The 288,358-nt window shown below is 41.6% G+C and overlaps 1 protein-coding gene across 1 annotated transcript; it reads left to right on the top strand.

Moving 5' to 3' along the window:
* Window positions 1-57,351: 57,351 nt before the first annotated feature.
* LOC124614031 (retinol-binding protein pinta-like) lies at window positions 57,352-238,718 on the top strand. The gene is made up of 7 exons (XM_047142855.1): window positions 57,352-57,462; window positions 141,000-141,162; window positions 159,795-159,954; window positions 160,235-160,484; window positions 198,833-198,943; window positions 224,810-224,915; window positions 238,567-238,718. Exons 2-7 carry the CDS (start codon window positions 141,012-141,014, stop codon window positions 238,716-238,718), a joined length of 930 nt encoding a protein of 309 aa, XP_046998811.1. The 5' UTR covers window positions 57,352-57,462; window positions 141,000-141,011.
* Window positions 238,719-288,358: the final 49,640 nt, after the last annotated feature.

The following is a 288,358-nucleotide window of genomic DNA, read 5'->3' as shown; positions in this document are numbered from 1 at the left end:
AAATTCTTGTGGCTACCAGCAGATGGGTTGAAACGTCGATTATTTTAGAGAAAGTATGACCCGGCCTAAGAACCCATAAGATTTTTACTTTACGACAACGGCCACGAAAGCCTGCAGACTTACATACTTCGTCAAAATTTTCAAGAAGGCTGTGTCATTAGAATTACAAGTATCAAGTAGTTTAGTCATCCTCCTTACTATGAAGCATCCTTAACAAATACTAATGCCCCTTACGTTTTGATTATTCTCACTAACCAAATGAATATTTTGCCCTAGAACTCTCCAATAAATTTTTGTCTTAGTATATAAGGCTACATTATTATATCAAGTGGACGCACCAGTTCGTACATCAGTCGAGAAAATTAGTTTAATTTCTTGTAACTTGGATTGATATGGTTGAAATGCCAATAAACATTGTCAGATTTTTTAGCATTTTTACTCTTAAAACTTTTTATGCTAACAAAAATTTGATAGCAATTTCATTCATATTCATCAATGCATGCAAAAAGTAATCAGTATATGCAAAAGTCATCAGGATATGCTAAAACATTTTTTGGATTATCTCGATACCTAAAGAATGGGCTGTCCCATTGTTAACGGGTTACCTAGTATTTTGCCTTCTTTTGAAATTGCATCTGCCACCGAGTGTACTGTCTGGTGTTAGTCTCTTTTCATGGGGACTCATGGATCATTCCCATGATGTCAACTGCTGTGTAATTTGCTTACAGACCGTAGGGCAGGATGGCAGTGACTGTTCGTAGTCCGAGGAGTGATGGAGGATAACGCCTTGAGACTCATTCTTCGCAACTTTCTGTTGTAGCAGTAATTTAAAGAGGCTATGCAATAGTATGGTTCTTTATCGGTTCAGTAACTGGGACTATACGCACCTTACGGATTGTAGCTCTCTAAATTACACTAAAATGTAGCTAGTAAACATCTTCTTGTTATTTGGAATGGACATTCCATAGGAGGTAATTACATTGTTAGGAATAAAGGGAACAATTGATATAAAATATGTAGGTATTATCAGTAGAATTTCTCAACGTGTAATTATAATGAGAAAGCGACATGAGGAAATGTATGTATGATCTGTTAATTCATTATTACATGCACTGTTGTCATTCCTTACATTATCAGAACAGAAGAAGGGAAATATGTATTAATCATGCTCTTTCAAAACGGTTTTTACCAACGCGTCTTAACGCACGTTCACTTCCTCACAAAATTCTGTATCAGGGGACAACTTGAGTATAACAAGGCTGATGCATGGTTCTTGAAGTTAACCCCGTTTTGTGAATACTCGATGATGTTTATGGACTGATACTGTTTGTGTTTACTTCGAAACGAGAATTTCAGTTGAGCAGCTCAGTGAGTCAAAACGGTCATAGGTTTTTCTGTTATTTACCTGTTCTGCAGGACGGGGGCCTCTGGCTGTTGACACTGACCGATCTCCACCAAAACATGTTTGCAATTTTACAATAGCAATCTAACAGTGTACAAGGTGCATCAAACGCCGACAAACTTTCAGAGTTGATGAGCAAATAATGTTTAGTAGAAATGGTCTCAATTTAAGAGCTATGAGCCCTTTTTCATCTCCGCTACTGTAAAACACATCTCTTCAACTGAACTCGTGCTCATTTAAGATATGTATTTCAGGACACATGTTTACTGGACATGTTCTTCTTGTTTCTGCCCACCTCCTCCAAAAAATTTGAAAAACAAAGAGCTTGCAGGAGAAAAGACATATTTCACAGTATCTAATGTAAACAAGTGCTCAAAGCTCTTAAGTCATGGATTTTAGAGTCCATTTTTACTAGATATTTTATTCTTATTTTGGGCGACACTACTACCTTTAAAAGTTAGTGGAGTTTTGCTTCACTCCGTGTATCAGGAATCTATAATTTAAAATAAGTCAACTTGGTGAATGTCACATAATATAGCCATATCGTATAATTTATTAGCACCCTGTACGTGTTTCGCGCATGGTCAGATGTCGGATGGGTTGCCACTCGCTGAACTACTATTCTGCCGCCTACGCTGAAAGTACGCAGAGGTGACGAAAGTCATGGGCTACAGATATGCTCATATGCAAATGGCGGCAGTATCGCGTGCACATGGTATAAAACAGCAGTGCATTGGCGGAGCTGTTATTTGTATTCAAGTCATTCATGTGAAAAGCTTTCGGACATGATTACGACAGCCTGGCGGGAATTGTGAGACTTTGGAGTAAGACGCATTCCATTCCGGGAGTCATTAAGGAATTCAACATTCAGAGGACCACAGCGTCAAGAATGTATCTAGAATACCAAACAACTTCAGGCATTACCTTTCACCACAGGCATCGCAGACGCCGACGGCGTTCACTTAGCAACAGAGAGCAGCGGCGTATGCGCCGAGTTGTCAGTGCTCACAGACAAGCACCGCTGCGTGAAATAACCGCGGAAGTCAATGTGAGAAGTACGACGAACGTAACAGTTAAGACAGTGCTGCGAACCTTGGCTTCAGTTGGTTGTGGCAGCAGAAGAACGACGCGAGTGCCTTGTCTAACAGCGCAACACCGCCTTCAGCGCCTCTCCTGGACTCGTGACCATATCGATTGGACCCTAAACGACTGGAAAACCGTGGACTTGTCAGATGAATCACAATTTCATTTAGTACGAGCTAATGGTTGGGTTCCAGTGTGGCGCCGACTCCACGAAACCATGGACCCAGGTTGTCAACAAGTCATGGTGCAAGCTGGTGGCTCCAAAATTGTGTGGACTGTGTTTACACGAACTGGGCCTGGTCCTCTGGTCCAACTGTGAATCGTGGAAGGGAAATGGTTATCTTCTGCAACTTGGAGACCAGTTGTAGCCATTCGTGGGTCTGATATTCCCAAACAACGTGCAATTTTTACAGATAACAATGCGCCATGCGATTGATTTGAAGAACATTCTAGGCAATTCGAGCGAATGATCTGGCCACCCAGAGCGTCCGATATAAATCCCATAGAAGGTCTATGAGGCGTAAACAAGAGGTCAGTTCGTGCACAAAATCTTGCACCGGCAATACTTTCGCCGTTATGGATGACTATAGAGTCAGTATGGCTCAGTATTCCTCCAAGGGACATCCGATGACTTGTTGAGTCCACAACACGTCAAATTTCTCCACTACGCCGGGCAAAAGGAGGTCAGACACGAAATTAGGAGATATCTTGTAACTGTTGCCACCTCAGTGTATATGGTAGAAATGAAGGAATTCCATTAACTGACTAACCGACAGTCGCTGTCTTGGTAAATGAGAATCTTCGGAAAGTGCATTTTCTAACTTTCTTTTATACTGGACATCCAAAACTATGTTACTGGTTTCCTTTACTACTGTGGTCGTTGTTGTAGTTGTCTCCAGTCCAGGGACTGACCTGAAGCAGGTCTCCATGCTACTCTATCTTGGGCAAAGCTCTGCATAGCTATTACAGACTGAAGCCACTTGTATCCATTTAATACAGCCAAGCCTTGGGGACCGTTTAAGATTTTGACACTCTAGGCTTCTCTCATAACCATATGGACTATTCCTTGGTGTCTCGGGACGTGTCTTATTAAACGAAACCTTCGATTAGCCAAATGCAGCCATAAATTTGTTTTGTTCTCATTTCCAATCAGTATCTCTCTAGTTGTTATCCGATCTACCCACCAGATACACAGCATCATTTTGTAACACTGCATTTCTCATGTTTTGCTGAAAGTTTGGTTTGTTGTAAAAGGCGAGAATAGCGTTGAAATCCACGATGAATGACGAACTGGCGATCATCCCAAACACAGAGAATTTTTGAAGTATACTATTTGACGAATACTTGTCAACACTTGTCAAGCTGTACGCCTTAGCAGTACCACTCTCAAGCATTAATTGTTAATGAAATTGAATTCAGCTGCAACAGTAGAAAATAACCAGGGAATTAGAGTTCGTACGTTACAATCCGGAAATGTGGAACGACAGAGTTTCTTGTATTAACGGCTGGATATCAGACCCCTATAAAAATTTGTTAGTGTAAGTAATGTTTTTATAAACAGTCAAAATGGCTACAGGTTTAAAAGTTAAGATATTGCCAAATGAGGGTAGAACGGTTTACATTTATTAAGAACAGACAACATACCTGCAACCTGCAGTTAACTGTTACAGAAACACTTCTGCTCGTGTATAACATGGTAAGTGGCCACGTTGTACTAATGTTAAAATGCAGCTACGTTTGTTGTGCCGGATCTTAAAGAGACGTTTTCCTCCGCATGATTTTAAAGGACAATCGTTTAAAGTACTGGGAAACCATTAAACCAACTTCAAAAATTTGTAATACTGGATAAGAAGGATATTATCACGGTCATAATAAATAGTGTTAACAATACGCAACTTCATTGTGAAATTTTAAGAATGCCGTCAGGAATACATGAACTCGTGTTACGGAATTAGTTGCAGCTTTAGTAGATTAGTGGAGTTAAATGAGAAGAGGAAAACGGTCTGCGGTTGGGTGAGTGTTGATTAGTAACACATCATCAGCTAATGGTAAAAAAAATCCAGGAACCATTATTACCAGGAATCATGATAAATTTTCTTGCAACTAACAACATACCAGAATTTTTCGTCTCAAAACTATTTGCTTACACGAGTCACATTCTACTGAAGCTGGCATAAAATGTGATTTAAAAGACAATTTACTGAATTTATTTTAAACTACAGTAAAGTTGTAGTATAGAAGGTATGGAGAATAGATACAGCGTGATACGCTTACGATGTCCGACAGAGGAGCATAATGAGTTACGGTAAACCCTTGGAGCTAGGCCCCAGTACCGTGCAAGAAGCACATTTTGTAATAATGACTGTTCAATAGGATTAGTCTTAATCACAAGGGAGGATGAGGATCTACACTTGAGGTATGGCTATGCTTACAGTGCCTTTGATGTGGTGAAAAGGAAGCTGATGGTCAACAGAAAACAAAATGTACAGAACAAGATGTATTAACAAATGAAATGTCCATTTGAATTTTGAGTCTTGCAGTCTATAATTAAGGAACTCAGCGTTAACAACCTGTGTTAGTCTCTGAAAAATAAAAAAAATAAAAAAAACACAATGCAAGTACATACAGGGTGATCAAAAACTCAGTATAAATTTCAAAATTGAATAAATCACGGAACAATGTAGATAGAGAAGTACAAATTGACACACATGCTTGGAATGACTTGGGTTTTATTAGAACCAAAAAAATACAAAAGTTCAAAAATGTCCGACGGATGGCACTTCATTTGATCAGAATAGCAATAATCAGCATAACAAAGTAAGACAAAGCAAAGATGATTTTCTTTACAGGAAATGCTCAATATGTCCACCATCATTCCTCAACAATAGCCGTAGTCGAGGGATAATGTTGTGAACAGCACAGTAAGCCTTATCTGGAGTTATGGTGAGGCACTGGCGTCGGATGTTGTCTTTCAACATCCCTAGAGATGTCTGTCGCTCACGATACACTTGCGACTCCACGTAACCCTAAAGCCAATAATTGCACGGACTGAGGTCTGGGGACCTGGGAGGCCAAGCATGATGAAAGAGGCGGCTGAGCACACGATCATCACCAAACAACGAGCGCAAGAGATTTTTCACACGCCATCTGTCGGACATTTGGTGAACTCTGTTTTTTTTTGTTCTAATAAAACCCCATTTCATTCCAAGCATATGTGTCAATTTTTACCTCTCTATCTACCTTATTCTGTGGTTTATTAAGTTTTCAAATTTATACTGACTTTTTAATCACCCTGTATTTAATGGTACATATTCAATAAGTAAGAGCTCAGTAAACAAAGCACAAGTCATGGTGAAGAACTTAATACTGTGGATGGGAAGTACAGAAACTACAAGACGTACAAACTCTAAGTCGATATAATGCTTCAGATCTAACGGAAAAAATTATGTGATGAGCTGTAACAATAACTACCGCTTCATGCTGTTTCAGCAAATACTTGTTGTCAGAGTTAGTTCATTTTATTTTCATTTTCTTCGCTTTTATTTTAATTTAGTTTGTGAGATATGTCATTACTTTGTATGAATAATACCAAAATACTGACACTAATAATACTAATAAAGTAATTCGATGTTTAGAGGCAAATTTGCACAGGTGTAAAGCCAACTGTAATAATAATCCGCAGTTAAGAGCAGATTTAATAGGTATAGTAGGTAATCGAGATCTATTTTCGGTACCAAATCACCTTTTCAACGTCTGTTCATCGATTTTTGGAAACACTGTAAGGGACATCAGTCGTACGTTGAAATAAAAACTCCTCACTTCAGTATGATTTCTATTGCCCACGTCAGTGACTTTTTGTTGTTGTTGTTTCGGACTACAGGCCGAAAATTAGTTTCATATAGCTCGCTACGCTAGTCAATCCTGTACAAGCCTCCTCATCTCTGCTTATCTTCCCCCGTAGCCCGAAAAGTTTCAAGGCTGGATGAATAAAAAATTCAGAAAGGCCAACGTGGATGTTTTATTACCACTAGTGTTCGTCATTGGCTTTCCTCACCTGACTAAAATGCACTGACGGTTTATACAACTTTCTCGAGACAGGAATTGTTGGGGCTTTACATTTCATTCCACTCGCGGAAGTCGTCCAGAAGTCACTGTTTTCGTTTAAGAGTCAAGGTGTGCAAGAAAAACTTCGCACTTATTTCTTCCTTCTTTAAACCATTCTGAAGAATGTCTAGAACACTTGATTGAGATTTTTGAAGCAACGAAGTTGAAACGTTTCATACTCACCTCTATTACTTGACACTGCCTGCTCTCAAGTGTCAGGTTGAAAGTGTCTCTGTAGCGCACACTTGTTTGTTCAAGGAGCTACCTTACTTAACTTGTACACAAGGAATAAACTCTTTGGCAGGATGTTGTATAATCAGCTACATTCATTGCTTAATGTAATCAAGCTTGGCCTTCCTATACAATTTATACATCACATACGCCCCTCAATAACATTAGCGAAGATTCCCTTGTTCCTCATGTTGTGTCATGTCAATGGCCCCTTCTTTTAGTCAAATTGTGCCAAAATATTTTCCCTAATTAGTACTTCCTCATTACTTATCACATTTAACCATATAATCTTCAGTATTCTTCTGTTATCTCCATATTTCAAAATCTTCTGTAACTTCTTGTCTGAACTGTTTATCGTCTGCGTACAAGATTACGCTCCAGGTAGTTACTCAGAGAAAAAAACTTCCTAATATTTAAATTTATATTCAATGTGAGTGGTATTCGGTTTACAGATGGACTATGAAAAAAGTAAAGAAGCTACAACACGTGCAGCCTGGCGCTGGATAACGTTGTGAGACTGTGAATCAAAATCAGAGTAAATAAGAGGTTGTGTGTAATACTGTGCAACAAAATAGGAAGAGCGATTGAGGTCAGATTGCTGTGTTAATCAAATAATAATACCGTCTCCTTCAATTGGTTGACATTGGTTAGTCTATGAAATGTTTGTATGCTTGTCACAATAAAAACGAGTTAAACATCGCAAACATTTCATTCCATAACGAGTTGAAGCACATGATTGTATTTAAGAACTGAAAGATAATTTTGTTGACGGTTTCCGTTTTCAGTACTCTGATTACTGTTGGACAATTGTGCGAGAGAAAAAAAGACGTGTAACCAAAAGTCATCAAAATAAACCACCAATGTGACAAAGGTGCAAGTATTCTAGTGCTGCAGTAAGATAGCAGAGATAAGTTATTCCCTTCATATTAAATTGAGCTCGATGCATGCTCTAAGATCCACACACTAAACGTATATGAAATATAATTATACTGTTGTCATTATAAATAGAAGTGAAACATTTACAGATCTGTGTTCAATTTAAAGGATAAACCGTATCTTGCCTGAAAACAAAACTAAATACATATAACTTAACAAGTTCAGAAACGAAAGCTAGAGACTGTTATGCATGCTGATTCTGACTGAATCCAAAATATTGCCTACATACTTTCAGGATTCAGCCAGAATTAGCAATACGTTAAAATATCCCTTCCTGGAATTCCTGGAAAGAGACCAACTTCGAAGACGCTTAGTGTTATGCTTGCAGTGACCCATTATAATGGTCACATATGCCATCTTTCAGTAGTACTTTTGGCACGGCAAAATGTTGTTTCTTCTTTCCACAGCAGTTGTGTTCAGGATCCCTCACTGCTATGAGGCTGGTTTCATCTGAGGACGTCTCAGTTTCTCACAACTAGTGGTCTCAAACATTATGATAGAACCGTATCCGTAAGTGTGAAGTGATAACGCCTGTCCATCAGAGGGGAGCGATCAAGCAATGCCTCAGAGGTGCTAGGTGGAGATCATGTATGTTATAAACTATGTGATCAACAGTGTGCAGGCACGCCAAAATGTTGCGGATATAATCACTAGGTGACTCGTAACCGTCGAGTATTTCGGAGGGTTGTTGTAGAAAATCACATGAAATTCGCAGGATCACTTGTGGTGCCAGAGTGCTACCAGAAGTCCAGGTAGCACGACGGAAAACGACGTTCACTCGCTTCACGTCCTCGAATCCAGACAAGAGCGGAGAGTCAGTGTAGCCTCCAATCACATAACCTCGATGCGGGAATGAAGCAGTATGCTTTACTGTTCTGTGTGTGTGTGTTTGAGGTTTACGGGCGCTAAACAGCGTGGTCATCAGCGCCCACTTTACTGTTCTGTCAGACGCAAGTAACATAAATACTTCAAGTTCTGTGAAGTTCATCCACGAGCAGAGCGCACACTACAGTTCTTATAGTGGAAGTCAATAATAAAAGTAGTGACGGTTTAAGGCTATAAAATACCAAACCGTAAGCAATGACGACTACTGGTTCTTTATACTAGTACAGTCTTTGCCTGATCCCATCTTGCAGCAATGTGAGACAATGCCGTACACTGACAGTTCTTTGTAGTACATTGTTTTGTTGTTCTTGTGTGACCGCACTTCGAGTGCCATGACGGAGACGGGTACAGAACTACATCAGTGCAATTCCAAAAGGAGACGGACTGAAAGAACACTTGCTAAGTAGTTCTGCACGGTAACTGATGAAGTAAACACAAGGGAAGATAAAGATATAAGTATTTTCCGACAAGACTGAAAGAGACGTTAGATATTGTGAAAGTGCTTGACGATTTCATTCGGGAAATGCTTCCTGACGCGACCTATGACACCGACATCATGAAGTGTGAAGAATATGTCGACATTAAAAGCAAAGCAGTCATGAAGACAATAAGAAGGATTGTAGACAGTTGGTCCTCGTTGTTGTTGTTGTTGTTGTTGTTGTGGTCTTCATCCTGAGACTGGTTTGATGTAGCTCTCCATGCTACTCTAACCTCTGCAAGTTTATTCATCTCCCAGTACCTACTACAACCCACTTCCTTCTCAATCTGCTTAGTGTATTCATCTCTTGGTCTGCCTCTACGATTTTTACCTCCACGCTGCCCTCGAATACTAAATTGGTGATCCCTTAATGCCTCAGAACATCTCCTACCATCCGATCCCTTCTTCTAGTCAAGTTGTGCCACAAACTCCTCTTCTCCCCAGTCCTGTTCAATACCTCCTCATGTTATCTACCCATCTAATCTTCAGCATTCTTCCGTAGCACCACATTTCGAAAGCTTCTATTCTCTTCTTGTCCAAACTATTTATTGTCCATGTTTCACTTCCATACATGGCAACACTCGGTACAAATACTTTCAGAAACGACTTCCTGACACTTAAATCTATAAACGATGTTAACAAAATTCTCTTCTTCAGAAACGTTATCCTTGCCATTGCCAGTCTACATTTTGTATCCTCTCTCCTTTGACCAGCATAAGTTATTTTGCTCCCCGAATAGCATACCTCCTTTACTACTTTCAGTGTCTCATTTCCTAATCTAATTCCCTCAGCATCACCCTACTTAATTTTACTACATTCCATTATCCGCGTTTTGCTTCTGTTGATGTTCATCTTATATCATCCTTTCAAGACACTGTCCATTACGTTCAACTGCTCTTCGAAGTTTTTTGCAGTCTCTGACAGAATTACAATGGCATCAGCGAACCTCAAAGTTTTTACTTCTTCTCCATTCCGAATTTTTCTTTTGTTTCTTTTACTGCTTGCTCAATATACAGATTGAATAACATCGGAGAGAGGCTACAACCCTGTCTCACTCCCTTCCTAACCTCTGATTCCCTTTCATGTCCCTCGACTCATATAACTGCCATCTGGTTTCTGTACAAATTGTAAATAGAATTTCGCCCCCTGTTTTGGACCCCTACCTCCTTCGGAATTTGAAAGAGAGTATTCCAGACAACATAGTCAAAAGCTTTCTCTAAGTTTACAAATGCTAGAAACGTAGGTTCACCTTTCCTTAATCTATTTTCTAAGATAAGTCGTAGGGTCAGTATTGCCTCAAGTGTTCCCATATTTCTACGGAATCCAAACTGATCTCCCGTTAGGTCGGCTTCTACTAGTTTTTTCATTCTTCTGTAAAGTATTCGCGTTAGTATTTTGCAGCCGTGACTTATTAAACTGATAGTTCGGTAATTTTCACATCTGCCAACACCTGCTTTCTTTGGGATTGGAATTAGTATATGCATCTTGAAGTCTGAGGACGTTTCGCCTGTCTCATACATCTTGCTCACCAGGTGGTAGAGTTTTGTCATGATTGGCTCTCCCAAGGCTGTCAGTAGTTCTAATGGAATGTTGTCTACTCCTGGGGCCTTGTTGCAACTCAGGTCTTTCAGTGCTCTGTCAAACTCTTCACGCAGAATCGTATCTCCCATTTGATCTTCATTTACATCCTCTGCCATTTCCATAATATTGTCCTCAAGTACATTGCCCTTGTATAGACCTTCTATATACTCCTTCCACCTTTCTGCTTTCCCTTCTTTGCTTAGAACTGGGTTTCCATCTGAGCCCTTGATATTCATAAAAGTGGTTCTCTTTTCTCCAAAGGTTTCTTTAATTTTCTTGTTGGCAGTGTCTATCTTACCCCTAGTGAGATAAGCCTCTACATTCTTACATTTGTCCTCTAGCCATCCCTGCCTAGCCAATTTGCACTTCCTGTCGATCTTATTTTGAGACGTTTTCATTCCTTTTTGTGTGCTTCATTTCCTGCGTTTTTATATTTTCTCCTTTCATCAATTAAATTCAATATTTCTTCTGCTACCCAAGGATCTCTACTAGCCCTAGTCTTTTTACCTACTTGATACTCTGCTGCCTTCACTACTTCATCCCTCAAAGCTACCCTTTCCTTTTCTGCTGTATTTCATTCACACACTCCTGTCAATTGTTCCCTTATGCTCTTCCTGAAACTCTGTACAACCTCTGGTTTAGTCAATTTATCCAGGTCCCATCGCCTTACTTTCCCACCTTTTGGCAGTTTCTGCAGTTTTAATCTACAGTTCATAACCAATAGATTGTGGACAGAGTCCACATCTGCCTCTGGAAATGTCTTACGATTTAAAACCTGGCTCCTAAATCTCTGTCTTACCGTTATATAACCTATCTGAAACTGTTAACTATCTCAAAGCTTCTTCCACGTATTCAACCTTCTTTCATGATTCTTGAACCAAGTGTTAGCTATGATTAAGTTGTGCTCTATCCAAAATTCTACCAGGCGGTTTCCTCTTTCATTTCTTACCCCCAATCCGTATTCACCTACTACGTTTCCTTCTCTCCCTTTTCCTACTGTCGAATTCCAGTCACCCATGACTATTAAATTTTCGCATGTCTTCACCATCTGAATAATTTATTTTATCTTACTATACATTCCATCAATATCTTCGTCATCTACAGAGTTAGTTGGCATATAAACTTGTACTACTGTAGTAGCCGTGGGCTTCATGTCTATCTTCGCCACAAAAATGCGTTCACTATGCTGTTTGTAGTAGCTTACCCTCACTCCTATTTCTTTATTCATTATTAAACCTACTCCTGCATTACCCCTATATGATTTTGTATTTATAACCCTGTATTCACCTTTCCAAAAGTCTTGTTCCTCCTGCCACCGAACTTCACTAATTCCCAATATAGCTAACCTTAACCTATCAATTTCCCTTTTGAAATTGTTCAGCCTATCTGTCCAATTAAGGGATCCGACATTCCACGCTCCGATCCGTAGAACGCGAGTTTTCATTCTCCTGATAACGACGTCATTTGAGTAGTTCCCGCCCGGAGATCCGAATGGGGGACGATCTTACCTCCGGAATATTTTACCCAAGAGGATGCAACATCATTTAACCATACGGTAAAGCTGCATGCTCTCGGGCCGGCCGAAGTGGCCGTGCGGTTAAAGGCGCTGCAGTCTGGAACCGCAAGACCGCTACGGTCGCAGGTTCGAATCCTGCCTCGGGCATGGATGTTTGTGATGTCCTTAGGTTAGTTAGGTTTAACTAGTTCTAAGTTCTAGGGGACTAATGACCTCAGCAGTTGAGTCCCATAGTGCTCAGAGCCATTTTGAACCATGCTCTCGGGAAAAATTACGGCTGTCGTTTCCCCTTGGCTTGAGCCGTTCGCAGTACCAGCACAACAAGGCCGTTTTGGTTAGTGTCACAAGGCCAGATCAGTCAATCATCAAGACTGTTGCCTCTGCAACTATTGAAAATGCTGCTACCCTCTTCAGGATCCACACGTTTGTCTGGCCTCTCAATGCTGCGGCCCTCTTCAGGATCCACACGTTTGTCTGGCCTCTCAACGGATACCCCTCCGTTGTGGTTGCACCTACGGTACGGTTATCTGTATCGCTGAGGCACGCAAGCCTCCCTACCAACGGCAAAGTCCATGGTTCATGTTGGGTGGGGGATCCTCATCTGCTGCAAACCTGACATGGCAACTTCAGTTGTGACAAAGGTCCCTGTAGCTGTGAGCCTCACAATCTCACTTCCAGCCACCAGATTAGAGGTATTTTGAGGAGAAATAGCGAAGGGGTGTCGATTTCGATAGCAGTTTTATTCTATTGACATAAATCCTTCAGTCTCAACCGTAGACAAGCACGTCTTCCTCTGAAGGTACTTGGAAGACAAGCCAAAGAACCTGGCTAAAGGCATCCTATTCACAGTTGATTGTATGAGAGAACGGGAAGAATCTTGGTTTATCGCTATGGAGAGGAAACCGAGTGATTCAGGCTGATGACGATGATACTGGATCTATGAAACTGATGCCGCATGTGCTAACAGATATCTTGGAAATGGAAATGAGCGTTTGGCGTCATTGGCCGGGAGGCCCCTTGTGGGGCAGGTCCGGCCGCCTTGGTGCTGGTCGTATTACATTCGACGCCACGTGGGTGACCTGGGCACCGGACGAGGATGAAATGATGATGAAGACAACACAACACCCAGTCCCTGAGCGGAGAAACTCTTATACGCAGCCGGGGAGCAGCGATGTCGGAGATTGGATGTTTGACCGGATGATATTCACAGTTCAGTCGTGAAATGATCGTACGGAAAATACCCACCTCATTGCTACCTCGGAGATCCTGTGCCGCATCGCTCGTGGTCTGACCATGGAGCCACATTCAAACCCACTTAAATCTTGGTAACCTGCCACTGCAGCAGCGGTAACCGATCTAACAACTGCGCCAGACACTTGCTGCCTTATATAGGCGTTGCCGACCGCAGCGCCATTTTCTCCCTGTTTACTTATCCCTGTATTTGAAAACGCATGCGTATACCAGTTTATTTGGCGCTTTAGTGTACTACAGACAGAGGGGTCAGTTGCAACAGAAAAAAACCTGTAATGGAATAATGGGTTACAAAATCTGATACAGAGTGTTTCAGAACGAATCGCCTGATTTTGGAGGGTAATAATTATGACGGAAATATGTGTTGTTTGAATGAGCGTCTTCTCTGTTTTGAGTTAGTCAGAAGTAAGATGGCGTCTGCTCAACAGATGCAGTTTGCAGAGAGTGAGTAAGGGTAATCAGTTCAGCGTGTTTTTTAGTGACGTTTAGGCACTGCTCTGCCTGTACCTAGAAACATTTGTCGTTGGTACCATCAATTTGAAGAGACAGGACGCTTTTGCAAAGGTAAGAGTCCAGGTCGACCGCATACTTCTGTTGACATGGGTTCCCGAGACGTTGCCCTGCATTCTTAGCCTCCAAGGAATTCCCGGTAGTGATTTCCTTACAATGGTCTTTCAGAAATTACAATAAAAAGAGAAAGAATGAGATAAAGGCATGCTAGAACAGTTTAATGAACTGCTTGAGATCAAAGAAAGAAAGCGCGAGAAAAAGTTAGCTCCCAAAGTGAGAGAACGCGAGGAACAGTTAGCTCGCTTAGAAAGAGAACGCGAAGAACAATTAGCTCTCAGAGAGAGACAGAGAGCTTGAGGAGAGACTAGCTCTAAAAAAAAAAAAAAGGTCGTGAAGAGGAGCAAGAGGCCAGAGAGAGAGTTCAGGACGAGAACATCACCCTTCAATTAAATGAAATTCTAAAAAGGCGTGACGAAGCTCTGTTAACACACCTGGACGAGCAGCTGGGAACTGTTAAACCCGGGATCACGGGTTTGCAGGAAGTATATAGTGGCTTACCTGAAGCAATATCTAAGGTTATTAATGATGTTAAGAAGTTCCAGGATGCACAACACGCTTTGGATATTAAACTAACAGAAGTGACAAACAAATTAGACTAGCTTTATTTAGAATTAACTGAGCATGTCGAAGAGCGCTTCAAGGCTCGTTCGGAAAATGAAATTGAAATAACTCAGTGGTTGGAGCAAAACGATGTAGTGATTGGGGAACATATGGTCACTGAGTTACGAAATGTTGTTGCTGATGCCGCGCAGTTGAGCGCCTCACAAAGCAAACCAAAACGAAATGTGGTACAAAAAGTCACAAACGAAACTGCATTCTGTAGTGGCGAACGTGCGAATGAACTGCCAAACGAACTAAGCCAAATTCAAGAAACCTTGACGAAGGAATACTCCCAATGGTCAAGAAAAATACACGATAGAACTGCACTGTTAGAGCCTAGTGATTCTAGTGTACAAGATACAGATCGAAATACGATTCAAGATCGTAGACGTTACGGAAAAGAAAGTTGTTGTCAGTCAAGTGTTTACATTCTTGGTCTACAAAGAATAGCAGCGGTGGCTAACGAACAAAATGCGAGCTACGATGAGATAAACTGCAAGAAAGCCTAATAAAACACAGGCTCTTTCAAAAATGTTCTGCGGAGAAAAAGACCGTACATCCGGTCATTTTCATCAAACGTTTTATACACTTCCTTCCCAAGGTTTGGACGGAGCGACAAAAAATACAGTTTGTGACTTCACATATTACAGGCGAAGCGGCACAATGGACAACAGAGACAGCGGTCAGCCGTCAAACACTCAAAAAATTCGAGAATACTTTCTTAGCAAAATACTGTAGTACTTGTACCCAGGAACGCTTTAGACGAGGTGTACAATCCTGTCATGTACAACCCGAAGTTAGATATGGTGAGAAAATGTATAGAGTGTTATATTAGTAAAACTCGTTACTGGAACGAACCCATGAGAACGAGAGAGGTGTTAAGAATATTAAAATCCAAATTACCTATTCCAGTCAGAGAGCAGTTAGTTAACGTCTCTGAAGATGACTTGGAAAGATTTCTAGCCATCGGGGATTCACTAGATTTGATCCACGAAGACAGGAGGAAGATTAGCTCGTGTACCGGTAGTTAGCATCTGCAGATCGGTGGAAATAATAATAATAAAACCAGCAATGGTAACAGAACCAGAAAAAAGGAAGATTATCGTGACGACAGTGACCAGAATAACGGTTGTTGTAAGCAACCACAAAAGAATCCGGGATACATGAACCCAATTGGGAACGGGTATGACAATAATCAGTAAGAAAATAATAGGAAGAGACGCGGTGACTTCATGCAACGAAAAAGCCCCAACTTACAACAGCCTAAAACTAGTCAATCTAATTCCGACAGCTGGGCTAACCAACAGGCGGCTCAGCGGAGTCAAAATTGGGGACCACCTGGTGGAACCGTTCAGTACAGAAGTAATTCCGATGACAATAATGTGCAGGAACAAAACAGCCGTACGATGCAGCAGCATCAGCACCAACAAGTTAGGATAGTAGAGGTTGTGGACGAAAGCCAACGCGGCCCGTCCACGCCTTTTAATTAAATCTGACCACCCCTTGCCTTCCGGTTGCGGTCAAGGAGAGAAGTGAAGGCACCTCTATACATTCTGTAAACATGTTACGTTACGGCTATGGCCAGGATATGGGCACTGAACTATACGCTGAGCCGAAAACTTGCAATATGACAGGCAAGTCCGTAGCGCAAGCTTCAGTACACGCGAAAATAGACAGTGCACCGTTGACTGTGATCTTCGACACAGGAGCAACGACCAGCGTTATGAATTACGATTTACACAAAGAATTATGTCGAGTAAACAAGATACCGTCATTTTCAGTACAAGTATATAGAGTGGTAGGTGCTTTTAGCAACAAGTCGCAGATAGTCGAAACACAGGTGCAAGTCGACCTTTTAATGGGAAATGGAGCCTTGAAGTGCACGTTACTGGTGATAAAAAATTTACCAGTGGCCTGTATCCTGGGTTGGATTTTCATCGTAGGGAAGAACGCTACGACCGAACTGCAACGATCGACCTGTCGTCTGGAACCTGTACTGTGGACAATTTAAGGAAAACAGTCGTGCTGGAATTGATTGCAACAGCGGAGATACATGACAATTACTGCCAGAGTATTCGTATTGGGTATACCAGACCTTAAATATTATTTCCAGACTGTAATCTAGCTACTTAGTGGTTCTGTAGTTCACACCTTAGTCAAAGCGACAACGAATTTGACACAAAAGAGCTGTTTCGGCAATAGGTAGTCGAATCGGAGCGCCTAGATATGAGGTAATAGACACAGTTGCTGGATTCACTTGCTATGCATAAAGAAGTTGTAACCTCCCCACAAAATATATTAAATTAAATAATATGAATAATATTCCCCACCAAAATTCGTTCCCATTTAGTGTAACCTCAAAACAGAAAAATTCCTAAACCTCTTAACAGTAAAAATTATAATTACGTCGTTCACATTGAGTGTAATGTCCTAATAAAAACATAAATTCAGTAACCTGGTAATAAAATAATGTAACTAACCTTTCAATTAAATTGTCGCTCACTTATGTCTTTTCAATAATTCACTGTGAATTTAACCTGGTAAATTTTGGACGACAACAGTGCTGCGTCATGGCCCTGAAAGATCATTCTGAATAAAAAAAGGAAAAATTCTTACCTCAATGAAGTCGCCGGATATATCTGCTCTTACAATAAATTTTTCCGGCACAGCTCTGTGCAATGCTGGCCGACCTATCTGTCATTTATGAAAGGAAGCAACTGATTTTTCTATTGCAATAATCGGGATGATCATGGATGGGAGAAATTAGTAAATTCTTTAAATTGAAATGAATGGTTGTTAAAAGTTACTTTTTATGAGGAAGATTATTATTACGACAGTTTTAAAACATTTACATGCGACTTGAGATAACATTACTACATATGTGCGAGGCTGCTTTTTACCTTGTACAATAATACTCAGGCTCCGGCATCGCTGCACCTCGACCGGGCCAGCCAACACGATACACCATACCAGACCAGAGCAGACTCCAGACCAGCACAACTTAGTGCTACCGATACACAGCTCCTACTGCAGTCAACGCTGCTCTCTGGTCAGAGACCTTGCATATCACAGGCAGCGCATGAGCAATACATCGAAATTACATCTCCACTGGGGGGGGGGGGGGGGGGGGGGGGCGGCGGCAAAAATTTGGCAGCGATGGTGAGTCAATTGGACTTGCCATGAGCAACAAATTTTTCTAAAATCTTCTTAATTAACTAAGTTTACAGTCACAGAGTATATACACTTATATAAGTGCAGAACATGAAATGAAATAGAGTGCACATGCACTGAGTACAGAACATATCAAGCAATGACAAAATGTATACGCAATGAGTACAAAACATATTAACAAATGACATAAAGTGCACACACACTGTATATATTTCTTACCATTTTACAGGAATTAGGATACACAATGAGTACAAAACATATTAATAAATGACATAAAGTGCACACACACTGTATATTTTTTTTTACCATTTTACAAGAACTAGGATACGCAATGAGAACAAAACATATTAACAAATGACATAAAGTGCACACGCACTGTATATGTTTTTTACCATTTTACAAGAACTAGGAAAGGAAAGGGAAGGATTGCATCATGGTTGTAGCACAGTAGGTTGCACGTAGCTGCATTGAAAGTCCATATCTTTCTCCAGAAGCACAACACCAAGTGAGACAATCTGAAGTTCTCTACCCTGAAGTATTAATCAGTGTAGCCAAGACACTGAAATGTCGTATTAATATTCAATGTTATCATTTTGGTAGTACATTAGGTACACCAAACAGTGGGACAATAATAACATCTCGATCGTTCAAGGTGGTGGACAGCATGATGTGTCAACACCACACTCTTTTACCAACGTAGGATTAGTGCCAAAACCAAAAATTGGTGCTCCATGATCATGAGGATAGACAGGACAAACGGATATTGCAGTAATTTCTGGTAATTAGGTCAGAAGGTGAAGGACATTAAGTCTTATGCTAGTCATCATAGAGAATTACACTAGTCTATCAACCGATTTGAGTAATTGTTGGCACTCATTGCCTAGTTACTAAACATTTCTGTACTATGTATGGAGTATTACAGAACATTATTCATAAGTCTTCTGATTACACTAAATATTGGCACTCATTGGGCAGTTACAAACCATTTTTATGCATTATTCAGAAGTGATCATTCAAAGCAAGAGTTAATTAATGGCATACCTTTTACATAATTCATCTAGTTATAGTAATCATTGGCACTCATTGGCCAGTTACAAACCATTTTTATGCATTCTTTAGAAGTCATCATGCAAAACAAGAGTTAATGAGTGTAACGTCAAGCTACTGGTATTCATATATAATAGCGTGTAAGTGACAAATTTAAAATATAAAAAACAGTGGCATTCATTGGCCAGTTACAAAGTATTCATATACTTTTATAAAACATTATTCAGTATTATGCAGAAGTCATCATTCTAAATGAGAGTTAATTATTGGCATAGCATTTATAGAGTATAACAAAAATATTATTTACATAAATTATTGGCATAGCATTTATGCATTATTACAAAACATCATTCAGTATTACTCAGAACTCATCATTCAAGTGACATAGGACATAGTTAAAATGTAACACACTGTAGCTATTACTCAACGTCTGTGGTCCAATAATACATAGATACAATGGATTCAATACATCTGACAAATCTGAATTATATTTAGTACTATAAATATCTCTTAAACTAGTAGCATTATTTGGGACTGGTAATATATTTTTTTGTGCTGGCAATGCATTGCGTTGGGATCGATAATTAATTGCTGGGGCATGAAAATGTTTGCCTTTGACTTATTGCTGCAAATAAGGATTAGTAACATCATTCGTCATGAGTCAGCTGTAGCAAGGTTATGAAACAAGTAGAGTATATGTGATCACATTCACGAATTACACACACAAATGGGTAAAAAAAATGCAAGTACTAGAACAGGTTTAATAACTAACTGCTTATAGCACATTAATTTCATGAATAGCTTCTCCTGGAAAAAATACAAAATGGATTATTAAGCTGAAAGAAGAAACGCATATTATGCTGAAAAGTAGTGAACTTCGAATTAACAGGTAATGAAACGTGTACTCAATATATATGTACTCTAGCTGTCCTTTCCAAAACATTCAGTCATTATACCATGCAATATAAGACATACTGTCAAAACGAACTGCAACAAATACTTAAATAGCTACATAGCATCTCTTAACTAACAGTAAATGTAAAAACTTCATCATTATTCTCATCTGCAAAGAAAAAAAATCGTTATTCCTATTACCATAACTTCATCACTATCATCAGCTCCATATAACTATTCATCATCATTCATTATCATCTGCAAAAAAGACACTTCATTATTCATTATTCATATTACCATTTACTTCATACAACTATTCATAGTACAGAGTTTCTTATTTCTAGCATATTTCATCACTAAAACTAAGATGTGTAGTTCTGTCTGACAGCCTTCATCAATCGCCTCGTATTCTGAAAGAAAAATAATTAGTTAAGACTGCTATCATACGATGTGTGTTGTATATTCTTGTTAATGCTTGTTAATTCTGATCCATGTACTCTTCATGACGAGATATTGCATTTTATTTCGTTCATTCCGAAGGTGAAATTCCCATTTCATAGTAATCCACTGTGGTTTCTTTAATTTATTTCTTTTACACATTATTGCTTTCTGAAAATGATGAAAATGGATAAATATCTAGCATTTAAATCATATACCCATTAAATAAAAACTTGTTTCTAGTGATATAATTAAGCATACAGCATAGCATGACAGAAAACGTATTATGTCAAAAACATAGACAGTTTTCAAGTACCAAAAAAATGTACACAGAGTATCATAATTTAGTAGCAAAAAATGTAAAATAGTCAAGCTGTTGAGATATCATAAGGCAAAATGTCAAACTCAACTGGTGTTTGTTATATCTTAAAGATTTCGTAGTGCATACAAACAAAACAGGAAAACAATCATACATACATGAAAAATGGAAAATGTGCACGGTCTGATATATAACGACAAGAAATGACTTTCTTTGTGTTCAGCTTGTACATTGTGTAGTTGATAGAGGCGAGAGTTGAAGACTTTAATGCAGAAAGAATTTGATAAAATTCATATGTCAATAGATAGAATTGCATAATTGGTCATAAAATATGTAAGTTTATCTGGATAAATGTGCACGGTCTGATGTGTAACGACAAGAAAAGCGACCTGCTAACCATACCTTGCCGGGCACTTGCCAAGAAAAAATATGATAATCATCAGTAAGTGTTCATAAAAATATCTGCAAATGGCATTACAGTGTGATAAATCATAAAGTATATTCATTCGATAATGGGTTTAATATTAGAGACATGGTGATTGCCTTTGCTTTTTCTGATTCTCAGAGTTTCGACATGTACTACATTGGTGTGAGGAATGCTATGAATTCGATATGGACCTGAGTGTAGAAGCTCAAATTTACTGCATCTACTCTTTCCTCTCTTGGATAAATAATGTGTGCGTAATAATATCTTCTGTCCAATGTGAAAGTCACGGCGTGTACAAACCTGTTTTTGCTGTCTTCTCCGGCGCTCTGCGGCACGTTTGATGTTGTTGAGTGCAATGTCAATTATTTCATGGTGTCGTAGTCGACGAGATGTAGGAAGGGATACTAATTCTTTAATTTTGATAGGTGGTTCAACATTTTTCAATATAACAGTCGAAGATAGCATAGTAGATTCATTTGGTATGGAGTTAATTACATCCTGGAATGAGAGTATGTGTGTGTCCCAATCAATATGTTTTTTATGGCAGTATATTCTACATAGTTTACCAATTTCTTTCATTAGTCGTTCACAAGGGTTCGAAGAAGCGTGATACTTGGATATATAGATCGGAGAAATGTTTCTAGCTCGTAACATACGTGTCCATAACGCAGATCGAAACTGTGGTCCATTGTCGGAAATTACTTTCAATACATGCCCTACATGAAATAGAAAATGTTTTACAAATGCATTCGAAACAGATTTAGCAGTAGCTTTGCGTAACGGAGTGAAGGTAACAAGTTTCGAAGTGAGTTCAACAGCGACAAAGATGTAACAAAAACCTCTATTAGATCTGGGAATCGGACCAAAAATCTCTACATCGGCCATGTGTCTCAATTTAACAGGTGCAATGGGATGTAACGGAGGAATATGTGGAGTCGTGTCTGACTTAGCTTTCTGGCAGATTTTACATGACGCTACAACTCGTCGAATACGTTTCCCCATATTGGCAAATTAACAGTTCTGTCTCAGTATAAGAAAACATTTTCTGGCTCCATAATGTGCGTAACTTAAATGAGTATACCAAATTAATTTCTTAACAAGCTCGTCAGGAATACATAGTAACCAATTGTTGCTGTCAGGGTGAGAGCGGCGAAACAGAATATTATTGCGTACAGTGTAATGGTTTCTAATGGTAACATTATTCCTATCTTGCCAAAGGTACTTAATTTCTTTCAATACGTTGTCTTTACTCTGCTCTTGTGCTATGTCTCGTAATGACGACGAAATGAAATTTTCAAATGCAACTTGTTGAATTAAATTCCTAAAGCTGTGGTATTCTTTTTGAATCACCCTGTACATGACGCTGAAATTTGCTTAGCAGAAGTTGGTTGCGATGTCTTTCTGATTGTTGCAGAGAGAACGGGATGGTGCTACAATATTTTGTGTACCGGGAATGTGAACAATTGTAAAATTAAATTCCTGTAAATAAAGTTTCCATCTGCTTAACCTGTCGTGTGTAAATTTTGCGGAAAGTAAAAATTGTATAGCTCTGTGATCTGTGTAAACGGTAGTGTGTCTTCCATACAGAAAATGCCTAAATCTCGTAAATGCCTATACAACACATAAGGTTTCAAGTTCTGTAGCAGAATAATTGCGTTCAGCAGGGGACAGAATGCGACTCGCAAAGGCGATGTTTTTAATTACTGTAGTACCGTCTTCTTCAATTTCCTGAAAAATGTGTACGCCTAAAGCGGTGTTAGAACTGGCGGTGGGAATGGAAAAATTTCTAGTAAGATCTGGATGTGCATTCAACAAAGCTTGTTTCAGATTGACAAATTCAGAATTTGCTTGGCTATCCCATAACCAAATAGTGTTTTTACCCGTCAGTTGACATAATCTAGGGGTGTCTAAAGCAGAGTAATGAATAAATTTACTAAAAAAGTTAATTAAACCCAAAATGTTGCGTAGTTGTTTCTTCGTCGTAGGTACAGTAATATCACGTAAAGCTTGAAGTTTTTCCGTGTCAGGCGCAATGCCTTCTGCTGAAATTACGAGTCGAAGAAATTTTATCGAAGTTTTGCCAAAGTACGATTTGCTAAGATTAACTGTGAGTCCTTGTGCACGAAAAGTTTGCAACAGCTGTTCAAGAATCAGATTGTGTTCAGACCAGTTAGCTTCTGCAATAAGAATGTCGTCTACATACGTTGTGATTCTGTCTTTTAATTCTGTCGGAAGTATAGTATTCAAACCGCGAATAAACGCTGCTGAAGAAACAGTTAAACCGAACGGTAATTTACAAAACTGGTAACATTCACCAAAACAGAGAAAAGCTGTGTACTTTCTGCAGTTCGGATGGAGCTGAATTTGCCAAAATCCCGATTTCAAATCTAATGTGGAATAAATAACAGTACAATGAAATTTCTGTAGAAGTTCTTCTAGTGTCTGTGGGCGATCTGTTCCATTAATAATAACGTCATTGATGTGGCGTGAATCAAGTACGAGACGAAGTGAACCATCCTTTTTCTTAACAATGTGGAGCGGGTTTATGTACGGACTAACTGCCGGTTCAATAATTCCTTGGTCAAGCATAGCTTGCAATTCTTTCTTAACTTGTATACGGAATGCGGTAATGTGTGGCTTTAAACGTGTCGTGCTGTTTAACTTGAAATTCATGCATAAAATTGGACATAGTACCAGAGACGTTGTCAAAAACTGGAGCTTGATGTAAAAGAATTTTGCGTAGCTCTGAACGTTTGTCGTCTGTATTTGCACTGCTCTGTTTAATTTTATCAGAAATCGTCTGTATAACGTCATAGTTGGCTTCGTCTGGAGAATTATAGTTGTGTACGTACGTATCTGTGAACAATGTCAAATGGCAGTCTCTGTAACGCGATATAGAAATGACCTCTGTACGATTAATTGTTTGTTCTTATGCAGATAAAGAGTGCTGAAATTCTAATGCTAGTTGTACATCTTCATCCTTTAACATTAAATAGGAATTTTGAAAGTCAATAATTGCGTCGTATTGTACCAGAAAGTTCGTACCTAAAATAACGTCTGTTGTCAATAAGGGAACAATCCAAAAATTTGAGTGATACGTATGACCTGCAATGCAAAAGATAAGTGTGTCTGTAATATTACATCTACTCCTTTACCAGATACTGCTCCTTTTACTTTAATTTTGCCTAATGGTAGCGTAGGATAGGTATTCTCTTTGTTACACTCGTTGAAAGTTTCCTCATTTATAACTGACATAGGTGATCCAGAATCGATTACTGCTGAAATTTTGGATGATCCGATCTTTACTTCAATGACAGGGTGTGAAATGGTTTTTTGAATAACTGGTTTTTACTGCAAAAGAGTGTCTCGGTTGTCATCAAAAGTAATAACATTTTCGTGAACAAGATTCTGTGTGTCAAAATTATTGCTTACGTTGCTGGAAGATTCATTCTGCACTGTATCTAGTCTAATTCTATCTGACGTACTATTATTTGCGGGGGGATGCTGAGGCATTTCCACTATTTGTACTGTTCTGTTATTTCGTCCTGACGCATTAGGTTCAGGATGATACTGAGTGTCTGGTTCATTCGTGATAATCTGTTGTTGCGGATGATTTTGCTGATGGTAAGACCGACTGTTATTAAACGTACGCTGAAAATTGTGCTCATTACTTTTACGTCTGTTATGATAATCATTTCTATACGGTGCATTGCGATAGGAATTGAAATGGTATGTTTTCTGTATGTAGTGATTTCCTTGCTGCTGTGCGTTACTATTTGGTGTGGCCGACGCTATACGTGTAGGCGGCGAAACATTAAACCTTGGTTGACCTTGCACATTACATTGTTGGTTAGGTATGCTAACCAGCTGGCTTTGATGCTGTTGTTGGGAAAAACCTCTATTGTTACCAAAATGTGGTTCCTGTTGCTGATAATTTTGACGATATTTATAATTAAAATTTTGTCTGTTATTAAAGTTCTGGTGATGGTCGTTCCTGGAGCGTCTATTACCTTTGCTATTGAAATAGCGTGGCTGATCGTAATTACTGTATGTTGGTTGGCCTTGGTTATGATGTGAAAAATTCTTGTTTATGAAGGAATAATCTGATCGCTGAACTTCCAAAAACTGTAGCAGATCTCCAAATGTCGAAATATTTTCTTTCTGCTGTACTGTTAAAAGTGACACTCTTAATGATCGTGGTAACTTAGAAATACACAATGGAATAAGTGCAGATTCACTGTATGGTTCACTTAAGTACTGGTTTTGTTGGACCATGTGTTCAAAAAATTGCGTGACAGTGGAAAAATTTGAGTTCTCATAATTTGGTAAACTAATTAATTGATCCTTGATTCCGTGCTGTGTCGTCTTTGACCAATACAATGACAGAAAAGCATTCTGAAATTCTTCTACCGAGTAGCATTGTCTCGTGATCGGTCTCATACGAGTTGCCAGTTTGCCTTCCAAAAAACTACAAATAAATTCAAGTTTGTGTGTGACGGGCCAAGTTGGTGGAAAAGCAAAGCTAAATTGTTGTATCCAATTCAAGGGGTGAATCTGTCTTCTGTCATTTTTAAATACTTTAAATTTTCTCATGGATAGAAAGTGCTTGTAATCAAAATTATCGTCTCTGTATGTCTGAACAGGTTCAGGATTGTATGATAATCTATTTGTCTGTGACTGTTCGGAATCTAACTCACGTACTCTTTGTAAATTACCTAAATTATACTGGCTGTCTGAGTGTGAGAAATGTTCGGAAAGTGGCGTATGCTATGATGTGTTAAAGGCTGAAATATTTTTCACCTCCTCACTTCGTGCTGTAAAGATGACAATTTTCTGCGTAATGTATTATTGGACGAACCTATCTCACTGATCGTCTGCTGTAAATTTTGGAATTCGGGTGTTTGATTAAGCGAAACTGGTGAAGTATTGTCTGATTTGGTGTCATTATTATTTTCGATAACATCAATACGACTGGCCAATTCATCATATTTTTAAGTCAGTGCTTTTACCTGATCATCGTTTTTAGTATCACAAGCATTAATTTGTTTTTGTATTTTACGTGTGGTTTTGTTCAATTTATTAACGTCTGCTTTGATGGCATTGGGATCTTGTATTAGTTACAACTTTCAAGTCTGGTGGTCATTGTCTGAAAGTCTAATGTGTGTGTGTCTGTTTTTGTTTTAAGATTGGATATTTCATCATGCAATTCGGTGTTCAACTGTTTGATTTCGTCTGATACTGCAGCAATATTGTGGTCTAAGTATGTTTTTGCTTTCATAAACAATTTACGCTTATCTTCCTGTCTCTGTGCAGTAATTTTTTCCATGACTTGTCGCTTTACTTTATTCTGTTCCTGTATAAATTTTCGGTAACGCGTTTCACTGTTTTGTAGGTGGTGATTAAAACGTTCGTCAGTTTGGCGGTTCTGTTGGTCAAATTTCGCGTCTAATTTTGCATCCAGTGTACGTGAAAGTTCTACTGACATTTATTTAAACTCGTCGCATAACTGTGTTGCGTTTTCAGAACATTGTTGAGCGACTGCACTAATTTCATCTCTAAGTAATTTAGTTGTGGTTGCATGTGTATTACTTAATTCTTATGCCACAGATCTAATTTCTTCACTACTGTTCCTAGCACAAGCCTTAATTTCCTCACGTAATTGTTCTTTAGTATCATGACATTGCGCCGCAACAGCTGTAATCTGTTCACTAAGTTGTTTGAAATTGTTGTCTTGTTTTATCATTCGACTGTTTGTAATTGCTGCCTAGTTTTTCATTAAGTTGTTTGTAATTGTTGTCTTGTTCTTTCTTCGACTGTTTGAAATTTTCATTAAGTTGTTGTTTGAAATTTTCATTAAGTTGTAGCAATAATGCCATAACTTGATCCATGCCAATATTACTTACTCCATTCTCTGTGCTGTTTAATAGCGTACCTGCAATTGTCACGTTTTGTGTAACCATTTGGTCATTCTCTGATTCTTGAAAAGGTTCGCCAATTGGATGTGCACTGTGGGTCATTACCTCGGAATCAAATAAATTTGACGTATTTTGACTACATTGCTCATCTTCGTGAGAAATATTTATCTGTTCACTATGTAAATTTTGCAAACCGGGTGTGTCAAACTGGGCAGCGTTCATTGTATCGGAACGTCCCGCGTCATCAATTGTTACATTTACTGTGGACATAATTGAATTTATTTGTTCATCATTAGGATCAAAATCATTACTAGTGATCGGTAGGCACTGATTATCTGTAATTAGACGATTATCACTATTACACTGAGTGTCACAAGTATTATCGGTCAAATTATTCGAGTCGGCTATTTCACCCATTGCACATCGCAATGTACTGTTAACAGTTGTTCGCGGCATTTTTCGCAAATCAAAATTAAGCACAAAGTGAAACAAAGACAAAGCGAAATGGAACAAACACAATTACAACAAAGAGCAATAAATTGCCAATGATCTGTGAAAGAACAAGTGACAAATTAGTAAACGCGTTGCGCCAGATGCAAACTACATTTAAGTAAATAATAGCAGATATATGACTACTTCTCAGAGATTCACAAAGAAATACGATCCTGGCCGGTTGTCGCCAAGTGTAACCTCCCCATAAAATATATTAAATTAAGTAATATGAATAACATTCCCCACCAAAATTCGTTCCCATTTAGTGTAACCTCAAAACAGAAAAATTCCTAAATCTCTCAACAGTAAAAATTATAATTATGACGTTCACATTGAGTGTAACGTCCCAATAAAAAAATAAATTCAGTAACCTGGTAATAACACAATGTAACTAACCTCTCAATTAAATTGTCGCTCACTTATGACTTTTCGATAATTCACTGTGAATTTAACCCGGTAAATTTTGGACGACGGCAGTGCTGCGTCATGGCCCTGAAAGATCATTCTGAATAGAAAAAGGAAAAATTATTACCTCAATGAAGTCGCCGGATATATCTGCTCTTACAATAAATTTTTCTGGCACAGCTCTGTGCAATGCTGGCCGACCTGTCTGTCATTTATGAAAGGAAGCAAATGATTTTTCTATTGCAATAATCGGGATGATCATGGATGGGAGAAATTAGTAAATTCTTTAAACTGAAATGAATGGTTGTTAAAAGTTACTTTTTATGAGAAAAATTATTATTACGACAGTTTTAAAACATTTACATGTGACTTGAGATAACATTACTACATATGCGCAAGGCTACTTTTTACCTTGTACAATAATACTCAGGCTCTGGCATCACTGCACCTCGAACGGGCCAGCCAACACGATACACCATACCAGACCAGAGCAGACTCCAGACTAGCAACAACTTAGTGCTACAGCTACACAGTTCCTACTGCAGTCAACACTGCTCTCTAGTCAGAGACCTTGCATATCGCAGGCAGCGCATGAGCAATACATCGATATTACATCTGCTCGGACCTCTTACAAAGTGTTTTGTGAAAAATCAGAAACCACACAGTGTTACGTCTATAACAAAAAGGTGTAACCACATGAAACATACTGCCACGCTATGTATTATGTTCCCTGGACGGAGAAAGAAGCGGTAACTAAGGAAATTAGGAAGAAGATCGAGTGGGGTATAATAGATCCTTCCTTTTCTCCTTATGGTAGTCCACTACTGGCCACAGCAAAGGCAGACGGGTTTTTGAGGCTGGATCTTGGTGCGAGAGATTATGGAGACTGAGTGGACAACGCCTTGTGATAAAACTCGAGAAACTGAAATGGACGAACTGTGATTAAGTTAACCCAAGAAGCGGAGAAAAGCAAGAAGAAGTATACTGTAAAAGGTGTAAAAAACTATGAAATCGGACAACTGGAGCTTCTCCGAACACATCCAAATCATCAAGCCTTAAAAATCAGACTTTTTTATGCTGGTCTCAAAAAAAAATAATAGACATTAACGGGGGGGGGGGGGGACTAGAAGGGTATTGAACAGTCTTGCTTACTTGTACATAAATGTACTCTTCTTTTTTACTTGTACAGATCTTTAGTATGTAAGTAGTAGATTATAAGTTTTTCATTTCATGTGTCATTTAAAGTATGATGATTGTGAGGATGCCCAGGGAGCAGCTCAAGACACAATTAGTCCCCAGACCGATTTTATCTAATGAATTTGAGTAATGATTATGAAAAAGTTTTTCAGGAATTTTCAGTGTATTTTACATAATATTGTTTATAGGAACAGAAATGCATTCAGTGCTATTTACTCAAAAAACAGATTGCTGATGGTTGGTTAATCCACATTTCAGTTTAGGTTTCTTTTTCTTAAGGTTTCAATTAGCATAATAATGTTTTTTTATGTTTTTGTAATGGTAAAAATTAGATTTGTTGGGTTAAGTATGATTTTCTCAAACTACATGAAACATGATTCAGGAATAGTTTAAGATGTCATTTTGTGTCTTTATTAACATTGCGAGATCCACCATGACATGTAAAGGCTTGAATTCCTTTTGAACTTGAAATAGAGTCTGTACTTACTGAAACTGAATGGCAGATTTGCCAGTTAGGTTTAGTGTGTCTAAAGTCCATGCAGCAACATGTTTCTGTGGCAAATAGGACAATGAAAATACTCGCTGCCGCTGTAAAGTGTTTATATCATTAATTTGACTGAAGACAATGCCGACTGTTCAATTAAATGCTTTCTGATCAGTCAACTAATGTGATTACATAAGCAACTTCCATGAACTGGATAAACTGACCATGTTTCTACAAAGACTTCACATACAACAAGAAAAACTTCACAGACATTTGTGCTAGACATCTATGATAGCGTGCTAATTTGTGAGAGATTTGCGGCGGACATTAAGTTATGAATGAACTCTGTTGCTGATTTGGAAAGTTTTCATGTTTGCGATCCCGGTCGAGTTGCTGCCAAAGTCTCCAAGAAACAGTGGCGAGTTCCTGCAACTAGTCCGGAGGCTGAGTTCCTTATCCTCTACAGTCATCGTTTATTAATTGGTTGTATTATTTTTTTATAGTTATCATATCCGTATATCAGTAAATTTAATATTGTGAATTGGATTCTTTCAGGTACTCTTTACTATCAATATATCTTTCTTTACTATTTATGATTCAGAGTGAAGCATTTAAGTGTCCCCGTAACAACGTACATAAGAATATTACAAACAGAATTATCATCTCTGGGATTTATCATAGATGAAAGGCATGAGGAATTAATTATCGTGGCTTAGCATTGTGAATACTGTATGCTAATGTTAACAATATCTTTGCTTAGTGATCATCTCTTTAATTCCTTAAAACCTGTTAATAAAATATCGGCGAAAAGCGGCTTATAGAAATCGTTGAATGTAATCCTGGTTGAATTTCTTATTATTTTTTAAAAGAGTTGTTATTGCTATTATTTGAAATTTATTTGCAGAGTACGTATTGTCGTACTCGCAACCGCATCTCACGCAGGAAACTGTAAAGAAATTTATTATTATCTATGGCAGTTAATGGCTGCCAACAATGCTGCCGATCTCGCAACGCTTAATTCGGCTCAGCTTCCTGAAAACATATAAAAATATCTTGCATCCGCGTGGTCTTAGACGCGAAGATCTACCACCCGACCTCGCACAACTAATTAGAGACAAAAAGCGCACGAGGCGACTGTGGCAACAATTTCGGGATCCACAGGACAAAAGGGCAATGGAGAGGATGGCCCGCGAAATCAGAACAAGACTACAACTGCTCAGGTACGAGCGATGGGAGAGAGGCCTACAAGAAGCCGAGAGAAATCCAGAAAAGTTCTGGAACAAAATCAGAACACGGAGAAGCCCATAAAAGACCATCAATCCGCTGCACGGCGTAAGCGGAATAGTCTACACACGATGATGATGATGATGATGTTGGGTTTGTGGGGCGCTCAACTGCGTGGTTATCAGCGCCCGTACAATGATCCAATCTGTGCTCAGTCCAATTTCGCCACTTTCCTGGATGATGATGAAATGATGAGGACAACACAAACACCCAGTCATCTCGAGGCAGGTGAAAATCCCTGACCCCGCCGGGAATCGAACCCGGGACCCCGTGCTCGGGAAGCGAGAACGCCACCGTGAGACCACGAGCGGCGGACTAGTCTACACACCAGAAGAGAAAGCGGACGCCATGTCACGCACTCTCGAACGCCAATTCCAAGAGCATCGACGATGACGAGGAGGAGATTGAGAGAAACGAACGAGAGGTCAGACGCCACCTAACGGCGAAACTCCAACAAAGGTCGGACACCTCGTTCGATGCAACCAGCGAGCGAACAGTGGGTGCTCTCATCAGGCGAATCGGCAACGTTAAAGCCCCAGGCCCTGACAATATCAGACCACGCTTCCTGAAAAACCTTCCCCAGTCCGCCATATCCCACCTCACCGCTATCCTAAACAGCTGCCTAAAATTAAACTATTTCCCTTCAGCCTGGAAGGTCGCAAAAATTATTTCGTTTCCCAAACCAAACAAAAATCATTTATTCCCACAAAACCACAGACCCATCTACCTCCTCAACCATTTCTCCAAACTCCTTGAGACCCTAACACAAATCCCACTTGCAATCAACAACAGCCTTACCCCGGAACAATTTGGATTTCGTGCTGGTCATAGCACCACACAGCAGGCCATTCGCCTGGTGGAGCACGTATGTTTGGAAAGACAACAAGGGAACAGCACTGGTGCGATCTTCCTAGATATTGAAAAAGCGTTCGATAGGGTGTGGCATGGCGGCCTGCTTTATAAGATGTCCCAACTCAACTGCCCACTGCACATACTGAAAATGATTAGATCCTTCCTGACAAACAGGAAATTTTATTCCTCATTAGATGGCGCCAACAGTCCGATAAGAGACATAGAAGCAGGAGTACCACAAGGGTCCGTGTTAGGTCCCCTCCTATACCTTCTATATACTAACGACATGCCCTGAGAGCCAGGGGGCCAAATAGCCCTCTACGCCGACGACACGGCACTATATCATAGCGGAAGTAACATAAATTACATCGTGTGCAGGCTACAACGCCATATGAACCGAGTTATCAGATGGTGTAATCTGTGGAAGACCAAAGTAAATGCTGAAAAGTGCCAGGCAATCCTCTTTACTAACTAAACAAAAGCACCAATACGAAGCATCATAGTTGGCAACCAACAGCTGCCATGGAAAAATTCGATTAAGTATCTTGGCCTACAGATTGATAAAAGGCTAACCTTTAGTCAACATATCACAGAAGCTGAAATTTCCCATTAGAAGAATTATACAAGACTGTGCTTATCCTGACACACAATATTTTTAGCGCAACGCAATCTGACTTTCAATAATCCCTACAAAAGAATGGCCCCGACTAACATTAAACTGTACCTTTCACAAATCACTTACCTCACAAAAATCTTGGTTACTCGAACTACTGGAATACAGCGAGCGCCACTACTGCCAACTAAGTAAAAGATTCAAACTACAGAAGGAACTAACTACTGATAGGCATAGATAGCAAATGAAAGATTTTAATAGAGAACAAACAATGTATTTACCTTAATGTCATAATATATATAGCAGTTCGTGACATCCAGTCTTACAAATTTCAAAACTCCGCCATCTCTCTCCCCACATCCACCACTGCTGGCGGCTCACCTCCAACTGTGCAATGCTATGCGCTGTTCACATCCAGCTGCCGCTGTCCAACACTACAATGGCAGACAACAACGCAAACTAGCCACAGACTGCACACAGCAAAGCCAGTGATTTTCATACAGAGCGCTACGTAACATTGCCAATAAGAAAACAGAAACAGCCTACTTACATAGCCCCCATGCTCCCCATAAAAAATTTTACAAATTGTTTTGGGCAGTGGCCAATAATGATTTGATAAAATTTTTCATAATTACAATAACAAAGATAATAAAATACAATGTTGGTCAAAAGCTAAAATTTTCTCACAGTCCATAAAGACAGTTCCGATCGTTCATCACAGTGAAATAGCAGTGTTTTTCTCAATGTCTGAGCAGTAAGAGAAAATGCACATGGTAGTAGTGGATTTCCATGCAGTCTTGAAGAAGTAGTGTTGTCCTTCCAACGGAAAGACAGTGCTGACTCTTGACATGCAGACAGGTAATGGGCCACAACAGAGCTAACCCACTGCAGAGTCTGTCGAAGTTTTGAAGAATATTGTTAGGTAGGTCATCACAGAGCAGACCAACTCTAGTCCTGGTAGAGATTACGGTATTGGTGGGCCACCAGAGGAGCAGACCCACTGCAGTCCTTGTACAAATAATGGTATTGGTGGGCCATCGAAAGTGCAGACCCACTATAGTCCATGTAGAGACAGCCAGCAGCCATCTGTTGCGACTGTGCAGGTGCACAATCACCATCGAAGAGTCTTGCGGAGAATATAGCAAGTCCATAAACCACTACTTCTGCACTCACAAAAACAATTTTTTTGAAAAGTCCTTAGAACCAGCAATGCTGTTATCCAGTCCCTTGCTGAATTATTAACACACGTGCAAACACTATCAGTCTCTACTTCTCACATATTGTCCATATACTATGACCAACAGAAACGTGTGCAGTGAAATGTAAATTACAAGATAATAATACGATGAACTGGTATCAATTACAATTTTATAACATAAGAATACAATAACAAAGGTACAAAATACATCATTAAAAACATAATAATACAGATAACATTTGTAGTAGTAGGGGCTTTACAAAAGAATAGAAATAAACATATACATCAGTGTTAAGGATTTATGACATAAGTAAATACATAAAAGATCAGAATAATTATTGAAACATCAACTTCACACACGAGCATTAAAACAGAACAGAATTAATAATGTCTAACATCTTTACAAAGTAAATAACATATTATTAATGCAAATTATATTTGATGATAACAGTATTCCTCATCATAGTAAATGTAGCTTAGTACTAGAAAATTTCTACAACATAAATCTTATTAGCTAAACACATAAAGACAGGAAAAACACAAATATAAAAGAGTACACAAACACATAGCAGAATAACACAAGAGGGAAAGGCAGGGTTTGTTTTCAGTGTAACATTTGGTACTGCAGTCCACCCTAAAACTTCATTCCATAGATCTTTCGTTTTATTTCAACATTTGTTTCCACCAAAAGAATTCTATCCAAGCATGTTTTCTGTATTTTTATGTTCACATATTTCTCACCTCATTATTTATTTTCCATTATCTTACCTCATCATTTATTTCCAAGAAAATCCTATCTAAACCTGTTGTCCCTAAACCCTAATTTTTTTGGTCATATCCTCTTTCAAAATACTTTTTTTGGCCAAACCATTTTCTTATAGCTTCTCAATGAATTTCTTCCAATTCATCACAACTCGTTCTCTCATATAGCCTGCCCCATCTTAAGCTAACTTAAATCTACTGAGCTCAGATGCTAAACTAAGGGTCGAGGCAATGCAGCAGCACAAAACAATTAACACAACCATCAATGACAAAAAATTCAAATTGGCAAAGCAATTGCAATATTACAACTAATGTAAGGCACTGTGCAGCAAACAAGAAAAATAAATCCGTAGTAAAACTGGCTTAACAGCGTAATACAAAGTCAAATTCAGTAACATTATGCCTGGCAAACAGCAGCAGCAAATGCAATAACTTATATCTGGACATGACATAGCTCAAGCAGAAAAAAAATTACAGTAAAAATGGCCATGTTTAATACCTATGTCACATCTTAACACTAGGGTGATGCATCACCTTAACTTACACTACTAAATAAGTTACCCAGTCATTGATAAAAATTATGTATGCAATTCCTGTGAAGGGAAATGTCTTTTTGTGCTCCCTCGTTTTTTTTAAGTAGATTATAAAATGGTTATTTACTGGATCTGTAGGCATAAAATATCTATATTAGTACATGTATTAAATTTTATTTTAACCAACGCTGCAGTGCAGCTAGAAACTAGATATCAAACAAAATGAGTAATCTCTCAACTAGAAAGACAATATATGTAAGATGTTTCTGACCATTTCATTAGGCATTTTAGTAAATATCATAAATTAAGAGCTCCACAGTGTTGTCATACGTTTTCAAGTTTGAGCGTGTCGTATTTGCGATGCTTTCTACAAAGGAATGTCAATAGCGAGGATAATGTCCCCTTTTTTTTCTCCACCTGTGCCTCTGAAAAGGCACACACTAATGGCTTTTTCTCCAGGCGTCTGACACAGCTAGCCACTCAAGACGCATTACGTCAATGTCACTTGGCTTTCTTACCGAAATATTTACGACACCAGTTTGCAATACAGTGACAGTCTCATATAAAAAATTTCACAGGTCTAGAATTTGCATTACAAATCTGTAGAAACAAAATCCTATTGATATAACAGTGTCCAAAAAATATTCATCGGCATTGTGATACATTAAAGCATTTAGACACTTTTCATAACTCTTAATGTACGATTCTGGGTTTCCAACAACCTTTTCCACAAATCAGAGTCCCTAACCACTACTCATTATTCCTTACCTAATTATACATATGCATATCGTCAACACTTCTACAATATTTCATCATAACCGATATGTAGCATAATCAAATTCCTCATATAGCATCAGCTTATTGATCATAAACATACCTCAACAGCATAATACACATCATCGTCGTAATAATGTCATCACACCCCAGTCAAATCTCAAAAACGTCGTAGCTTTCTGCAATAATTTCAAGACTTAAAAAAATTCTCTGCTCATTTCAATAGTGTCATCTACCTCAAACGTACTTTAAAATCATGCTCCCTTACCAAATATATCATTCAAAGCTCTCATAACATTACAATGGTTCCGAAAAAATATGAACAGTTCACAAAGTACAGACAAAATACAATTTTGTAAGTGTAAAGTTACCCAACTGTGTAATTGCGTAAACATGTGTCACTGATGTAGTAAAAAAAAATGTTTATTTCTCAGTTAAATGATCAGATAGCTGTGTATTTTGTGTGTTAGAGAAATATGGTACCGATGTGTAAAGTTGTATAAGCAAGTACCATATTAGCTAGGGCTCCTTGTGCTTGCCAAACACATGGTACACAAAGTAGGCGTGTACCCCCTGAGGATTAATGTAATTATACCCTCAGGTGTTACAGATTACAGCAATGGAATGAAATGTATCATGGAAAACTTTCGTATCATTGTACTTCAAATACTTTAAAAATAAATGTTTTAAGTACAAAATTAATCACTCAAATACATGTACTGTAGCGCTAAACTGTGTGTCTTGTTGTAAGATAATCTCTGTGGAAGTGTCGTAGTTATCGTCCTCCGAAAGCTAAGTTCTGCAGAAGTCAATGTACTTACCTCATGATACACAAAAGTTAAATGCTTTGCGTATAGATATCTTAGTTATTACGCTTATTGCCGTGATGAAGAAAGTACTGTGCTGTAATGTATTGTTGTCCTACGTAAAAGGCTGTCTCCTTGTAGCTATACCACAAAAGTTACTACTAAAACATGTTTTACTTTACAGAAGAATTCAGAAAAACTGTGCAGATATAAAACAGATACACCGCAAAAGCAACATTGTAAATTGTCACTCATTAGTAGCGTCGTGATAGAATCTTGTAGCTGTCACTTAACTAACCACTGTCACGTGGTATCTCACAGAAAGTGCTTTAAATCCAGAATGTATTTTCAAGTAAACCAAAATGTTGCATTAAAATCTCATCAGCAGTACCGATATATGTTCAAAGTATGTAAGCCTTATAGTCATTACGTAATCATGCAACTAACAAGCAAGAATGTACACACACAATAACACTGTGTCGTCTGTTCACCATAACAATGCATTCGTAATTACTGGCTAAATATGTTCCCTAGGTTCTAGACTGGATAGTTAATTTCAAACATTGTTGCATGTTAACAGATTCTAAGTCTGACAAAGCATACTAGCAATGTAAAGTGAAAAGTTATATGGCCAAGACAAAGTTAAAAAGCAGATTATCTTTCAATAAACGGTTTTACATGTGAAATGTGGTGTAAACCTTTACTCTTCCTAGTACGCAGAGTTTCAACTTCAACGCAATTATCATGTGGTATACGTCAGTAAAGAAAACTGGAATTTTTCTCAAGGTTAGCATCTATGTTATTTTTCTCTGAGCCAGCTAGCGCACGCAGCTGCCTGCTGTGCGAGTCATTGTCTGTCTCTTTGTTGGCGCGCGTCGTTATTAGGATAAGAAGACCTAACTTCTAGAAATTCACCTTGACGAGAGGGCCCTGCTCTGTTTGAATCCCGCCAGTTCTGATGGAATTCAGGTCTGTCGTTTTGTCGGTAGCTTACATAGTTTCTTGTTTGTTGGTCATGTGGTGGAGAATTTCTCCCGGAATCGTAACTGCGCGCTGAACTGTTGCGTCTGAAATTATTCTGTCTCCCTTGATAATAATAGTTCTGGTTACCATATTGTCTGTTTCTATGATTGTCTCTGTCATATTCATTACTACGGAAATGCGAACTTTCTCTGTAACTATTATTACTCTCCCAGTGGTTGCCATACGGGTGGTGTCTGTTTTGGTCACGATTTACGTTGTAAGAATAGCCTTGTCGTGTATTATTTCTGTCATCGCGGAATTGTGACAGATGTGGCCTGTAATTGTTGTGCTCCTGTTTTCCCGTTCCGAAATTGTCAGTGTCAATTTCCAGTTCTTGTAACAGTCCCTGAAAAGCTTCAATGTCGTCCTTGCAACGTCCTGCCAAAATAATATTTCTTAAATGTTCAGGCAATTTCATTAAGCAAATGCAGATGAGTTCTGAAGGGCTGTATGGGTTTGACAGGTACTGATTCTTGTGCAACATGTCTTCAAAATATTTCACAAGATTGGAAAATTCAGATTGTTCGAAATGATTCATCATTATGATGCTATGTTTTACTCGGTCTTGTATAGCTTGAGACCAATATGCTGAGAGGAAGGCATGGTAAAATTCTCCTTCACTGTGACAATCGTGAATGACCGATCGCATTCTTACAGCTGGTTCATTCTCTAAGTAGCCACACATAAATTCTAATCTGTGCTCTCATGACCAGTTGGGAGGAAAACAATGAGAGAATTGATGGAGCCATGCTTGTGGATGAATGTCGTTGCCAGAATTCTTAAATGTTTTGAATTTATGTGTGGTAATGAACAGCTTATAGTCAAAATCATCATGTCGGCAAGTCACATGTCGGACATTGTTATATCGTTTCGGCGGTTCCATCTCAAAATTCGTTGCACCTTGCCAATTTCTTTCATAATTTCCGAAGTGTCCTGTGTTATTATTTTGTAGTTGTTCCATATTTCTAAGTCCCTCTTCCCGTGATGGAGCACGAGTGTCCTGTGGAATATGTAATTTTTGTATTACTTGTGTCAGCTGATCTTGTACTTCCCGGATTTCTCTTTGCTGTTGCGTATTAATTTGATTCTGATTTTGTTTGAATTTCCTAATTTTTTTGCACTCTTCTGTCTCATTAAAGACTACCGGTTTTGTGTCATTCAGATTATCATCTACCTTCGTAGATAAATTATTTAGCTGATCCGAAAGTTCAACAACTTTCTCTGATAATGAACTAATTTCCTCCATGTGTCTTTATACTGTGTCGTTTAAGTTTTCCTTAGTTTTTGCAAGTTGCGTAACCGAATCGGTAGATGCAACTGAGTCAATTTTAGCTTGCAAGGTCTCATGATTTTCATGAACAATAATTTGCAGTTCCTTTATGGCTGCTTCGTGATTCTGTAATGCATTTTCATGCATCGAAAAAATAGGTTGAAAATGCTCACAAATTTCTGTTTTTACGTCGTTACAGACTTTTTGACATTTCCATTGGTTTTTCTGTAACTCAGTAGTTAAATCTTCACATGTTTGTTCAAACGTGGTGTGAAGATTTTGTTCCATTGCGTCTAACTGTTGCTGTGTTTGTCTCTGGTGTTGTTCCATTGTGTCTAACTTTAGAAGATTTAGTTCCATTGTGTCTAACTTTTGAAGCTTTTGCTGTGTTTGTCTCTGATTTTGTTCCATTGTGTCTAACTTTTGAAGCTTTTGTCCCATTTGTTGCATTAATTGTAATAACAATGCACTGGTGTCTGAAACATGTTCCTCAGTGCCTTTCGGCAGTGAATTTGCACCGGCAACATTCACATTTTGACAAGCGGAAAATGTGTCTTGACTCATTTGAGAAAACGGTGAGAACCCAAAACCTGAGTCTACAGTATTTCCAATATTGTGTTCTGTCATTCCCGATTCCTGAGGCGAGCTGTTGCCGACCGATCGATCGATAATACTTCCCTGTTCACTACCTGTTGCACTGTCTACACCATTATTTGACGCCTGCTCCATTTCCCTATGCACAATTACCAAATTACTACTTTGAATGTCTGTTAATTCATTACACAGCGGTGCTGGTAAGCTACGCTCGTCGTCACTATTATTTCTCTGTTTACTTTGGAGCCTAGTGTTACGTTTTTCACACGCCATTATTGTCACAATATTTCACACGATAACACAGAAAATAAGAGAACACATTAACATAGCGCTGAAAATAATATCTAGTTAATTGCAAGCTGCGAAATACTTGGTGCAAATTTACATGCATGCCACACCTGTTTTACTGTACAACAGTGAAAGACTGCTACTACAAAGGAGATTCTCTCTACAATTACGCGCTAACAATAAACAAAATCTACACTTATTACACAAACTACAAGAAAAAATCAGAAGATTCCAGTGAGGTATCTTCGGCTAAGGGTCGACATATGAAAAGTCCCCTTTTGAAAAATTGTACATGACTGTGTTTAAACTGACACACAATATTTTTAGCGCAACGCAATCTGAGTTTCAATAATCCCTATAAAATAATGGCCCTGACTAACATTAAACTGTTCCTTTCACAAATCACTTACCTCACAAAAAATCTTGGTTACTCGAACTACTGGAATACAGCGAGCGCCACTACTGCCAGCTAAATAAAAGATTCAAACCACGGGAGGCACTAACTACTGATAAGCATAGATAGCAAATGAAAGATTTTAATAGAGAACAAACAATGTATTTACCTTAATGTCATAATATATATAGCAGTTCATGACATCCAGTCTTACAAATTTCAAAACTCCGCCATCTCTCTCCCCACATCCACCACTGCTGGCGGCTCACCTCCAACTGTGCAACGCTACGCGCTGTTCACATCCAGCTGCCGCTGCCCAACACTACAATGGCAGGCAGCAATGCAAACTAGCCACAGACTGCACACAGCACAGCCAGTGATTTTCATACAGAGCGCTACGTAACGTTGCCAATAGGAAAACATAAACAGCCTACTTACAAAGCCTGCAACAAAGGCCAGGCAAGAATAATACAACTATATCCGCTCCTCAAAGGTAGAGGACTCTCAACTGCAGCGAAACTAAAAATTTGGAAAGTGATAATACTGCCAGCTGTGCTCTATGGCTCAGAGGTATGGAGCTTGGCGGCAGATACAAACCTATCCAAGATAGAAAGACTGCAGAACAAAGTTCTGAGATTAATAGCGGATGTCCCGTGGTACAGCAGCAATGAGGAGGTCAGAGTCATGCTTGGTCATCCTACCATATATCACATCATCAAACAAAAATCCGTCGACTTCTATACATCATGCCACCACTCACAATTTCATCTTATAAATTCCCTCGGCGGGGAAGATCAACCCCGCCAAAAAGCACCTGTCAGTACGACTCATCGTCAGTTCTAAATAATAAATTCTGCGTGATACTTAGTACTCACAGCAAAAACAACCAACATCTAGACAAAACAGCCGCCCCTCCTTCTCCCTAACATACATCGGGAAAAAAGCAACGGTCCCATAAACAAAAACTCAAAAACAAAACGATTTTCGTAAATCAGGGTAATTAAACCAGAAGACAGAGTGCCACCGGTTGCTGATTCTTCTTACAAAACAAAGGGTGGGAAACCCAGAGAATTCGACTGCTGGTCTTAGGCACTTTGTCACCGTTCGCCCGGCTTCCTCCGTCGGAGGTTCGAGTCCTCGCTCGGGCAAGAGTCTGTGTGTTGTCCTTCGCGTAAGTTAGTTTAAATTAGGTTAATTAGTGTGTAGGCCTCGGGACCGATGACATCTGCAGTTTGGTCTCATAGTACCTTACCATAAATTTCCAAATATTTTGCCTTATTAATTAGTATAAAGTTATTACAATAGTTTATGCATACGTAGGCAATGGTCGATCGTGGTTCCTATTCAGACCAGAGTACACGAGCTAGAGTCACCGTTATTATCTGTGAATTACATTGTGCTGTGAAGCGTTAAATAATGTCCTTTGCTTCAAAGAATATACATCTTTATATACACATTCGCTGCCACATTTTCTCGACAACGTAATTGCGGTATGATTTTTACGTTTTTATTATTATTCGTAGTTATTAATCGTTATTTAAACCAAGAGTCTTTTATTAATTGACATTCCTAGGAGCACGCGGTACTCTAGTCATCGGCTGCCTACGGCGAGTTTGCTGTCCAGCAGACTGTGGCTCAACCACTGGTGGGAGCCGCTGACCACGCCCATGTAATTGACGCCTCCCACAGTCAACATACCGCTCATCGACACTACACGCCGATGAGCGTATTGAGTCATTAAAGCCAATCACCAACGACCGCAGTCCGGTCATTCACACCACCTGTTCCCGATACGACGACGCTGATGTTTCAATTGCTATCAGTTTATAAATGTGTAAACGACGAACTTACGAAATAACTGGTGTGTTTAACCTTTAAACATTAATATATTAAGACACAAATAACAGAATTTTAACACCATGAATAACAATTGACAGTGCCAGTGAGCACTGGACCTTTCCCTTGCAATAAAGTAAATTACTAGAAGACTTGCGTAGTACCTCATATACATTAACTTGTCTTGTGTCAGTATGCATCGAACATTGTTGTGTACACGGTGATCTGTGAACTTGAAAACTTCAACGCTGAATGTGCGTCCATTTGCAATCTAACTATATTTTGTATTAATAGACATTGCACTAATAACGAACTGTTATCAATAACTCACACTGAAAGGACTTATTTCTTGTGTTAAGTAGCACTGAACTTTTAAAAAATGACTGAATAAATAATATCATTCCATTTACATATCCATGTAGAAAAGTGCCATGACGTAACCAATAACTAGATTAAATATTGTATTACTAACGAACCAATTTTTTATTTGATATCAGCTTGTAATGTGATGATGTACATGTTTTTTTCTTATCTGAATGAATTTTAACTGTCATATTGCGAAAGTCGGACACAGCTAGTCCGAATGCCTCCGTCCGGGTTTTCAGCTGGGGATGTCCTTGGGCTGCATCGAATGGAAAATCCAGTTAATTGTTCCTGGCAAATTGTCATTTAAATCCGAACTAACTGTGTTCGTCACAGTACTAAGTGACAAATGTGCTGACGCGATATTCAGTTAATAATTCTAAATGGCTTTCACCCATAGTGTGAATATTACAATAACAATTTACTGTACATGCAAAATACTGTGTAATACAAATGTTTTGTGGGAAGTTTCATGCAGTTCTTGCACACAAGCATGCTTTTAACTTTTCAGGGGGTGTTGTGACGTCCTGTATAAAGCCCTATAAAAAGTAAACTAAACCTGTACCAGATGTGTAAGTGCAAACTGCAAAAAAAAAGTACAAAATTTAGCGTATCTCTGTCGCTAAAAACCAAAGCTAATACGACAGATAACTACAAAAGCTACAACTCGATAATATGACACGTTTGTGTTAGAAATGTTAATAAAATATGCATTTCAGCATCAAAGAATAAATATACGTTCTTTGTGACCATGGATATCCAATCACATTAATGTCAAAAATATTTGATTCAACGGTCTGGTACTACTTTTGCTGTCGAAGACTTACGTTGCTTAGCTGTTCTGACGCACTAAGTATTTGACATACGTATTTCCTGTAACAGTATGTGGTCAAAAGTGAATGTCTCCTGTTCTTATTCAAAACCTCTCTCACCCTGTGGAAATATTGAACTGGAAATAAATATGTAGAGTGAGTTCTGTAGAAGATCGCCCATCTGCCTTTCTTTCGTCGTAATGGCGCACAGGAGGGAATTACGTGGATTTTAATTAAAATATTAAGTATTGGGCTTCACCCTCAAGTTAACATAATAAATATTTTGAATATTGATGATAATTTTCAGGCATTAATGTCTGCAGTCATTTTACCAGAACTTTTACGGAATTCCATGGATAAAATTAACAGTGCTAGGCAACAAGGCTTACGTTTGCTTCACGTTATCTCCGAGTTAGCAATTACATTTATTTCTGTCAAGTAAATGCTTAACCGTACTGAAGCAAGTGTGATAAAAATGAAATTATTTATCGTGAGTACAAATCCTTACGCTACGTGCGTGGTTATATCGACTGTTTCTTCGCAACAATTAATTTATCGATCAATAACAGTAATAGTCTCACGCTACTTCAGAATATCTTTGAGCTATCCGCGAAATCGAATAACGTAATTAAATCTTTACAAGCAAAACTATACCCACTTTTACTAATATTTTTGCTGCGTAGGAACTTTGAGTGTCGTCGGCGTTATATGTAAGCCGCATGTACGAGCGTTCAGAAGATACACGACGCTAACAGTGTATTAAATATCCTTTACCTTTTCCAAACAATGCCGAGCACGTCTTACATTAAAACCAAAATACTTTAATACCAAAGAAGAGAGAGAGGGAGACGATATAAGAATAGAGCTTTTGTAATAGCAAAGCTTAAACTTTACTATTTTTTGTGAGTATTTTGCAATTCACCAGATTTTGGAGTATTTTTTGTCAACAAATATGAAGTTTAGAACTCAGACCTTTTTTTTAAACACCCTGTACCCTGAAGGGCTTATGTAAAACAGAGTTGTGGTTAGACAAAGAAAATACTATCGTCTTAGGTATCAATTGGGAAACAGAATCGGATTCAATCTTCTTCGATACCGTCTCATTACCGATAAACCCTGTGATGAACCTGCTACTAAACGCTACTATTCAAAGGAACGGCTCGACTAGTCATAGCAGATAGTCGGTATTATGCGAATCATTATGAAAATTAAACCAAGGATGCGAAAAAATGTTTAACGTCCCACGAGACGACAGTCCTCTGATTAGGCAAGCCTTCGGTGATTTCTAAGTGCCAAGGGAAATTAGTTTGATACCGTTTGATTAATGATGAAATTCATCGACTTCTAAGCATTATTCGCAGTGACCAAAGATATGTCTCAAACGATTCGTAAGTTTTCGTGCAAGCTGCATCTACCATTGGAAATGCAAATTATATTTTATTGTGACGCTCTCTCTTTATCAGGAATGCTATACTGGACGGCAGTCATTCCTACAACATGCCTTGTAGTAGACCAGAGAAAGGTATGTGCTCTACAAGGCCACTGGACATAACAACGAATTTGAGATGAATTTTCACCGGAAGGAAAAACAAAGTAGTCCCTTTGAAAGTGCTCTGTTGACTAATACACACGATTAGTACGAGAAGTGTTCAATGAGAGGTACAACATATAGTTTCCTGAAAAAAAGGTTGGTTCTATTCGGGATTCCAGTACACCATATTATTTCCCACTTTCTTTGCTCCAAAATCCTGTTTTTCAAAGTAATCTCTGTTCAATACGACGGCCTTACGCCACGCTACTATGAGGACCCGTATGGCCACGATTATGACAGACGCCTGGTACGACGACTCACCGTGCTTTTATTCTCTATCAAGGCTACGTAGACATTCTACAAGGCATATGAATATCTGCAATGCTCTGGTTTTGCACCAACAGAAACTCAGTGACAATATCCTACTTGGAACCTTCGACCACACTTACTAGTAGATTGGGCATGATGTCATTTTCGTGTCTCGTACATCTCCTGGCTGAAAGCACGTGACTACTGACAAAACATGGTTGTTTCACGTTGTGCTTAAGGGTGTTCCGAGTGCTTTGTCGCCGGCAGCGGCATTAAATTTCATATTCAAGTATTGTTACGCTAATGAAAATGTATTTACTGAAAACTGCAGAATTCAAGTTAATATAAATTTTACAGATATAAAGGCGCTTTCACGTAAGTTATTTGTTGAAAGAAAAGCGGGTGATATTATATTTTGGAATTCGTAATTGAATATTCAGTCATAAACCTACATAAAATTACTTTTTTTTAACAATAGGTTCCCTAAGGATGAAGGAAGCTAAGGATAGAGGCGTTGAAACGTAAGCATTGCAAGCCAGTTGCCCACTCTTTTATTTGTTCAAAACTCTTTAAGGAAAAATGTTTTGACAGGTCCGGGTATGGAGGGAGTTGGCTTTGCGGTGATGCTGTTCCAAAGATTTTCCATTTCCCTGAGCGTATTAAGGAGAGGCAGAGTAAATCACCTACTAGAAAATGTTCGCTAGATGAAACTTCGGCTGATATTTCTTTCCCCGAAAATTGTAAGTGTGAAACTGTTTTAGAATGTGTGTTTTAATAGAGAGCTGTTAAACTAAAACTGAAAACAATGTAGCGCGTTCCCATTAGTGAAACAAATGCGTTTGGACAGATATATAAATTATCTTCCGTATACCCCAATCATTGCCTATCGTAAATAGGTATAGTACAAAATTTTGTTTTCAGCAATAGAAGCTAATACCAGAGAAGTAAAAGTTTTCGGTACATTGGGGACATTTTAGAAAGTGATTTCACTTCTCCTGGCATAGCTGAAAAAGTAGTAAATGTAGCTAAAAAGCAGCTGACAATTAAAGCCAGAAAGACCAGTAATTTGAAGCGTTCATCTAGCAGGATGAAGAAAAGAGTTTTATATTTTAAGTTTTTGGTAAGTGATCTTGAAAAGAATCACATTATATGTGAATCCATGGCTGATTCACTCAAGGTAAGCTCCTGTATATCTACATTGTCTCTAATACCTTGACATGCAACTGTTTACAGACTAGTATTCATATGTCCTTGCAACTCTGGCTTACAGATGTCAAATGATGCCACCTAGAATGTCAGAATCGCTACAGTATGTGGAAAGAGGACATGTAAAAGAAAAGTATACACAAGCACTTCAGACCTTTTCTTTAACATTGCACTTGTACAGTATCAAAGCAGATAATTACGTTAGAAAAAATGTCAGTACATCTCTGACACACCCACGGACACTAAGATGGTGGTACAGTGTTGTTCCTGATGACCCAGGATTAAGTAGAGAAACGGGTACAGCTGTTAGAAGCAAGAGTCAAGAATACCTAAGCAAATCCAGAAATTGCTTTTTTCTATGTCCTTTGATGAAATTGCAATAAGGAAACGAATTTTGTAGAAATAAGTTTGTGGGATATACAGATTACCCCCAACTGCCTGTTGCAAATGAAGCACTGACATTTATGCTGATCGCTGTCAATCGCTCATGGAAAATTCCAGTTGGGTATTTTTTTTGTCAATGATGTAGGTGCTGTTGAGAAATACAATCCTCTTAATGAGGCTTTGAATTTCACTTATGATACTGGCGTAGAGGTAATATCTGTGACTTTTAATGCCTCTCAAGGAAAACTTTCTTAGCACAAACTAGATGCACCTCTTTCAACATCCAGAAGAAAATAATTTTGAACCACGCACTCTGTCAAGATGAAATTCGATTTTGCTGGATGCGTGCCACATGTTCAAGTTGACACACAATATCGTAGCGGGTAAGGGTACCATTTTTGATGTTAATGAAAAGCCAGTAAAATGAAATTCTACATTTAAATTATATGGCAGCAGAGGATGGATACACTTCTGGCTGCTACAGAGGTAAGGACAAAACATGTTGATTGGTATCGCCGTAAAATGATTTTTAGCACTACTGTACAATCCCTGAGTATTAGTGTTGCCAGTGTCTTACAATTTCTAGATAAAGATTTACACCTAGACGGCTTTAAAGGGTGTGAACCAACAGTTTGGTTCATAAGGATAACGAACCATCTTTTTGAATGTTTTAATTGTAGAAATCCATTAGTTAAGGGTTACAGATCTCCTCTGTCAATGCAGACAGCTGTTTATATTTTGCCATTCCTTGATGAATTCGAAAAATATATGCTGGAGCTAAGAATTCGTTCAAAAGCGTCCTCTGTTTTGTATATAAAACGAAAGAGTGGTTTTCTAGGTCGTATACAGAGTTTAAGAAAGTCATATGTTTCACTGATTAGCAGCTCTCCACCAAAACTTAAATTCTCGTTCACTTATAAGCTATTATAAGACCCCATTGAAACATTTTAGCTCTATCAAAAGGTGGCAATGATAACAACAATTTCACTGCAACTCAGTTCTAAGCTGCCTATAAAATACTGCTTATACATCAGTAGGTAAGAGGGCCAGAATTTGGAAGTAATCTGAATACAGGAGTTTCTGTCATTCTTAGTGTGTCTGCTGGTTTATGTTCAATGCAGACCAACCCACTTGAGTCATGCGTTAATCTTAATGCTGGAAAGTTGGATGTTGGCTCAGTGTCTCATGGCCACACTTACAGTATTCCTCTAGTCTCCTTCCAGTAGCTGTCATATTATGTAAGAAATGTCGTTGTGTACACAGCAGGGTTCATGGTAAGCAAAGTGCATAAGGAAATGAATTGCGTGGAATGTTCTAATTATTTATGTAGTGAGCCGGGTTGTGTGGCCGAGTAGGTCTAGGCGCTTCAGTCTGAAACCGCGCGACCGCTACAGTCGCAGGTTCGAATCCTGCCTCGGGCATGGATGTGTGTGATGTCCTTAGGTTAGTTAGGTTTAAGTAGTTTTAAGTTCTAGGGGACTGATGACCTCAGATGTTAAGTCCCATAGTGCTCAGAGCCATTTGAACCATTTATGTAGTGAATTAGAAAGTTATAACGGAGCCGTGTGTGGCATGTGTTCATGCCATACCCCCCTTCTGTGGGGGAAGGACTGGTCTGCTGACGTGATACATCTACATCTTCATGATTAGCCTGCAAACCACATTTAAGTGTTGGGAGCGACAGAAGAAGGAACAGGAGTCGCAGGTAAAGGAAAAGGAATGCAGCACCAGAAGAAGAATTAGAATAGCTTTGGAAGATTTAACATCAATTAAGGCGGAAGGGATAGGTAACATTCCATCACAATTTCTAAAATCATTGAAGGAAGTGGCAGCAAAACCACTATCCATTTGGTATGCAGAATGTTAGAAACTGGGGACATACCATCGATATTCCGGAAAAATATCATCCACACAATTCCGAAGATAGCAGGAGCCGACAAGTGCGAGAAATATCGCACTATCACCTTAAACCATCCAAGTTGCTGACATGAGCAATACACAGAGGAATGGAAAATAATATTGAGGCTTTGCCCGAAGGCCGTGAGTTCAGCTTTAGAAAAGGTAAATCCACCAGAAGGGCAATTATGACGCTGCGGTTGATAAGAAAAGCGCGACTGAAGAAAAATAGATACACTTCGTAGAATTTGCTGACCTCGAAAACGCATTCGCGTCAGATGGCAGAAGATGTTAGAAGTTCCGAGAAGAGTACGGGTAATCAATAGGGAAATTCGAGTAATATTAACACTGTATAAGGAACAAGAAGGAACGACAAGAGTGGAAGAAGAATAAAATGTTTGGTTTAAAAAGGTAGTAATATATGAATGCAGCTTTTCGCCCTACCCCCTACTGTTCAATCCATACTGCGAAAAAGCAATGAGGGAAATAAAACAAAGGTTCAAGACTGGGATTAAATTTCAAGGTGAAAGGATATAAATGACAATATTCGCGGTTTACAGTGCTATCTTCTGTGACAGTGAAGAAGAATTACATGGTCTGCTGAATGGAACGAACTGTCTAATGAGTACAGAAAATGGGTTGCGAGTTAATCGAAGATAGATAATGTAATGAGAAGCAGAAACTTCTGATCATAATCGGGGATCACAAAGGAGACGGAGCAAGGGTGACATAAAAATCAGGCAGGCACTGGCAAAAATGGCATTCCTGATCAATAAAAGTCTACTGGTCTCTGACATATTACTTAATTTAGGGCAGAAAATTTCTAAGAATGTACGTTTGGAGCACAGTATTGTATGCAAGTGAAACATGGACTATGACAAAGCCGGAACAGAAGAGAATCGAAGCATTTGAGGTGTGGTGTTACATAAGGATGTTGAAAACGAGATGGTCTGATAAGGTAAGGAATGTGGAGGTTCTCCGCAGAACCGGGGAGGAAAGGAATATAATGAAAACAATGTCAAGAAGAATGGACAAAATGATAGGACATCTATTAAGACATCGGGGAATGACTTCGATGGTACTAGAGGGGGTTGTAGAGGGTAAAATTTTAGAAAAAAGACGGATTTTGCGCTTTTACTATGGGCCCCTTTGCTTTTAAATTGTCTGAAAGTTATTCTGAATTTCTTCTTCCACTGACCCTTCCTTTTTCTGTTTTTTCAAATATTTCAAGCAACGATTCCATTTTAGCTTCCTTTCCCATCCTACTGATACACTTTTAAGTGTTTTTGTATTCCTTTCTTTCCTGGCGTATTTTTGTATTGTCTTTTTACATTGAACAACTGTAGTACGAGTTTCTTCTGTTACCAACAAATTCTTAGCAGTTACCTTTCTGGCATCTACATTTATCTGTTCTAATACTACATTCCTTTATTACTGTTCTTCATGTTCCCTTGACTCAGTCGTCTACCGTGGCATTTAGTAATGCAGCTTCTACATTATCAAAACGCATCGAACCCAACAGTTGCAGCATAGTCTTTACTATTCAATATCGCTATACAGCGATCCCTCCTGGCGATTCACTTTAATTTCAGGTGGAATCCCATATGATTCAGTATTGCTTTTTGGTGTCATCATGTTGTAATTCAGTATACAAAACTGTAAAGTCTTTCGAGGTCACTTTTTGACAAATTGCCTGTTGGCATCTGTCTCGGATTCTTTGACCGACGTTTGTCTGAAAATTTTTACGACGTTTCGCCCTCGTCAAAGCTTCACTCTCCATTGCTGGTGACCATTCCCTGCTAATCACGTTTACTACGAAGAAGTGCAGACCATTTGTGTTGCTAGTATTGTGTTGGTTAAGACCTCTACTACTGTAAAACTACAACGGACTGTTGAATAAAAATTTTATGAGTGAATAAAAGTGCTATGAGGCTATGGCTGACATTCCCACTTGTCTAAAACAGGTCCTTGTAAGACGTAATCCAGTGAAATTATTTGTAATGTGCAAAGAGAACATTTTACTTAAGTAATGATATACTCCAGGGTATTGTCCCATAGAACATCAGTGAACAAAAATATGCAAAATATGTTTACTCATTCATTAGAATATCTCCGAACTTCGCAGTTATTCTTGTGACTGAAAATCTGAATCGAATCGTTTCATCAGGTCTACTGTATGTTTTGTGCAGTTTGTAATTTTCACCGATGCTCAGCCAAGAACTTAGAATATTCTACTCATTTACAGTTTTTTGATGGAGAACTACTTTTATCATAGGCATATTAATTATTGCACAACACCGAATGACATGTATTGTTTCATTTCTTGCAGTTAGTTCATTTTTGCAAAACCAGCTAAAAATTTTAGGGAAAACATCATTTACCACTTTCCCTAGGGTGCTCGTTCGACTGGCTGGACCAAATGCTTGTCTCATCTGCTGAAAGACTGATTCTTTTCCTCCAGATTTAAATAAATTAGGAGACTGTTAACATAGAGCAACACCAGTAATGGAGCCATGATCGAATCCCGAGGAACACCCACTGTGGATGTGCTATATCGTCCCTGTTTCTATTATTCAAACATCAGAGTATAACTTCACTTAAAACTTTCTCCTATCCTTTCCTCTCCGACTGCAGTTCGGCACTTTACCTCTGAAAATGTCTCCCACAGGAGGAGAGGAAACGTTAGTAGGAATTTTTAGGCATCGATCACTGTCTATTATCCCTTAGGTACTAAGTGATGTCAATACGAGTCGTGAAAGCTTACACTGTGTGATAAGAAAGTAACATTTTATGTCCTTTTGCCTCAATAGGAGCTAATCCAAGTAAGTTCTGAACCATGTACCTAGCAGAAACGTAAATTTTGTAATAGAGAATTATGACTGACTCAATCGAATATCTCAGAAAAATCACAGAAAATCGCAGTGAAGATACTTTACAATTTATAAATTTTGTTATGTACTTAGTGAATGTATAAACAACTTCCTTAGTAAATGGCCCCTTTTTAAATCTGAAATGTAATTGACTAAGTGCCCCATTACTGTTCAGATGGGTGACAACAATTGAGTTCATTATCTTCTCCACGATTTAGGACTATCATCTATCAAAGGAGATTCTCAGGTAGTTAGTGACAACTGTGGAGTCATCTTTCGTATAGGAATTATATGAACTAATGAGATACTACGCATGTGACGTGCGAAGATAACCAGTTATAGAGCCACTACGTCTTCATGTCTTATTGGAGATGCCGTCATCCCCATATGTACTTTTGCTTTTGAGTGGCTTCAGATGTACTTTTACTTTTGAGGGAATGATTATCTTCCTTATGTCAGAAGGGAATGTGTGTCGAATTTTCATGTCCCCTGTACTGGTTCTTCACTGTACTGTTCTGCTATCACTTCTGAACTTCTTTAACTGATTTCCTCACTTACGTTGGAAAAGAAACTGTGAAAAATATCTACTACACATTAAAAAAATCTTCTATAATGCCCCCGTGTTCTTCAGTAGAATTAACAGCATCTTTTAACATTTCTTTCCTTACGTCTCTTTTAACAGTAGCTCATATTAATACGATTTTATTGCGGTATCCACCAGGTTCTACAAAAAATATACATACTCGTAGACGTTCTTAGAACATTTCATAAAATGATACAATAGTATTTATAGTATGAAAATACTTCATGAACCTTTCTTGTAGTGGCTATATTTTACATTCCCTTTTTTGTTCTGGATGTACTTTAATATCTCTAGCTAGCCATTGTTTTCTTGAAGACTTTCAAGGGTTCCATTTAATAACTTTTTTGAAAGAAACGGTTACAAAGTTACTAAAAGGTGTGTTTAATTATAGCTGACACTTGACTCATTGTAAAGGTAACCTCGGTCAACATCTTTTAAGCTTTCCAAAACTCCTTCCGTTGTTTGGCCTTAATCACCCGCAATGTTTACGTCGAATTACTCTAGAATGTACATGTGTCTAAGGTATGTAACATGACTAATTGTGAAGTAAAATTGCATTTACGACAGGATAAGATTTCGTTTGCAGTATGAGAACGTTAACTTGAGTTATTTGAGGGGAAATTTACAACTAGATTGCTAGTAACATCTCAAAATCAGTTTTCTTTTATATTTGTCTTAAAATAATTAAAAATCAATGCTCTTTTCTTTTTGTCTGAATGTGCAATCAGTTCTTGAACATTTCCAGATTTCCTGGCGAGAACCTGAGCAAAATAACAGCAGCTGAAGTTATATTGTACAATAGTAATTCAGAAGCTTGTTTTTCCACACCCTGGTATCTTCCTATGTCTCTTGTGATTTATTAAGAATTTATTTGCTATTGCTAGCTGATCTGTATTGCAGAGCTCTGTTGCCAGTAGGATAGTGTGTGAACCATCTCCCTGCCCTGTATCAACCATTATTTATTTTATTGTTTCCCTTACACTTATTCTCTCTATATATAATAGGTCCTGTTTTAACGTGTTTTTTGAAATTGTTAAATGTTTTTGTTGATTACAATGTCAATTTCAGCATACTAACAGGAATGATAATAATAATAATTTGATAATAATAATGATTATGTTATAGTTACGAATGATATGTATATAATGTATCATAACCAATATTAGTGCATTTTAAGATCAATGTGAATAAGCTCTGGCATGGCATCAGAGCATGTCACCATCCTACATTTACTAGAGTGCCCACTTTTGAGATTTTATCAATAATATTATTACTTTTGTGTTAGAAAACAACCTCGGAAATAAACTTCGGGACTGTTTCAGACACTGCGTTACACATCACGTGTTTTGCGCCTCCCTTCAATGTGCATCTCCTCTTCTCCATCACCGACGTGGACGTAGAAGCTGTGGCAGTGTGGGGCTGATGTGATACTGCGGGCTCTGCTTCGTGTGACGCTGTTATCTTGGCTGCACACGCACATTCTGTAACACAACATTCGCATTTACATTTACCACAACACTAGATCCACTCGCCAGCACTTCATTATTCCGTTGACTTTGTACGGGAGGGGAGCGGTTTCCTGATTACTGTACACTGATAGTTTTTTTCTTTCTCATGCAGGGAAATGGTGTTAGCAATATTGCCTACTCTTGTCCACCATCCATTTTGTCTTATAAGTTCGGACACTGGTTGATCAGTCTGTTGTTTACTTAATTCCATTAAATTGTCATGGTTAAAGAAAGTGTGATAGCACATTCCTGCGTGACCACAGACAGACTTTATTGTCTTTGCTGTTAAATCTTTTCAGACGGATTAGGTATGGGTCATGTCCCTTTAGGTAATATACCATGCCCCGACTGGGATTCGCTTGGTCAAAGTCTAGGCGTTCTCGAATGCGCGGGAGTTTTTGATAATCTTTGAGCTGTTTCCCAGTCGCTCTGGCGTGCACCTACCTTCCACTTGGTTGTTGCCCTTTGATCTAAGAATTTTGTCAAGCCTCCTTTTCGCGTAACCAGTAGGAAACTGTACTACATCTTACCATAACGTCTAGATTCTAAGGAACACCTGTAGAGCATCGGTTGGCGCAGTACCACAGTCTCCTGAGGAGCGCATATCTCTGTGTACGTCTCAGAATTTTCCTATTCCACGCACAACGAAGTCTGCGGGCCCGAATACTTGCTGTGTAGCCTGTGATGGACGTAGAAACCGTATCCCGATAGGTTAATACTGCAGCTTTTAATTTGCTGCTGAGTTGCGGGCTATTTTGTGCGCGATGTTGCTTGCTTTGTTTAAGATTGTCTGAATGTGTCGCGTGAAGTTACGCTTTCCGTCCAGTTGAGCTCCAAGGTATTGCGTGATTGTTTTTGTATGATAAAGTTGCTTTCTAATTTACCAGTCAGCCATTTAATTTCTCCATATCTCCTGTCTAACTAATCAGTTCATATTGCTGTTGGTTTAGTTTATATCCTGATGTGAGTAATACACGGTCTAATCATGTTAATGTGACCACCGCCTGTATTCTACCTCAACGTGTAAGTAACACTCACTGACGGCAGGTGGCAGCGTTAACATCAGAGGGTATGTAAAGTGTGTCGGAGGAATGTAGAAAACATTCCAGTCGTTGTAGCAAAGCAGAAAACGAGCAAAATATCACACGTCTAAAGGCGCATGATCATTTCCTTTCAGGTCAGGATGGTAGCATTTCAGTTACGGCTAAGTTTGTAATCGGTTCGAGAGCCGCGTTGTTAAATTATACCGTGTATTATAAAATTGCGCTATCCAAAACCGGTGCCGAGGCAGCTTTTGTGCACTTCTGGCCATAAATGACAGGGGGTGAGAAGTGTACGAGTGGATAGACGTGCAACTGTTGAGCAACTGGCCACCCAGATGAACCTCCTCAACAACTTTTCAGCGAACGTTGCAGCGTATGGCCTCCACTGGAGGCACCTGATTCATATACCCATACTAACTGCAGTTCATCGGCGATGAAGGTATGAATTTCCGCATCAGTAGAGTCACAGGTGGCCTTTTGAAATCAATCACGTTATATACTCCATCGGACAGTTGGCCGTTAGCACGTACGGCATGAACGATCTGAAGTCGAACAACCGGCAACAATCGTAGGAAGTATCCAGGCCGGAGGGTACTCCGTGAATAATCCCATTCTAGAAGGCACTACGGATCAATATCAATCCTTGGGGATCATGTCCACCCTTACATACAGTTTGTTTTTCCTTGGCACGATCCACCTACCAACAGGGCAATACAACGTGTCACTCGGCTTGCAGTGAACGTGCTTAATCCAGAGAGCACCAGAATGAATTTACCGTACTCCCATGGCCACCAACTCCCCGGATTTAAACCCAATGGAGAATCTGTGGGACCACCACGAACAGGTTGTTCGTGCCATGGAGCCTCAAGCGAGAAACATAGGGCTCCTGGCCACTGGACTGGAGTCGGCACGGCTCCACATGCTTCCAGGACGTCACTGACTCTCTTAGGCAACGACGCGCAGTGGCCCGCACTACAAAAGTTGGCTGTACAGGCCTTCGACAGGAGGTCGCATTGATGTGACTGGACATTCTGTTGTCGCTGAACAGTTCACAGTTACTGACTTTTCTGTACCTTCCAGTTGTTTGTAAATAATACTTCTGTTGCATCATTTCCTGATGCTCTTGATATTACAGTACATTCGCCTGAACAGATATGTTTACTTTTATTCCATTTCACTTTGCTAATTGCACCCTGACCGGATACCAATTCGATTCAACACAGAGTACGCGAAACAACTTGCTCCACTTTAACATCAGTGTACCGCAAGTCTCTAGACGAAAGGAAGATTCCAAATGATTGGAAAAGAGCACAAGTAGTCCCAGTCTTCAAGAAGGGTCGTCGAGCAGATGCGCAAAACTATAGACCTATATCTCTGACATCGATCGGTTGTAGAATATTAGGACATGTTTTTTGCTCGCGTGTAATGTCTTTTCTGGAAACCCAGAATCTACTCTGTAGGAATCAACATGGATTCCGGAAGCAGCGATCGTGTGAGACCCAACTCGCTTTATGTTTTCATGAGACCCAGAAAATATTAGATACAGGCTCTCAGGTAGAAAACATTTTCCTTGACTTCCGGAAGGCGTTCGATACGGTTCCGCACTGTCGCCTGATAAACAAAGTAAGAGCCTACGGAATATCAGACCGTCTGTGTGGCTGGATTGAACAGTTTTTAGCAAACAGAACACAGCATGTTGTTCTCAATGGAGAGACGTCTACAGACGTTAATGTAACCTCTGGAGTTCCACAGGGGAGTGTTATGGGACCATTGCATTCCACAATATGTATAAATGACCTAGTAGATAGTGCCGAATGTTCCATGCGGCTTTTCGCGGATGATGCTGTAGTATACAGAGAAGTTGCAGCATTAGAAAATTGCAGCAAAATGCAGGAAGATCTGCAGCGGATAGGCACTTGGTGCAGGGAGTGGCAACTGACCCTTAACATAGACAAATGTATTGCGAATACATAGAAAGAAGGACCCTTTATTGTATGATTATATGATAGCAGAACAAACACTGGTAGCAGTTACTTCTGTAAAATATCTGGGAGTATGCGTACGGAACGATTTGAAGTGGGATGATCATATAAAATTAATTGTTGGTAAGGCGGGTGCCAGATTGAGATTCGTTGGGAGAGTCTTATGAAAATGTAGTACATCAACAAGGGAGGTGGCTTACAAAACACTCGTTCGACCTATACTTGAGTATTGGTCGTCAGTGTGGAATCCGTACCAGGCCAGGTTGACAGAGGAGATAGAGAAGATCCAAAGAAGGGCGGCGCGTTTCGTCAAGGGTTATTTGGTAAGCGTAATAGCGTTACGGAGATGTTTAGCAAACTCAAGTGGCAGACTCTGCAAGAGAGGCGCTCTGCATCGCCGTGTAGCTTGCTGTCCAGGTTTCTACAGGGTGCGTTTCTGGATGAGGTATCGAATATATTGCTTCCCCCTACTTATACCTCCCGAGGAGATCACGAATGTAAAATTAGAGACATTCGAGCGCGCAGTCGTTCTTCCCGCGAACCATACGCGACTGGAACAGGAAAGGGAGGTAATGACAGTGGATCGTAAAGTGCCCTCTGCCACACACCGTTGGGTGGCTTGCGGAATATAAATGTAGATGTAGATGTAGAACATCTCGGCCGCATTAAGACTTCTTACTCTAGACGTTCCGAACGTAGAATACTACACTTCCGTTGCTTTTTTCACCTCCCCATTGACAGCCACTCTTGATCTGAGTGGGGGTTTAATGTGGAATCCATTATCCATTGTCATATTACATTGCCTCTTCCATTGCCATGCCGTTGATCATTGCTGTTCCTCCTGCTTTATGAGCAGTTTCCCACTCGAAGGGGACGATGGTGGGAGTAACCTGCGTTCGTTTCCCCACCATCTTTAGTCATGGATGTAGTATGAAGAATCTTTGGGCCCCATTGCGAATGATTTTCTTTAAATCCGCTAGGAGCAAAAGTGAGATCGAGCAACTTTGGATTAGCAGTCAAAGACGCTACTCCTGAGCCACGGTACGTAGCTGACAAGAGACTTATGACTGTATTCCTTGTAAGTTTCACCAACAACATGACGCAGCAATAGACAGCAGACCACGGGACGCAGACGGTGGAGCCGGCTGTTCCCTCAGTCCGGACGTGCCCACCATCGCCCTCTGGCCTCCTTTAGCCCAGATGCCGCCTTGAAGACTTTCCCTGTTCAGCCTCTCCGGCCCACGCTGTAGCAGTCGGCGCCCGGCGTGAGAAGCGGCACTACGACGTCCGGCGAAGGTCTTCGAGCGGTCAAGAGCAACGCTGTGAGTAAACAGACCAACTGCATTGCTTACATATCTTCTTGACGGGATATTCTTATGTAGCAGTTCAAGCGAATGCTGAGGCAGTGCACTAAGCCATGGCTGGCACAGAGACGTAGACAGTTTGTTCATCCTCGTATTCAATCTAAGGTGTGACAATTCATTAGCTACGCTATCTCCCACTGGCCATTACGCCTAATGTTGCCCATAGAAATGTCAGGAAAAGTTATGTATGTATATTTACATATACAGGGTGAGTCAGGGGGAAAGTTACATGCTTTAAGACGTGACAGTATTAGTGTTTCTGAACAAAAAGCTTCAAATGGACATATGCCCTACTGTGAATGGTTTCCGAGATAAAACACGTTTAATATCACTTTCGTACGCTTTTCTTTAACAACTCGAAAACCGCACACTCCAACGAAAACGTGTCTCATTACACAATTAAACTAAATTAAATTGGCCTCAAAAATAGGTCCTATTTATTTTTTGTCTAGGACTAACAGTTTGCGCGGAGAGATCGCGGGAATATCGAAAAACTCGCGCTTCGTTCGTGCGTACCTTTACTCCTGACCCACCAATAATGCTTTCGGTATACGATTTTGGAGTTGGCTCGAACTCATTATTGCATCGTGTGGCTCAGTGTCGTGTCATAACAGGACATACAGCCGACCTTTCTGGAGAGGTTGCACATCCTCCTACAACAATTAAATCTGTAGAAGAAATTTTTTTGCTTTTAATCCTTAACAATAGAACGTATTCTAGAGATCACGGATGGTTCGTCGTCATCTCTGTAGTTTTTAATCGGACGTGCAGCGCCTCTCTGATGGTGTTTCAAATTTGATACCTTTTATAATACCACTGCGTTATTCGAGAAACTTGTCACAAGACTTCAATGAGCGATAAACTGCAGTCTTCGAGAAACGACAGTGTAACAAGTGTGAATAAGAAAGGGCAGTAAGAAAGGTTTGCTCTTCCATGTGATGCGACTGTCATGTTCATTAGAGGAGCAACAATAATTTAAGTACAGAATGGTAGTTGAAGCACTGAACTGTGGCCATACTAATGATACCTTTCCTTCTGGTGATTTTTTTTGTAAATGCGGTGGAACAGAGGAAAAAGAATTCGAGCGTTGCTCTTTCTGAACGTGACCAGAGTTCTTCGACCAGTGCTCTACGAAGCTAGCTGTTGAGTACCGGATGAAACAGAGCATTTTGTGGCACGAAGAAATTTTTGTTACTAGCCTCTAGCCCTGCCACTCATTCTAACACTGTTTTTGAGACCATTATTTCTCAATGTTCATAGAAGAATTAAAAATTCTGAAGTGAGCTTGCTTTCCTTTTCTCTACACTGTTTCAGACTGAATTTATTTAGTGTGAAGACTGGCGCCAAGTTTTAATACATAAAGAAATGAGTTACTTTGTTATGCTTGTGGACGATAAAGTAAATGTATTTATTGTTTATTTCATTTACTAGTTGCGGTTTTCAAATATGATCTCTCCTTCACAATTTACTTCAAGCCGTATTCGACACGTGTTATTTCTACTGCTATTCATAATACAGTAAGGAATTTAATTTATTATTTCATAGATAGTTCACTGAACGATCCCGCAACTCAGTATGTCGTTACCTAAGTATTATTAAGTTTTATATGAAAAGAATGTGGTCTAAAACTGTTGAAGCGGAGGAAATAAATAGAAATAAAACTGTCGTAAGGGAAAATTAGATAATTAGAAAGAATGTATTATTAAATGACAAGAAGTTATCAATATTAATGACAAGTACAGGAAATAATACTTAGCGTAATTGTTAATTATTTCTCATTCTGTTAATTTCTATAGTGAAGGCGAACAAGCACTCGGTGACTACGTATTTGGATCCTTGCAGTACCTACCAGTTACCGATGTTGGACTTGCAAACGGTTGTTTTCTTCGCTCTAGAAGATTTTCTCACTAGTCATTTTTTATGGAACTTAAATTTCATGACTCTGTGGCTCGTCCCGGCGGAGGTTTGAATCCTCCCTCGGGCATGGGTGTGTGCGTTTGTTCTCAGGATAATTTAGGTTAGGTAGTGTGTAAGTTTAGGGACTGATGGCCTTAGCAGTTAAGTCCCATAAGATTTCACACACATTTGAACATTTTTTTTTTAAATTTCATCTTCTGAATGTTATCGTGGTCCTCTCCGTTGTCTGGAAATTAGGATTCTGGTGACGTTCTGAAGTTCCTTACTCTACTGGTGGTACGAAAACTCTGCTCATAAATACGCACCCAGGCCGGATCACTGTTAATATTCAGTAGCTCAGTAATATAGATTCGTCATACTTCCTCCGTCCACCAGAATCAAGTGCTGACATCCAGATCGAGAGTTACAGCTTCCTCACATTCTTCTCTACAAAGTCGCAGTACTGTTGATCATCACAACATTCACTTTATTTAACTATCAGACGATTGCTATTTCTGCAGCTCTTTCTTGGAATATGTACCCGCTAACCTATTTATGACAGCAAATGTTTCTTGGTCGTGTTACTTCGTACAAACTGCAACCTCATAAAGTGAGCGCCTCTTCATCTTCGGTGAAAATTTGATCGAGGAATTGTTATCATTACACGTTCAGGTTTCCAGTTTCTTCACATCAGTCTTTGCTCCTTTCACTGGCTCTAAAAAGATCGTATTGATGCCCAAGAGGCACGTAACTGACATACTTTCTCACTTTCCTTAACATGAGTACCATACGCTCCTCTTCCAGCACTGTCACTGATGCGTTACCGTCAGCGGTCGTCCACCTCTTCAGCGCCTGCCTGCCGGTTATTACTTGACCTATTTTGCTGGCCGAAGTGGCCGTGCGGTTAAAAGCGCTGCAGTCTGGAACCGCAAGACCGCTACGGTCGCAGGTTCGAATCCTGCCTCGGGCATGGATGTTTGTGATGTCCTTAGGTTAGTTAGGTTTAACTAGTTCTAAGTTCTAGGGGACTGATGACCTCAGCAGTTGAGTCCCATAGTGCTCAGAGCCATTTGAACCATTTACTTGACCTCTATTATTTGCCTAACCTTCTCGAAATTGTATTTTCTGTGCCAGTATTCTGTAAATTTTGTCGCGATCTGAAACTTGGTTGGATAAATTCTAAGAAACATTAACGATTCAGCTAGCTATGTTTTCCAATAGGCGCCGGAGGCCTTGGTGAGGAAATTCAGCTGAATCATTTCGGGGGGCTACATTAAGTCCCACTGAACTTCGAACGCACACAGCCATGAATTGAAAATGATTAAGGATTTCAAATTAAACACCTTCCAGCCGTTTAGTTTCCAAACTTATTTTATTTGGCTACCAGTTTCGACGATTTACTACGCCATCTTCCACCTATGTTCTGGTCAAAAGATGGCCGAAACTGATAGCCAAATAAAATAAGTTTGGAAACTAGACGTTTGAAAGGTGTTTGATTTGATATCATGCATCGAACAGCCGAGTCGCGCAACCATCTCTTAAAAGATGAACATACAGAAAAACTCATTAAAGTGGTACCCAGGGTATCATGATAATGTGTTGTAGAAGTCAGTAATAACATGAATTTCCTGGCTGCAGTTATGGCAAAAAAAAAAAAAAAAAAAAAATGTAGCCTTCCTTACGTGCGACACAAAGGCTTTCACCGAACCGAATTCAACCTGTCAACCTTCAGTAGACAACAGATAAATCACAATCAACATTCGACATTTTAGTACGCCAATACTCGTAAGAAAACACTCGGGAGGATTCAGGTTTGAGGAAAGTTGAGATTTGAAGCTATTTCGACGACGACATCAGTTAAGATGGAAGAGCACGGATAGGTGAGGGTGGGGAAGGAAACCAGCCGCTTTCATTCGAAAGAAACCATCCTGGCACTTCACTCAAGCAATTTATGGCAAACACCAGAAACCTCACCAGGATTTGAATCGCTCTCCTCCCGGTTACGAGTCCAACGTCTCACCACTGCGCCACCTCGGTCTGTGTCTGGCATCGAAGCCAGGACTTCCACTTATAGGGTGATGACAAAAACTACACGCTTCCATTTGTCTTTGCCTTATCGCCCAAACACTGTCGCTGAAACTTCCTTCTTAGGGCTTGCTACTCAATCACAAGAAAATAAACTTTTCTTCAGGTACCAAAATTTTTCTAAAATCTAAATAAAAATGAAAAAAGTAGTACTCTGGACTTCATGTATCCAGTGTCACTTTAAGGATGTTTTGTATTCTTTTTCGTTCACATAACGGCACTTATTGTAAACATTTTTGAGGTCAGTACGAATTCTCCTAGCCTCAGTTCTGTCTGGTGTAAAGCGTATTGCTAGTACTGCCATTCGATGTCAAACCAAAAATGCATGACGGCGACTATTCTGCCACTTAATTTAAGTTACGAACAGTTTTAATGTTTCGCTTTGCGGACTCTGTTTTGTCGGTACGTCAATAAATATGCCTTTATATTCAGGAATCACACACTCTGTATTTGCCAATTCAAAAATTCTCTCTCCAGCCTTCATACAGGTATTGCCAATTGTAGCGATGTTGTTTTGTAATTGCAGATGCAACAATTCTGATGTTAGACATACTAATAAGCTATACCGTGCGATATTAAGCGTCCACGAACATACCTGCTTTCTGCCGATTGTTAATGATATGCTTAAGTATTACTCAAATGTAGCATTCATATAGTGAATGCATAAGTTCCTACAACGTTCCACACACTCTGATCGTTCTAAAGTCGTGGCGGTACGTTGCTGACCCGAGAAAAGCTTTCCCTCAAGTGAAAGTCAGGACAAGGATTCTTTACACCAAGATCGGTTTCTCTCCAGTTACTTTGCTACAAGTCCGAAAGCTAAGGTCTCTTTCCTGACACCCCTGCGTCTATCCCTCAATCTTAGCTCTCTTACAGACGGATTCACGAACATACAAGCACAATAACGAAGATAATCATAGAGTAGAAAAAAAGAGACGTGATGCAATTCTTAAACCAAAAAATACCCACACATATTAAGACGAAGAGTGATCAAACAGCAAAGTAATTCGAAACAGTCAAGCTACAAAAGGCTAATGTCGTTGTATAAAAATGATTATAGCATTACGGGAGTGGGTGTTTTTACAAAGAAAAAGAAAAGCATAATATGCTACGTTACTTGTCAGAATAATTTGACGCTCGCGAAGCGTAATAAATGGCCTGATAAAGGGCAGTAAGAAAGGAAGGGACCAGAGTATAGTATATTAAGACAGATTTATTAGCTTTGAGTGTCAAATAGTGACATGACTAATGTTCTTGGCCCTTATTTTCTGTAAATATCCCTCTAGTTGCCCATAGCTAATTTTTTTTTCGCTTAGATTCTGTTAACTCTATTGCTAATAATTCCAAATGTGTCTTTTGCCTATACCTAGCTAACATTTTTCTGTCTTTATTGGTGATGTTTCTTTATCTAGTAGTTGGAAATGATCAGCATACCTCCTCTCGTTTCCTGTTAACCATTGTCATACATATCAGTAACTAGTTTTTTTCCCCATTTCCTTTTCCAAACTTCAACTACTTAATACCAGAACTTTACTAAGACCACCACAATCTTTCTTTACTGATCCACCAAACTTTTAATGCGTTTGTTACTACCATGTGGAGCTTCTATTTTTTCTTTTGTTCATCTTTTCAGATTTTCTGACAGTCGCGACTTTCCGTTTGCTAACATGTTTTGATAAAGTCATTAGTTTTAGTGTTCACAGAGAGCAGCTAAGCCTTTCTTATAGTCAAATCTTCAGCACTAATAGATGACTACAACTTTGAAGTAAAATGTGATTGTACGCTCACGTAAACAGCAAAAGCCTGTTTGAGCATATTATACCTGATAAGTATATAAAATAACTTACGCAAAATTCAGCTGGACATATAACTTGATTTATTAGTATTGGATCTGTTAGTTTTCCAGCGAAGTCTCTGACAATTTTTGGTATTTTTTTCCATAGCATTACTGTCCATACATTTTGCATTTTGACATCAAAAACCCAATAACTAAGAGAGCTTAAAGCGTCTCTGTGGGCAACGTTATCCCAAATTGTCTCTTTTGTTAACACGAAATGTTCTTCCTTTGTTCGGCCGCTGCTCTTAAGGATTCAGGCACAAATTTGGGAAAGAAGTCAAGCAAACTTTTATCATAATTTTTAATTAAAACCTCTGTGCAGCCGCTGTCTGGTCGCCAGAGAAAGAAGTTTCCGTTAGTAATTATTGCCAGTTTATTTGATTACAGAAAGAATATTACAAGGTTTATGTCAGTTGCTCAGCACCAATCGTAGTTGCCTTTCCTTCTCGTAGCTCTTTGTCACAATTATACAGATATTTTAACTCTTAACACAATTATTAGCTGTGGATCTTTAAGACGCCGCTCTCCTTCGCTTCGACGGTTGTGCGCTGTTGCTGCAACTCTTCCCTATTCACAGGAGAATGACGTAGGGGTCTTGAAGAAAGCACACCAACGGTCGCTGATGGCTGTCGTTAGGAGAAATTCATCACGTGTCGCTTTCTCCGAGTAGTGTATCATTACGCTAGTGAGGAGAGAGAGAGAGAGAGAGAGAGAGAGAGAGAGAGAGTGGCGAGGGATTTGGGGCGGCGGGGTAGAGCTCTCTTAGGTGATATTACACTGACCAACGAAATCACCAGGTAACACAAATGACGGGCACACCGCTACTGTGGAATGTACTAACATACACTTACGCCGAGCAGTCAGTAAATTAAGAGAAGCCCTCTATTCTGATAATGAGCTTCCATTTTTCAGCTGCAACTCATGTATACGTCATCGGCGACCGTAGTAAATAACAGTGTAATGGCTCAGCACCAATCACGGAAACAACGAGACTAGTAATCCACGCGTTGCATTCGTCAGAATCTGACGAGTTTCCATGAATTACACTAAAAATAGTCATTATACTAGACTTGTATTACGTATCTGAGGCTTAAGATGTCAGAGTCACTCTGTGTAGTACAACAAGTATCGTTATGGAGAAACCATATGTGTTTCAGCAAATGCAGTTGCAGTTCGGAACCTCCCGATATGCCTGCCTCTGCTAACGACGTGATGTAATATATTACTATGGAAATGGACACATCATCGTCATTCGAACAAGAAACAATAAAACCGAGTTGCCTTTCCCGAATCCATCGGCTGGCTGGCTCTGAGCACTATGGGACTTAACATCTATGGTCATCAGTCCCCTAGAACTTAGAACTACTTAAACCTAACTAACCTAAGGACAGCACACAACACCCAGCCATCACGAGGCAAAGAAAATCCCTGACCCCGCCGGGAATCGAACCCGGGAACCCGGGCGTGGGAAGCGAGAACGCTACCGCACGACCACGAGATGCGGGCAATCCATCGGGTTTTCTGTTACACTGAATCTACCATCTGGCGAAAGTACATGTTGCGTCCGGAAAGTTCGGCGAATGGTGTCATAAAATAAAGGAAACAAGAGTTACAAAACGGAATACCTTGACTGGCCTTGGAAGTAATGACCATTAGCTACAACACACTTCTGAAATAACATGAAAGGCTGTTGGATCAGCAAACGCTTCTTGTGCGAACTGGTGGAAAAACCAGAGACACGCGTTGTTTGGTATCCGCAGCCTTTGCGTGCTGAAGTCCTTCGATCAACGCAAAGTATCTTCTTAGCACTCTCCTTATTTTCCAGATTTCCTCGCCTTATTAACACTGACATACTTAGGCTTCTCAAAGGTTGCTCGTGACCATAGTGCATCGAGCAACTCAACAAGAAGCGTTTGTTGACAGTTTCCAACACCTTTACTGTCGATTTCAGGGGTGTGTTGCAGCTAATAGTGATTACGTTGGAAGCTAGTGAAGGTATTTTGTTTGTAACTCTTGTTTACTTTCTTCAGTTAAGACTTCCGGACTGAGGGGCTGTGGTCGATGTACAAAATTTCCACCTAACCTTTCGTCTCCAGCTGCGGAGACATCTTATGAAGTCGTCCGGCTACTGCCACTTGCTTACTTTGTTTGCTGAGACCACTGAGACGCACCTTGTATACTACCTTCCAGAACTACTTTTAATGTACACACCATAGGAAGGCTTAAGTCTGAGCTTCATTAATATAGACCTTAAGTTGTTGCAGAATGCACAGTGGGATAAGAGTACCGTAACAGTAGTATGAATGATCATTTGCATCACTTCGTTACAGAAGACCAGTACGACAGTTGTCCATATCAAGGACTCTGAACAGTGCTGCAATTGATTCAGAAGCACGATGACGATTTCTAGTTGATAAGCTGTGCCTCAAAGCCACTATACTTTAACACATACTCGTTCTGTCTTCAAGTTTCGCAGAATGGCGCCCTCATAGTATCTAAGAATATTTTTCTGAGACGCTTGCTCTCGCACGAAGTATAGGCGGCTAACTTCCCAATTTACATTTGGAAGAGTTCATGCTTCTGTCACTTGCTTTACTGTTAAGCATAGCGAGTAGCGCGTTTGGTTTAAAAAACTCTGCCTACAATTCCAGTTGCTGAATATCTTTAACTGAGAGTGAAATCTGAGATACGTATTGCGCATATTTTGCATTTCTGCTCGACCATTTCCACCTGAATTCGCCAAATGTTACCAGTTAGCTGACGAGATCACTAACAGACGCTTGTTCGGCGACAGTTGAACCGAAAGTAGTTATTTTCAACACTGGACTTAAGAAATTTCAGCCCAGCTACTTGACCGGTTACGGGAGCAGAAATGGTAGCGCAAAATTCGTGATCTCTGCACTTCACACCAGTATCTTAAATTGGAAATTTGTGGTAAGGTGTTATGGCACCAAACTACTAAAGTCATCGGTCCATAAGCTTACGCACTACTTAATCTAACATAGACTAAATTACGCTAAGGACAACACACACACCCATGCCCGAGGGAGGACTTGAACCTCCCACGGGGGGAGCCGCCCGTACCGTGACAAGACGCCCTAGACCGCGCGGCTACCCCTCGCGGCCCAGTATTGCAAACTTCTCCGCAGTTTCGTATTCTGACTCATGAAATTACTGATGGCGGGCCGGCTCCCTTGATGCTATTTTTTGAGTCTACAGCGTGTGCCAGCACCTAGTTTCACCTTTCCATCGTCGACAGCAAAAGTAACAATATGACACTGCTATATACATGCGCACATTGATGTCCTCCTACAGAAACATTTACGACACTGTAAACGCAAGGCCTCCACGTAGCGTAAAGTAGATCGCCTTGCACCGATCCTTGAGCCACTCTGGTAAATAAAGTGATAGAACGACGGCGCACCTTCCTCGACACAGTAATAGGAAGACCGATTAGATGGAGACTACTCTTTCAGTGTATCCATCAAGCAATCAGGTGTCATTTGGTAAAGTATGATGACGCTTTTCAAACTATAAATAACTAATATTATATCTTTCCTAGATAATCAAGCAGACTGAAGAAATGCAGTAGAGTAACAACCATTAACATGTTGTCTAGGGACATCAGCCCACCAAGGTGCTGCGAGGAGCCTTCCAAATGTTAGTGTGAAAGCCATCGTTTTTCCATTACGGAGTAGCGTAGGTGAGACCACGTATCCATCATCGTATGTCCAACAACACTGATGTTGTTAGGGCATCGAAATTAAATTCCTATATGTGCACAAGAGAAAGGTTATTCAATCAAATAAGAACAAGTAACAGAAATTGTGTCCTCTTGGTAATATTTGGAAAAAAGAAGCATCTTGCTTCAGTTACTGTTTGGAGTAGACATGTGTGATCTTACACTTCGTGAATAGCAGTACCACTTACAGTCGACCAAATGCTGATTCGCAGACTCAATACCAGATCGAACTACACCTGCTCGTTTACCTTCAGAAGTGAATGATCCGATGTTACACATTTGGTCACTGTGTCCCAGATATTGACGGTTTATAGCAATGGTGGTAGTTGAAGACAAATGTAGCGCCCTGTATTTCTGACCTGGAGCACACGTCACGTTGCGCTCCCACAACTATGGGCTTAGATGACTGGCAACGTGACCGCGCTAATCTGAAATAAGGAAAATAATAATGTTTTGTTCATTGTGTTTCACAACTTTAATAATCTATAATAGCTTTTGCCCAAGACTTCCCGCAGATTAAGGAATATTATAAACAGCGGCTTACAGTGTTCTACAATAGCAAGAAATATTGTTCTTTTGAAACGCAACTGGCTCTTTATTCGTACCAAGTAATGACAGCAGTCTCAGGTATAATTCATATCACTAGATTTCCAGAAGGCTTTTGATACCTTTCCTCACAAGCAGCTTCTAATCAAACTGCTTGTCTAAGACGTATCATCACAGCTGTGCCAATTGGCTTGTGATAAACCGTTAGAAGGGTCATAGTTAATTAGTAATTAACGCTGTACTATCTCGTGAAACTGAAATTATATCTGGAGTTCCCCAAGGATGCCTTTTAGGCTGTCTGCTGATCTTAATCTTCTCTACCTGATAAAATAAATGACCTACTCAAAAAGAGAGGACGAAACGAAATAAAACTTCACATCCTTGTTGATGCATTGTGAACATGGAACAGCGGGTGGCCAAGTATTCAGCAATCAAATTTTATACCAGCAGTGCCACTGAGATGTTTCTAATTTTTTTATTTTAACTACTAGTTTCGGCATTCCATTATGTCACCTTCCGGCCCTATATGCGTTTCTCTAAAATGATATTGGCATGCGTTTCGAAAAAGACGATCGTGTTAACCCCAGCTCGCGCTATTCGTCCACGAGACTCAGAGGGCCATAGACAAAGGTTCCCAGGTAGATTCCGTGTTTCTTGACGTCCACAAGGCGTTTCATACAGTTCTCCACAGTCGTTTAATGAACAGAGTAAGAGCATATGGATTATCAGACCAACTGTGTGATTGGATTGAATCGTTCCTAGATAACAGAACGTTGCATGTCATTCTCAATGGAGAGAAGTCTTCCGAAGTAAGAGTGGTTTCAGATGTGCCACACGGGAGTGTCGTAGGTCCGTTGCTATTCACAATATAACCTTGTGGATATCATCGGAAGTTCACTGAGGCTTTTTGCGGATGATGCTGTAGTATATCTAGCGGTTGTAACAATGGAAAATTGTACTGTAATGCAGAGGGATTTGCAACGAATTGACGCATGGTGCAGGGAATTGCACTTGAATCTCAATGTAGACAAGTGTAATGTGCTGCGAATACATAGAAAGAAAGATCCTTTATAATTTAGCAACAATATAGCAGGTCAGCAACTGGAAGCAGTTAATTCCACAAATTATTTGGGAGTAGGTATTAGGAGTGATTTAAACTGGAATGACCATCTAAAATTAATCGTCGGTAAAGCAGATGCCAGACTGACATTATTTGAAAAAATCCTAAGGAAATGCAGTCCGAAAACAAAGGAAGTAGGTTACAGTACACTTGTTCGCCCACTGCTTGAATACTGCTCACTGGTATGGGATCCGTACCAGATAGAGTTGTTAGAAGAGATGGAGAAGGTCCAACGGACAGCTGCGCTCTTCGTTACAGGATCATTTAGTATTCACGAAAGCGTTACGGAGATGATAGGTAAACTCCAGTGGAAGACTCTGCAAGAGAGACTCTCAGTAGCTCGGTACGGGCTTTTGTTGAAGTTTCGAGAACATACTTTCACAGAGGAGTCAAGCAGTATATTGCTCCCTCCTACGAATATCTCGCGAAGAGACCATGAGGATAAAATTAGAGAGATTAGAGCCCACACAGAGGCATACCGACAATCTTTCTTTCTACGAACAAGACGAGACTGGGATAGAAGGGAAAACCGATAGAGGTACTAAAGGTATCCTCCGCCACACACCGTCAGGTGGCTAGCGGAGTATGGATGAAAATGTGGATATGGGGTCGTATGTTCCGAGATGTCGTGAATTATAAACCGTATCCCAAGTGCTTCCTTCGAAGACTTGAATGCAGTTGCAGTTGGGGCCTGAAGATGATATAGTGGAATGACGAAGCTGGTAGTTAAGATAAAATAAAAAGCATCTGAATTGCACAGCTGTTGACGAATGTCATTGTTAAGATTTCAGGGGTTGAGAAGGTATGTGGTGTGATTTCAGTGATCACAAAATGATGTCACATTTATAAAGAACTTGACAGTATGAGGTCACTGGAATTGAGATGGAGTTGACGCCCGAGCTGGATCCACATATATTCTATCGTGGGACAGTTTTGGGGATCTTGCTGGCCACGGAAGTTCCTGCACACCACGCGTATGGTTCCTACAGGCACGTGCCATGCGTGGACGAGCATTCTGCTGTTGAGAAATTGCACCGCAGTACCGGCGCATGAGAGGGAAGACAATCACGGGGAAAAAAGATGTCAGTGACGTACCGCTGTGCCGACAGAGTTCGCTCAATAACAACTAGCCACGATCTGAAATCCTCCTCGAAGGCTCCCGACACTATGACGCCAGGAGTAAGAATTTGGTGCCTCTCTGAAAATTTGGAAGAATGGGGCTTCTCTCCAGGTCACCGTTATCCTCGGTATAATGGTCATCCGGATTCGTCGTTGAATATAATGCACTGACATTCGTCAGTAGTCCATGCCTCCCGGTCAAGGAACCTCTCCAAACGCAGCGGTTTCTGTTGTACTGGTCGCAGCAGTCTGTGCATGTGTCACTAAGGCCGGAATTACACTATCAAATTTCTTTGTCAAAGATTTGATCAAAGATGTGATCAAATATTCCGTCAAATATGTTCGACAAAGATCTTTGACGTAGCGCTAGAAGGGGTATTACACTGTTATCATATTTTTCGTCAAAGTTCATGATGGCTGACAACAACAACTGGTTATTAACCGCAGCAGTTGCATGTGCCACAATTGCACTATGTGCACATGTGGAAGAGAAGCGGGGGAAAAAAAGGATACATACCTGGGTGGAGCCGTGGGTTTTACGACGACACGATAAAAGCATTCAACAAAACTGGTTACGTGAGCTTATAGTGGAGGACGTCAAGTCATACATCAATTACTTAAGAATGGATGAGCATGCATTTCTGTATGTGCTAAGTGAAGTGTATCCTCATATCACAAAGCATAATATTCACTTAAGAACTGCTACATCTGCAGAAGACAGGCTCACTGCAGCACTCCGATTCCTTGCTACAGAAGAGGGTTAGGTTAGGTTATGTTAGGTCAGGTCTCCAATCTTCTTAATCTATTTTTGTATTCATGGTGCCTCATGTTGTAAAGCGCCTCATCAGCTTCATACATCTCTATTAATCTTGTAGTTGACGGCACACACCAATTGTATTTACCGGCAATGTTTATAAAAACACTACAGACGACAAAACGCTGCAGCGATGCTAGCGCTCCATGTGGTAACATCTCACATTGCAGTGAACAGAAGACAAGCGACTTCTTTTATCAAATCTACAGCGAGGCCCTAGATTTGATCAAACATTGGACGACATTTGACAAAGTTCACTATTACACCATAAAATATCTTTGACAAAGATTTTTGACAAAGAAATTTGACAGTGTAATATCGACCTAATCCCCTTGTCCTGCTGCTGCAGGACTCCGACCAGTGGTTTTCTCGCGTGGCAGGCATATATGCGAAGAGGTTACGGTGTGATTGCTGCATAATATGGCGAATCTCCCGTAATGGTGGTCAGACGTGGTCGACCGGAACCTTGACGACATGTCAGTGGAGTGCGGCGTCGAGCCACTGTCACATCGGAACGCCTGAAAAGTCTAGATGTTGCACGGTTCGACCCCCCGGCCAAATGGAGACCCGCACAGCAGACCTTTTCCAATTCTGCCTGGTGCTCATAACACTGACACTCACGACAGCGTGGCATCTCCGTGTTCTTCACAGTGATCGCTCAACATCTGACCCTGTTCAAGTCCCTTATATACCCTAGCAGGCCTGGTTTCAACACCAAACACGAACAGCAGCAATGCAATCTTATGGTCTTTATACTTGTCACAGACAATTGAAACTCTGATCAGTCACATAACAGTCGATGTTGTGTACGTGTATGATGTTACTGACCTCCGGTCAAGTCTTCCGTATTCTTCACTATTTTGACAGGTAGCATCTCGTAAAAAAGATAAGTAGACAGTTTAGGGAACAATCAAAGGAGCTGTCTAAGTTTGTTTCAGATGATTACCGTCTAGTAAAGTCATATGAAGACCAAAACTAATTCAGAAATGATTAATACATGATATCTGCATTTGCCCCTAAACAACAAAAAGTGTGAGGATCATCACACAAGTACTGAAAAAGAAATTCATTTACATTTCCGTTCCCCGATAAACCCACAAAATACTTTGGGATTATAAATTGAGTAACATAAGTTGGAACCATCTTATAGAAAATGTTGCTAGGAAGATGAACGAAAGAATTCCTTTTATTGGAATAAAAAGGAAACAGCTTACACTACGTTTGTTCGCCCTCTTCTGGGGTATTAACGAGCGGTGTGGGACCCTTACTTACCAGATAGTATTGACGAAAGGCACCGAAGAAGTTCAGAGAAGGCCAGTTCGTTTACTGCTATCACGAAATGGAGGAGAGAGTGTCACAGACATGATAAGCGAGTTGGAATGACAATCATTAAACCAAAGGCGTTTTTCGTTAATGAGGGATATTTTCACGAAATTACAATCACCAACCCTTTTCCTCCCTCCAAATACCAAAATATTTTGTTGATTCCATCTACATGGGGAGAACCGACCACAGAGAAGAAGTAAGAGCAGTCAAAGCTCTACGAATTATTTAGGTGTTAACGAATTACAACTCATGTTGCAATTTTGTTTTCCAACACTACACCTGATTTCAGAGATGAAAGCCATTTGCATATGGTTATGAAGCTAGCGTCGTCGCGCTACACATACAGATTTAGATGTTCGTTTTTCCCACGTATTGTGTGACAGTGTAACGGTAGGGGAATAATCCGAAAGTCATTTTATATCTACATCTACATGGATACTCTGCAAATCACCTTAAGTGCCTGGAAAAAGATTCATCAAACTATCTTCACAATAATTCTGTTATTCCAATCTCGTATAGCGCTCGGAGGTAACGAACACCGACATCATTCCGTGTGAGATCTGATTTCTGGTATTTTATTGTGAAGATAAGTCTCTCCCTAATTAGTTCTGTGTCAGCAAAATGTTCCTGCATTCCGAGGCGAGAGTTGGTGATTGAAATTTCCGTAGGAGGTTCCTCCGCAACGAAAAACGCCTATGTTTTAATGATGTCCTCTCCAAATCCTGTATCATTTCACCGACACTCTCTCTCCTATTTCACATTAATGCTGTCCTTCTTTGAACTGTCTCGATTTACTTCGTCAGTCCTCTCTGGTCAGGATCCCACACCTCACTGCAATATTCTGAATAAGGACTGACAAACGTAGTGTAGGCAGTCTCCTTAGTAGATCTGTTACATTTTATAAGTGAATTTCCAATAAAACGCAGTCTTTGGGTAGCCTTCCCCGTAACATTTTCTATGACTTACCTCCTATTTAAGTTGTCTGTAAATGTAATTACTTGGTATTTAGTTGAATTTACGATCTTCAGATTTGACTTACTTATCCTGTGATCGAAGTTTAACGGATTTCTTTCAGCACTCCTGTGGAACGTCTCACACTTTTCGTTATTTTGGGTGAATTACCGATTTTTGCACCATACTGATACCTTATCTAAATCGTTTTCAAATTTGTTTTGACCTTCTGATGACTTTACTAGTCGATAAACGACAGCATCTCTGCAAAAAACTGAAGACCGCTGCTCAGATTGTCTCCTAAATCTTTTACACAGATAACTTTGGGGATCGCCAGAAATCATTTCTGTTTTACTCGATAACATACCGTCAGTCACTACGAACTCTGACCTCTCTGATACGAAATCGCTAATCAAGTCACATAACTGAGACTACATCCCACAAGCACGTAATTTCACCACAAGCCGCTTTTGTGGTAGTCGAAAGCCTTCTCAAAATCTAGAAATGCGAAATCAATTTGAAATCCGTTGCCAATAGCACTCAGCACTTCGACTGAGTAAAGAACTACTTGTGTTTCACAAGATCGACGTTTTCTAAATCCGTGTTGACTGTGAGTCAATAAACTGTACACCTCGAGACAGTGCCTAATGTTCGAAAACAATATATGTTCCAAAATGACGCTGCGTATCGAAGTTAGTGATGTGAGCCTGTAATTTAGTGGATTAGTTCTACTGCCTTTCTTGAACATTGGTGTGACCCGTGCAGCATTCCAATCTTTGGGTACGGATTTTTCGTCGAGCGAACGTTTGTATATGATTTTTAAGTATGGAGCTATTGTATCAGTATACTCTGAAAGGAACCTAAGCGGTACATAGCCTGGAGTGTAAGACTTGCTTTTGTTAAGTGATTTAAGTTGTTTCACTATTCCGAGGTCACTTACGTTTGTCGCTGTTCTTGGCTCGAATTCCTGAAAATTTACTTCGTCTTCTTTGGTGAAGAATATTCGGAAGACTGTGTTTAGTAACTCTGCTTTGCCAGCACTGTCGTCGATAGTATTTCCATTGATATTGTTGCTATCGCGCAGAGATGGTATTGATTGTGTAATGTTACTTAAAATCCGTCTTGATTGCAAATTTTTTTTTTATTATTCATATGACCGGTTTCGGTTCATTCAGAACCATCTTCATGTGACGTAGGATGTGAAAGTTGCTGGATTTGGACGGGTTACTCCTGTAACTGAAATATCAGATCTGAAGATGGTTCTGAATGAACCGAAACCGGTCATATGAATAATAAAAAAAAAATTGCAATCAAGACGGATTTTAAGTAACATTATAAAATCACTGATTGCTGTTATCCCATAAGACAATATGTCTGTTTTTGCAAATATTGATTGTGTCTTGCCTCTAGCACAGATACGACAATTTACAACTGTTATACCAATGATTCCTGTATCAATGTTCTTCCTGTGTTCGGCCTGTACCCTTTGGGGCTGAAGCAGTTTTCGTGTTTTTCCGAGACCCTCTAACGTAAAAAACGCCCCCCGCAGGAGGTTCGAGTCCTCCCTCAGGCATGGGGCTGTGTGTTGTTCTTAGCATAAAGTAGTTTAACTAGTGTGTACGTCTAGGGACCGATGACATCAGCAGTTTGGTCCCTTAGGAATTCACGCACATTTGAACATTTTTTTAAACCGTCAGTTCCACGCCACACAGGCCTTGCTACCCGTGTAGCCGCCTGTTGCCTGTAGTGGACTACTGACCTATTCAGCGGAACCCGAAACCCAACCACCCTATGGCGCAAGTCAAGGAATCTGCAGCCTACACGATGGCAGAACCGTCGCAGCCTCTGATTCAGACCCACCACTCGGTTCTGTACCAGGGCTCCGCAATCTGTCCTGTCGACTATGCTGCAAATGGTGAGCTCTGCTTTCATCTTGCAAGCAAGGCTGGCACCAACTTCTGTTAGCCTCTCGAATCCAGAGGGAATCTCTTCCAATCCAAAGCGATACACATCATTGCTAAGGACGTGAGCCACCACCTGCAGTCGACTGAACCCTGCGCTCTCCATAGCAGCCGGAAGGACAGGTTCCACATCTGGAATGACTCCATCCAGTATGCACATGGAGTGCACATTGGCTTTCTTCCCCTTCTTCGCAGCCATGTGCAGAAGGGGAGCCATAACGCACCTAACATTGGAGATCCCAACTATGAATAATCCCAACCTCTGTGATTGCCAGGATGTGCAGGCCGAGATATTTTCTTCGAAACAGAATAGGCAACTGAATCTGGCTGAACGAGAGTGCCAGCCACAGACTGGAACTTTTGTATCAGATTATCTGTGGAGGCCTTGCGTGCGGCCCACTGCGAAGTCTTTCGCAGCCTTCCACGCCCTGACGCGACCTCCCACTCGACCATGGGTGAGGGATCAGCTTAGCGCGAGCAGTAACTGGGTTGGCCGCCGGTGAGGACCGATCAGAGGACTCGGACGTGCTGGACAGCAATTGAATCCCCACGTAGGCGCACAAGTCTGATGCCCATTCACTGCAGCTTCAAGTTGAGAGCGAAGTGTCACCAACTCGGCCCGCATCCGCACACAACAGTCACAGTCCCTATCCATACTAAAGATAGAGTGAAACTACGCTACTAACACAAACGGACTATTCACTCGCGCTGCGGAACTCTACTGCAGACCCTGACGAAAACTCAAGAACAGTGTGTAATACATTCGATTATTACGCAGAGTTTCAGTAACCGAACTACCGAAGCACTCAGGTGTGACCAAATAATTCGCACGTGATTAGAAACTTATGTCACAAAATCAGTTTTGTTTTCGACACAAGCCAAAACGCAAGAACTGTGTCTGTTAGATACTAAATTAACACGCAGAAACTCAAGAAAGTAAATTATTGAAGCACACAAATGAAATTGTACAATTCGCTCCCTGTTAGGAACTCGTAAAAGTCATGAAAAAGGTTACTTCCCTGTTGGTGCCTCTGTCTCGGCCAGCTGATGCTCCCTATGGAATCCTTGTCGAACAGTTAAGTGTGAATTGCATAGTAACGACGTTGACGTAGAAGCAGATCGATACCTTGTCCAGTAGCTAATAAAAACCGAACGTCCCTCAGGCGTGTGTGTGTGTGTTGTCCTTAGCGTAAGTGAGATTATGTTGATTAAGCAGTCAGTAAGCCTAGGGACCAATGACCTCAGCAGATTTGTCCCATAGGAAGTTACCACCAAAATAAACTGAACACATGATCTCACCCACAGCTGCTCCCCGCAAGACAAACAGTTAGCACAGTGATCTGACAACCGAGCAGATGGCAGTGCGTAAGGGAAAGTTGTCACCAGCTGAACGTCACTGAAGCATCAACGATGGAGTTAGATAACAGGCGCCAGTTGCACGGGTAGCCCCAGTGGTTAAGAAAGCGTCGCTATTACTGTACACAGTTGTGACTCTCTCCCTCTCCCACTCCTGCGGCTGAACAAGTACCATTACCCGTCTATAAAAGCGTGTTGTGTGTTCCCTCTAAGCCGAGCAGAAGGTCGAGTGAGGACTACCTATCATCAAAAAATGTTATGCTGACAACAAAATAAGGCAACCAGTTACTTATGAATATGTATCAATAATCGCCGTGTTATCCAAATAAGCTTGCTTTCTTACGAAAATATGATAGAAATATAAATCCTGTGTTAGGAAAGTGATGCTACGATAGACTTCGTGTCAGTTGTAATAGTTCAGCGCAGAGATAATGTTCCATTACCTTTTTGGTTTAACATTCATAGTTTGAGTTGTACTGTCTAATAAATATGACCTCATTCATATGACAGCGAACAATCACAATTGTTCCTAAGTTCATCACGTCGAACCTGGAACAAAACAGCAATCCACACTACCTCTCCTCCGAGGAAAATGCTGAGAGCTGCTCCCTCAGTCGGTAAAGACAATGCGACGGTCTTCTGGGACTCTTATTGGGGTTGTTCTATTTGATGTCCTCAATGAAGATGCAACTATCAACTCTAAAATGTATTGCGCTCCCCTCAGGGAATTGAAGATATGACTTCTGCTTGTTCATCGCCCACAAAAATGCAAACAAACTTCTGCTTGTCCATGAATACGTAAGACACGAAGGACCTCGCAAAGTTTCATCGGAATGTTCCTCCTTATCCACCCTACAGCCCCGATCTCACACCTTCCAACTTCCATCTGTTTGGTCCAGTAGAGGATGCACACCACGGGAAGCAGTCCGTGGGTGATGTGGACGTTATTGTTGAGACCTTGGTTCCCACGTCGTCCAGGGTGGTACCATCCGGGCCGACATAGCTCTCAGTAACGTGGCGCAAGGCCTTCGTATTGAACGGAGCTTATGTGGAAAAATAAGGCTTTTTAACCAGAAGAATGGGGAATGATGTAGTGTATTGGAATCCTGATTAAAACTAACCCGATAAAAAAAAATTGTTACATTACTTACTGAGCTCCCTTCGCATTTTCCCGTAAGCTTATGAAGTCTAGCAACCGTAAAACATTTTTGTACTATTGAGCAACTCTATAACAGCCGCCCAAGCTGAGACTTCATCTGACAAATCACTTGACTATTACTGGAAAGTGACGTACCTCAAAAATTACAAGTTGATGTATTCTTCAATTCAGTTTTCATCATAATCCGTCTACGTGAACTTATATGTTCAATGAATGTATTACGACTTTTCTTCAAGCAAAATGTAAAGGAACTGATATAGATCGTACATGTAATGCAATCACTTTGGTTACCTAATCCGTTTACACTCTGTTCCCTGGCTAAATTCTAAGGCAAGATGTATTGAACACTCTACTCAATATATGGTATAAGCGTCTTCTACTAAGTGTTGGCTGTGATTAATAGAAATGCACTCGCTATCAACGAGGGAAACTTGACTGCATGTAGATTAATTTTGCCAATCACTCTACTATTGAAATCTAATCGAACGGTATTTATTAACTGGTACACTGATTCATCACTTGTTTGTCCGGTGTGGAACTAGAGGCTAAGTTCTGTGAAGGAAAATAATTGTGAAAAAACGAAGAAATCATTACCCGTTATCTTTTACTTTTCATTACACGACATTCTTACTATGAACGGAAATAATGTAAAAACTTGCAACTATTGACGTTCACATTGATTCCTTAATGAAGACCTTTAACACAGACAAAAAATTAAACTTGGCACTAAAGTTAGATCGCTGTATAATTGAGCTATAGTTTATTATTTATTCATGCTGCCAAGATCTCATAATATTTCCATTTTATTGGCTGTTGAGCTCCGTCGCTGTGGATCAGTTTGTTTTAATAAATACAGCCACCAGTCGCTTCGTTGAGTATTCTTATTTAAGCTAATACGCATTCGGGCTTTCATCCATCTTCAGTTAGCTTAATACATATTTGAGTCTTTAACCAGTACGTAGTTACAACATCGATAGAAAACTGGAAGCCGCAACTCTAATGTGCAAAATAATTTTCTTTACCTTCAACACTTCGCGAGTTGCATATTTGGGATGTATTTCGAAAATCAGAATAACAACAAGGAGAGTAGAAAGTAAGTGCACCCAAACAGTAATACATCATAAATACACAACACGTGAATTATAGAACCTATGCAAAATCTATATTTTGCTCGTGTATGTTGCACCATCAAATCTACTGTCGCTGTCGAAACAATGTACTGACTGAAGACTCAAACTGTATTACGCTAACTGCAGATGGGTGAAAGCCCGAAACAACTGTTTGTCGACAGTGGCTGATTGCGGTATTTATTAAAATTAAATACTGTCATTCGTGTTACCAAAGTCACGTATCGTATAACTTCAGTAAATTGCACAGCCTGCGTACTGAGAACATATTGGACCATAGCAATATTCTAACAAACGGTCAAGTGAAGAAGAATTCCAAAAGCTTTCCTATAACAAAATCGGTAATCATCTCTGTTAGACAAATAGCGAGTCTAAACATGGAGCATTGTTTGCACGTTTCTGAAGATATTATAAAGCGGCCATCGTTTTGCTAAAGTCCACAAACAAAAAATTATTACCTGGTCGAATTACTGATTATATTCTCATATGACTCATTCATAGCATTCAAAAAGCAAGACAATCTTGTAACAATAATATTTAATTCATAAAAGATCGCTTTAATCGCGGTTTGAGGCGTCATGTCACGGACTGCGCGCCCCCTCCCGTCGGAGGTTCGAGTCCACCCTCGGGCATGGGTGTGTGTGTTGTTCTTAGCACAGGTTAGTTTAAGTAGTGTGTAAGTCTAGGGACCGATGACCTAAGCAGTTTGGTACCTTGGGAATTTACACACATGTGTGAACATCGCTTTAATATCGCGGACACAGCCCGTTCTTTGAAACAGCCATTTCAGAATTGTACAGCCCTTAGACGTTTCCGTTGTGTCCATGCATAAGAGGTAATCATCAGCTCCTAGAGAAAAAAATTGGCTCTGAGCACTATGGGACTTAATTTCTGAGATCATTAGTCCCCTAGAACTACTTATACCTAACTAACTTACGGACAGCACACACATCTATGACCGAGGCAGGATTCGAACCTGCGACCGTAGCGGTCGCGCGGTTCCAGACTGTAGCGCCTAGAACCGCTCGGCCACTCCGGCCGGCTCAGCTCCAAGAGATCCACATTCAATTTTAGTAAGAGTCGATCTGACAAAATTTTGAATGCTGAAGTTTCTCTCTGAGCACTTGGCTTTGTTTACATCCATCTAGGCCTGCGCTCTTACACCGCTGACTCAACACGGACTCAGGGTCGACACTGAAGTTCACCTTCGTATGATGTCAAGAGGCCAGCTGGCGGGGAGAACCGGTTCTCCAATGTACCGACCGCACACAACCGGCCAGCACCTTACGGAGGACGCCATCGCCATCTGCTGGAAAGAGTTACGTCTGCATTTACTCCAGCTGCATACAGATAGCAGCACAGTCGTTGTGAAGTTAGACGTTACTGCACAGCATCAAAATATCTGCAAGAGGTCGCTATTCTTTCCTGGCCAGAACGTACGCTACGCTATTCTGAGATATATTTCTGAATGGCAACTTTTTCTTGAGAGTTCGCTGATGTCACCGCGGAAGTTATATTAAAACTCTAAGACAAAATGCGCCTCGAGAATGGACCATTTCCATCTGCCGAAGTTCTGTAGAGTCTCAAAACTATTTCGTAGTTTCCCTACCAGACATCGTCGTCTAATATCCCCCACTCACCCGTGTCCTATAATTTCAACCGCACTGCGTACGCACCCATCCCTAACGAATAACTGTAACCGTCCCATCACCACAACCATCACAAATTGCACTTTACAGCCTTTTCTCCTTACCAATAGATGTCTTTTCTCCAGCATCATCTCTTCCTATCTACCAAATACCTGGAGTTGGTCGTCAAGGATGAAGCTACATCAACGTCTTTTTCAGCAACACATCACCAGTAAGGAGTCATACTACAGGTCAACTCCGCCTTGTCAGCACCATCCTTTCTCACCAGTCTGTTCTTAATGCGACTTTTATATTTGAATACCTGTAGGATGAGAGCCGGCTATATAGCTGCTGCCACAATAAAAAAAAGTGCTCTGCAGAATCGACAATCCGAAAAAAAACAGCATTCGTATTCTGTAGTTTGTATACGATTCCTTTGGTGAACTAGCAGGGATGTTCTGTTTGTGCGCGTACATGCTGAGACTGTAATTTCTACACATTCCCTGAAAGCTGTCACAGGCAGTTGTTAATCTTGCAAATCAGTAGTGAACCCAATGGTTGTGATAATGTAGACGACTGCCACGTTTCATGCTTGATCACTAGAGCAAGGCGACCCATCAATTGAGAAACTGGTCTCTTTTTCCGGAGGAGAAAGATTCTAAATCCTTCTTTGTCCTACCAGGTTTGCGCTGTTTTGGTGCATTATTTACTTTAAACCTGTACTAATTTTCTTCTACGTACGTCTTGTGCCTAGTTGCTAGTGATCTCCTTGTCCACAAGGCGTTTGACTATGGCTCCACCCCTTAGATCTTTACTTTAGCTGTTTTTAAGTGATCTGTGACTTGAGCTACTAATAGCGCCACATAACTCAGTCTTCTAATAATGTAAAGGACAAACACCAGTATCGTCTTGGATCATAGAAGGGTGTCAATCCTTTACGCCAGTGGATCATTTATAATATGAATTTGCTGTAATGTTGTAGTAATAAAGTAAGGTTTCATAATATTTCACCATGTGTTACGACAAAGTGATGAACAGCAATCGAACAATTTTCATATATAATTTACAAATGTTGGAGTTTCCTAGTGGTGTAATATATAATATTAAAAGCCAAGATTTCTTTACCTAATCCCCAACTTCGACAATAGCTGCCCGCATCTCGTGGTCGTGCGGTAGCGTTCTCGCTTCCCACGCCCGGGTTCCCGGGTTCGATTCCCGGCGGGGTCAGGGATTTTCTCTGCCTCGTGATGGCTGGGTGTTGTGTGATGTCCTTAGGTTAGTTAGGATTAAGTAGTTCTAAGTTTTAGGGGACTGATGACCATAGATGTTAAGTCCCATAGTGCTCAGAGCCATTTGAACCATTTTTTGACAATAGCTAGCTGTCATCTTCAGATTCTCAAATCTCCAGTTATGCCTCGTCGACATACTGAAAACATTCTCCAATTACAATAATACACTTTTCCTGAGTTATCGTCGACTCATCATCTTTACAGATGTACTCGTGTTTGTTCCTGTATCGTTAATGGTGCCATAGATATTTTATTTAGCTACTTCTGTATGTTTTACAAACCAGTATGGAGCTGTATTATTGCAATTGGAACATGCTCTCGGAACGTCTACGAGACTGGTGTATAGTTACGTTTCTGGGAGATCTGAGAATCCGGAGATGACAGCTAGTTACTGTCGAAACTGATCATGAAACAAATTATTTCACATCAAGCGATCATCGTTTCTAATATTATAAAAGAATAATTTTCAGTGTACAAGAGACAGTGCGCTTCTTCATTCAACGTTAAGGAATGTAGCGTGAGCGTGTAGAGACGACATGGATTACTTCCATGAGCTGACTTGTACCAGATGGAAGAAGATGTTAGAAAGTCTGAGAAGAGTTACGACAAAATACAGATAATGTGCTAGTACAATATGTACAGAATCCAAGCGGAAGTCTCAAAAGGAGGGATTACTCAATAACGATACCGGTAAGTCCGGCTTAAGAAGAGTTAGATGGAAGAGTGTGGATTATTACCATAGTTATTAGACTTTTATATTTATCAAGCCATGAGGTGCTAGAATATCAAAAATCATAAAACGAATAGAGATATAAGTGAAACAGATACCAGTACAGTCATACAGGATAAAAGAAATGAAGGTAGAACAGTTGATAGGAGAACGCTGCACAAAATTTTGTAAGGAAAGCTAGGAGGAAAGTAATGAGTAAAAGCTGAAGGGGGAAGTAGCTCTAGTTATACCAAACCAACGAAGGAAAATATGGTGACATCAAACGCGCTTGTTTCTGCCACGCTAGAAGTGGTGGTAGTGGACTGGTGGAAACGATGAAAGTTTTGTTAAGAATAAGCGATATCTACTGACAACAAATACGATCTATAAACTGAGAAGGAAATTTCTGAAACCCTGAAACTGTATGGCATGAGCAGAGCGTTAGACAAAATGGAAATCGGAAGAGAATCTGTTGTTTGAGTGGGGAATTATGTGCGTTAGCAATGAAGATCAAGTGGTTTCATGTCCTGCTAACAGGTTACTGATGTTAACAGCACGGTGACTTTGGAAAAGGATACAGAACTATCCAAACAAAGAAACCATTGAAGGAATATTGTCGCTATTCACCGATTACATTCAGAAGTCGAACACGTACAAAATAATCACATTAAAAGCCTGCAATTATCCAAACCAGAAACCAACGGTGGGGAAATGATACATGGGATATGGTTCAGATATAACACACACACTCACACACACACACATTTTAATATTGATCCATCATGGGATGTGAAACTTAAGAAACTGACTCCAGTATGCTCGTTCCGATGCTGCGGACACATTGATGTCCTATTTCTAAAGAAGCATTTTACATTCGATGATACTGCATAGGACATCAATGACCGCTGTATGTTAACAAAAATACATTGCGATCGAGACGGAAAGTTTTGGTTTTACCAGTTATGAAACCTCAAGTGGACAGTAATTTCATCTAGTCGGGAATATTTAGGTGATCTTTGACAGTAACTTGGCGAGAAACTAAAAATTTTTCAATGAAGGAGAGAGGGGGCAGAGAGAGAGAGAGAGAGAGAGAGAGAGAGAGAGAGCAGTTACTTGATGCGCGGTTTCTCCCTGGACATCTGCGCCTTGCAGGGAGTAGGAATCTTCATAATTTAACGCGGCACTATAACAGGGTTAGTCTTTTTCGTAATTTATACAAATAAAAATTCAATCTTGTTAGTCGATGGTACGGAATGACACTTGAAATAATATAATATCTATACCATAACGCCATGCCTCTGCTAAAACACCATCTAAGAGTGTGTATTACCTCCACTATCATTACCACTCAAGAATGAAGGTGGCTGTGTACGTCGGTGTTTGAGGAAGACCTTACCCCTCCATGAGCCACGCTATTTTCGTATCATAACTTAACTATCCTGGCGGCAGCAAAATACTCTCGACCGTGCTGCTGCATTGACCTCAGGAAAACACTACAACGCTTTTATGTTGCTGGACGCAGTTTATATAGCCCGCTAAAACACCGTAACATATCTTTGCGCAGACAAATACAAAGAGAAGGCCTTTGAACGGAAAAGCTGTTGGGATAGATTTCCTCCATTTCCAAAAATTTAACTATATTCCAGAAAACTCCCTCGTGAGCGAATATCCTAGTACCTAAAGAATATAAAGGCGTCTCTCACTCGGCTCCCAATAGCAGGAAGAAGCTATAAAAATTTACGTACGAAATTTTCAGTACTCGTTAATGCACCATGAAAATTTAAAATTAATCATCCAAGTAATAAAAAGGAAGAGAAAATTTATGTCTGACATTCGATAGTAAGAAAAGGAAGAGAAGGAATAATTTTGGATGAACAAGGACTGGGAGAAAGGTATGAAATGGGAAACCGCGTGATAGAATATGGTGCAAAAAATAACTTAATCCTCTTTCACATGTGCTTTAAAATTAACTAATGACGATTATTTCCTGATGACAGACCTGGAGGCACCAAAAGGTACGACAGAGATTTTGAAACTTGTTTTCGTACTGAAATATACTTTCATGAGCAGATGTAGACTCTGACAATATTTATTGGTTATGAACTGCAGGTTAAAACTGAACAAATTATAAAATGGTAAGAAGTGAAGACACTAGCGAAATAAATGGAAAGAGATAAAGGATATTCAGTGTTGAAAAGGGAGCGTTAGCAACATACTGACAGTAGCAGAGGTAAAGAAAACGGTAGAAGAGGAGATGGTATGATGAAGGTATCAAATCAACAACTAGGAAAAATGACAACGCCTAGTAGAAATCCTTGGATGAGAAATATTTAATTTAATTGACTAAACTAGGATACAGAATAATGCAGCAAAAAAGCACTCGAAACAACATACATACGTCGAATACAGAGATTGACAGAAAATGCAAAATAGCAATGTAGGATTAGCTACAGGAGAAAAGCAGATATTTAGAAGCATGTACGACATTAGCAAAAATAGGTGCTATCCATAGCAAAATTACCTCTGTGCCAGTGTTACATAACTAAAGCGCATATTCTACTATAAAAACTTCTGCGCCCTCCCCTGCTCTGGCTTTCGAATAATTTGGAACGTTTAAGAGTGATGAGCGTGTTGGATTGGAAAATAGTGTAGTTAATGAAATGACGTGAATTTATGTCTAGAAAATAAGTAAGTGGCTGATTTTCACCGATAGTCCTGTTACAAACAGCATGGTCTACATTCTCAATATTTACTAGAACTGTGACCTTAGAGTGTAGCTTTAGGCGCACTGTCCATACATGAGGCATGCAGATAATTCTACTTCGGGTGTACTATTATCCTCCCTTGTTGCACTATGCATAGCATGTTGCGTCTCATCATATCGATTTTCGAACAGTTGTTAGGAGAGTGTGTATAATCCACTGTTCACTCAGATTTAAGGGGTATGCAGCAATCCTCTTTCAATAGAATAATGTTATGGTACACTTTATCCATCCAGTATTCCAAAGACTTACTCTCAATTACTCTGTAAGAACTGCAAGTTACGCCCTTCGCAAACAGTCGCAGTGTTCACGACTGTTAGGTGGTCCGCCATAGACTATGACAGAAGTACATCAAGGCCACCTGTGACAAAATTACGGCCGGCCAGAGTGGCCGTGCGGTACTAGGCGCTACAGTTTGGAACGGCGAGACCACCGGTCGCAGGTTCGAATCCTGCCTCGGGCATGGATGTGTGTGGTGCCCTTAGGTTAGTTAGGTTTAAGTAGTTCTAAGTTCTAGGGAACAGATGACCTCATAAGTTGAGTCCAATAGTGCTCAGACCCATTTGAACAATTTTGAACAAAATTACGATAATTAAATATAGCTAAAACCACGTATTCAGTTAAAACAGTGTTTTTCGATTCGTAGCATCCTTCTCGTACGTAGAGTTCAGATCAACATGACGAGTACAGTGACTCTACTGAAGAACAAATAATACATATTTCAACATTCATCGCTCCTATTCTTACTTGACAGACGCCCATAAAATAACTACTAAATTTCGTGTTTGTCTCATTTGTTAGCTGAAAGTAGGACACTTAGAGTTGTGTGATGTCGAAATTTGGAGCAAACTCACAATAAGAAAAACCTGATGTCACAGTTAAAGCATTTGAAGTACATATCGTCAGTTGTATCTTGTATTGGCTTCTAATTTCTCATTAGTATATGTAACAGCCTTATTTAAGTTTGCTTTCTCTAAAAGCATTCAGTTCACGAGTTAGTAGAGTAACTGCGGGCTTGAATACCTGAAAGATAACGGAATTTACAAACACTAAACTGGTGTTTTACTATTTCTATGAAATTAAAACTGTGGGAGTACATTGCAGACTACTCGATGGCGAGAAAATGTTTTATTTTTGTTTTGCGACAACTCGATTTGGTATGTGGTATCACTTACGCAGCATATGTAATCTAAATAAGCTAATGAAATGGATGACTGAGTTACTTGTATGTATTTAACGGGATGCTAATGCATGTGTATTATGTTTGCGCTTGTTGTATTATGTACTCTCACTGGTGCACTGGAATTTAAGAGTAGAATAAAATGTCCGAAGGTCCTGTGAATGATCCACGGTCGATCATAGCGTGAAAGAACGCCTTTTTGTAGTTGCAGAGATGACAAGAAGTGCTATGAATGATGTTATCCGTTGTGGTGGGTTTACTGTAAATGTCAATCTTAATTTTATCCTCTTGTAAACTATATATTAGAACTATGTGCCATGTGTTTCAAATGTATTACATATTTCTTCTTTATATCCCTTAGTTATCATTTTTGTATGGTATTAGATATGTTCGTTGCTGCTGCCACAACAGCTTGACATATACATAGATGTAATTAAGCTACTGTAAATTATAAATATCTCATTCTGTGTTCACAATAATCACATACAATATGTACATTATTGGACATATCACGGAATTATGCTTCCATGAAGAGGATATTGAAATCATCTGAAGCACTTCTAAGTAAGTGTAACACATTTCTTATAATTTACATAAATGTATAGTCAAGGTCTCAAGATTTATAATATTCTTAATGTTGTAGGTTCCTGACGAGGAAAAATTAATTTGTTGAAACAGGTAAAGAGAAATAAAAATAAATTTTCAACTGACTGCTGACAATGGATTATAATAAAACAAAAGAAAAATTTCCCTTTAGAAGTGGATATAGCAGTCCTGACCGATTACTAGTGGTGAATGAAGCTATAAACGGAGCAATGACCACGAAATAATCCTTTGCCTGCTGTTCCTACATCTAGGGTAAGCTGGTCTCTAAATTTCAACAATATGCTCAGTAAGAGCCCTTGGAAAAAACAGAAATAAAATACGCTGATTCTGCCGGTGTTAGTGTACTCAAGAATCCACAGTAGAAAACCTTGTATAAACTAATAACTTAACAAATCTGGAGGTTAAATGACAATACGCAATTGTAAATAGGCATTTAAACAGAAATCCCACAATTGCGCGAGAGCATTCAGAAACAGGATGAAACGGGTACGTATGCAGGTACTTCTGTTGGTGTCTGAGGACGGTGTACTGAACAACACTGCATCAGTATTTACTTCATTTGTAGACCAATTCTTACACTGAAGAGCAAAATATACTATACACCTGCCTAATATTGTGTAGGGCCCCGCGAGCACGCATAAGTGCCACAATACGGCGTGGCATGTCTAATGTCTGAATTAGTGCAGGAGGGAACTGATACCATTAATCCTGCTGGGCAGTCCATAAATCGGTAAGAGTACGAGGGAGTGGTGATCTCTTCTGAACAGCACGATGCAAGGCATCCCAGATATGCTCAATAATATTCATGTCTGGTGAGTTTTGTGGCCAGTGAAAGTGTTTAAACTCGGAAGAGTGTTTCTGAAGCAACTCTTTAGCAATTCTGGACGTGAGGGCTTCGCATTGTCCTGCTGGAAATGCACAAGTCCATCAGAATACACAATGGATATGAATGGATGCAGGTGATCATACAGGATGCTGATGTACGTGTCACTTGTCAGAGTCGTATCTAGACGTATTATGGGTCCATATAACTCTACCTGCACAAGCCTCACACTATTACAGAGCCTCCACTAGCTTGAACAGTCCCCTGCGGACATGCTGGTTCTATGGATTCATGAGGTTTTTTGCATACCCGTACACATCCATCGGCTAAATACAATTTAAAACGAGTCTCGTCAGATTAGGCAACATGTTTTCAGGAATCAACAGTCCGATGTCGGTGCTGACGGGACAGAGGCGAGGTGTGAAGCTTTATGTCTTGCAGTCATAAAGTATACGCGAGTGGACCTTCGGCTCCGAAGCCCATATCGATGATGTTTCGTTGAACGCTTCGCACGTTGACACTTGTTGATGGCCCAGCATTTGAATCTGCAGCAATTTGCGGAAGGGTTGTACTTCTGTCTCGTTGAACGATTCTCTTCAGTAGTCGTTGGCCCCGTCCTTGTAGGATCGTTTTCCGGCCTCAGCGCTGTCGGAGATTTGATTTTTTGTCGGATTCTTTATATTCACAGTACGCTAGTGAAATAGTCATAGGGAAAAGCTCCGCTTCATCGCTACCTCGGAGATGCTGTGACCCATCGCTCGAGCGTCGACTATAACACCATGTTGAAACTCACTTATATCATGATAACCTGCCATTGTAGCAGCAGTAAATGATCTAAGAACTGCGCCAGAAACATCGTGTCTTATACAGGCGTTGACAACACCAGCATCTTATTCTGCCTATCTACATATCTCTGTATTTGAATACGCATGCTTATAACAGTTTCTTCGGCGCTTCAGTGTATACGACCCAGGCAGCACAGAAACACACATTATATTATTACAGTGTTACCTCGTTCAGCTGATGACAACACACCACAGAGACCCAGGAGGGGGCACTGGAAAGGGAGGGGCTGTAGGAGAGAGGAAAATCGAGCAGGGGAAGGGTAGAGAAGTGGAGAGGGAGCCATGAGGAATAGGAGTTGGAAGGTGGGGTTAGAGTTGGTACGAGGGGTAGAGATCAGGGTGAAGCTCATCGTCGAGGAGGGGTAGGTAGTGGTAGTTTCGTTGGGAAAGGAGGTTTGTGGGTGTGGAGATGGAGAGAGAGCGGGACACAATGGTGAAGGTGCGGCAATGGGCTGGAGGTGCCGAGGAGTGGAGACCCCAGGGGGTGGGGGGATTGAGTCGGCACAAAATGTACAGGACATGGATGTGTTCTAGGGAAAGAATAAGATTTGGGGATGGGGATAAGGTTGTAGAGGATTTGCATGGGGGACAGAAGACAGATACAGAAGATGAGGCAGAGTGCATGGCTTTCTAGGATTTGAAGGAATTTATAGAATCTGGGAGATGCAGGAATCCTAGCGACGCTGGTATAACAAAGGATGGGGCAGATCAAGGAATTGTAGGTGTGAAGGAAGGTGGAAGGATGCAGTCCCCATGTCTGGCTGGACAGGAGTTTCAGGAGGTGGAGTCTATTGTGGGCTTTGCATTGGATTGTAAGGACATGGGGAGTCCTGGTGAGGTGACGGTCAAGGGAGAGGCCAAGGTATTTCAGTGTAGGACTGAGGAGGATACGACGACCGTAAATGGTTAGGTAAAAATTGTAGAGCCAGAAGGAATGCGTGGTAAGACCTGTGATGATTGCTTTGGTCTTGGGAAGGTTGATGCGAAGGAGCTACTGGTTGCACCAGGCAGTGAACTGATCCAGGCGGGTTTGAAGGGTACGTTGGGACCGTTGAAGGGTAGGATAAAGGGCGAGGAAGGCGGTGTCATAGGCAATTCGGGACTGGCACTATTTCCCGCTTATATACTTACGATTACGGCTGTTGGGACTAGTCAGAGAGGGCCGAAACGACGTGTCTGCGGAAGGCGAGTTGAGCAGCTCATAGCAGCTCCGGCCTGCTGGAGAGACCGAGTAACGTCAGGTGGCGCGAGGGGGTGGCGCCACGTTTGTAACTGCAGCTCCCGTCATTGCTTCCTTTTGGCCGTAATATGACATTTTTCAGGTATTTCATATTTGGCACTCTCGGTCGATGAGAACACCACGGACACCTCTAATGTGTACGTATTTATAGATGAATTTTGATAACCCAAACCGCCCTTGATGGTTCAAATGACTCTGAGCACTATGGGACTTAGCATCTGAGGTTATCAAACCCATAGACTTAGAACTACTTAAACCTAACTAATCTAAGGACAACACATACATCCATGGCCGAGGCAAGGTTCGAACCTGCGACCGTAGCAGCCACGTGGTTTCGGACTGAAGCAAGTAGAACCACTCGGCCATAGCGGCAAACCGCCCTTGACACAAAAGGTTTGTCTGGATCCGAAACAGAATGTGAAAACATTGTGTTGCCAGACGTATACTGTGCCTGAAGCAGTTGGCAAGCTATTGTACTAGGCTCTATGCCATAGCTTGCTCTCTGCAAATAGTGCACAGATTTAATTTTTTGTCTGCACCAGACCGGTTCTGGTTCCAGTTGTCATATGCAAATTCATTCGGTTGCATTATACACAATGTTTCGAAATACCTGCTGGCAGAGAAGAATGAAAGTTTCGAAAATGTAATGTGAATAAGTTTCAACAAGTCTTCGAGATGAGGTATGTAGACGCTTCTCCGACCTGCCCTCACAGGTCCACTTTAGCTAGCAGCTTATCTTTTGCCAATTCTTCAAATAATGTGGTTTGTGCAGAAGGTATGAAACCTACAAGACCAATACAGAAAGTTGTAAACTTCCTATGAATGATATAAGATGAATAAAAATACGTCTTGGTTCTGACGAACACTCCAGAAGAAACTTACATGTACAGGAGTGGGTGAGAAATGATTACCTGGGGAACACTTACCAAGAGAACTGGAAAGTAATTCGGACCTACTTCTACACTGAATGATGGTGGGGAAAGATACCGGTGGTGTTCTCACAGAACGAACCAAATTATCTAGGGAAATCAGAAAGATTTAATTCGGAATTGGCTGACGGAAATAATTTTGATGTTTCTCCCGATTTCGACGCTGCCTTAGCTAGTGCTTATCCCTTCCGCTGGGACTGGGGGTAGGTTGTCAACGTTTAAAAAGTTTTGTCTCTCCTCACATAAATTATTTGTAAAACACTAATGTTGTAAATAAATACATACCGGACAAGTACGAATAGGAATTGCTTTCTGACAGTTCCGTACAAACTTCGTTTGGAATATAGATAATACTAATAACTTTGTGTGGCTTAATGACCTCGTGCAAGTCTTTTTATTGACGCCACTTCAATGACTTGCGTGTCGCTAACTTGCCCTGTTTCTTCTGCATGGGAAATGTAACTTCCAGTTTAAAGTGACATCTGAACCAGGCATTGTTTCTGACAACTCATCACATCGTTGATAGGTGAAGGCACTTTTAAGAGGAAGATTGGAAAATCCTTGGCCACATCGAGATTGAATCCCACAACTTCAAGCATGCGATCTGCTGCTAGCCCCCCAGACACGGCATATATGTAGATAGTTCTGATGAGTCCGTTTGCGAGCTTCAAAATACGTGACGTATATTGCCAAATATTTTGACTACATTATCTTAGAAACATAAATTTTATAGACAGCCAAGAGACTGTATAGACTAATACTGGACATACATCGCAAATTTATACCACTATCCGTTCGTGAGAAAATGGAGTCCTAACAAAAAACGGGAAAAAGGTGAACCATTGTGAAATAATGGGAATTAATAAATATGTGTCCATCAGCCCAAACTTAGCACTGAATGACCTGTCACAGTTCCCTTACTCGCCACTTCTACTAACTGCAGATACTACTCATAATCCCATCCTGGCCACGTTGTAAATTACCACTCTCACTCACATGCCCCATTTTCCTTTAATTTAGTCAGTATAATTTCTCTCGTTGTGTTAAAAAATTTTACTTCGTACAATCACAACGGCTTCTCTCACCTGCTTAATATCAGTATTATAACTTATATGTTTGTAATTTAGAACCTATTAAATACAAGATTATTTTATTCAGCCACATCATAGGACTACGTCACCGAACATTACTGTCCAATTTTTTCTTCTCTGTACAACTGTTGTAATTTGTCTGTAGTTCATTAGTTAATGTTTCACACGTTTTATCTTAGTTAAATAATCTTAAATTGCATTTGCACTGAAATAATCCCTCTTGTTTAGTTCTAATTCTAAGATTAACATTTTCACTTCTGGAAGTGGAGATACTCTGTTAACTGACTAGTTTAAAATCATTGATCCAACAACATTTTACTGTACCACATACTTTTATTTGTACCTGATGATGGCGTGACAGCCGAAAACTGGTTCGTGAAACAATTAATAAATATTGGAGAATATTACATCAGTGCTGTGTGCGTTTCGTTGAACTATTCTACCCAGAACTGACCGAACAGTCAAAGTAGTGTGATATAAATAAAAATTAACAGTTTTCGGATTTAGTCTTTGCTTCCTGCCAAATTTTACGATTCTAGGTCAAAGGGAAGTATCCTATAGGTTTTGATGAGTGAGTTTTCCAGTATCAAAATATGTAACATGGATTAGTGATATCTTTTAATTGCGCTGACGTAGAACCTTGAGAATTTTACGTCAAGGGACTTTAGATCGCAGTACCTAAACTGCAACTTGATACTGCTACCAGATGCCAAGAAAAGACACGGAAAGACATGCAGACACACGGACAACAAGTGGCAACAAAATATTTTTGTACGTGATATAATTACAAATTAACAATTTTCAGATTTTTGTCTTTACTTGTGCTGTGAAACCTTAGGCTTCTTGTCAAATTTCGTGGCTATTGGTCATGAGTGACCACACGTTCGTCTCACGGGCCTTGCCCATGCACGAGTACCGAAACGCTCACTCTAGCTGCACATTTTCCTTAGCCCCACGCCACGCTGTCTGAGCGCAACGAGAGGGAAGAGGGGAAAACCGCGAAAGTGTCTTATTTAAATGGCAGTGCAGTAGCGCTGCATGCGACGTGGTTCTACATTTCGCATTTCTCAACAGTATAGGTCACAAACAAAACAAAGTTTCAATATTATTTCATTACTTTTGGTACTCTGAAGACATAATATAATTTATATCTGGTACAACTATCGGCGTACGGACGGACTCACAGTTCCACATGGTTTCACACTCAAGTAGCCTCGTGATCGCGATCTACGATAAGCGGCAAAGGGTTTTTCACACAAATATGTCGAACGAAGTATTGTAGCACTCTTGCAACCTCATTATAGAGACTAGGAAGCATAGCAGATATGCAGTACCTGTTGTTATGCGAACAGAGAAGCCTGTTTCCTCTGTTCTGTCTTTCCCGTTCATTTTAAAGGACTGCGACGATAGGTCGCTAGACTGCCTCTTTTTGTGCAAACAGTCACCCTAAAACTGTCAACGTCCTTCATACAATGAACAAATAGCGAAGGTTAAACAGGGTTGACACCCCGATTCTGCTGAACTCAGACAGTTGCGCCGACCGACAAATGGGTCACCGCAACGCTCAATGAAACATCGAACTGTTCCTGGTACTTCAGAGAAGCACCGAGCAAAACCGAGACAACCCGCGCATTGGCTCTCGCGCGGGCCAAACACATGGCACGTGTGAAGTTTGGCACACCGAGGTCGGCCCAGCTGTGGGTCAAAAGGAAGTATCCTACAGGCTTTGAGAGTGTTTTGTATCGAAATAAGTGACATAAGTGGCCATATCTTTTGATTGATTTCACTTGAAGCTTAAATTTTTACGCTACCATAGACCTAAGCATGTTTCATAAATTTCAAATTGATACCTATACCCATTGATGAGAAAAATGGGTCGTAACAGTCGGATAGACACACAGACAGACAGACTACAATGCGATCCCATGAGGGTTCTGTTTTTAGTGGTTGAGTTACAATACACCAATACACTTGACACATATATTACATTGTTAACGAAATATAACAGGTCTGTTGCAATAATTACTCTGTATTAAACGACGACAGTAGTCAGTGTTTTACCGGAGCCAACGTAGCCCCTGAGGGCCGGCAACCCATATTACACCGCAGAGGACGAAGTTGTCTAAGTCCAAGGCGTACCAAAAGCACCATGGTAAACACCGGCTATTTACATAGAAGATTATGGAAACAGACATTCCGAGCACTACTTCCTGCGGGGGGAGCTCGAGCCATGGCCTGCAGGAAGTATCACGACGCCAAAACCTGACTGGCTACAGACATCTGTTTAGGGGCTAGAACCAGCCCCGAAGTTCAGTTCACTCCGAATGCCGACCGCCGGCCGCGGTGGTCTCGCGGTTCTAGGCGCGCAGTCCGGAACCGCGCGACTGCTACGGTCACAGGTTCGAATCCTGCCTCGGGCATGGATGTGTGTGATATCCTTAGGTTAGTTAGGTTTAAGTAGTTCTAAGTTCTAGGGGACTGATGACCACAGCTGTTAAGTCCCATAGTGCTCAGAGCCATTTGAACCATTTTTGAATGCCGACCTCGTGTAGTTCGACCGTTAAAAACTACGTCTTCGTCTCTGAACTGGCCTGTTACTAGTGTGAGTGTGTGTTACCACGAACCTTTGTGGAAAATTAGAAGTGAACTTTTGTTTGCCTCTATTGGGTGACTTTTACTGACATAATTATTGTTACCGTTTGTTTGTCGTTCAGTCATCAACCTTGTGAACTTACATAAATAAAAGTTGTGTTTGTGAAAAATTCCGAGTTGTCAGTCACAACAGTGAGTGCTTTACCTTACTGCAAGCTACACTGGGTTTAAGGAGTGTAGAGTCCCAGAATGGACGGTGGAATACTTGGAGAGTTGGTTAAAGAAGACAGCTATGATTCCAAGCGTGAGACTGTTTGAATAGTTCTGGCAGAACTCTGAACTTAACAGTTGGTGAGGAAAGAAGATTAGTGTGGACCAGCACAGCTCTGAATTGGAAAGGAATTCTTAAGATTCCATTAAACTGAGAAAATATGTAGATATATTGGCGACAGAAATACATTGTTGTCAAGCAGGGAATGACAATAAACGTTTCAGTGGAATTCGATGTGTGATTATGTCAAAATCGGGATGTATTTAAGTGCGACACAGTACTATAATTGAATACAAGGGATAAACAGCCTCAAACTCGGAATCAAGATACGGGAAACGTAGAAAAGAAGACGTTTCAGTGAGAGAATAGATCATTACATATGGTGATCAGGAGATTGTAAAGCAAGTCGAAGAACAAGACGTACAAATAATTGTGAAAGATTTTCGAAGACGTGAAAATGCGGCCGATATTTGGAAGGTAGAGGGTGTCGGACCAAGAATTTTTAATACTGGAACTGTGGAAGTCGCACTACTGTGGAAATTTTTATGAAATCTGCACACACGCGAATAGTGCGTATGAATCTCCTTATCCTGAGACTCATTCTAAACTCCACCGTGGGGCGCGAAAAAAAAAAAAATTAACGTGCAATTATAGAAATCAACTCACTGACAAAATTACAAATTTACTTGCAAGCTAACGTGGACTTGTAACAAGCGAACGTGAATCAGCAAACATACGTAAAGAGGTGCAGCTGTTTTATACAGCGGAACGGTGGGATTTATGAAGCAATATTGTTTAAATCCCAAAATTCGTGTGCTGCGAGTATTTAGTCTTCAGAAGGATGAAATATTATCAGGGTAGGTTATGTTTGACTATCGAGTATCATGTCTAAGAATTACGTTGGTTATATGAAAAGTGACTGATATTTTTTCATAATCATAAGATTCATCCTCTCAAACTCCCACCCCCCTCCCAACCCTGACAGACACTCGTTTACGAATATAAACAGGCAAAGAGGACGGAGGAGCGGACAGATATTCAGGGCACTCGTCTGTCCTAAGGGTGGGAAACTGCCCCTATAGGCGGAAGAATCAGCAATGATCAACGGCATGAGGATGCAGAAGGCAATGTAAACCACTGCATTAAAGACACGTAACGTGTATCCACAGGACATGAGGCCTGTAACCGAGGAAGTGTCATGATGATCTCTCGATTGACAAGAGATTTCGGAATAGTCCCCCATTCGGATCTCTGTAAGGGGACTGCCAAGCGGGAGGTTACCATGAGAAATGGATTTAATAATCAACGAAAGGATAACGTTCTATGAGTCGGGGCGTGGAATGTCAGAAGCTTGAACATGGTAGGGAGACTAGAACATCTGCAAAGGTAAATGCAGCCGGCCGCGGTGGCCGAGCGGTTCTAGGCGCTACTGTCTGGAACCGCGCGACTGCTACGGTCGCAGGTTCGAATCGTGCCTGGGGGATGGATGTGTGTGATGTCCTTAGGTTAGTTAGGTTTAAGTAGTTCTAAGTTCTAGGGGACTGATGACCTCTGAAGTTAAGTCCCATAGTGCTCAGAGCCATTTGAACCATTTTGAAGGTAAATGCAAAGGCTCAATCTAGATGAAATACACTGTACTCGCATTCGGGAGGACGACGGTTCAATCCCGTCTCCGGCCATCCTGAGTTAGGTTTTTCATGATTTCCCTAAATCACTTCAGGCAAATGCCAGGATGGTTCCTTTGAAAGGGCACGGCCGATTTCCTTCCCCGTCCTTCCCTCACCCGAGCTTGCGCTCCGTCTTTAATGACCTCGTTGTCGACGGGACGTTAAACACTAATCTCCTCCTCCTCCTCCTCCTCCTCCTCTACATGTAGTAGGGGGCAGTGACGTGAAGTGGAAAGAAGACAGGGATTTCTGGTCAGATGAGTATAGGGTAATATCAACAGCAGCAGAAAATGTTATAACGGGAGTAGGATTCGTTATGAATAGGAAGGTAGGGCAGAGAGTGTGTTACTGTGAACAGTTCAGTGACAGGGTTGTTTTTATCAGAATCGACAGCAAACCAACACAGACAACGATAGTTCAGGTGTACATTCCGACGTCGCAAGCTGAAGATAAAGAGATAGAGACAGTGCATGAGGATGGAGAAAGGGAAATGGAGTATGTAAAGGGGGATAGAAATCTAATAGTCATGGGAGACTGTGATGCAGTTGCTGGGGAATAAGAAAAGGTTACAGGAGAATATACGCTTGGGACAAAGGATGAGAAAGAAGAAAGACTAATTCAGTTCTGTAACAAGTTTCTGCTAGTAATAGCGAATAATCTGTTCAAGAATCACAAGAGGAAAAGGCCTGGTGGAAAGGGAAGATTTCAGTTAGAGTACATCATGGTCAGACAAAGATTAGGAAATCAGATACTGGATTGTAAGGTGTACCACGGAGCAGACATACACAAAGATCAGAATATAGTAGTGATGAACAGTAGGCTGAAGTTTAAGACATTAGTCAGATGTAATCAATACGCAAAGAAGTGGAATACGGAAGTACTAAGGAATAACGGGATACTGTTGAAGTTCTCCAACGCTATAGATACAGCAATAAGGAATAGGTCAGAAGGCAGTACAGTTGAAGAGGAATGGACATCTCCAAAGAGGGCCATCACAGCAGTTGGGAAGGAATACGTAGGTAGAAAGAAGGTAACTGCGAAGAAACTGTGGGTAACAGAAGAAAGAAGAAAGTACAAAAACGTTCTTGGAAAGTAGGAATACAGAATTACAAGTGGCTGAGGAACGAAGTAAATAGAAAATGCAGGGAAGCTAGGACGAAATGGCCGCAGGAAAAATGTGAAGACATCGAAAAAGAAATGGTTGTCGGAAGGACAGACTCAGCATACAGGAAAGTAAAAAAAGTCCAAACAACCTTCAGTGACATTAAAAGCAAGGGTGGTAACATTAAGAGTGCAACGGAAATAGGGAGATAATACGTCGCTTAAAAAAAAACGGTTCTTCTTAACACAAGCAAAAAACTTAAATACTATTATTCTTCGAACTTCTTTTCATGTTGAAAAGAAGACATCAATATAGTATTCCATAAACATCGCCTAGGGGTATCCTCTTCTGTCTATGGTCCCGGATTCGAATCCCGCCGCAGCTTAAATTTTGATTAATAATAATCAGCATTGATGGCCGAAGACTTTCGGCATAAGAAGTCACCACCATTCTGGCAAAGGCCTTGTCAAAGAGGACGGAGGAGCGGACAGATATTCAGGGCACTCTTCTGTCCTAGGGGTGGGAAACTGCCCCTATAGGCGGAGGAATCAGCAACGTTCATAGGATCTGTAGACCTGGAAAACGCTTTCGACAAAGTGAAATGGTGCAAGATGTTCGAAATTCTGAAAAAAGTGGGATAAACTACAGGGAGATAGGGGCCATATACAATATGTACAACAGCCATAAGGGAATAATAAGAGTGGACGACCAAGAACGAAGTGCTCGTATGAAAAATGGTGTAAGACAAGGATTAACCCTTTCGCCCCTACTGTTCCATCTGTTCATAGGGGAAGCAATGATATAAATAAAAGAAACGTTCACGGTTGGAATTAAAATTGAAGGTGACAGGATATCAATGATACGATTTTCTAATGTCATTGCTATCTTGAGTGAAAGTGAAGAAGATTTACATGATTTGTTGAACGGAATGAACAGTCTAATGAGTACAGAGTATGCACTGGGAGTAAATCGAAGAAAGACGAAGGTAATGAGATTTAGTAGAAATGAGAACAGCGAGAAACATAAAAACAGGATTGATGGTCACGAAGTAGATGAAGGAATTCTGCTACCAAGGCAGTAAAATAACCAATGACGGACAGAGCAAGGAGGACATCAAAAGCAGACTACTATTGGCAAAAAGGGCATTCCTGGCCACGAGAAATCTACTAACATCAAATATTGGCCTTAATTTGATTAAGAATTTTCTGAGAACGTACGTTTGGAGTACAGGAGTATATGGTAGTAAAACATGGCCTATGGGAAAACCGGAACAGAAGAGAATCGATGCATTTGAGATGTGGTGCTAGAGATGAATGTTGAAAATTAGGTGGACTGATAAGGTCAGGAATGAGTTGGTTCTGCGCAGAATCGGAGAGGAAAGGAATAGGTGGAAAACACTGGTAAGGAGAAGGGACAGGTTGATAGGGCATCTGTTAAGACATGAGCGAATAACTTCCACGGTACTAGAGGGAGCCGTAGAGGGCAAAAACTGTAGAGGAAGACAGAGATTCTAATACATCCTGCAAATAACTGAGGACGTAGGTTGCAAGTGCTACTCTGAGATGAAGAGGTTATCACAGGAGAGGAATTCATGGCGGGCGGCATCAAACCAGTGAGAAGCCTGATGGCGAAAAAAAAATCTTCTTTTTGAAATTTGTAAATAACATCAGGAATTTATTTCTCAAATACTAAAAGCAGTTTCGTCTGTTAACTGTTAGAGGTAGCCTGGTACTTACAGTTACTTCACATCTGATTCGACAATGTCTGCTTTACAGCTGTCCAAAAACTATGAAGATTCGACCGCTGTGTGTTCGGTTCCAGTATACCAGCTAAGAAATCGAGTAAAGGACATGCACTGAGAACAAAGTGTAACGTGTGTGAGGCATTATTGGAAAGGCTAAACCCGGAGTGAATATAGTACGGGCATAAGCCGACATGTATACTGCGTGAATAATGTTAAGACTGCAGTCGTCGCTAAAGTACATTTGATTTTTTCCTAACCTAGAGATGTCCTTAGTCTCCTTCAGTTATTATTACGCGACTTGTTCTTGTTGTAGCGTTCTTAGCAACCGCTGATTACGTGAAAGACCTCTTCGGGAAACACCATTTTTTACAGTTGAGAGACCTTGTCGCCGCATTTTTTTCACAAACGCTCGTAAGACTCTCTTGCACGTGTGCGAATATATTTTGGTTCTTTTAGTCAAAGCTACATTCACTAAACATTTATGCATCTTTCTGTGAGTCAAAATAGCAGAAACATGTGTTTAGACTCACTTCTTAGAATAAGAAATTCTTTTTTGCCTAGATATCCAGAAATACTTTACCGTATATCTTCATTTGTTTCTTCAAGACCCCAGATACTGCGTACATATTGTCGATCGTTGTGCGGAACATTTGAAAAGGTCAATAAGCAGGTATGGTGAAAGAATTCAATATGTGTGTTAAACGACTGTAGTTTACTATAGACTTTCAATCGAATTGAAATGTACATGCAGTGTATGGAATAGGGCGAATTTCTGATAGAACACAATGAAAACGAAACCTTCGTTTCAGTATAAAAGAACTTCAGTCTCAGCAAGGAGGTAAAGGGAAACGTTCTTGTTGCCTCAGAAAACACACAATAAGTAAATAAAAGCTTTTTTTATGAGAAATAAGTCTGTTTTATTCCATGTGTGATAACTGTTTTCGTATCCGAATTTTCATGGAACGTTAGAATGTCATAATGTAACTAAAAGCATCTGTCATGTTTAATCAATAAACATTCGTAAGAAAAGTGCTGTAAGTCTACTTTTTGAATAAATCGAAAATGATTTACTTTCATAAATTCCAGTCACTGTTAAAATATGGGTAGGTAAAATAAAATAAGTAAAATAACATTCCGTTAGAGCTGCTGATAGCTTTGGGAAAGCCATGCATGACAAAACTCTTATCTCCTGAGCAAGATGTATGACACGGGCGAAATACTCTCAGACTTCAAGACGAATGTTAAAATCCCAGTTCCAAATAAAGCAGGTGCTGACAGGTGTGAAAATTACAGAACTTTAAGTTTAATAACTCATGGTTGCAATTTACTAGCACGAATCCTTTACAGAAGAATGGAAAAATTCGTAGAAGCCAACCTCGGGGAAGATCAGATTCGATTGTAGAGGAATGTAGAAACACGAGACTCAAAACTGACCCTACGACTTCTCATAGAAAGCTTTTGAAAATGGTGACTGGAATACTCTCTTTTAAATTCTAAAAGTGGCAGAGATAAAATAGAGAGAGCAAAAGGCTATTTACAATTTGTATAGAAACCAGACGGCAGTTATAAGAGTTGAGGGGCACAATAGGCCAGCAGCGGTCGAGAAGGCCGTTAGAGAGGGTTGTAGCCCATCTCCGATGTTGTTCAATCTGTATATTGAGCAAGCAGTAAAGGAAACAAAAGAACAATTTGGTGTAGGAATTAAGGTCAGAGAGAAGAAATAAAAACTTTGAGGTTTCCCGATGACACTGCAATTTTGTCAGAGACAGCAAAGGACTTGGAAGAGCAGTTGAATGGAATGGACAGTGTCTTGAAAGGAGGATATAAGATGAACATCAACAAAAGCAAAAGGGGGATAATAGAATATAGCCGACTTACATCCGGTGATACTGAGGAAATTAGATTAGGAAATGAGACACTTAAAGTAGTAGATGAGTTTTGCTATTTGGGAAGCAAAATAACTGATGATGGACGAAGGAGGGAGGATATAAAATGGAGATCGGCAATGGCAAGGAAATCGTTTGTGAAGAAGAGACATTTGGTAATATCAAGTATAGATTTAAGTGTCAGCAAGTCCTCTCCGAAAGTATTTTATGGAGTGTAGCCATGTATGGAAGTGAAACAAGGACAATAATCAGTTTAGACAAGAAGAGAATAGAAGCTTTTGAGAAATGGCGCTTGAGAGGAATGTTGAAGATTAGATGGGAAGATCACGCAACTAATGAGGAGGTGCAAAATAGAATTGGGGAGAAGAGAAATTTGTGGTACAACCTGACCAAAAGAAGGCATCCGTTGGTGGGACACATTCTGAGGCTTCAAGGGTTCACCAGTTTAGCACTGGGGGGCACATGTCGGGAAAAATCGTTGAGGGAGACCAGGAGGTGAATACAGTAAGCAGATTCAGAGGGATGTAGGATGCAGTAGTTATTCGGAAATGAAAAGGGTTGCTCCAGATAGAGTAGCATAGAGAGCTGCACCAAACCAGTCTTTGGACTGAAGACAACAACAACACAAGTGAAATATGAAGAAATTATTTTGCATCCTTGTCTGTAGCTTAGAATTTGGTTTGTCACGAACATAATACAAAATAATACCTGATCATTTGAATTTAGTGAAATGAGATGCTACAACACATCAGTCACCATTCGAACTAAAAATTACTCCAAAACTACTGTTCTTGTCTCTTCGTTTTCTAGAGAGTAATCGTATTCATCACGTCACTGCGGTTATAAAACAGTTTCACCCAACTTCTTGTCTATGGTGAGACACTGGTGGTTTGAATGATGATGGGGAAGGTACTATAAAGCCAAGATGTAATCTAAGTTTACTGCAGTGACCGTCAAAGGACATAGTGACTGGCACACAGGTATCAGCCTTTAAGGCAGCGGTCGTCAAACTTTTACGCTCAAGAGCCAATACTGACATTGTGGGACGGAACCTCAGGCCATGTGTATACCAGTCTTTTTATTAATGGATAACCTGCATAAATTACTGCGTTGTGATCCCACGATGGACTAACTACAGTAAGGCTGCGATAAGTTGGCCACCGGCTCCATCATAAGTCGGCATCATTCGGGACATCTCGTGTCACTGTTCTCTGTTGATTGCTGCTTTCATCAGCAACCCAAAAGTTATTCATCGTCTGACGAAGTGTTGCTGTGTGTGAACAGGTGATCGACTGATAACATTAATTTTACTTACATGCAATATTAGACTTAAGTACGAGTCAGAATCACAAACGTTTATCAAGTGTTTTGAATGTCGTTTACCTTGTACTCATTATGCTGTATTATAAATGCCTTGCAACAAATATGTACCGCATTTCAAAATGATTGTCTCTCTAAAATGGATTCGCGAATCCATATTACTTCCGTGTCAAAATTATACGATAACAGCTGATCGGTACGGGTCGCACAGGCCAGCGAGTTCTGACTAGTGGAATACAAACAATAAAACATTCCACCTCTGTCGTCATGTCACCCACGGTGGCCACGCCCCACTTACCCCTCTGCCCCCGAGGGAAGCGGTTCAGAGAAGTAGCTCTAAGCACTATGGGACTTAACATCTAAGGTGATCAGTCCCCTTGACTTAGAACTACTTAAACCTAACTAACCTAAGGACACCACACACATCCATGCCAGCGGCCGGATTCGATCCTGCGATCATAGCAGCAGCATGGTTCCGGACTGAAGCGCCCAGAACCAGTTTTTTTTTAAATAAAAAAATTTATTAAGAAAAATGTTACACATTCCAAATACATACAAAGTACGTATACTAACCATGTATGCATGGTATACATGAAATGATTTAAACAAAATCAGTTTGATCATTGGAATTATGCTGATGTTAAAGAAATAAACAGAAGATTGTGTTACTCATTAAATTACCAGAAGGAATTAATTTAAAGATCAAGATTTTTTTTTCTAAAGACATTCAAACTTCAACATGAAGAAATGAAATCTGCACTTTGAATTTCATGTGCTCCAATCGTTACAGAAGCATAAATAGCTCTTTATGAAGGCCATCAGCGAGTTGGTGAGATAATTTTTAATATATTACACAAGGAAATCATCTGTGTGAGAGACAGGTTAAGGGCAGAAACTAATCTTTAACTTTCTCAGCTTAGTCAGACTAGCTATGAATATTTCACGCAAATGTATAGAAGTCACCAAATACAAAATATGGAAGATTTATACCCATCGCACATAAAAATAGTTTTATAATCATATTAGACAATTTCTTAAATACTTGAGAATGGCGGAAAGGAGATATTATAAAGCTGTCTGGGCTTTCCAACTACACTTTCTGGATATTAATTGAATGTTAAGTATATGAAGTGATCAGACCTGTGTAATAAGTCTTTCACTACAAAACTGACTTACACATCACAGTGGAAAAATGAACAGAACAATGTGCCAGCCACTGAATATTACATTATATCAGATAGTATCTTGTAGTTTTAACCAGTCGATAAGGACATTTCCATAGAAAGTGTCAATTTTCAGATTTCTAATATAAACAAATAATGCACCTGTAATGTATTGTGTTTTGACACTATTAGACACACAATCTGACTGTCACGTAAGTTCTGTACATTAGCTTACAAAATTCCAAAAAATACTCTCTGAAGTAGAAAAAGCACAAGCCAAAATTATACAGTAAACTTTTAAATAATATCCTTAAAGTAACTACAATACATCACTGTCAACACAGTCTTCCTTTTTATATTAACCAATGCCCATACTTTCAAACATAATATTTAACATATTACCGAACTTTTTCTTGTGATTCGAATACCTTCAAATTTTGTGGAATTCACACAGCATGAGTACCTGGAACTCTATGCTGCTCTCAGTTCCTAATTTGTTAAGGACGTAATTAACAAAATTTCCCAGCTACCAGTACACAGCCTCTGGGAAATACCGTGCTTCGGGCCTGTGTATCAATAACAGCGATATATACGCAGGGGATGTCCTTGTAATCAGAGCTGTTTGCTCCCGGATCCACTTCCAACTATTCATGTAACCACTGCAAATCTAGAATTATTGTGTCAGCTAGATGGAATTGTTGACATAAATTTGTTTCACAGAGTCCGATTGCGTACAGTCTTGCATTGGTGCTAACTATGTTGTTAACTGTCTTATACCCTGGCGTTTTTGTATTAGACTGAGCACATTAGAACTAAAGTTTTCCAAATCTCAGCCCACTCAATGTTTGGAAACTGTCATTCCATTTTGTTCCTTCCCTCGCTTTTCTTTCGTTCTCGCATTATGGCTCTTGATGTTAAGTGTCGTGACTGCCTGAGTTCGACACTTACATAAGTAAATTCCACATAGAAAATCCTCACATGCTTTAAACTATTGTTGATATTCTGCACGTCAATCAGAGGAAGCAGGCTTCGCGGTTTAATCACCTCGAAAATTTTGCTGGTTATGCTTTCTCGCGAGTCTCTTATTAAATTAACTTGCCTTTTAATAAATGTGCAGACGCTTTATCCGTTGTTGTTGTTGTTGTGGTCTTCAGTCCTGAGATTGGTTTGATGCAGCTCTCCATGCTACTCTATCCTGTGCAAGCTTCTTCATCTCCCAGTACCTACTGCAACCTACATCCTTCTGAATCTGCTTAGTGTATTCATCTCTTGGTCTCCCTCTACGATTTTTACCCTCCACGCTGCCCTCCAATGCTAAATTTTTGATCCCTTGATGCCTCAAAACATGTCCTACCAACCGATCCCTTCTTCTAGTCAAGTTGTGCCACAAACTTCTCTTCTCCCCAATCCTATTCAATACCTCTTCATAAGTTACGTGATCTACCCACCTTATCTTCAGCATTCTTCTGTAGCACCACATTTCGAAAGCTTCTATTCTCTTCTTTTCCAAACTAGTTATCGTCCATGTTTCACTTCCATACATGGCTACACTCCATACAAATACTTTCAGAAACGACATCCTGACACTTAAATCTACACTCGATGTTAACAAATTTCTCTTCTTCAGATTTCCTTGCCATTGCCAGTCTACATTTTATATCCTCTCTACTTCGACCATCATCAGTTATTTTACTCCCTAAATAGCAAAACTCCTTTACTACTTTAAGTGTCTCATTTCCTAATCTAATTCCCTCAGCATCACCCGATTTAATTTGACTACATTGCATTATCCTCATTTTTCTTTTGTTGATGTTCATCTTATATCCTCCTTTCAAGACACTTTCCATTCCATTCAACTGCTCTTCCAAGTCCTTTGCTGTCTCTGACAGAATTACTATGTCATCGGCGAACCTCAAAGTTTTTATTTCTTCTCCATGAATTTTAATACCTACTCCGAATTTTTCTTTTGTTTCCTTTACTGCTTGCTCAATATACAGATTGAATAACATCGGGGAGAGGCTACAACCCTGTCTCACTCCTTTCCCAACCACTGCTTCCCTTTCATGCCCCTCGACTCTTATAACTGCCATCTGGTTTCTGTACAAATTGTAAATAGCCTTTCGCTCCCTGTATTTTACCCCTGCCACCTTCAGAATTTGAAAGAGAGTATTCCAATCAACATTGTCAAAAGCTTTCTCTAAGACTACAAATGCTAGAAACGTAGGTTTGCCTTTCCTTAATCTTTCTTCTAAGATAAGTCGTAGGCTCAGTATTGCCTCACGTGTTCCAACATTTCTACGGAATCCAAACTGATCTTCGCCGAGGTCGGCTTCTATCAGTTTTTCCATTCGTCTGTAAAGAATTCGCGTTAGTATTTTGCAGCTGTGACTTATTAAACTGATAGTTCGGTAATTTTCACATCTGTCAACACCTGCTTTCTTTGGGAGTGGAATTATTATATTCTTCTTGAAGTCTGAGGGTATTTCGCCTGTCTCATACATCTTGCTCACCAGATGGTAAAGTTTTGTCAGGACCGGCTCTCCCGAGGCTGACAGTTGTTCTAATGGAATGTTGTCCACTCCGGGGGCCTTGTTTCGACTCAGGTCTTTCAGTGCTCTGTCAAACTCTTCACGCAGTATCTTATCTCCCATTTCGTCTTCGCCTACATCCTCTTCCATTTCCATAATATTGTCCTCAAGTACATCGCCCTTGTATAAACCCTCTATATACCCCTTCCACCTTTCTGCCTTCCCTTCTTTGCTTAGAACTGGGTTGCCATCTGAGCTCTTGATATTCATACAAGTGGTTCTCTTATCTCCAAAGGTCTCTTTAATTTTCCTGTAGGCAGTATCTATCTTACCCCTAGTGAGACAAGCCTCTACATTCTTACATTTGTCCTCTAGCCATCCCTGCTTAGCCATTTTGCTCTTCCTGTCGATCTCATTTTTGAGACGTTTGTATTCCTTTTTGCCTGCTTCATTTACTGCATTTTTATATTTTCTCCTTTCATCAACTAAATTCAATACTTCTTCTGTTACCCAAGGATTTCTATTAGCCCTCGTCTTTTTACCTACTCGATCGTCTGCTGCCTTCACTACTTCATCCCTCAGAGCTACCCATTCTTCTTCTACTGTATTTCTTTCCCCCATTCCTGTCAATTGTTCCCTTATGCTCTCCCTGAAACTCTCTACAACCTCTGGTTCTTTCAGTTTATCCAGGTTCCATCTCCTTAAATTCCCATTTTTTTGCAGTTTCTTCAGTTTCAATCTGCAGTTCATAACCAATAGATTGTGGTCAGAATCCACATCTGCCCCTGGATATGTCTTACAATTTAATACCTGGTTCCTAAATCTCTGTCTTACCATTAAATAATCTATCTGATACCTTTTAGTATCTCCAGGATTCTTCCAGGTATACAACCTTCTTTTATGATTCTTGAACCAAGTGTAACCTATGATTAAGTTATGCTGTGTGCAAAATTCTACAAGGCGGTTTCCTCTTTCATTTCTTCCCCTCCATCCATATTCACCAACTATGTTTCCTTCTCTCCCTTTTCCTACTGACGAATTCCAGTCACCCATGACTATTAAAATTTCGTCTCCTTTCACTACCTGAATAATTTCTTTTATCTCGTCATACATTTCATCTATTTCTTCATCATCTGCAGAGCTAGTTGGCATATAAACTTGTACTACTGTAGTAGGCATTGGCTTTGTGTCTATCTTGGAAACAATAATGCGTTAACTATGTTGTTTGTAGTAGCTAACCCGCACTCCTATTTTTTTATCATTATTAAACCTACTCCTGCATTACCCCTATTTGATTTTGTATTTATAACCCTGTAATAACCTGACCAAAAGTCTTGTTCCTCCTGCCACCGAACTTCACTAATTCCCACTATATCTAACTTTAACCTATCCATTTCCCTTTTTAAATTTTCTAACCTACCTGCCCGATTAAGGGATCTGACATTCCACGCTCCGATCCGTAGAACGCCAGTTTTCTTTCTCCTGATAACGACGTCCTCTTGAGTAGTCCCCGTTATATCAGTTAATCCTAGTCCACCGTTTTCAGCATCTAAAGTGGTTACTTTAGCAGGTACTATAAACACTTCACCTCCCCACAAAAAATTGGTGATTTTGGACATAATTCTCCTCTCTATCATTCTCGGTTTTGGAAACAGCTGGGCTGCATAGTAAACTTTTACAAGGATGCATGAGTTGATATACTGTGTTCTTTGAACTTGGTTTATATATCGAGTTAAATTCTGTATAATGGCTCGTTGCACTTCATCTGCTGCAACTTTCTAATTTAAAGTCGTCATTTTCATGAGGCATCCTATAGGGGGTTATACCAAGTGTGTAATGTTGTCGGACTAATTTTGTCCACTCCACGTTGATATTATCAAAACCTATGAGATTTAACATCTTAAGTTTTTTTTTGTTTGCATTGGCCCCAGATGCTCTACAGTACGAATCAGTCACTGTTGCTAGCGTGTTTACCTCGTCATTATTTCTTATTATGACCCCTGTATCGTCAGCATAGGATCTTATAACTGTGTTATGTCCTGATAATGTTAAGCCTTTTAATCTAGCATGGACATGTCGGAGGAGAGGTTCCAGCGAAATGGCGAAGAGCGACATGGACAGAGGACTTCCTTGAAGAGCACCTCGTTGTATTTGCATCGGCCTGGACTGTTGACAATTCACCGCTATTTTAGCATGTATTCTAGTTTCTACGTCCTTAATCGACCGTATGACCCTATCGTTGAAACCTATTTTCTTCAATGTCTGTAGAAGATATTCATGATCTACTACATCGAACACTTTATAAAAATGTAAAGAAGTAAAGCACATTTAATGTTTGTTGCAGACGTTATTGCAATGATATCCCTGAATTCTGCTAGATTTTGAAAAATGGTTCTGCCTTGCTTCCAGTTATCGCCCCTTAAGGAACTTTTGTATGAATCCTCGACTGATATTGATTTTGACTAATAACTTTATCTGTAAGGCATGAAATTTTCTTGTTTACTATTGTAGCTATTAAATTATAATCATAATTCAGCATTAAAATTGGAGGAAAATTATTTAAATCTTTGTTCCATTATTTTTTGGCAACAGAACAATTTTACTCTCCTTAGATTCAGCCGGAATAATTTTACCCTGAATAACATCAATTAGAATGTCCGTGATTTTCGCACCTACTATTGGCCAGTAACTGGATGTAAAACTCTTCTGGCTGACCATCCGGTCCTGGGGATTTTTTAGAGGTGAGGCGCAGAGTCTCTTACACGTCCTCTTCACTTACAACCTCGAGAATATTTCCGTTGCCATCTTCTGTCAGCTGTGGGGCTAGGATGTCAATGGATTCTTCCAAGGAAGCATCACTACTTTGCTGCACAGAATATAGCTCGCAATAATTGCGATAAATCTCGTCAATCATACCCTGCTGGGTACTGAGAATTGTACCGTGTTTTGTTCGATTTTCATCAATAAGAGACCTTCTCCTGTTTTTCGTATGCTTCACTAATAAATACAGGGAGGTAGTTTCATCTTCTGACACTGAATCTGCCTTCGATTTTACTTTCAATCCTTCCATTTGACTTCTCTTCATATCAAGTAACTTGCCTTTGACTTTTTTGATGTCTGCCATCCGAAGTGAGGAACCTGCTGAGACATGATCATATAGAGCTCTCCAACCGGAATAGTAATATTCTATAGTGCATTTCATTTCTATTGCGCTCTGGACACTGTATTGAATAAGAACCTTCCTCAACTGTGGCTTCCCCATTTTAAACCACTAGTCGATAACAGTGGCATATGTACTACGAGCACGCAGGCATATTGCCCATGCTTCTTTAATCAGGTCTTCTAAATCATGATTTACTAACAAGGAAGTGTTCAAATTCAAATGATTCTTGAATCGGCGAACTGGCTGTCTTGTTACATTTATGCAATCTAAGACACTAGAATGGTCTGAAAAGTACGTAGGAATGGTTTCTACTTTTGTCACGGAAGTATAAAGATTTTTAGAAATAATAATCTATCAATACGGCTACGTGATGTTGCGGTGACAAAAGTGAACTCAACAATGGAGGGGTATTTGGTTTCCCATATATCCTTTAAATCTAAACCAGTAACTAGTTGTTTTAGTTCACATGAGAAATTAAAATTAGGTAACTGATCTTCTCGATTTAAAACACAATTAAAAATCACCTCCAAGTAATAACTGTCTTGGAGTTTTCCTTAGCAAGTATATCTCGTCATCTTTGAAGAAACGTGCCCTTTCAGCTCGGTAAGAACATCCTGAACCATGGACCTTGCCGTTGGTGGAGAGGCTTGCGTGCCTCAGCGATACAGATAGCCGTACCGTAGGTGCAACCACAACGGAGGGGTATCTGTTGAGAGGCCAGACAAACGTGTGGTTCCTGAAGAGGGGCAGCAGCCTTTTCAGTAATTGCAAGGGCAACAGTCTGGATGATTGACCGATCTGGCCTTGTAACAATAACCAAAACGGCCTTGCTGTGCTGGTACTGCGAACGGCTGAAAGCAAGGGGAAACTACAGCCGTAATTTTTCCCGAGGGCATGAAGCTTTACTGTATGATTACATGATGATGGCGTCCTCTTGGGTAAAATATTCCGGAGGTAAAATAGTCCCCCATTCGGATCTCCGGGCGGGGACTACTCAAGAGGATGTCGTTATCAGGAGAAAGAAAACTGGCGTTCTACGGATCGGAGCGTGGAATGTCAGATCCCTTAATCGGGCAGGTAGATTAGAAAATTTAAAAAGGGAAATGGATAGGTTGAAGTTAGATATAGTGCGAATTAGTGAAGTTCGGTGGCAGGAGGAACAAGACTTCTGGTCAGGTGACTACAGGGTTATAAACACAAAATCAAATAGGGGTAATGCAGGAGTAGGTTCAATAATGAATAGGAAAATAGGAATGCGGTTAAGCTACTATAAACAGCATAGTGAACGCATTATTGTGGCCAAGATAGATACGAAGCCCACGCCTACTACAGTAGTACAAGTTTATATGCCAACTAGCTCTGCAGATGACGAAGAAATTGAAGAAATGTATGATGAAATAAAAGAAATTATTCAGATTGTGAAGGGAGACGAAAATTTAATAGTCATGGGTGACTGGAATTCGAGTGTAGGAAAAGGGAGAGAAGGAAACATAGTAGGTGAATATGGATTGGGGGACAGAAATGAAAGAGGAAGCCGCCTGGTCGAATTTTGCATAGAGCACAACATAATCACAACTAACACTTGGTTTAAGAATCATGAAAGAAGGTTGTATACATGGAAGAACCCTGGAGATACTAAAAGGTATCAGATAGATTATATAATGGTAAGACAGAGATTTAGGAACCAGGTTTTAAATTGTAAGACATTTCCAGGGGCAGATGTGGACTCTGACCACAATCTATTGGTTATGACCTGTAGATTAAAACTAAAGAAACTGCAAAAAGGTGGGAATTTAAGGAGATGGGACCTGGATAAACTAAAAGAACCAGAGGTTGTACAGAGATTCAGGGAGAGCATAAGGGAGCAATTGACAGGAATGGGGAAAATAAATACAGTAGAAGAAGAATGGGTAGCTTTGAGGGATGAAGTAGTGAAGGCAGCACAGGATCAAGTAGGTAAAAAGACGAGTGCTAGTAGAAATCCTTGGGTAACAGAAGAAATATTGAATTTAATTGATGAAAGGAGAAAATATAAAAATGCAGTAAGTGAAACAGGCAAAAAGGAATACAAACGTCTCAAAAATGAGATCGACAGGAAGTGCAAAATGGCTAAGCAGGGATGGCTAGAGGACAAATGTAAGGATGTAGAGGCTTGTCTCACTAGGGGTAAGATAGATACTGCCTACAGGAAAATTAAAGAGACCTTTGGAGATAAGAGAACCACTTGTATGAATATCAAGAGCTCAGATGGCAACCCAGTTCTAAGCAAAGAAGGGAAAGCAGAAAGGTGGAAGGAGTATATAGAGGGTCTATACAAGGGCGATGTACTTGAGGACAATATTATGGAAATGGAAGAGGATGTAGACGAAGATGAAATGGGAGATATGATACTGCGTGAAGAGTTTGACAGAGCACTGAAAGACCTGAGTCGAAACAAGGCCCCCGGAGTAGACAATATTCCATTGGAACTACTGACGGCCGTGGGAGAGCCAGTCCTGACAAAACTCTACCATCTGGCGAGCAAGATGTATGAAACAGGCGAAATACCCTCAGACTTCAAGAAGAATATAATAATTCCAATCCCAAAGAAAGCAGGTGTTTACAGATGTGAAAATTACCGAACTATCAGCTTAACAAGTCACAGCTGCAAAATACTGACACGAATTCTTTACAGACGAATGGAAAAACTAATAGAAGCCAACCTCGGGGAAGATCAGTTTGGATTCCGTAGAAACACTGGAACACGTGAGGCAATACTGATCTTACGACTTATCTTAGAAGAAAGATTAAGGAAAGGCAAACCTACGTTTCTAGCATTTGTAGAAAGCTTTTGACAATGTTGACTGGAATACTCTCTTTCAAATTCTAAAGGTGGCAGGGGTAAAATACAGGGAGCGAAAGGCTATTTACAATTTGTACAGAAACCAGATGGCAGTTATAACAGTCGAGGGACATGAAAGGGAAGCAGTGGTTGGGAAGGGAGTAAGACAGGGTTATAGCCTCTCCCCGATGTTGTTCAATCTGTATATTGAGCAAGCAGTAAAGGAAACAAAAGAAAAATACGGAGTAGGTATTAAAATTCATGGAGAAGAAATAAAAACTTTGAGGTTCGCCGATGACTTTGTAATTGTGTCAGAGACAGCAAAGGACTTGGAGGAGCAGTTGAATGGGATGGACAGTGTCTTGAACGGAGGATATAAGATGAACATCAACAAAAGCAAAACAAGGATAATGGAATGTAGTCTCATTAAGTCGGGTGATGCTGAGGGAATTAGATTAGGAAATGAGGCACTTAAAGTAGTAAAGGAGTTTTGCTATTTGGGGAGCAAAACAACTGATGATGGTCGAAGGAGAGAGGATATAAAATGTAGGCTGGCAATGGCAAGGAAAGCGTTTCTGAAGAAGAGAAATTTGTTAACATCCAGTATTGATTTAAGTGTCAGGAAGTCATTTCTGAAAGTATTCGTATGGAGTGTAGCCATGTATGGAAGTGAAACATGGACGATAAATAGTTTGGACAAGAAGAGAATAGAAGCTTTCGAAATGTGGTGCTACAGAAGAATGCTGAAGATTAGATGGGTAGATCACATAACTAATGAGGAAGGATTGAATAGGATTGGGGAGAAGAGAAGTTTGTGGCACAACTTGACCAGAAGAAGGGATCGGTTGGTAGGACATGTTCTGAGGCATCAAGGGCTCACCTATTTAGTATTGGAGGGCAGCGTGGAGGGTAAAAATCGTAGAGGGAGACCAGGAGATGAATACACTAAGCAGATTCAGAAGGATGTAGCCTGCAGTAGGTACTGGGAGATGAAAAAGCTTGCACAGGATAGGGTAGCATGGCGAGCTGCATCAAACCAGTCTCAGGACTGAAGACCACAACAACAACAACAACAAGAACATCCTGAAGGGGCATACAAGTTAATGGTAGTCACATCATAGAGATTTAGTCCTAATCCCCTTCCGGATTCTAGTCATTCCCCCTCGCTTACTGTTGTCTCTTCCCTCACCAAAACAGCTGTTCCAACACTTGTTTCGGGAGACACATTTACGTAACTGACAAAACCGGGAATTACTAAATCCGAAATTATAACTTCTTGTAACAGGGGAATATCAGTCGCGGATTCATACAAAAGTTCCTTAAGGGCCGATAATTTCAAATCGGACGTAATTTTATTTATGTCTGTTGTGGTGACAGAATAAGATTGCGTCATTGCACTGTCACTGTGTAGTTGTTTTGATGAACTAATTTAGCTTCTTGTGGTTCAGTGTTCAGTGAAGCTGCAACAGTTTCCTCGGAAGGCTGATCACGGAATAACACTACAATCAGTTTATTAGTTACTGTCCCGTTTTTTTCTACTTCTGATGTTATCTCTTGTACCGCAAGGAGGCTGACGTCCTGGTAAACTTTCTGATTTTTCCTCCAGTGCTTCGTGTAGGACCGTTTCGGACCGAACATTCTTTGGGTTTGGGTCACCCTTTCCGGATTTTCCCTTCCCTTGGTTACGAGCTACATTCTCATTTGGTTGCGTCGGTATTTTACTTCGCGGCTCATCTGGAGCAGCAGCAGACGCTTTAGCAATTTCGGTTGCCGGCGCCTGCCCTGAGGTGTTGACCGTGATTTCAGTTTGACAACCACTTCCTCGTTCTTTATTAATACCACATACTTCCTGATGGAGGGAAACAAATGGAGACTGCAGTTTTGCAACCTCTCCCTGAATTTGTTTATTAACACATAGCTGCTGATCTTTGCAATCGGCTACTGCACCTGTTGTTTCCTGCAAATTTATGCTGTTTACACCCCCTTCATTTTCTGGTACCGTGTGTGTATTATCTTTCTGTTCATCAGTTTCCATTCGCGTTTTGCCTTCCGGTTCCTCTGCCTCCTCATCGCACTGTTTTTGCTTGCGAAATGTGGGAGTTGGACAGGACAGATTGTCGTCTGAACAACTATCAGTTGTCTCCAGAGGTCGTTTTTTTCTGTTGCATTTCAGTTTCACGAGTAGTGGTAATAGAGTTTCCCTTTGTTGTTAGCGGGGGAAATTGACTGTTATTGTGAAGGGAAACATCAGCTTGGCTCGCTGCGTTAACATCCTCAACCAGTTGATCCGGGCTATTCTTTGGTAACATTTCGTTTAAGGTAAGCTTCTGACGCTGTATCAAATTACTTTTAAGGACAACAGTTTCGCCGCGGACGTTCCTGTCTGAAGTTGCCGGTTTAGCTACATATATGACATGTAGCTTCCTGACCTGTATAAATAATTTGTTCCTTATACCCACAATCAGCTATGTCAGACGGAATATTCGTCTTAACGTCATATTTAGACAGCGGACCCCGTTGAAACACTGCAGTTTAAAGCGAGGCGACCATCTTTCGTTTGCAATTGATTTAACGATGGAACTTTTTGATCGACTCCAATATTATTAGTTACCTGACTAGTAATTTTTGTTATTTGTTCTAGGTAGTTGGAATTTCTTGTTCTTATTGCAATAACTAAATAATGATCATTCCATACTGCAGTCAACATTTACTTAATGCATTTGAGCTAATTATTTGAGTACTTTTGTAAATATGAAGGGTGTATGAACTATGACTATATAATGCCAATCGAAAATCAGATGTTTGTTTTTATTGCAAAGTTTCGTAACATCGTCACTGGTTTATTTTATACCAGACCAGAATATTAGACTTTAATGATAATTTCTTCCATGGACAACTCGATTTATACATTGACTTGTTTCAAATGACTAAAGGCTGTCCATGCGATCTACAGAATGCGATGTATGAACGAGTTGCTCGTGGAAGTTACGAATGATGTTTGTTAACTATTACTTCTGAACAAGATATGATAACGACACCTCGATGTTTTTTTACTCAAAACCATCGGTTGTGATACTCCGTGTACGGTACGATGCGTAATACTTATTCATAAACGCCGACGAACTAGTCGACAAGATGGAACTGCGTGCATTTTTTCTTATGGATTTTTGTCTGATGCATCAAAGGCCACTAGAAACCTTAACAGAGCTGTGTATCTGACAAGAACACCAGCATTCTAGAAAGTGGTGCATCAAATATTTCCCATACAATAAATGATACTTTAAATGATAGTGGGATTGTAAGACACAGACATGAAGTTACCAGGTAAATGTGGAAGCAAACGACTCGGACACGCAATTTCTTCGTACAGCTGTAATACTGATCATCTGAAGAAACCTACTGTCATTTCCCACTGCAAGAGCAAATTAGTTCATAAAATGCGAGAGTATGTGGTCCAGCTGGAAACACGTAGTAGTGCCAAAATGGGAACGTCTCTGACTTTAACTAAAACTGAAAAGGTCACAGTGAGTCAGAAGCCAAAATCAGATTTTCGGGTTTCTCTTAAATGTAGAAAGCTGGACATTTACGAAAGTTTGTACACGAAGTTTATTGCGTTTATTGTTGCTCATTCCATTTGTTTTTTCCCTCTTTTTGATGAAATACACCGCCTGACAATAAAATTGAAGTACAAGAAGACATTGCCGCACGTCAAAGTAATTTCGTAAACGTACATGTTATCGTCGGTATGTAAATGATTAAAGTCGCAATTCACTGAGACTGGTTGAACGACCACCAGAGTTCAGTAGTTAGAAGGTTACCAAGACATAAGGTCGTGGAGTTTGTCAGATGTTGATTGATCACTGTAAAGGACAGGAAGCTGTCGCATACTCGTGCGAGTGTTATCAGCATCTGAGAGAATCTTAGAGAGAGCTCTTTCTGGCTGTACATTTGGCCAGCTTGTCCAGTCGTGCAATATCCAGATTTATGGATATGACACTGGTCCGGTTCTGGACTGCATGAAAACTTGAGGCCAGGCGTATTCGTCGTCAAGGTTCTGGTCAGGATAGCCTGAATAGTGGTTCAGAACTGCACCGGATGGACACCGTTGGCGAGTGTGCCGGAGACGTGGGGAGAGGATTCAAATGGCTCTGAGCACTATCGGACTCAACTGCTGAGGTCATTAGTCCCCTAGAACTTAGAACTAGTTAAACCTAACTAACCTAAGGACATCACAAACATCCATGCCCGAGGCAGGATTCGAACCTGCGACCGTAGCAGTCTTGCGGTTCCAGACTGCAGCGCCTTTAACCGCACGGCCACTTCGGCCGGCACGTGGGGAGAGGTAACTTTCTTTAAATGAGGTGCTGAGAGCTGTATGGGTCTTAACCACACCACCGTCAGTATTGAGATGCAACATGTATGCACGCTGTTGACAACTGTTGATCTGATATGCACTTCTGTATGGGCTCAAAGCACAAAGGTCGTGCGGTAGCGTTCTCACTTCCCGCGCCCGGGTTCCCGGGTTCGATTCCCGGCGGGGTCAGGGATGTTCTCTGCCTCGTGATGACTGGGTGTTGTGTGATGTTCTTAGGTTAGTTGGGTTTAAGTAGTTCTAAGTTCTAGGAGACTGATGACCATACATGTTAAGTCCCATAGTGCTCAGAGCCATTTGAAAATCAAAGCACAAAGCATAATTCTGTTGCTCGCACTACTCAACTGTTATCAAATTTGCCTTCGTAATTTAGTGTCTACAGCAGGTACGTCCCACTAACTTTCATACCTGATATAAGCAGACAATTTTATTTGAACCTCAAGCAAAGAGTGTACCTAATGAAAATGATGAAAACGAACACCATAAAGTGTTGGAGCAGACCATAGTTATCTGTGTGGTATATTTAATATCTGTTCTTTATCGTCTGATTCTAGTTTCACTAATTAGAAACTTGACAGTCGTCAAAAAGACGCTGTTGTCACTAGCCGAAATATGAACATTTTGTGAATTAACATTAATAATGGTAGTCCTAAACCTTATGTAACACTTCACGACATAAAGTGGGAACATAATTTTTTTCTTGGGGACTATTGGAAGTTGAGACTTACCGAAAAGGAAAGTTAAACTGAGGCGTAGCGCCCTTACATCGAGGCTATAGCAATTAATGCAGGCGAGACAGTTCATGCTGAGATATGTCATGGCTGTCGCATGACAATTGTGCGCTCTGATCCAGCAGCAGTTTCAAGTAGTTTCGGCTGTGGCGGAAAGGTGCCAGCATCTTGCGGACTGTGTAATTAGAAAGTCAAAAAAAGCATTTTGGAAATGAAACTTTACCTGTTGTGAATACTATGCCTTCTATTAATTATTGATGATTCAATATGCTTAGTTATTAGTGTGAATGAAGAGGCGAATGCGAAATTACAAAAAATGAATTTTGTTATGTCTGTTTTCTTGATTCGCCTACATAATATGTCACGAGGTATGCTGAAGATAGATGGGTAGATAACATAACTAATGAGGAGGTATTGAATAGGATTGGGGAGAAAAGGAATTTGCGGCACAACTTGACTAGAAGATGGGACCGGTTGAAAGGACATGTTCTGAGGCATCAAGGGATCACCAAGTTAGTACTGAATGGCAGCGCGTAGGGTAAAAATCGTCGAGGGAGACCAAGAGGTGAATATACTAAGCAGATTCAGAAGGATGCAGGTTGCAGTAGGTACTGGGAGAGGAAGAAGCTTGCACAGGATAGAGTAGCATGGACAGCTGCATGAAACCAGACTCTGGACTGAAGGCCACAACAACAACAACGACATGTCTATTAACTTAATACACGTTAGCGTGAGAACTGTGGCTGTACGGAGAAAATAAATGATACGCTCAGGAGAAATTTGTAAAGTGTAACTCGCCAGTTTCTTATAAAGGGAGAAAAGAAACTTTTACGATTATTCAGTTGTTTAAGGATGGATTATTAAAATATTTGCGGATTTGTCAGGTTCGTTCATTTAATACATCATTGCGCAAACAAAATATTCGGTTATAGTTGGTCAAATATAAAAGAAGCGGGATTGCGCGGTTTAATAATGCCAATTAACTCGGAAGTGGCGCCATATATCGAATTTTTCTTAACAAACATTTCTCAGTAATTTATCTTGCAACAACATTACAAGCTTCTCCGACTGTTTCTGACTACCCAGTATTTTCGTCCACCGTTTATGCGGGATGCATTCCACAAAAAATATCGATCTGACCATCAATCATTCTAACTAAAAATTTAATGTCCATAATAATATCATTAAGTACAGCGTACCTCAATAATTTACCCTGAAAAGGTATCGAGCATCCATAGAGAATAGTGGAGCAGTGTGGCTATTAATAAATCTGCAATTCTGGCTACTTTTGCAGATTCCTGTTAACTCCAAATTTGTCCATATCTGTCGGCCGAAGTGGCCGAGCGGTTCTACGCGCTACATTTCGGAACCGCTCGACCGCTGCGGTCTTAGGTTCGAACCCTGCTTCGGGCACGGATGTGTGTGATGGCCTTAGGTTATGGCTCAAATGGCTCTGAGCACTATGGAACTTAACATCTGAGGTCATCAGTCCCTTAGAACTTAGAACTACTTAAACCTAACTAACCTAAGGCCGTCACACACATCCATGCCCGAGCACCATATGTTTGTCGAATGCTTTTTCCAGGTCGACAAATCCCATGAACGAGTCTTGATTTTTCTTTAATCCGAAGGACATCACACACATCCATGCCCGAGGCAGGATTCGAACCTGCGACCGTAGCGGTCGCGTGGTTCCACCACGGCCGGCGTCCTTATGTTAGTTATGTTTAAGTAGTTCTATGTTCTAGGGGATTGATGACCTCAGAAGTTAAGTCCCATAGTGCTCAGAGCCATTTGAATCAATTTTTGTCCATGTCTACGACTGAGTTCTCCTATAGTTCAGTATATAATGTTATTGTTACGGACAACACGTAATTAATTAATATGAATGAAAATATTTCCATTAATTTCAGTGTACGAATTACGGTTTATCATCTCCTCCAGTGAACAGATAATACTAACGTCACTAAGAAATTTTCTAGTCATGAAATCATTGTAATAAAGGCTGATAAAAGCAAAAGAACTGCAAACATGTACCAAAGCGGCTTTGATAACAAAGCACTGGGAATTTTTGAAGCTAACAATATCACTCAACTAAAAACAGACACCATCCAACAAAGATAAGCTCAAAAAATTTTTCAAAAGTGCAACTTTCTAGTGATCGATAATTAGACCCAGTACTGCTTCATAATAAATCCTCACAATCTAAGATCGCAGCCCAGAATTTTGTATGCTGAGTAGTGTGTAGCATTTACAATGGGACCTATGAGAGAACCACAAAAAAGTCCCATTGTAAATGCGATAAACTACTCAGGATACAAAATTATTAGAAAACTTATTGATTTCCTGAACAAAAGTTACTCTTAGTTTTTCAGTTAACCTCAGCTTTGAGTTAATTGACAACTGTAGGGATCTAATAGAGCCAGCCACAGCAACATTTGTCTCCTTTCACATACATCATCCTCTCTTGGGCATGGGTGTGTGTGTTGTCCATAGCGTAAGTCAGTTTAAGTAAGATTAAATAGTGTGTCGGCTCAGGGACCGATGACCTCAGCAGTTTAGTCCCATAAGACATTACCACAAATTACCAAATTATTATCACACATGTCCCCTGGGAAGATAGTCTCTCAAAAATACAAACGAAATTAATCCAGTAGGCCTACAAAAAAAACTGAGCAACGCAGAAATTTATGAACTCATGGTGTTTCTTGAAATAATTCTCTCACATTTTTGCTAGCAAGTGGTCATATTGTTCGTCTCATCGATTTATATGTGAACATATACTATGTTATCAAAAGTATCCGGACACCTCACTGAAAATGGCTTAAAAGTTATTGGTGCCCTCCATCGGTAATGCTGGAAATCAGTATGGTGTTGGCCCACCCTTAGACTTCATGGCAGCATCCAATCTCGCAGGCGTACGTTCAATCAGGTGCTGGAACGTTTCTTGGGAAATGGTGCCCCTTCTTCACGGAGTACTGCAGTGAGGAGAAGTATCGATGTAGGTTGGTGGGGACTGGCACGAATAGGTCAACGTTCCAGAACATCCCAAAGGTGTTCTACAGGATTGGCAGTATATTACAGGAATGTTATTGTCGTGTAGCCACTCCGCCACAGGCCGTGCTTTATGAACAGTTGCTCGATCATGTTGAAAGATGCAGTCGCCATCCCCGAATTGTTCTTCGACAGTGGAAAGCAAAAAGGTGCTTGAAGCATCAATGTAGGCCTGTGCTGTGATAGTGCCACACAAAAAACAAGAGGTGCAAGCCCCCTCTATGAAAAACACGATCACACCATAACACCACTGCCTCCGAATTTTGGCACCAGACACGCTGGCAGATGACATTCACCGGGCATTCGCCATACCCACACCCTGCCATCGTATCGCCACATTGTGTACCGTGATTCGTCACTCCACACCACGTTTTCCCACTGTTCAATCGTCCAATGTGTACGCTCCTTACATCAAGCGAGGCGTAGTTTGGCATTTAGTGGCGTGATGTGTGGCTTATGAACAGCCGCTCGACCATGAAATCCAAGCTCTCTCACCCCGCCTGACTATCGTAGTACTTCCAGTGTATCCTGATGCAGTTTGGAATTCCTGGATGATGGTCTGGATAGATGTAAGCCTATTACACATTACGACCCTCTTCAACTGCCGGCAGTCTCTGTCAGTCAACAGACGAAGTTGGCTTGTACGCTCTTGTGTTGTACGCAGAAATCCATTCACGATTCCAGAAATAGTATACCTAGTGATGTTTAGGGGTGCGTCTACAGACGCATGACACTAGTGACACCCAATCACCTGACCACGTTCGAAGACCGTGAGTTCCGCGGAGCGCCCCATTCTCCTCTCTCACCAGATCCAACGACTACTGACGTCGCTGATATGGAGTACCTGACAGTAGATGGCAGCACAATGCACCTAATATGAAAAACGTATGTTTCTGGGCATGTACGGATACTTTTGACCACATGGTGTATGTGGGTATGAAAAAGGAAATTAAAGAATAATGCTTATTAAACTTAAGAAGTAGCTTTACTATAAGTAAAATCCTAAACAATAACCGAAATAAAGGTAGTCGGTTTCAAAGTTCACGTCGTTAAAATCCACATTTGTACTGAGTAACTTACATTATAGTTTTTCTCTATCCCGTGCATAGTAACTTAGTAGGATCCGGGCATGGGCATGTTTTGCGTAGGGTGGTCGAGATGTTGCTGCTAATGTCGGCCCCATGCGTTGACCTCTAAGGTTCTCCCTTGCGTGAGCAGGGTCTCTGCAACGGTGGACTGAAAGTTATTACACACCCAAGTCAGGTGAAATCGGGTTGATATGCAGATACCGCAAGTCATTCCATCAAGGTATTTCCTGCCTTTTGGAGGGAAAAGTGTTCATAAGATGGATCATGTGCTTGTGCGTTTTAGTTTTGAAAAATGGACCAACTGCTAGACAATAGTGCTTGATATTGTATTGTAAGCGCTGTCCCGATACTGCACAGTGCTTAAATGACCCTCGATAGAGATCAGATGCGTCCGACGTGTGTAGATGATACTGTCCCGGAAAATGACCTCGTAGATGAAACCGTGACAGTCCATGTATGCGCCTCGCAGTGTTACCTGGCGGCCATCGTCCTGCCACCACGATCATTTGGTGAGTAGAACCAGACGCCAATGGTCTAGGTATTCCCCTGTCTAGCTTCTTTGCAGACCATGGTCTTCGGTTGAAACATTTGCATAGTGTGGCTCCCAATGGGCGGCATGCTGTGCTGTTCATTATTCTCAGGCACCAACGACCCACAATTTGTGGTTCTTTGTGATCAGCTGATGCTCACATTTGCAACCTTATCCATGAGGAGGACATCCAATAAAACTGTCAATCAGCGCCAAGCAGAATACCTGCTTTCATAAAGCCTTGAGGTGACCCATCGCATTACTGACTTTCTCAATTTCTAAGCTCTTTCTCTTGACTATACGAGTATTATCCGGTTTTTCTCAAACTTTAATCAACTGTTTGTCTACACTGTACATCACATCTACCGAATTCCGTCCCATTCGGAAAATTCCTTGGTTTTGCGTTGATTCCATGGTTTTATTTTTTGGCTTAGAGTGAATCAACAATTTTTTTCTTGTTGCTTTAATAACTAATAGGTTTTTAAACATTGTCCCGAAAGTCCTGGATGAGGCAGTTTTCGTAATGTAAACTTCGGAAATCGGAAAAGCATTAAAAATTTTGTGGATTTAATTACTAGCCAGTTTTCAAACGCCCTAAAACTACTAGACGAGGGCACAATACGGGTGAGTCTACGACGTTACAAGGGAAGATCGCTACCACGTGTAACGCTCAAGGTTCCGGCGTCTGTGAAGTTCGTGACCCATTTGTTCGCCGCAGGCAGAGATAATTTCACATATTACAGAACAGCTTGCAGTTGGCCTCGACAGCATGCGACACACTCTCATCTTTTATTTGTTTCCAAGAGGCGTGCAGCAACGAACCAGAAGCCTCTGCATTCCTCACGTCAGTGTTTGCTAACCGGGAGCTGGTTTCGCGATAGGTTAGCGTATAAACTACACTGTCCGTTGATCTTAAGCTAGCGCAGTCCCGCTGTGGAGTTGAGCCCTTGCTGGAGGTCCTGGGTACATCACTCCCTGCACCCAGAGAGCGAACAACTGCACCCAGCGGCGGCGGCGACAACGGCGGCGGTCCGCTGCAACAGGCAAGTGAAGGCTGCACTCACTGCGCTCCTACTGTACTTGTCACAGCAATCAAATGAAACGTAAATATTAAATGTCTTTTTCCAAAGCTGTTTCACAGAGGAAGACTGCACTGTAGTTCCTTCTCTAGATTGTCGCACAGATGACAAAATGGTAGATATCGAAATAGACAACAGGGGGATAGAGAAACAATTAAAATCGCTCAAAAAGAGGAAAGGCCGCTGGATCTGATGGGATACCAGTTCGATTTTACACGGAGTACGCAAAGGAACTTGCCCCCTTCTTGTAGCGGTGTACCGTAGGTCTCTAGAAGAGCGTAGCATTCCAAAGGATTGGAAAAAGGCACAGGTCATCCCCGTTTTCAAGAAGGGACGTCGAAAAGATGTGCAGAACTATAGACCTGTATCTCTAACGTCGATCAGTTGTAGAATTTTGGAACACGTATTGTGTTCGAGTATAATGACTTTTCTGGAGACTAGAAATCTACTCTGTAGGAATCAGCATGTGTTTCGAAAAAGACGATCGTGTGAAACCCAGCTCGCGCTATTCGTCCACGAGACTCAGAGGGCCAAAGACACTGATTCCCAGGTAGATACCGTGTTTCTTGACTTCCACAAGGCGTTCGATACAGTTCCCCACAGTCGTTTAATGAACATAGTAAGAGCAAATGGACTATCAGACCAATTGTGTGATTGGACTGAAGAGTTCCTACATAACAGAACGCAGCATGTCATTCTCAATGGATAGAAGTCTTCCGAAGTAAGAGTGATTTCAGGTGTGCCGCAGGGAAGTGTCGTAGGACCGTTGCTATTCACAATATACATAAATGACCTTGTGGATGACATCGGAAGTTCCTGAGGATTTTTGCGGATGATGCTGTGGTATATCGAGAGGTTGTAAGAATGGAAAATTGTACTGAAATACAGGAGGATCTGCCGAGAATTGACGCATGGTGCAGGGAATGGCAATTGAATCTCAATGTAGCGAAGTGTAATGGCTAAAAATGGTTCAAATGGCTCTGAGCACTATGCGACTTAACTTCTGAGGTCATCAGTCGCCTAGAACCTAGAACTAATTAAACCTAACTAACCTAAGGACATCACACACATCCATGCCCGAGGCAGGATTCGAACCTGCGACCGTAGCGGTTGCTCGGCTCCAGACTGTAGCGCCTAGAGCCGCACGGCCACTCCGGCCAGCCCAGCCCAAGTGTAATGTGCTGCGAATACATAGAAAGAAAGATCATTTAGCTACAATATAGCAGGTCAGCAACTAGAAGCAGTTAATTCCATAAATTATCTGGGAGTAGGCATTAGGAGTGATTTAAAATGGAATGATCATAAAAAGTTGATCGTCGGTAAAGCAGATGCCAGACTGAGATTCATTGGATGAATTCTAAGGAAATGCAATCCGAAAGCAAAGGAAGTAGATTACAGTACGCTTGTTCTCCCACTGCTTGAATACTGCTCAGCAGTGTGGGATCCGTACCAGATAGGGTTGATAGAAGAGATAGAGAAGATCCGACGGAGAGCAGTGCGCTTCGCAACAGGATCATTTAGTAATCGCGAAAGCATTACGGAGATGACAGATAAACTGCAGTGGAAGACTCTGCAGGAGAGACACTCAGTAGCTCGGTACGGGCTTTTGTTGAAGTTTCTAGAACATACCTTCACCGAGGAGTAAAGCAGTATTTTGCTCCCTCCTACATACATCTCGCGAAGAGACGATGAGGATAATATCAGAGAGATTAGAGCCCACACAGAGGCATACCAACAATCCTTCATTCCACGAACAATACGAGACTGGAATAGAAGGGAGAACCGATAGACGTACTCAAGGTACCCTCCGCCACACACCGTTGGGTGGCTTGCGGAGTATGGATGTAGATGTAGATGTAGATGTAGAATTGTTGTCACTAACACGACCGTACCAACGGTATTTTGTGAGAGCCAGGAAAACCTCATCGTTGTACACCTATTGAGGGGTTTATCGAATCAATATGCAGCATTTAGGTACTGTGACGAATAAATGAATTGTAAAATTACTTTTTTCCTAATTACTTTTTTCCTAATAAAGTCGCTTCCATTCTATACTGGGCGCCTGGAACAGCAAGCGGTTCTGAATTTCTTGAAACAAGACAGTCTCGGTTGCAATATCTTTATTACTTACAGGTAGTGACGCGTTTCGCCCCTTTTGGACGTCATCAGTTTGGCGTAAAAATTTATGTGGAAAACTAACATTCGTCGATTAATATGGCATTAACATAAAATATCCGTACAAAATTTTATCTTACAGCCATATGTGGGCATTAACGGACAAAATGTTGGTTTTCCACGTTAAGCATTACGCCAATCTGATGACGACCCAAAAGAGCGAAACGCGTCATATCCTGTAAATAAAAACGATTTTGGAACCGAGAGTGTCTTGTTTGAAGTTCTTCCTTTCTGGTTTGTTGGCAACAGTTGTCACAACGATATCGAAACATGGCAGAAAACCCAAACAGATTAAGGTGGTATGTAACGTACACATGCGACAAGATGCTATCCATACCTTCATTGATCCATGAAAGTGGTGATATTATTGATGGCAGTGTCACTAAAGCAGAGTTATTAAACACGTTTTTCCGAAAAAGAAGACAAAGTGAATATTCCAGAATTCGAATCAAGTGCAACTGTCAATACAAGTAACTTCGAAATAGATATCCTCAGCGTTCCGAAGCAGCTTAAAGCACTTAATAAAGGCAAGGCCTCTGGTTCCTTTCAGAGTATGCTGATACAGTACCTCTATACTTAGAAGTAGTATACAACCACTCGCTAGTAGAAAGATGCGTACCCAAAGACTGGGAACTTGTGCGAGCTGCACCAGTACACGAGAAAGGAAATCCGATGAATTGCAGAGCTATTTCGCTAACATCGATCTGCAGAGACGATTTATTGACCAGTAGCCACCACGGACTCAGGAAAAATCGTTCTTGTGAAACACAACTAGTTCTTTATTCTCACGAAGTAATGAGTGCTGTCAGCATAGGTGTCAAGCTGATTACATACTTTAAGGTTTTTAAAAGACTTTTGCTAGCGTCCCTCACAAGCGACTTCTAATCAAAATGTGTACCTATGGAGTATCGTCTCAGGTGTGATCCTGGATTCGTGATTTCCTGTCTGAAAGTTCGTAGGAAATTGCGGAAATTCGTCGAGTAAAACAGATGTAATATCTAGCTCCAAGGAAATGCCCTGCCGTCCTTCATCTACATCAACGATTTAGGAGACTATTTAAGCAGACCTCTTAGATTGTTTGCACATGACCCTGGCATTTACCATACGCTAAATTTATGGTAGGATCAAAATCAATTGGACAATGATTCAGAGAAAATATCTGTATGTTGAGGGAAGTTGCACGACCCTTAACAATGAAAACTGTCAGATCATCCGTATGAGTACCAAAGGGAATCCGTTAAATTCCGATTAATGATAAATTACACAAAGTTTTGAACGTGGCTGCGTGGTTTATACCTTCTTTTATAAATGACACAAATCACTTCAACTAAATACTTAAAGATTATAATTACGAATAACTTGAACTGGAACGGAAAAAAATACCGCGATTTATTGGCAAAAGACTTCGAAAATGCTACAGGTCTCTTAAAGAAAGTGCTTTTACTACGCTGTGCGGTGTGAGATGCACATCAGTTAGGATTGTCGGAGAACATCGAAAAAGTTTAAAGAAGGACAGCTTGCTCTGTATTACTGCAAAATATGGGAGAGTGCGTCACGGGTATGATACGCGAAATGGGTGATAAACATGAAGACAAAGGCGTTTTCCGCTCCGGCAGGGTCTTTTTTTCATGGTGTTATAAAACTTCGAAGAGCATTTTACTCCAGTTACTCTCCTCTTGTATCTTCTCTCTGCTCGGCCACAGACCCTCTGCCTCAGACTTTAATTTGTGGGAGTATCTTAGTTGTGATGATGATAACAGTGACAGTGATCTTACGTGACTCAGAAATGTTCAGGCGTGACTACTTTTTCATCCCTACGTTTTCAGCACATATTATCGTAATTCCGTTTAATTCCACCTTAAATCTTAAGCTTTGCAATTATCCCCTCAGAGTGTGAAAACACCTTGTTGACGACCACCTATATAGCGAGAAATTGTCATCATAATAAAATAAGAGAAATCAGAGCTCTCACGGTGAGGTATAAGTGTTCGCTTTCTCGCATGCTCTTTGAGAGTAGAACGGTAGAGAAATAGCTTGAATGTGGTTCGATGAACCCTCTGCCAGGCTATTAATTTTGATTTTCAGAGTAATCATGTAGATGTAGATGTAGATGGTCATCACTCGAAGATGTGCAGTTAACGTGAAATCATCACAGAACCTGTTTCGTACCAGCTGGCACATTTCTTGGACTACCGCGATTATCTACACATCTGGTCTACCTCATGCCATAAGTCATGTGTAGGTCACTGGAAGAGCATGAGAAATGGTACTATAACGATGACTGAAAAGCTCTTATGTGCTTTTTTATGGTGCTATAAAACTTCGAACAGTATTTTGCTGCCGTTGCTCACGTGTGTCTTCTCTCTGCTCTGCCACAGACCCTCTGCCACAGACTTTAATTTGTAGGAATATCTTATTGGTGATGATGATAACAGAGGCAGTGTCCTAACGTGGCACAGAAATGTTCGTGCGGGACTATTTTTGATTCACTACGTTTCCAGAACATGTTATCCTAATTCCGCTTAATTCCATCATAAATCTTAAACTTCGCATTATTTGGAATATATCTCTTTGTCCTCGACAGGAACGCACTTGTTCTCTGTATACATAGACTCTCTTCCTAATAGGGTGACGAACTGTCTTCCTAAATCGAAGTTACATCAGTCACAATGTTCTCAGAGAAGGCTCGTCCTGGCAGATAGGATATAGAAGAGGTTAATATGATATTAGTAAACTTCAGGAGCAGCTAAGAAAAGATCGAGAAATTCGTGTAGCTAATAGAAGGTTTTAAGTCACGGAAAGTATTAGGAGCAGAAAGTTGGATGAAACGGGAAGTAAATCTCAAAGAAATCCTGAGTTCAGATTGGAATATTTATCGTAAGGGTAGATTAAACGCCGGTGTTGGTGACGTATTTATTGCAGTAAACAATTCGCTAATATCTAGCGAGGTTATCACACATTCTGAATCTGAATTAATCTGGATAAAGTTAAGCATCGAAGGCCGGTTTAAAATGGTCATCAGATGCTTTTATATCCCGCCTATTTCAGGAACTGTGGTGGTAGAGCGCTGCAGATAGAGCTTGCAGAATATCGTTAGTAATTTTCTTGATCATAAAGTTTTAATAGGGGGTTACTTCAAATTGCCGACTATAGATTTGCAGTGTTATGCTATCAAAACTGGTCCTAGAGGCAGGGATTCGTGGGACATTGTTCTGGATGTCTTGCTCGTAAATGACTTTGAGCGGATTATTAGAGACCTCCTGGCAACAAAGAGACCTGAACTGGAATCAGTTACCGTAGAGGAAGTGATCACAAGGCTGTGATAGTGTATATGACCACGGTTCTGACAAAGAATGTTAATAAAAGTAGGAAGATATTTTTGCTTAGCAAGAGGGACAGGATACAAATTTCAGATATTCAATGCTAAGGACGAATATAGGGAGCACAAAGGGGAAGAAAGTCAGAAGTATCATTCAATATGCCTCAGACAATTTTGTTCCGAACAATGCATTAAGGGATGGGAAAGATCTACTGTTGTTTACTAGCCGTGTTAGAAAACTGCTGTGTAAACTAAGATAGCTTCATCACAAATTCCAGACAAGTCAAAACCTAGCTTACAGACAAAAGCTGAACGAAGCGAAAATGAGCATAAGGAGAGCCATCAGAGAGGCATTCAACGACGTGAAAGTAAAATTTTGTCAACTGATGCGAGTAAAAACACTAAAACCCTTTTGTCTTACGTAAACTTAGTAAAAGGTTCAAAATCATCTGTTCATTCACTCAGTCGTCATATTGCTACCGGAATGGAAGACATCAGACAGTGAGCCGAAATACTGAATTTGATTTTCCGAAGTTGTTCCACCGTGGAAGATCGTAATACGGTCCCTCCTTTGAATCATCATACGAAAGTCGAAATGGCAGATACTGAGATAATCAATAGCGGAATATAAAAGCAACTACAATCGCTTAGTAGTGGAAAGGCATCAGAACCAGATGAGATACCTATAATAATCTACAGGGATTGTGCGAAAGAACTTGCTCCCGTTCTAGCAGCCGTTTGTCGTAGATCGCTGGAGCAGCAAAGGTACCTACCGGTGGCGATTGGAGGAAAAATAAGCCATTCCTGTTCTGAAAATGGGTCGTAGATCAATATCGCCCGTCTGTTGTAGAATTGTGGACCATGCTTTAATACTCAAGAATTATGACGTCTTTGATAACGAATATCTGTACAAATTTAAACATAGATTCTGCAAACTGAGATGATGTGAAACTCAGCTCGCTCTGTTTCTCTATGAGATCCATTCAGGTTGACGCCCCACATAGGGGTATTTAATGTAAAAAGTTGGTCTAAATTAGTGTTTGGTATTTTCTGTCTGACCCTAGAGGCGATATTTGTAGAGTAATAAAGTATTTACATACTTTATAACATGAAATGAAACCAAATTATGGTATTCTTGTTAGATTCCTTACTTCTTAGCTGGAATACTATGTGTTATTCAGATGATGCCACGCAGTCTTGTTCTTCCGAGAAGTCTATTTCTATTGGCGACTCTTCTTCACCTCATTTTCTGCCTAAGGAATCTGCCTAATCCATTCTTCGCTTGAGAGCCGTAAATGCAGCAAACGAATAACACAAACAACACTAGGTCCAACTAAGAATGCTTGTAATCTGCCATCTGAAGATGGATTTGTAAAGAAAAATCCGTAACCGGTCATGGTCTGAAGGTAATAAACCTTTTTAAACCATACATGTGGCTGGTAGCTGTTTTTTATATAAATTATAAACTGTACATGTAATGTTTTTTATAACGGAGGGTTATTGGTTTTCTTTGGCTTAGGCCTCATACCTGTTAATAGTGGATCGGATGTCAGTAGTAGCCTGTTCATTACGTCCAGATTGCATCCTTCTCATGAGATTTTCTTGCCAAAGTGCTTATTACGGGCCTCGGCTGCTTCTTATGATTGGTTGATTGGTTGGTTGATTTGGGGAAAGGGAAAAAACAGCGAAGTCATCGGTCCCATCGGGCTAGGGAAGAATGAGGAAGGAAGTTGGCCATACCTCGTCAAAGAAACATTCCCGGCATTTGCCTGATTCGATTTAGGGAAATCACGGAAAACCGGTATCAGGATGGCCGGACGCGGATCTGAAGCGTCGTCCTCCCGACTGCGAGTCCCTGCCGGCCGGAGTGACCAAGCGGTTCTAGGCGCTACAATCTGGAACCACACGACCGCTGCGGTCGCAGGTTCGAATCCTGCCTCGGGCATGGATGTGTGTGATGTCCTTAGGTTATTTAGGTTTAAGTAGTTCTACGTTCTAGGGCACTGATGACCTCAGAAGTTAAGTCCCATAGTGCTCAGGGCCATTTGAACCATTTGAACTGCGAGTCCCATGTGATAACCATACTTCTTCTGATAAACTGCCTGTGCGTAAGAGGACACGTTCAATGACAACTGGGCCATGCACCAAAATCTTCTGTACAGTGGGAGACATACAACAGGGTACAATCTTGCTGTTTCAACAATATAAGCAAAATATTTGTCTATGTCTATATTACGTCAACTGGAAATAGCTTCTAGAATAACCCTCAATCGATAGATGAGCTGCACATGTACACTTGTTATTTCTGCTGATGTTTTAGGGTCTGCAAAAAACAGCTGCTGGTATTTCCAACATTGCTATTTTCTTAGCGTTGCTTGGGAACATCTACAGTTAATCCCAACTGATATCTAAACGTTCCAGCCGCGCGGGATTAGCCGAGCGGTCTGGGCGCTGCAGTCATGGACTGTATGGCTGGTCCCGGCGGGGGTTCGAGCCCTCCCTCGGGCATGAGTATGTGTGTTTTTTTAGGATAATTTAGGTTACGTAGTGTGTAAACTTAGGGACTGATGTCCTTAGCAGTTAAGTCCCATAAGATTTCACACACATTTTTTTTTCTAAACGTTCCTTGTGTGACGTTTTCCTCTCTTGAACGAATTTCTTTTCCTCTTTTGAAAGGATGTGTCACTTCTTGATGTTTATCATATAGGACAAATGCTACAAAAATTCGAAAAGCCTACCTCGGGTATGGAGCATGGGCAGACCGACTGAAGAACTTATGTATTCACTACTTTTGTTTTCGACAAGTCATTGAAATCTTTGAGGTAGCCTTGCAAATGTACCATCTCATTGTCGAAGCTGTCTTTGTTCCTGCATTGCTGATCATATAATCTACGACATCACCAAAGTGTGTTTTAGGGATACATCCTCCCCTGTTCATGCAATTTTGTTTCTTGTAACGTTACAGTTTGTCTGTTGATATAACTAATCTCTTCAAAAGTAACACCAGCTGATTCATGAATAAATCTAATTCATTTTAGTCTGCAATAGCGAGTAGTCGGTGGTATAGATTTTTCGAAACAACTAGGTCTTTAGTCGTGCGCCTAGTAAGTTGTAGAAGCACTAAATATCAGTGTTCTCACCAGAATCTTGGTTGTTTTCAAAATTTTATTTGAACTGAATTTATTGTGAACTACCACAAACTCATTTATACATAAGTTTCAAATCATTGCCGGCTGGAGTGGCCGAGCGGTTCTAGGCGCTTCAGTTCGGAACCGCGCTGCTGCTACGGTCGCAGGTTCGAATCCTGCCTCGGGCCTGGATGTGTGTGGTGTCCTTAGGTTAGTTAGGTTTAATTAGTTCTAAGTTCTAGGGGACTGATGACCTCAGATGTTAAGTCCCATAGTGCTCAGAGCCATTTGAACCATATTTTGCAATTCATTCGCGTCATCAGCTGGAAGAATATTTAAAACCTCTTACAGATATGGTATTCATCGCTCACATGTGTGTTTAAGCAAGGCTTGGGACAGCAACCTGATATGATTCAGTCACCGGCATTTGAAACCGACTGCTCAACGATCCTTCTGCCACCAACATACATATAGCCTAAGGACCATGAAGATAAGATGTGAGAAATCAGGGGTCATACGGAGGCACAGAGACTCATTTTTCCCACGCTCTGTCTGCGTATGGAACAGGAAAGGAAATGACCAGTTGTGCCGGCGGCGTGGCCGAGCGATTCTAGGCGTTACCACCTGGACCCGCACGACCGCTACGGTCGCAGGTTTGAATCCTCCCTCGGGCATGGATGTGTGTAATGTCCTTAGGTTAGTTAGGTTTAAGTAATACTAAGTTCTAGGGGACTGATGATCTCAGAAGTTAAGTCCCATAGTGCTCAGAGCCATTTGAACCATTTTTTGACCAGTTGTGGTACAAGTTACCCTCCGCCACGCACCGTACGGTGGCTTGCGAGCATGTATGTAGATGTAGATGCAATTCTGTGGCTCCGAAACTGTTCCTCAGTAGCTGTATTTTGCATCTTTCATAGCGTTCGCGTAACTCTACGAACGACTTTGACGGGCTACCAGTTAAAGTTTTGCTGTTTTTGGAGTTTTAATGGTACTTTGCAGTCTGTTACGGCTATTCTTAAGATGGTACAAGGAAATTTGTGTGAAGTAAGCCATCGTTTGTTTATTTGCGACGTTAAGGTAGTTTATGTTAAAATCGTTTCTTCTCTTCGTCAGGGAAGGTAGGATTTGATAACACATAATTTAACATATAGTCAAATCTTTTTACAAACAATTTTTCAGAACATCTCTTTGTATAGTCTTAGAGGCATTTTCATGTCATAATTTTGAATTTCGAAGGATCCGGGACAAAAACGAAATGCTTTCGTATTTCATTTGGGCGACAACTTTATTTTTTTTATTTTTTTATAGCCGACAACACAATGGGCAAAATTAAACCTACGTATTCAGCGGCTACTTTTCCTTTCAATTTCCAGCAAAGGAATGATTTTTCTTTCACACTGTATTAACAAATATACAGGAAAACACCCAGAACTTAACGAAGAGACTGATTACTAATAAAAGTAATAAATACACAGATCAAAATAAGTTTTGCATCACCCAGGTTCTGAGAACTCCTAAAGATAGACGTTGACTGTCGATATTGTATCACAGACACAGTCCCTTTGACTGTTGAGAGATGTCACTAAACCCACCCAAAGATGTAAACAACCATGCATGAGCAGTGCCTAATAGACGCAGGCGGTCCGACAGCCGATCAGTTCCGTTCATTCCACCAGGAAGGAGGTACACGGCTCGTATTGTCAATAGTTCAACCATGCCTAGACGGTCAATACCGCGGTTCGATCGCGTCCGCTTTGTTATTTTGTGGCAGGAAGGACTCTCAACAAGAGAAGTGTCCAGCCGTCTCGGAATGAACCAAGGCGTTCGGACATGGAGGAGACACAGAGAGACAGGAACTGTCGATGACATGCCTCGCTCAGGCCGCCCAAGGGCTACTACTGCAGTGATGACCACTACCTACGGATTATGGCTCGGAGGAATCCTGACAGCAACGCTGCCATGTTGAATAGTGTTTTTCGTGCAGCCACAGGACGTCGTGCTACGACTCAAACTGTACGCAACAGGCTGCATGATGCACAACTTCACTCCCGACGTTCATGGCGAAGTCAATCTTTGCAACGACGACACCATGCAGCGCGGTACAGATGGGCCCAACAGCATGCCGAATGGACCGCTCACGATTGGCTCTTCACCAATGAGTGTCGCATATGCCTTCAACCAGACAATCGTCGGATACGTGTTTGGAGGTAACCCGATAAGGCTGAACGCCTTAGACACACTGTCCAGTGAGTGCTGCAAGGTGGAGGTTCCCTGCTGTTTTGGGGTGTCATTATGTGGGCCTGACATACGCCGCTGGTGATCACGGAAGGCGCCGTAACGGCTATACAATACGTGCATGCCATCCTTCGATCGATAGCGCAACCATATCGGCAGCATATTGGTGAGGCATTCGTCTTCATGCACGGAAATTCGCGCCCCCATCGTGCCCATCTTGTGAATGACTTCCTTCTGGACAACGACATCGCTCGACTGGTTTGATGCAGCTCTCCATGCTAATCTATCCTGTGCAAGCTTCTTCATCTCCCAGTACCTACTGCAGCCTACAACGTTCTGAATCTGCTTAGTGTATCCATCTCTTTGTCTCCCTCTACGATTTTTACCCTCCACGCTGCGCTCCAGTACTAAATTAGTGATCCCTTGATGCCTCAAAACATGTCCTACCAACCGATCCTTTCTTCTAGTCAAGTTGTGCCACCAACTCCTCCTCCCCAATTCTATTCAATACCTCATCATTAGTTCTGTGATCTACCCATCTAATCTTCAGCATTCATCTGTAGCACAACATTTCGAAAGCTTCTATTCTCTTCTTGTCTAAACTATTTATCGTCCATGTTTCACTTCCATACATGGCTACACTCCATACAAATACTTTCAGAAACGACTTCCTGGCACTTAAATCAATACTGGATGTTAACAAATTTCTCTTCTTCAGAAACGCTTTCCTTGCCATTGCCAGTCTACATTTTATATCCTCTCTACTTCGACCATCATCAGTTATTTTGCTCCCCAAATAGCAAAACTCCTTTACTACTTTAAGTGTCTCATTTCCTAATCTAATTCCCTCAGCATCACCGGACTTAATTCGACTACATTCCATTATCCTCGTTTTGCTTTTGTTGGTATTCATCTTATACCCTGCTTTCAAGACACTGTCAATTCCGTTTTGATGTGTGTAATATGAAAGAAAGTAATCATAAATAATGGCACATATCCGAATGTTCGGAATACACATTGCTTTTCACCATACTTCAAGTAAAAATACACTTTAATACATTCATAATTGCAGAGCGATTTCAAGCCAGTAGCCAGACGTTCTGGGAGTGAGACGGAAATACAGATTGGCTCTACCGCGTACCTGTGCACAATAACACACTGGCTCAGCAGTGCCCCTTCTGTCAGACTATCGCAGGGGCTTATGCATTCCGGGAAGTATCCGCATTTGAAGAGTGCACTTTTGGGCAGCTTTTAGGTCAAAATATTCGTGTGTGCGCCGTGTTTCTTGACTTTATGGTGGAATTTGACACCGTTCTCCACTGCTATATAGTGAACAAAATACGAGCTTATCGAGTACAGGACCAATTTTTGCGACTGAATTCAAGATTTCCTTGCAGACAGAACTAAACACGTTGCTCTGAACGGAACAAAACTGACAGATGGAAATGTAATTCCCGGAGTACCCGAATGAAGTATCATAGTAAAATTAATGTATTCAGTGTATATAAATCATCTAGCAGAGGGCGTCGGAAGCTGTCTAGGACTGGTCGCAGGTGATGTGGTTTTCTATAACAAAGTAGCAACGCCAGAAGACAGCATCGATTTGCAGTATAGACTGTAAATGATTGGTGAAGTGCAATATTCGGCAGTTGACCCTGATTGTAAGTAAATGTAACATATCACGCATACACAGGAAAAGAAATCCACTACTGCACAACTACACTATTGACGACAAACTGCAGCAAGCAATATATTCCGTAAAAGAACAAAGAGTAACTGTCATCAACGACGTTAACTAGGAAAACTAGATGCCAGACTGAGATTCCTAGGAAGAATCTTACTGAAGCGTTACTCATCCATGTAGGAGCGGCACAAAAAGCGCTTTTACGAAGTATTCTTGACTACTGTTCATCTATATTAAATCCTTTTTCTCCTGATAACGACGTCCTCTTGAGTAGTCCCCGTCCGGAGATACGAAGGGGTGTCTATTTTAACTCTGGAATATTTTACCCAAGAGGACGTCATCTTGCACACATCTTGCGGCACAACTTGACAAGAAGAAGGGACCGGTTGGTAGGACATGTTCTGAGGCATCAAGGGATCACAACTTTAGCATTGGAGGGCAGCGCGGAGGGTAAAAATCGTAGAGGGAGACCAAGAGATGAATACACTAAGCAGATTCAGAAGGATGTAGGTTGCAGTAAGTACTGGGAGATGAAGAAGCTTGCACAGGATAGAGTAGCATGGGGAGCTGCATCAAACCAGTCTCAGGGCTGATGACCACAACAACAACAACAACATATGAAATCCTCACCTGATCGGTCTGGCAGAAAAGATAAATTCAACGAAGAGCGGTACGTTTCATCACGGGATCGTTAACACGGCACCAGAGCGTCAGAGAGATGCTGAAGAAGCTCCAGTGGCGGACGATACAAGAGAGGCGTTGCGTATCACGGATAGAATTTCTATCGAAATTTGAAAAGAGTTTTTCCCTGGAATAGTCGGACAAAATATTACTCACTCCTAAATACATCTGGCTAAATGATCACGACGAGATATTCGAGATATTAGAGCTAATACAGAGGCTTAGATGATACTTCCGTCGACATTTTATTTTCCTGTAACGATAATTGCTCAAAATTCGTTTTTATCATCGCATCCAAACAAAGATATAAAGCCGCAAGCGGGTCTAGAACGGGTGCATTTCGTATGCTGAAGTGTCAATGTTTAAAACGGCCACGTCAAATAATTCGCTACTCCCGGATACAGTAATCCACCATACTTCATCGTATCTTTATGGTTCCATTTTATATTTAAATTTACTTGTGTGATATTAGGTATTTTAATTTAATGTGAGCACACAAATAACAACAAAGATGAACATAACTATCTGGGAGGACGACATTAATTTGCTGAAGCTATACAGTATCACTGTGGTATTCTGTACATTCACAACACAAAATCAGTCATCTTGTCCAATCCAAATTGTCGTAATTATATTTCGAACAAGAAATGAGCTGTGAATGATGTATTTTACCGGCAATAACACTATACATTTAGGCAAGGGACAGTAAAAAAATTTGCCCCTTCCTTGTACGTTTAGTTGTAGTGAACATGGATTTCCAAATACATTTCTCTATCGATTTGTTTCATCAGTTTCCTTAACTCCATTCGCGAACCAGATTTCCTTTCAAATGTATAATCTTCCAGCTCCACATGGTTTCGTCTATACTTCGTAATTATAATTGTACATGAAACAGATAAAAAATTTTGTAACTTTCAATTACTGTACAATTCGTACGCATAATAGTAAGTAGTGACGGTCCTGAAAATGGTAACCAGGGTAATACCGCCACCATTTTACCGTTGTTGATTTTAAATTAATTTTCAACTGTTGTTGTAGTGGTCTTCCGTCCAGAGACTGGTTTGATGCCCTCTCCATGCTACTCTATCCTGTGCAAACTTCTTCATCTCCCATTACCTACTGCTGCCTACGTCCTTCTGAATCTGCTTAGTGTATTCATCTCTTGGTTTCCCTCTACGATTTTTAACCTCCGCGCTGCCCTTCAATACAGAACTTGTGATCCCTTGATGAATCAGATCATGTCCTACCAACCGATCCCTTCTTCTAGTTAAGTTGTATCACAAATTTCTCTTCACCCCAGTTCTATTCAATACCTCCTCATTAGTTATGTGATCTACCAATCTAATGCTTCTGTAGCACCACATTTCGAAAGCTTCTATTCTCTTCTTGTTCAAACTACTTATCATCCATGTTTCACTTCCATACATTGCTACACTCCATACAAATACTTTCAGAAACGACTTCCTGACACTTAAATCTGTACTCGGTCTTAACAAATTTCTCTTCTTCGGAAACGCTTTCCTTGCCATTGCCAGTCTACATTTTATATCCTCTCTACTTCTACCATCATCCGTTATTTTTCTCCCCAAATAGCAAAATTCCTTTACTTCTTAAAGTGTCTCATTTCCCAGTCTAATTCCCTCAGCATCACCCTACTTACTTCGACTACATTCCATTATCCTCGTTCAGCTTTTGTTGATGTTCATCTTATATCCTCCTTTCAAGACACTGCCCATTCCGTTCAACTATTCTTCCAAGTTCTTTGCTGTCTCTGACAGAATTACAATGTCATCGATGAAACTCAAAGTTTTTATTTCTTCTCCATGGATTTTAATACCAACTCCGAATTTTTCATTAGTTTCCTTTACTGCTTGCTCGGTATACAGATTGAATAACATCGGGGATGGGCTACAACACTGTCTCACTCCATTCCCAACCACTGCATCCCTTTCATGTCCCTCGACTCTTATAACTGCCATCTGGTTTCTGTACAAATTGCAAATAGCCTGTCGCTCCCTGTGTTTTACCCCTGCCACCTTCAGAATTTGAAAGAAAGTATTCCAGTCAAGATTGTCAAAAGCTTTCTATAAGTCTACAATCTTCAAGTAATAGTGTGAAATGTTAACCAAGGAAGGTGTATCTCAATGACAACAGCAAGAAAATGATGGAAACATATAGAGACACAGGATTCAGAAATGATGTATTGTGTACGATATTGCAGTGCCTGTGTGACTGTGAATTACGATGCAAAGTTCCTTTTGATTTGCTTACATGTCCAAATGTGCTTTGCACGTTGTCGTCATTCCATTTTACAACTGATGGTTGTTCATATTCGCAAGTGCGGATATATTTACTGTATGATGTATCTTGTAAAATGCTTTCCCTTGATGCCTCACTGATTTCGCCGCATGGAACGCTTTTCTCACTACGCAGATATGTACTCCAGCGCCAGAAGTCGTCGTTCCTTAACAGAGGAAAGTCCACTGGACCTGACGGGATACCAATTCGATTCTACACAGAGTACGCCAAAGAATTTGCCCCCCTTCTAACAGCCGTGTACCGCAATTTTATAGAGGAACGGAAGGCTCCAAATGATTGGAAAAGGGCACAGGTAGTTCCAGTTTTCAAGAAGGGTCGTCGAGCAAATGCAAATAGGCCTATATCTCTGACATCGAACTGTTGTAGAATTTTAGAACTTGTTTTTTGCTCGCGTATCATGTCATTTCTGGAAATCCAGAATCTACTCTGTAGGAATCAACATGGATTCCGGAAACAGCGATCGTGTGAGACCAACTCGCTTTATTTGTTCATGAGACCCAGAAAATATTAGACACAGGCTCCCAGGTAGATGCCATTTTCCTTGACTTCCGGAAGGTGTTCGATACAGTTCCGCACTGTCGCCTGATAAACAAAGTAAGAGCCTACGGAATATCAGACCAGCTATGTGGCTGGATTGAAGAGTTTTTAGCAATAAGATCAGAGCATGTTGTTCTTAATGGAGCGACGTCTACAGACGTTAAAGTAACCTCTGGCGTGCCACAGGGGAGTGTTATGTGACCATTGCTTTTCACAATATATATATAAATGACCTAGTAGATAGTGTCGGAAGTTCTATGCGGCTTTTCGAGGATGATGGTGTAGTATACAGAGACGGTGCAGCATAAGAAAATTGCAGCGAAATGCAGGAAGATCTGCAGCGGATAGGCACTTGGTGCAGGGAGTGGCAACTGACCTTTAACACAGACAAATGTAATGTATTGAGAATACATAAAAAGAAGGATCTTTTATTGTGTGATCATATGATAGCAGAACAAACACTGGTAGCAGTTACTTCTGTAAAATATCTGGGAGTATGCCTACGGAACGATTTGAGTTGGAATGATCATATAAAATTAATTGTTGGTAAGTCGGGTGCCAGGTTGAGATTCATTGGGAGAGTCCTTAGAAAATATAGTCCATCAACAAAGTCGGTGGCTTACAAAACACTCGTTCGACCTATACTTGAGTATTGCTCATCGGTGTGGGATCCATACCAGGTCGGGTTGACGGAAGACATGGAGAAGATCCAAAGAAGAGCGGCGCGTGTCGTCACAGGGTTATTTGGTAAACGTGATAGCGTTACGAAGATGTTTAGCAAACTCAAGTGGCAGACTCTGCAAGAGAGGCGCTCTGCATCGCGATTTAGCCTGCTGTCCAGGTTTCGAGAGGGTGCGGTTCTGGATGAGGTATCGAATATATTGCTTCCCCGTACTTATACCTCAGAGGAGATCACGAATGTAAAATTAGAGAGATTCGAGGGCGTTCGGAGGCTTTCTGGCAGTCGTTCTTCCCGCGAACCATACGTGACTGGAACAGGAAAGGGAGATAATGACAATGGCAGGTAAAATGTCCTCCGCCACGCACCGTTGGGTGGCTTTCAGAGTATAAATGTAGATGTAGATGAAACTGTGATTATGTTAGTTTTAGTGACAGGAAATGACTTACATAGTATTAATAAAACTGATTAAGACTTTGTTAATGACACAGATTGCAGGCTAGACGTACAAATGTTGAAATACATAAATGGTACCGTGCTTACTGCGCGCGATTATCGTGTCAACAAACCGACAGTTTTTAAGGTATTTAAATAGTTTGAATTTTTATAAAAGATTTAACCGTTTATAGATAATGGGAGCGAGAATCTTAGTACCAAATAAGGACATATTTATGGTAATACTGATGATTATTTCACACTAAAACATATAACAATTGTCGTACATGACAATTCTAGTTCGGTGGCTCAAACAAGAAGAAAGAAGAAGACGACTATGGTACTTCTCATTATATAACCATAAGAGAATGAAAATTAAAAAAGATGAACATTACATTCTGTGAGATTTTTATTGCTTTGCTGATCTCAGTAGAATTAAAAGGATTCGTTTCAGTGGCAAAGGAGAATTAGTAAGAGGAATGAAAAATTTCTACCTCACAAGCAGAATTTGCGAGACGCCATATTGTATACGACATTTTCAGTTGACGACCGTATCTGCTGAGATTTTCTTTTTGTAACTTACAACCTCTGACTAAATGCTGTTTCTAGGCACCAGTATACAGGGGTTCTGTCGAAAACACGGAGTTACTGTTACAATTTGTTTTAATAAAATGAGGGGAAACATGTATTGGTGGTTAAAGAACTTTCGTGTTTAGTTCTTTTCGTGTTTTAACTTGTGTGTTATGAATAAATGCCTTTTAAAGCCAATAGCACACTGAAGATTCAACAAAAAGCATCGTTCATGGTAGGATTTGTTGTAATGTAATTACATTTTGCCTAACATGACATCGTGAATATTTTTATGAAGCGGATGATGGCCGGACGACTGGAACTGGTTGTGTAAAAGGAGTATTATACCAGCAGTTCAAGGCACTAATGTGACATTTTTCAAATACATAAGAACTGCGGGGCGTAAATTCCTTTTTCTAATGTGGTTACTAGTTATTAACGTCTTCTGCTTGCGTTGTGTAACCATCATTTCTGTTTTCAAGATTTACTCCACGATGAGCACCAACTACAACTTCCAGCCTGCCACTCCAAAGGAGATTGCATTCATCAGGAAGCACCTAGGCTTCACTGAAGAGGACATTGAGTTCGCAGTGAAGAAGTTACGTGAGTGGCTCGAGATGCAACCCCACCTACCGAATAACATAGGTGAGTACCATTCCTATAGTGCGCTCGTACCGTGCTAACAATTAGTAAAGCTGTTCTGCTGCACAGTGCGACAGTTTCAAAATAGAAATTGTATGCTCACCGAAAAAAATGTTAGTAACTTTCTAGCTACATGACGGCAACTGCGTGTAACATTGGTTCTAACCTTAATAATAATCTGAGATCGGTGAGGAAGAGGCTCCTGAACTGTGCCAGATGCTGATCCAGATTCAGCCAATTCCAGCTGAAGCAACATGGAACATGCCGCAACAAAGCTCGCTCATTTTTTGTGAGTGAGTCCTGGCCATATGCAGTAATATCATAAATCGCTCACAAGGAAGTAAAAAGCGTGTGTAATCGAGATGACGTTCATTTCAGTACCTCTACCAAAAGTGATACTCTTTGGCGATCGTAAAATCTGATAACCTTCGTATGTACTGAAATTTAACACCCCTTTCCCGAGTAAAACTGTGTGCTGGCTGGAACTCGAACCTGGGACTTTTGCCTCATTCTGTCTCGCAAAATTATCCATTCGTACTGTAATTCCCTCCCCTACTTCCGTCAATAACGTTAGCCATTGCTTACTTTGATACTCATAACCTTTGAATCTTTCATCTTATTCCAGTCCCGTCTTTATTTCCTACATTTCTGAAATTTCTTCCTCTTTCATCTGCAGTAGATAACCGGTAAATTGTGGCCAGAGGGTATGTCTTTTCATAAGAATTTTATGTAGTTCAAAATATGGTTTCTGCATCTGTGAGTTGCTGTTTCATAATACAGTGTCCAAATAAATGATGCATACTGCCTAAACATTAATACTAAACGTTGAGATCTAGAAATACAGGCTGTTATCAGTACATTGGTTTGTTTGTATTGTAATTCTAGATAAAACAGGCTCTGTTTTTACCGAAAGGCGGTAATCTGTATAGGCAGTCTATGGCAAACGTGTCGAGTGTGAGCATTGCAGCACTTCAGAACAATAACGTATGATCAGAGGTTCCATTTAGTCACTATAATGGAGCATAGAATGAGACGGGTTGACATCGAACCGCATGTTGCTAAGTGTCAGAGTGATGACTTTAGAATCTGGTACAAGTTCCTAGCGACAGAATCAGTTATGGATCTTCACCGAAGTGGCGACGGCGGAAATTCAGCAGGTATTCAGAACACATATTTGCATACAATAGCTATGCTACATGTCTGTGGTGGCAGTTACAAACACTACAGAAGAACAGGCGTCAACAAAAATGAGAGGAAATCGTTTCCATGAGCTGGGATTACTTGCCAGAGAACCTGTCAAGGCTCCTCCTGTAAATCGGGCTCGAAAGATGCCTCGTGTCGCATGGGAACGAAACGACTCTTTGTAGACTAGGCAGCAAAGGGAAGCAACGCGCTTTTCTAATGACACCCATATCTGTCCACTGTAACCATACTGATATTCATGTCTGGGGACGACGAGAAAATGTTTACACCCTTACTGTATTAAAATGGTTCAAATGGCTCTGAGCACTATGGGACTTAACTACTGTGGTCATCAGTCCCCTAGAACTTAGAACTACTGAAACCTAACTAACCTAAGGACATCACAGACATCCATGCCCGAGGCAGGATTCGAACCTGCGACCGTAGCAGTCGCGCGGTTCCGGACTGCGCGCCTAGAACCGCTAGACCACCGCGGCCGGCTACTGTATTAAAACAGTAATATCAGAAATTCAGTCCGCCTTGACGCAAAACACCTTGTTATTCGTTTATTTCTTTATTCTCCCAATCTAGTTTCGGCCACAAATATCACCATCATCAGTGGGGTTTTTTAAATCTAAAACATGCAGAAAATAGCGTGGTTACACAAACACAGTAGCAAATTATTACATTTTTTTTACTATTCGTTTACTATGGGCACTTTCATATTACCTTATTTATTGTATGTTACAGCAAGTTGTAAGCAATTAATGTCGCTGTCTGCGACATATTGTCTGTGCCTTTTTTTCTGTTACCGCTTTTTACTTAGCGAACGTCATGTCATCTGCAACCATGTGAGCGGCTTTTAGTAAACAAATACTAAGAAATGAACTTCTTATGCCAGCAATATATACTTGGGTTTGTGGTAGTGTTGTGGAAACCAGTTGTTTATTGTGTACTGAGCTGTTACTTAGCTATTCGTGTACACACGTTCGTTGGATGGTATGTAGCTGCTTTGTACACAGAAAACAGAACTTTCACACACTGTTTGTGATGCAGAATATTACGCCATCTTGTAGTTGGCGTGTGTCGTGATAGGTTTATCGCATGTGGCGAGAAAGGCTATGAAAACTGTAGCGCGAATTACGACGACTTCTGTTCATTGTTTATGTCTCTGTGTGTGATGGGGAAGTGGTTCTTTTGCGTATGTGTGCTTTCTGTTCTGTGTCCTTGGTCAGTTCTCTCAGAGCTGTAACGAGTGTATTGTTGCAAAGTGTAGTGTTTTCGTTTATTACATTTTTCCCTTCGACTATAGGTTTTTGTATGTAGTAATTTTCCTCTTTTGTTAGTTGTCGGTATAGACTGTTGCTGTTTCTCAGAGTGTGTAGACCGTTTTCGATATTAGTGGGGTTATGGTTTTTGTTCATTCGATGTTCTGCGAAAGTTGAATGTGTGCTGTCACTCTTCAGAGCTCTTATGTGCTCTGTGTACCTCGTTCGGAAGTTTGTGCATGTTTGTCCTATGTATTGGGCCTGACAGGAGTTGCAAGTGAGTTGATATATTCCAGCGTTACTGAATTTGTCTCAGGTTTTTCTGAGTGGTATTAGTATTTTCTGAATGTATTGTTTGTTCTGAATGTTACTGGTATCCGTTGCTTTTTCAAGATGTTTCCTATTATCTGTGATATTTTGTTATTGTATGTTATTGTCTACCATACCTCTTTTTTCTCTAATGTGGTGTCGTCTGCTGTGTTGTCTGTGTGTACTGCATGTTTCCGTTTTACCTTGTTGTTGAGCATGTTTATGATGTATGTTTTGTAGTCGTTTTCAAGAGCAATTTGTTTGATGGTATTTAGTTCGTGTGTGTAGTTTTCTGGCTTAAGAGGTGTTTATCCTGCGGAGCATGTGTGTGAAACTGGCATATTTATGTCCTGTCGGGTGGTTGAATGAGCTGTGGATAACAATGCTTGTGGATGTGGGTTTTCTGTAGATGGAGAATTCATGTTGGTGGTTGTTTCTTATGATTGTAAGGTCCAAGATATTTAGTTTCTTGTTGTTTTCTATTTCCATTGTGAAGTGGATTTGTGGGTGTACTGTGTTGATGTTACTGTGTAGCTCTTCTATCCTGTTATGTGTTTCATCTACAAGACTGATTGTGTCACCCACATATCGGTAGCAGTAGATCACATTGTACCCTCCTTGTTTTACAATGTTATTGAATATTGTGTCCTCTATATGGTCCAAGAAAATGTTGGCTAAGGTTCCACTGGTGGGGAACCCCCTCTTGTCGCAAGTAGAAGTTGTTGTTGAAAGTGAAGTAGTTTTTTCTGTGATTAGCCTAAGAATGGATGAGATTTCAATTATTTGTTCACCTGGGAATTTCTTGCATTTTAGCTGTTGTTCTACTATGTTTATAGTTTCTTCTGTGGGTATGTTTGTGTACATGGATGTTATGTCAAAAGATAACAGTCTTGCTGTTGGGGGGATGCTGACACTGCTAATTTTCTCTATTATGTCTACTGTGTTTTTGAGGCATCTGTTGTTTGTGTATGTGTATCTTTTCTGTACGAATTCGCGCAGCATTTTTCATAGCCTTTCTCGTCACATGCGATGCACCTCTCGCGACGCACGCCAACAGCAAGATGGCGTAATATTCCGAATCACAAACAAAGTGTGAAAGTTTTGTTTTTCTGTGTATAAAAGGAGCTACATACCATCCAACGAACGTGTGTACACGAATAGCTAAGTAACAGCTCAGTACGCACCAAATAACTGGTTTCCACAACACTACCACAAACCCAAGTATATCTTGCAGACATATGAAGTTCAACTTTTAGTATTTGTTTACTAACAAACACTCACATGGTTGCAGATGACACGATGTTCGCTAAGTAAAAAACGGCAACAGAAAAAAACCCACAGAAAATATGTCGCAGAGAGCGACAATAATTGCTTAAAACATGCTGTAACATACAATAAGTAAAGTAGTATGAAAGTATCCATAGTAAACTATACTTCAAAAAACGAATAGTAAAAAAATATAATGATGTGCTACTGTGTTTGTGTAGCCATGCTATTTTCTGCGTGTTTTAGATTAACCCCTTGCGGCAATACATGAGAAGATGACTGGTGTGATTTGTTCGGACTACATCCTGCAGGCATTGTGGCTCCATTTAGTAAACGTATTGGAGCGGGATTCACGCTGATGGACGATAGTGCACGCCGCCATCGGCAAAATCTGTGAACACGTTCCTAGTGGAACATAGTCAGTCAGTCGGATGGATGGCCTACATGTTTCCCGCATTGGGCGTCCGCGTCGAGAAATGAGCGGTCAGTACCGCGGAATGCCATGCAAAAGGGCCCCGGTTAGATTCCCGGCTGCCTCGGATATTTTCTCCGCTTAGGAATTGGGTATTGTGTTGTCTTCATCATTATCTCATCCCCGTCGACACGCAAGTCGCCGAAGTGGCGCCAACTAAAATGACTTGCATGAGACGATCTATCTACTCGACGGGAGGCTCGAACCACATGACATTTCATTTCTTTTTTCATCAAACGGCGGTGCTAAAGTTAGCGATCGGCAAACATCTTGTCCCACTGTTGTCCCACCAGAGACCTTACAGGGTATTACGGAGGCCGCTGTGCAAGAACGGGGAAATATCCGATATTGTTATTTTGGCAATTTGGTAAGGAACGTGCCTAATTCCATTCGAAGTGTCTCCAGTTACGAGGGCCGGTTGGTTGATAAGCAATGTTTCATGCAACTGTAGTGTTTGAAGCGGAACTTTTTGCAAGATCCATTTTCTTTTTTCGTTCTGCAACGGGACAAAACTATAGGAGAACTTGGAGCAGAAGTTGAAGCCCAGAAATGCAACGAGGCTGCGACCAGATAGCAGGTGCTGGTCACTGAAGTGCGTGATGAGCTTCCGTGTCGTCGCAGCACGAGCGCTGAAATCAGGCCACAAGAAACGACTCTCTGTGGACTAGGCAGCAGTGGGACACAACGCTCTTTCCTGATTAGTCCCGTACCAGTCCATGCCGTCGTCCCTCCTTGACCAGCACCCCTCGGCAGCAGCAGGACTTCTGTGACACCGTCCCAGGTGTCAGAACCACACCCAGACGCCAGCCATCGAGAAGGCATTCCGGCTCGACTCACTTCCTTGTCGTCGACGACATCGCGAAAGCCCGGTATTTGCCCCGTTCCAGATGGTTCGCAGTGGCACCGAACGCAGCCCTTCCGCGAATTCAGCGCCGAGAACCAGCATTGGAGCGCCAGCCCAGGGGAATACGTAAGGCCCTGCACGGCGCCTGCTGTGTGTTAGCTGGGGAATCGTCGCTATGAATTCTGTCGCCACCGGACCGCGAAGGAGGGACCTCTGCCCGTTAGCCCAGGCCGAGCAGGCAACACCTCACCCCTGCTCCTCACCGTCGGTCCAGACTTCGACTGCCGGCAGCGTCATCGACATGCCACTGAAACGACGCGGTCTTCCGCATTAGAGATAACGTGGTGACGTCCGCAACCGCAGCGCGGCTCTACCCTGCCGTCTCAATTCTCAAAAAAAAAGAAAAGTTCAAATGTGCGTGAAATCTTATTGGACTTAACTGCTAAGGTGATCAGTCCCTAAGCTTACACACTACTTAACCTAAATCGTCCTAAGGACAAACACACACACCAATGCCCGAGGGAGGACTCGAACCTTCGCCGGGACCAGCCGCACAGTCCATGACTGGAGCCCCCACCTCCACCGATCGGCTAATCCCACGCGGCGTCTCAGTTTTCATCGCATACCGGAGCCACCAGTGCAGCTCTGTGTCCCGGGCGGGGGGTGCACGCCGCCTGAGATACGTACACCTGCAGCTACGACGCTGATATATTACGAGGGAGGGCAATCAGAAGAATGTCTGAACTATATGAATTAGTCAAGAACTAAAAAAGATTCGTGGAGTCTAATTGAAAGCAGTTTGTTTACTGCCATACGCGTTTCGCTTCTTTTAGTTGTGAAGCATCTTCAGCGGCCTGTAATACAGGTTTTCTTTTATACATATAACAAACGTATTATGTGGTAGTTACAATATGTTGGTATGTTACTGAAACGTCAATTAGGGTGGTTAACAAACAACAAATCAAGTACACTAGTTATTCCAAAAACGTTATAGTGGAAGTAGGGGCCAGGAGGTGTTGGTGAAATAACGCACACTGCTAAGGTTATCTTTTTATTTTAAAAGGTTTTTTCAATAATAACTTTTTAGCTCTGGCCTATAAAAAAACAAAATTGAAAAACAATTTCGAATAGCTGACAAATTTTCTTTATGAAAAGGGGATTGCCAGGTATGACGTTAACAACTTCCCAATAGTAAGATTTTAACTTGTTATATCTATAAGAGAACAATTTCTTTAAAAAAATAAAACTTTTAAGTAGCAAGTCCGTACTAAAGCTAAGATAGTAGTCTCTCGCCAATTAAATAACTTATATTACACATGTCAGTTGTTACAAGATGAATATGAATATGCCAGGACACATACCTTCACATTAAAGGTAGTTCCCAAAAAATTTTCCTTAGGTCGTTGAGGGACTGACACGTGTAAAGAGGCCCAAATCACAATAGGCGGAATAGTTATTGGTGGTCCACAAGGCCACAGCAGATCTGCCCCAAAACTTCCATTACAAGCCATCACCACCCCGAGTTACCCAAAACCAGAAGATGTAGTAAGGGCGGTGCCTGCACAGACTCCGAACCATAGAGACACGCGACACCGACCCTAAATCACCCAATCGAGGTGTGAATGAAACGGCCCGACCAAGAAGCAATTACCACATTCCCGCGGACAGTCAAACGAAAACTGTGGTGGGAAGACCCCAACACGACCACTGGTGAAGAATCTCATACTCTGTACTAGAAAAACCCCTATATAACTCTGTCACATAAGAACAGCACTCAACTTCTCACACTCCACCATAGCGCCAGGAACACGTTGCACTTCCAAATGCTCGTCAGAGCCAACCGCTGCTAGTGGTTTCAACGGCCGACAAGAAGACATACGGTCCCACCCACTGCTCTCTTGCACCAAGGCTTCTAAGCTTCATAAGCCACGTACATGCGGGATACCAATTCGATTCTACACAGAGTACGCGAAAGAACTTGCCCCCCTTCTAACAGCGGTGTACCGCAAGTCTCTAGAGGAACGGAAGGTTCCATATGATTGGAAAAGAGCACAGGTAGTCCCAGTCTTCAAGAAGGGTCGTGAGCAGATGCGCAAAACTATAGACCTAAATCTCTGACGTCGATCTGTTGTAGAATTTTAGAACTTGTTTTTTGCTCGAGTATCATGTCGTTTTTGGAAACCCAGAATATACTCTGTAGGAATCAAGATGAATTCCGGAAACAGCTATCGTGTGAGACCCAACTCGCTTTATTTGTTCATGAGACCCAGAAAAATTTAGATACAGGCTCCCAGGTAGATGCTATGTTTCTTGACTTCCGGAAGGCGTTCGATACAGTTCCGCAGTGTCGCCTGATAAACAAAGTAAGAGCCTACGGAATATCAGACCAGCTGTGTGGCTGGATTGAAAAGTTTTTAACAAACAGAACACAGCATGTTGTTATCAATGGAGAGACGTCTACAGACGTGAAAGTAACCTCTGGCGTGCCACAGGGGAGTGTTATGGGACCATTGCTTTTCACAATATACATAAATGACCTAGTAGATAGTGTCGGAAGTTCCATGCGGCTTTTCGAGGATGATGCTGTAGTATACAGAGAAGTTGCAGCATTAGAAAATTGTAGCGAAATGCAGGAAGATCTGCAGCGGATAGGCACATGGTGCATGGAGTGGCAACTGACCCTCAATATAGACAAATGTAATGTATTGCGAATACATAGAAAGGAGGATCCTTTATTGTACGATTATGTGATAGCGGAACAAACACTGGTAGCCGTTACTTCTGTAAAATATCTGGGAGTATGGGTGCGGAACGATTTGAAGTGGAATGATCATATAAAATTAATTGTTGGTAAGCCGGGTACCAGGTTGAGATTCATTGGGAGAGTCCTTAGAAAATGTAGTCCTTCAACAAAGGAGGTGGCTTACGAAACACTCGTTCGACCTATACTTGAGTATTGCTCATCAGTGTGGGATCCGTACCAGATCGGGTTGACGGAGGAGATAGGAAGATCCAAAGAAGAGCGGCGCGTTTCGTCGCAGGGTTATTTGGTAAGCGTGATAGCGTTACGGAGATGTTTAACATACTCAAGTGGCAGACTCTGCAAGAGAGGCGCTCTTAATCGCGGTGTAGCTTGCTCGCCAGGTTTCGAGAGGTTGCGTTTCTGGATGAGGTATCGAATATATTGCTTCCCCCTACTTATACCTCCTGAGTAGATCACGAATGTAAAATTAGAGAGATTAGAGCGCGCACGGAGGCTTTCAGACAGTCGTTCTTCCCGCGAACCATACGCGACTGGAACAGGAAATGGAGATAATGACAGTGGCACGTAAAGTGCCCTCCGCCACACACCGTTGGGTGGCTTGCGGAGTATAAATGTAGATGTAGATGTAGATGTAGATGTAAGGCAGACTTAGTCCCTGACAGCCAAGAGGTCGGACAAAGCACGTGGCGAGCAGTTGACGTCCCCCAACAACAGGGCCCCGCTCGCGCCACCACCCTTCTCGGTCACTGTCCAGTACGTACTCCTCGATCGTAACGCGACCGTGCACTTGCTCCACCTCCCGCCAGAGGGCGATAGCGATCCAAATAGCGCGCCAAACCGAAAGCGCCACCGCAAACACTAGACGCGAAGCGATAGCACTCCGCCTGGCGCGCTTTTCGAAGAGCCGGACACAACTTCGGCTCAGTAACATTTTGTCGTGTTTTGCTTTTGTTTTCTAAGATAAAATCAACTTTTGAAGTGGTGCAGTGTGGTGCTGGAGACGCATTCGTTAGTTTCCATGCTATAGTTGGCCGATTTCCGGCGTTCTTTCATCCACATTTGATTCAAAAAATCGCATATGTCACTTGCACTTTCCGTTTTGTGATCAACATTTGTGTGATCTCGATGTGTACTGTTGCCAAACGTCGTTGTGTGTTTATCTGCCGTCTTTTTGTTTCTGTTTTGTGAGTGGTTTAATTTTTCTTTTTTCTTTTAGTAAAATAATTAAACAACACACAACACCAACAAAAGACGGTAAATAAGTACACAACGACGTTGGCAACAGTACACACCAAAAATACACATTCGTTCATCACAAAATGAAACGTGCAGGTGATATATGCGCTGTGTTGAGCCAAATGTGGGTAAAAGAACGTCGGACATCGGCCAACTGGAGCATGGAAACAAACGAATTCATCTCCAGGACCACACGCATCGTAACAGCGAACGGTAATTTCGCATCACGAAATTTGCGCTACAAAAGTTGATTGTAACCAAAAAAACAAGAAGATAACACAACAAAATGTAACAGAGCAAGATGTTCTAACTATCACATAATACTTTTATTATATGTATAAAATAAAGCATGTATTACGGGCCCCTGAAGATGCTTCACAAATAAAAGAAGGGAAACGCGTATGGTAATAAACAAACTGCCTTCAATTAGTTGCATAGACGGAACATACCTCCATGAATTTTAAAGCACTAAATTAAAGACAGGAAACAGACAAAATGACGAACTAATAAAGATTTGTGACTCTTCAAGCTTTCCCAGCGGATAGGTTGGTTCGTTTGTGGGATTAAAGGGAACAGACTGCTACGGTCATCGGTCCCTTTTTCCAAATACTAAAAACACCCTCAGAGAATAAAAAAACGTTCAACAGACTAGATCACAGACGACACAGAACAAGAGAAACTTAGACAAAGACCAGAAAAAAGGAATTGAAATCACACAGAGTGTGATGGTGGTTGGCCGACCATAGAGAAAAAAAAGGAAAAGCCAACCACCGAGATACATATTAAAAACTCAGGCTAAAACTGTAGGCCAGAAGCTGGACTCAATACTTAAGAAAAATAGACACTTAGAGCAAATGATAAAAACCCCTGACCGAATAAAACGCAAAACTAAGCCTGTCATGGCAGTGTCATCATGTAAAAGGGTAGGGAGCGTATCAGGCAGTGCAAAGGTCTGCCTGACCACAGGTAAAAGGGGGCAGGCGAACAAAATGTGGGCCACTGTCAAAGTCGCCCCACAGCGACAGAGAGGAGAGTCCTCCCAGCGCAGTAAGTAACTGTGCGTCAGCCGGGAGTGGCCAATGCGGAGCCGACAAACGACAACTGAGTCTCTGCGATTGGCTCACATGGATGACCGCCACTCAGTCGTCGTCTCCTTGAAGGCACGGAGTTTATTGGACGTGGTTAAATCGCGCCACTCAGCGTCTCAAAGCGCAAAAACTTTTCGGCGGAGGACTGCTCACAAATCAGTCTCCGGGAGGCCAATGTCCAGAGATGGTTTACTGGTGGCCGCTTTCGCCAGGTGGTCGACGTGTTCATTGCCGGGTATCCCAATATGGCCTGGGGTCCAAACAATGACCATAGAGCGCCTGCAACGGGCAAGAGTATGCAAGGACTCCTGGATAGCCATCACCAGACGAGAACGAGGGAAACACTGGTCGATAGTCCGTAAACCGCTCAGGGAATCGCTACAGATAACGAAGGACTCACCTGAGCAGGAGCGGATATACTCGAGGGCAAGAAAGATGGCGACCAGCTCAGCGGTGAAAACTCTGCAGCCAGCTGGCAATGAACGTTGTTCATAGTGGTCCCCTAGAGTCACAGCATAACCGACATGACCAGCAACCATCGAGCCGTCAGTGTAAGCAATGCCAGAGCTCTGATACGTTGCGAGGATGGAAAGAAAGCGGCGGCGGAAGGCCTCCGGAGGGAATGAGTCCTTCTGGCCATGTGCCAATCCCAGCCGAAGGCGAGGGCGAAGCACACACCACGGGGGTGCACGCAGAGGTGCCCGGAAAGGAGGCGGAAGAGGTAAAGCCCCAAGCCCGGAGAGAAGCTCTCTGACGCGGACCGCGATCATACATCCAGCCCGGGGCCGACGTTCTGGAAGATGGACGTGCGACTGTGGGAACAGTAGACGATAGTTAGGATGCCCGGGCAAGCTAAAGACATGGACAGCATAAGCGGCCAGCAAACGTTTGCGTCGTAACCGCAGTGGAGGGACATCCGCCTCCACAAGTATGCTGTCCACAGGGCTAGTCCGGAAATCACCATTGGCAGGGCGTATCCCACTGTGGAGGATTGGGTCCAGCACCTGCAACGCAGATGTGGATGCTGAGCCATAAGCCAGGCTCCCATAATCCAGACGGGACTGGATTAACGCCTGGTAGGGCCGTAAGAGGATAGATCGGTCGGCGCCCCAGCAGGTGTGGCTCAAGCATCACAGAGCATTTAGATGCCGCCAACACATCTGTTTAAGCTGCCGAATATGACAATGCTTTCCCGCCATTGCGACGGAAACTCACCCTCCACCCAGAGACGGTTGTAAAGGTCGAGGAGCCGTCTCTGGCAGTCCACTGAAAGGCGTTTCAGCATCTGACAGTGGATGCGATCTGGCCCAGGAGCGGTATCAGGGCAAGCGGCTAAGGCACTGCGAAATTCCCACTAACTGAATGGAACATTGTAGGATTCAGGATGGTGGGTGCGAAACGAAAGATTCTGATGTTCCATCCGCTCTTTAACGGAGCGGAAGGCAAGAGTGTATTCCGTAAAAGCGGAACTCAGAGCATAATGCTCTGCCAAGCGGTTTACAATTACGTCGGAGTCAGTACAAACTGCTCCATTCAGTGAGAGCGCTGGGACGCTGACAGGGGTTCGATAGCCATAGAGGCGTCTAATCTTGGCCCAGACTTGCGATGGAGAGACATGGACGCCAATGGTGGAAACATACCGCTCCCAGCACTCCTGCTTGCGTTGGCGGATAAGGCGGTGGGCCCGCGCACGCAGCCGTTTGAAGGTGATGAGGTGTTCTACGAAGGGATGTCGCTTGTGACGCTGGAGCGCCCGCCGGCGATCTTTAATCGATTCAGCGATCTCAGGCGACCACCAAGGCACAGTCCTTCACCGAAGGGACCCAGAAGAACGGAGAATGGTAGACTCTGCGGCAGTAACGATGACAGTGGTGACTGATTGAACCACCGCATCAGTGGCGGCATTAGAGAGAGGCTCAATAGCGGCAATGGAGGAGAACAAGTCCCAGTCAGCCTTATTCATAGCCCATCTGCTAGGGCGCCCAGAAGAGCGACGGCGTGGCAGTGACATAAAAATCGGAAAGTGGTCACTACCACACAGGTCGTCATGCACACTCCATTGGACAGACGGTAAGAGGTTAGGGCTGCAGATCGAAAGGTCAATGGCTGAGTATGTGCCATGTACCACACTGAAGTGTGTGGAGGCACCATCATTTAAAATCGAAAGATCGAGCTGCGCCAATAAATGCTCAACGATGGCGCCTCGACCTGTTCCCACTGACCCACCCCACAGAGGGTTATGGGCGTTGAAGTCGCCCAGTAACAAGAAAGGTGGAGGCAATTGGGCTATCAGCGCAGCCAGGACATTCTGCACGACGTCACCATCCGGTGGAAGGTAAAGACTGCAGACGGTAACAGCCTGTGGCGTCCACACCCGAACAGCGACAGCCTCTAAAGCTGTTTGTAGAGGGACAGACTCGCTGTGAAGAGAGTTAAGGACGTAGATGCAGACGCCACCAGACACCCTTTCATAAGCTGCCCGGTTCTTATAATAACCCCGATAGCCACAGAGGGCGGGGCTTCGCATAGCTGGAAACCAAGGTTCCTGAAGAGCAATGCAGAAGAAAGGGTGAAGGCTGATAAGTTGCCCGAGCTCAGCTAGATGGCGGAAGAAACCGCTGCAGTTCCACTGAAGGATGGCTGAGAGAGGCATGAAGGGACTGGGGAGGCCGTTTACGCCGTGTGTTCACTCGCTGCCACCGTTTCAGTACCCACGCGAGTGACATCCATGGCATCTGAGGGACCGGCGAGATCAAGGTCCTCAGTGGACGCCAGGAACTCGACCTCATCCTCAGATGCAGAGCTCGAAGGGTGCGGTGGGGTTGGTGCCACCGCAAGTTCTTTGGCCTTAGAGGTCTTTTGCTTGAACTTCTCTCGGTGAACCTTGGGTTTCACCAGCTGGGAAGGCTTCACCGATTCAGTCTCCGGGACGGAGGAGGATCGCAAAGCCCTACTACCAGCCACTGTCTGGCGTCATCCTTCCCGCTGGTGGAAGCCTGGGAACGGAGGGACCCAAGGGAACCCTTACGGGCGAGAGTAGCCGAAGAAGTTAGATGCTTCTCCGGCTGAGAAACGGGGACGGACGTCCCCGATGGTTGGGAGGGTGTTGCTCCTGAGGTAGGTGGTGCAGGAGCAACCGTGTGAGTAGAGCCCCCCACGGGCAAGGTGGCAGGAGGAGTTGTACTGCTCATCGAGCTGGCTGGAAGTCTCGAAACTGATGGGGCTAGCACAGTTGTTGTAGCAGTGGCGTAAGAAGATATTCTCATAGGATGTAGTCTGTCATTTTTCCTTTTGGCCTCAGTATAGGTCAGTCGGTCCAGGGCCTTATATTCCATGATTTTGCGCCCTTTCTGAAAGACTTTGCAGTCTGGCGAGCAAGGTGAATGATGCTCTCTGCAGTTGACACAGATGGGAGGCGGGGCACATGGAGTATTGGGATGTGATGGGCGTCCGCAATGTCGACATATGAGGCTGGAAGTGCAGCGGGAAGACATATGGCCGAACTTCCAGCACTTAAAGCACCGCATCGGGGGAGGGATATAGGGCTTGGCGTCACAACGGTAGACCATCACCTTGACCTTCTCCGGTAATGTATCACCCTCGAAGGCCAAGATGAAGGCACCGGTAGCAATCTGACTGTCCCTCGGACCCCAATGAACGCGCCGGACGAAATGAACACCTCTACGCTCTAAGTTGGCGCGCAGCTCGTCATCAGACTGCAAAAGTAGGTCCCTATGGAAAATAACACCCTGGACCATATTTAAACTCTTATGTCGTGTGATGGTAACGTTAACATCCCCCAACTTATCACAAGCAAGTAACCTGCGTGACTGGGTGGAGGATGCCGTTTGTATCAGTACTGACCCAGAGCGCAATTTGGACAAGCCCTCCACCTCCCCAAACTTGTCCTCTAAATGCTTGACGAAGAACTGAGGCTTTGTGGATAGAAAAGACTCCCCATCAGCTCTCGGGCAAACTAAGAATCGGGGCGAATAACTGTTACCGCCATCCTGAGACTTACGCTCCTCCCACAGCGTGGCCAGGGAGGGGAACGTTTTCGAATCGTACTTCTGAGCATTAAATTGAGCCCGAAAACGCTTAGAGACTGCTGGCGACTGGCTGCCAGTGAGAGATGATGTACCACGCTTCATTGCGGGTCATCCGCCCTGATTCCACCTACTCCGACCAAGGGCCCTCCCCACAGGCGCCACCCAGCCTCAGCAATAGCCACCTGGCAGGATGGCCAATGCTGGGAGTCCTGATGCCCCAGGGAGATGGGCACCTACTCCTTGGCATACGTGGGGAGTTAACGGCGCTGGCATCAGTAGAGCGATCCCTGTGTTGTCAGGGGGCTACAACCAACAGGGTACATGGCGGCCCCACCACAACGGACTGGCTACCGCGCTGGATGTTAGGTAACATGTGGTCCATGGTCGCCGTCAGTGCAGAAAGTGGCACTGCACAGTGCAAGGTGGAAAGTGCACGCAGGAATGTACCCATGCCCAAGAGATGGAGAGCAGGCAGGACTACAATACAACGACAAATAAGCTGGCGAAAGATCCGATCGCAAGATGGACACAATGCACCAAGTAAGGCGCCCTTCCCCAATCGGCTCGCTCTTCGGAAGAATTTTGAGATATGGAGGTCAAACTCAACAGGGGACCATCACATAAGGCCGAAACTTTTGAGACTCCTTTTAGTCGCCTCTTACGACAGGCAGGAATACCGCGGGCCTATTCTAACGCCCGAACCCGCAGGGGGGCCCGGCCGATACATTGTAAATAGTCTTTATAGGTTTGCCGCCGAATGACATTATGTAAATTCCACAATATTGCCTCGGAGCAATTGTCCGGCATCTTCAGATGGTGCAACCTTGCTGGTGGCCACCAGCAAGGTGTCGGACAGTTGCTTCAAAGAAAGATTGTGGAATTTGCACAACGTCACCCGGTGGCAAATCCGTTGAGACTATTTATAATAAAGAGTTGTTGTATCTTCACCAGAACCCGCCTCCGCTGCCGTCTACATACCCTACCTCCGTCACAGAACCGAGCCCACCACCCAGACAGCCTACCTTTCTCGCTTTTGCTGTACTTATGAAGTGTAAATGTATTTATCTTCTTCTTCTTGTTTTCTTGTGACTGCAGTAAATGAAACTGGAATTCTACTGTCAGGTGCAAATGGGTGAGCGGATAGGCGGGAAGACTGCATTGAGTGCTTCTATGACAGGAAGAATGTACCTGATGGCGTGATAAAAGAGAAAACAGGAGTCAATAGGGGTGTAATAGCGGATATAGTATTAGAATCAAAATCTAAAAGAGCTCTGGCAGAGTTGAAATAAAATAAGACAGAAGGAACAGATAACATTCCCTCGAAATTTCTAAAATAATTGGTTGAATTGAGAACAAAACGATTATTCAAGCTGGTGTATACAGTATATGAGTCAGGCGAAAAACCATCTGCTAACAGAAAAGTGTCATCCACACAATTTCGAAAACTGAAAGAGCTGACAAGTGCGAAATTTATGGCACAATCAGATAAACAGCTCATGTATCCATGTTCCTGATAAGAGTAATATACAGAGAAATGCAAAAGAAAACTGACGATATGTTCGAAGGCGATCAGTTTGGCTCTAGGAAATGTAACGACACCACAGATGCGGTTGACAATAGATTAAAGAAAAATCAAGACTCGTTCATAGGATTTGTCGACCTGGAAAAAGCATTCGACAATCATATGGTGCTCGGGTATGGATGTGTGTGACGTCCTTAGGTTAGTTAGGTTTAAGTAGTTCTACGTTCTAGGGGACTGATGACCTCAGAAGTTAAGTCCCATAGTGTTCAGAGCCAATCAGATGGTGCAAGATGTTCGAAATTCTGAGGAAAATAGAAGTAAGCTATAGGAGATAGTGGTAATATACAATATGTACAAGAGCCAAGAGGGATAGGTAAGAGTGGAAGACCAAGGACGAAGTGTCCAGATTAAAAACTTTGTAATGGAGGGATGTGGTCATTCGCCCCTACTTTTCAATCGATACCTGGAAGAAGAAATGACGGAAATGAAGAAATATTCAAGAGTGGACTTAAAATTCAAGGCGAAAGAACATCAATGATATGATTCGCTGACGATATTGCTATCCTCGGGAAAAATAAAAATAATTACGGAATCTGCAGAATGGGATATGCAGTCTAATGAGTATAGAATATGGATTGATAGTAAACTGAATAAATACGAAAGTAATGAGAAGTAACAGAAATGAGAACAGCGAGAAACTTACTAACAGGTTCGATGGTCATGAAGTAAATGGCGTTAAGGAATAATCCATGACGGAAGGAGGAAGGAGGAAATTGAAAGCAGACTACCGCTGGCGGAAAGGGCATTTCTAGCCAAGAGAAATCTACTAGTATAAAACATAGGCCTCAATTTGAGGAGGAAATTTCTAAGAATGTACGTTTGGACCACAGCACTGAATGGTAATGATACATGGACTGTGGGAAAACCGGAACAGAAGAGGATCGAAGGATTTGACATGTGTCGGTACAGACGAATGTTAAAAATTAGGTGGGGTATTACAGTAAGGAATGAGGAGGTTCTAGGCAGACTCCGAGAGGAAAGAAATATATGGAAAATACTGAAAAGAATTTCTGAAATGTTATGGGACTTAACTGCGAAGGTCATCAATCCCTAAGCTTACACACTACTTAACCTAAATTATCCTAAAGATAAACACACACACCCATGCCCGAGGGAGGACTCGAACCTCCGCCGGGACCAGCCGCACAGTCCACGACTGCAGCGCCTAAGACCGCTCGGCTAATCCCGCGCGGCACTGAGAAGAAGAAGGTAAAGGATGATAGGAGACATCAGGGTATAATTTCCATGGTACTAGAGGGAGCCGTCGAGGGTAGAAACTGTAGAGAAAGACGGATGGACTACATCCAGCGAATAACTGAGGAACTAAGTTGGAAGTGCTATTCTGAAATGATGAGACTGGCACAGGGGAAGAATTTGTGGCAGACTGCATAAAAGCAGTCAGAAGACTGATGACTCAAAAAAACACTGTATCTGCCAGAACAAAATAACTTTTGTTTCCTCTTATGATCGGTATAGACATTAAAACAATATGCTACATTAATTTTGACCGGTGTATGTATCTGGAAGCTTACTGTGTCTACAGACCGTTGATAAATGTCGTTCTTGTCTTTTCAGTATACGTCTTTCAAATCTACTTCGTGGTACTTCACTTTCAGTGTTAGTTACGTATTTCCTATTTGCTAGTCCTTCGTACACCTCTTCAGCATTGAACTAGACTTATTAATCTGTAAAACTAAGACGATAGATATCACATCCTTTGGAGATTATCTGTTCTTCATCACCGTTCATTGGTTTTTGTAGATGAGTAAAAATAAGTTAGACTGGCTTCATGTATTTTCCAACACTATTTTCTGGAAATTTTGGAGTAGGTTTCAAAATGGTTCAAATGGCTCTGAGCACTATGGGACTTAACGTCTATGGTCATCAGTCCCCTAGAACTTAGAACTACTTAAACCTAACTAACCTAAGGACATCACACAACACCCAGTCATCACGAGGCAGAGAAAATCCCTGACCCCGCCGGGAATCGAACCCGGGAACTCGGGCGTGGGAAGCGAGAGCGCTTCCGCACGACCACGAGCTGCTTGGAGTAGGTTTGCGAATTGTTCAACAGATATGAAGAATGAGTCACGTACATTGTCAGTTGCTGCTAATGTGTTGTGTTAAATCCCGTAATACTTCTGCTGAAAGCCTATCAGGTTCTCGGATGATATTTTTACGACACTTTTTAAATTGTTCAAATAATCTCAAAGAATTAAGCGACGAGGAGTGGAGATTTAACGCCACATGGGTACGGTCAGTTTATTAGAGACAGAGTAGAAACTTCGGTTGGAGAACAATGGGGTAGGTAATCGGGCGTATTCTTTTGTAACAAACTCATTTGATTGCTCAATATGACCGACTAACAGAAACCAACTATGTACTGCATGGATTATATATACGATCAGAGACAGAGATACTCATGCTTGAATCTCAATGGTCGTTCGGTATTTAAGTATTGGGCTATGAGTGTGGTACAAAGATGATTAGATGTAGGGGACTCGTCGGAATGCTTCTTTATATTCTTTATATGCTATCTTAAATGATATTTCAGTCACACAATTGTATCTTTCAGATGATGCCCGGATCGAAAGAATGTATATCAACTGCAAGTGCAGCATGGAACGCACCAAAATCGGCCTGGACGCTTACTTCTCTCTGAAACACCGAATGCCGGATCTGTCGATGAAGAGGGATCCATTGGGCCCTGACGTAGAGCAAACTAAGAACAATATGTGAGTAAACCTCTTTTCTCATTACAAGCATCTACAAAAGTGCGTACTGATTTCTCGGAACCTATGAACCCAAACTGCGTGAAAATGTAATCACATGTCAGTTCTGGTATAATATATTTGTCCAATGAATACCCGTTTATCATGTGCATTTCTTCTTGGTGTAGCAATTTTAATGACCAGTAGTGTAAGTAGTCCACTTCATTACCAGATGTTACATTTTATTACACTTTTAACAATTTTCTATACTGAGCATGGCTCTAACACTAACATGTGGTGACAGAAAGATGATGGTGATGCCTCGGCTGACCAAGGAGGGGTACCGGATCATAATCAACACGCAGCTCGACCCAGACCCCTCCAGCTATGTCTTCGCTACCCACGCGAAAATGGTTCTAATGGAGCTCGAGATAATGATGGGAGAAGACTACAGCCTTGGAGACGTCTACGTTATCGATCTGGCCAATGCGACAATGGGACACCTGCTCCGGACTGACATAAACTGCCTCAGAAACAGTGAACTGTTGTCCAGGGTAAGTAGACCCTTATTCCAATAAACATATAACCTACTACGACCTCGCTACAAACCAGCTGAAAAATTCGCAATTTAGTTTTTGTGTACTGAAAGTTACTTCTCTACATTATCTTGTTCTATGACGCAAAGAAAAAGTGTCTTCATTGTTTACACCTCCGTGTCATATCAATCACATAGAATAATATTGTGCAACACATCAGTTAATGAATTTCGGCGCATATAGTAAATTGTGACGTCTGTACAAACATTATGATTAATTTTTCTTCTGAAAGTAAAAATATTGCCTGTTTATTCGGCATTTTCATTTCTCTGCATTACACTTTCTTTCAGTAGATAATGACACATATATTTTCAGTGATTTACGCGAGTCTGCTACAGTTATTTTCAATTAAGTGGCATAAACACTCGAGGAATCTCTTCGCATGGTCACTAAATCACTTTCATATCTCTGTGAAGTCATGTTGTTTTCGACCAATGCGAATTGCTTGCGGTTTGCATGTCATGAGGTATTCCTTGTTTGACAACGTATTCTCTATTTTTGTTTATGTTCTGTTAAGGCTTGCGTTGGTGGTAAGTGGTGGAGTTGTTTGCAGAGAAGCATGTTTGTGTCCGGTGCAAGTCCTTTAATTTGCGGCCATTCTACAATGAATAACGAGTTGAGGGGAACCACTTGAATGTACCTGCTATAGTGAAGCTTAGTTAAAGTGGTGAGGTTATACTGGCATCGCTTCCTCATGATTACTCCGAAGAAAGATCGCAACACAAGGAGCTGTGCAACATGAACGAAAATTGGTAGTCGTGTTACTACATTTGAAACATGATTATACCTTTCGCTGACGCCTTTGTCCCGAATTTTGGGCGGAGGTGGCGTGGTTAAATCGGATTCAGCATATTAATTTGGAGGGGTGGCCGGATGCCACAGGGGAGTGTTATGGGACCATTGCTTTTCACAATATATATAAATAACCTAGTAGATAGTGTCGGAAGTTCCATGAGGCTTTTCGCAGATGATGCTGTAGTATACTGAGAAGTAGCAGCTTTAGAAAATTGCAGCGAAATGCAGGAAGATCTGCAGCGGATAGGCACTTGGTGCTGGGAGTGGCAACTGACATTTAAAATAGACAAATGTAATGTATTGCGAATACATAGAAAGAAGGATCCTTTATTGTGTGATTATATGATAGCAGAACAAATACTGGTAGCAGTTACTTCTGTAAAATATCTGGGAGTATGCGTACGGAACGATTTGAGGTGGAATGATCATATAAAATTAATTGTTTGTAAGTCGGGTGGCAGGTTGAGATTCATTGGGAGAGTCCTTTGAAAATGTAGTCCATCAAAAAAGTAGGTGGCTTACAAAACACTCGTTCGACCTATACTTGAGTATTGCTCATCGGTGTGGGATTCATACCAGGTTGGGTTGACGGAAGAGATGGGGAAGATCCAAAGAAGAGCGGCGCGTTTCGTCACAAGGTTATTTGGTAAGCGTGATAGCGTTACGAAGATGTTTAGCAAACTCAAGTGGCAGACTCTGCAAGAGAGGCGCTCTGCATCGTGGATTAGCCTGCTGTCCAGGTTTCGAGAGGGTGCGGTTCTGGATGAGATATCGAATATATTGCTTCCCCGTACTTATACCTCCCGAGGAGATCACGAATGTAAAATTAGAGAGATTCGAGGGCGCACGGAGGCCTTCTGCCAGTCGTTCTTCCCGCGAACCATACGTGACTGGAAGAGGAAAGGGAGATAATGACAGTGGCACGTAAAGTGCACTCCGCCACACACCGTTGGGTGGCTTGCGAAGTATAAATGTAGATGTAGATGCCCTTCCTGCCGCCACCCCGTACCCCCCGGGATGGAATCAGAGTACCCCATCTGTCTGCGTCTAGTGTAAATCATGTAAAAGTGCGGACATGTTTCAAAAGTCTGTGAGTCGTGTAACTGAGACACGACGTGGGTACCAGCCAGGTATTCACCTAGAGAGATGTGGAAAACCACCTAAAAACCACATACAGGCTGGCCGGCACACTGGCCCTCGTCACTAATCCGGCAGACGGATTCGTTCCGGGGCCGGCGCGCCTATCCGAGTCCAGGAAGTAGCGCATTAGCGCTCTCATCTAACCTGCTGAGTCTACATTTGAAACATGATGTCCATTCAAATTTAGCGCCTGTCACGTAAGAGTGTCACTAGGAACACCACTAGGATGCAAATCAGGTTTGTTTAAATACACACTGTAGCGCGTTGGCCACATTTCAGACTGGACGTGATGAGTTGATGTTAGTGAATAATGCCTTTAAAGCGGAAAAACGCCATTATCTACATCTCAATGAGTTTGAAAGAGGTCGTGTAATCCGGCTACGAGAAACTGGATATTCCTTCTGCGATACTGCAGAAAGACTTGGCACGAATATGGCAACTGTACATGATTGCTTGCAGCAGTGGTCACAGGAATGTACGGTCGCAATAAGACCGGGCTCCAGACGGCCACGTGGAACTGCCAAGAGAGGAAACCATCGTGTTCGGTGTATGGAAAATCGTACTGCATCTGCAGTAGCAATTTGAGCAGCAGTTGGCACCGTAGTGACGCAACGAACTGATACAAATCGTTCGCTTCAAGGACACCTCCGAGCCAGATCCCTTATGTTGTTCATATTACCGATCCCAAACCACAGCCATTAGCGACTTCGGAGATGTCATGTAACAGCTCACTGGACGACAGGTTGTAAGTAGGCTGTTTATGTTTTCTTAGTGGCAATGTTACGTAGCGCTCCGTATGAAAATCACTGGCTGCGCTGTGTGCAGTTTGTGGCTAGTTTGCATTGTTGTCTGCCATTGTAGTGTTGGGCAGCGGCAGCTGGATGTGAACAGCGCGTAGCGTTGCGCAGTTGGAGGTGAGCCGCCAGCAGTGGTGGATGTGGGGAGAGAGATGGCGGAGTTGTGAAATTTGTAAGACTGGATGTCATGAACTGCTATATATATATATTATGACTTTTGAACACTATTAAGGTAAATACATTGTTTGTTCTCTATCAAAATCTTTCATTTGCTAACCATGCCTATCAGTAGTTGGTGCCTTCCGTAGTTTGAATCTTTTATTTAGCTGGCAGAAGTGGCGCTCGCTGTATTGCAGTAGTTCGAGTAACGAAGATTTTTGTGAGGTAAGTGATTTGTGAAAGGTATAGGTTAATGTTAGTCAGGGCCATTCTTTTGTAGGGATTTTTGAAAGTCAGATTGCGTTGCGCTAAAAATATTGTGTTTCAGTTTAAGCTCTGTCCTGTATAATTTTTCTAAGGGGACGTTCCAAGGTTTGAGGTCTTGTTTTTTCTGAAGAAGGCTTGATATGTCTCGGTGCCAGTGATGGCCCTATGCTGTTTACAAAGACGCTAGTTGAGCGCTAGCAGCCAACCTGTGTGAGTGCTACGCGCACTGGACCTACACATGGAGTTATGGTCTGGGTTACGATTTAGTATGACAGCAAGAGCACTCGCATGGTTATCCCACGTGTCCTGACTGCAATCTGGTGATTCGATCTGTTGTGTCGCCATCCATGAACAGCATTCCAGGGGATGGTTTACAACTCGATAACGCTGTCTGTTGCGAGCTAACATCCCAAAGCTCGGGCCCACATGCGGTTCCTTTTTGTCGAAATGTCTTGGCACAAACTCGTCTAGGGGTAGAACCGCACGAATCGAATTACACGCGATAAATTAGACACTTGTGACCCTTTGGTTAAATTGTCTGGCTGATGCCAAGTTTGCGAAACTGTATGAACCATTCAAAGTTACTATGACATATAACAGCAATAATAATAATAATTTCCGGAGCTAAATTAACGACCTATAAATGATGTAGGCCACAGAGTTGCGATTTGGTTAGTATAATGTTTATTCAGAAAGCAAACTAATAGCAAAAGAGGTCATACTTATACTGTTACACTCAAGCTCATATCCATTTGACCCAGTTCGATCACTCACAATCTCATCGCGAAACACAAGTCCAATACTCCACCACGATATTTACACGAAAAGTAAGAGTTCAAACCAGGCGCACGGCTGCTCACCGCTGAGAGACTAAGTCCCGCGATACCACACGCTGCGAAATTTTCTAAGTCGTTTGGCTTTCTAGCTGCCTGAAGACAGACTGTCCGCTTTTGAGTCTCAGTCCGAACCGTCCTCTTTGGTGTCTAGACCAGAACTGTCCGCTTTCGCTTCTGCACCAGCACTGTCCCTCTGCCCGTCCCGGGCCGCGTTTCCCGCTCACAGAGTATCGTCACTCAACTGACTAGGGCAGTTACCTTTCCTGAAGTCGTTCATCTAGTTGGCTACAGCTTATGCTACATTATTTTACATTTTAACATATTTAAATGATCAAAGCTTAACCACTATCACGTTCTAAACAAAGTAACAACAATATCCATGACATAATGAACGTTAAATTTTTTTACGGAAAACCAATACAATTCCCTTCTTATCTTTGAATGTCACGGTCAATAGCCTTGCATCAATATGCTTTCTGATGAATAAATAAAGAACAAAAGTAACTATTACGCACTAAGCTTTACAACCAATATTATATTACCTAATGATTCAGTGAAGTGTCATGCTGTCATCGTTCAGTGTGTTTTGTGAGGAGGAAATGATGATCTGATGCTTAACTGAACATACTGATAATTTAAATTTACTATATCTTTTCAAAAAATAAAGTTACCGAGTTGATATTAACACCATTTGTCATTTTAATTATCCCCTTCTATGTGAAATGTCGATCGTTAAGATCGACCAAAGGGTTCATATTTTAGCATTCAGGTCTTTGTTACAAAATTTGTCAATTTCACTTTAACAGTAAATCCTAAACTATTATAGATTTGACCAATATTCAAGTTTTATTGGGATCACCACGAAAATTTATGAACGATGGTAGATTAAAATTACTGTGGCTGCATTCCCTGAATCACTGCAGAACTAAATAGTTTTCTTAAATGTTTCCCTTTGTAGCCGATCTTAGGTCTGCCATATTAATATTGCTACGTCTCCCTGGTCACAAACAGCTTCTACGGGGCTTCCCTATGACGTAGGTTCTAATCTGTCTCACTCGCCCACTACAGTGCCTAGGCCGCATTCAGCACAATAGACTCCTGTGAATTTCCCCAACTCGTGGCGAATCTGCGCTCTTCGTAGCACACGGTCCTAGACGACGTGGTTTATTTCATAATTCCTGAAGGCTGACTATATCAGCCATATATTTAAATGAGAGCGAAATGATCTTTGACTCACACTGTCGACATGTTGCCTTCATCTGTTCGATCATCAGATCTATCTCCTATAGAGCACGTACGAGACATCATCTGACCACAACTCTGACTCCATCGACCAACAGCATTAACAGTATCTGTATTGACTGACCAAGTGCGACGGACACTTAACTCCATCCCACAAACCGAAGTTCAGCACCTGTACAGCACAATGCATACATGTTTGCATGCTTGCTTTCAACATTCTGGAGCTTATATCGGTTATTAATGTACCAGCATTTCACATTTGCAATGTCTTATTCACGCTTACGTTCACCTGTGCTCTTGCAATGTCAGTCATATAAATATGTTACGTGGGCATATATTCCCAAAATTTTAATACCCTACCTTAATTATTTTTTGATGATGTGATCCTTTTTCGCAAGTGTCAGTTGAATGGAAACTGATTATAGCGTCGCACATTATCTGCTTCCCTCATCGTGCGGTAAATTCAATGTTGGTACCACGATAATGGAATGTAATCGAATTAAATCAGGTGATGCTGCGGGATTTAGATTAGGAAATGAGATGCTGAAAGTAGGAGATGAGATTTGCTATTTGGGGAGCAAAATAACTGACGATGGTCGAAGTAAAGGGGATATAAAATGTAGACTGGCGATGGCAAGGAAAGCGTTTCTGAAGAAGAGAAATTTGTTAACATCGAGTGTAGATTTAAGTGTCAGGAAGTCGTTTCTGAAAGTATTTGTATGGACTGTAGCCATGTATGGAAGTGAAACGTGGACGATAAATAGTTTAGACAAGAAGAGAGTAGAATCTTTCGAAATGTGGTGCTACAGAAGAATGTTGAAGATTAGATGGGTAGATCACATAACTAATGAGGAGGTATTGAACAGAATTGGGGAGAAGAGAAATTTGTGGCACAACTTGACTAGAAGAAGGGATCAGTTGGTAGGACATGTTCTGAGGCATCAAGGGATCACCAATTTAGTATTGGAGGGCAGAGTGGAGGGTAAAAATGTAAGAGGGAGACCAAGAGATGAATGCACTAAACAGATTCAGATGGATGTAGGTTGCAGTAGATACTGGGAGATGAAGAAGCTTGCACAAGATAGAGTAGCATGGAGAGCTGCATGAAACCAGTCTCTGGATCACAACAACAACACCCTCTCCTGAAGCGTAAAACGGTTTCCACTTTGCTCAAAACCGGGAGATGAGGTCATGATGGTCCAACTGCTTGTGTTGATTGTGAGCGCCTATGCGAGGCTGTAACAACATTTCTTCGTCTTTAGATATAAGATAATTCCATCTCAACCTACTGCTTTCGGATTTCTTTCGATGCATATCTCATCATTATCTGAAAAAAATAAACACTAGACTGCAGCACTCTACATGCAGTCATCTCGTGTTGTTTTGAGGGTTTGCTTCATAACCCACCTAATTTTATGTACTTCGATACGTATCACGTTACAGACACGAGCCATCAGTAGTAAGCCACTTTTCTCTGTATGGGTTTGGGTTTTAGGTCCAGCCGAGATAGGTCGACGAGTGGTGTTCCGCCGACTGCTGTTTGTTACACATCATTCGGATTGATTTCGCACATTTGTAAAATGGTATGTAAATGAGGTATTCGGGATTTATAACTTCTTTCAGATGGTTTACAGATTCTTTACAGTCAAATTCAATGACTGAAAAATTCAGGAAACAAACTTCCAGCACACCTGGATGCTACAAGAAGAAAGCTATTACATGTTCAGTTTGGTTCAGCACCTTTACGAATCAGTACTCTGCTTAGCGTTGAAGTACTATAATTATCTGCAGCTCCGCTCACGCATCAGTGGTTTTGTTACGAAGAATGTTGGTGTGGAAGTAACCTAGTAATGTATAAATACAGTATGTGGGTACAAAAAGGTCTAGATATGCATGTGTGCATGAAAGAAAGTTTGTAGGTTGCTATCTAGGTACAGAATGAATGTGTTCTTATTTTTTGCCATATGTCCAATCTTAGTTAAAAATCTGACTAACTATAAGAATGTTATTTGTTTTTGTTTCCTTATTACAAAATACTAAATTGACACAGTTCAGTCACAACGTTTTTAGTCTTGCTTTCATTTGCAAGGACGTACATACTTTGTGGGTTGTATACACGTTAGTTCTCCATGAGAAAAACACAATTTTTCTAAATACACACAGGCACTTTTGAATGTTTACCGTTGAGCTTTGTATGTGGTCATTCAAACGTAATTTTTGGCGGCAGATGCAATATTGTGACTGAAAAGGCGTACCCGTAGGTACAGTTGGAATTACCACTTTAGTCGGCATAATCGTTCTGTGAGATTCAGCAACTATTTAAATAATTAAGATAATTATAATTTATTGTTTGGCCGCACTTTTTAATTATATTACGTATATCAGTCACTCTGAATCATCTTCAGATCTAAGTAGCTGGATCAACATCATTTCTCATCTACTTAGATATGTGGTTCTGAGTAGACAATACAAATTGCTGGCGCAACTATTTAGATCTAAAGATGATCCAGAATGATTCAAACATGTAATCTAATGAAAAATGTGCAACTAAGAAGCAACAATAAATGAGAATCATCTTAATAATTGAGGTTCGTGGAGTTAAAACAGTTTCTTCTTTGGTTCAGACACTATTTATTATCGCCCTAACAATATTTTAGCCCAGACGTGTAATTTATAATCGTGTTCCCTTGAAAATCAAGATTTCGCATTAAGAGCACCGGAAAATCAGCTTTTAACCTCATTTTATGAAACAGCCTCTCCTGACAATTCCAAAGAGTTGAAAAGCTCTACAGGGTATGCCGTGACTTGTTGAGTGTCTGTAATACACTAAGGTGGCAAAAGTAGTGGGATAGATATACGCACATGTTCAGAGGACAGCAGTACCGCTTACATTTGGTACAGGAGGGCAGTGCGTTGGTGGAGCTGCCGTTTGTACTCAGGTGATTCATTTTAAAAGCTTCAGATGTGATTATGGCCGCTTTTTGGGAATTAAGGTTTAGAATCCCGAATGGTAGTTGAAGCTACGCGCATGGGCTATTCCATTCTGGAAATCGTTTGGGTACTCAGTGTCCAGAATGTGCCGAAGACAAATCTCAGGTATTACCTCTTACCACAGACAATGCCATGGCCGACGGCCTTCACTTAACGACCGAGAGCAGCGGTGCTTGCGTAAAGTCGTCATTGCTAACAGACAAGCAATACCGCATGAAACAACCGCAGCAAACAATCTGGGGCGTATGACGAACGTCTCCGTTAGGACAGCGAGGTGAAAACTGGCGTTAATGGGCTATGGCAACAGACAAGCGACGCTGGTGACTTTGCTAACACCACGACATAGCCTGCAGCGCCTCTCCTGGGCTCGTGACCATATTCGTTGGACCCTAGACGACTGGAAAGTGCTGCCCTAGTTAGATGAGTCCTTATTTCAGTTGGTAGGGTCTAATGGTAGGGTTCGAGTGTGGAGCAGATCCTAGAAAGTTACGCGATAATTTTGCCACCTAGCGAACATTTATGGGACATAATCGAGAGGTCAGTTAGTACATAAGTCCTGCATCGGTAACACTTTCGCAGTATTATGGATGACTGTAGAAGCAGTGCGGCTCAGTATTTCCGCAGGGGACTTCCAACGACTTGTTTAATCCATGCCACGAAATGCTGCAGTACGTCGGGCAAGAGGAGGTTTGACACGACATTAAGAGGTATCCTACAACTTTCGTCATCTCAGTGTGTTATCAACGGAGAGATATTTTTATAATATCTGCTTCTAATTCGGACATAATTTTTTCATGTCTGTCCTAAAAATTCATTAGTTGGCTCGAAAAGTGCCCTTTCACACAGTCGTTCTTGGTTTCCCGTATTTTGTGGAAATGCAGGGCAAAATTTTCCCGCCAACCATGCCGCTAGCACTTAAATCAATACCATCTTCGTTGATTTTCAGGAGAAAATCTGCATATTGCACTGCTTCTGTGTCTTTATGAACTTGTACGCAGATGTTTGTTGTTAAACTATTTTTCTTAATATGTTGCCATGTGTCTGAAACTTTGAACATATTTACTTCATCTGCCGGTGTGTTGTTAGTTATAACGTCTAAAATCGCCAGCCAATACCACGACCATCCCTCCTACGACAGTTGGTTTGCTTTTAATATGTTGTATTGTGCGATTTAGTGCTTCAGTTTGCTCTTTTGTGGAACATTGTACATTCTTCCTTAACCAACAATGTACACTGCTCTAATATGCATCCACGATCGATATTTTCTACGACTGCTTCGCGAACTTGGTTCAACAGCAGTAATGAATAAGCCATACGGCCACCATCGAGTAACATGGCAGCGAAGAGTCAGCTGCAACAGCAACTCTTATATTTTTCCGAATTTCGGCTAAGAACGAATTTATAAGAAAGGTTCAAAAATGGTTCAAATGGCTCTGAGCACTATGGGACTTAATTTCTGAGGTCATCAGTCCCCTAGAACTTAGAACTACTTAAACCTAACTAACCTAAGGACATCACAAACATCCACGCCCGAGGCAGGATTCAAATCTGCGACTGCAGCGGTCGCGCGGTTCCAGACTGTAGCGCCGAGAACCGCTCGGCCACTCCGGCTGGCATTAGAAAGGTCTTACCCGTTTCTCACCAGGGTATCTAAAAGATAAAAACCACCTTCATCACTCTCAGTTTGTTGGATAACACTGTTGTCTGTTCTGGATTCAATTCCGGGAAGTATTCATTGCGTTGCTATTACAGTGAAATTGTGGCATACCCTTTTCTCCTTGTAAACCCCCAACGAACTTCCTCAATTATGATTGGTGGACTCAGTTCGAAGTCAGATAAATCTTTTTTCCATTTATCGTCATTACGTCGTCTTGCACCTTCATGAGAGCTTCGTTGCAAATAAAATCATAGTCTGTAGCAGTAAAGGCTTTAAATATTATACGACATATCTTGCGTCATGTCGATTTTGTGTTTCTTCCACATTTTTTGGGGATTGGAAGACCTGGAGGTGGCAATTAGCGAGGCAAAAACCTCTCTCATTTTAGTCAATGATAAACATTGTACAGCCACCTCTTTGGTTATATAGCCTTGATTGTCATTTTCTAATAACCTATTTGTCTCACATGCCTCTCTGAATGTTAATATTCCCTGTCCACTCTGTTTTTTAGGATCTTTGAAATAAGTGGGCACTGAGACATAGAACCGTCTGAACTCTACCTAAAGTGCATCCGGATTTAAAACTATGTAGCTTGATCACTATATATGTTAATGTATTAACAGATATATTTCATAGTGCTCATTGAACTGCGAGCCTCCAGACTGATATGCGCATTAAACAATATTGGCAAATTATGGGAAATCAAACTATCTGCCTTTTAGAAGCTTATTTCTGTTCGGCCTATGTTTTCTGGTGCTGATAGTCGGTTATAGGTGATTCTGTACATGGTCCCATCGTGACAGCTTCTTGGGAACTTTTGAGTGTATTGTCCACCTCTCATGCTAGGAGACAGAGGATTATTAGAGCCACAGGGATCGAGGATAATTTTTTTTTAATTAGTTAAATTAGGTTATGTAGTGTCTTGTCAGTGGATGATTCAGCTATTTCTTCGCTGATGATGTTGTTTGTTGTGGTCTTCAGTCCTGAGACTGGTTTGATGCAGCTCTCCATGCTACTCTATCCTGTGCAAGCTTTTTCATCTCCCAGTACCTACTGCAACCTACATCCTTCTGAATCTGCTTAGTGTATTCATCTCTTGGTCTCCCTCTACGATTTTTACCCTTCACGCTGCCCTCCAATACTAAATTGGTGATCCCTTGATGCCTCAGAACATGTCCTACCAATCGATCCCTTCTTCTGGTCAAGTTGTGCCACAAACTCCTCTTCTCCCCAATCCTATTCAATCCTTCCTCATTAGTTATGTGATCTACCAATCTAATCTTCAGCATTCTTCTGTAGCACCACATTTCGAAAGCTTCTATTCTCTTCTTGTCCAAACTATTTATCGTCCATGTTTCACTTCCATACATGGCTACACTCCATACGAATACTTTCAGAAATGACTTCCTGACACTTAAATCAATACTGGATGTTAACGAATTTCTCTTCTTCAGAAACGCTTTCCTTGCCATTGCCAGCCTACATTTTATATCCTTTCTACTTCGACCATCATCAATTATTTTGCTCCCCAAATAGCAAAACTCCTTTACTACTTTAAGTGCCTCATTTCCTAATCTAATTCCCTCAGCATCACCCGACTTAATTAGACTACATTCCATTATCCGTGTTTTGCTTTTGTTGATGTTCATCTTATATCCTCCTTTCAAGACACTGTCCATTCCATTCAACTGCTCTTGCAAGTCCTTTGCTGTCTCTGACAGAACTGCAATGTCATCGGCGAACCTCAAAGTTTTTATTTCTTCTCCATGGATTTTAATACCTACTCCGAATTTTTCTTTTGTTTCCTTTACTGCTTGCTCAATATACAGATTGAACAACATCGGGGAGAGGCTACAACCCTGTCTTACTCCCTTCCCAACCACTGCTTCCCTTTCATGTCCCTCGACTCTTATAACTGCCATCTGCTTTCTGTACAAATTGTAAATAGCCTCTCGCTCCCTGTATTTTACCCCTGCCACCTTTAGGATTTGAAAGAGAGTATTCCAGTCAACATTGTCAAAAGCTTTCTCTAAGTCTACAAATGCTAGAAACGTAGGTTTGCCTTTCCTTAATCTTTCTTCTAAGATAAGTCGTAAGGTCAGTATTGCCTCACGTGTTCCAGTGTTTCTACGGAATCCAAACTGATCTTCCCCGAGGTTGGCTTCTACTAGTTTTTCCATTCGTCTGTAAAGAATTCGTGTTAGTATTTTGCAGCTGTGACTTATTAAGCTGATAGTTCGGTAATTTTCACATCTGTCAACACCTGCTTTCTTTGGGATTGGAATTATTATATTCTTCTTGAAGTCTGAGGGTATTTCGCCTGTTTCATACATCTTGCTCACCAGATGGTAGAGTTTTGTCAGGACTGGCTCTCCCACGGCCGTCAGTAGTTCCAATGGAATATTGTCTACTCCGGGGGCCTTGTTTCGACTCAGGTCTTTCAGTGCTCTGTCAAACTCTTCACGCAGTATCATATCTCCCATTTCATCTTCATCTACATCCTCTTCCATTTCCATAATATTGTCCTCAAGTACATCGCCCTTGTATAGACCCTCTATATACTCCTTCCTCCTTTCTGCTTTCCCTTCTTTGCTTAGAACTGGGTTTCCATCTGAGCTCTTGATATTCCTACAAGTTGTTCTCTTATCTCCAAAGGTCTCTTTAATTTTCCTGTAGGCGGTATCTATCTTACCCCTAGTGAGATAGGCCTCTACATCCTTACATTTGTCCTCTAACCATCCCTGCTTAGCCATTTTGCACTTCCTGTCGATCTCATTTTTGAGACGTTTGTATTCCTTTTTGCCTGTTTCACTTACTGCATTTTTATATTTTCTCCTTTCATCAATTAAATTCAATATTTCTTCTGTTACCCAAGGATTTCTACTAGCCCTCGTCTTTTTACCTACTTGATCCTCTGCTGCCTTCACTACTTCATCCCTCAAAGCTACCCATTCTTCTTCTACTGTATTTATTTCCCCCATTCCTCTCAATTGCTCCCTTATGATCTCCCTGAATCTCTGTACCACCTCTGGTTCTTTTAGTTTATCCAGGTCCCATCTCCTTAAATTCCCACCTTTTTGCAGTTTCTTCAGTTTTAATCTACAGGTCATAATCAATAGATTGTGGTCAGAGTCCACATCTGCCCCTGGAAATGTCTTACAATTTAAAACCTGGTTCCTAAATCTCTGTCTTACCATTATATAATCTATCTGAAACCTTTTAGTATCTCCAGGGTTCTTCCATGTATACAACCTTCTTTCATGATTCTTAAACCAAGTGTTAGTTATGATTATGTTGTGCTCTGTGCAAAATTCGACCAGGCGGCTTCCTCTTTCATTTCTGTCCCCCAATCCATATTCACCTACTATGTTTCCTTCTCTCCCTTTTCCTACACTCGAATTCCAGTCACCCATGACTATTAAATTTTCGTCTCCATTCACAATCTGAATAATTTCTTTTATTTCATCATACATTTCTTCAATTTCTTCGTCATCTGCAGAGCTAGTTGGCATATAAACTTGTACTACTGTAGTAGGCATGGACTTCGTATCTATCTTGGCCACAATAATGCGTTCACTATACTGTTTGTAGTAGCTTACCCGCATTCCTATTTTCCTATTCATTATTAATGATGATGTTATGAAGTTGATTATGTCTCAATTTATCTATTACGTAAAGTTAAATATGTACAAGTGGTAAACCGCATTTTGGTCTTTCAGTGGAGTACATAAAGTGTAGCATTTCTCCGCGTATTTTTCCCTTAATTGAATTTAGTTTCATTATCTTCAACTCAAAAATTCTTGTAACTATATCATGTCTGTCAATAGCACCCAGTTCTGGTAATGACAGAGGTATCAGGGGCTATTCACAAGTGGAGAGAGTTATGGCAGTTATTGGCTTTCCATCCTAGCATACATATTGAGTAAAACTGAGGTGCCTGCATCGTAATATCACATTAAAATCGTTTTCTCGTATCATCATAACATAAAAGTCCATAACTGATATTTTTCTTTGGTAAGAATAAGCCCATTATAGGGTTGAATGGCGGCATTTGCAAATGATAACTATAGAGGAAATTACAGTATTAGCATATTGTAAATAAATACTGCATAAAAAGGATCTACAGGTACCCCAACAATGAAAAACAGGCACTTACTGTTGCGAGAGCGCGGCGCACGTCCACCTAATGCAAGTGTCAGCGGCACACTGAGAATACGTACAATGACGAGTCTGTAGTGCGCCATCAATGGAAATTATAAACCAAAAATGTAGTGTGGGGTCTGCTGATACCCCACCCGGGTAGTTACAGGTTAATGATTACAGTCACTAGCGAATCATATTTCTGGCACTCTCATATCTCGAAACAAGTCACCTTTCTCGAACCTACCTCCTACAGTAAAATTCTCGCCTCGTTTTAGGTAGCCCCTACGCATCCTGCAACTGCCCCCTCAGACTCTACGCTAACACCTCTGCGGCTTTTCGCACGTGATCGTTCGAGTGTAAGTCGGAACTGATTAAGGGTCAGAGAAAATGATATCTACCACTTCCTGTAATCTGTGTAGAAACAGACGAAGCTGAGTTACTGTAACAGAACTGTGTTTTGACCATTCGATGGAAATGAAGACTGCTACTGCAACATGAGGTAGTATAGAAGACAGTACATGAACCTGGGGGAAGAATGCGGATTTTGGTACTGCATTGTGGTGCTTCTCCAAACTACATACAAGTACTACAGATCCACGTCGAATCACATCTATATCCCGAACAAGCTATCTTCGTTATTCTGTACCATCCATCAAAGAAAAATTACGAACTATAAAACCTCATCTAACTTCATCCGATAAATAACTAGGTAAGATTTTTACCGCACCTACCTCCTCCCATACATCGAAAACAAATACCACATGTGTGCAGGCATCGAGCACATGTGACAATCCTACTAAATATACCCGTATTGATTAACTGCACAGACCAGTTTAAAGTTCCAAAGCCTGTACTCTAGGAGGATGATTGTATCCCGCACACTGTATTCTAAGTTGCAAGAGACGTCCACTGTGGCCCTGTGTCGTTTTTTAAAAATTAATTTTTTTCTGGTCTGACACACTTTGTACGCTGCCAAACATTTGGTTTTCCTGCCACGACTTCAAGGTCTTTGTCAGGCTTTAAACTGCTATTAATACGTTCTGATCCACTGCTTCTCACAGACAACAAGGACATCACCCCACAATACCGTTATCCAAGACGTCTCACTGTGACACGATTGATGTCATTCAAGATTGCTGCTGTGACATCAGCTGATGATGTGACTGACGTCATTGGTTAAGATGTTGTGAACCGTGGACTCTCCCAGACAACAGGGACAGCACCCCAATGTACAGTTATTCAAGACATCGCACTGTGACGCGATTGACTTCATTCAAGATGGCTGCCATGACGTCGGCTGATGACACAAGTACCGTTACCCAAGGTGGCTGGAAAGTTTTAAATCACCCTGCCAATCCACTCTGGCAAGAGGTTTGAATTTTTGAGGGAAGATTGCTCGATTGGGCTACCTACAGACATCGAACTGTGTAAATCATAGTGTTACGGCTGTTACCATAACACGCTGCACACACTGGATCATTTTAAATAAAAGTCATTTACAACATAAAGAAATTGGAAGAGTTTTACCGCGTTGGCGTGGTTATACAAGCAATTTTAGAACACAGAACGAGAGGTTATGTCGTGATCGCATGGGTGGAACTGACAAAATATCTTTAGGATTGCGACAAATGACGGGGGGATCGGTATAAACTGACCGAATTTTTTTTTCTTTTTGTCATCAGTCTACTGACTGGTTTGATGCGGCCCGCCACGAATTCCTTTCCTGTGCTAACCTCTTCATCTCAGAGTAGCACTTGCAACCTACGTCCTGAATTATTTGCTTGACGTATTCCAATCTCTGTTTTCCTCTACAGTTTTTGTCCTCTACAGCTCCCTCTAGTACCATGGAAGTCATTCTCTCATATGTCCTATCATCCTGTCCCTTCTCCTTATCAGTGTTTTCCACATATTCCTTTCCTCTCCGATTCTGCGTTGAGCCTCCTCATTCCTTACCTTATCAGTCCACCTAACTTTCAACATTCGTCTATAGCACCACATCTCAAATGCTTCGATTCTCTTCTGTTCCGGTTTTCCCACAGTCCATGTTTCACTACCATACAATGCTGTACTCCAGACGTACATCCTCAGAAATTTCTTCCTCAAATTAAGGCCGGTATTTGATATTAGTAGACTTCTCTTGGCCAGAAATGCCTTTTTCGCCATAGCGAGTCTGCTTTTGATGTCCTCCTTGCTCCGTCCGTCATTTGATATTTTACTGCCTAGGTAGCAGAATTCCTTAACTTCATTGAATTCGTGACCATCAATCCTGATGTAAAGTTTCTCGCTGTTCTCATTTCTACTACTTCTCATTACCTTCGTCTTTCTCCGATTTACTCTCAAACCATACTGTGTACTCTTTAGACTGTTCATTCCGTTCAGCAGATCATTTAATTCTTCTTCATGTAAGCGTAGGCTTCCGCGGCCGTTGTCTTCTTCAATAAAATTCTTCAGGGTATCAGACCGCATCGTCATAATTTTAAAATTGCGCCAACGTTTCGGCCAGCGTTGCAGCTAGCCTTCATCAGGGCCTTACGTTAACTGCTCAGTTAACGTAAGGTCCTGATGAAGGCTAGCTGCAACGCTGGCCGAAACGTTGGCGCAATTTTAAAATTATGACGATGCGGTCTGATACCCTGAAGAATTTTATTGAATAATTCTTCTTCACTTTCACTCAGGATAGCAATGTCATCAGCGAATCGTATCATTGATATCCTTTCACCTTGTATTTCAATTCCACTCCTGAACCTTTCTTTTATTTCCATCATTGCTTCCTCGATGTACAGATTGAAGAGTAGGGGCGAAAGCCTACAGCCTTGTCTTACACCCTTCTTAATACGAGCACTCTTATTATTCCCTCTTGATTGTTGTACATATTGTATGTGACCCGTCTCTCCCTATAGCCTACCCCTACTTTTTTCAGAATCTCGAACAGCTTGCACCATTTTATATTGTCGAACGCTTTTTCCAGGTCGACAAATCCTATGAAAGTGTCTTGATTTTCCTTTAGCCTTGCTTCCATTATTAGCCGTAACGTCAGAATAGCCTCTCTCGTCCCTTTACTTTTCCTGAAGCCAAACTGATCGTCACCTAGCGCATTCTCAATTTTCTTTTCCATTCTTCTGTATATTATTCTTGTAAGCAGCTTCGATGCATGAGCTGTTAAGCTGATTGTGCGATAATTCTTGCACTTGTCAGCTCTTGCCGTCTTCGGAATTGTGTGGATGATGCTTTTCCGAAAGTCAGATGGTATATCACCAGACTCATATATTCTACACACCAACGTGAATAGTCGTTTTGTTGCCACTTCCACCAATGATTTTAGAAATTCTGATGGAATGTTATCTGTCCCTTCTGCCTTATTTGACCGTAAGTCCTCCAAAGCTCTTTTAAATTCCGATTCTAATACTGGATCCCCTATCTCTTCTAAATCGACTCCTGTTTCTTCTTCTATCACATCAGACAAATCTTCACCCTCATAGAGGCTTTCAATGCATTCTTTCCACCTATCTGCTCTCTCCTCTGCATTTAACAGTGGAATTCCCGTTGCACTCTTAATGTTACCTCCTTTACTTTTAATGTCACCAAATGTTGTTTTGACTTTCCTGTATGCTGAGTCTGTCCTTCCGATGTCTTCACATTTTTCCTGCAGCCATTTCGTCTTAGCTTCCCTGCACTTCCTATTTATTTCATTCCTCAGCGACTTGTATTTCTGTATTCCTGATTTTCCCGGAACATGTTTGTACTTCCTCCTTCCATCAATCTACTGAAGTATGTCTTCTGTTACCCATGGTTTCTTCGCAGCTACCTTCTTTGTACCTATGTTTTCCTTCCCAACACCTATGATGGCCCTTTTTAGAGATGTCCATTCGTCTTCAACTGTACTGCCTAGCCGGCCGAAGTGGCCGTGCGGTTAAAGGCGCTGCAGTCTGGAACCGCAAGACCGCTACGGTCGCAGGTTCGAATCCTGCCTCGGGAATGGATGTTTGTGATGTCCTTAGTGTGGTGTCACCGCCAGACACCACACTTGCTAGGTGGTAGCTTAAATCGGCCGCGGTCCATTTAGTACATGTCGGACCCGCGTGTCGCCACTGTGTAATCGCAGACCTAGCGCCACCACCAAGGCAGGTTTCGTGATACGAGAGAGCACTCGCCCCAGTTGTACGAGAACCTAGCTACCGACCAGATGTACGAAGCCTTTTCTCTCTCATTAGCCGAGAGACAGAATAGCCATCAGCTAAGTTAATGGCTACGAACTAGCAAGGCGCCATTAGCCATACAGTGATTGTAATTAAAGTCTCCTGTGTATCGTCAAGATCGATGTACCACACTGATTAAGTAAAGTTAAGTATTAAACCTGCTCCGTACTTTTCTTCCTAACATTAATTACGTATCCTGTTCCAGTACTTCACGCCCGTCTGCATTAGTCTAGCGTGCATTTTCAGCCATCTCAACTTCACGGTGTCGGCCCAGCTACCGACACAACATTGGCGACGAGGATGGGATTCGAACCCACGCGTGCAAAGCACATTGGATTAGCAATATTTACAAACTATTTGTGCGTCGGTCCCTACTGCAGCAAACTATCTGGACGATATAGTGATCTCCGGACAGACAGAAGAAGATCATCTTGCGAACTTACGAACATTATTTCAGGTCTTGCGGCAAAATGGTCTTCGCTTGAGGAAGGACAAATGTGTGTTTTTTGCTCGTGACTTACCATACCTGGGACATGTCATTAATGCCCAAGGCATACATCCGAGTCCAGAGCACCTCCGTGCCATACAAGAATTGCCTTCCCCTCAAAATGTGAAACAGCTACAGAGTGTGTTGGGTAAAATTAATTATTACAATAAATTTGTGCGCAATGCCTCTTCCATTTCAGCTCCGCTTCATCGCTTACGCCGTAAAGGTGTTCCGTTCGTCTGGACGACGGAATGTGAACGCGCCTTTCGCCAGTTGAAATCGGCGTTGCTTTCTAATACTTGCCTTACGCCATTCGATCCCCAGAAACCCCTTTTGTTGATGGTAGATGCATCGGATTTCGGGATCGGTGCTGTGCTTGCGCACAAAGTTGGCTCCCATGATCGCCCTATTGCCTTTGCGTCCAAATTGCTCTCGTCTGCGCAAAGAAATTATTCACAGATAGAGAAAGAAGCTTTGGCTCTCGTGTTTGGTGTTACTAAGTTCCATGATTTCTTGTATGGTCGTCACTTTACCATCATCACGGACCACAAACCTTTGACATCGCTTTTTCATCCGACCAAGCCTGTACCTCCACGTACAGCGCAGAAATTCATTCGCTGGTCTATTTTCCTCTCGCAGTACCGCTACGATATCTTGTATCGGTCCACTGCTAAGCACGGAAACGCCGATGCGTTGTCCCGTTTGCCTGTTGCTGAGGATAAAGCATTCGATTCTTCCGAACTTGCTTGCATGTTCATTGATTCGGAAACCGATGAAGTGGTCGAATCGTTTCCGATTGATTTTCGTCGTGTCGCTACAGCCACAGCTGCTGACCCTGTCCTTGCTACTGTTTTACGTTTTGTTGCTACGCAATGGCCTTTGTCAAAATCTCGGATTGAGGATCCGTTGGTTCGCCGATTTTTTGCTCACAAGGAGAGACTTTTTGTTCGACGTGGTGTTTTGTTGTTGCGTTCTGATAATGATCAGTCCAGAGTCGTGGTCCCACGTTCGTTACAGTCCTCTGTTTTACGGCTTCTTCACCAAGGACATTGGGGTATAGTGCGAACGAAACAACTTGCTCGTCAGCACTGTACTTGGTTCGGAATCGATGCTGCGATTACGAATATGTGTTCTTCGTGCCCGGCGTGTGCCGAACAACAATCCGCACCGCCGCGGAAAGTCTTTGCATGGCCAAAAGCCACTTCCCCTTGGCAACGCTTGCACATTGATTTTGCTGGTCCATTCTGGAATGCTCGATGGTTGGTTCTGGTCGATGCCTTCAGTACTTTTCCTTTTGTTGTCCGGATGTCTTCCACGACGTCCTCCGCCACCATCCAAGCGTTGTCTGCTATCTTTTGCATTGAAGGTCTTCCGCAGACTATTGTTTCCGACAATGGCCCACAATTCATGTCCGCAGAATTTCAGTCATTCTGCCAGGCCAATGGTATTCAACATCTGACATCCGCGCCGTTTTCGCCTCAGTCCAACGGTGCCGTTGAACGATTGGTCCGGACTTTCAAGTCACAGATGTTGAAATTGAAAGAGTCGCATTCTCGGGAGGACGCATTGTTGCTCTTTTTGTCTTCGTATCGCTCTCAGCCCCGAGATGGTCGCTCGCCGGCTGAGTTGCTCCACGGTCGTCCTCATCGCACCTTGATGTCTTTGCTGCATCCGCCGCATCAGGTTCCTGTGCAGCGGCAGACTCCTGCTTTTGATCCAGGCGACGTTGTATTTTATCGCAACTATCGAGGTTCACGGCGTTGGCTCGCAGGGCGCATTCTTCGCTGCCTCGGCCGCGCGATGTATTTGGTTTTGGGGGCCTCTGGTGAGGTGCGTCGGCATCTCAATCAGCTGCGCCTCTGTCGTCGCTCGGGTTCTGCCGCTCCCCGTCTGCTTTCAGCGACGGTGCCGTCCGGTCAGCGCCCTGGGGACCCATCTACTGGCTCGCCTCATCCCCAGGTGTTACCGACGATGCCTTCCATTTTGCCCCATGGCGACGCGCCGCCGCCGCCGCAGCAGCAGCAGCCGCCGCCGCCGCCGCTTGTTCGCCCGCCGGCGCCGCCCGCATTCGACGCTTCGTTGCAGCCGCCAAGCGCCTCCCAGGGTCACGCGCCGCCGATCGCTTCCCGTGACCAGCTGTCCTCCGCCATGGAACTCCCGCCCGCTCCGGACCACGTGACGTCATCGCGCGTCGGCTACCCCGACGCAATGGAGGTTGATCCTTCGGTCCCTCCTGTCTCTTTACGGGCGCATACACCGCATGTTGACGTGCACCCTGGACTAGTTTTTCAGGCGTTTCCTCGCTCCCCTCGGACCGAATGGCCGGGTGCGTGTGGCACAGCCTCGCCTGTTGTTAGGCTTCCCACCTCATCGCATACGTCAACATGTGGTCCTCCCCACGGCGGGCGGAAGCCTTATCACACGACCGTTCGCCGATTTGCGGGGGAGGAATGTGGTGTCACCGCCAGACACCACACTTGCTAGGTGGTAGCTTAAATCGGCCGCGGTCCATTTAGTACATGTCGGACCCGCGTGTCGCCACTGTGTAATCGCAGACCTAGCGCCACCACCAAGGCAGGTTTCGTGATACGAGAGAGCACTCGCCCCAGTTGTACGAGAACCTAGCTACCGACCAGATGTACGAAGCCTTTTCTTTCTCATTAGCCGAGAGACAGAATAGCCATCAGCTAAGTTAATGGCTACGAACTAGCAAGGCGCCATTAGCCATACAGTGATTGTAATTAAAGTCTCCTGTGTATCGTCAATATCGATGTACCACACTGATTAAGTAAAGTTAAGTATTAAACCTGCTCCGTACTTTTCTTCCTAACATTAATTACGTATCCTGTTCCAGTACTTCACGCCCGTCTGCATTACTCTAGCGTGCATTTTCAGCCATCTCAACTTCACGGTGTCGGCCCAGCTACCGACACAACACTTAGGTTAGTTAGGTTTAACTAGTTCTAAGTTCTAGGGGACTAATGACCTCAGCAGTTGAGTCCCATAGTGCTCAGAGCCATTTGAACCATTTTTTTGTACTGCCTACTGCGCTATTCTTTATTGCTGTATCTATAGCGTTAGAGAACTTCAAACGTATCTCGTCATTCCTTTGTACTTCCGTATCCCACTTCTTTGGGTATTGATTCTTCCTGACTAATGTCTTGAACTTCAGCTTACTGTTCATCACTACTATATTGTGATCTGAGTCTGTATCTGCTCCTGGATACGCCTTACAATCCAGTATCTGATTTCGGAATCTCTGTCTGACCATGATGTAATCTAATTGAAATCTTCCCGTATCTCCCGGCCTTTCCCAAGTATACCTACTCCTCTTGTGATTCTGAAACAAGGTATTCGGTATTACTAGCTGAAACGTGTTACAGAACTCAATTAGTCTTTCTCCTCTTTCATTCCTTGTCCCAAGCCCATATTCTCCTGTAACCTTTTCTTCTACTCCTTCCCCTACAACTGCATTCCAGTCGCCCATGACTATTAGATATTCGTCCCCCTTTACATACTGCATTACCCTTTCAATATCCTCATACACTTTCTCTATCTGTTCATCTTCAGCTTGCGACGTCGGCATGCATACCTGAACTATCGTTGTCGGTTTTGGTCTGCAGTCGATTCTGATTAGAACAACCCAGTGACTGAACTGTTCACAGTAACACACCCTCTGCCCTACCTTCCTATTCATAACGAATCCTACACCTGTTGTACCATTTTCTGCTGCTGTTGATACTACCCGATACTCATCTGACCAGAAATCCTTGTCTTCCTTCCACTTCACTTCACTGACCCCTACTATATCTAGATTGAGCCTTTGCATTTCCCTTTTCAGATTTTCTAGTTTCCCTACCACGTTCAAGCTTCTGACATTCCACGCCCCGACTCGTAGAACGTTATCCTTTCGTTGATTATTCAATCTTTTTCTCATGGTAACCTCCCCCTTGGCAGTCCCCTCCCGGAGATCCGAATGGGGGACTATTCCGGAATCTTTTACCAATGGAGAGATCATCATGACACTTCTTCAATTACAGGCCACATGTCCTGTGGATACACGTTACGTGTCTTTAATGCAGTGGTTTCCATTGCCTTCTGCATCCTCATGTGGTTGATCATTGCTGATTCTTCCGCCTTTAGGGGCAATTTCCCACACCTAGGGCAAGAGAGTGCCCTGAACCTCTATCCGCTCCTCCGCCCTCTTTGACAAGACCGTTGGCAGAATGAGGCTGACTTCTTATGCCGGAAGTCTTCGGCCGCCAATGCTGATTATTTATCAAAATTTAGGCAGTGGTGGGGATCGAACCCGGGACCGAAGACGTTTTGATTATGAATCAAAGACGCTACCCCTAGACCACAGGCACAAATATTGACCGAATATACATCGAAATGTAGGAAAATTGAGAAAGTACTTGCCTATCTTCTGGTTCACACAGAACAATTTGTACATAGGAACAAGTATGCGGCAGCATGAGGAATCCGAGAAAACGTCGACATGGAAACGAAGGGAATACGGGAAGCAGTCAATTTGTATCCGTCGAATCAGCATTATACTGTATGTCTATTGAGGTACCAGTGATACACGCGCTATATTACGGTATTTGACTCTTTCCAGGAAGACAAAGAACCATCCACCTCAAAACTTACATGCATTTGCATTAAGGGATAACAGAGTGTGGACGGGGTGATCGATTGAGATGGAGCTGTAACGAGGTACATTTTAATGGTAGACTGTTGATGCATTCAAGAGAGGCAGAAGTTGCTGCAGGTGAATTTTTCCATTGTTCTGTTGGGATGCATTAGTAGCGTCAAATACCCTGTGTTCTGCTCGTATACAGCCACGTGATCTGTATGTGGTTTAAAGCAATGTCTGCTTGCGATCGTTAATGGTAAACCTGTTGGTCATTAAAGGACTTCCATCTCATCTGTGAGAAACGTGACACATTCCTCTAAAGGAACTATGATTTATGCGATATCCCCCATCCCCCTGTTCCATTTCTGGTGTAAAATCAAGACTTCAGCTTCATAGCTTAGTTAGAGATAGGTGATTGTGAGGCACTGCAATCCCCGTGTATGCATTTACCTGACAGATGCGCTATTTACAGAGTTAGTGACAGAATGGCTTGTAATTTTCACATGTCGAAAGCTGCTGCTATGCGGTTATCTCTTTCCTTGTAAGAGGTACTCCCCGCTACTAACGATTATTTTATATAGGCCAGAGGCAGGCATAATATATTTTCAGAAGTGTGATCGGATATGAAGAGTGGACGCTACATGTGTCCGGAAAGCTATATTGTGCTCGTATCACACAGAGCCAATGTTTTAAGGCAGTAGTTTTTTTCGTTTTACGGTTCGGTAACATAGTTTATTGTAGAGACACCGGCAGGAACGATGTATAACCTGCGGTTGAAATCTATTTCTTACATTGGGATATTAACAGCGCTACATTCCATACGACTGATAGGTCGGAAACGCAAGCGGTCAAACTTTATAGCCCGTTTTAAGTGCAGAACGTTGTAGCCTTAGGAGTGCGTTTGTTTATGTTCATTCTTACCGATACCTTCGAGCTACTGATGCTTGACTCTGGAATAATTAAAATTGATAGCTTGGTTGACTTACGTAAAAATAAGTCAATCTCTTCCGCCTGGAGCTCCACCGCTCATAAAAATCATCCATTCCTTGTTGTTTTTAACCGTCAGCTATTACATAACGACACTTTGAAATCTGTTACTATACATTGGTAAGGAGTGCTAACCTCCTCGACATGGGCACATCTCGAGAAATATTGTGCACTTCGATGGGCGAGGAGTCGGTAAGCTCCATTCATTCGAGAGACGTGGAATGTAGAGGTCTATTTCTGGTCGGTTGCAGGCTAAAGAGTAACGGTGCTGCAGCGCAGGTTGGTGAATATCACTGTGAGGGGTTCTTTCAATCTCTAATTTTACCACTAAGACTGCGAGAATGCTCTGTGACTTCCATCAGCATCGTAAATTAAGCACTGTGGTCGAGGTGTTAGAAATACGTGGGGCGCTATCTGAAATACTTTGATGATGTATGTGTTCGAGAATTAACAATGAATGGAAGTACTGCATAGTCATCTATCCACATTAGCAATGATACTCGCAAAGTGTAGAAGGGGTGGTTCAGCTATGATATTGAAATTGGTAAACACGCTGTGACATCATTGGTCGGAGCTGAAATTAGTGTAAAATTACTAAAACTCTTCACAGTATCAACTGGGATGCTTTTTTTTTCAGTACATCGGCGGTATCTTTCCCATCCCGGCTGTCCACTGGCACGCAGTTGGTTATGAGATAATGATTGACTGATAGGGCTTGTTTGAGTTGGAGAAGGAGTTTCGTGGAGGGTGGACACCTTCTGGGGATGGCTAGCATCGAAACAGTGATCGCGTAAATTACTGCAATATGAAGAATCACTTAAAACAGAATGCAGAGACATCAGCTACTCAGTCAATGTGACAGATGAGCTTAAATATACTTTATAAACCCATGGAGTTTTGCTATTTGGGGAGCAAAATAACTGATGATGGTCGAAGTAGAGAGGATATAAAATGTAGGCTGACAATGGCAAGGAAAGCGTTTCTGAAGAAGAGAAATTTGTTAACATCCAGTATTGATTTAAGTGTCAGGAAGTCATTTCTGAAAGTATTTGTATGGAGTGTAGCCATGTATGGAAGTGAAACATGGACGATAAATAGTTTGGACAAGAAGAGAATAGAAGCTTTCGAAATGTGGTGCTACAGAAGAATGCTGAAGATTAGATGGGTAGATCACATAACTAATGAGGAAGGATTGAATAGGATTGGGGAGAAGAGAAGTTTGTGGCGCAACTTGACCAGAAGAAGGGATCGGTTGGTAGGACATGTTCTGAGGCATCAAGGGATCACCAATTTAGTATTGGAGGGCAGCGTGGAGGGTAAAAATCGTAGAGGGAGACCAAGAGATGAATACACTAAGCAGATTCAGAAGGATGTAGGTTGCAGTAGGTACTGGGAGATGAAAAAGCTTGCACAGGATAGAGTAGCATGGAGAGCTGCATCAAACCAGTCTCAGGACTGAAGACCACAACAACAAACCCATGCCAACGACGTACAACTCTTTCTGTTTCCTTGTGTTGTATATGACTTTTATTTAAAATAATCCAGTGTGTTAGGTGTGTTATGGTAACAACAGTAACAATATGATTTACAAAATGTGACATCTAGAGGTAGCCTCAAAAATTCAAACATCCCGCCTAGTGGGCTTGGCATGGGGGAGTGGCACTTTCCAGCCACCTTGGGTAACGCTACTCGCATCATCAGCTGACGTAATGGCAGGTATTTGAATGACATTAATCGCATCACAATGTGACGTCTTAGACAACTGTACTTTGGGGTGATGTCCCTGTTGTTTGGGAGACGCCATGGATCAGAACGTCTTAATGAATGACGTCAATCGCACCATCAGCTGATTTCACAGCAGCTATCTTGAATGACGTCCACCACGTCACAGTGCCACATCTTGGATAACAGTACTTTTGGGTGATGTCCTTGTTGTCTGCGAGAGGCAGTGTATCAGAGCGCATTAATGTCAATTTAAAACGTGGCACAGACTTCGAAGTCATGTAAGAAAAACAAAATGTTTGGCAGTGTACAAAGCGTGTTGGAGCTGAAAAAATATAATCTTTCAAACAACGAGACAGGGCCACAGGGGGCATCTCTTGCGACTTACAATATAGCCCGCAGGATGCTATCATTCTCCTAGAGTACAGGCAATGGAACTTTAAAATGGTCTGTGCAGCTGATCAATATCTGTATATTTAAAACGTTAGTCACATGTGCTCGATGCATATACACAGTGGTATTTTTTTCGATGTATGTGAGGAGGGACGTGTGGTAAAAATCTTATCTAGTTATTTATCGGATGAAGTTTGTAATTTTTCTCTGATGGATGGTACAGAATAACGAAGATAGCTTGTTTGGGACATGGATGTGAATCGACGTGGATTTGTAATAGTACTTGTATGTAGTGTGGAGAAGCACCACAATGCAGCAGCAAAATCCACTTTCTTCTCCCAGTTCCTGTACTGTCTTTTATACTACGTCATGTTGCAGGAATAGTCTTCGTTTCCATTGAATGGTCAAAACACAGTTCTATTGCAGTAACTCAGCTTCGCCTGTTTCTATACAGATTGCAGGAGGTGGTAGGTATAGTTTTCTCTGACGCCTAATCCAGTTCCTACTTACACTCGAACGATCACATGCGCAAAGCTGCAGGGATGTTAGCGTAGAGTTTGACGGGCAGTTGCAGGATGCATACGGGCTACCTGAAACGAGGCGGGAATTTTACTGTAGCAGATGGGTTCGAGAAAGGTGACTCGTCTCGATATATGAGAGTGCCAGAAATATGATTCACTACTGGCTGTAATCATTAATGGACTTCTCCATAGGATGCGATACAGGTATGGGGTTGAATGGAAAGACTTGATTCCAAATCATAGACATCATTTATAGCATATAGCATAACACTTGGGATCAGGAAAGCTAGTGGACACTTCTTACGAGCTCAATCATCACACCATCTACTACTGTTTGTGATCATTCTCAATCAACCATTGCCTGTAGCCCAGTGGATATATCACCAAACCTCTGACATTGCAAAGAGACAGAACGTGTTACAAATACTGGAGAAATACATAGCGGCGGTGTCTTCAGGGAGTTGCTAATACCTGTTTCATACCATGCTCCTTAGCTGAATCGCTTTCAAAATGCGGTAATTTTTTTACAAGGTTGCACAGTTGGCGATGCGTTGGTCTGATGCTATATACTCCAGCGATCTCTGTCTACATTCAGTGTCACAGAATTTGTCTGGAAAAACCATTTCATTCAGAGGTATTGACATACCTCGATTAATAAAGCCATTTTTAACATACAGTAATTTTTGGAATTTTTTTTTTAAGTAAGATGATTAAACCTCTCTTTCCAAGACACGGTGGTAGCACTCGCAAGAAAAACGTATGAGACATGTCGACCCATCACTGATTTTCGGTCAGTATTATTTCGTATCGCCAGCGATCAGTTATTGACAATGTATTATACTCACCTTGAGCATCAGGCTTATAAAGTATGCATTTGTGTTCCGACATGTGCAAAAGGGAATGACTATGTATATTTGTAACGAAGGTATGGATTTGAGGTCAAGTACTGTGATAGCAAAGGAAAGAGTATGTCAGGTCATAATACAGGGTTATTACAAATGATTGAAGCGATTTCACAGCTCTACAATAACTTTATTATTTGAGATATTTTCACAATGCTTTGCACACACATACAAAAACTCAAAAAGTTTTTTTAGGCATTCACAAATGTTCGATATGTGCCCCTTTAGTGATTCGGCAGACATCAAGCCGATAATCAAGTTCCTCCCACACTCGGCGCGGCATGTCCCCATCAATGAGATCGAAAGCATCGTTGATGCGAGCTCGCAGTTCTGGCACGTTTCTTGGTAGGGGAGGTTTAAACACTGAATCTTTCACATAACCCCACAGAAAGAAATCACATGGGGCTAAGTCGGGAGAGCGTGGAGGCCTTGACATGAATTGCTGATCATGATCTCCACCACGACCGATCCATCGGTTTTCCAATCTCCTGTTTAAGAAATGCCCAACATCATGATGGAAGTGCGGTGGAGCACCATCCTGTTGAACGATGAAGTCGGCGCTGTCGGTCTCCAGTTGTGGCATGAGCCAATTTTCCAGCCTGTCCAGATACACGTGTCCTGTAACGTTTTTTTCGCAGAAGAAAAAGGGGCCGTAAACTTTAAATCGTGAGATTGCACAAAACACGTTAACTTTTGGTGAATTGCGAATTTGCTGCACGAGTGCGTGAGGATTCTCTACCGCCCAGATTCGCACATTGTGTCTGTTCACTTCACCATTAAGAAAAAATGTTGCTTCATCACTGAAAACAAGTTTCGCACTGAACGCATCCTCTTCCATGAGCTGTTGCAACCGCGCCGAAAATTCAAAGCGTTTGACTTTGTCATCGGGTGTCAGGGCTTGTTGCAATTGTAAACGGTAAGGCTTCTGCTTTAGCCTTTTCCGTAAAATTTTCCAAACCGTCGGCTGTGGTACGTTTAGCTCCCTGCTTGCTTTATTCGTCGACTTCCGCGGGCTACGTGTGCAACTTGCCCGCACGCGTTCAACCGTTTCTTCGCCCACTGCAGGCCGACCCGCTGATTTCCCCTTACAGAGGCATCCAGAAGCTTTAAACTGCGCATGCCATCGCCGAATGGAGTTAGCAGTTGGTGGATCTTTGTTGAACTTCGTCCTGAAGTGTCGTTGCACTGTTATGACTGACTGATGTGAGAGCATTGCAAGCGCGACATACACTTTCTCGGCTCCTGTCGCCATTTTGTCTCACTGCGCTCTCGAGCGCTCTGGCGGCAGAATCCTGAAGTGCGGCTTCAGCCGAACAAAACTTTATGAGTTTTTCTACGTATCTGTAGTGTGTCGTGACCATATGTCAATGAATGGAGCTACAGGGAATTTATGAAATCGCTTCAATCATTTGTAATAGCCCTGTAATGGTACTGATATTTCTATTTACAGAGCCGCAGCTGTCAACAGGGTGTATTGCTGATACTTTGATCACTATTAAATGTCATTCAGCGGGGACCGCGATTGTAACATTTAGTTGTAAGTATAGGGATGAAATACATATTTTACCGATTTCTTACGATAATGATTCTACCTGTGCGACCTTGACCCGTAGCGCCGGTGAACTGTGCGGGAATGATTCACATCTCCCATTAACGGTAGGATCGGCAGAATGGAGAGGCCTGTTGGAGTGTAGGAAAGTAGATGAATAAACCATGTTGGCCTCTAGACAGACGAATAGCGAACTATTACTTAGTATGTGTGGGATAGCTTTCGTGATCGCATGGAATTTGAGAGGATCGAATATGAAGGTACATTTGCACTGAGCCGTTATTCCCTCCCATGTAAATTGTTCAGTTGACTGCTTCTGAACATTTCGCGCCTTTATCTAGTTGAGAGAAGATCGATTGTGGTGTGGTGCATCTAGCATGTGGAAGGCAAGTTTGCTGGTATTCTAGACATGAGAAACACGTTATTTGTCTTTGAGATTAGAGGTATGATTTGGAATCTGTTAATCAGCGGCATCAGTATTCTAGAGAGAAAATATCAGTTTAATCTATTTTTCATCTGTCGAGAATTTTTCACGTAAAAGTCTTTGCAGGTGGGATAATTTTCTAGTTACTCTATGGTTTACAGCAAGTTCTACCTAGCTAATTTTTGGTTTTGTAGAGAAATAATTTCCATTGCATATCTTTGGAATTATGTTGCACAAGCGATTGGTAGGATACTGCTGTGTGCTTGATATCGAGAAGTGGGTGATATTCTAGCAAACCATGCGAAATTACATGTGTTCTTGTAATCCCAGAGTCTGGAGATGGGTGTAGAAAAGCGAGCAAGCAAAGAAGCAGGTTCAGACCAGAAACAGTAACGCGTTTGTGCTGAGGGAAACCGAGCCCGAAGTATAGAACAGTTCTGAGAGTGACTTCGGTCCACTGAGGGCGCTCTGGTCGCATGTTGGGAGTGGATGACTTGTGTCGGCTGGCTGTGGGAAACTATCTAGTGCTGTGAGGAGTATATATCGTGCTGTCGGGCTTCGTGGTATATGTACGAATGATGTAAAATGGGTGACCTTATTTGGCACAGGATTCGAATTGTATGTTTACTGCATAGACATGGTATGCAGTGATATACTTCTGGGTTAGAGATCGGTTTCTAGCTCTAATATTCAATCTCCTTTACTCAGTGGGAGAGCCGTGTAAATGAGTAAGAGCCTTTCCATGCCTGAAGATATGTAAGGGCACTTTTCAGAGTTTAATTGTCGGTGCAGTATGGCGATCTGTCTAAAATAGCTTTTTATTGCCTCTGAAAGTCTTGAGTGCAGAAAGAAAGAAAAGGTGGATGGTGCTTCCACACCTGCTGCAGCAGTAATTAGAAGGGTAAATTCGATAAGAGTCAATCATAATGCTCGATACATTCACATGACATCCTTTGTGCTCGTGTATAGGCGTCTCTACCTAGCGGTGAGAACGTTTGCATATGTGTGAAGAAGGAGACCTCTTATAAGACCTACATGTTTCCAGACAGGAGAGAATGATGAGGAAGAGAAATCCAGCCCCCACAAACTTTTTTTCTATAAATAAACAATATGCCCTTGAATTTCCTTTATGAGGCCCTTCCTCTCCACCAACAGACAGCCATCTTGGTTATGTCATGGAAGGGACGACAGCGGCCTCTGGTGGTGGTACTGTGTACTGGACCACTATGACTCATGGTGAACACACAGTTTCCCGCCTTTCTCCCCCCACCATCTTGGATTATGTCACAGATGAGAGCAACCCCTGGCAGCAGTACTGTGTACTAGGTCAGCTGGTGTCCGGAGCTCGTGGTGAACACACTGGATAGTGGTACTGCCTCTAATTTTTTAAATAAAGACTGGTGCATGCAGCAGCAGTACTGTGTACTAGGTCAGCTGGTGTCCAGAGCTCGTGGTGAACACACTGGATAGTGGTACCGCCTCTAATTTTTTAAATAAAGACTGGTGCATGCAAAATAATAAAGACTTATGTCCAGCACAAGCCAAGTCCTTTTCCCTCCAATCCCTAGGAAGAGGTGGCCATCAGATGACTAAGGTAGTGGAGGTAACCCAAGTGACCTTTCTTTCCCGCCATTTTCTTGGGTTACTAGAGGTTACATTGTACTGATGGAATTTGAACTTCCCATCTGGGGGGGGTGGGAGGGGGCATGGCAGTGGGTGTGGCACTTTAACACCAGTACTTGCATTATCATCTGATATTGCCGGCCGGTGTGGCCGTGCGGTTAAAGGTGCTTCAGTCTGGAACCATGTAACCGCTACGGTCGCAGGTTCGAATCCTGCCTCGGGCATGGATGTGTGTGATGTCCTTAGGTTAGTTGGGTTTAATTAGTTCTAAGTTCTAGGCGACTGATGACCTCAGAAGTTAAGTCACATAGTGCTCAGAGCTATTTGAACCATTTTTGAATCATCTGATATCATGGACGCCATCTTGGATGACGTCATCAACTGTTGTCAGTTGATAAGGTCATGGCCGCCGTCTTGGATAATGGTACTTTGGCGCAGAAACTGCTTTGTCCCAATACTGGTGTGTACCTAGTTAGATGACACAAACAGCCACATTCTATAAAAAGGACTAAGGAAAATCATTGAATGTTATTTGTTATTGTTACCTTCTCCAAAAATTTATTCACCTACAAGAAATTCTTTACCAAATCAGTAACAATGCACAACTGTCAATGTTTCCTTTTCTCTTTAAAAAAGAGAAAAGTGTTAATCTTCTGCAAGAAAAATTATTGAACTACAAATACTAGATGTTAAACAATTTACATATTTTAGTTAGTTTTAAAACGATTACAAAGGTCAAAGACGTTATACATTAAAGAATTACAACTTACCAGGACTTCAGATAGGGGCACAAGAAAGCTGGCAGTCTGAGACCTCGGGCACCAGCCGTCGGCGACAACAAGTAAGCGTAAGTTGACCGCTACAACATGTACAGCAGACGCTCCCTTAAACAGTGAGAGGGTCAAACAAAACTAGCGCTTTTAGCCCAGCTTGAAAGATATCACACTTAGAGCAAGTATAATCGCAGGAGTAATCGAGTATGAGACGTTATTTACATTTTACATCTTAAATAACTACTTGAGTTTCACATTAAATATTTCTCTGAAGAGTAGGGAAGGAGATATACTACAATCTGAACAACCCACGACACTGCCAGTGATTAAAGTGGATCTCCTTTCTTCATTTCAACACAGTGGCAAGATAGAATCTAAACTTAAAATAGAGAACAGGCCGGAATTTCTTAAAATCAAAATCACAAGGAAAGAACACTTTCAACTTTTATTTAAAATAAGATGCCCGAATATTTTTTTAAAAAAAAAACTACACTAAAGAGATGAGTAATTTTGCATATGGGACGGAGATGAGCACATGCCGGTGACCCCTTCGGAATTAAATGCAAAATGGGGGAGAGCGGCACATTATAATATCAGTATGAATTAGCTGTGGAAGCACATTATAAATGTGTTTCTCACCTTTCTATATCAAACTTAACAAATCACATTGCGTTCCGTATTGTTCTTCTAGGGCGTCAGATTTATACATTTTGTTTAGCTTTAATGTTTCAAGGCTTGATTATCGCTATTTATTGCTTTTTATCACCAATACATATCTATCAAGTGAGCATAAACTGTTGTGACATGAGGTATCACGTCGTTTATTTGCTTTCATGTGTTTTCAGTTTTTTGCTGTTTCCTGTCATTTTAACTTTGTTGCCGAATACTTTTTCTGGTGCCTCGGTCAAGATTAGGGAGGAAAGCGATTAGGAGTTTCCTTTTACCCTAAACCTAATGTATTCCCACGATCACCTCCATTGACACATCTTATTTGCAGTCTCATCTAGTAGAAACTCTTTGGCGTCAATTACTGCATTATGAACCGGTAGTATGCTCGTGATTTGTTGCAATAGAATGGAACATAATGTGCTCACTTAACTGTTGAAAAAAACCTCTTTGAGTCTCTATGGCTCAGTGAGTAAAGTAAAGCGATTTAAAAGTATAGGAAAGTAATGAGTGCACGATTTAGAGGAAGCAGAGCTCATGTCTATCCTCTGGTATTCTTTCCCAAGTAAACTGAGATAACACGTGTCAAAGTGGAAAGTTTTTTCTGTCATGCAAATCCAACTCCCGAAATGTGTTTGTCAGGCTTCAGGAAAACCCAGATATTAAAAACACCAACCCAGTAAGTAAAATTGGTTTTATTATACTTTCTACTGATTTTTCTTATTTTATTAAATATTTATGATTTAATAGATCATTTTAAATTTCTGTGATTAATTTATTCAAAACACTAACGTATTCTTACTAATGTTTTCTTAGGGTCTCTTCTCTTCCCCCCTGCTAGCACTGCGTCCATTCAGAGAATCCTATCCACCTAAAAAAATCTGAAAACCACAAGCAGGAAAATGCTGGAAAGCACAAGTTCATAGACACTTGTTGACACAGGGCAAAATTATTAATCCCTTGGAGATTGTTGCTGTCCCATTTCAAATTCCAAATGAAAGTGAGACATGATCGAAGAACCATTTCGGTCAGCGTTAAGTCAGGCTCCTGTGTCTGTTGCTGCCATAATTTTGACAAATTAAATACTGACAAAATTTGTTGTTGTGTGGTGGAAATGAGAGTTTGGCGTCATTGGCCGGGAGGCCCCTTGCGGGGCAGGTCCGGCCGCCTCGGTGCAGGTCTCATTACATTCAACGTCACATTTGGCGACCTGCGCTCCGGATGGGGATGAAATGATGATGGGGACAACACAACCCCCAGTCTCTGAGTGGAGAATATCTCCGACCCAGCCGGGAATCGAACTCTGCCCCGTAGGACGACAATCCGTGTCACTGACTCAGCTATCGGAGCGGACTGTTGTGAAATTACACAATAGTAATGAACCCGTAATTCTGGTTGACAGATCTTGACGCCACGGTATAGGATGTGTCTACGTGATTCATCGGATTACATTATGTATTCTATGGGAATGTAGTTAGAAACATAGAGTGACTTGAAGCTTGCGACCTACTTATGTTGTCGATTCACGTGGCGGCTGGTAGAGGCCTCCGTGTTCGCTAGCACTTCTAATGACCAGTATGCACCCAGTCGAGGTGGCGATAGCACAGCAACAACCAGTGTTTACGACATCCATTCCAATAGGTGCGATTGTCCAAAGATTGGGCAGCGTAATTTTCTTAACACAGAACTGCCTCAACGATAGATGTTCCTTACGGTGAGCACAGACCAATGCGCCCCCCCCCCCTCCCCCCAAAGTTTCCTCATGTGACAGTATGGAATTATTGTTGTGGGATTTTGTGAAAGACCCCACGAATGTCTCTCCTTTCAAAAATGACGTGTGGCTCAGCGTAGTAACAGCAGTAACTGGAGTATTAAATCCAAACGCATTTCAAGAAGTGTGGGACAACTTTGAATGTCATCTGAATGTTTGTCATGTGCATAGTAGAGGACACATTAAACAACTGTGGAAGATAAACAAAAACGTAGATACAAAAGATAAATGTATGAGGGGGAGTCAAATGAAGAAGCTAAGTAGTATTTTCTCATATTTTTGTTGAACAAAAGTGAAAGTGTATTACTTTTAGACATAGCCTCCCTGTCGTTCACCACACTTCCTGAGTTGCGTAAGAAGGGCACGAAGTCCTCTGGGGAAAAAATTCTTTCTCTCTAAGTGTCTTCGCTTCGAATGTTTATATGCCAAATGCCAACCACCTAGCTGTTTGAAGAAAATTGATTATACCGGCTGATCAAAAAATCAGTATAAATTTGAAAACTGAATAAATCACCGAATAATGTAGATAGAGAGATACAAATTGACACACATGCTTGGAATGACATGGAATTTTATTAGAACCAAAAAATACAAAAGTTCAAAAAATTTCCGACAGATGGCGCTTCATCTGATCAGAATAGCAATAATTAGCATAACAAAGTAAGACAAAGCAAAGATGATGTTCTTTACAGGAAATGCTCAATACGTCCACCATCATTCCTCAACAATAGCTGTAGTCGAGGAATAATGTTGTGAACAGCACTGTAAAGCATGCCCGGAGTTATGGTGAGGCACTGGCGTCGGATATTGTCTTTCAGCATCCCTAGATACGTCGGTCGATCACGATACACTTGCGAATTCAGGTAACCCCAAAGCCAATAATTGCACGAACTGAGGTCTGGGGATCTGGGAGGCCAAGCATGACGAAAATGGCGGCTGAGCACACGGTCATCACCAAACGACGCGCATCTGTCAGACATTTTGTGAACTTAGTTTCTTTTTTTGTTCTAGTAAAACCCAATGTCTTTCCAAGCATGTGTGTCAGTTTCTACCTCTCTATCTACATTATTCCGTGGTTAATTAAGATTTCAAATTTATACTGACTTTTTGATCACCCGGTATGTAACAGAGTGAATCAAGGAGGCAGTATAAATAGAATTTTTGATTATTTACTAATCAGAGTCATAGGAGAAATTTATTTGCCTTTCTAGTTATTATTCCCTGTTGGTTTATTCACCTCATTAACTCTCGTGTGCCTAGCAATTTCGAAACGGAAAAAAATAAAAAGTTTCCGAATGCAACTGGGAATCAAACAGAAGGTCTCTGCTCCACAGCCAGACGCCTTCGTCATTACACCTGCGGCACTTTCGTTTATCAGTTTTTACCTTATGGATACATAAGCTATGTGTTGCGACCGTTTTCCGGAAACAGCCACGAAACTGACGCATCATCGTAATGAAAGACTCATTCGATCGGAATAGGTAACTGATGCTCAGGGATACGATAAACAGCTGTACTAGTGATTGTTAGAAGATGACTAGCGTAACCTTACCCTTCATTTACTCTTGACTCTAATTTTCATGCCTTGTGGAAGGGAGAGTACGTTGGAAGCATTCTGGATGGTGCATGGCAGTAAACGTCGGCCGCTAAGCTTAAAGCCATTTTTCAGAAGGACCAGACCATATGCCAATAGCTCACTGACGATCGATCAGCCTTCTGCAGAGCCGTCCTGGGATGTCTAGCTTCATAGACAGTGACAGACAAAATCTCCTGCAGCACAAACCTTTGGTGAAAACGTTTTACAACCAGGAAATGGACTAAGAAGGAACACTTCCTAGCAGAAGGCACTATTGTCCTCCAGTGTAGAATGCTGAATTTTTCTTTGGAAAGCACAGGATAGCAGAGACGAACATACCAGAAATGAAAGGCGGACACACAGCTTTGGGCCTTTGAAAATGTGAGACGCCAATGGACGCATTTACTATGCAAAAAAGCTAATGTTTATGCGACGTAGGAATCATAAGGGTTGGCTGACTGAAATAAGCTATAGGTTAGGCACAAAGGTTGTGCTGTGCTGACGAAGACCACTTCGCTGGTCGCAGAGAGAGAGAGAGAGTGAAGGGACTTTCTACTCTGTTAGATGTTAGGACGAGAATTATTGGTTAACCAACTGTAGGAAGGGGTTTAGCACGTCCTTAAGAGCATTGCCATCAGTCGGTGCTCAGAAGATATGGAGCACAGTCAATCTGAATTTAATAAGACATGAAAAACGCAGCGATGGAGGTTTCCTTGTAAAAACTATCGATCGGCAATCATTTCAACATCAACTTCATCTTAGATTTCTTCTGGAAATTGTTCTTGCTCGTCTGGATCGTCCGGAAAGTCGATTGCTACAGTGTCCCTCCAATGGCCCGGCACCACAGCTGATGTACTGAGAAGCTTAGAGAAGCTTCGGGAAAATCTGTACTTCGGCATTGGCGAGGTCGTTGGTGGCACAAATGACTGAACTTGCAACCATTTTAGCCTCCACCTACAGCACTATGTTAAGATCGATCTGCAACTACGAGATGATGTGTAGTGAAACTAAAAGTCATTTTATAACTTTTTAATCACTTCAGACTGCACATTGAAGACTTGCATTTCAAATCAATGAAGAGTATACTTTCAACTCCATCCGCAGGTGTGACGTATTCTCTTCTTTAGTTCTATCTGTTCTCAGTTAAGGTGACAAGAGCCTCTGGGCATTTGTGGTTACAATTAATTCAGTTGTGAGATTATTAGCATTTCTCCCTTCCAGAATCTATGTCAGATGTGCCAAGCACTTATTATGTTACATTCGCCACTGTTTTTCATCTGTTTTGTCTTTATCAGAATAAATAAAAGTAATTGTGATCCATGCATCATTTAGTAGTCATAAATTCCTTATCCGTTAATCTGGAGAGCACTGTACCATCTTTGAGACGCCTATCAGGCTTAAAGTTCATTTAAAAAAACAGTAATCAAATTTTCCTTCTTTATTTCTAGGAAAACATATGTTCTCCAAGAAGTATATTTTCAATTATATACCGTCAATTCTGAGTTGACTGCGCATCACGAACCTTAGGTGTTGTGTTTACAAAAAAGGGGGAGGGTTGTGCACAAGCGGACCAACAATCATAAGATGAATTCGTTGGCTGTAGATGAGGCCTTCCCACTGTCAGACTGCACCATCTGCTACGACTGGGTTTGCACTTGCGCCATCTACACCTAGGCTGCTTTGAGTGCATTTTTTTCCGCATTGAAAGTGATAGGACTAGGTGTGTTCTCTGCGAACAGGCCTACAGGTCTCAGTAATGTTATTTGAAAAAGATTCATCCCATTTAAACTACATCTTCTACGTAGCTGATTGCGAAAATTTCGGATGGGTATTAACTTATGCACAGGGCTACAGAGCTTTTACATGCACACGCAACCCTGATGTAATCTTCTTCTTCTAAGGTTGTAATCATTTCTTACAATTTATATTTTATTTCTTCTCATATTTTGCATTATTTAGTGACGTTCTTACTGATGAAAGCGGCCTTTATCTTTTGTCTAGAATGCAAATAAAGTCCACTTGAACCAAATACTGATTTTTTTTTCCTTTGCAGACAGCCTACTGCCGGAGAATAAAGGGCGTTCATTTCGTGAACTCTCCTAAGACAATTGACGCCGTCGTGAAACTAGTGAAGTCGGCCACATCAGAGAAATTACACACCAGAGTAAGTGTGATGCATTGTCGTAATGAATGCAAATCAAAAGATAACAGCTAATGTAAAACAATGATGTGCATGATTCTCATATATAAATTTTGTGACGCAGGATTTGGATGTGAGTGATGTTTGGTTGGAGGTTGAGCAGGTGTGGGCTTGTAAATAACCTATTCTTCATTAAATAATAAATTATAACACTAGAGTACATACGAATACCAAAATATTTATGCTCAACTACTGGATAAACACTTAAGTAATCTAATAACACAAAAATTCGAAACTGTATATCGGCCCAACAGTGATACAATAAACTATCTCAAATCTGGGCAAGAATAATATGCAGCAGAACTTGCTCTAAAAAAACTTGTGTGTATCATGTAGATAAAAATATAACATTCCTTCAGCCTGCAAAGGCTTTCCAAACGTCAGCAGAATAAAATGAAAATTAGTTTTGCCCATAAGTAACTTAATCAAAGGCCTTTTAAAGAAAAATGACAACTTGATTTGAGTCGTGAAGAACAAGGGGGAGCCAAGGTAAAACAGGACAAAGAGAATGACTCACTACAATTAACTGTACCCCACTATTACCAACCTTGATCATATCCTAGACAAACCCCGACAAGAAAAGACAACCATTTGGGAGCTACATTACTATACTATGACGTAATAGGTTGTGGTAGGGCTGGGTTGAGCTGTAAGTGATCATAATTACTAAAACTCCCATTTATTAACATATCAGAAAAGTAATTTTACAATTAATGTCGGAGCTTGAAGGAGAGCTGTGTTGCAAAATAGAAACAGCCTCACAGTCAGGCCAGAATTCAAAAACAGGCAACAGACCACATGAGTAACCATGGACACCCATGTAAATAAAATTACAGTGGGCTGATCATAAAAATGAGCATCACAGAAAATTATTCAAAGAATATAGCAGACTTGAAAAGAACCACTAAAGCTTTCTATAACGATTAGAACCATAAATGAAAGCTTGCTCCAAATAAGGGAATACACAGTCTGGCAGATAACACAATTACAGTCGACCGGCAGTACTGTCGGGCTTCAAAAATATAGTTTGAAATCACATTAAACTGAGCAAATGTTTTAATTTTTAAGAACACCTCTCAGAATTCCTTAAGTCCTGGATTCAAAGCTAATGAATGGTGGCCACATTGACAAGAAAAAGCAAGGTTTTTACAAAATTGTTGTAAAAGAAACAAGAGCATTAATAAAAGATCGCTAAAAGAAAATATGCCAAGGGTTTGTTTGTGTTATAAGTGCCTACATGAGATGGTAAAAGGTACAGTAGCATACTCGGTTCGCTGTGTACTGCATTAAAACTGCACTGAATAACTGACATGCTGTGTATTAGGACTGATAATGCATGCAATAATTATTAAACGCTCTATCACTGAATAGACCGTACACAGACAGAGGTAAACTTGCCCTCTCCTTTGATTGCAGTGACGGTCATATTTGGGAGACAATTAACAACAGAACGCTGTTGTTAATGATTGTATGGTACCACTGTACGATAGACTCATACAGCTCAAGACGCTTCCCAAAGCTTTGCCTTTCAGAAAGCCACAGGACGGGCACATATACAGGGTGATCCATTGATCGTGACCGGACCAAATAACTCACGAAATAAGCGTCGAACGAAAAAACTTCAAAGAATGAATCTTGTCTACCTTGAAGGGGGAAACCAGATGGCGCTATGGTTGGCCCGCTAGATGGCGCTGCCATGGGTCAAACGGATATCAACTGCGTTTTTTAAAAATAGGAACCCAAATTATATATTATATATTTGTGTAGTACGTAAAGAAATATGAATGCTTTAGTTGGACCCCTTTTTTAATTTTGTGATAGATGGCGCTGTAATAGTCACAAGCATATTGCTCACAATTTTAGACCAACATTTGGCAACAGGGGGTTTTTTTAAATTAAAATACAGAACGTAGGTGCGTTTGAACATTTTACTTCGGCTGTTCCAATATGATACATGTACCTTTGTGAACTTATCATTTCTGAGAACGCATGCTGTTACAGCGCTATTATGTGTAAATACCACATTAATGCAATAAATGCTCAAAATTATGTCCGTCACCCTGAATCCATTAGGCAATAGGTGTAACGACATTCCTCTCAACAGCGAGTAGTTCGCCTTCCGTAATGTTCGCACATGCATTAATATTGCGCTGACGCATGTTGTCAGACGTTGTCGGTGGAACACGATACCAAATAGCCTTCAACATTCTCCACAGAAAGAAATCCGGGGACGTCAGATCCGGTGAACGTGCGGTCCATGATATGGTGCTTCTACGACCGATCCACCTGTCATGAAATATGCTATAAACTACCGCTTCAACGGCAGCCGAGCTATGTGCCGGACATCCATCACGTTGGAAGTACATCGCGATTCTGTCATGCAGTGAAACATCTTGTAGTAACATCGGTAGAACATTACGTAGGAAATCAGCATACACTGCACCGTTTAGATTGCCATCAATAAAATGGGGGACAATTATCCTTCCTCTCATAATGCCGCACCATACACTATCCCTCAAAAGTCGCTGATGTTCCACTTCTCGCTGCCATCGTGGATTTTCCGTTGCCCAGTAGTGAATATTATGCCCGTTTACGTTACCGCTGTTGGTGAATGACGCTTCGTCGCTAAATAGAACGCGTGCAAAAAATCTGTCATCGTCCCGTAATTTCTCTTGTGCTCAGAGGCAGAACTGTACACGAGGTCAAAGCCATCGCCATGTAATTCCTGGTGCATAGAAATATGCTACGGGTGCAATCGATGTTGGTGTAGCATTCTCAACACTGACGTTTTTAAGATTCCCGGTTCTCGCACAGTTAGTCTGCTACTGATGTTCGGATTAGCCGCGACAGCAGCTAAAACTCCTACTTGGGCAACATCATTTGTTGCAGGTCATGGTTGACGTTTCACATGTAGCTGAACACTTCCTGTTTACTTAAATAACGTACCTATCCGGCGAACGGTTCGGACACTTGGATGATGTCGTCCAGGATACCGAGCAGCATACATAGCACACACCCGTTGGGCATTTTGATCACAATAGCCATAGAGGGCGGAGGAGCGGATAGAGGTTCAGGGCACTCTCTTGTCCTAGGTGTGGGAAATTGCCCCTAAAGGCGGAAGAATCGGCAATGATCAACGACTTGAGGATGCAGAAGGCAATGGAAACCACTGCATTAAAGACACGTGACGTGTATCCACAGGACATGTGGCCTGTAATTGAAGAAGTGTAATGATGATCTCTCCATTGGCAAAAGATTCCGGAATAGTCCCCCATTCGGATCTCCGGGAGGGGATTGCCAAGGGGGAGGTTACCATGAGAAAAAGATTGAATAATCAACGAAAGGATAACGTTCTACAAGTCGGGGCGTGGAATGTCAGAAGCTTGAACGTGGTAGGGAAACTAGAAAATCTGAAAAGGGAAATGCAAAGGCTCAATCTAGATATAGTAGGGGTCAGTGAGGTGAAGTGGAAGGAAGACAAGGATTTCTTGTCATATGAGTATCAGGTAGTATCAACAGCAGCAGAAAATGTTATAACAGGTGTAGGATTCGTTATGAATAGGAAGGTAGGGCAGAGGGTGTGTTACTGTGAACAGTTCAGTGACCGGGTTGTTCTAATCAGAATCGACAGCAGACCAACACCGACAACGATAGTTCAGGTATACATGCCGACGTCGCAAGCTGAAGATGAACAGATAGAGAAAGTGTATAAGGATATTGAAAGGGTATTGCAGTATGTAAAGGGGGACGAAAATCAAATAGTCATGGGCAACTGGAATGCAGTTGTAGGGGAAGGAGTAGAAGAAAAGGTTACAGGAGAATATGGGCTTGGGACAAGGAATGAAAGAGGAGAAAGACTAATTGAGTTCTGTAACAAGTTTCAGCTAGTAATAGCGGATACCCTGTTCAAGAATCACAAGAGGAGGAGGTATACTTGGAAAAGGCCGGGAGATACGGGAAGATTTCAATTAGGTTACATCATGGTCAGACAGAGATTCCGAAAGCAGATACTGGATTGTAAGGCGTATCCAGGAGCAGATATGGACTCAGATCACAATATAGTAGTGATGAAGAGTAGGCTGAAGTTCAAGACTTTAGTCAGGAAGAATCAAAACGCAAAGAAGTGGGATACGGAAGTACTGAGGAATGGCGAGACACGTTTGAAGTTCTCTAACGCTATAGATACAGCAATAAGGAATAGCGCAGTAGGCAGTACAGTTGATGAGGAAGGATGGAAGGAAAACATAGGTACAAAGAAGGTAGCTGCGAAGAAACCATGGGTAACAGAAGAAATACTTCAGTTGATTGATGAAAGGAGGAAGTACAAACATGTTCCGGGAAAATTAGGAATACAGAAATACAAGTCGCTGAGGAATGAAATAAATAGGAAGTGCAGGGAAGCTAAGACGAAATGGCTGCAGAAAAAATGTGAAGACATCGAAAAAGAAATGATTGTCGGAAGGACAGACTCAGCATACAGGAAAGTCAAAACAACCTTTGGTGACATTAAAAGTGACGGTGGTAACATTACGAGTGCAACGGGAATTCCACTGTTAAATGCAGAGGAGAGAGCAGATAGGTGGAAAGAATACATTGAAAGCCTCTATGAGGGTGAAGATTTGTCTGATGTGATAGCAGAAGAAACAGGAGTCGATGTAGAAGAGATACAGGATCCAGTATTAGAATCGGAATTTAAAAGAGCTTTCGAGGACATACGGTCAAATAAGGCAGAAGGGATAGATAACATTCCATCAGAATTTCTAAAATCATTGGGGGAAGTGGCAACAAAACGACTATTCACGTCGGTGTGTAGAATATATGGGCCTGGCGATATACCATCTGACTTTCGGAAAAGTATCATCCAAACAATTCCGAAGACGGCAACAGCTGACAAGTGCGAGTATTATCGCACAATCAGTTTAACAGCTCATGCATCGAGGCTGCTTACAAGAATAATATACAGAAGAATGGAAAAGAAAATTGAGAATGCGCTAGGTGACGATCAGTTGGGCTTTAGGAAAAGTAAAGGGACGAGAGAGGCAATTCTGACGTTACGGCTAATAATGGAAGCAAGGCTAAAGAAAAATCAAGACACTTTCATAGGATTTGTCGACCTGGAAAAAGCGTTCGACAATATAAAATGGTGCAAGCTGTTCAAGATTCTGAAAAAAGTAGGGGTAAGCTATAGGGAGAGACGGGTCATATACAATAAGTACAACAACCAAGAGGGAATAATAAGAGTGGACGATCAAGAATGAAGTGCTCGTATTAAGAAGGGTGTAAGACAAGGCTGTAGCCTTTCGCCCCTACTCTTCAATATGTACATCGAGGAAGCAATGATGGAAATAAAAGAATGGTTCAGGAGTGGAATGATAATACAAGGTGAAAGGATATCAATGATACGATTCGCTGATGACATTGCTAACCTGAGCGATAGTGAAGAAGAATTAAATGATCTGCTGAACGGAATGAACAGTGTAATGAGTACACAGTATGGTCTGAGAGTAAATCGGAGAAAGACGAAGGTAATGAGAAGTAGTAGAAATGAGAACAGCGAGAAACTTAACATCAGGATTGATGGTCACGAAGTGAATGAAGTTAAGGAATTCTGCTACCTAGGCAGTAAAATAACCAATGACGGACGGAGCAAGGAGGACATCAAAAGCAGACTCGCTATGGCAAAAAAGGCATTTTTGGCCAAGAGAAGTCTACTAATATCAAATACCAGCCTTTTTTGAGGAAGAAATTTCTGAGGATGTACGTCTGAAGTACAGCATTGTATGGTAGTGAAACGTGGACTGTGGGAAAACCGGAACGGAAGAGAATCGAAGCATTTGAGATGTGGTGCTATAGACGAATGTTGAAAATTAGGTGGACTGATAAGGTAAGGAATGAGGAGGTTCTACGCAGAATCGGAGAGGAAAGGAACAGGTGGAAAACACTGATAAGGAGAATGGACAGGATGATAGGACATCTGCTAACACATGAGGAAATGACTTCCATGGTACTAGAGGGAGCTGTAGAGGGCAAAAACTGTAGAGGAAGACAGAGATTGGAATACGTCAAGCAAATAATTCAGGACGTAGGTTGCAAGTGCTACTCTAAGTTGAAGAGGTTAGCACAGGAAAGGAATACGTGGCACGATATCGACCTTTTCCGCAATTGGTAAACGGTCCTTTTTAACACGAATAAAGTATCACGAATCAGATACCGTCCCCACTGGCGGAATGTTACGTGAGACCACATACTTATACGTTTGTGACTATTACAGCGCCATCTATCACAAAGCGTAAAATGTGCTCCAACTAAAACATTCATATTTCTTTACGTAGTACATGAATATGCAGTAAAAATGGGGGTTCCTATTTAAAAAACGCAGCTGATATCCGTTTGACCTATGGCATCGCCATCTATCGGGCCAACCATAGTGCCATCTGGTTTCCCCCTTCAAGCTTGACGACTTCCGTTCTTTGTAGTTTTTTCGGTTGTTGCTTATTTAGTGAAATATTTGGCTCGGTCACTATCAATGGACCACCCTGTATACCAAACAGAGCCGGGCGTGCCCTAACTCCACTGCTAATCCTGGACACTCTTGTTATCGGTCGCTGAGTGTACAAAGGCTACCCGGATGTACCGTGAAATCCATCCTGCTGGCTTGGTCAACAGGTTTTGCTGGTTCGCTCTGGTGAAAGGTCTTCTGCGACGCTCCACGTTCTGCCAGACAGCCTGTTGTGGCCACCATCCGCGGCTCCAGAGGGCGGTTGGTGTAATGCCGCTCGCGCCGTGAGAGGCATCCCGTTGCAGCGGTGGTGCCCGTGTAGCTCCAGTCGTTAAGCCTTTCAGTTGTCGTGGACAGTGACGTCCAAAGACGGCACATTTACCATCCACAAGAAAAATACAAACCTACCGATGATAAACGACTATCATACACTGACCACACTGTTCTTTCAAATTCACAGTCAAAACGGTCCACGTAACTTTTCAGGCTTTCCCGGCGGATCTGTTGCAAATACTCTTCTCGAGTTTGCCGTCGAATAATATTGTGAAAATTCCACAGTATTTTGGCGGTACAACTGATCGACATCTTCAGGAACTGGTAGCTGATGTTGTCGTTGCTACAAGGAGCGACTGATCATAGGTGCTCCACGGTTTCGAAATTTATCAGGTCAGCAGTAGGCAATACGAATGCACAGGAAGACGCTGGCCGTTCTTAGTGCCTCCTGCTGGAAGCTGTAGAAAGTTCTTTCGGCTTGAGCTGTGAGCAATTACTTTGCTGCCAGACGCTCGTCTGGTGAAACGGTGAATTGATTCTCAGCAATACTCTGCGTCGAGTCACGAATCGACACTGCATCTTTCTTCTGTTTTGATTTAATGACAGCCAGCATTGGATTCTTGGCGGTACTTAATTGATAACCTATTTGTTTGTTGATAACAGTGTCCACCGTAGGATACGGATAACATCCTTAAAAACACATACCCAGGAAGATGACGCTGAGCATAAAACTTCGGCCTTTTCGTAACGCACGCCATGTCCCTTGTCCAGGCAATGTTTCGCTAGCGCTGGTTTATCTGGCTGGCTCTGGCTTGTATGACACTGGTGTTCAAGTTCTTCCATGTCTTGTCGTGTCTTCCCAATGTAAGATTCCCCACATTGGCATAGGAGCTTATATGCGCCAATTCCTCAATTTTTCTGGGGGCTGGAGGAATTTGTTGTGATCGGTCAAAGACGAAATTGGCCTTAAGAAGCGTGGCGTGTATAAGATCTCGTGCCAATGTGGGAAATCTTACATTGAGCAGACATTCCGAACCCAACAGCAACGTTGTGCTGAACACCATCGTCATACCGCCAGCGCCAGACTGATAAATCAGCTGCACACGGGACATCGCGTGTGTTACGAGAAGATCGATGTTTTGCCCTTAGCACGATCTTACTCACTTCCGGCGACTGTGTTTTTAAGGATGTCATACAAAACGGCTATTCATGTTGGTGTGTAGAATGTGTGAATCTGGCGACATAACATCTGACTTTCGGAAATAATTTCCTCCACACAATTCCAAAGACTGCAAGAGCTCACAAGCACAATCAGCTTAACAGCTTATGCATCCAAGTTGCTGACAAGAATAATATATAGAAGAATCGAAAAGAAAGTAGGGGATTGAGAGATGACAATCGGTTTGGCTTTAGAAAAGGAAAGTCACGAGAGAGGAAATTTTGCCGTTGCAGTTGAAAATGGAAGCAAGACTAAAGAAAAAGCAAGACACGTTTATAGGATTTGTCCGTCTGGAAACAGCGCTCGACAATATAAAATGGCGCACGATGTTTGAAATTCTGAGAAAGATAGGGATAAGCTATAGGAAGAGACGGGTAATATACAGTACATAATAAAGCCAAGAGGGAATAATAAGAGTGGACGACCAAGAACGAAGTGCGCGGATATGAAAGGGTGTAAGACAGGGATGCAGTCTTTCGTCCCTACTGTTATATCTGTGCATCGAAGAAGCAATGACGGAAATAACTGAAAGGTTCAGGAGTGGAACTGAAATTCAAGGTGAACGGATATCAATGTTACGATTCGCTGCCAACGTTGCTATCCTGAGTGAAAGTTCAAATGTGTGTGAATTCCTAAGGGACCAAACTGCGGAGGTCATCGGTCCCTAGACTCACACACTACTTAAGCTAACAAACGCTATGGACAACACACACACATGCCTGCAGGAGGACTCGAACCCCCGGCGGGAGAGGCCGCGCGATTCGTGATACTGCGCCTCTAACTGCGGGTTCACTCTAAGCGGCTGAGTGAAAGTGAAGAAGACTTACATGATATGGTGAATAGAATGAGCAATCTAATTAGTACAGAATATGGATTGAGAATAAATCGAAGAAAGACGAAAGTAATGAGAAATAGCAAAAATGAGAACAGCGAGAAACTTAAAATCAGGATTGATGGTCAGGAAGTAGATGAAGTTAAGGAATTCTGCTAAACAGGCAGTGAAATAACTAATGACGGACGGAGGAAGGAGGACATCAAAAGTAGACTGGCAGTGGAAAAGAGGGCATTCCTGGCCAAGAGAAGTCTACTAGTATCAAACATAGGTCTTAAATTGAGGAAGACATTTCTGAGAATGTACGTCTGGAGTACAGCATTGCATGGTAGTGAAAGATGTACTTGGAAAGACTGGAACAAAAGAGAAACGAAGTATTTGAGATGTGATGTTACAGATGAATGTTTAAAATTAGGTGGACTGGTAAGGTAAGGAATGAGGAGATTCCACGCACAATCGGAGAGGAACGGAATAAGTGGAAAACATAAGGGAAAGGGGCAAACTGATATGACATCTATTAAGACATCAGGGAATGAATTCCATGGTACCAGAGGGAGCTGCAAAAGGCAAAAACTGTAGAAGATGACAGAGACTGGAGTACATCCAGTACATAACTGGGGAGGTAGGTTGCAATTGGACTCTGACAAGGGAACCTTCCAATCGCACCGCCCTCAGATTTAGTTATAAGTTGGCACAGTGGATAGGCCTTGAAAAACTGAACACAGATCAATCGAGGAAACAGGAAGAAATTGTGTGGAACTATGAAAAAATAAGAAAATATACAAACTGAGTAGTCGATGCGCAAGATAGGCAACATCAATGATAGTCTGAACTCAGGAGCATCAGTTCCGTTTCAGCCGCGCTCGCGAGTGGCCGCTGTTAACTGTTGCGCTGCACTTCAGTGTTTACATCGCTGTACTTGTGCTTCGCCGAGTGCCGTCCGTCCGTTAATCTCCGTGTTCGTTCCTGTTCCTTGTGATCTGATCGCTCTTTCTGGTCTTGATGCTGCTACTTGGAATTTCGGTTGTTTAACGGAAATTGCTTCGCTGGATTAACCATGGCTACAAACCTCAGGAAGAATACTCTGGTATTTGCTTTTGACAAGGAATCCCGTCCTGTTCAGCCGACATCCCTGGAAATAGATGACTGCATTACACAGGTAATTGGTCTAAATTCTGAAACCGTTCATACCTGGCAACTGGATCAGGAAAAATTCTGTGTTTTTGTCAAGTTAATCAGTGCTTCGACTGTTGATAAAGTGTTACGAAAGTGGGGTTATGAAGTAGATTTTGTGCATAGAAATGGTTATAAAAGTAAGGTTTCCATCTATAGAGCGGATATTCATTACAAAACCGTTCGTGTCTTGAATCTTTTCATTGAAATTGAAAATGATAAGATTAAGGAAGCTCTTTCAAACTACGGAGACGTTAAATCAATTGCAAATGAAAGATGGTCACCTCGCTTTAAACTGCAGTGTTTTAACGGGGTCCGCTGTGTAGAGATGGACGTTAAGACGAATATTCCGTCTCACATAACTGTTTGTGGGTATAAGGCACAAATTGTTTATACAGGTCAGGAAGCTACATGTCATATATGTAACGAAACCGGCCACTTCAGACAGGAATGTCCGCGGCGAACTGTTGTTCTTAAAAGTAATTTGATACAGCGTCAGAAGCTTACCTTAAACGATCTGTTACCAAAGAATATCCCGGAACAACTGGTTGAGGATGTTAACGCAGCGGGCCAAGCTGATGTCTCCCTTCACGATAAAAGTCCATTTCCCTCGTTAACAACAAAAGGAAACCCTGTTGCCACTACTCGTGAAACTGAAACGCAACCGGAAAAACGACCTCTGGAGATAACTGATAGTTGTTCAGAGAACGAGCTGTCTTGTCCCACTCCCTCACTTCGCAAGCAAAAACAGTGCGATGAGAAGACAGAGGAACTTGAAGGCAAAATGCGAATGGAAACTAATGAACAGAAAGATAATACAAACAAGGTACCAGAAAATGAATGGGGCGTAAGCAGCATTAATTTGCAAGAAACAACAGGTGCAGTAACCGATTGCAAAGATCAGAATCTATCTGTTAATAAACAAATTCAGGGGGAGGCTGCAGATCTGCAGTCTCCATTTCTTTCCCTCGATCAGAAAGTGAGTGAAATTAATAAAGAACGAGGAAGTGGTGGCCAAACTGAAATCACGGTCAACACCTCAGGGCAAGCGCGAACAACCGAAATTGCGAAAGCGTCTGCTGCTGCTCCAGATAAGCCGCGAAGTAAAATACCGACGCAACCAAATGAGAATGTAGCTCGTAACCAAGGGAAGGGAAAATCCAGTAGGAGCGACCCAAGCCCAAAGAATGTTCAGTCCGAAATGGTTGTACACGAATCACTAGAGGAAAAATCAGAAAGTTTACCAGGAAATCAGTCTGCTTGCGGTACAAGAGAAAACATCAGAAGTAGAAGAAAACGGGACAGTAATTAATAAACTGATTGAAGTGTTATTCTGTGTTCAGCCTTCCGAGAAAACTTTTACAGCTTAACTGAACCCTGAACCACAGTAAACTAAATTAGTTCATCAAAACAACTACATAGTGACAGCACAATGACGCAATCTTATTCTGTCACCACTATAAACATAAATAAAATCACGACCGGTTTGAAATTATCGGCCCTTAAAGAATTTTTGTACGAATCCGCGGCTGATTTGGTAATTCCCGGTTTTGTCAGTTACATAAATGTGTCTCCCGAAACAAGTGTTGGAACAGCTATTTTGGTGAAACAGCTATTTTGGTGAGGGAAGGGATTACAGTAAGCGAGGTGGAACGACTGGAATCCGGAAGGGGAATAGGACTAAATATCTATGATGTGACTATCATCAACTTGTACGCCCCTTCAGGAAGTTCTCATCGAGCTGACAGGGCACGTTTCTTCCAAGATGACGAGATACACTTGCTAAGGAAATCGCCAAGACAGTTATTACTTGGAGGTGATTTTAATTGTGTTTTAAATCGAAAAGATCAGTTACCTAATTTTAATTTCTCAAGTGAACTAAAACAATTAGTTACTGGTTTAGAATTAAATGATATATGGAAATTCAAATACCCCTCCACTGTTGAGTTCACTTATGTCACGGCATCACGTAGCAGAATTGATAGACTATATATTTCTAAAAATCTTGCAACTTCCGTGACAAAAGTAGAAACCATTCCTACGTACTTTTCAGACCGTTCAAGTGTCTTAGCTTGCATCAATCTAACAAGACAGCCGGTTCGACGATTCAAGAATCAGTGGAATCTGAACACTTCCTTGTTAGTAAATCATGATTTGGAAGACCTGATTAAAGAAACATGGGCAATATGCCTTCGAGCCCGTAGTAGATATGCCACTGCTATTGACTGGTGGGTTATAATGGCAAAGCCGAAGTTGAGGAAAGTTCTTATTCAGTACAGTGCCCAGAGAGCAAGGGAAATATAATGCACTATAGAATACTACTATTCCGTTTTGAGAGATCTATATGATCAAGCTGCAGCAGGTTTCTCACTTCGGATAGCAGACATCAAAAAAGTCAAAGGCAAGTTACTTAATATCAAGAGAAGTCAAATGGAAGGGTTGAAAATAAAATCGAAGGCAAATTCGGTGTCAGAAGATGAAACTACTTCCCTATACTATTTAGTGAAGCATACGAAAAACGGGAGAAGGACTTTTATTGAAGAAATTCGAACAAAACACGGTACGATTCTCAGAACCCAGCAGGATATCATGGACGAGATTTATCGCTATTATTGCGAGCTATATTCTGTACATCAAAGTAGTGATGCTTCCTTGGGAAAAATTCCTTGACATCCTGGCCCCACAGCTGACAGAAGATGACAACGAAAATTTTCTCGAGGTTGTCAGTGAAGAAGACGTGTATGAGACTCTGTGCGCCTCACCGCCAAAAAAATCCCCAGGACCGGATGGTCTGCCAGCAGAGTTTTACATCCGTTACTGGCCAATAGTAGGTGCGAAAATCACAGACATTGTAAATGAGGTTATTCAGGGTAAAATGATTCCGGCTGAGTTTAAGGAGAGTAAAATTGTTCTGGTGCCAAAAAATAATGGAAACAAAGATTTAAATAATTTTCGGCCAATTTCACTGCTGAATTCTGATTACAAATTAATAGCTACAATAATAAACAAGAGAATTTCATGCCTTACAGATAAAATTATTGGTCAACATCAGAACTGTGCGCAAGGCAGAACCATTTTTCAAAATCTAGCGGAATTCAGGGATATCATTGCAATAACTTCTGTAACAAACATAAAGTGTGCTTTATTGTTTTTAGATTTTTATAAAGCGTTCGATGTAGTAAACCGTGAATATCTTCCACTGACATTGAAGAAAATAGGTTTCAACGATAGGGTCATACAGTTGATTAAGAACATAGCAACTGGAATAAATGCCAAAATAGCGGTGAATTGTCAACAATCCAGGCCGATGCAAATACAAAGAGGTGTTACTCAAGGAAGTCCTCTGTCCATGTCACTCTTCGCCATTTCGCTGGAACCTTTCCTCCGACATGTCCATGCTACATTAAAAGGCTTAACATTATCAGGAAATAAAACAGTTATAAGAGCCTATGCTGACGATATAGGGGTCATTATAAGGAATAATGACGAGGTAACCACGCTAGCAACAGTGATTGATTCGTACTGTAGAGCATCTGGAGCCAATGCAAACGGAAAAAAAAGTAAAATGTTAAATCTCAGGGGTTTTGATAATATCAACGTCGAGTGGGCAAAATTAGTCCTACAACATAAAATACTTGGGGTCACCCTCACAGCTTGCCCTATGAAAATGACGGCTTTAAATTGGAAAGTTGCAGCAGATAAAGTGCAAGGAGCCTTTATATATGAACCAAGTTCAAGGAACACAGTATATCAACTCATGCATCCGTGCTAAGGTTTATTATACTGCCCAGCTGTTTCCAATACCGAGAATGATAGCGAGGAGAATAATGTCCAAAACCACAAACTTTTTCTTGAGAGGTGAAGTGTTCAAAGTACCTGCTAAAGTAGTCACTTTAGATCCTAGAAATGGTGGACTAGGATTAACTAATATAACGGATAAAGCCTCTGCTCTTTTTATGAAAAGGCATGTTAATTTAATAAGAGACTCACGAGAAAGCATAACCAGCCAACTTTTCGAGATCATTAAACCTCCAAGCCTGCTTCCCCCGATTGACGTGCAGAATATCAACAGTCGCTTACAGCACGTGAGGATTTTCTATGTTGAGTTTAGTTATGTCAGTGTCGAACTCAGGCAGTCCCGACACTTAACATCGAGAGCCATAATGCGGGAACGAAAGAAAAGCGAAGGAAGAAACAAAATAGAACGACAGTTTCCAAACATTGAGTGGACTGAGATTCGGAAAAACATTAGCTCTAAGTGCTCACGTCTAATATAAAAACGTCATGGTGCAAGACAGTTAACAACATAGTTAGCACCAATGAAAGACTGCACGCAATCGGACTCTGTGAAACGAATTTATGTCAACAATGCCATCTAGTTGGCACAGTAATTCATAGATATACTTGCAGTGGTCACATGAATAGTTGGAAGTGGATCCGCGAGCAAACAGCTCTGATTACAAGAACATCCCCTGAGTATATATCGCTGTCACTGATACACAGGCCTGAAGCACGCTATTTCCCAGAAGCAAAATATGACGCTGTGTACTGGTTGCTGGGAAATTTTGTTAACTACGTCCTTAACAAATTAGGATCCGATAGCATCATAGAGTTCAGGGTACACATGCTGTGTGAGTTCCACAAAATTAGAAGCTATTCGAATCACAAGAAAAAGTTCGGTAATATGCTAAAAATTGTATTTGAAAGAATGGGCATTGGTTAATATAAAAAAGAAGACTGTGTTGACAGTGATGTATTGTAGTTACCTTAAGGATACTATTTAAGATTTTACAGTATATTTATGATGTGTGCTTTTTCTACTTCAGAGAGTAGTTTTTTGAAATTTATAAGCTAATGTACAGAACTTATGTGACATTGTGATTGTGTGTCTAATAGTGCCAAACACAAAACATTGAAGATGCATTATTAGCTTATACTAGAAATTTGGAAAAAGACGGTTTTTATAGAAATGTCCTTATCGATTGATTAAAATCATAAGATTCTATCTGATAAATGTAATATTCAATGGCTGGCACATTGTCCTGTTCATTTTTGCAGTGAAAGACTGTTTATATAGATCTGATCACTTCAGATACTTAGATACAATTAATGTCCAGAAAGTGTAGTTGGAAGGCTAGTCAACTTTATTCTCTATCTCCTTTCCGCCATTCTCAAGTATTTCAGAAATTGTCTAATATGATTATTAAACTGCTTTATATTTAAAATTATCCCACGAACTTGCTGATATCCATCATAAAGAACTAATTATGCTTCTGTAAAGATTGCAGCTCATAATTCGAAGTGCTGATTTTACTTCTTCAGGTTGAAGTTTGAATGTCTTTAAAATTTTTTTCTTGATGTTTAATTTAATTCTTTCTGGTAATTTAGTCAGTAACACAATCTTCTGTTGTCTTTCCTTAACGTCAGCGTAATTGAAATGACCAAACCGTTTTGTTTAAATAACTTCATGTATGTATAACTTAGTATGTATTTGGAATGTGTAACATTGTTTTTTTAATAAAGGTTTTTATAAAAAAATGGAGCGCCGTGGTCTCGTGGTTTGCGTGAGCAACTGTGGAACTGGAGGTCCTTGGTTCAAGCCTTCCCTCGAGCGAAAATTTTAATTTTTTGTTTTCAGACGATTGTTAGCTGACAAACTCTTATGTTTTCATCGCTTTTTGGGAGTGATTATCACATCCACAAGAAAACCTAAATCGGGCAATGTAGAAGAATCTTTTTACCCATTCGCCAAGTGTACAAGTTAGGTGGGTCGACAACATATTCCTGTCATGTGACGCACATGCCGTCACCAGTGTCGTATAGAATATATCAGACGTGTTTTTCTGTGAAGGAATCGGTTGACCTATGACATTGCGATCAAATGTTTTCGGTTCCCATTGGAAATGCACGTCCTTTCGTCTGCTAATTGCACGGTTTTGCGGTGCGGTCGCAAAACAGAGACACTAAATTTATTACAGTGAACAGAGACGTCAATGAACGAACGGACAGATCGTAACTTTGCGAAAATGAAATAAGTAAAGTTTTCACACGAGGGAAGACTTGCACCAAGGACATCTTATTACGCAGCTGCTCACGCTAACCACGGGACCACAGCACTCCTGTGCCGACGTTCTCCTTGATCATCGACTACTCAGTTTGTGTATTTTGCTTATTTTTTTCATAGTTCCACACAACTTCTTCCTGTTTTCTCGATTGATCCGTGTTCAGTTTTTCAAGGCCTATCCGCTGCGCCAACTTACAACTAAAATAAAGAAAGTAAAATTTTGGGTCTAGGAAACACTTGAACCTAGGACCTTTCGTTCCGCAGCTACTCACGCTAACCACGGGACCACGACGCTATTCAGCCTATATTTCCCTCGATGTTGCTTATGTTCCGCATGGACTACTCAGTTTGTACATTTTATTAATTTTTTTCGTAGTTCTACATAATTTCTTCCTTTTTTCTCGATTGATCTGTGTTCAGTTTTTCAAGGCCTATCCACTGTGCCAACTTATAACTAAATCTGAGGGGGGTGCGATGGGGAGGTTCCCTTGTGAGATGGAAAGGTTGGCATACGAAGAGGAATTAGTGGCGCGCCACATAAAACCAGTCAGAAGAGTGAGGAAAAAAATAAGTTCTACGGCTGACGCTCTTGTCAGCAGGAATAAAGGTTTTCAATTCATTGCCGCCTGGAATCCAGCACTGGCTGCCTTTAAATCAAAACAGAAGAACGGAGAACTGTCGATTCATGACTCGACGCAGCGCACTGCTGAGATTTAATTCAGCTTTTAACCACAGGAGCGTCTGGCAGCAGAGTCACTACTCACAGTCCAAGCGCTAAAGGTCTTCCTACGGCTGCCGGCAGATGGAACTATGAGCGTCGCTTTCCTCCTACTGAGGGCGTATTATATCTTTTGATTTGCAGCTCCTTCTATTGGCAGTGTTTGCAGTTAAAATTTTTGGGATTTGAGGTCCGCCAGTTACGCCAAACACAGTTTTTCTCAGTACCCAAATACCTTTCGGCACCACTGTGCCATCGTCAGTGGGGTTTCCTTTTTATTTATTCTTTACATTTGGTGAGCATGAATTTTCTGGGCCACTTTCGTGTTAATTATTACAGGTAGCTTGTCATGTTTTCGTGTGGCAAGAACTTCCTTTCTCTGCATCATGCTCAGATGTTGTGATGCATACGTAGCTATAACAAATATTTTCCATAAATAACGTAGTAAAAGGCTTTTCACTACACCAAAACACAGTGTGATTGTGGTTTGTTTGTGGGCGTATTGTCTGCTGCTGGCCTGAGAAGTTCCTTGCCGTGGCCCACGTATAATCAATCGCACCTTGTAGCAGCGTCAAGAACACCAGTGGCCACGTGAAGATGTCGAACAGTAGTATCTGTGAAATATTGTGGGATTTGCACAATCTCGGCAAAACCGAGAAGAATGCCTTATTTCAAAATGGTTCACTTTACGACACCACGCCCTGGTGAGCAGGTACAGTTAAAGACAGTTTTGCCACATCATCATGCTTCCTTAGAACACAAACTGAAGAAAACCAATCTCACTTACCCGCACACACAGACTCCCAGTAATCTAATCAGCTATCCAGTAGCAGATATGGCACGCCAAAGCCCACGTCACTTTATGACCATGCTTTGCCCCGTCTCGCCGTAATCATACACTCCACCGGATTGCCTGTCTTCCTGTGAGCTGCCGTCTTCATCTGGAAGCCGGCAGTAAGACACCATCTGCTACTCCACTCGATGGAGTCCGCGTTACAGCCCACCACGCCACGCGCTGACAAGTGCACTACGACTGTTTCTACGCTGCTCGCGGCTCCACTGCGCTCCGTTCTCATTTCTTTTCATTTACTACATATAACATATTTAGAGACCCGCTGAGTTATATTTTGAAAAGTGAGTCGAACATTTTATATTCTTTTTTATTCCAGTCTCTGATCACCACAGATCTTTTTTACACCATGTCCAAAAAAAGCTCTGAGGATGGTCATCTTCTAAAGAATTGATATTGTGATCAGAGACTGGAATAAAAAAACGTTTGACAGTATTGGATCACTGTTTGTATACGCGATTATGTCGCAGTTGGTGGAACATTTTATAATTTTACATATAAGAGTACACTATCCACATTAAGAGCAAAATTTGTTTTGAGGAATAAAAACAAGGGTAATAACAATTAGTTATAGATAACGTTAGTAATTTAGAAGAAAATAACGGAGAGATAGGAAAGGAAGGATTTGCTGTCAAAATGAAATACAACATTTGAAGCACGGCTCGTGTTGTTGCTACTGCAAGTAGGAGGACGTTGACAGGAACATCGAGTCTGGCCGACCTCAACTAAATACTTAGGGATTTCAATTACAAATATCCTAAACTGGAACGATCACATAGATAATATTGTGGGTAGAGCAAACCAAAGACTGCGATTCGTTGGCAGAACACTTAGAAGGTGCATCAGGTCTACCAAAGTGACTGCTTACACTACGCTTGTCCACCCTGTTCTGGAGTATTGCTGTGCGGTGTGAGATCCGCATCAGGTGGGACTGACGGATAACATCGAGAAACTACAAAGAAGGGCAGCTCGTTTTGTATTATCGTGAAATAAGGGAGATAGTGTCACAGACATGATACGTGAACTGAAGTGGCAATCATTAAAACAAAGGCGTTTTTCGTTGCGACGGTATCTTCTCACGAAATTTCAATCACCAGTTTTCTCCTCCGATTGCGAAAACATAGGAAGAAATAATCATCACGATAAAATAAGAGAAATCAGGGCTTGCACAGAAAAATTTAAGTGCTCGTTTTTCCCGCATGCCGTTCGAGAGTGGGACAGTAGAGAGACAGCATGAAGGTGGTTCAAAAATGGTTCGAATGGCTCTGAGCACTATGGGACTTAACTTCTGAGGTCATCAGTCCCCTAGAACTTAGAACTACTTAAACCTAACTAACCTAAGGACATCACACACATCCATGCCCGAGGCAGGATTCGACCCTGCGGCCGTAGCGGTCGCTTGGTTCCAGACTGTTGCGCCTAGAACCGCTTGGCCGCACCGGCCGGCGAAGGTGGTTCATTGAACGCTCTGCCAGGCAATTTATTGTGTATAGCAGACTAATCGCGTAGATGCAGATGTAGACGACCTGAAGTAGCATACAGATTTATGTGTTATTGTTACTAAATAAAGCACATCATGAGTGACTCCTTGTGAATTTGTGGCATGTAAGAGCTTCAGCTCCGAACATCAGATTTACAGATAATCAACAAAACGAGTTAGTAGTTACGCAAAAGTAATATAAAATTTGGTGGGATCAAGAGAGAAACACGAAAAATGTACAGCTTTCGTAACATATATGTCTGTTTTTGTACTACGTCAGAAGGCTCAAGAACCAAATGATACAAAATTTGAAGAAAATGAAACATTCTGTATGCAATGGGTTTAGCATAAATAACGTTATAAGTCCCATCACACCAAGGTTCTCCTCTTTTACAAAGGGAACCATTTCAGCTAAATTCCTTCTCTTTTCTTCAGACAAACTATGTTCACAGTGTCATGTTTCCAGTTGCACCTTTTGAATTTCAAAAAGCATCACGATCCTCTTCAAGACAAATTTTCAGTAGCGCTACACTTTCAGCGGTCAGTCTGATCCACTATGCTTCTGTAATGTGTACAGTGGTGAAACTTATATTTTCCAGCAGTTGACTTAAAGTGGTAAAAATCTATTTCTTGGGTAACAGTCACTGTGAATGGTGTTGTGTGCGTCCATTCAGTGATGACGCTATCTAAGTACACTCCTGGAAATTGAAATAAGAACACCGTGAATTCATTGTCCCAGGAAGGGGAAACTTTATTGACACATTCCTGGGGTCAGATACATCACATGATCACACTGACAGAACCACAGGCACATAGACACAGGCAACAGAGCATGCACAATGTCGGCACTAGCACAGTGTATATCCACCTTTCGCAGCAATGCAGGCTGCTATTCTCCCATGGAGACGATCGTAGAGATGCTGGATGTAGTCCTGTGGAACGGCTTGCCATGCCATTTCCACCTGGCGCCTCAGTTGGACCAGCGTTCGTGCTGGACGTGCAGACCGCGTGAGACGACGCTTCATCCAGTCCCAAACATGCTCAATGGGGGACAGATCCGGAGATCTTGCTGGCCAGGGTAATTGACTTACACCTTCTAGAGCACGTTGGGTGGCACGGGATACATGCGGACGTGCATTGTCCTGTTGGAACAGCAAGTTCCCTTGCCGGTCTAGTAATGGTAGAACGATGGGTTCGATGACGGTTTGGATGTACCGTGCACTATTCAGTGTCCCCTCGACGATCACCAGTGGTGTACGGCCAGTGTAGGAGATCGCTCCCCACACCATGATGCCGGGTGTTGGCCCTGTGTGCCTCGGTCGTATGCAGTCCTGATTGTGGCGCTCACCTGCACGGCGCCAAACACGCATACGACCATCATTGGCACCAAGGCAGAAGCGACTCTCATCGCTGAAGACGACACGTTTCCATTCGTCCCTCCATTCACGCCTGTCGCGACACCACTGGAGGCGGGCTGCACGATGTTGGGGCGTGAGCGGAAGACGGCCTAACGGTGTGCGGGACCGTAGCCCAGCTTCATGGAGACGGTTGCGAATGGTCCTCGCCGATACCCCAGGAGCAACAGTATCCCTAAATTGCTGGGAAGTGGCGGTGCGGTCCCCTACGGCACTGCGTAGGATCCTACGGTCTTGGCGTGCATCCGTGCGTCGCTGTCGTCCGGTCCCAGGTCGACGGGCACGTGCACCTTCCGCCGACCACTGGCGACAACATCGATGTACTGTGGAGACCTCACACCCCACGTGTTGAGCAATTCGGCGGTACGTCCACTCGGCCTCCCGCATGCCCACTATACGCCCTCGCTCAAAGTCCGTCAACTGCACATACGGTTCACGTCCACGCTGTCGCGGCATGCTATCAGTGTTAAAGACTGCGATGGAGCTCCGTATGCCACGGCAAACTGGCTGACACTGACGGCGGCGGTGCACAAATGCTGCGCAGCTAGCGCCATTCGACGGCCAACACCGCGGTTCCTGGTGTGTCCGCTGTGCCGTGCGTATGATCATTGCTTGTACAGCCCTCTCGCAGTGTCCGGAGCAAGTATGGTGGGTCTGACACACCGGTGTCAATGTGTTCTGTTTTAACGTAGGAGTGTATTTCGGAACTTCACACACAGTTGCCCCCTTTCTTTCCTCAATGTGAGCAAAATTACGATCACACGACATAAAAGAGTGCCGCTTCACCAAAAACTTGCGTTCTATTTCCGTAAAGTAACGGTTTTCTGTTCGGTAAGTAAACGTTTCCATACAAATAATGATTACCTATTTTAAAATGAATTTTCTTCCAGATTCGGCTTGTTATTAAAACAACGAAAAGTATTTTATTTTTCTGAAATTTTCTGTAATCTGAACATCCCATATTTCATTCTTAATTTCCAAGTTTCTGTGTTTCTTTTGGAGCTAAAAGTTTCCTCATGATTATTCTCTGCAATACTTCTAGTTTGACTATTATTTCTACCACTACTATCAGGGATAATCCCTGCAGTCTGTTTGCGCCTAACTTAATAGATCGATCACTATTAGCAATTTTTCATCTCTTGCATCAGAGACTTCTTACAGTCTCTAGTTCAGAGGTGGACTGCTTGCTGTATGGGCACTGTGAAGGGATCTCCAACCTCCATCCGTTTCACTGTGGATAAGAGTCTTTCTCAGGAAACTTTTCTCATGAGGTCCTTACTTGGGTGGTATTATAGTGCACAGACTGTCACCGCATAACGACGAGTGTGACATTGTATCTCGGATCCCATGTATGTGTACACTGGTAGTTCAGTGGCTCCAGTAGCACAGGAGAGCATGTTGGTTATGCTGACGAATGTGCATGCCAAGACCTTTTGGACACAGTGCCATTTAATGTTGTCGAATATTTGTTAAGGTGTCTCAAGGTCAAGAATCTCGGTAACGTCTGCTGTTCCGTGCTGAGTCCGCATAACGAACTGTATGTTCTGGAGAGTCTTCTCCACAGCCACACTTGGGCTATCTGCGTACGACTCACGAACAGACCCAAACCTCCGTATGTCGTCGTTCCTTTGATACAAACTGTACTCGTACACACGGTATGTAATTGAAATAAGAAAGGCAGGTGCATGATGTTGCCACTCCATCATAGCAGATCACACGAGCCTGTCCTCCATCATTTTAATTGGAAGCAGCTGCCCGATGTTGGCAGATGTACGCATGTCCGAAGGAGCATTACATCGTTCTTCTTAACGACTCAGGCACTGCACTATCGCACTTTCGCGCCGATACCAGGAAGCGACTTTCAATCAAAACGTCCTCCTCTGTATAGTACAGGTTGTGACACTGGAACGATGACATATGGAGGTTTGGGTCTAGCTGTGAGTCGTATACGAATATTCAAAGCGGTTAAGGCGCCTGTTCACATAAAGTGGATGTCCAGATTCGCTCCCCGTCCGGCAGAAATTTTCATTGCCATCATTCAAGTATGCAGCTGATCATTGTGCGCATTCCTAACTGCGACTACATGCGATACGTAACACACCATATACACTGTGCCTCGCCTGCATATGTGTAACATTGCTTCAAAAGTTCATGCTGAGTAATCTGTTTATTGCTAGAAGCACACACTTTGGTTTCTTATATCTATATCTATAACAGACAGCCACACTATAAAGTGTGGTGGACGGCACTTTGTATACCACTGTTCCAGTCTCCACTAATTCTCAGGAAGAACAATCGTTGGTAAGCCCCCGTGTCTTTAATTTTACCTTCATAGGCTCTTCATGGAATATACATAGGAGATAGCAGCATTTTGGTTGACCTTTCTAGGAACTACAGCACCCTGATCGTAGGTCAAGGTGGTGGGAGGTCAGGTTGAGGTCAGGAAGTTGACATTTGATAACTCTAGAAATGTGGGTATACTGACTCAGAGGATAGACGCCTATCCGACTCCAGAAGGCGTTATTAAATCGGTATTACAATGTTAAACTTTTTTGTCCTCAAAATGCAAGAGTTGATGCGATGCAGAACTCCTCTGCTGGAGCGTCTTCCACTGGAGTTGTATCAACATCTTCGTGACGGTTTTGAACCTATTAAATGCACATGAAACGAAGCGCTGCTTCTTCCCTGTGATTTTATCTCCCTCTTAATTTTTTCTTCGATTGGTTCTCCTTTCATATACCACGTCAGTAGTAAGAGGCCATTAGATACACACTGTTCATACCAAGTCCGCCTCTGTTGCTTACTGGGCGGCGCGTCTGGCTGTTATCCCAAAGGTTGTCTCCCGGTAATTCAGGGAGGTTTCCTCAGCCGGAAAACGGGAACAGGGTTCACTACGACTCGACACGCCAAAATAGCAGGCTGATACGGCTTATTTACATTTTTTCCTCCAACAGTAGAGATATAAATTTCCAACTTCAGTGACGCTGTGAACGCGCCGGGAAAACGTAAAATCAGTGATGACTGTCGTGTTTTCATCGAAGAATGGATAAACAGATATTTCTTTGATAATGTTTATTGTGTCATGAAACGATAGCCGTATTTAAGGAGTACAATCTGAAACGACATTACGAAACCAAATTTGACGAATTTGACAGAAAACTTTTACCAAGGAAGAACTGAAAATAAAAGCAGCGGGGTGTGTGAAAAGACTGAAGAATCAAAAAATATTATCTGCAGTGCTATCAACATTTGAAAACAGCGCGAGGGAAGCAAGTTTCATGGTAGCCTATAATCTTCCCGAACGCTACGAGCCTTTTTCAGATTACGAGTTTATTAATGAGTCTTTGGTATAGTGTGCAAGCATGTTAGTCCTTGAGTTTGGAGCAAATCTGGAAAGATTTCACTGCCAGTAGTGTCTATAGTGCGATACATTCATAGAATTAGTGATGATCTCCCAGAGCAGGCGCCGGCCAGTGTGGCCGAGCGGTTCTAGGCGCTTCAGTTTGGAACCGCGCGACCGCTACGGTCGCAGGTTCGAATCCTGCCTCGGGCATGGATGTGTGTCATGTCCTTAGGTTAGTTAGGTTTGAGTAGTGCTAAGTTCTAGGGGACTGATGACATCAGTAGTTAAGTCCCATAGTGCTCAGCGCCATTTGAACCATTTGAACCAGAGCGGGCACTTAAGGAAATTTTCGTCATCCCAATGTAATTACTTGGTCTATAACCAATGGAAGATAGAAACACTTACTTGGAACTGCCAGAGTATGGTGTTAATTGAGTGGAGAAATGTGGTTTGCTCTAGAACAAAATGGGAAGCTTTACAACACATCGGGCCAGAAATTTCAATTGGAAGAATGTAGCAATGGTAAGTTTTTAAAAACAAGTCATAAGCACAATACACAGACAGTCACATCTTGTTTTTTCATAGCGTTTTGCACCAGAGAAACCTTTGTAGGCTGCACTGGACTTGAAGCATTAGGTAGATCTTGTTGTGGTCTGGCGATCACAATCAGAGCAAAGGCACTCTACCATAGGCAATTCAAACATTTTCTTAGCGTTGAGGAGGCAGAACATGAAGATGTAGTTAACCACAGCAGTGTGAGGTGGCAGAACTTGGGCTAGTTGCCAGAACGCATGGGTATTGCAGAGTGAAATCCTCTTATTTCTGGACACGAAGCATATATGTCATGATTTTGCAACTGAAATATGATGTGAATGTGGAGATAGGATACGATGTTCGCAACTGATAGATCTGATAAGCTGAATGAACCGAATGTGAAATTGCAGGGAAATGACTTGTTTGCACATGAGATATCGAAGTGAGTAAAGTCATTCAAAGCAAAACAAGACGTATTTGCAAGACTCGTATCACGTGAAGGTCTTTTTTTTTATTTCCCTTATTGGGAAAACAAAGTGGCTGAGTGTTTGCGCTGACGTTAGGTATCATCTGCGCAGTCTAGAGGACGAGGTCTCCACAAGATTTCAGGACTTTAAGAAAACTGAGACTCAATTCATTCCGCTCTCTTATACCATCACTGATGACACTGGCACAGCACCCGATGAGCTGCAGTTTGAAATTATTCACATGCACTCATCTCACACTGTGCCGTACGTGAATTCACTTGTAACTGTGATTATATATCATATTAATAAACAGGGGTTCCTATTCCAGGATAAAAACAAAAGGCGAATATAAAATCCTGAAAAAAATTCTCGGCTGGAATTCCGACGGTGCTCAAATGTCCAAATCTGAGCGGTTTTCTTTGATCATCCTTCATGCATCATTGAATTTCTTTCATCTTGAGAACAGTATTTCTCTTCTTACTTTCCTCTCTTGCAATCCTATATTGGAAAGAACTTCGGCATTTTCCTAAAAGTACTTTGTTTACTTTTCCTTAATGTATCCATCTTTCAGCGCTAGCTTAAGAGCTTTTTATTTATTACTCTGTCTCACATAACACTGTCAGTTACTTTGAGCTCTTATCTCGTATGAAACATACAGTGTACAGCTGACTGTTGTTTCAGATGGTATAGTCTGGTTTTCCACCGTTTCAGAAGCGTTAAAGCAAACATTTTCTTCACTGCTGGTATTTTTACCTGTTACACATGCACGTACTTATTTTTCCACAGAAACACAAGATTTTTGCCGTCAACACACGAGTTATTATAACTACGTAATGCATCGCTTTCTGATAAACAGAGATGGAGGAAAGACTTACATAAACTTGCGTCAGTAAATTCCTTTAAAAAATTTCACCTTAGGGATGTGGTCATCGCCTTGCAAGCAGTGCCTTTGGTGTGTTTCAGATCCACACTCACCTGCCCGGTTCCACGACACTGTTTGAGCACGTGGCTCGCGAGTACATTCCAGAAGAGCTGGGCGGCACGGCTGGGCCTCTGGAGAAGTTCAGCTGTAAGTTACTCGTCTCACTTAGTACCATCATAGTGCAAATCGGATCTCAGCTTGAAAGATATTCCAACGGTGCTCGGTGATAGAGCCACTAATGTAAGGCTGCAAGTTTCTTTATCTGTTCCCGTACTCATTACGTTACGAGATCAGCTGTCAGAACGTAACATATGGTTGACTAATGTTTAATATTGTAATTCACTGTCACGGTCATTTGCAACATCTAAATCAAATTAATCAGTAAAGCACTAAAAAATAAGTCTTCCTTACATCAAGTAACTCATCGACCCACCCGAACATCCTCTGAAATTGGTTCGTGTTATTCGAAGTCCACTCCGTGCATATTATATAACAGTTTGTAATTTTACTAATTTATACGTAATATGCCATTTCAGATGCTTTCTTTGTGGTGTTGTAAATCGATCAGAGGCTAGAATACGGCTCGCTCGACGTTTTCCTCTGCGGCCACACTCAGTTATGTAACATTGAAACCAAAGTTAAGTTTATACGATATTGCAATCTTTTTGCTGTTCAGAAGTACATGCATGCATGTCCGAAGGAACAGGCACTGCATCGGCTACAGCCTTTATGAAATATATTCGTATTTTCGAATTTGGATAACCAGCAGCTGTACAGTGGAATAACGACAATGAAAATTTGTGCCGGACCGGATTAGAGTCTCGGTGTGGCACCAATTTTCGCTGTTTTCATTCCATTATAGAGCTGATGGTTATCCGTATTCGCAAATGCATATCCGACGGTTCCCCAGAAAGTAGTGCACCGCATTTTTTTTTTCAGCCGAAAACAAAGCTACGAGTGCGAAATGTTACATATGTATTATTTGAAGTCTGCTGAGTGAATTTCCGTCACTTCCGACAGATAGCGTAGATGCAGGACAGTTTCGAATAGGCGTCTGTAGGTGAAGTACGTAAGAAGCAAAGTGCCGTCATTGAATTTCTCACTGCAGAGAAAGAAACTGTGGGAAATATTCACAAACGTTTGTGCAAAGTCTATGGAGCATCTGCTGTCGACACTGTCGAGAGATGTACAGAGGGTGAGGTGATCAGAAGGGGGTTCGGCGGAGCTCCACTATTTGCAGTCGGGGAGACCATCCACGACTATCACACCTCACATGTTGCAGCGAGTTGAGGACTTCCACTTGTATGGGCCATTAAAGGATGCCATTCGTAGAACATATTTTGAGGACGATGAAGACGTGATTCACAAAGTGAAGCACTTGCTCCTCCATCAGATCAAGGATTGGTACCGACAGGACATACACGCCCTAGTTTCACGCTGGAGAAAGGCCATAAAATGGGATAGAGATAACGTGGGAAAATGGGGTGTGTTGATAAAACACCATTCTTTCGTGTGTGTAATTCTCATTATGTTCAATAAAGATTTGTTGAAGGAAGAAAATGTGGTGCATTACTTTCTGGGTGACCCTCGTAGCTATATTTCATGTATAAAGTTAAGTTTTGGCGACTGCGTGTAGTTATTGTCAAACAGTAATCACAGTGTATCACAGAATGTCAGATAATGATGGAACAGTCTTCTATAATTTTCTAAACTATGGGAACTCTCACAAGAAGTACACTATACTTCTTGAATTACTACGCCTCTTCACGTGGCACTGCACCCCGTTTTACGACTTTCAGCTGTGTACCCGTGCTTCGACAAGTCTCGAAACAATCGATCAGTTCCATGACAGATGACGGACAGTAAACTATAGACGTTTTCTGCTCCGCCAGAGTCAGGAACAAAAGAAAAGGGTCTTTTGGCATATATTTATGTACTTGCCAAACTCAGCTACTCACAGTTGTCCGGTAGAGCAGATAACCCTCCCACAATCAGCCTGACAGATAATACATCCAACATTATTACCACAATGAGGTACAGAAGAATTCTAGGACAGTTATACGATGATTATTTTAGTTTTGGGGCAGGTTAATGTGCTAAGGGGACAGTTCTGATGCTATACTTGCAAATTGAAGAAAACATTAAAAAAAAACTGAAAAACTTATAGGTTTTGTGAGAGTAGAAAGAGGAATCAAGTATCTAAAATGGTGGAATGTGTATGGAATTCTCAGAAAAATACATATACGCTTAAGGGAGAGGAGGGTAAGATATGTTATGAGGAGGTACCAAGAAGGACACAACGTCAGTGTAAAACCGAGAGAGAAATGATTGCGTTAAAAAGAGCGTAATACAGGGATGCAGCCTTTCTCTATTCCATCCTACCCAACTGTTCATCGTATAAGTAAGTAAATGGAAGTCTTAGCACTGGCATTAAAATTTGCGTGAAACGCTATCATTGATAAGATTCGCTGATGACTGTTCTGCCTTCTTTCAAAAAGAGGATCTGTTGAATGGGATGAACTGTATACTGAACAAGAATAAGGGCCAAGACGAAACCAAAGAAAGACGAATTTATTAAAGAACTATCGAAATTAAATTACCGACCATCTTAGAATGAAAACTGGGGGCGAGGTAATAGACATTTGAAGCAATACACTGATATGACAAAGGTCTTGGGATAGCGATCTGAGCGGAGACAGTTGGCGGGAGTACGGCGTACACAAAGTATAAAAGAACAGAGTATAAGATAAGTGACTCTTGTGAAAATATGTCCGACGTGATTATGGCCGCCTGATGGAATTTACAGACTTTGAAAGCGGTATGGAACTAGACGAATGGAACACTTCATTTCGACCATCGTAAGGAAATTCAATATTCCGATACCCACAGAGTTAAGAGTGTACCGAGAATACTAAATTTCTGGCATTGGCTCTCGCCACAGTGGCCGTTGGCCTTCATTTAACGACGGAGGGCTGCGGCGTTCGCGTAGAGTTGTCATTGCTAACAGACAAGCAACACTGCGTGAAATAAACGCTGATATGAGTGTGGGATGTACGACGTATGGCAGCAGATGACCGATACTAGTGCCTTTGCTAATACTACGACATCATGTGCAGCGCCTCTCCTGGGCTCGTGCCCATATCGATTGGACCGTAGACTACTGAGAAACCGTGGCCTGGTCAGATGAGTCCCCACTGCAGTTGGTAGGAGCCGATGGTAGGGCTCGAGGGTGGCGCGGACCCCAGGAAGTCATGGACTCAAGTTGCCAACAAGGCAAGGCACTGTGCAAGCTCGTAGTGGCTCCATAATGATGTGGACTGCGTTTACATAGAATGCACTGGGTTCTCTAGTCCAACTGAACCGGTGCTTGACTCTGAATGGTTATGTTCGGCTACCTGAAGACCAGCGGTGGAAACTTCACGTACGACAGTCATGTCACTGGGCCACAACTGTTCGCGACTGGTTTGAAGAACATTCTGGTCAATTCGAGGGAATTACTTGGCCATCCAGGTCACCCGACATGTATCGCGTCGAAAATTTATGGGTCATAACTGAGAGGTGAGTTCGTGCACAAAATCCGAGATCGACAACACTTTCGTAATCACGGACGGCTTTATGAAACAGCGTGGCTCAATATTTCTGCAAGAACCGTCCAAAGACTCTTTGAGTCCATGACACGTCAAGTTCTAAGCTGGGCAAGAGAATGTCCGACACGATATTAGGAATTATCTTTGGTGTGACGTCATAAGCGCGTGACTGCGTGTGAGATCGCTCTCTAAGTTTTCATCTATTTTTAGGTTGGAGATATATATTTTAACGGTTTTTGTGATAATACTTACTATATAAGTGACTTATTAGTGGTTTCTTCGTTCACCTCTGCCTTTCTTGTGTTGTGACCTGATATTTGTGAGCGTTTCGTATCGAGCAACTTAACCTCTTACCCGTGTTTACATTCCGCGCTGACCAGTTGCAGCTGTAGCGGCGCATCGAAAGCTAAGTACTAATTAATTGTTTGTGTATAGTAATTTTAGGAACTTTAGTAGTCTTCAACCGGTGTTCTTGGTGTTTTCCGGTGAAATAACTCCAGAAGAAATTTTTGCGAACTGCTTTCAGTTTCGTTACTGTCATTAGACGTTTGATTTTCTTTCTGTGTTAGTATTTTGTTATATTCTCATTTGTTGTTGATTAATACTGTCAATAATAGTAGTTACTTTCCTTGTAGAGCAAGTTTGTGATTATTGTAGTCAGTTTTTAACATCTTCTTATTGTAGTAGCGGAACTTAGATAAAGTTGTTTTCTTGTTTCAATAACTGTAAAATTTTACCATGAGTGAGAAGTGTGGGCTTTGCCGTAGGTTCGTGAGTAGTGGATTGAGGTGTAAGACTTGTTCGAAGTATTTTCACTGCGGGGGAATGCAGTGGGGAAGCCAGTGGGCATTCTGGTGAGATCCTCTCCTGGAACTGCAGGTTATGTAGCAAGAGTAAGTTGATAGAGGAGCAGGAGCGTAAGATCTGTGCCCTTCAGGTGCAGTTGAAATACGCACAGGAGGAGCTAGATAGAATGAGGAGGGAGAAGGGGGTTAGGGAATGGGAGCTCGCTGTTGGCAAGAGATCTGCTAGGAGAAGGAGATTTTCAGATAGTTTTACTATTGGTGTTTGTAATAGATATGACCAACTGTCAGAGTCTAGTGGAGAGGAATCTCTAGTAGCTGTAGATGCAGGAAATATGCAACAGACCTCAGCAGTTACGGTGGCTAGGACAGTTGCAAAGTCTAAGAGAAAGAAGAAGGTTCTGCTGTTAGGTAGTTCTCATGGTAGAGGTGTAAGCCAGCAGTTGCAGGAAGTTTTGGGGAGTGAGTACCAGGTCACCAGCATTGTGAAGCCTAATGCAGGATTGGCTCAGGTGACTTTTAACATAGGGGGGTTATGTAGGGATTTTACAAAAGAAGATCAGGTAGTGATTGTGGGTGGGGCTGGTAATAGTATTGACAGGGATAGGGAGTATGACATAGATGGTGACCTGGAAAAGATAGCCACTCAGACTGGCAACATGGATGTGCATTTCGTGGAACTGTTTCAGCGTCACGATCGGCATCATCTTAATACAGCCGTCAGGCGTAATAACATGAGACTTGGGGGTGCGCTGATGACAGAAGGCATGAGTCACATTTCAGTGGTGTCGGCGAAGTCTATCAGCAGGACGGCTTTCACTAGACATGGCCTGCACCTCAACAGGTATGGAGAGGGGAGGTTGGCAAAGCTTATAGGTGACAGCATAGGTGGGAGTGGTGGGATCACTCATGGGAAAATTCCGGTAGTTGTGGGTATTAGAGCTGTACCTTTTTTAGATTGAAGTCAGCTGACAGGTTTTCCTGCTTAAGGGAAGTCTCTCTAACAAAGAAACCACTTTCGACAAAGCTTAGGTATCCGATTAATGAGGGAATTAGAATATTTCATCAAAACATACAAGGCATTAGAGATAAAGTTATTGAACTGCTTATAGATGTTGACTCTGAAATTATTGGGATATCTGAACACTTCTTAAATAAGGAGATAATTCAGAGGCTTCCTTTACCAGGATACAGGTTGGCTGGCAGCTTTTCTAGGAGCTCTTTGCGGTGTGGGGGAGTAGCCATGTATGTGAAAAACGGTATCCCATTTGAGTCAATTGATGTTTCAAAGTACTGCACTGAAAAGGTGTTTGAATGTTGTGCAGGTGTGGTTAAATTTAGTGGAGCTAAACTTCTTACTGTTGTTATTTATAGATCCCCAGACTCCGATTTCACAACATTTTTGCTAAAGCTAGAGGAGGTTCTTCGTTCACTTTATAGGAAATACAAAAAGTTAGTTATATGTGGTGACTTCAATATAAATTGTATAAGTGATTGTGCAAGGAAAAGGATGCTGGTAGACCTCCTTAATTCATATAATCTTATGCAAACCGTATTCTTTCCAACGAGAGTGCAACGGAACAGTAGAACAACCATAGACAATATTTTTGTTCATTCGTCATTACTAGAAGGGCATTCTGTTAGCAAAATGGTGAATGGCCTTTCAGATCATGATACACAAATTTTAAGTCTAAAAGATTTTTGTGCTGCAACACATGTTAAATATACACTCCTGGAAATTGAAATAAGAACACCGTGAATTCATTGACCCAGGAAGGTGAAACTATATTGACACATTCCTGGGGTCAGATACATCACATGATCACACTGACAGAACCACAGGCACATAGACACAGGCAACAGAGCATGCACAATGTCGGCACTAGTACAGTGTATATCCACCTTTCGCAGCAATGCAGGCTGCTATTCTCCCATGGAGACGATCGTAGAGATGCTGGATGTAGTCCTGTGGAACGGCTTGCCATGCCATTTCCACCTGGCGCCTCAGTTGGACCAGCGTTCGTGCTGGACGTGCAGACCGCGTGAGACGACGCTTCATCCAGTCCCAAACATGCTCAATGGGGGACAGATCCGGAGATCTTGCTGGCCAGGGTAGTTGACTTACACCTTCTAGAGCACGTTGGGTGGCACGGGATACATGCGGACGTGCATTGTCCTGTTGGAACAGCAAGTTCCCTTGCCGGTCTAGGAATGGTAGAACGGTGGGTTCGATGACGGTTTGGATGTACCGTGCACTATTCAGTGTCCCCTCGACGATCACCAGTGGTGTACGGCCAGTGTAGGAGATCGCTCCCCACACCATGATGCCGGGTGTTGGCCCTGTGTGCCTCGGTCGTATGCAGTCCTGATTGTGGCGCTCACCTGCACGGCGCCAAACACGCATACGACCATCATTGGCACCAAGGCAGAAGCGACTCTCATCGCTGAAGACGACACGTCTCCATTCGTCCCTCCATTCACGCCTGTCGCGACACCACTGGAGGCGGGCTGCACGATGTTGGGGCGTGAGCGGAAGACGGCCTAACGGTGTGCGGGACCGTAGCCCAGCTTCATGGAGACGGTTGCGAATGGTCCTGGCCGATACCCCAGGAGCAACAGTGTCCCTAATTTGCTGGGAAGTGGCGGTGCGGTCCCCTACGGCACTGCGTAAGATCCTACGGTCTTGGCGTGCATCCGTGCGTCGCTGCGGTCCGGTCCCAGGTCGACGGGCACGTGCACCTTCCGCCGACCACTGGCGACAACATCGATGTACTGTGGAGACCTCAGGCCCCACGTGTTGAGCAATTCGGCGGTACGTCCACCCAGCCTCCCGCATGCCCACTATACGCCCTCGCTCAAAGTCCGTCAACTGCACATACGGTTCACGTCCACGCTGTCGCGGCATGCTACCAGTGTGAAAGACTGCGATGGAGCTCCGTATGCCACGGCAAACTGGCTGACACTGACGGCGGCGGTGCACAAATGCTGCGCAGCTAGCGCCATTCGACGGCCAACACCGCGGTTTCTGGTGTGTCCGCTGTGCCGTGCGTGTGATCATTGCTTGTACAGCCCTCTCGCAGTGTCCGGAGCAAGTATGGTGGGTCTGACACACCGGTGTCAATGTGTTCTTTTTTTCATTTCCAGGAGTGTATTTACCAACTTTTTAGGAAAGCTGATCCAGTTGCTGTAGAGACTTTTGTAAACCTTATGAAGGAACAAGAGTGGCAAGATGTTTATAGTGCTGATACAGTAGACGATAAATATAATGCTTTCCTCAAGACTTTTCTCGCGCTCTTTGAAAGTTGCTTTCCGTTAGAACGTTCAAAACAGGGTACTAGCACAAACTGGCAGCCTGGGTGGCTGACTAAAGATATAGTATAGAACAAAGTATAGAACAAAGTGGCAGTTATATCAAAACGTTAGAAACAGTCACAATCTAAATGCAATAGCCCATTACAAACAGTTTTATAAGGTGCTTAAAAAAGTTATTAGGAAGGCAAAAAGTATGTGGTATGCGGATAGAATAGCTAAGTCTCAGGATAAAATTAAAACCATATGGTCAGTCGTAAAGGAAATGGCTGGTCTGCAGAGACAGGTCGAGGATATAGAATCAGTGCGTAGTGGGAATGTCCGTGTTACTGATAAGTCGCATATATGTACAGTATTTATTAATCACTTTCTGAATATAGCAGGTGAACTAAATAGAAACCTAGTCCCAATAGGGAATCATATAGCGCTCGTAGAAAAAAGTGTTCCGAGTCTGTTACCTGAAATGCTCCTCCATGATACTGACAAGAGGGAGATTGAGTTAATAATTAAATCACTAAAGACCAAGAACTCTCATGAATATGACGGGGTATCTAACAGAATACTGAAGTATTGTTCCATGTATGTTAGCCCAGTACTTAACCATATCAGTAACTTTTCCTTTAGGAGTGGTCGGTTTCCTGACCGATTAAAGTACTCGGTAGTGAAGCCACTTCATAAAAAGGGAGACAAGGATAATGCTGATAATTATAGACCTATTTCTATGCCATCGGTGTTTGCTAAAGTTATCGAGAGGGTTGTATATACAAGGTTACTGCAGCATTTAAATTCACATAATTTGCTGTCAAATGTACAGTTTGGTTTTAGAAATTGCTTAACAACTGAAAATGCTGTAGTCTCTTTTCTCTGTGAGGTTTTGGACGGATTAAATAAAAGGTTGCGAACGTTAGGTGTTTTCTTAGATTTAACGAAGGCTTTTGACTGTGTTGACCACAAAATATTACTGCAGAAGTTGAACATTATGGAGTAAGGGGAGTAGCTTACAATTGGTTCGCCTCTTACTTTAAGAACAGAAAGCAGAAGGTAATTCTCCGCAATATTGAGAGTGGTAATGATGTTCAGTCCCAATGGGGCACTGTTAAATGGGGCGTTCCCCAAGGATCGGTGCTGGGGCCAATGCTGTTTCTTATTTATATAAATGATATGCCTTCTAGTATTACAGGTGATTCAAAAATATTTCTGTTTGCTGATGACACCAGCTTGGTAGTGAAGGATCTTGTGTGCAATATTGAAACATTATCAAATACCGAGCGAGGTGGCGCAGTGGTTAGACACTGGACTGGCATTCGGGAGGACGACGGTTCAATCCCGCGTCCGGCCATCCTGATTTAGGTTTTCCGTGATTTCCCTAAATCACTCCAGGCAAATGCCGGGTTGGTTCCTCTGAAAGGGCACGGCCGACTTCCTTCCCCATCCTTCCCTAATCTGATGAGACCGATGACCCTGCTGTCTAGTCTCCTTCGCCAAAAACAACCAACAACCAACCATTATCAAATAATGTAGTTCATGAAATAAGTTCGTGGCTTGTGGAAAATAATTTGATGCTAAATCACAGTAAGACTCAGTTTTTACAGTTTCTAACTCACAATTCAACAAGAACTGATATTTTAATCAGACAGAATGTGCATGTTATAAGCGAGACGGAACAGTTCAAGTTCCTAGGCGTACAGATAGATAGTAAGCTGTTGTGGAAAGCCCATGTTCAGGATCTTGTTCAGAAACTAAATGCCGCTTTATTTACCATTAGAACAGTATCTGAAATAAGTGACATTTCAACACGAAAAGTAGTCTACTTCGCATATTTTCATTCGCTTATGTCATATGGTATTATTTTTTGGGGTAATTCTTCTGATTCAAAAAGGGTATTTTGGCTCAAAAACGGGCTGTTCGAGCTATGTGTGGTGTAAGTTCGAAAACCTCTTGTCGACCCCTATTCAATAGTCTGGGAATTCTGACATTGCCCTCACAGTATATATTTTCTTTAATGTCGTTTGTTGTTAGCAATATTAGCTTATTCCCAAGAGTTAGCAGCTTTCACTCAGTTAATACTAGGCAGAAATCAAATCTGCATGTGGAATGCACTTCGTTGACTCTTGTGCAGAAAGGAGTGCAGTATTCTGCTGCATCCATTTTCAATAAGCTACCACAAGAACTCAAAAAACTTAGCAGTAGCCCAAACGCTTTTAAGTCTAAACTGAAGAGTTTCCTCATGGGTCACTCCTTCTACTCTGTCGAGGAGCTCCTGGAAGAGCTGAAAAATTAAGCAAATTCCAGTGTTACATTCTTGATTTTCTTTATTTAAACTAACGACGTGTCGCCTGAATATGTTTCTTATATATCATTTCACCTGTTTCTACAATCTACAACTGAATATGTTTCTTATATTTCATTTTATCTGTTTCTACAATCGTGTTGTAATTTCATGTATTGACTCGTTCCATGACCATGGAGATTTCTCCTTAATGTGGTCCCACGGAACAATAAATAAATAAATAAAATAAATCCTATGACTTTTGTCAGCTCAGTGTAAATTAGAGGAGCCAAGAGGGTACAACTTGCGTGAAAAACCGAGAGAGAAAAGACCGAGTTAAAAAGAATGTAAGACAAGGATGCAATCTTTCTCTCTTCAGTCTTGTCCCATCAGTTCATAGATTAAGTATGTAAATGGCAGAACAGGCATTAAAAGTCTCCGTGAAACGCTATCAGTGATAAGATTCGCTGACGACGGTGTTGGCCTGTGTGAAAAAGACAAGTAATTGTAGAATCTGTTGAATGGGATGCTCTATATACTGAACAAAAACGTAAACTGAGAGAGAACCAAAGAAAGTGGAATTTGCTAAAGAATTACTGAAATGAAATCACCGACCAATTTAGCATCAAAAGTGTTGGCGGTACAGCAGACCTTTGAAGCAATAAAACGCAAGGTGGACAAAGCAAGGAGGATATCAGCAACTGACGACCATAGGCAAAGGCAGTGCTCCTAGCCCAAAGATATCTTCCAGTTTCAAATCCTAGAAAGAAATGTCTGAAATTCGCTATTGTACGGGAGTGAATGATACACTATAGGAACATAGGAATAAACAGACGGTGAGGTGCTGAAGATGGGAGCTAAAAACCAAGAGGACTGATAAGAAACGCAGAGGTTCTCCGCAGAATCTGGGTAGCAAGAGTATATGGAAAATAGTAACAAAAAATGGCCAAGATGATTGGACATGTGCTAAAGCGGGAACAAATAACTTCCAAGTACTAGCGTACTAGAGGGAGCAATAGTGGACAATATATATCCTACAGGTAACTGAGGTGCAAATTATACTTTTCAGAGATGTTGAGATTTACACAAGACAGGTAATGGTGGCGGGCTGCATCGAAAGGCAGAAAATTGCTGTTCGACTATCGGAAGAAGAAATGTTGCTGTCTCTGACGCATACTAAACAAGTGACAGAATATTCATAAATGGTAGAACTTGACTGAGCCCAAACAGGCTTACAGCAGATTCTTCAACTGCTTAAGATATTTCTCCGTTTTCCGTTGAGAAGAAGCGTAAGATTATATCACTGCCACCGAAATGACCGATTCTTATCAAACTTGCAAAACATTGAAAGTACATAATTCACAGCCGAAGCTAGTACTTTGTCGAGCTTCGTTAATCTACCGAGATTAGAGAGTTACCGTCTACATTTCTTATGTCTGTCAAGTAGCACACAGGAGACTCTAATTTCAGATTTATTGAGCACGGAAAGACACCGCGTCTACTCGTTATCGCTGATTTCTTCCAAATTTACGGTACATACGTCGCTTGACCAGTAATCAAAGTGACGAAAATGAGAGCTCCAGAAAGCCTAGCGTTTAGAAGAGAAAGTAGCATTTTCAGCGGGGGTACGAATTATTTATGATGCAAAGTTTCCAGGAGGGGTGGCGCAGAGGAAAATATACAGAACGAATGCCTCAGAGTCGAGTTTTTATTCGGAAACATTTCCAATTTTTACGTTACTTACACTGCAAATAAAACCAAAATAGTGCTCAATGCACTGTGTTTATTAATATATTCATAAAAGGCTTCAAAGGAAAAGACAAAAGATAAATTTCCAAGACAGGATTGTAGCTGTTTATAGCGTCCTCGAGGACTCTACAGAGAACTTTTCCAGAAGGATTGTAATTACAGTGCCATGGCAAACAGGTATATCGAGAGTTCCCATTCGTCAGCATTAAGCAAAATACTCTAAAATTTCACGTATGAAACATATTTACACCCGTAAGTTGTCTTTACTTGTTGTGACTTAGAACCGAACCCTGGACCATCAAGAGGGACCGACCGAGGTGGCGCAGTGGTTACCACGCTGGACTCACAGTCGGGAGAACGACGGTTTGAAGACGCTTCCGACCATCCCGATTTACGTTTCCGTGCTTTCACTAAATCGCTTCAGGCAAATGCCGGGATGGGTCCTTCTAAAGAGCACGGCCGTTTTCCTTTCACATGCTTGACACAAACCGACCTTAAGCTCTAAGGACCTCCATGTCAGCCGCCCGTTGTGGCAGAGCGGTTCTAGGCGCTTCAGTCCGGAACCGCGTGACTGCTACGGTCGCAGGTTCGAATCTTGCCTCGGGCATGGATGTGTGTGATGTCCTTAGGTTACTTAGGTTTAAGTAGTTCTATGTTCTAGGTGACTGATGACCACAGACTTTAAGTCCCATAGTGCTCAGAACCATTTGAAGCCACCTCCAAGTCGACGGGACGTTGAACCTTAAACTTAGTTTTTCACCATTCAGAAGAAAAAGTAATGCTCGTGGAACGACGAGATGTGAACAAATTAACATATTCGCATACAGTGCAATATGATACAGTTGTTTCTGAAAAATTTTTGTCAACGGTTTTCTTATACCTACAAGACGGTAGTGGTTCATCTGAGCGAGAATTAAAGAAAACAGTAGATGGTTACGCAGGAAAATACAGGAATGTCGTCGTTACTTCATCAAAATCTGGGAAACTTAAAATAGCCTTATTCAGAAATTCTGTGACTGACGTAATGACGCCCTACGTTTAGGACAAAACAATTTCACAATTATACGACAAGATTTTTCAAGATGAGTAAGGATTGCCATTGTGCAGTATTAAAGTGATTCCGCCTGAAATTCACTCTGCTCGTGCAACCCTCGATGTTTATTTTTATAGTCACGTAAAAAAAGCTACAAAATGATTCTTATGGAGAGGGAATAACATGTCACATCGCGAGAAGATTGATAGAAATACATTCGAGTTCATATAATTAGCCACCTTCGCCAATGTCTGGCAAAAAGTTGCGTTTAGCGGGGTTGGCTGCCAGACTCCTATGAGACAAAACTTTTTCCGAATGTAAAACATTTTCCCATGGAAATTTTAAAACAATCACATCATTGAAGAAATTCGGCGTTTGTAACATGTGCAACATGCCGAGAAAATTTCTGATGCCCCGTATTTACTATCAATATTACCCCAACACGAGGAAAATATCAACTATAAAATAATAAACGTTTCTAATTTTATATACAAAATTCTCGTGTAAGCATTACAGTCCGCTCCTGGAAACTTTTCCCCAATCCCAGATTATTTTTCACCTTTATTTCTCACGCTTTTCATGAAAATATCAACAAATACAACATACTCATTATTACTTCAGTTTATTTTCAGTTAAGTAAAGTAAAAACTGAAATTAAAACGAGAAAAAAGGTTTACGCATGGGTCCTTTACCCCACGACTCTCGCATTACTGTTTTGTATCTTTTCTGCTGCGCCAACTGCTGCCTGGAAAATACGCTAATATAAACGGCCCATTTCTCATCCGACCCAACCCAAAGTTACAATTTTTTTCTAGACGCTTGGTCATCTGGAGCTCTCACTTCTGTCACTTTCATTTCTAGCTAAGCTCTGCATACACCACAAATTTGAACAAATCGGAAACTAGGCGCGGACATCCTGTTAAGGCAAACTTCATTCTCATAGAGGAATTTTGGAATACGTAGAACTCATCACGTAGACATGACAATCTGCAGAATGTTTGGTGATAAAACGTTATAGATCCTAAAGTGCAGGTATTGTTCATTTCAGATCAGCTCTTCAACAAAGCTTACGACATGCGGCACTGGTTCCTGGAGCAGGATAATTACATTTCGGACGAAACGAAGAGACCACCAGACAGCAAGCTTGCTCAGGACATCTACGGAGCTGCAGGTTCCTTTAAGAAGCTCAGTGTCGACTGATGTGGGCGACCATTCTCCTGTCATGTTCGTGAGAGGTTGGAGTGTTTCAGTCGCTGGTCCTTTCTATCTTAGGTTTCAGATATACGTGTACTAAGACTTTTACTTTGGAAATAAATGGAATTCCAGCTCTTTGTTCGTTTGTGTTTCGTTTGACGAATAATGTATTTTCCTATCTGCTATTTCTTGTGATTTTCTGTTGCGGCTGTAATACACTATTTAATCTTTTGTAAACTATCATGAGGGTGGTTGAAATGAAAACCTTAAAAGTGCAAGGTAATTCCTAAACAGTGTACTATAGATTTGGCAGAAGGCGGGCGTTCTTATCGAGTTTCGAAAAATCACCAACAGTTAGCAGCCTGTCGTTGTATCACAGAAAAGGAAGCCGTGTCAGCTCAAAAATGGAAGCACCAAAGTCGACTTGCACCGCGTTGAGTCGTCGATCTGAGATATGTAGCTATGAAATGTGTGTAAACGCATCGCAGTGCAGCAATTCCTGTGTGTCCCTGTAGTGTGTGCACGAATGGCGCAGAAATTTATAAAAGCGGTATAACGTCTGAGGAAGACGTATCGCGTCCTTGCCAGGCACTCCGTGCATTGACGAATGAAAACATTGCTGTAGCGGAATATCTTATGAAGGAAAACAGGTGTAATGGTGTAAGGTAAATAGCTATCATTTTTCCTATTATAGTGGGTCCAGCAGACAATACTGTCCATTACATACTGCGATCTAGTCGGGTGTCTGCAGGATAGGAGGTACACCAGTTGACTGCTGAACTGAGAAATCACAGTGTCTATGTCTGTGAGGAGCTTTCAGAGATGTTTTGTTGAAACATGGCAGTGCTTGTCCCCACACTGACCTTTCAACAGCAGCAGATGAAACCAGGTTGGTAGGTACCAGAGAGCGCACAGGATTAGGTTATGATTGTGGATGGGTCTGTAAAAAGTTACTGTGAGTTGCACGATCAAACACACAACTTTATTTTTCCTAGAACCACTCATTTACACATCGCTTTAAAAGATCATAACTAAACAATACGGCTGAAGGCCTAGTTAAAGAGAATGAGATGCTGTCTGGGCTGAAGGCCCAAAACCACAATAAACACAAGAACAGCTGAAGGCCTGGCTTAGAAATCAAAGCAATTAAAAAGAGGTTAATTTTTAAAAATACATGCAACTGAAAACAATTAGCGGCTGAAGGCCTACACTTCACGTCTGAAGGACAACCATAATTAAAACAGATTAATAAACAATTTTTCCAACCAAGAAATTTCTTTTTAAATTTACAACAGAACATCCAAAAGCCTAATTAAAAAAATATTAACTTATTGCACGGCTGAAGGCCACAAACAAATTTGAAACAACGGCTGAAGGCCTGAACAACAAGTCAGACAAACAATTTAAAATAAATCGCTTCCTTCTTATAAGAAATTTTCCTTTAAGGAAAACACACATCTGAAGGCCTTATTAAATGTGTTCACGTAAATCGTTGGCTGAAGGCCACACATAACACATCGAACAATTAACGGCTTAGGGCCTGGATTACAAACAATTTCAGATAGAACCAATTTTACGGAATTTTTTTTCTTTTTTAAAATAAAACCAATCTTCAAAATTTTAATTTAACACAGCTGAAGGCCTTTATGTAAAATTTAAAATGAGCTGAATTAATACACGACCTGAAGGCCTTGGACCATACTTCCAGCTAAAATTAATATCAAAGTCTAAAACAAACAGATCAAGTGGTGCTCAGATGTGTTCCAAGGGTCAGCCTGAGAAGGTAGCTCAAATGTAAGGTGAGGTGAGACAAGCAGCCAAGAGTTGAAGTTAAATAATCGGATGGAAACTCAAACTAGGGACGGCCCAAAGACCAGCCAACAATTTAACCAATTCCCTTCCGTCCGACCAACGGCACAACGATGGAAAATATCGGCCGAGGACGAGGATACAAACAGCACTACACCTTCAGAAATAGGTGTTTAAAAACAGCCAACGGAACAATAACCACTCAAGTAAAATATGAACCAAACCACTTAAAGGCTGTCGAACTACACGCCATGCCAGACAGCATCAACACGATGAGGAAAGGCACACTGCCGGAAAAGTATGCTTACAGCTGGGGAAGGTAACTGGAGCATTAATGGCCACAGGGCAGAAAATACCGCTGATGCACTTCACTGGTAAGTAAGAGTTAATTTAATAATTAATCACAATATAGGAAGACAGCTGCAAGATTTCGCCAATCCTAAAATATCATACGTTGCTGCTAGCCCAAACGGTCCAGGGAGCAACATCCTGCAAATGAATGAAGAGATGTCACAACAGTTGACGCTTCATAACAAGTTAACTGATCACTCAACTTCAGCGTGGTGGGCAATTTTGTCACTCTGGCAGCTAGCGCCTCACGATCCGACAGCGCTTGCACTCCGCCAGCAGTCCCGGCCTGGCGCCGTGCCGTCGAGAGTTCCTCGCTGCTCCGTCCCAACGGACTGACTAACCACACAAAACCACCACCCAGAAATAGTAGCGGTCACACTAAAAATAGTACGACAGTATTAGTATCGATAAGCGCTGCTGCTGCCAATCAAGGAGGCAAGCCAGCAACTTCGTTATACCAGTAAGTAGGGAAGAAACAAGACGTCACTCGATGTGACAAAATGCCAGAGAAACAACGGCATGAACACGAGCCGCACACCACTCAACAGTAATAAAGGATATGAAATCTGAATGTTTCAGGCAAATGCCGGGATGGTTTCTTTGAAAGGGCACAGACGATTTCCTTCCCGATCCTTCTCTAATCCGAGCTTGTGCCCCGTCTCTAATGACCTTGTTGTCAACGGGATGATAAACACTCATCTCCTCCTCCTCCTCTCACGTCTGTAAACAGACTTCCCACCTAGTGACTTTTATGTCTTTGGATGGACCAAAGAAACGATGAACAGATGAAATCCGCGGTGCAAGAGTGGCTGGATTAACAGCCAAAAAATTCTTCTCACGAGATATTCATGCCTTTTTGAAACGGTGCATTGCGTGCATTACAAGCCATGGGTACTACGTCGGAAAATGGTATATGGAATAAAACTGTACCTGCTCATCTCTTCAGTACTAAATTATTAAGATTTTCATGTGACTCACCCTCTTGGCTATGTGCAAATGAAGTACTGAACGTAAGGTATATTTTTAAGCATCGCAGTAATGCAATTTCATATTGTACAGCGATGATTCTATTCATGGAACTCACAATAAATTTGCAAGAATCGTAAAGACTCATCATTTAGACAGTAATAAAATACAGCTATGATTCAGTTAACTGCACAGGATGTTAACATTAGTTCCCCACAAATCACAAAAATTTAATCATGACAAGAATAATGCTTTTGACACGACTAATATGGTATTAATGAACTTGGATGAAATCCGTACAGACTATAGTCATTGGCGAATACGGACGGCGAACACTACCAGAGTGAAACTTCTATATTGGAGGGCACATAATAGTGACAGAGGGTGTATATTACTCTGCAGTTTCAATTGTAAGAGTCTAGAAACTGGAGCAGCCGTCCCTGGCGTTCATAGAGAACACTGGTTATGATTTGCAGAGTGACTCCCTGCACTCTGTCTTTAGACAATCTTGCATCTGTGCAAACGGTACTGAGTAAAGGTGAAAATCATAGGATCATTATTTCCACTCTGCACAAATTATTTGACTCTGACGATGTTCCAGACAAAATGCATGAAAACCATCCTCCAATGGAGGAAAATAATAATGAGAGTTTGATGGTGTGATATGAATTTTAGTTTTCCGAATAAACGTAGCACTGAACGAAAGTAATGATGCAGAGAGATCAACAGAAGTGTAGCTATTGTGCTACAAACCGATTTGAGGCACTGTGTTTAAAGGACAATCAAGCTGAAACGACTAAGCTTCAACCATGGAACTCCTCTCCAACCGTTAAAGTCGCTAGACGTTATAAACATTCCAGAGAAGAGGAAGCGGTGGTTTACGAAATACAACCGCTGTCAAAAGTACTTGGAAAGGTCTCTTGAGTCAGTTACAACAAACATTTGTGAAAGTGTCATTGAAGACGTTTACATTCTCGAACAAATCTTCTGAGATGTTTTCCACGCTACAATCCTCCTTCCACAAACCCTCACACGCCCTTAACACGTTAATTTTTCTACGTGCAGTACTAATAGTTTTCTATCCGAGTTGCTGAGGACCTAAGTTTCATTGGAGGCAAAACAGCGATAAGTCCAGTGCCTTGTTAACGGACGCATGCGAAGACTATGTACACATCAGCCAAATGTCTTATTGAATTCGATCTAAGAATAGGAAGGCAAGAGCACTGAGAGTCCTAATGGTTTTTCGATCCCCAGGAAACACATGAAGCGACAACGGCCGATTATAAGAAGGGAACGAAAGCCATAAAGGAACGTTGCCATGCCGTAATGCAACTAGAATCAAACCCAGTGGTTGCCGTCCTACAAGAGCCCACGAAAAGCCAAAATTCGCCATATATGCAAGGTTCTCCATTCGCTCATAGAAGCCTAAAATATGATCAACATATTTTTCCAACAACCATTATCGCCAGTGGAAACTGGCCAAATACAACCAGGCAAAGCAATACTATGGCCAGTGGTAATGTTGAGCAATCGGTGTCTGCTTATCCCGCGGAAGAGCAGACTGATCAGTCTGCTTATGGCTGACCAGTGGCAACGACAAAATTAAGGAACTATTACGTAAACGTCACGAACGGATACGGTAACGAGTCCACATTTAAAACTTGCAGGAACAGCGATAAATGTTGACGTCAAGTGTAGCCACTGACTTGAACTTGATTCCTTAAATCAATGTATGCTAATAAAATCTATATGAACATACAAAACTCAACTGCACTAGTAGATAGTGTCGGAAGTTCCATGCGGCTTTTCGCGGATGATGCTGTAGTATACAGAGAAGTTGCAGCATTAGAAAATTGTAGCGAAATGCAGGAAGATCTGCAGCGGATAGGCACTTGGTGCAGGGAGTGGCAACTGTCCCTTAATATAGACAAATGTAATGTATTGCGAATACATAGAAAGAAGGATCCTTTATTGTATGATTATATGATAGCGGAACAAACACTGGTAGCAGTTACTTCTGTAAAATATCTGGGAGTATGCGTGCGGAGCAATTTGAAGTGGAATGATCATATAAAATTAATTGTTGGTAAGGCGGATACCAGGTTGAGGTTCATTGGGGGAGTGCTTGGAAAATGTGGTCCATCAACAAAGGAGGTGGCTTACAAAACACTCGTTCGACATATACTTGAGTATTGCTCATCAGTGTGGGATCCGTACCAGATCGGTTTGACGGAGGAGATAGAGAAGAACCAAAGAAGAGCGGCGCGTTTCGTCACAGGGTTATTTGGTAACCGTGATAGCGTTACGGAGATGTTTAATAAACTCAAGTGGCAGACTCTGCAAGAGAGGCGCTCTGCATCGCGGTGTAGATTGCTCGCCAGGTTTCGAGAGGGTGCGTTTCTGGATGAGGTATCGAATATATTGCTTCCCCCTACTTATACCTCCCGAGGAGATCACGAATGTAAAATTAGAGAGATTAGAGCGCGCACGGAGGCTTTCAGACAGTCGTTCTTCCCGCGAATCATACGCGACTGGAACAGGAAAGGGAGGTAATGACAGTGGCACGTAAAGTGCCCTCCGCCACACACCGTGAGTGGCTTGCGGAGTATAAATGTAGATGTAGATGTAGGCTTTGTGCGTAATCAGCAGCGACGATTGAAAATGTATGCCAGACCGGAACTCGAACCCAGAATCTCCTGCTTAATAGGCATTTGTGGTAACTACTGCACCACTCCGAATTCTTTACAGACGAATGGAAAAACTAGTAGAAGCCAACCTCGGGGAAGATCAGTTTGGATTCCGTAGAAACACTGGAACACGTGAGGCAATACTGACCTTACGACTTATCTTAGAAGAAAGGTTAAGGAAAGGCAAACCTACGTTTCTAGCATTTGTAGACTTAGAGAAAGCTTTTGACAATGTTGACTGGAATACTCTCTTTCAAATTCTAAAGGTGGCAGGGGTAAAATACAGGGAGCGAAAGGCTATTTACAATTTGTACAGAAACCAGATGGCACTTATAAGAGTCGAGGGACATGAAAGGGAAGCAGTGGTTGGGAAGGGAGTGAGACAGGGTTGTAGCCTCTCCCCGATGTTGTTCAATCTGTATATTGAGCAAGCAGTAAAGGAAACAAAAGAAAAATTCGGAGTAGGTATTAAAATTCATGGAGTAGAAATAAAAACTTTGAGGTTCGCCGATGACATTGTACTTCTGTCAGAGACAGCAAAGGACTTGGAAGAGCAGTTGAATGGAATGGACAGTGTCTTGAAAGGAGGATATAAGATGAACATCAACAAAAGCAAAACAAGTATAATGGAATGTAGTCTAATTAAGTCGGGTGATGCTGAGGGAATTAGATCAGGAAATGAGGCACTTAAAGTAGTAAAGGAGTTTTGCTATTTGGAGAGCAAAATAACTGATGATGGTCGAAGTAGAGAGGATATAAAATGTAGGCTGGCAATGGCAAGGAAAGCGTTTCTGAAGAAGAGAAATTTGTTAACATCGAGTATAGATTTAAGTGTCAGGAAGTCATTTCTGAAAGTATTCGTATGGAGTGTAGCCATGTATGGAAGTGAAACATGGACGATAAATAGTTTGGACAAGAAGAGAATAGAAGCTTTCGAAATGTGGTGCCACAGAAGAATGCTGATGATTAGATGGGTAGATCACATAACTAATGAGGAAGTATTGAATAGGATTGGGGAGAAGAGAAGTTTGTGGCACAACTTGACCAGAAGAAGGGATCGGTTGGTAGGACATGTTCTGAGGCATCAAGGGATCACCAATTTAGTATTGGAGGGGAGCGTGGAGGGTAAAAATCGTAGAGGGAGACCAAGAGATGAATACACTAAGCAGATTCAGAAGGATGTAGGTTGCAATAGGTACTGGGAGATGAAAAAGCTTGCACAGGATAGAGTAGCATGGAGAGCTGCTTCAAACCAGTCTCAGGACTGAAGACCACAACAACAACAACACTGCACCACTCGATTGCACTGTTCATAACAAGGTCGTAAAAGCGAAAGGATTAAATCTTCCGAATACAAATGGATATTTCCATATTTTTTGAGTAATATTTCTTGTGTAACTGAATACTGTATGACATACGCTCCACTGTCGAAGATGAAAGTACTGCAAATGCAGAAAACAAATTATAAAAATGAGCATCATATGAAACAAAACGTAGACAAAGTGCAAAAGACAATAAACATTACTACAAAAATTAAGGAAGGAAAAGTCAGTTATCATATAAAGGGCATATATTTTCAGCTTTTCCTCTGATCATCAAACAGCCTCACACCAGTATATTGTTCAGCTGGAATGCATGTGGTAACATGTGGTTAATCGAAACTATGTGGTGAATAGAAACCAAACTTGCCAAAATGGTTATTCCGAAAGTTATTAGTAAGGGCTGAGCTGAAATGCGTTGATTTAATTTAAGGACAGCGTACGCTAATTATCTGTCCTGTTTAACTAACCAAAAGTTCAGTTTTGAAGTATACTTTAACCTGATTTGTGTTTCAGTTCAGTGAAAATGTAGTATTGTGTTTTCGTAATTTGTTGGTTGAATAGAAAAAGTTGTCACTGTTTCTTCAGAAGAAGACCGTCACGGAAATGAGGAACCATCAGGCTCTGTTCTCAGCCCAGATCATGGTGTGAGTAAAGTAGCCTATATGGGATAAGCAAGCAGTCTATTAGATGGTAAGCATATAAAATGTATTACTTAGAAGGCAAGTGTCTGATGGTTTTGGAAACAAAAAAAAGCCTGTTAAAAACGTTTATTTTAACATATGAAGATTCATGTTTTAGTCAAGGAGATGTTGTTCGAAAGCTCTTCGTTACTTCTGGAGGTCTGACTTGCAGATTCAGAAATAACATTATTTTTCGTGATGTCACTGACTAATATTAACAGGACATGTACATTACTATGTTCCGCAGAAATGATTAGTATTTCAGTCACCTCAGTTCAGTGTATGTCCTGTTGCCTAGTAGGCACAGGGCCGCCATGGGCTCCTGTAACTTGTTCCATGCCAGATTGCATCGGTGCTTATCAGGCGCGAATGAGTCCTGTGGTATAGTCATCCATGCAGCACTCACCTGGTTCCAGAGTTCATGTCTAGTAATTGACATTGCGTCATAGAGCTGCACCCATCTTTCCACCATATCTCACACATTGTCGATTGTGACATCCTGTGACACAATGAAGGCACGTGTTTGTGCAGCAACATGTGGTCGTCCGTTGTCTTGCCGAAAAATGTGTTTTGCCGAAATGGTATGACTATGGGTCGAAGGATGTCATTCACTTAGCTCACACGGTCCTGGACGTGCACCAACTGTCATTTGTGGTTGTACACAACAGCACCCCACACCATAAGGCCTTGAGTTGGCGCTGTATGTTTTGTGTGATTTAACTCACTGTGATGCTGCTTACTCTGTCTGCGGCGAACAAAAATACGACCACCATTTTCTAACAAACGGAACATAGATTCGTCCGGAAACACGACGTAATGCCATTCCGTTTCCCAATGACGTCATTCCATGCACCACTGCGTATTTCTGCAAATTCCTCAAAGGTAGGCGGAGAGTTAGACGATGCGCACGTAACCCATCCAAAATAAACGGCGACAGACTGTCACCATTATTAGTGTTCGATGTGTTCCACTGTGCCATCGTTGCGCCAGAGCCGAGGAGGATGCAGATCTGTCCTGCACTGTCACTCGGATGAGCCGTCGATTTTTTCGGGGTGTGGTCAGGGTAGTGCGGCCTCACTCATCTCGTCGTCTTCTATGGCCTTTCGTGAACCGTTGCACTGACAGAACACTTTGTGCCGCACGAGCAGCAGTTTCCCGGGTGGGTGCATGAATTCTCTCATAATGCGCCCTCTTTCAAACTCACTGATAAGTACGGTTCACCCGTACGTCTGCGAGGCATCCTGTATGTCTGCTCAAGTCACAGTGATCCATTACCTTCAGTTCATAGCGACAACGAGAGGCGCAGGCATATTTTAACAGTAGGTGGTATTGCACCGCGATATTGATGTTGACCTTGAAATAGCCGGCCGACATGATTCAAATGCTAATACACTACTGGCCATTAAAATTGCTACACCACGAAAATGACGTGCTACAGACGCGAAATTTAACCGACAGGAAGAAGAAGCTGTGATATGATTGGCGTTTCAGAGCATTCACAAAAGGTTGGCGCCAGTGGCAACATCTACAACGTGCTGACATGAGGAAAGTTTCCAACCAATTTCTCATACACAAACAGCAGTTGACCGGCGTTGCCTGGTGAAACGTTGTTGTGATGCCTCGTGTAAGGAGGAGAAATGCGTACCATCACGTTTGCGACTTTGATAAAGGTCGGATTGTAGCCTGTCGCGATTGCGGTTTATCGTATCGTGACATTGCTATTCGCGTTGGTCGAGATCCAATGACTGTTTGCAGAATATGGAATCGGTCGGTTCAGGAGGGTAATACGGAACGCCGTGCTGATCCCAACGGCCTCGTATTACTAGCAGTCAAGATGACAGGCATCTTATCCGCATGACTATAACGGATCGTGCAGCCACGTCTCGATCCCTGAATCAACAGATGGGGGCAACAACCGTCTGCACGAGCAGTTCGACGACGTTTGCAGCACCATGGACTATCAGTTCGGAGACCATGACTGCGGTTACCCTCGACGCTGCATCACAGACAGGAGCGCCTGCGATGGTGTACTCAACGACGAACCTGGGTCCACGAATGGCAAAACGTCACTTTTTTGGATGAATCCAGGTTCTGTTTACAGCATCATGATGGTCGCATCCGAGTTTGGCGACATCGCGGTGAACGCACAATGCAAGCGTGTATTCGTCATCGCCATACTGGCTTGTCACCCGGCGTGATGGTATGGGGTGCCGTTGGTTACACGTCTCGGTCACCTCTTGTTCGCACTGACGGCACTTTGAACAGTGGACGTTACATTTCAGATGTGTTACGACCCGTGCCTCTACCCTTCATTCGATACCTACGAAACCCTACATTTCAGCAGGATAATGCACGACCGCATGTTGCAGGTCCTGTATGGGCCTTTCTGGATACAGAAAATGTTTGACTGCTGCCCTGGCCAGCACATTCTCCAGATCTCTCACCAATTGAAAATGTCTGGTCAATGGTGGCCGATCAACTGGCTCCTCACAGTACGCCAATCACTACTCGTGATGAACTGTGGTATCGTGTTGAAGCTGCATGGGGAGCTGTACTTGTACACGCCATCCAAGTTCTGTTTGACTCAATGCCCAGGCGTATGAAGGCCGTTACTACGGCGAGAGGTGGTTGTTCTGGGTACTGATTTGTCAGGATCTATGCACCCAAATTGCGTGAAAATGCAATCGCATGTCAGATCTAGTACAATATATTTGTCCAATGAATACCCGTTTATCATCTGCATTTCTTCTTGGTGTAGCAATTTTAATGGCGAGTATTGTAGTTTCGTCCGGAAATTTACGTAATGCCATCCCGGTTCCCAATGACGTCGCTCCATGCAACATTGCATGTTTCTGCAAATTCCTCAAAGGTAGGAGGAGAATTAGACGATGCGCACGTTACCCATCCGTAATAAACGGTGACGGACTGTCACCATTGATAGTGTACCATGTGTTCCCCGGTCCCACTATTGCGCCAGAACCGACGACGATGCAGATCTGTCCTGCATTGTCATTCGGATGAGCCGTCGATTTTCTCGGGGTGTGGTCAGGGTGGTGCGGCCTGACTCATCTCGTCCTATTCTATGGCCTTTCGTGAACCATTCTTCACACGCCCGTAGCACTGCCAGAACGCTTTGTGCCTCACGAGCAGTAGTTTCCCGGATGAATGCATCACATTCTCTCATAATGCGCCCTCTTTCAAACAAACTGATAAGTACGGTTCGCCCGTACGTCAGCGAGGCATCCTGCACATCTGCTCAAGTCACAGTGATCCATTACCTTCAGTCTACAGCGACAACGAGAGGGGCAGGCACAGTTTAACAGTAGGTGGTATTGCGCCGTCGTATCGATGTTGACCTTGAACTAGCCGGCCGACATGATTCAAATGCTAATCATTTCTGTACAACATACTAATGTTCATGTGCTGTCAGTATGAACGTCCTATCTCTAGTTCTGATTTTTCTGAACATGTGCGTATGATAAAGATTTGTCAGCGTGGAAGTAACAAGAGAAAGGAGGCAATCTTGGTCGGGACTCTGGTATATATGGATGAAAGGGCGCTAATGCAGAAATAATTGGTGGAAAATTTTTTGGAAGGGGAGAACTGTTGTCATGGCGTTTGAAAGTGGAGATGTTTAAGAAGTTCACTGAGGCCCTGTATAGGGACAGAAAACACAGTACTGATGTGAGAAGACGAGAGAAACATAGAAATTTCTAGTAAACGATACCTTCGCTGTTCTTGTAAAATGAGGCCGAAATTTCCGAAAGAGAACTAGTTATGAAATTGGACGCAGAAAAACATATTACAATACGTGAAGACTGAAGCAATCTTATTAAGAGAACGTAAACGCACTGATTTGTTCTGCTGTGTACCGGGATACTTATTTTGGACAACAGAAACAAAATGTAAATTGTGTTGGAAAGGATCAAAGCTTGCGACGTAGTCAAGTGGCGATTCGCGAATCAAGTATAATGTTATGGAGTCATCCATTCTAAAACTAAAACCTATTATGTACGTACTTCAACCCCGCATGTTTCCTCCTGAAACAATTTCAAAATTTTACAGTGCATTGGTACGGAAAGGGCTTATGTCAGAGAGTCAGTGGAAATGTTACGTTTGCATTAACAATATAGGATATGCCATCTTGCCTTGGTCCAGCGATTGTCAAGACAGCTGCAGCTCACCTGCGCCGAAGACTGTCCAGCTCGACGACTTTGCCACCAGGTGAGACAAATGAATGTTCTAATGATTCCTGTGCCGAGAGCAACATTGTTTTGCAACGTGTAAGAACAACATTTTATCTATCATGTAGACGTTTGTAATTTTTCATTCCTTAAGATGAAATATGAGCAGAATTTCGTTGCATGTTACTTTATGTTACCATGAAACTTTAGTGCGATTGGAATATACAATCTTACCACATAACAACAACCGTGAAAATATTAAAACTTAAATAAATAATAACATCTTACTAGAATGATTGACCTTGTCTTTACTACAGTGGTTATTTTATGAATATATTTTAGTGCAACGGATAAAGGGAAGAAATTCACTTTAGCCTGACATGAAGAAGACTAAAAACAGAACAAAACGCGACATTATCACAAAATAACAGAGTGTAACGAACACTTTGCGCTGCCTTGATTCTCAGATTTTACTAATTCTTACCAGAGGTGTTTTTTTATACTACGATAGTTCAGCTCATGTTAAACTTTCGACTCTCTTGCACAACAGCTATTTTGACAGACTTTGTTTATTATCAACTGCAGCCAGAATATCTTATAAAATACCGGTAGCATTTTATATTTATAATTCACATAGGTTCACTCTCCCTTACGTTCACATACTATCAGGTGCCACCATTGTTCTCACCCCAACGCTGCATTCAGGAACAAATAGTTGACCTTTTAAGCAGTTACAATTATTCCAGACAATCTGATATTGTATTACAACATATCTTACGAAGTGTCAGAAAATTCTCGTTACCTCTGGTATTGGTCAGATATTACGTAACGATGCAACTGAATCCATTGAGGTAAAAAAGAAAAGGGAGATTGCACTATAGATGTACACTGTACGTTATTTTGAAGCCAAAGTGGGCGTGACCTGCAGCCATCTTATATAACTCTAAACATTAGCAAGCTCCTGTTTACGACGGATTCTTGTTCATTATTTCAGTCGGGTGCACGCAACAACTGTTACAAATACTAAAATGTAGAGTGCTTAAATGAGTATCATAGAGACAGGAAGGCAATTTCTAACCTTTTCCTGTTCTTGAATGCGTACTTGCTGTAATAATATGACACATTTGTCCTCGGTAAGGTAACTCGTTTTTTGTTGACGTATTTCGAATAACTAAGACAGGAAGGAAGTGATGTGAAAATCATTCTTCCGTAATCCATTTAATCCCACTTGACAGAAAAAGAAGCTGGAACTCAGCACCGATGCTTGTTTGCTTACTGGTACTGCTTCTTATTTGTTACATTTTAAGCTTTCAACTCATATGCACAACGTTTCTAATGTTCACGTTTGCAAACAGTTACCTACGTGTTCATTACTAACTCATAAACGTGTACAGTGATGAAAGAAACAAGACATGCCATCGTATCTTGTGCATGTCAATGCACGTCAACAAAGTGAACGATTATCGAAATGTCAAAGAAGTAGAACTGCATAGAGGTATAACTACATGCGTAATAGGTTTCTTATTTTATTAGATTGCCATTACATTAACTTCTCTGTTGTTTACATATTTTCTCACTTTTAAATCTTTCCTATGATGTATCATTTAGTGTGTGACCCATAACAGCAATTTACAGAGTAAAAAAAAGAAAATACGTTCTTTAAACATGTTCCTGCATTATGGAATACTATAAATGTGATTACGGGAGTGATATCAATCTCTTAGACCCCGTAAAATGGATATTTTGCTTTAACATGTATGTAAGTAATTTTTTTTAGTAATGATAGCGTAACCTATATAAGATACAGGCCGGCTTTCCAACACCATCCTGTTTGTTTCTTTTCCCAGAACATTTCATGCCAATAACGCCTACAGTTTTTCAGGAATAACCAAGCATATTACAATCGGAATGTACGTCTACTTTGATCAACTGATTCATTTTACTTCTGAATTTCGTTTTGAAAGTATGTAACCATCTTAATTTATACCTAATTTTGAATTGTACCAACATTTATTCAGATTCATGTTCAATGTATCATTTGCACGATACATCGCAATGACGTGACACGAGTCATCTTGTATTATGAGCAATTGTTTTTAGAAATATGCCTCCCTGACGATCATTTGTTACTTTTTTGTTTTTTAAGCAACGACGGGCAGATGTTAGTAATTCCCTTCCATCATCATTTAGAGATTACAGTAATGGAGGAGTTGTCAAAGAAAAATGTTTTCAATTTAATTCCGAGTGCTACTTTGCTGTCTGTGAGGTATTTTATATCACTGGGTAAGTGACCAAACATTTAAACCTTTGGTTACAACACTGATCCCATGTTTGTGGTACAGACAACCTTAATGTGGCGTAATGAATGTCATTTTTTTACTGCTACTGCAATTATGTACATCATTGTTCCTGTTGAAGTACGATGGATTATATGCAACAAACTTCATGAGGGAATAACAATACTGTGAAACGTATAGTTTCTACCCATACGCCGAGCCGCAGCTGGCACAACGAAAGGAGTGTCCATGTAAGTTTTCAGCCAAAGCCTTCTTCAGAAAGGAAGCAAAGCACACATACATATTCACATGATCAAACACGCAAAAGACGCACACATGACAATTGTCTCCGGCTGTCCTCACAAGAATTCTTTTTGAAGGAGAGGACATGTGAACAGTTAATAATTATCGACGGGAGGATTTAGGGGTATATGATGCTGCGCCAGCAACCGGCGCAGTTACGTAGCCGTGTGGTATGCGGGGGCGGGACCGTTGATACAGTGTGGCTCGGATGTTGGAGCGTTTGCAGCATGGAGGGCAAAGAGAAACACAGTAAAGTAGAGAAAGAAAGGACTCTGATTAAAGTAAGACTAATATAAATACAAATGACATAAAACTACTATAATAAAAGTAAACAGCGCTACCATAATTCACGTATGCAAAAAAAATATTGCTTGAGTGGCTCCACTTAGGAATGAAATGTGATTCCTTTAAACTTTAGCTTACGATCGGATCTATCAGTCCACCCGTAAACAACGCAAGCTGGCCTTTTTGATGAAGCAACTAAGTCTCCACACATGCACTTAGCACAGTCGAAACTGGGCACATGCACTTCAGAGTGACGTCACGAGAAAGTATCACCCTGGAAGTATTAATGCGGTGAACGTAATGTTTTGGGCTACTTAAGATGGCGGAAGTCTGCTTCAAGTTCGTGACGTAATGACAACTCCCATCTTTTTTTACATCCATGGCGGAATCGGTGGCGCGGAATATGAATCGTTGCCATAATGACATGACTCTCCGCGACTCATGGTCTTGCGGTATCGTTCTCGCTTCCCGCGCACGGTCCCGGGTTCGATTCCCGGCGGGGTCAGGGATTTTCTCTGCCTCGAGATGACTGGGTGTTGTGTGTCTTTCATCATTCACTTGCAAGTCGCCATAGTGGCGTTAAAGAACTTGTGGGGCGGCGACCGAACCGCCCCGCGAGGGGTCTCCCGGCCACCAATGCCATACGCTCATTATTATTATGACATGCCTCGCTGGTCTCTAAAAAGTAGTATAATATTATTTACAGCCAGTGTAAAATATCACTCATTCTTAGTTCCTGGAGGAGTAGAGTCGTCTTAATACAAACGTATTAAAATGGTTAATTGTTGATGTACGAAATCGAGTACCATGTTCTCGTTGCACTCTTTCCAATTCAGAAAACATGTTAACAGAGAAAAAAATGGCGGTCATTAATAAGAATTCAGAAACGATATTACATACACGAATCAGACCTTGTTTGGAACAACAGTTACATGATCTTAGGATTCAATACTCATATTACATACGGCAATTGCCCTATTCGTTAGCTCAAGATTATTTTTTATTGTAAATGTATTTAAAAGAATTAAATTCCTGATTACCTGTATGCCACCAGATAGAGCAGGAAAGTGTTGTTTCGCCGGTACAAATTACATTATAGTTTATATTTACAACTGCTGTTTTGTAGGAGTTCTTGAAACTACGACGGGCTATTACTTTGCTTATCCCAGACCGATTCTTTAGGTACGTTCACTTAACACTGAGGTAATTCTTGTTAGGAATGTTCAACTGTTGCCTCACTGCGTACTGGTTACTCATCATTTACGATGGTACGTCGAATTCTTACTGTTGGTTCATTATAGACAGTAAGGTGTGAGTAGTGCAATTGACTACTTTAATCACTTACAGTATGTTGTATTCTGGTTTTCGTCCAAGAGTTTGAAACTTACTAAAATTTGTGAGAATCGTCCTAAGTAGTTCAGCCTAGCCCAGCTCAGCAAGTTACACAGCGAAAGAATTTTTGGCTATTAACAACAACACCTAACTCCTAAATCAATGAGTAGGATGCATAGATGTCAAACCACTGTCATAATAAATAACACAAACTGTGAGTAGCTTTCTGTGTTAATTAAAATGTTTCGAAAAGACGAACTTTTGGAAGAACTGATATAGAAACATCCCCAAACTAGAATTTCATATTTTTGTATTACAGATCGCCTCTGTAGGACAAACTTAAGTCGTAATAATGAAATCAAATGAGATGTGCCCAAAAAGTAGCACACACAGCAAAAATGCAATATTTGGTGCGTGATTTATAAAAGTGAAAAAATAACATTTTGTGGAAACAGAGATTATCAGGAGGCAACTAATCCCGTTTTGAAGTTGAAGCGGTAGGGAGCTGGTTGGAGAGTACTAAGGCACTGAGACTACAAAATAAAGTATATTTTAACAACAGTTTATTAAAAGCAATTAAAATCATTGCAGTGTGAATAACATACCAATAATGAAATGACAGGAGATGAAAAATTTAAAAAAATAAAAAGTACTAGCAGCACACATATTCGATAACGAATATAGATAGAAAATAATCCAGTAATAAGGCATAAGGGCAAATAAGTGGCTTTCACAACTGAACTTAAGCTTTTGAATTGCTGTTGTGACAAACAAAGGATCACAAATAAAACTGCTGCTACATATGGCTTTGTTCACAGGCGTAAAAGGTAATATAATAACGAACCTATGAATTACAAAATTGGCATGAGGCCCAATTTAAGTTATGTTTCATTGGTAAGAAGAAAAAGAAAAAGTGTCAAGCATGTACCGTAAAAGTACAGTTAACAAGGTAACGCCGCCAGGTAAATCAAAAATTATTCTTAACAACCGCACCAGCGGCTCAAGTCTCAATGATAACAGCCCATGATAATAAGATACGCAAATAAAAGAAACAATTACAGGAGATAGGCAAAATAATGTGAACATTGGCAGTAATGGGACGGTTGTGTTTGACGGTCAACGACGTAGGTAAGGCACGTGTTGAGCTGGACTGTGCGTGTTCAGTACGGACTAAGCATCAGTGCAGGTTGTTTGCGAGTAGTGCACACTTCGTATCTGCATTCAAAGTCTGAGGTCGACGCGCAGTGAAAGACCTAACACAGTTCCAAAGAGGGCAGATTGTGGGCGACCCGAGTAGCCGGAGCATCAGTAACTAAGACTGCAAACTTATTGAATGTTCCAAGAGCAACTGTTTCAACAATCATGACAGCCTACACAAAACATGGAAAGACATCATCGCGTAAATGTATTATTAGGCGCAAATCGAACTAAATGACGGACATCGTCGTATGCTAATAAGCATTGTGTCAAAACAGCACAAAACTACGGCGGCTAAAATGACTGCAGAGCTCAATAACCGTCTTCGAGACCCCGTATCTATCGGCACTGTCTGCTGAGAACTAAACAGAGTGAATATTCTTAGACGAGCTGCAGTACCGAAACCATTAGTGACGACAACCAACGCAAAGAAGCGTAAAACATGGTGTTAGGAGCACAAATCCCGGACGGCTGGTCAGTGGAAATACGTCATATTATCCGACGAGTCAACGTTTCCGTTATTTCCAACAGCCTACAATCCTAGTCGCTTGATTCCAACGGTTAAGCGCGGAGGTGGAATTGTGATGGTGTGGGCAGCCATAACATGGTATTCTGCTGGTCCCATCATTACTGCCGAAGGCAGTGTTACAGCCAACCGTAATGTGAACGCTTTAGGTGAGTATACCTCATGATTCAAATTTGTTCCCCAACAGTGATGCCGTATTTCAGGACGATAATGCACCCATTCACACAGCCAAAACAGTACAATCGTGGTATGAGGAGCATGCAACTGAACTGCAGCGTTTTCCCGGGCCAGCACAGTCCACGGACGTGGACATTATCGAACCCTTGTGGGCGGTATTGGAGCGCAAACTCCAGAGCAGATTTCCTCCTCCCTGGCGACTACAGAAGTTAGAAGTTCTGATCGAAGAGTGGCGAGTGGCATAACACACTGGAGACTATATAGTCATGCCAGTATGCCAAGAACAATCGCAGCTATATTACGGGCAAATGGGGGCCCAACCCCTTATTAATAAGCCATTCCCTAGAAAGTGAAGGCATTCACATTATTTTGCCTATCCCCTGTACAAGTTAAGAACCAAAGTGCTGAAACCTATGGTATGGCCCAATAATACCTGCTAACCTTGAATAATGAAACCCTAAATTTTAAGCTTGCTGAACGGAATGGACAATGTCCTGAGAGGAGGACATAAGATGAACATCAGCAAAAGCAAAACAAGGATAATGGAATGTAGTCGAATTAAATCGGGTAATGCTGAGGGTATTAGATTACGAAATGAGACACTTAAAGTGATAAATGAGCTTTGCTACTTGGGAAGCAAAATAACTGATGATGGTCGAAGTAGAGAGGATATAAAATGTAGACTGGCAATGGCAAGGAAAGCGTTTCTGAAGAAGAGAAATTTGTTAAAATCGAGTATAGATTTAAGTGTCAGGTAGTCTTTTCTAAAAGTATTTGTATGGAGTGTAGCCATGTATGGAAGTGAAACGTGGACGATAAATAGTTCAGACATAGAAGCTTTCGAAATATGGTGCTACAGAAGAGTGCTGAAGATTAGATGGATAGATCACATAAATAATGAGGAGCTATTGAGTAGAATTGGGGAGAAGAGAAATTTGTGGCACAACATGACTAGAAGAAGGGATCGGTTGGTAGGACATGTTCTAAGGCATCGAAGGAGACCAATTTAGTATTGGAGTGCAGCGCAGGGGGTAAAAATCGTAGAGGGAGGCTAAGAGATGAATACAGTAAACAGATTCAGATGGACGTGAGTTGCAGTAGGTACGGGGAGATGAAGAAGCTTGCACAGGACAGAGTAGCATGGAGAGCTGCATCAAACCAGTCCCTGGACTGATGACCATAACAACAACAACAACAAATATTACAAACACTGAGCTTCACTAGTAATTAAATAAACATGAACTAGTATAAGTTAACTAGATTAACGGCTGGTGGCCATGCAAAAGAGTTTACTATCTTTAAAGGTGGTTTAATGTTTGGTTCAAATTCCGCTAAAATGCATGGAGTCTGTTAGGTACTACAGTGAGATTTATAACACAATTGTCAAGCAAACAACAGGCGGAACGTATGCTACGAGAGGCTTCTAGGTGGCGTTTCTTTACTTAAACAAAACAATGTATTCGTACAATCACGTGAAATTTAGATAACTGAAAAAATTAAGTGAGGTAAGCTGTTGTAGTGAGAAGACCAAGAACTTGTTTTATAGCCATTTTAGTGACAAGAATCTTTAACGGTATTTTAAAAGAAAGGCATATACCGAATTAACGTCCAGCAGCCATGTAAAACACGCTTTAATATCGGTGAATGTGCTTTAGGATGTCGCTGGAATTAGGTGAAAACGCAAGATGTGCAGAAGTAAGTATAAAACGGGTTCCCACGACACAGCGGCAACTAAAGCGTTAGCGTGAATTTACACTAAAAAAACGTACGACTGAGACACAACAACGTGTCAGCTGCAGCAGAACATCAGGAACGTGGCCGTCATATCAATTTTCAAGACCCTGCGTTATTGCTTGGCAGCCGTGGATGCAGCAGCGGAAAAGAGGCTACTGAAATAATTAAACGCCCTAACAGCATGAACAGGGAGAGCGGCTACAACTTACCTACGGCCTCACTGCCAGTGGTTCCAGCCCGGCGGACCGCGTGTGTTCGCCGGCTGGCGGCTCCACGTGACACAGGAGTGGCAGTGTAGACGGCGACCGCGAGAGACAGAACTGCCGTGCGGTCTTACCGCCCAGCTACAAGAAAACATCATCTCCTGGGTAGAAGCTGCCAATCTGCTGTTGCCTTCCAATCACCAACGAGAGTTTGCCTACCAATCACTTACCAGAGTGGCACAGGCAACAGACAGCCGGTACGTTACCTTCTACAAATCACCTACTAGAGTTGCCTTCCAGTCAGCCACCAGAACACTACACGCAATAGCATACCGTACAGTCGCCTCTCCATAACATCCTCTTCAAATTGCCCAATGATATCTCAGATATGTGATGTCGGTAGCCACCAGATAATAAAGGAACACATTCACCAGTACGCAGCTATGAACCGTCTTGAGAGGACCATAGCAAGTCGAGCGAAACGCTGGTAATTTAACTCTTTAGTATTAACAATCTCGATGCCCAATACTCAAATATACATTTAAAGACACTTTATAAAACAGACCAAATACAGCTGCTAGTAAAGTTTTCGCGATGTGAGGTCACGGTCCAAGTAGCACTTCTGTTCCTGACGTTTCGTCTAGGAAATCTTGAAAGTCGGCAAGACTCAGCAGAGGAGCGCCTCTGAGGATGTCCAGCGCAGTCCTGGACGAAACGTCAGGAGCAGGAGAGTTTCTTGGACCATGACCTCACACCCCGAAAGCTTTACCAGGAGCTATGTCATTCGGCCGTGAAAGCCTTCATTCTATGGTCAGACCAAATATAAACTGAATAATTCAAATGTTCCTATCGAGACCAATGCTTAACCTCGTGGACAGCAAACATGGGCATCAGCCAAATACTCAAGTTGAGTTGGCAAGGCCCAGCAGGCAGCATGTCAAAATAACCCACAAAAAACACATAGAGAGCTCATTCAAAAGAAAAATAGCACAAGGCGAATAATGCAGACTTAATCCAAATAACACAGTTTCCGCATCAGTCAGTTGTTTATTTTGCCACTATGTATTACCATTGTTCACTCTATCATCTTCAGGAGCAGAATTGTTCATTTACATAGCTGGTGTTAGGGATGAGTACAGACGTCTTCTCACTATAGCAGATCAAGGACAATGTATACTATTTTGGGTCTTCTGAAAACGACGAAAATTACTTACTTGCAAAAGGCACTTTGAAAGCTAAAATCGTAAAATTTAATGTTCTCAGATGCCCACACACCCTACCAAAATTACAAACTTTGTACGTGACAAAATTAGATACCTTCCATTGTTGTTTTTCTAATCATTTTGGTGAATGTGGCACTGAAGTATCTGATAAACATTTCATTACTTAAGTGCTAATCTGCCACACATACATACAGTACTGGCCATTAAAACTCCTACACCACGAAGATAACGTGTTACAGACGCCAAATTTAACGAACAGGAAGGAGATGCTGTGATATACAAATGATTAGCTTTTCAGAGCATTCACACTAGGTTGGCGCCGGTGGCGGCATACACAAACAGCAGTTGACCGGCGTTGCCTGGTGAAACGTTGTTGTAATGCCTCGTGTAAGGAGGAGAAATGCGTACCATCACGTTTCCGACTTTGATAAAGGTCAGATTGTAGCCTATCGCGATTGCGGTTTACCGTATCGCGACATTGCTGCTCGCGTTGGTCGAGATCCAATGACTGTTATCACAATATGGAATCGGTGGGTTCAGGAGGGTAATACGGAACGCCGTGCTGGATCCCAACGGCCTCGTATCACCAGCAGTCGAGATGACAGGCATCTTATCCACAAGGCTGTAACGGATCGTGCAGCCACGTCTCGATCCCTGAGTCAATAGATGGGGGCGTTTGCAAGACAAAAACCATCTGTACGAACAGTTCGACACGTTTGCAGCAGCATGGACTATCAGCTCGGAGACCATGGCTGCGGTTACCCTTGACGCTGCATCACAGACAGGAGCGCCGGCGATGGTGTACTCAACGACGAACCTGGGTGCACGAATGGCAAACCGTCATTTTTTCGGATGAATGCAGGTTCTGTTTACAGGATCATGATGGTCGCATCCGTGTTTGGCGACTTTGCGGTGAACGCACATTGGAAGCGTATCATCCAGCGTGATGGTAAGGGGTGCCATTGGTTACACGTCTTGGTCCCCTTGTAACGTTCCCTGGCAGCACACACACTATTAATAAAATGAAATGACATTTAATTGTACTATGTACGCCACTATGAAGCAATTCGTATGTACTGTAATTGTTTAACAAAAAATATTATTTAATTTTGTGTAAAGGACATTCGTTATTATTGTAATATTTTCTGTAATAATATTCTCGATGTATTTATGATTGTAATATTTCTATACTCATAATGTAACTACGAAATATGTTAATATCTGCGATAAAAAAATGTAAAATACAGCCACAGAGGAAAATAATGTTGTAAGATTACAAAGCGAAATTAACAAGCAGCAATAGTATAAATAGGGATACATAATGTGCATTCTTTGTCGTCTTCCTCGAGAGCTGATAGAGAGAGGAACCTGTGACGTAGCATTTTATGAATGAGTAGGCTTATTTTGTCTGTATCTATCTTTAGCCGCCATTAGAGGAGAAATTACAAAGTAATGTAAGTTTAATTATTGTTGTGATCTAAGTACATTATAATTTATCAAAATTGTGTATTACTAATGTAAATTAGCTTGCCCATGTCATCTATAATATTTCTTTAAAGAATTTTCAGCATTTTTAGCGATTATCGTTGGTGTTGCTGGGCTGTGCCGCGACCGAACGATTTGCAGCGGCGGCACGCAAAAATTTTTCCGCAAAAAAAAAAAAAAAAATAAATTAACCAAACCCGTAAATCGGGAGCAGATAAAATTAGCAGTGAATTACGAAATATTTTTCTTTTACAGCGATCCCGAGGCTGACGGAATTTATTACTGGTTTTACATTTGCGCATTCATAGGCGGATAGTTAACGTTGAAGTTGTTAATCTGTTGGTTCTTTCAATTTCTAAAGCAAATAACTTAAACGTATAGTGAAGTGTGTTTTGTCAATGATAATTAAACGTTCAGGTCGGCTTGGCAATATTTAACCATTTTCTGCTAACAGAGACAGTCTTGTGTTCCATAGCTAACGCCGAGAAAGAATTCAGTAAATATTTAAAAGAACTACTGCATTTAGGAAATGTGTGCTAAGGCCGAAATACGTAAAAAAATTTAATTTACATAATTTTCAGCTAAATGATCTTAATCAGTTAGTATGAATTTATCAGCATGAGAGGTTTGCTAAGGTTCGCGTAATTTTAAATGTGTTTAATTCTGTCTAAATGAATTTTTATTACCACACGTAAATAAGGGGTTCTACAACAAATTTCGTACTGAAAGAGTAAATAACAAAAATATTTAAAGCAACATTTCTTCCCCATTTTCTTCCATTTTCGATTCATTTTTTTACATAATAATTACATAAATATTTTCTTTTTTTTTATTGCATTAAATTGGCGCCCAATAACGCTGGGCTCGAATAAGCAGAGGCCACAAAATACCCATGAGATAATTAGGGAATTATTGTAGTCGAACTTTGTTGGAGAACAATTAATAATTTTTTCATGTATTGTATGTATTGCCTAACCAATATTGTGTGGCAATACCCGTGTATGATTTTTTGCATGCGATCACTATATACCCAGAGGCAAGCTGAAGAAGAGAGCTCATTATATCAAAAAATTAATTACCTACCACAATACCAGGGGGCAGCTGAACCCAAGATAGATCACCAAAAGGTAAAGCTACAGTGTAGTTGTCCTGTGGGTAGTAAAGTAGCCTCAGTGCGGTGCTCTCGGATCATTAGTGGTGTGCTTGTTGTTAGTGTTTTTTTTTAAATAACGGGACATTTGAGTAGTTAGTTATCGTAGTATATAGTAAGTGTGTTTCAACAAATGACCATTTCTTGTGTGACTATGTCAGTGAAACCTGAGTGTTAGGATATTTAGTTCAGATTTTGTTTCTTTTGTTGACTATGGTTAGACTGCGTAGTCAGAAAAATATAAACATGGATAATGAACAACAGTGATACCGAGTTAGAAAGTGGGGCACAAAGTAATGTTAGTGGCGTAGTTCAGGAAGTGCAATGTGAGAATCTGGGGGCAGAAGGGCAAGAAATGCTGCCACTGCCAGCCAGTGATTCAGTTGAAAGTAGAAATACTGTGCCACTTACAAGCACTAGACACGGACCAGAGAGTGGTGAGGTGTCAGAAGTTCAATCATTAAGGGTTATGTTCGAGCGCATGCTCAATTTCCAAGATGAATTTGCACGTATGCAAGCAGAATGCGATAGAGAACGTGATGCTAAACAAGCAGAGCGTGATAGATGCCAGCATGAGAGAGACTTGCAGTTAATGCAATCTTTGGAAGCTATGCAAAGTGAAATTGTTAGTTTGAGACAAAACTATGAAACCATACCAAAAGCGGTGCAAGAACTGAGCGAAAGAGTAGATATTACCCAGGTGGCTAACGCCAGTATCGTAGATGAAATTAGTGTACTGGCTAACAGGTTGCAAAAATTAGAAATCGACACAAGTCAAGCAATACAGCAGAAAATGTCCGAACAGGCAAACAAAATTGAAAACCAATTTATAAAAAAAAAATAGACGAGAAGGTGCACGCCGCGATTGAGGCCGAAGACTTGGGCTCGAGTGCGGAAGTGCAGGACCTAAAAAGGGCGGTGCACACTGACATTCCGCTTCAACCGTCGTCTTGCGGAGCTGGAAAACTGCTAGTTGCACGGCGACGCACAGGCGTGTGTCACGCCAGCCAGGTCCAACAATGATAGGCATATAAATACAGCAGTGAAAAATTGCGACTGCAAGACAGAACAGGCAACCAAAGTTAGCGAAACAAATAAATGTCACTCCAAAATAGTGATTGAAGAAAGCCTGATTAGAAACCGACAGTTTCAGATCTTTACAACGGAGAAGAAATCTGTTCACGCTGTAGTATTTATCAAGGGATTTAGGAACATTTTGCCAAGCGTTTGGAGTCATACACAGAAAATATAGTTCGTTATGTCTTACATACAAGGAGATGCTGGCTGCATTATGGGCAACCGAAGCAGCTGACAGTTGCGACACATATGAGCAATTTGAAAAGGCATTCTTGGCCAAATATTGGTCAACATGTATTCAGGAGAGATTACGGAAAGAGGTATATAATCCAGAGCCGTAATCTCCACGATTATGCAATTTGCGAAAATATTTTGAGAAATACATTAATAAGACCCGTTACTGGGACGATCAGATTTCATCCCGGGATTTGATCAGACTTTTGAAATCACACTTGCCGATACACGTAAAGGAAAAACTTCTACACGTACTGGAGAACGACATGGAACATTTCTTGTCTGTTCTGGACTCAATTGATCTGATTCAGGAGGATGTTAAGGCAGCCTCTGAACAGGCTAGAAGTAACGGAAACGGTTACAGAAATGGTCGAAATAACACACCTCCACCAAATAATGGAAACGGTGGAGGTAACAATAGGAGACAAGATTATGTACAAAACGGGAATAGAGGTAGAGACCGGAAAGGGAATAGACCGCCGGTGAACAATGACCGGAAAAGGAAGTTCGGTGACCGAAATGAAACAGGCCCACCAAGCAATAGTAGATGGAAAAATGCCAGGGGGCCGTGGAACACCAATATCTATAACGATGCAAACCGAACTTGGCCACAGAACCAGAGGCCCAGTCCGGACCGGCAAAACAGTGAAAGATATGACAATAACCGACCGCCACCACAAAATGCGCCAATTGCGCAACCGTGGCGGCCGACGCAACACAACTTACACATAGCGGAGGTCAGCGACACAGAGCAGCCACACCCATCCACCAGTAATAATTCAACAAACTAGATTCAGCCGAGATACGCTGTCCATCGTCGACTGAGGTTTGGAGTGACAGCAGCCTGACACAGAATAAAACATCGGAAATCTGTATCCTCAGGTATAATGACGGGGTACAGATGGGGCATGAATTAATAACTGAACCACCCACGTGCATAAAGGAGCACAAAGACAAAGTACAAGCGATAATGGAGATCGAAATCAACAATATTGATGTGCAACCAATCGTAGATACAGGTACTACTGTCAGTGTCATGAGTATGGACCTATTCAGAGTACTTTTGGAAAGAAAAGCGTATGCTGACTTTTCCTGTGAGCAATTGCAAAGTCACTGGAGCCATCAGTGCACAGCGACAAATAATTAAACTCCAAGTGCGGGTAAAGATGTATATAGGGGGAGAAGCCATAACGTGCTCGTTCCTGGTAGTAAAAGGTTTAAAGGTAGCCTGCATTTTGGGAGTAGATTTTTTGAGAGAAAGGGACGCAGTAATCGACCTTTCTCGGGGAAAATTAAGTTTGATCGACACGGGTAGGAGGACAGAATTGTCCATGCTCATATCTGAAGAGGTACCTGTGCCTAGTTGTAATGCTATTAACATAAAATGTAGGAATCAGTGGATACTACATTTAGACAATCATTCTCTAGGACAATATCTGTATTATCCAGACGTACAAAGTGATCAATTAAAAGCAAATGTGGACGCACTTGTGAACAAAGTTTCACAGTCGGAAAATTTGAAATCAATGCAACAGCAGGATTTGGTACAGTTATTATCTAACTATGCAAATGTATTTTTAGAACGATCAGGAATTGTTAAGGGATATCAATACAATATCGAGGTGAAGCCCCACAAAACGTACTGTCGAGCCTCATATTCCATTCCTTGGTCCAAGAAGGAAATAGTAGCTATCTCTTAGCAGATCCCCACTCAGGAAGAGTACGGGGACTGTATCCGCGTAAGGATGTGAAAATATTCCTACAGTAAATGGCTAATAGTCCTATGTGTTATGTGTAAAAAGGTACACCATTCTTTTGGAAATGAATGAACATTAATGATGTGTTATCTGTAGAGATAATGTACTAGTGTAGAAGTATTTAGTTATAAGAATATGATTGAATTTCTCTTTTGTTTATGATTTTTGGTGTTATGTCTTTTTTTAATTAGTGTTACCTTAAACATGCTCTAATGTCTGCACAGATAACCTGATTAGTGCAATTATTTGTAGTGTAAAATTGTGACAGAGATCAGTCAGGAGGAACATTTTAGTAGTGATTAGTTTGTGTACTGCATGATATTCTGTATGTGTGTCACACTTGAAATATTTCTTGGTACCGTCTTTTCTATTTTATATATATATATATGTGTGTGTGTGTGTGTGTGTGTGTGTGTGGCTGTCAGATTGACAGATTCGAACCCAGAATAATAACAATAATATGAGACCCTGAGAACTTTATTTTCAAACCAGTATTATCAAAGAGAGTAATGCACCCAGTAGTGACCCGAGGGCACCATGGGAGGTAAACTTATTGCAAATTTAAGTAACGCAAAGTTACGCACAAAAAAGCTTCAATTGAAGCATGTGCAGATCGAAACAGTAAAAAGAGCTGGCCTGATACAGTCAAAGTCAATTTTAGCTTACAGAGACTACATTGTAGTTACGTAGGACCTTGCAAGGAAAGTGAGACATAATTTCAAAGGAGTTATTGAACAATATGCCTGAATCCGGCTGGAATGCACAAATAAAATCTACTCGAACATAAATATAGATGATTTTTGGGCAAACTAATACGAAATTTTAATATTTGTTACCATGTACGCAATTATCACACACCTTGGTAAAGAGCGAACAAAGAAGTTGAAAAAAAACTTAAATAAAAGTGCAGTATTGTGTGGCAGAGACAGACAGTGACTGTTAAAACTACAGCAATACGTCACGAGGTTGTTTTGAACTAGCAATAAGAAACTGTATCATCGCCGTGTGTGCAAGTGGACAAGGAACTAACACGACACGAACAGTGAGCCGATAACAGACGTTGGACCAAGCTAGTGTTAAACTATAACTCTTTGTGTGTCAAGGGACGCCAGAAAAGCGCATTGACTACAGAGATACATTTTGTTCTAAGGTGAAAACTTGCGTGTGACTAATGACAAGTCATGACATGGTGGAAAAATATTGTGTGCCCATAAAACGCGTTACTGTGACAACGAAACATTGTGCAAACCAGACTAGTGAAGGCCTTCTGAATAATAACTGCCAATACCACTGTGTGCGTTCTTTCCCACAGCAGGAAAAATGCCCATAAGGATAGCACACTGTTTGTGAACTTTTTGCATGTTTGCTGGAGCACTGCAAGAAGATGTCACACGGGCGAGCTGATATACAACGCGCATCCGGCTACTTCAGCCATGCAGCGGCCGCAGCAGCCCGTGGCACACCAGACAGCCACACGCCTCTACGCGCCGTAGCTGTTAACACCGGGGGCGGTGACCTACACAGAGCCGACGCGCCGCGCCGAGCGCCGCTCAACAATCGTTCCGCACCGCTCACCAACTACAGCATTATTGACATATTCCAAAATATTTACACAAACTGCATAACGTGTCAATGAACTCGATTTTTGACAAACATTGAACACTTATTATGTATACCCGTAAATTGGCGAGAGAACATGAACACTAACAAGTGTAGGAGAAGGATTTGTAACACGTAGGTAGTGAGAACATTATGAAAAGTGACGTTGTACTAAATGATTTCAAAAAAATAAGTGATATATCCTAGGACAAGTGACCTTGCAGTATATCGCAAAAATGATAATTACGAGTTGTTAAACACACACATGAACCATGGACCTTGCCGTTGGTGGGGAGGCTTGCGTGCCTCAGCGATACAGATAGCCGTACCGTAGGTGCAACCACAACGGAGGGGTATCTGTTGAGAGGCCAGACAAACGTGTGGTTCCTGAAGAGGGGCAGCAGCCTTTTCAGTAGTTGCAAGGGCAACAGTCTGGATGATTGACTGATCTGGCCTTGTAACAATAACCAAAACGGCCTTGCTGTGCTGGTACTGCGAACGGCTGAAAGCAAGGGGACTCTACAGCCGTAATTTTTCCCGAGGGCGTGCAGCTTTACTGTATGCATGGAGAGCTGCATCAAACCAGTCTCAGGACTGAAGACCACAACAACAACAACAACAACAACAACAACAAACACACACAACAAACACACACAACAAACTTTCGTTGAACTGTATGTGACTGTGACGTTATGTAACCGTTGACGACAATCTGCTAAATCATTTCAAAACAATGACTGTTAAAGAGACAAGATTAATCATGAAACAACTGGGATGGCTGGGCCCCGGCACAGTTTTGCCCAGGTTTCCTGGCTGCCTTCGCCCAAATGGGGAGGCCATGAACATATATAACCCAGGGACTAATTAAAAGAGCCATTCCATAAAAAAAAAAACAGAATTGTAAAGAACGTTACTGGCACCATTGTGTCAAAGTATAGAAACTCTGTGCCAAATGCTGCCAGCGGGCAATGTAACGTTCCCTGGCAGCACACACACTATTAATAAAATGAAATGACATTTAATTGTACTATGTACGCCACTATGAAGCAATTCGTATGTACTGTAATTGTTTAACAAAAAATATTATTAAATTTTGTATAAAGGACATTCGTTATTATTGTAATATTTTCTGTAATAATATTCTCGATGTATTTATGATTGTAATATCTCTATACTCATAATGTAATTACGAAATATGTTAATATCTGCGAAAAAAAATGTAAAATACAGCCACAGAGGAAAATAATGTTGTAAGATTACAAAGAGAAATTAACAAGCAGCAATAGTATAAATAGGGATACATAATGTGCATTCTTTGTCGTCTTCCTCGAGAGCTGAGAGAGAGAGGAACCTGTGACGTAGCATTTTATGAATGAGTAGACTTATTTTGTCTGTATCTATCTTTAGCCGCCATTAGAGGAGAAATTACAAAGTAATGTAAGTTTAATTGTTGTTGTGGTCTAAATACATTATAATTTATCTGAATTGTGTATTACTAATGTAAATTAGCTTGCCCACGTCATCTATAATATTTCTTTAAAGAATTTTCAGCATTTTTAGCGATTATCGTTGGTGTTGCTGGGCTGTGCCGTGACCGAACGATTTGCAGCGGCGGCACGCAAAAATTTTTCCGCAAAAAAAAAAAAAAAAAAATAAATTAACCAAACCTGTAAATCGGGAGCAGATAAAATTAGCAGTGAATTACGAAATATTTTTCTTTTACAGCGATCCCGAGGCTGACGGAATTTATTACTGGTTTTACATTTGCGCATTCATAGGCGGATAGTTAACGTTGAAGTTATTAATCTGTTGGTTCTTTCAATTTCTAAAGCAAATAACTTAAACGTATAGTGAAGTGTGTTTTGTCAATGATAATTAAACGTTCAGGTCGGCTTGGCAATATTTAACCATTTTCTGCTGACACAGACAGTCTTGTGTTCCATAGCTAACGCCGGGAAAGAATTCAGTAAATATTTAAAAAAAAACACTGAATTTAGAAAATGTGTGCCAAGGCCGTAATACGTAAAAAAAATTTTAATTTACATAATTTTCAGCTAAATGTTCTTAATCAGTTAGCATGAATTTATCAGCATGAGAGGTTTGCTAAGGTTCACGTAATTTTAAATGTGCTTAGTTCTGTCTAAATGAATTTTTGTTACCACACGTAAATAAGGGGTTCTACAATAAAGTTCGTACTGAAAGAGTAAATAACAAAAATTTTTAAAGCAACATTTCTTCCCCATTTTCATCCATTTTCGATTCATTTTTTTTACATAATAATTAAATAAATTTTTTTTTTTATTTCATTAAACCCTCTTGTTCGCACTGACGGCACCTTGAACAGTGGACGTAACATTTCACATGTGTTACGACCCGTGGCTCCACCCTTCATTCGATCCCTACGAAACCCTACTTTTCAGTAGGATAATGCACGACCGAATGTAGCAGGTCCTGTACGGGCCTTTCTGGATACAGAAAATGTTCTATTGCTGCCCCAGCCAGCACATTCTCCAGATCTCTCACCAATTGAAAACGTCTAGTCAATGGTGGCCGAGCAACTGGCTCGTCACAATACACCAGTCGCTGCTCTTGATGAGCTGTGGTATCGTGTTGAAGCTGCATGGGCAGCTGTACCCCTACACGCCATCCAAGCTCTGTATGACTCAATGCCCAGGCGCATCAAGGCCGTTATTACGGCCAGAGGTGGTTGTTCTGGGTACTGATTGTCAGGATCTATGCACCCAAATTGCGTGAAAATGTAATCACATGTCAGTTCTAGTATTAAATATTTGTCCAATGAATACCCCTTTATCATCTGCATTTCTTCTTGGTGTAGCAATTTCAATGGCCAGTAGTGTATAAACAGGATTAAATGATAATCGAGTAAGATGTCACCCAATACACAAGCTTCAGAAGGCTAAAATATGAACTGGTGTAGCATTAATCGTTTAACGTTACGTGGGTCAGCTATTCAACTGCCTATAACTGGATGGAGGTAAGGAAAATTTGTTGTACAGTTGAACGCTAAACGGCCGGCTGAGGTTCCCCTGTGACTGTTCCAGCGAAGTAGTTGGTACGGCCTGACTGTCAGGCACAGAGTCAAAGAGCACTTGGCGGGAATTGGTTAGGTCCCAAAAGCATGTGGGCAGTGATCGCTCGCTTAGCAGAAGAATTGACAGCGCACCAGAAATACAGGATTGTGAGACAATCTGAAAGATGTTCAACAACGAGACACAGTTACATAATAAAGCAAATCTGAATAAAATATCGCCCATTCCATCATCTTGGCTGATACAGCAATCAGCATAAAATTAGAGATAATAACGCAGTCTTGGTTGCGGAGGTTTTTTTTTTTTTGCAAATTTCAATGAAGGGTTTCGCCAGTGGTAGGCATCTTCAGATTATAGAAATGGTCACTCAAACACACACACACACACACACACACACACACACACACACACACACACACACACACACATACGGTATAAAAATCATAAATAGAAGTTAGTATTGAACATATACTTCGTTAGGTTGGCAACAAATAGGCAAACATACAAAACAAGATGAAACACGTAATTGAGTCACAATATTTAGGCTGGGAAAAGCAGTGTACGACGAAATAGTTGTATCGAATGACAAAAGAACAATAGTCCACCACAAAAAAGAGTGAGAAACATGGTGAACATTGTGTGGAAGGCGAGAACACAAAGATGTGGTTATATGGCAGTGATAAAAACGCTAGTGCGACCTCCAGGACAGATGTGAGGAAACGCAGATCAGCAAATCGTAAGCAATTACTTTTTTTTATTAGAAATCGCGAAGTGAACTGTTTGATAATCTATAACTAACAAAACTGTATCGTTATAGATCCCACTGATGATGCCTTAGAACAGGAGAAGGCGAAACACGTATGGGATAAATAAAGTAACTAGCAGCAGGAAAAGGCAGTTTTATTCACAAAAGAAATATCATTTACTAGATCACATTGAGACAAGTGGATCCAGGCAGTTATAAGCTCTCTGATGATCAGCCCACACTGCAAGAGGCTCATATGACATCTGTAACGGTCAGAGCGTTGGACAATGTGACAGTCGGCTCTGGCATGGTAAACACTTACAAAATAAATACACACACTGAGTAAGAAAAACTCCAATTTGGTTTCCAATATTCCACCCAATACAGTGCAGTTTCATGAGTAAATGCTCATCGATCCTGCGTCGAGCATTCAAATAATAACTTATATAGCCGGGGCTTTACAGAGAAAGGAGCTCATCATTTTTAAACCGGTTTCCCAAACAGCTTGTACTTCTGATATATGACATCGACACAGATTTAAGTTATTATCTCACGCGTTTAAAGACGATAAACTACTTCCTCTGTAAAAAAATGTCTATATTACACCATCAAATTTTTCAACACTCTAATGTTTTAAGCATATATTCTGGTCCCAGGAAGTCAGTTCCAACATGACTTCACTCTACATAATAAAAATGTATTGTCTGCCTAACATTTATTTATGGGCGTGCGTGTGTTTCGGGCGATGACTACTGCTGCTGATGCTGCGACACAGTACAGTTGAATGTAAACAGTTGTACAGATCAGCTGAAACATACTAGGTCCAATAATTCTGGAAGTCCATCTGAGGATCACTGCTGCCGCAGTGGCAATGCAGCCAGTAGTGTGTGTGCGTCCTCATCCAGCAATTTCACTACTATAGGTTCATTGTATCGCTGGAAAGATAACAAACCCTAAGTATACAGGATGGTCCATTGATCGTGACCGGGCCAAATATTTCACGAAATAAGCGTGAAACGAAAAAACTACAAAGAACGAAACTTGTGTAGCTTGAAGGGGGAAACCAGATGGCGCTATGGTTGGCCCGCTAGATGGCGCTGCCGTAGGTCAAACGGATATCAACTCCGTTTTTTTTTAATAGGATTATTCGCGTAGTACGTAAAGAAGTATGAATGTTTTAGTTGGACCACCTCTTTCACTTTGTGATAGATGGCGCTGTAATAGTCACAAACGTATGAGTACGTGGTATCACGTAACATTCCGCCAGTGCGGACGGTATTTGCTTCGTGATACATTACCCGTGTTAAAATGGACCGTTTTCCTATTGCGGAAAAGGTCGATATCGTGTTGATATATGGCTATTCTGATCAAAATGCTCAACGGGCGTGTGCTATGTATTCCGCTCGGTATCCCGGACGACATCATCCATGTGTCTAGCCAGTATCAATGGACCACCCTGTATATTAGAGTATATAGTTATTTGTAATATCACAGACTTACTTCCAGTCTTATTCCAGTTATGGCCTTCAGCACTGGCTGGAGCCTACTGATGCTGCTGGCACTTCATCATAGTCTCACTATGAAGTTCATACCTTAAATGATAGTGTGGCTTGTGCTCCTGGTGTCATAATGTCATAAAGGGAAGCGATGGTAGAGCTCAATTCCTATTGGACCACCGAGTTTCCTCCCATTTTATTGTGCTCCAGTTCGCTGAGAGGGTTTACCACCATTTTTATATCACGCGATCAGTATTAAGTTACGTCATGACCTTCAATATAAGTCACACAGTTGCGTGGGTGATTCCTCCGTGTGATCATGATCAGTCCCCAGTGGATCCCCAGGCATCAGGAATGCGAAAACCAAGCGGCCGAAGTGTGTAACCTGACATTCGATGTGTAACGTCACGTGACACTGGGTGTGATAAGATCATTACCTTGGTCCATACCCGCTCTGCTATCCTACTACGTATCACCTGTGGGCTATGATAGAACAAATCCGTACTTATAATATGGCTGTGGCCCACTGACATCCTGCAACTTTTCTTGAAACCTGTCAATTTGAATTGGAAATTGTGCGTACCAGACGTAATATCACATAACGTGATATAACCCAATGTGGTGGAAGTGACGTGGTGCACATGTTTAAAAGCTATCCTACTCGCGCACTGTGGTTCTCCAAAAAATGGTTCAAATGGCTCTGAGCACTATGGGACTTAACATCTGAGGTCATCAGTCCCCTAGGACTTAGAACTACTTAAACCTAACTCACCTAAAGATATCACACACGTCCACTCCCGAGGAAGGATTCGAACCTGCGACCGTAGCAGCCGCGCAGTTTCGGACTGAAGCGCCTAGAACCGCTCGGTCACAGCGGCCGTCCTGGTTCTCCAGATGTATGTTCCTGATTCATGTGAATGGCATTGACTTTGTGGATACAATGTGAGAAAAATGCGATAATTACAGCAAGTGATATATTAAACATTAAAGTGGAGGCAGATATTCTGAACAAAGCTGTCATCTGAACAGCATGTGATGCGTGTTAAATTTTTTCAAAGACGAGGCGGGTGCAGTATTCCGACCATGAGAACACATTATTACCTGCGTTAAATGTATACTCTTCATTTCCTCTTGCATTGGGTGCCTATTGCATCTACAATTAGAGCATTCATTCAAAATAATTAAGACAGTATCAGCAAACAGTGTAGTTTTGTCATTGCAACAAGTAAACTCCACAGCTCACGAATTAATATGAGCCAGTTCAGATCCACTCTCACAAACTTTGTATGTTATATGTATGTATTAAAGAGAATTATTAGTTAGTGAAACAAACAACAACGTTCAGTCTATGAGGTACAGTCCTTGTTTTGAAATTCACGTTAGAAAACAGTGTTTACATCACCAACGCTATATGTTTCTATTCTGACGTAAGGTGGTAGGTGTGCTAAAGTGCTAGATATTTACAGCTAAGCACGTAAACTTCATGATGTATTACACATAGAATGGCATGGCATCAGAGCGCTACGTCAGCAGTACAAGCTTGTTGTTGATCACTGACATCGCTGCAGCTCTAATTTCCTGCTCGCATAAAAAGAATTTGATTTCGCAGAGACAGCAGCGCTTTTACCTTGCATTTGTATTAATAACTGCTCTCTGTGTCAAAGCATCCTCACCCCCACACTCCTTGAGAAAAGTACAAACTTCATGAGTTTTTTGGTATAAACATATGTTACAGATGGATGCCTGCTTCTATATCTCGAGCCTTACAAACTGCAATGTCTCTATAACTACGCCTGTCACGTCATCATTAACTTGAAATTCCCTAGGTGGTACTACCTGTGAGAGACACTGGATGCCTATGCTTCTCTTACTGCTTGACTTTTTATGTTGCCATACCATTGGTTACAACGTGTTGTACCAGCATGCCAGGATGTGATGTTGCCTTACTATCTACCATTAACAGAACGGTACTATTCCACTAAAATAACGCGCTGTGCTACTTGTTGATCATTTAAAATCGTATGTTTATATATGTACCTTAGAATGGAGACTTGCAGGGTGTTCGAAGAAAACGAAAATCAGTAAAGATTGCGACAGACCAACGGCAAGTAGGTGCACTAACAGATATTTTTTTAAAAAAAAGGATATGACATCCTTCTGATATAATGATTGTTATACATGTTGCACATTTTTTTAAGAATTTGTATCTATTCAAGGTGGCGTATTTTTACGTCAAATCACAATCGCAGGATTGAGCAACGTTACTGGCAACCAACTTACACATTCTAAAGTGTCCTGACAGGCATCTCTGAGAAACTTCTATGTCTTGCCTGGCTACAGACCATGGTAATTCTAGATACTTCCTCACTGCTAATGCTGTTGTAATCAGATTATTTCGTTTCTCTTTTCTGTGTATTATGTGGTCGATATCTACGTCTCTCCATACCAATACTTTCATGCCCACAATGCAACGCTGAAGCACCATATCTCATAATATTTATAGCCATTTTGCTTACTATTTCCTTATTCGAAGTGCGAACGTGAACGATGTGGTTGAGCAGTTGATATTAAGCGTATATTTCAGCTGAGGCAGAATCATGGATTGGTAGAATCTCTAACGTTGTAACTGATTGAGGCCCACTGAATTTTATAACACTTCAACTGCCACATCTGCATATCTGTTCATTATAGAAAATAACATCCGTTTAAAAAGTGTTTCTTCATTTGCGTAGCACTTATAGCAACTAAGGGTAGCGATATAATGGCTTGCTTTAGGCTTTACGCGTGTTTGATACCTCATTGTGGCTGCAAGTCGTGTGAAATCTAATTTGGTACAGTTATTGTTTATATTACGATATGCATGCATTTTCATGGATTATGTTGATAATTCAGACGCAACAATATTTAATCTGTGTTTGCAAAGTGTGAGATGTCTCAGAAAATGTGGAAAGTAGATTCATTTACTTTCTGAGGTATCGAGTCTGACATTGTTTTTGGAAACGTCATATCTCTCATTGTTACCGTCTTTGGTCGGATGTTTATAAGCAGTCTATGTCCTTCCATGGATAAAGTAATATTTGGCGATAAAAGCACTTTATTCTCTCCTTCCCAAATAAGACAATTGTGTTTTGCATTTGTTTGTTGTAATGTGGTTGGCTACAGGTTTTATTTTCGTGAGCCGATGTTTTCTGAAAAGCAGCTGCACAGGTTCAACACACAGTTTATGCGTTTAGGTACAGCTGCAAAGTGAACATTGCACTTTTCGCTTTGCTGACGTATTTTTAGACTATTTTGAGCAATGATAAACGAAAAAAATCTGTTCATAGACTTTTAGAGAGCCTTTTGATTGCAATCTGCAGTCATTTACATAGCCCCCCGTAGTCTTGCGTCACTTGTAATAATAGCAATAATTTTCAGTCTGTATCATTAATTAACTTTTTTAACGAATAACTCAATGCATTACCTCTGTGGCTCCTAAAATGGTGCATGAGACTGATTGAAATGCGGAAACGTTTACTTTGAGAATGTATTGTGACTAACATAAAGATAAAACCTAATTACTTAAATTCGTTCTGTTTATTTGCCTGCTTAGTGTAGTATTTTAGCTAAGATATATTTTTCTGTATTTTTCAGACGCGTCAGGTTAGTTTTTACGGTATCGATTTTTCAGGGTTAACTTGTAGTGTGTTTTGTTATTAAGCATTGATATCTAACATTGGGGTAGAGACTTTAGAATGTTCTGCACTTATTGGGTGAAATTAACCTGCAATTTCTTTGATACTGGTGACATATTTTTGTAGTATTGTGAGATCACTTTAATTGATTTGAGACTTAAAGCGTATTCTTTCTTCCTGTATTATGTCAGCAAGGTCTGGATACTTAGTGTAACCATAGAAAATATCTAGCAAGCAATTCAGAATCTTTCAACATCTTAGATGTGGGAAATTATTAATTTACGATTCTGTTGTTGGAAATTAGAAGTTGTAATACACAGATGAATCATTGCTTGATTTTAGGGTGCAGTGATCTGCTGGCGGCAGTAAGCACTGATTTTACACAGTGCAGCCATCTGCCGGTGACGGTGCAACTGGGATGTGAAACAGGACTTGATTTTATTCTGTGTTTTCAGGTTTTGTGGAATAGTATTTAAGTTAAAACACATTTTCGACGATTAGAAATTCCTAATTCGTTACTTATATTTTACAAGCAAATGTTTGTTTTTAACTACTCATTCCAAAATTCCATGGTGAATAATTCGTAGGTTAAAATGAAATTTGTCAGTGTCCTTAAACGAATTTTTGGAGGTCAGTACTGGAAACATAGCTGACAAAACTCTTAGAAATTGAGATACTCTATCACTTTTGTCCATCGAGGAGGGATGTGTACGGATTATGAGGCAATGTGGCGGATTGGGGGCGTGGCGGGCGAGCGGGACGCGTGAGATGTGGGGGGGGGGGGGAGGGGTTTGGGTGAGAAGTGTGAGGGATGTGGGGGGCGTTGCCCCCCCCCCCCGCCTACAACTATGCCCTTCGCATTTAACGAGATTCATTTTTTTGTTTGTTTTTTTAATCACACTCGCAACATACGTCCTGAATTATCTCCAACCTCTGTCTTCCAACCTTCGTCTTCCTCTACAATTTCTGCCCGCTACAGCTCCCTCTAGTACCATGGAAGTCAGTCCCTGTTATCTTAACAGATGTCCTTTCATCCTGTCCCTTCTCCTTGTCAGTGTTTTCCACATATTCCTTTATTCCTTTCCTCTCCGACTCTGCGCAGAACCTCCTCATTCCTTATCTTATCAGTCCACCTCGTTTTCAACATTCGTCTGTAGCACCACATCTCAAATGCTTCGATTCTCTGTAGTTCCGGTTTTCCTTCTGTCGTCGGCCGCTTTGGCCGAGCGGTTTTGGGCGCTTCAGTCTGGAACAGCGCGACCACTCCGGTCGCAGGTTCGAATCCTGCCTCGGGCATGGATGTGTGTGATGTCCTTAGGTTAGTTACGTTTAAGTAGTTCTAAGTTCTAGGAGACTGATGGCCTCAGATGTTAAGTCCCATAGTGCTCAGAGCCTAAGTTCTAGGGGACTGATGACCTCAGATGTTAAGTCCCATAGTGCTCAGAGCCATTTTCCCTCAGTCCATGTATCACTACCATACAATGCTGTATTCGAAACATATATGTTCGGAAATTTCTTGCTCAAATTAAGGCCTGTGTTTGATATTAGCAGACTTCTCTTGGCCAGGGAAGCCCTTTTCGCCAGTGTTGGTCTGCTTTTGATGTCCTCCTTGCCTCTTCCGTCATTGCTTATTTTGCTGCCTAGGTCGCGTAATTCCTGAACGTCATTTACTTCGTGACCATCAGACCTTATGTTAAGTTTCTCGCTGTTCCCCTTTCTACTACCTCTCATTACTTTCGTCTTTCTTCGATTTACTCTCAATCCATACTCTATACTAGGAATCTTTAACATGTTGCAGCCCTGTCAGCTACTGTGATAAATTAATATGTCAAAAATCCGTCTCAGTTGCGAAATGTTACTGGTCTTTACCCAGGTTTCAGCTAGGGTAATCTAGCCTTCTACAGAAGCATAAAATCAACTAATACATGGCATAATAAGGCACGGTCGAACATAAAAAGCTTAAGTACCGTGGTATCATGTCAAGCTACATTACTTAGCTGAGGAACAGCCCGGCCCCACTTCGTGGAGAGCGGTCGGTTAACCGGGGATGCTACTTTGGAACTGATTGTGGCACGCGGATATGTACCGAGAACGACGGCGGATCAAGCGCATGCGCGCACGGATAGTCAAAGGTGCCTGCCATTGGCTGTCTTTATGTTATGTACTGGGAAATTACCTATAAAGTTTAACCGTAAATTTGTGAGAGAACAAGGCACTAAGTAGATAGAATCCCGATGAGCGTTAACTATAAACCGAGACCTTATTAACTGATAAGAAATTTGCTTAGACGTTAAGTTCAGGTTGTTAGATTAAAAACTACACACGATCACCGCTATGTTGTATGGTTCCTCATGATCTCATGCTGGGGATGAACCAGGTTATATGTCCGTAACGCGAGAACTTCTCAGAGTTATGAGAAGGTGGAAATAACATAATTTCCATTATATATGGTGTAATACGTTAATTTGTTAACGCGAAAGTTGACTAATGTTGTTATGTTATGGCACTACATTACTACGCATTTATGATTGACTGGGTGTGTAAAGCTAAGAACATCATTTATGACTTTATGCACAAATGGTCAATGTTGTGTTTAGGAAACCTGTAATAACTTAACCAAACATACACTAACTATAAATATAATATGTACGACCGTCCATATATATGTGGTCACAAGGGTCACGTGGAAAAACTCTTGAGTGAAAAGGTTAATCATTAGGTAGTAGTGAGTTCAAGACCCCTATGCATTTAAACAGGTTATGCCACCATAATTGTCGAAATACACACTCTAGTGTATCAGATATTACTTATATAGGGTATTGCCTATAAGACTACTAACTATTTAGGATAAGCATTATTGTGAGCGTGGTGGAATTCTCACATAGACTACCATGAAATAAGGACCTAATATTTAAAGTAGGGTCTGTCAGGCCGTACATGAGCACTTATATTTTTCATATTACCACCCTTTCTTTTAATTTCACTGAAGCTGGTTTTGACTTTCCTATATGCTGTGTCAGTCTTTTCAACTAACATTCCTTTTTACATTTCTTCACATTTAACATGCAACCATTTTGTCTTAGTGTCTCTGCACCTCCTATTTATATCGTTCCTCAGCGACTTGTATTTCTGTATTAGTGAATTTCTCTGAACATTCTTGTACTTTCTTCTTTCATCGATCAACTGAAGTATTTCTTCTGTCACCCTTGGTTTCTTCACAGTTACCTTCTTTGTACCTATGTTTTCCTGTCCGACTTCTGTTATTTCCCTTTTTAGAGATGTCCATGCCTCTTCAACTGTACTACCTTCTGGACTATTTTTTAGTGCTGTATCTACAGCCTTAGATAATTTCAAGAGTATTTCCTCATCTCTTAGTTCTTCCACATCCCACTTCTTTGTGTAGTGATTCTTTCTGACTAATCGCTTAAAATACAGCCTACTATTAATCACTACTGCATTGCGAACTGAATCTATATCTGCTCCTGGGTACCCCTTACAATCCAGAATCTGATTTCGGAATCTCTGTCTGACCATGATGTAATCTAACTGAAATCTTATCATATCGCCCGGCCTTTTCCACGTATACCTCCTCCCTCCTCTTGTGATTCTTGAACAGAGTATTCGCTATTGCTTGCTGAAATTTGTTACAGAACTCAATTAGTGTTTATCCTCTTTCATTCCTTGTCCCAAACCCATATTCTCCTTTTACCTTTGTTTCTACTCCCTCCCCTACAACTTCTTCCCAGTCTGCCATGACTATTAGATTTTCATCTCCCTTTGCGTATTGTATTACCCTATCGATATATTCATATACTTTCTCTATCTCTTCATCTTCCACTTACGACGTCGGCATGTATACCTGAATTATCGTTGTCGGTGCTTGTTTGCTGTCGATTCTGAAAAGAATAATCCTGTCACTGAACTTTTCACAGCAAGACACTGCATGCCCTACGTTCGTGTCATTAACGAATCCTACTCCCGTTACACCACTTTCTGCTGCTGTTGATATTACCCTATACTCCACAAATCCTTGTTTCTTTCCATTTCACTTCACTGACCCCTAGTGTATCTATATTGAGCCTTTGCATTCCCCTTTTCAGATTTTCAAGCTTCCCTACCGCATTCAGACTTCTGACATTTCACGCCCCGACTCGTAGAACATTATCCTTTCTTTGAATGTTCAATCTGTTGCTCACGGTCACCTCCCCCCCCCCCTCCCCTCCCCCAGCTATCCCCTACCGGAGATCCGAATGGGGGCTGTTCTGGAACCTTTTGCCAATAGAGAGGCCATCGTGATACTTTTCCAATTATAGGCCACATGTCTTGTGGATGGACAGTATCTGTCTTTAACGCATTGGGTTCCATTGCCTTCTGCATCCTCATGCCGTTGATCACTGCTAATTCTTCCGCCTTTAGGGCAGTTTCCCACCCCAAGGGCAACAGAGTGGGTTGAACCTCTGTCAGCTCCTCCTCCCTCTTTTGACAAGACACAATGAGAGTGACTTCTTATGCCAATGCTGAGTTTGTGGGTTTGGATCCTCGGACTGAGGAAGTTTTGATTATGAATCAAAGATGCCACCCTTTTTTTTAATGATCTCACTTTTTCTTTGTAATTCGTTGCATTTGTACGGGGTGGACGTCCCATGACATCCGTTCAAGTTCATCGTTGATCCATTCACTCATTTTTTTTTTTTTTTTTATTACAGAGGGTAGCCAACCCTCCGAGCGTAGACGCTGAGCTAACGTGCCGGTGCCCCCAGACCAGGGGCTGGGTGTAGTGATGCTCATTTATAATTCCCAGAATGGCCTTGGAAATAAGAAAGTGCCGATGCTGATGTGATATGAAACTCGGCGGACCCGCCCCCTTCTCAGTCCCACTACTCCTCTTCTTGGTCTAGGTACATACCGAGCGTCACGATCCCTGGAGTTGCCTTGGAGACAAAGAATTACTGATAGCAGGAAAATATGACATATACAATTGTCACAGCGGTAATATTACATCAAAGGATAGTTGTAGGTAATCCGGAATATACACAGCCCCAATCGCTTCAGGAAAATCATGATGTCCATCATGTTTGGTTTATGGTCGACACAGTCAGTGCTCTCATGTCACTTGTATGGAAGAGAGTCGTAACAAACAATGAAGGGTTTCATGGTCCATATATCCGTGTCGATACGCAGTACATCCCGACCAAGTTAGATGCCGAGTCATTCAGTTCAGGCTTCGAAACTTAATAAGTATGGCAGAAAGATTCTGAGTATACGCTGAAGGTTTGCCCATTTCATGATAAAGATGGAAATAGTCGTGGTGGTGAACGTTAAGTATCTAGCGTAACTGTGCTTAATGTTTGGAATTAAAGAAAAATAACTGACAGAATGACTCCCTATCATAGAAAAACTTACTCCCCAAAACAAGAAAGTTAACAACGAGTTGTAAACGCATCGACTACAGATGGGACATTTTTGGTCCGACAGCGGTTTTAGGGCTTTCGAAAAATCTAGCACTTCTATTGTTGAAACTACATAGCTCACTGGTAGAAACTGTACGGTTGTCAAACACTTCCCGCTGTCGTGTGTAGTGGGATATGAATCTGGGAGTTGTTCATGGCGTTTTATTTGTTGAAACACACTGCGGTGGTCTGCTCACTGACCTACTGCTGCTGCCGCAGTTTTCCCAGAAATTTCGCCGAACACAAGAGCAGCTGGCACACGTAACAGCAGGCTGCCGCGTCTGACCTGCGAGCTACGCGTGAATTGGTAGCAACAGGCTCGTCCGACTCCAAGCACCGCGAGACATCAGACACAGTGCCCTGCTGGATTCACGCATTCAACCGGACGCGTCATCCCGCTTTGACCACTGGGAAGTCAGGCAAGACCTGCAATTTGGAATTCGGTTAGACGCTTCTTGTTTGTTAGAGGCAGTCTGCCCGTCCCCACAAGCGGCTATATCATTTCACACTTGTCCCAGATCCGATTTTAGAAGTGGACCACTTGTCGTCTCTTAGTGGTTTCGAATGCGACTGCATTACATTGCAATGCAGGAAATCTGTTTCCCGTGTCTGAAATACATCCACTTAGCAAGAGTTCCACACACACGCACTGTAGCCACAGACGTGTAAGGTGTCAAATACTTACGAAATTCGCGTTTGATTGGGATTGGGCAATTATGGCATTGTCCCATCATTCTGGCAAAATATCACTGTCTAATGTATCAGACTGCTCACCGGCATCTGCTCTCTCTTCAGGGGGAGAGGGGGGGGGGGGGGGGGTGGAAATACGGAGCGATCTGGCATTCACACATTCTAGATTTATGGTATACACTACTGGCCATGACGAATACACGCTTCCAATGTGCGTTCACAGCGAAGTCGCCAAACACGGTTGCGACGATCATGATCCTGTAAACAGAACCTGCATTCATCCGAAAAAATGACGTTTTGCCATTCGTGCACCCAGGTTCCTCGTTGAGTACACCATCGCAGGCGCTCCTGTCTATGATGCAGCGTCAAGGGTAACCGCAGCCATGGTCTCCGAGCTTATAGTCCGTGCTGCTGCAAACGTCGTCGAACTGTTCCTGCAGATGGTTGTTGTCTTGCAAACGTCCCCATCTGTTGACTCAGGGATCGAGACGTGGCTGCACGATCCGCTATATCCATGCGGATAAGATGCCTGTCATCTCTACTGCTAGTGATACGAGGCCGTTGGGATCCAGCACAGCGTTCCGTATTACCTTCCTGAACCCACCGATTCAGTATTCTGCTAACAGTCATTGGATCTCGACCAACTCGAACTGCAATCTGGCGATACGATAAACCGCAATCGCGATAGGCTACAATCCGACCTTTATCAAAGTCGGAAACGTGATGGTACGCATTTCTCCTCCTTACACGAGGCATCTCAACAATGTTTCATCAGGCAACTCTGGTCAACTGCTGTTTGTGTATGAGAAATGGGTTGGAAACTTTCCTCATGTCAGCACGTTGTAGGTGTCGCCAATGGAACCAACCTTGTGTGAATGCTCTGAAAAGCTAATCATTTGCATATCACAGCATCTTCTTCCTGTCGGTTAAATTTCGCGTCTGTAGCACGTCGTCGTCGTGGTGCAGCAATTTTAATGACCAGTAGTGTATAATATATGAGCATATGATATGTTCCAAAATCCCAAGGTCGACTGACGTTAATAAGGTAGGCCGATAGTTGTTTACATCAACTCGATTACAATTCTAGAAAATGTGGGGCACAAAAAATCAAATGGTAAAGAACAATTACATTCTCAGTTATTTTCGGTGAAATGACTGATCCTGCGTTCCTTGGATATAAGAAACGTACAGAATGAATCAAGGGTAGCCCACACACTTAAGAATTGTTAGCGACATTTATTCACCTCATGTACTGGAATGGAGCTGGCATCAATTAATACACACGTCTCACTAGCGCCACCCCCCTATAATGTGTCCTGATTGTCGTAAAAACGCCGATGAAATGAAATAAATAGGGCTCAGGGTTCGCAACATACTGTTGAAATATCTTTTCTTTTTTCTTTAGGATTCCGTAACTCTGTCTATAAAAACGGAACTCTTAGATGAACACTCTGTTGGACATCTGTCTGTCCGTCTGTTATGACCACTTTTTCCCAGGTAGAGGTACCAAGCTGATATCTGCGACCCCTTGCGGGTGTATAACATTGGAATTTCTCAGTCAATGCACTCAAAACATATGGCAATTTACGCCACATAATTTGAAACTTGTGAACACACTTATTTAAACATATGGACGAACTGTCTGTTACATCATTATGTTCGTATGAATCCCTCACAGTGCGAACCCTACTCACATTTGCTCGTTATTTCTTTTTTCCTTTTTTTCAATTAAGAAAAGTGAGATATCAAGCAGAGCTGTGTATGAGAGCGAGACGGTCAAAAGTTTTCGCATTACCATGTCTGCAGGGTCATTTCCATCTGCATCTACAGTAATCTCTGCAAGCCATACAACGGTGTGTGGCGGAGAACACTTTACGTGCCACTGTCATTACCTCCCTTTCCTGTTCCAGTTGCGTATGGTTCGCGGGTAGAACGACTGCCGGAAAGTCTCGAATCTCTCTAATTGTACATTCGTGTTCTCCTCGGGAGGTATAAGTAGGGGGAAACAACATATTCGATACCTCATCCAGAAACGCACCCTCCCGAAACCTGGACAGCAAGCTACACCGCGATGCAGAGCACCTCTCTTGCAGAGTCTGCCATTTGAGTTTGCTAAACATCTCCGTAACGCTATCACGCTTACCAGATAACCCTGTGACGAAACGCGCCGCTCTTCTTTGGATTATCTCTATCTCCTCTGTCAACCCGACATGGTAACGATCCCACACTGATGAGCAATACTCAAGTATAGGTCGAACGAGTGTTTTGTAAGCCACCTCCTTTGTTGATGGACTACATTTTCTAAGGACTCTTTAGAAGAGTCTCAACCTGGCACACGCCTTACCAACAATTATTTCTATATGATCATTCCACTTCAAATCGTTCCGTATGCATACTCCCAGATTTTTACCGCTACCAATGTTTGTTCTGCTATCATATAGTCATACAATATAGGATCCTTCTTTCTATGTATTCGCAGTATATTATGTTTGTCTATGTTAAGGGTCAGTTGCCACTCCCAGCATCAAGTGCCTATCCGCTGCATATCTTCCTGCATTTCGCTGATATTTTCTAATGCTGCCACTTCTCTGTATACTACAGCATCATCCGCGAAAAGCCGCATGGAACTTCCGACACTATCTACTAGGTCATTTATATATAATGTGAAAAGCAATTGTCCCATAACACTCCCCTGTGTTAAATTAGAAATATCAAATTCGCATGACGTCCTAAATGGTATTACAGCACTACTGAAACTTATTTAACACGAGACACAGTAGGAAGCTATTTAAGACTATAATATATGTTAGAGTTTGCCTTGCGCCACGTGTACGAATTCACAATGCAACCCTTGGTTACACAGCATAAATTACACTCGCTAAATGTGGGAAACGATATTAAGCCGTTAACAGGGAATAGAGGAGAAACCGTGAGAAACTATTTAAGGCCAAAGGACATTCGAAAGGTTGTCTGGTGCCACAGGCACGATTTCGCAAAGGAGACCTCAGTTAAACTAAATACATCACACTTGCGAAATGTCGGAAGTTATGTTACAAAGCACTCTTGAAACATATTTAACACATTAAAGATGGGACTATCATTAATTACAGCTCAGTAACATCAACACCGCTAACATGGCTCGTCTTGATTAGCTATCTGTGATTCTAGAATAACACAACTCTTTATTTATAGCCACAGAACATATATTACAAGGACTCTACAGTAACTCAGATCATAGCTGTCACAATTAAATCATATCAAAGATACAAATGTCCTTGTCTATATCAATTCCCAACATCCTCCCCACTTTGTCCAACGTCCGTATAGCTGAACTGGACGTGCAATCTGAAGCGCACCTGACGTGCACAGTATTACCGTCCTTATTTTTTTGTCTCCATACTCAAATAGATCTGAACCAAAACCGTGATACTAACAAATTCTTCAGGAAATCAAAATTACAATCTCACCACAGTTATTTAAAGGAAATACTAAGCCCGGGATCACTGGCGATGGACAAGCTTGAGATTGTTTCACAATTTTAATTTGACTCAAAACAGACTTTATTATAAACTTCTATTCGGACATTTGCACTCTTACTGATGCAATATACAAATCTTTGAATTACATAAACACGAATAAGAATCATATTATTGTGCGTCCGCAACCAAAACCTTTGTGCAATTTTGTCATATGATGACATGATGGAGACCGCGGCTGTTGTTTGAAGACAAATGTTGATGGTGTTAGGACAGCAACCAGCCACAAATTTACTTTCGATTCCTTTATTCAAAGGAAACCGTTACCGGTTTCGAATCGTTGTGATTCATCCTGAGACGGTTTACATGCTTTCTTTATGATTTTTGGTGCGTTTTTACAGATTCATTGTCCTAAAATATAAATAAAACATAATTATAAACACGCCACACACAGATGGTTGCGTTGCAGATTTTCGTTGCATGTGAAAAAAAAAACACTCGAAACCGACATTTCACGTAAGTCACACGCAACGAAAATCTGTAACGCAACCATCTGTGTGTGGCGTGTTTATAATTATGTTTTATTTATATTTTAGGACAATTAATCTGTAAAAACATACCAAATATCATAAAGGAAGCATGTAAACCGTCTGAGGATGAATCACAACGATTCGAAACCGGTAACGGTTTCCTTTGAATAAAGGAATCGAAAGTAAATTTGTGGCTGGTTGCTGTCCTAACACCATCAACCAAAATCATTGACGGTAGGCACGGTGAATAATCAATCACAAACAATCGTTCTTGTTTAAACATATCTAAAGAGACTAATAACACTATACACTGCCAACCAAAGTTACACAGTCACATAATACCACAACTTCACAAAGAACAAAGCGGTCTTAAAGCTTAATAAAATAGAACTGCTCACATAAAGGTCCACAGTGAAACATGCTTACATTAAAAATACACAGTGGGCCAACCAAGGTCGCAAAACTTGCACACAGGAATAATAACAAGTTGCACGTTCATTAAAGATACACAAATGATTAACGTAAGTGTTAAATAAGAAGGGCTAGTAATAACTCAAACAATAAAATGACTTACAGAAACGCCAATACTAACAAGGTGGCCCACTTAACTAACGGACATAGTGACTCAGAATGATTCCCAAGTTGCACATAACTTTAGAGAACAGTGTTAAGGCCCATAGAAGTGTTTGGAGGCAAATACGCTACGGCCGGCAGGCAATACAAGCGTTCCCTCCCCACGTCTTGTGCACAAGGTCACATAGCAGGCGGTATGTAATTATATATAATCCGACCGGCCGCACAGTGAGCGGTCTTGACAAGAATCCATAACAGCGCCGACGCCAGGGAAAGTGCAGTCTTAACAAATGGCGTGCAGCACAAATAGATTGCAACGAAAACAAGGTCAAATCACAGCCACACTGGAATGTATAATAAGCACGCCCCCAAATTCTTAAAGAGAGATACTCTAATATTATTCGTCTCCCAGTAAATTAGCAGGAAAGCCTTAAGGCACTTTCAACATTAAATAAACGTACCAAATGCTGCCATTGCAAATGCTTAAACCATTAACTCTACGGCTGCCGGGCTCGTACACAACCGCACCCAGTCCCAAAGTAGACAATATGTCCTAATACAATTTACAATTAGCATGAAAACCACTTAAAACACACACACTCCACGGATGATCAAAAACAGAATGAGGAACATTAGCTTCCTTAAAATAGCCACTGTGGAACAAAGTTCAGAATCATCTCTGGCAGCTATCCATGCCACAAAGAGTTCCAACAGTGTTCTTAGTTAAACACAGAAAAAGTCATAAGTAACTTGGAGCTTGCAAATTACGAGCTGGGAAGCTGTTCAGCATGAGACGACGAACCCACCACAATTTTGCACGGCAAGGCAACCAATGATCGGCACCGTACATCCGGCGCGCGCCAAAAGACGAGGGCGGCAAGCACGGCAAGGCCCATGCACCACGGTTAGGTACGCGAGCTTATTTTCAATAAAAGTTGGTTCGTTGAACGCCGACCGGAGACTCACTCGTCACACCTTCATCCGGAAAACCCGCCTGGGGAGCAGTCAAAGACAGCAAGGCAGCCGAATATCGATATGAGCGATGCAAGTCGAACACCCTAGCGCCAGCCGTCACGGCTCAAGATCTTTCTATTTTCCCTTTCCTTCTGAAATGTTGTGGCCGTCCTTTCTTTTGAATCGAAGCCTGCTCATCAGGTCGGAAGTCGATACATTTTGCAGATAAGCCCCTAACTTTAGGAAAGCTCCAAGGCTGCTTGAGATAATCCTTAGGCTATCTTTGCTAAAAGTCATCTGCTGGCTTCTGGCGTAGTTTTAAGTGGGTTCGATATAGGTGGGCACATTTAATACTCTGTCACCGACTACAAAGTGAACTGGTATCGGAGGTTGTATGTCATCTCAAGGACAGAAGGGAGTCAAGTTCGCTACAGTTTCGATGCTGACTGAG

Source organism: Schistocerca americana, chromosome 4 (assembly GCF_021461395.2).
Source record: "Schistocerca americana isolate TAMUIC-IGC-003095 chromosome 4, iqSchAmer2.1, whole genome shotgun sequence".
Classification (NCBI taxonomy): Eukaryota; Metazoa; Arthropoda; class Insecta; order Orthoptera; family Acrididae; genus Schistocerca; species Schistocerca americana.
The sequence above is the reverse complement of the archived record's forward strand: the minus strand, read 5'-3'. Positions and strand labels throughout refer to the sequence as shown.

Bases quoted from the DNA above. Each gene is read 5' to 3' on its own strand.
- LOC124614031 (XM_047142855.1), top strand. From the start codon at position 141,012: ATGAGCACCAACTACAACTTCCAGCCTGCCACTCCAAAGGAGATTGCA. The intron at 160,485-198,832 runs GTAAGTAGACCC...TTTCCTTTGCAG, and splicing joins ACAGTGAACTGTTGTCCAGG to ACAGCCTACTGCCGGAGAAT. The intron at 224,916-238,566 runs GTAAGTTACTCG...TGTTCATTTCAG, and splicing joins GCCTCTGGAGAAGTTCAGCT to ATCAGCTCTTCAACAAAGCT.